The sequence below is a fragment of the Mauremys reevesii genome, linkage group 3 (assembly GCF_016161935.1).
Source record: "Mauremys reevesii isolate NIE-2019 linkage group 3, ASM1616193v1, whole genome shotgun sequence".
Taxonomy (NCBI): Eukaryota; Metazoa; Chordata; order Testudines; family Geoemydidae; genus Mauremys; species Mauremys reevesii.
In genome coordinates, this window is record NC_052625.1 from 151,185,467 (window position 1) to 151,473,824 (window position 288,358).

The 288,358-nt window shown below is 41.7% G+C and overlaps 1 protein-coding gene and 1 long non-coding RNA gene across 2 annotated transcripts; one reads left to right on the forward strand and one right to left on the reverse strand.

Moving 5' to 3' along the window:
• Positions 1–6,182: 6,182 nt before the first annotated feature.
• On the forward strand, positions 6,183–141,798 carry COL12A1 (collagen type XII alpha 1 chain). The gene is given in 70 exon segments (XM_039529916.1): positions 6,183–6,427; positions 9,255–9,362; positions 21,001–21,117; positions 23,664–23,807; positions 24,393–24,452; positions 25,976–26,239; positions 26,407–26,571; positions 27,023–27,196; positions 28,091–28,381; positions 28,611–29,213; positions 30,556–30,828; positions 33,728–34,000; positions 35,772–36,044; positions 38,118–38,390; positions 40,784–41,056; positions 44,346–44,618; positions 55,513–55,782; positions 57,308–57,574; positions 61,210–61,399; positions 62,505–62,626; positions 65,585–65,734; positions 65,818–65,937; positions 66,803–66,967; positions 67,138–67,284; positions 68,003–68,142; positions 69,509–69,638; positions 70,812–70,957; positions 71,241–71,370; positions 72,237–72,376; positions 74,820–74,949; positions 75,792–75,931; positions 76,153–76,285; positions 78,030–78,056; positions 78,387–78,529; positions 82,105–82,234; positions 82,541–82,680; positions 85,015–85,144; positions 85,766–85,908; positions 87,465–87,594; positions 89,138–89,280; positions 91,861–91,990; positions 92,228–92,347; positions 93,237–93,386; positions 94,341–94,457; positions 94,990–95,136; positions 95,627–95,701; positions 96,396–96,535; positions 100,417–100,540; positions 100,731–100,874; positions 104,104–104,268; positions 105,191–105,229; positions 105,339–105,477; positions 108,165–108,307; positions 108,719–108,828; positions 115,361–115,510; positions 116,729–116,806; positions 117,551–117,637; positions 120,852–120,905; positions 121,529–121,624; positions 123,150–123,203; positions 124,277–124,330; positions 125,343–125,396; positions 126,410–126,481; positions 133,782–133,817; positions 133,929–133,995; positions 135,647–135,835; positions 137,005–137,073; positions 138,178–138,348; positions 140,753–140,871; positions 140,873–141,798. Coding segments are annotated over 69 exon segments (10,191 nt in total). The 5' UTR covers positions 6,183–6,427; positions 9,255–9,289; the 3' UTR covers positions 140,936–141,798.
• Positions 141,799–224,247: 82,449 nt separating this feature from the next.
• Positions 224,248–228,718, reverse strand: LOC120402307. The gene is made up of 3 exons (XR_005597132.1): positions 228,290–228,718; positions 226,252–226,350; positions 224,248–224,504 (listed from the first exon to the last, which is right to left on the reverse strand). It is a non-coding gene; the product is annotated as an uncharacterized LOC120402307 (long non-coding RNA).
• Between the last annotated feature and the right edge of the window lie 59,640 nt (positions 228,719–288,358).

Genomic DNA, 288,358 nt, shown 5'->3' on the forward strand with positions numbered 1-288,358 from the left:
AGTGGTTACGGAGCATGAGGCCGATGGCAACTGGGATAGATTACAGCATGGATTTACGAAAGGTAGATCGTGCCAAACCAACCTGATCTCCTTCTTTGAGAAAGTAACAGATTTTTTAGACAAGGGAAATGCGGTGGATCTAATATATCTGGATTTCAGTAAGGCGTTTGATACGGTACCGCATGAAGAATTACTGGTTAAATTGGAAAAGATGGGGATCGAAATGAAAATCCAGAGGTGGATAAGGAGCTGGTTAAAGGGGAGACTGCAGAGGGTAGTATTGAAGGAGGAACTGTCCGGTTGGAGGGGGGTTACCAGTGGAGTTCCTCAAGGCTCGGTTTTGGGTCCGATTTTATTCAATCTATTTATTGCTGACCTGGGAACCAAGAGTAGGAGTGGGCTGATAAAGTTTGCGGATGACACCAAGTTGGGGGGTATTGCCAATTCGGAAGAGGATCGGGATATTCTCCAGGGAGATTTAGATGACCTTGTAAACTGGAGTATTTGTAACAGGATGAAATTCAATAGTGAGAAGTGTAAGGTTATGCATTTAGGGATGACTAACAAGAACTTTAGTTATAAGCTGGGGACGCACCAGTTGGAAGTAACGGAGGAGGAGAAGGACCTAGGAGTCCTGGTTGATCGTAGGATGACTATGAGTAGGCAATGTGATGTGGCCGTTAAAAAAGCTAATGCGTCTTGGGTTGCATTAGGCGTGGTATTTCTAGTAGGGATAAGGAGGTGCTAGTCCCGTTATATAAGGCGTTGGTGAGACCTCATTTGGAGTATTGTGTGCAGTTTTGGTCTCCCATGTTTAAGAAGGATGAATTCAAACTAGAACAGGTACAAAGAAGGGCCACTAGAATGATCCGAGGAATGGAAGGCCTTTCGTATGAAAGGAGACTTGAGGAGCTCGGTTTGTTTTCCTTAACCAAAAGAAGGATAAGAGGAGATATGATTACACTTTTTAAATATATCAGAGGGATAAATACCAGGGAAGGAGAGGAATTATTTCAGCTCAGTGCTAATGTGGACACGAGGACAAACGGATATAAATTGTCAGTCAGGAAATTCAGGCTTGAAATTAGACGAAGGTTTCTAACCATCAGGGGAGTGCAATACTGGAACAGCCTACCGAGGGAAACAGTGGGGGCGAAGGACCTCCATGACTTTAAGATTAAGCTAGATAAGTTTATGGAGGAGATGGTATGATAGGATAACGGGCTTAGTCAATAGGTCAATTAAGTGCCACACTGGTAAATAGTACAATGGGTCAATGGTATGTTATAACCTTTTTCCAGAGGGCTTGGCTGGAGAGTCTTGCCCGCATGCTCGGGGTTCAGCTGACCGCCATATTTGGGGTCGGGAAGGAATTTTCCTCCAGGGAAGATTGGCCTTGGCCCTGGAGGTTTTTCGCCTTCCTCCAAAGCATGGGGCAGGGGTCGCTTGCTAAGGAGTGGGTGGATCGGCTTATGTGGCCTGCATCTTGCAGGAGGTCAGACTAGATGATCATAATGGTCCCTTCTGATCTTGAATTCTATGATTCTATGATTCTATGAATTTTTGTTTCTAGATACAATCATTGATATTTCATTTTATCCAGCTTATTTTAATTATTCATGTATTGATTATCACAGATTTTTTGGCATCCTAACATCCAGAAGCACATTTCTGAACATTATGAAAGTCAGGGAAACATCTGAGATACACTCATTTATTTTTGTTTGGAAAAATATTGCAATGTAGTTAATGATGCCCCTCTTTCTGGAACAATCTTCCTGGGGGCATACTGAATTTAGGGAGATGTCTTTGTTACGTCAACCCAGTAAAATAATTCAAAATCCAAAACACACCACCATCAAATATTATTTCTTTAAAAAATTTGATTTTTTATAACAGAGATGGGTTTTTAAAAAAATGAACATCCTTCATACTGAAATGCTGAAAGGAAACTAAAATTGAAAATCTGGATTGGGGGTTAGCAGGTCAAGAGTATTTGATAATCCATCGGTGAGGGGGAGGTATAAGTTCTGGAAAGTGCATTTTAGCAATACCAGACAGTTGAATTTGTGGTATGTTCCTAAGAGTGGTTGACTCACTTCCAAAGTGTCTGGAAATATCAGTGCACGTCTTCTAAGATTTCTTTCTTTCTGAAAACTATTTATTAAGGTTAAATTGCAATAAAGTGTTAATGTACTACATTGTACATTAATTGTTCAGGATCAGGTTAATATTCAAAGACGTTGGCTAAAGATTCTGGCTTCCCAACTGGAGAGACCTCCTCTTCTGAGTATGCTAGAAAGGGGGACCAAATTTCTAAATGCCTATCCTCTTTTTGATGTTTTTTCTTTCTTTTTAAACAGTCTGGGTCTATTGAAGTCAATGGGACTACTGCAGGAGTAAGGACAGCAGCCCATCAAACTTAAGATATTTTTGGATAAGGTCATTCCGATCAAACCTGCCCTTTAAAGTCTTAATTGCAGCTGAGTGCAAATAAAATTACATTTTCAGGTTTTCGGGGGAAATTAAATGGAACAGAAGTGAGTTTAAACAAATACAATGGTTCAAATTGTGCAGAGTTGTACTTCAATTAAAGGGGGCTACATAGAATGTATATCAGAGCAGACTTTGACCCCATTATTATTTAGTCCCATTGACTCACATGACATTCACCTGCCATCACTCTGACTGCTTTGTGTGAAATTAATCTCTATACAGAAGGCCAGCAGGAGTCCTATGCACCACTTAAGTACCACCTAAATCCTCATAGTAGGGCTTAAATGGTACATAAATGGTACACAAGTCTTGTGCTGGGTTCTGTGTTGGAGTGAATTTTACCCTTTGCTTGTATGTCCCGTTCCTTTCACCACCTTTCTTCTTTTTAGATTCTAAGCTCTTTGGAACAGGGATCATTCCTTTGTGTATGTCTGCAGCATGGGCTGGTACTGGAGCCTGACGGTGAATGTAGTGGGTCTCTGGGCACTACTGCAATATAAATATATAAACTGAAAGACAGTAGTTTCTGTTTTCTTGCTCCTCTTTCATTATGGTGAATCATGTAGATTATTATCTGAGTTTAAAAAGAATTAAATAAATTCATGGAGGATAGTTCCATCAAATGGTTATTAGCCAAGATGGTCAGAGAGACAATCCCATGCTCTGGGTGTCCCTAAACGTCGGACTGCCAGATGCTAGCAAGGGACAATAGGGGATGGATCACTTGATAATTGCCCTGTTCTGTTCATTCCCTTTGAAGCATCTGGAATTCGCCACGGTTGGAAGACAGGCTACTGGGCTAGCAGGAAAATTGGTCTGACCTAGTATGGCCGTTCTTATTGTTGTCCTTCTTGACCATTGTGTTTACTTTTGTAAATAATTCACAACATTTATTGCCATTTTTAAGTAGAAGCGTTTCCTTCCTCTTCACATTAGCTGATGGATGGCACTTGTCTCCTAACAAGTCCTGGTTTAAATCCACCGCTAGATTGCGCTGTTGGACAATAAATGATAGGACTAATTTCCCCCCTCCTACTCTAATTCCTTTGTGGGAGCTGCCACAGAGAACGCTTATAGAGGGAGGGGAAAACCTTCAAACATAGAGCGAGCGAGAGAAATCCAGTCCCTAGTCCGAGTATCTTCCATGGATGCAGCAGCGCTGGAACCTGGCGCTCCTGTTCATAGCTCGGGGAGAAAAGGCAGAGTGCTGGGGATGGGGCATCCAGGCGTAATGTCTCTGCAACTGCAACACTGCTGCAGTGGCTACACCAAAGGGGTGGGGGGCAGCTTGTGTGGCTGCGTGTCTGTGGCTGGTTTGGATGTCACTTCAGGCTGCATTTTGAGAGGCAAACGCACAGCTTGTGTGTGCTTGGCCTTTGTGCGTGTGTTCCTAATTTACAAATACTTGCTAGGGATGGGGAAAGATTGGCGCACAGCCGTAACCATGAAGTCCCCACTTTAATGTAAAGGGGAGGGGGAAGCCTCCTGCAAGTGTAACCTTCTGTAATAAATGTTTACGATTTCCTGCACACATGGTGGTAAATGGCATCTAAAGGCTGAACACTGAAAAGCTTTGAAGTCATGCCGAGCACCAAATGTAGCCTGCAAAAACAAATCCCCTCGCACTGATGGGAGTGCACGGGCGCAGAAAACCCTTGTTCCGTGCGACTAACACACAGACAGCGGCTCTGCCCCGACGCGTTAGAGGGCAGGGCTGTAAAGAATCACCTTCTTTTACGTGTCCTGCAGTTCTACCTTTCAAAGCGGGCGGTGTCAGTGCCCGGAGGGGTTTCCTGGTGTTTGGCAGGCTGCCTTGGATGGGTGAGCGCAGGTATGAATCAGGCTGCTTCTGGGGTGGAGGAAGGCGAGAGCTGTGGGTCAGTGTCTGCAAATGCACACGGGGATGTGCAGGAGCGCGCCCGGCTGTCTGATTTCGGCAGGAGCGTGTCTATGGTTGACGCTGGGAATGTCTGCGTGTGGCTGGGTGTCTCCAGGCGGTGGGAGAGCCGGAGTCACTCTGTATTGCTACGTTTTCTCTGCACAGCGTTTGCCTTGTGAGCCCCGTGTACAGACGAGGGAGGTGTACAGACATGAGCTCTGTCATGGCTAGAGAGAGAGAGAGAGAGAGAGAGAGAGAGAGTGTGTGTGTGTGTGTGTGTTTCGGGGCGTTTGTGTGGCCTGTGTGTGTATTTCTGTGTAAGGACCTGTCTCTGATTTAGACCGTATATACCGGTTCCTGAAGCTGAAATTGTATGTTGGTCTTACCCTGCCACTGGCTGAGCAAACTAAATACATCCGGATATTTTAATTACAATCACCCAGCTCCCTGATCCGAGCTCTGTTTAGGTTTCTACACACAGGAAACACTTTCGCAAGGTACCCGATAACGGAACCGTTTATTTCAGGGAGATGCAATGATCAACATATTATTGCTGTTGCAAAGCTTACAGTCGCTGGGCCCTAGTGGTATCATCAGTGGGCAGACACAGGTAGCGATGGGCTGACCGAGTTCCGAATCTCTGTGCCATGGTGTCTGCGCCCACCCCCCAGCTATTCCCCTACAACTTTCCCCTCGCCTGGGGCTAGTGGCAGACATTTAGGCTGGATAATAAGTGAAGGGGTCGAAAGCGGAGGTGGCAGGGCTGGGTATGCGGGCCGGTGGCGGGGGGAAATAGGGAGGTTGGATTGGGAAGACGTATCCTTTCATTTAGGTTCAGTTCGTTCTCTCTTATTCTTTCCTCCCCCCAACAATGGACCCTCCATGTCCCCTTTCCATCTAGTTAGATTCTGTCAGCTCGAGCCTCTCTTGTGTGTTGTGCTTACAACAATCCATCTCTGCAGCAGGAGTGACTAATCTAGCACACATGCTGGTAGCCAGGGCGCTTCTTCAAAGTGTTCCACCTCCTCTTTCTTGGCACACGGCACGTTTGACTTTCCTTTGATCGGGTTGATCATCTAGCGCCCTCTCGCTGCGCGCCCGGCTCGCCTCTGCCAAGCCCTAGCGGGCATGTGCTTTTATTGTGTTTAAGGTGCAGATTGCGACAACCATCGCTAGCGCCACGCTTTCTATTCAACTGAGGGGTGGTGGTTGTTGTTTTCGTCTCTGCAAATGGTTTCAATCACTGGCAGTATCGTAAAACCACCAATTCAGGAAAAGGACCCACCTGAAACAGACAGTTAGTTACTGGAGACCTCCTAACCTATTTCAATCTGCGCCCTGGGCCGGGCAGCGATCCCCCTCCGGCTGCCCAGAATCGGTGTCCCGCCACCTAACGCAGGTCGATTAAGGTTTTTTTCCTCCTTTCCCCTCTTCCCATTGTTCCCCAGTTTGAAAAATCGTCCTCGCCTCTGCCAGGGAAACCTGATCCGGCTGCAGCTTGGCTCCCAAGCGGAGGAGACAGCGATCCGTCTGGCCTTGGCACGCCGGCCCCTGCCCCCTTCCCCCGCCAGGGCACTGCTGCTGCGGCGCTCGCCCTCCTCATGCCTTAGGAATGTTGCGAAGTATGCGCAAGTTTCCAGCAGTAGATCCCCTTTCTTGCTGGAGGAGAGAGGCGCGCATATATCATCCGGTGGCAGCTGTCCACCTTCCCTGCCGTTTCGTAACCGCTTACGAGAGTAAATTGCGAGTTGGGAACAGCCCTCTCTTAAGGAGCAGATTGGGGAGAGGCTCTTCCCACTCGGAGAAGGCAAGTCTTCCCAAGCGCACCCCTCACGTTGGGAGCTACAGCAACCCAGGCGTCTTGGTCATTGCCGCTGCTTCTGCTCCTCCTCCTCTGCTCCTGCTACTTGCTGTTCCCTCCACAAGGTGCCCAGGAGCTCATCCCTTTCCTCCTCCCTTCCTCCTCTCTCCAGGTCCTACCGCTGGGGCTGCAGGCGCTGCCGTAGGAGCTCCCCCACCACCGACCCCGCTACCAGGCGGCTACCACTAAAGGTCTGTGTGCGCGCAGAGGAGAGGGAATCCCCTTCCCTCCTCTCTTCGGAGTCCTGTTGCCTTTCTGTGCCGTTCACACACGCGCGCTTCTGATTGATGCACAGACAGCTAATGGCACAGGACTGAAGAGGGACTAGAACGGGGTGTCGCGTGTGTATGTGTGTGTTTTACAACCTAGGAGTCCGGCTTAGAAGTGAAATTGAAGTGGGGGGGGGGCGAGGAGGCGATCGATGAACTGGGGAGCCTTCTCGCCTGTGGTTACCGGAGCTGAGAAATGCCTCTGTAAGGGGAAACACCTATCATTGTTAGCGGATTGTAGCCGATTCTGCTGGAGAGCTGCTGTTTCCTTTAGCCCTCGGGAAGCGTGGCAAAATGTTCGTAGTTTTCCCCACTGAATGGGTGATGCTCGCTGTTTTGGGGAGCTGTACAGAAAAGTGAAGATTTTGTAGCAAATCGCATTAAATGGTACATTTGGAGATGCCGCTCCGCGACTGACTGTACATATATTAGATAGATAGATGATAGATGATGCCCATTTAAAAACAGGTTGGATAGCATCACTTGGTTGTTGCGTCTAATATGAAATTAGTTTATAATTTCAATGTGGGTTGCTCACGTGAAATCAGCTGTTTAACGCACTAAAAGACTATTCTGAATAGCTTTGATGACTAATTAAAGATATGTTAGCGCTGCCTTCATTTGGCGGAATCTTTCTCTCTCTCTCGCCCCTGGTGTGTGCAGCCCCTTGTAAGTAGCTTCTCCGTGTTTCCAGTCTTGAACTGTCTGACAGTTAATTGTGTGGGGAAGTGACAAAAGTTGCTGATTGCATAGGCTTGGAATGACTTTTTGCTGGTCTTCGGGGTGGAGTTGGTATAACGTCGAGATCAAACTGATCCTGGTGCAAGGTCTGTGGCAGCTTTTGAAGTTATTGTCTGAGATCAAAGCTAAGAATTCGGTCCTGGTCCAAAGATAATCTGTTTTTATTTCAGTACAGTAAGCGAAAGGAGCATTCCTCCCCCACCTAAAGGCGGCTCAAGACATTTACGTTTGAAAGCAGAAAGTTGAATGAAGTGTTGCTAGGCAATCAAATAAATGTTTTGGCAAAAAAATTAAAAGTTTTATTTTTGGGAAAATCTACCAGGAATGCCAGTCTGGCAACAGCAGCAAAGCACATGTCTGGCCGAACTGGTTCAGTTTTTCTCCTGCTCAAAAGATGGCACTCTAAGCCCAGACAAAACTTCGCGGACAAAAGTCCTTTTAACGTTTTGTTTAAAAGGCTTTTAAGACCGTTACCAAATGCTCTTTAGCGGATGTGCTGCAAGAATTGTCCGTCCCCACGCAGAACAGTGGAATGCGTTTGAAGTTATCAATATACTTTAATCATCCGTATGTCAGTGCTGGGGACTCGAATTTTAGGCACAAGCCTATCTCCAAATATGGGCGATAGACTCTGAAACAGGCTTTTGTTCTCGACTTTCTCCCAGGTCCAAGTAATTTTTTGTGGTGTCAGGCAATTAAGCGAAGCAATTTAATATACGGCAGCATGGTATGCTTTTAAGTTCAGTGCCAGTAGCTGAGCAGGGTAGTGTTGGATCTTGTCAGCGTTTTACACCAATGAAATATGTCTTGTCTTTGGTCCGCCAGACAGCACAGAACTACTTTTCCTCTGAGCTCTTTCTGTGGGCTATTAGCCTAATGATGTATGCGTTTTCCTTCTTTCTTTCGTTTTTCTCCTCCTGGCACCTTCTTGATTAAATATATTGCTTAATTGCTTGTGGATTTCTCGCTCAGACGACCTTATTGTGGTCTCTGTAGCATTTATTCATAAACACACACAACTCCCCATTTATATAAAGCTCAGAAATGTCCGTGTGGTATGTATCCCCTCCCACCCCAGGAGAATAAGGGCCTAACATTTCAGCCAAACTCCTATTCGCTCCTATGGGGGTTTTGTCTTCGTAATGACTGTTGGTTCTGACCCAAAACGTGTAGCCCTGAGCAAACACGGTTATAAATGTACAGCTGCTTGTAATTGGGAATGACTAAAAATCTTTCTAATTCCTAAATATGGTTCTAGACAATCTGCAGCGATGGCATGGTTCGTTCTCTTGTCTTCTTTTATCAAGCGGTGTAAAGCGATTTCCCCTCAGATTGTGTAAACGAATTATCAGATGTTAAAACATCAGGGTTTAGGCGGTCGTGTCGGGTTTCAGTTGTGTGTTACATACACTTCTGTATAATCTATTGCAGACCTTAAAGAAAGGAAGACTTGCATATTTGTAGGCAGAAAAAAAAAGTTTTATTACAATTTCCAAACTACCTCAAGACCATTAAAATACTGTTAACTAAGTACTTCAGCAGTTATGAAAAAGGAGCCGAGTAAAATACCCAGCCGAAAGAGATATTTAGTGGATTCAAGGCAAAAATGACCTCTGAATTAGCAATGCTCACACTAGAGGATGAAGTCATGAATCTCAGTCTAAGTTTTGCATATCTAGGAGCAGGAATCTTTTCGCCACTTCCTGATCAAATTAACTCGAATTCAATGCCACGATTGAATTTTTGTCTGATTAACATGATCAGAAGGGCCCAGTAACAAAAGGCACATTATTGGGAGGCTAGACTCTCCAGCTAGTAAGGCAGATCTGTCAAGTTTGGGTGGCTTCCAAGTCTAGAGGCTGTAACCTGGTCCCCTGGGTGGGGGCTGGGGATAAGGGGGTGAGGGAACACAGTGGTTTCTGCGGCTCTTCTTTTCATGTTTTCTGAATACACCCACCACATCCTCTAACCCGTACTTATTATTTCTCTCTCTTTTTAATCATCACAGATCCATTCATGTTGTTGTGATCCCAAAGGGCAGACATGAAGATCAGGCTGTCTTCAGCAATTGCTGCTCTATGCGCAGCTCTCCTCCTGTCTTCGACAGAGGCTGAAGGTAAATCATTCCCTCCCAGGGCTCCTTGCAGTGATGGTGCAGAATTAAAAAAAGCAACCCCCCCCAACTTTCTTGCTCTCCGTTCTCAGTGCAGTTACTCCACTTACTCTTCTCTCTCTCCTTCAGAGAAACGCCTCTTCTTCCTTGTCCCTCTGGTCCAGCTCCTTCTGTGTGTTGTTAATTTCACTTAGCAGATCGTCTCTCTCTCTCTCGCTCTCTCTCTGGTGTGCTGTCCACACTGAGGGCCCTGCAGCCCTGGGAAAGCCAGGGCTAGGCTGGGAGTGCGGCGCGGTGCTCTCCCTGCCCCCCAGGCTGAGTGCACAGGGCTCAGGGAGAAGGCTCCTGTGCAAACACGAAAGCTCAGATTAAAGCTGAGGAGCCCCGGAGCGCTGGCACACGCCCTCCTGCCTGGTACTCACTCTGCTTTGTGTGTGAAGTCAGAACTGTCTCAGAAGCCCTTGCCAATAAACACCTCCAACAGCGCGTGGCTCTCCGCCTCTCTGTGTTGCGATCGGGAGCGGCTCTTCCCCACCAGGGAGTCACGGGGAGCGGGGAAGGGCATTCGCTGCCCGCTGCTTCTGGCAGCTCCCAGGGGAGGCTCAGTCTCCTTCGCTCCGAACAGGGAGCGCTCCCCCGGCCGGGCTCGGCTCCCAGCCAGCAGCCGGGCTGCTGAGCTCCCCCGACCGCCTGGGAGACTCCCTCGGCAGCTCCTTCCCCCCCTAGCCCGGAGCTGGCTGGCAGCGGCCTCTGGCCCGGGTCCGTGCAAGGCTGCGGCCCCCCGGAAGGCATTGCACAGGCGCTGGGGCGTGCTAGCCCGGGACAGTGCCCGAGGCCCCTAGGGATACAGCCCCCGCCGCGCCCCGGGAATCCCCAAGCCTGCCGCGCGGGCTGCCCTACCCCGCCCCGGTGTGAGCTCGGAGCGCTGGGCTTGGAGCTCCTGCTCCCTTCGCAGGACGCAAGAGGGGCCGCCGGGGCCCTACTCTCCCTGCTGCAGGGGGTCCAGGGCCTTCAGCCAAGCTCCTGCTCGGCTCTCGCGGGGATCTGGCGCCGTCTTTCCCACCAGCGGGCTTGGGACCTGGGCCAGATCTCGCAGGAGAAGCCGGTCCCAAGCGGCCCAAGGCTGCTCCTGCCTCCAGCTGAAGGAATGAAGAAAAGGGAGGGAAGCCCCCACCCCAGCCTGGGCAGCGCTACCCAATCAGTGCCGCTTAAAACCACCCTGCTCCCAGGGGGCATTTGCCTCTCGATGGGCAAGTAGGAGGGGGACGGTGAGCTGGATGTGGTTTGTTAACTGTCCATGGGAAAGCTGCCGCTAGCTGACTCCCCTGATCCGCGATGCCTAGGTGGACCTCTGAGGCCAGAAATCCTGTCTGGGTAATAGGATGAACCAAAACTATCCTCCAAACTTTTTTAAAAGGTTCAGATCCCAGGTGTGGAGCTCAGGGTTGTTCCCTGGTTCTGTAAGGGGCTGAACCACAGCCCAAATCTGAACACACCTTGCAGAGTTTGTATCCAGATCTGAACTCCATGGGTCCAGCCTATGGCTAATAATAATAATTAATAACAATAATTAATCATTAATAATTAATGAAAAAACAATCTCAGTGAAACCCTAATGTAATTTGCCCTCCAGAAGCAGCAGTGCTGTTGGTAGGGCCCTACCAAATTCATGTCCATTTTTGGTCAATGTCACCATCAGAGGATTAAAAAAATCCTAAATTTCATGGTTTCAGCTATTTAAATCTGAAAATTCATGGTGTTTTAACGGTAGGGGGCTTGACCTAAATCTGAAGGCAGCAGTGCAGAAGTAAGGGAGGCATTTTATGGTATTGCCACCCTTACTCCTGTGCTGCTGCTGGAGGGAGGCTGCCTTCAGAGCTGGGCACCTGGCCAGCAGCTGCTGCTCTCTGGCGTCCTACCTCTGAAGGCAGTACAGAAGTAAGCGTGGCAATACTGCAATCCCACTACAATAACATTGCAACACCCTCCCCCCCCACTCCCATGATCCTCTTTTGGGTCAGGACCCCCAATTTGAGAAACACTGGTCTCCCGTGTGAAATCTGTGTAGTACAGTGGTTCTCAGGCTATTGTACTGGTGACCCCTCTCACATAGCAAGCCTCTGAGCATGACCCCCCTTATAAATTAAAAACACTTGTTTATATATTTAACACCATTATAAATGCTGGAGGCAAAGCGGGGTTTCGGGTGGAGGCTGACAGCTTGCAACCCCTCATGTAAGAACATTTTGACCCCCTGAGGGGTCCCGACCCCTGGTGTAGTATAAAGTAAAAGTACACAAAAGACCAGCTTTCACAGGGGAGATCAGATTTCATGATCCGTTTTTCACGGCTGTGAATTTGGTAGGGCCCTAGCCTGTGATCAGACAGGCACAAAGCAGATCGGCTTGCTGAAAAGTATGACAATATTATCAACATCTGGTTCCGCTGAAAACGAATGCGATCGTTGCCTCTGGCTTCTAGCCACACTCTTGTTGGCTGAAGAACCAATGGACGTCATTTAAAATCATTTCAGAGTTTGCATTTGGCGTGCAGGAGCGCTGTGCGAGAGAAAGCAGAAAGAGTATAGAGCTGGTATGGAGGGGGGATGAATATATGTATTTAAAACTTAACAAAAGGGCAAGATCCTACCACCTTCACTCATGTTGAATCGTTCCCTGCTGCTTAGATAGCTTTGGTGATTTCAGTGATGTCACTTCTGGAGTAAGATACTATCTATTATGAGTCAGTGTGTCTAAGTTGGACCTTGACCAACTAAGTATTGGGATAACTATCGTGATTGACTGAGTATTGCTGCTGAAAGTTACCAAATGATATTTTTGTGGAGTACAGAAGTATTTAGTTATAGTGAAACTAGATCAGGAGTCGGCAACCTTTCAGAAGTGCTGTGCTGAGTCTTCATTTATTCACTCTAATTTAAGGTTTTGCATGCCAGTAATGCATTTTAACATTTTTAGAAGGTCTCTTTCTCTAAGTCTATAATATATAACTAAACTATTGTTGAATGTAAAGTAAATAAGATTTTTTAAATGTTTAAGAAGCTTCATTTAAAATTAAATTAAAATGCAGAGACCCCCAGACCAGTGGCCAGGACCCAGGCACTGTGAGTGCCACTGAAAATCAGCTCAGTTGCCAGAGATTGCCTACCCCTGAACTAGATGCATGTTCAGTCCTTTCATCAAAGTTGATATAGTTCTCATTTCAAAAGCCCTGTGAAACAATATTAAGCAAAAAAGGACTTGGGCCTGATCCTGTATAGTGCTGAGTGCTGACTGAATGGCTCAACACAGTTCATGAGGCACTCAGCATTTTGCAAACCCAACCTTTACTCTGTATTCAGAGATTTTTGTTAAATAAAATGTATCTAAATATCAGGGGCACATCTGATGGTTTTTTGCATATGCTTGTTCCATTAGCAGTGCCAATTCCTGAAATATTTATGCTCATGTCCTTGCTCATACCAGACAGGTTCTGTTTTCTTTTCTTGGCTGCAGTAACTAGCTGGAAACATTCCTAATAGGAAGCAAGTTTGCTTCTGTGAGTTGTCTCTAGGGAAGGGCAAACTTTGTCATAGCCTAGGAGTTCTTGAAATGCTAAAACATACATTAAAATAAACAGGACAAATTTTTGTCACTGTGAGAAAAATTATATAAGGACGTCTGCAAAGTCAGAAGAATAAAAAAATGTTGAGAATTGTGGGAGTGGGAAGTGGAGTGGGAGCCGTAAATAGGAATGCAAAAACTTAAGATTACATCAGGATATATTCTAGTGAGAAAAGGGGTTTCGGTGGTTTTTTTTTTTGGAGCATTTATAGTTGGCCTTATCCAGTGTTTTTCATCTGTACAGTCTCAGTTGCCCTCCTACATTATTTTAATTTTGTGCCTCAATTTTGCATCATCTTTTGAAGGACATATTGGATCTTGTTTGTCTTGGTTTTACTTTCATTTCTTCATTTAATCTGTCTGCTGAACTATAGCTATCATATGCACATTTCTTCATTTGGTTTGACTCCTCCAACATTCACATCATATTGCCTCTCAGTCCTATTCTGAGTAGGACAGTTCCCAGTTTTTGGCTTCTACCCTGAGCAGGTGCCATAGAAATTTTTGCTTCAGTTCCTGTCCATATCCATTAGGCTAGTGCAGTTGTGCATTTGATACTTCTTTAGCTGACAGAAGGTTCCTTTCTCTTCCTGTTCATTACTGTTCCTCCTATGGCTTCCATAGGTAGCAAAGTTTCCTCCCGTGCTGAAATTTCAAGCTTTGTATCTCTCAGGCGTATGTGGCACCTGCTGAAGCAGAGGAAGAATGGCAAGTTGGCACTGAAGAGCAGGGCCAGATCCAGCTTTTTTGCCACCCCAAGCGGCGCAGTGGGAAAAAAAAAAAAAGATAAAGCCATGATCAGCGGCACTTCAACGGCAGCTCTACTGTGCCCCTTCATTCTTTGGCAGCAATTCAGCGGTGGGTCCTTTGCTCCGAGGGCCTGAGGGACCCACCGCCGAATTGCCACCGAAGACCCGGATGTACCGCCCCTTTCCATTGGCTGCCCCAAGCACCTGCTTCCTTTGCTGGTGCCTGGAGGTGGCCCAGCTGAAGGGGAAAAGGTTGAGCGTCTCTGTTACTCTGCCCCCCTGCCTCTGTTTTTGAGCCTTCCTTCCTCTCCACTGAATAGCTCCACTGTTTGTCTGCTGCTGCTTATAGTATCCCAAACCCTGCACAGTGAAATGGACCTATTCTTATCCATTTCATGGATACCTTTCGGGGTTCTGAATAACAGGAATACTCTGCTACAGTTTGGAAAGCGGTGAGCATTAGCAAAGGCACTGGAATGCGCTGCAGACTTAGGAAGACGGCACTGTTGTGGTTTATATTCAGTTCACTCTGGAAATTTATCTTCATACCAGAAGTGGTAGAAACATAGTATTTTTAAAAATAAACTTCTTAGAAGTTGATGACACCTCAGTGTGAAAGCTATTCATTCATCCTTAGCAAGTGAGCAATTGGATTTTTCAAGATCTGCATTTTATGGATCTCTATTCTCTATAATAAAATTCTATTTATCATCCATTTAGCTACCTTTTTTCTGACATATTGTATTTTCTACTCTCTGCTTTGATTTCTGGTTTATTATGCTAGACCTCATTCACTACCTAATGTTTTTTCCCTACTTCTCTAGTTCAGCATTTGTGATATTCTATAGTACTTGTCATCAATGTCTTATGACAACATCCTCCTTTTTTTTACCTCCTCACATTATTTTTCTTCATCTGGGACCATGAAGAATAGGAGGAAGTCAGTATCTTTTAGAGAAAAATATAAATGTTTTACTTTTTTAGCCATGGATGGGCAAAATACTTTAAGGTATGAATAGCCTTGTAGTTACAGTCTCAGTATACTGCCTTGTTTCATGTCATAGCTTATGTATTATGTTATATTTCTCATACAGGGGAGATGTTCAAAAGGGAGTTACAGAGTAGCAGCCGTGTTAGTCTGTATCCGTAAAAAGAAGTCACCCAACTGTCATTGACTTTCAAGATCACCTTTGTGAATCACCTTTAAAATCCTTCCCACAGTATCTTAACGAATAATGCCTTATATTATTGGCAATATTAAACATTTGAAGATTGTGACATTTCAGCATTTCAGAAGGTGGTAGATTAGATTTAAATTCCAGAAAAGCCTGTTTTTTCCTGGGAAGGTGGGAGAGCATAATTGTGCTAAGTCATACACTACCTCTGGATAGTTGCGGGGCCTAAGAGAAAAAGGAATGTCTGTAGGAAAACATCTCTCCAGGAAATACAATATGGAGAGTGAAAAATAATATGCAGCCACTGCTGTTAAGAGACTAAGGAAGTTTTATATGTAATGGAGTATACATTTAATAAAGGGAGAGGAATGAATGGTGATAAGCAAGGGCATATGGAGCCTTTCAGCTCTATGTCATCTATTCAAATTCTGATCAGGTTGGTAGTGACTTACCTTTTGATGGCTTGTTACCTTTTGATGGCTGTTGCTTGTCTTCTGACAAGTGAATTGGTGATCTCACACAAATTTCTAGTGACCATCTCACAAAACCACTGAGTACTCAAGGTGATAGTACAATTTAAATTTTTAAAGTGACTGTAACTCCTTATTTTTCTCATTGATTGTAGCAAAGTTTGTATCTATATATCTATAGCTACATAATTCATATTCTGCCAAGTCTACACACACACACACACACACGTGTATATATACAGACTTGGCAGAATTTGATGTTTTTAAAAATAATTTCAATGGATAATATTTATGTTTATTTTTAATACTTTTTCTGATTATTATCATTTAAATTTGAAAGTTTTGGGAGGTTGGGCAATTGAAGGGGTCAGGCAATAATTATTTAATGACAGTAGATGCTGAGATTGATAAAGTTAAAGCTTTATAACCATTGAAACACAAATTGTCAACATCACATGTAAAAATATACAAAGTAAATATCCTTAAATCCAACTCTAATAAGTCCTCAAACAGTATTTTTCTTACTTTGCCTATCTGTAAATTTAGATGATCGATGAAAATATTTTTCATCATTTTGTGTGTATGGTGAAATTGACATTTATCAACATTTATTGATAAAAGTCTAATCCTTTGAAGCCTATGTATATATGTACATACATATATATATATATATATATATACACACACAAACACAGAGAACTCTGTGTATATTCAAAAATATTTTTTATTATATATATTTTAAAATGTGAAATATTAACAAAGTATACTTCACATAAGTTACATTTTTACTCAAAATGTAAGAAATATGTATAATTTATAAAAATATGAACACAGATGGCAACCTTGTGGTGTTGTGAGCAATACTGCATAACTGACGAGGTGAGAAGTTATGCTTTACTAAACAGTAGCTTTATTTTATTAAAATAAGAGGCTTATTTTTTCCTTCAGTGAGATCAGTAAATTTGACCTTAATGGGAACAGAGCTGGGTTCAGTGTCTGGTTAGTTGCATAAAAACAAATCCATGCCATATATAAAAGAAAAGAAAAGAATAACTGATGAATAAACATGAATATTGGGTCCTGTCCATCCTTCACAGAACTCACTTCAGTAGGAGCAAGATTAGACGTATTGTTTGACTGCTGCTGCAATGCTACCCAGTAGGAGAAATTATATACCATGCTATTTTATGTGCCCCACAAAAATGGTCGTGGTTACTTTAATTTCTCAGTGATGAGGTAGGAATTTTTAGTTAACGGATAGTTAGATGCTGCAGGAAGCAGCTTCTAGAGTATGATAATTTTACTATAGGTCAAGTTATGGATCTAAATTATTTGACAGTGTTCTTTTAAGTAATTTTTTCCTCTCTCATTAGATATTCATTGGGAACCTCTAGCAGCTACCTTGTACAATCTGTGAAATGCCATTGGCTTTTATTTTATATTGGGTTTGTACTATCTGCTAAGCAATACAAACCAATATAATGTATACATAACATGGGGAAAAAACACTATATTTTTAGTCTTAGAAAATATTCTGATATATACAATATAAATAGTGGTATGAATTAGATATATCATGACTGGACATGCATTTTTTTGGATATATAACATAGGTTATATAATAAAGAAATTTATCTTACGATAGTTCTAGAACTGACTGAAACATATATGAACACATGAAATATTGGCTTCTAAAAATGGCTTATTGTAAGTTGTTTGTTTAATTCATTGGTGCCTCCTCATTGCCCCCAAGCCCTGGTGGAATTAGTGAATTGTGTGCAGGCCCCCTCAGAGGTCAAGAGAGGCCCAGGCCACTTCCAGCTTTTGAGGCCCCCTAGCCATAATAAAAATAAAAAATGATGACTCATGAAAACAAAATAAGGCACCAAAAAAAGAGTGAGACATAATTTGAATCTTTTTTATTTAACAAATGCTTTTCTAGCTGTTTTCTGTGCAAATGCACTAATTATTGAGGAAAAATCTAGCTGTCGTGCAATGTCACAGTTGATATTAAGCATGGTGAGCCCATTCAAACGCTCTTGTCCCATAGTTGAACGGTAATAGTTCTTTACCTGCTTCAGCGTGTTGAAGGTCCGTTCATTTGAAGCCACTGATGCAGGCAAACTGACAAAAATACGCAATATTTATGAACATTTTAAACTCTTTAATATGACAAAATCTATATCAGTTAACAAAAAAATTGTCTTTTACCAAATTACGTCTCTTATTTGCTTAGATTTGCAGCTCTACGCTGAGAGAGTGTGTCACATTTTGGTCCGATAGGGATGCGCATAAAACCAAGTTGTAAACTTATCAAATGCCAAAAAATTAACAAGTGTCTAAATTTGAGGCCCCCTTTGAGCTTGAGGGGCCTCAAATTTAGACACTTGTTAATTTTTCCGATTTTGCCGATCAAATGATTGGCCCTGATTGTGTGGTGGATTGAGACCAGTTTGTGGCCATTTAGCTGCAAGTTCCGTGATTTATAGACATTTATATTGTTTTAAATGAGTTCTATATCATTAGTACTACACAAACAATGCAATTTTTCTCTCATTAAGCAACTATACAATCTTATCAAGAATTACTAGTTTTTGGGTTACTAGGCAAATATATCTTATTATTCTCCTTTCCCATATTTGCTGGAATATTATGGCATCACCATATATTAAGGTCCTGATCCTGTACCTCTGAAATCAATGGAAGCATTGCCATTGATAGCACAGGATCAGGCAGTAAATGCCTAGTCTCTGTCTTGCAGAGACTTACACACAGGTAACTTTATTTGCATGAGAAATCTTGATGAGGGCTACTCACATGTTATATGCATACATAGGTCTTTGTAGGATCAGGGCTTTAGGGGCCCAGTTCCTTGGGCCTAGCATAGGCAAAACTCCCATTGCGTTCAGTGGACATTTTGTCTATTAAAGTACTGCAGGATTGAGCCCATATAACAAGTATATGATTTTGTCATGGTGAGCCAGGCAATATGAATAATAACGTGAAATAGCAGTTGTCTCATTTATTTTTGATTAACAGAATGAGATTTTTGCCACAGAAATCTTTTACGATGCTTCATTTGACTCCTTGTTCTCAGTCATATGACCACAGTTAGGCCCCGAGCCTGCAATAAGTTCCACAGGGGTTAACCCTTGGTCTGTGCAGAACCCCACTGGAGTCTGTGGGGTTTTGGTTGAGTCTTGGATCCAGTTGCAGGCTCGGAGTCTAAAGAGCTTTTCTTTCACTCAAATGGTGTTAATTCAATTGAAATGTTAATGGCTGGGGGCCAAATCGTGCGTATCCAAGGGAAAATTCCTGTGACTTTAGTGGGAGCAGCGTTTGGATTTGTTTAGCTTTCATATGTGGATGGCATTTACAGTAGTTAAATATTGATTGTACTCTACCTTTTAATTTCCAAGTACCACTTATGAGTTTTCATAAAATCCTTTAAAATGTTAAAGACTTTTCCCCACAGTCAGTTTTTCAGTTTATCAGGAATCCGGTCATTTGGATATCAACAAGTTGGGCTGCTGCTGTCCTTCAGCAGTTACAGCCTAAGGTCTCTGCTGCATCAGGTCAATTTACTTTCAAGGTTGGTGGTGCTATTTTTTCCATGTACTGATTTTTTTTTTCTTTTGAAGCATGCTCAGGTCAGTTGTCTCTGCCTTTGCATTAAATTTGTCCTGAGCCATTGCTACTGAATCAATATTTTATAATGATATTCTTAATATGCAAATGTATTTTACTATTAACATCTGTTGCATGATTTTGATACTAAATAACTACTTTGCTGTCTCTAGCAGTGTGATTACAGGAAACAGAATGATGAATAAACTGCATGCAGATTAATAGTCTAATCTCACTGCCTGTGTATGGATAATAGGAAAAATAACATTTATTCCAGTACTAGTATATCTATTATATCAATATTACAAAGCCATATTATCCTATGGTTGGAAGTGACAGTAAATATCTATAAAAAGACTGTCTACTTCATTATTATCATTTATTATTATTGTATAAAGGCCTACCAGCAGTTTAAATTCTGTGATTTATGTCTCAAAGATGCTCTTTTCATTGAAACGTGTTTAAATAACAGAACAAAAAATCCTTAATCTATGATGGAGATCTTCCAGGAAACAGACAAAGTCTGACTAATAAAGAATGCTTGCAAAACAGAGTAAAGTATTTATGGAAAGTATGGCTGAATCTTATCTTACTTTGTAGACCTGTTTAAATAGTGATCTATACTATACCTACCATGCACTGACAGTGAGTCAGTAAAATACTGCATGACTGAGCATGAAAATTTAAAAAAGAGAATATCATTATAAAATATTTTATGAAACGTCTTTGTGTAATGAACCCTGTACATGGAGGCTTTTGTCCATTGTGGGAAGCTACAAAAATAATAATTGACATTTCATGTCCATATGCATGATGCTGCAAGATAGCGTATGTAAACTATTTCTTTCTATACTGTTCAATTACTTTTGTCACCAGCTCCTACAAGTTTTTATTTGCAGTCCTTTGTTCCGATCACTGGTGCCCTCTTCACTGTTTTCTATAAGTTCTGTAAATAAATGTCTACAAATATACCTTGATGTTGTCTTTTCATAATTAACCAATGTGTTTGAAAGAACCATACTGGCATTTTATGTTAAAATGCTACTTCTAGTATGGGTACACCTGCTGCAAAGGGAACATGATAACGATGGTTTACACCTTGGAAATTGTACAGCAAACTGGTGTAAACAGGGAGAATCGTAGTTTTGTGAACTTTTGTATCAGTTCAGATATTACAGCAAATTTCTTATAACCATTGTTATTTGTTAACCCCTTCATTCCTGAATTCTTTGCAACCATATGCAAAATATGCCCGATTAGTGGCTCCGAGGAACAAAGGGGTTAAGCTCCCAGTACTTTGGAATAATGTAATACATGGATATAGTATTCTTGATATACATTTTACATGTATACTTACATATCGAACATAATATAAATTGTTTGACTAAACATTAAAATGCTCAAACTTTTCCTGTATTATTAAAAATCTATTTTTCTTTATCTCTGCCAAGTTTTTAGATTTAGTGAAATATAATTGGTAAGAAATATGAATATGCAGAGACCATCTAAAAAAGATGATTAATTCTTTGATGTCCTATGGAAAAGAGTACTGTATTGATGTTCTAAACAATCTCATGGTGTTGTAAGCAGGTTGTGATTTGGCATGCTTGTACGATCTGCACCCAGCATGTACAAAAAATCCTTTAATTGTTATGTGACATGTTTGCATATGTGGTTATTATCTGTGAACTCATTGTACATGTATCCAAATGTGTTTTCTATTGTGCTTGATTTTGCTGGCCATTCTTGAATGACTTGGCAACTCAAGAAACAAATGTTCTGTGCTGTCCTTTGTAATGCGTATGCTCTCTGATGTTTTGTCATATTTCGTCATCTTTTATTTTACTCTTTTTTCCAACAACATATCTTTATATTTGTTGGAAACAAATTTATGCAAAGACAATCTTAGTAAGCTTTGCTGAACATTATTATTTTATTTATTAAGATGATGGTAGCTTGTTCTATTTAGTAAACATTTCCCTGATGTAAATCTTTTGCAGTTAATCCACCGTCAGACTTGAATTTTACAATTATAGATGAACATACTGTTCGAATGTCATGGACAAGACCACCTGATGCAATAGAGGGGTACAAAATAACAGTGGTCCCTACAACTGGTAAGGTTTTGTTTTATAAAGTCACATGATCTCACACCACTACATTTGTTTTTGCGAAATCTATTAAAAATGATTTTTGTGTAAGTGTTGAAATGAGGTGTGAGGATAGATGTTAATGCCCTAATTTTTACAGGTAAGATTGTGCCTTGTCCTTACACAGCTCCATAGAGGCGTAGGAGGGAGCAATGATTTCTCTCTCTTGTGTGGCATGTGTTAGGGCTACCTGAATTGTAGCTTCAGCGCTTTGGAATACGCAAGGATTGTGCTCTAGATGCTTCTCCCTTGGAGCATCTAGGTGTGGAGGGGCAGGAAGTAGGTGAAGTCAGGACTCTACTTCCTCCTCCTAAGTGCTGGCTGGCCACATTGGTGGAGTATGCTACACCTCATAAAGAGGAGGTGTAAATTTCTGCCCCTGAGGGAAAATAGGGAGTTCCTGGGAGAGAGGGCCTGCACTACCCCTGGCTGCGTGATGCAGGCAGATAGCAAAATCTAGCCTCTGTGTGGCTGCGTGATGCAGGCAGACAGCAAAATCTAGCCTCTGTGTTCTGCCACCTGTTCAAGTCCTTCACTCATGGTTAATCTCTTCAGCAGTTTAGTTTCATAACAGCCCCTCTCCCAAAACACTTGGAGGCCCAATATTGCAAACTGGGATTTTCAAAGGGTCTAAGAGACTTAGGGACCCAAATCTCATTGAAAGTCATTTGAAAATCCTGGCTGCGAAACCTTATTCATTCCAGTGAGCTCTTACTCTTGTGAGTAGTCTCACTAAAGTCAGTGATACTTCTTACATCCATAAGGGTCTACAGGATTGGGCATTGGAATCCTGCCGTTGGTATAGAAAGTTTACCCACTCTTTCATTTCCCTAAGACAGTGGTCCTCAGCCTTTCTGTTGCTATAGCATATTCATGTTCACAGAAGAGTGTGGCGGGCGCAGGATGACCAGCCGCCGAAATGCCGCCGAGAAGCAGTGTCATTGAGAAGCATCGCTGCCAAAATGCTGCCGAGAAGCGGCGTCATCGAGAAGCATCGCTGCTGAAATGCTGCCGAGAAGCGGCGATGCTTTTTGGTTTTGCCACTTCTCAGCGGCATTTCAGCGGCTGGTAGTCCGGCGGCTGTGCTCCTCGGTGGCGGGTTGTCTGGCGGAAGCGCTCCCATGTCAGTAGGCGGGCGCACATAAATGCCCCGGTGGGCGCCATGGTGTCCATGGGCACTGCCTTGGGGACCATTGTCCTAAGAAATACATAATCTTGCATAGTTCTGAACACTTTCAGCTCCTGTTAACTTAAATGGGAATTGAGAGCGCTATGCACTGCTCAGGAGACACTATGCAGGATTAGGTCCAAATGTTCTAGGGTTGATAGTGAATATTCATTGATGTTGATTACATTTGCAGAACTTTTTCTTAAACATGTAGCCCATTGTCAGAAATAGTTGCTGAATGACATACATTGACGGTAGATAGGTGGTGGAAGTTCTGCTACTATTAGGATGATCTGATGTCTCATTTTTAAAGCGACAGTACCGTTTTTTGGGACTTTTTCTTATATAGGCGCCTGTCCCGTTTTTTCACAGTTGCTATCTGGTCACCCTAGCTACTATTGCTTTTAGCTGTATAGAGGGAAAGGTAATGTCCGCTGTTGATAATCTTTTTAATGGTGTCTGATTCCTGGAAATCCTGTTTCAGCTGTTATCCCAGTGTAAATCAGGAGTAATTCCTAATGACCTTAGTGTAAAACTGATATGAATTCAAAATCAGATCCAGACATACTGTTTTTAACCAAAACTGACTCTATAAACGGTGGGTCTCTGAGTTTCCTCTGCCTTTCCCTTTAACAAGTGCAGAGTGAATGTGAAATGCTACTAAGTCCAAATGACAATATTTCTCATGCTAATTCTCCATACATGTTGGTGGCTACTCGCGGTGCAGGGCAGTTGAGAATCAGGCCCAGGGTTTGCATATCCACAGTAGTATTAGAAATACCAATTTGGAAACATGTCTCTTCTGCCTGATTTTACATATTGGAAAACTGAAAACAGTCCTCTATTAAAAATAGAATAACTTAAATAACATAAAAGTACCTTATACCAACCATGTGCTTTTTCTAGGGAAAATAGTGTGCATCTCTCTGAATTTAAAATATTAGGGCCACATCTCTCATTTATACCAGTGTAAATAATTGGTAACTCAACTACAATCACTGGAGTTATACCCATGTAAAATGAGGTTAGAATATGAGGTTAGAATATGATATGAGGTTAGAATCAGATCCACTATATAAACTGATTTTCTGAATGACAGCTAATATTATTGTACACATGATTGGTGTTAAAACTGATGAGTAAATAAAGTGCTTTATTGGAAGCAGTTTTATATGTCCTTTGAAACTAGGTGTTTCAGGAAGTCAAACAGCTGTTTTAAAATTTTATTTACAGCCTGTGGACAGATAGCTCTTTCTACTGTGTTTTCAGATTATGAAAAACTCATAATTATTATTACTGGGTTTAGACCCTTTGTGTTAAATGTGCTTTGTATGTTGTATTGCAGATGGACCTACTAAAGAATTTACCCTTGCACCTAGTGTTACTGATACTATATTGTCAGATCTTACACCTGATACAGAATATGTTGTGACAATAACTTCATATGATGACAGAGAAGAGAGTCTACCTGTTTTTGGCCAACTTACAAGTAAGTACACATAAAAAAGTTAGACATAGCTGAATAAAGCAACTTAAATGGCTATTTAATATTTGGGTTATAGGAGCAAATTCTGGCTTGGTGCCAAGTGACCAACAAAACATCGTTGCATGCCTATAGCCTGGCCATCTGTGGCCCATGAGCAGCCTTTTCCCCATTGTGCTTTGCTTCTGGCTTTGCCACAGATTTCTCATATAATCACAAGCATGTTACTTAACCACAGTTTGCCCATCTGGCAAACTGGGGATAATATTATTTAGCTGATTTACATGGTGTTGCAAAGGTTAATTATTAGCTCTCATAAAACACTTCAGGATGGAAGGTACAGCGTGAGCACAAGGAATTTGTAATTATTTATGTATTGGACTAAGTCTAATGCTGTCAAATCAGTGTCCAGGAATTGTACTTGTAAATTGCACATATGCATTCCTATTCTGAGAGAGGCACACTACAAATCTGGTTGACATAGCTCCTTCTCACCTTGCTTTTCTTGACTTTTACAAAATGTAACTTACAGCCAAGTGACAATTTCTTGTTTCCCTTCCACTAATCCTGTTTATGTTGTGGTTTGTTTAGTTCAGACAGGTGTTGCAGTGGGTCCAGAGGACAAGAAGCCTGACCAGAGTCACATAAAAAGTACGTTTTTTGTCTTCCAGCTTATGTGACATTTTAGTGGTAACTAAGGGTTTGATCCAAAGCCCATTTAAGTCAGTGCAAAGTCTCCCAAGGGGCTTTGGATCAGATGATAAAGTCAAATCCTGTGCCTATGTTGTTTAGCAGTAAGTATGTATTAACATGTAATCTGGCTGTGTGTGCTGGGCTGACCAAACTTGAGGAGGGTCTGAAAATCTGCCGCCTCTCTATGGGAAAGAGGTGAAAATCTGAGCTGAGAGCCAGAGATTTCACGCAAATAAACTCATGTCCTCTGAGCAGCCCTAAGCACATCTCAGCCCTTTAATAAATGTCTCCCTGCTGAGGACACACAGGGTTGCAGAAAAAACCTGTACTGCTGCCATGTTGGGATAAGGGTGGGGGAGGGAGAGAAGAGCAGTATCAGAATTAATTCTTCCCCAGCATCAAATCCTTCTACAACATTGCATATTGGGGGGTGTGCACTGCTGCAGGAGCTGTACGTCTCCCTTTGTAACTACTGATCACTGTGTGACAAGGTGCTCTTTGACCCCAGCCTGAGCAGGACAGTTCCATTTTGGAGCTCCCAGTTGGAAGGCCCCTGTTGAGGGTGTGCAGCTCCATTCGGGTTCTCCAACCAAAACTTTCCATCAGGAGCTCAGGCTGCACATGCTCAGTGCCTCTCCAATGTCATCCCTTAGTTCCTAGGTAGAGAGAGACTGACACCACTCCGAGGCAGGGGAAGAGCTGGTGTTACATTGCCACTTCTAAGGCTGGCTTCCTCCTTTAGCACACAAATAATTTTGGGGGGCTTTGAAGTCTGATTGGGGTGCACAGCTTTGGTAGGTCCTGTGCTGCAAATGGACCAAAGCCCAGGATTTGGCCCTCAGGGACAAATTCTTCCTACAGATACGCAGATCTCCTTTGGATATCAATGGAAAGTTTGTACATATGCAAAGGCACATTTGGCCACAAGCAATTTGGTGTTGATTTAAATTAGACCCATTAATAATAGGTCTAATTTATAAAAGTTATAAAAAGTTTAACAGGGTGGCGTGTTTTTTGCATAGATGATCAATGTGTCATACAAAAAAGGAGTCTGTCACTTCCAAAATCACATTTTAACACATTTTACTAATACTAAATTTTATTAGTGGTTTAGTAAAGTTATTTTCCACCAAAATCATTGAATGTTTTGTTCAGTATTTACTGTTTCTGCCCCAGTGCTTATCAATGTTATTGTAATGAATTTCTTTCAACTGTTCTCTGTTTCTGGAATATCCTCCAAGTAGATATGTCACTAAAGCTAGGTGAACAGTGTCCAACCCAAGTAAGATATTTCAAATAAGGATTCTAATCTGTTTAATTTCTGTTTGGCTTGGCTTCTACTTGTTAGAGTTCTATTGTTCATTTTTAACTGCTAGCTTTTGACTATGGTATGGAGTAGTGAAAGTGTTTGGCGATATTGACATGTAAGTGATCTTTCATTGTTCTGTTAAGAGATTTGTGTTGTTTTTAATATGTTTCAGAGTGTTCCGTCAGTGCACTGACAGATTTAGTTTTTCTTGTGGATGGCTCGTGGAGTGTTGGGAGAAGTAACTTCAGATATATTTTGGACTTCTTGGCCACTCTTATATCAGCTTTTGACATTGGGGAAGAAAAGACACGAATTGGAGTTGTTCAGTACAGTACTGATACAAGAACTGAGTTCAACTTAAATCAATATTTCAGAAGGAATGATCTTCTTAATGCAATTAAAGGAATACCTTACAAAGGTGGCAATACAATGACAGGTACAGATTTTAACTCTTGGATAACATATGAAAGCTAAAAGCAATAGCTGAGGGGAAAACTTCCCCCAAAATCTGTTTGTAGAGCATTTTATTTTACAGCTGAAATACTATTTAAATCTTAGTTCACTCAGACCTAAGAAAAACACAGACCATTTTGTTGTTTTTAGGTGAAGCTATTGATTATCTGATTAGGAATGCATTCACTGAATCTGCTGGAGCAAGAAAAGGCATTCCTAAAGTAGCAATTATCATTACGGATGGAAAATCTCAAGATGAAGTTGAAATTCCTGCAAGAGAGCTTCGCAACGTAGGAGTTGAAGTCTTCTCCTTGGGTATATCAGTTATTCATTAATTATTGTTACTGTTTAATATTGTGGGTAAATTTAATGCTCATTAAAGTGAGGCATTAACATTCTAATAGCACTAGCTTGATTCATGCATTTTACAGGCTAGGGATGTTCAATGCATGGTGCCTGAGACTGACCCTTTTGTCTCTCCTGAGCAGAGAGTCCCAGCTGTGCCAAACTGTGTGGTAGTTTTGTAACATGTCCAGATGGAGACTAGGATATGACCAACAAACTCAGTTTGACATATGACCTCATTAAGTAAAAGTCTACCGCATTAACCCACAGCTTTAATTAAGTTTTAGTAGCCTGGTTGTTAGTAATTACAGAGCTTAACCTGCATCAGCTTTATTTCAAGATGCTTTAAAACTTTAAAAATACACTTACAAAGATCTAAATGTTATACACATAATATGGTCTCATCTGTCATAACTTTTAGGAATCAAAGCAGCAGATGCAAAAGAACTGAAACTAATGGCATCTCAGCCATCCTTGAAGCATGTTTTTAATGTGGCAAATTTTGATGGAATAGTGGACATACAGAATGAAATAATCACACAAGTGTGCTCAGGTGTTGATGAACAGCTGGGTGAACTGGTTAGTGGAGAAGAAGGTGAGACATTTTACAGAAGTTTATTGTTAACTGGAATGTACTGATATTTGTTTTTAATGTGATGATCCATGCTTATTTTGATAGTTCCATCCATTTTATAATCTGCCATTAGAATATGGAAGACATGTTTCCAGCTGTATAGATTTAAACAGCAGAGGATTAGAACACATGTGGGTGACTGGATTTGAAATATCCCACTGAAGTCCATAACTACAAATTGTTATGTTGCCTCTAGAGTTATCAAATCCTGAGAACATAACACTTTAGACCACATGGTGGAAAATGTGTTGAAGGGGAGAATTCACTTGAAAAGACCCACATGTGGAGGGCATGAATCATGCCCCATTGTCTCACTGGTCATGCAGGGCAAGGCAGGTTGGGTTAAGGGGCAGAAGATATGGTTTGGCAAGGATCCATGGGTAAAGACTGAAGACTGTTGAAACCAAATAGTGCTCAAGCTATCGCCTTGCACTTCTATGCCTCTTAAAGGTTCCAAAATCTTCCCCTTCTAGACAATGACAGAGCAGACTGCTCTATTTCTGTGCTTTCCTGTGGGTGCCTTTATTAATTCAAACCTTCTGATATGTTTCCAGGAAATAGATAGGGAAAGTTTTATTGCTGGTTTGAATGACAAGGTTTCCATTGTAACTTTTACTCCTTTTTGAGGCAATATGGAGCATAGCTTTTGTCTTCTGCCTCATTTGGAGTCCACCACTACTCTGCTGAGTTTATTTACATCTACATTATTTTTATTTTTTTTTAAATAACTAGAGAAAATTGGAGCACATACAACTGTATCTGTCATAAAAGTCGGTCATAAAAACAAATCAATTTTGAAAAAAAATCTGCTTTTCATTGTATTTGATGTTTTTGGATTTGTTTTTAATTTTTCAGCTGTGGAGCCTCCTTCAAACCTAGTGGCCGCCCACATCTCATCAAAATCTATTAGAGTCACTTGGGATCCATCTGCTAGCCAAATAACAGGCTATAGAGTGCAATTCTTTCCAATGATAGCAGGCGCCAAACAACATGTGCTGAGTGTTGGTCCTCAAACAACTGCTTTAAATGTAAGAGATCTTTCTCCAGAAACAGAGTACCAGATTAATGTATATGCAATGAGAGGAATGGCAGCCAGTGATCCAATTACAATAATGGAAAAAACACAGCCAGTCAAAGTTCAAGTGGGTAAGTTATCGATATGGTTCTAATATTGTAGCTCTTTTTCATACCTCTAAATGTCTCTCTTAATAAAAGACTTTCACTTACTGGAAGACATAGTTTTAGTTAATGGAATTAGTTTAACCAAAGACCATCATCGTTTAGTGTTTATAAGTGATGAGTCAGCTGATTAGAAAAGCTGCAGTAGAAGTGCCATGACTTTTGGCTTTTATATTGGTAATTTTTCTCTTTACAGAATGCTCCCGTGGTGTGGATGTAAAAGCTGATATTGTGCTTTTAGTGGATGGCTCCTACAGCATTGGTATCGCCAATTTTGTTAAAGTAAGAGCCTTTTTGGAAGTGTTAGTTAAAAGCTTTGAGATTTCACCTCAAAAAGTACAAATAAGTCTTGTCCAGTACAGCAGGGATCCCTATACGGAGTTTTATTTGAACAGATACAACAAAATTGAAGATATAATTCAGGCTATTAACACCTTCCCCTACAGAGGTGGATCTACAAACACAGGCAAAGCGATGACCTATGTGAGGGAGAAAGTATTTGTTATCAACAGAGGATCAAGACCAAATGTACCAAGGGTCATGATTCTTATTACTGATGGAAAATCGTCAGATGCCTTTAAAGAGCCAGCCATAAAATTGAGGGAATCAGATGTAGAGATATTTGCAGTTGGTGTTAAGGATGCAGTACGCACAGAATTGGAAGCAATTGCTTCACTCCCTGCTGAAACCCATGTGTACACAGTGGAAGATTTTGATGCTTTCCAAAGAATATCATTTGAACTTACACAGTCTGTCTGCCTACGAATTGAGCAGGAACTGGCTGCTATAAGGAAGAAAAGTAAGTAATTATCAATACTTAGAGAATTTTTAAAAAAAATCAATGAAAATAGTCTGAGCCAAATTTGATTCTCAGATACATTTATTTAACCCCCTTGTTGTCAATGAAAATGTCCAGGTATGAATGAGGGCACAATCTGTTCATCTGTTTTTAGCTAAAGTGATACAATCAAAACATAAAATAACTCCAAATAATTAGCTAAGTGGACTTGATTCTTCACTTCATTACACCATTGGCTTCCATGGAACAATGCCGATTTAAAGTAATTTAAGATTCGACTGGTTATTTTAAACTTATTAAAAACACTGGGAAAAAATAATTATTTTATGAATGGTAAAGAAGAAAATTAACTGGGAAATATGTCCCCCCTGCAAGTGTTTAAGATGATATTAAAGCTGGAGGGCCAGATTTACACTGATGTAAATCTAGAATGACTTCAGATGACCTTCAGTGACTGCTTTTACAACGGAGTCATAGAGGTTAAAATATGTCCTCATGAGTAAAAAATTACTTTCCATTGTCACTGTAAATTCTTCTGCGGTTATATTTAAAAGAGTTTAGAAAGTCACCAACTTCACAAATTTCTGGTTAAGTGTGAGAAATCCTTCATGACATTAACCTGGCTCACAACATTCAAAAACGTGAAGGAATTTTTCATCTGCTGCTACATCCTGTACAATCCTTTAAAATTTTTGTATTTAAAAGGAACATTGAAGTTGGATAAGCCCAAAATTTGAAAACCCCAGCCTCTTTAAAAATAAGCCTTTGTTTCAGAAAACCTTTGAGAAACTTTTATGTTGGAGGGCTCAAACACTTAACATCCCCACTCGTAGGCTAGCTAAGCCAACCAAAACTATCTGAGGACTTCAGGATTATGTTTGTGCTTCAGGTCATTTCCATTACTCCCCCCTTCTGGATCCATTCTTGTAAGAGTGTTGAAATTCTGTTAATTTCATTTGTGTACTAGTGCTCCAGTAAATTGAGGATGCACTGTTGTCCCTGAGGGAACACGAGAAAGAAAGAACCCAGCTTGATTCTCAGATTCCACCTTAAGTTTTCAGGGCTGGCAGTAACAAATGACAACTTTTTAATTGAACCTAGGACACTTCAGGTGGAAAACATTGAGTTGGTACTTCTACTCATTGTCATATTGTTTAAGACAACTCAGAGATCATCATAGAATTTTATGCATTCATGAGTGAGAATGACAAACAAGCATAGATGCATATCAAGAAAATATTTATTGAATCAAAGAAATCAGCTGACAACAGGAAATGTTTTTGAGTGATTTTAAAGGGGTTTTTAAGTGTTTTATTGTAATGTGTGGCTTTTTTTTTAACAGGTTATTTACCTGCCCGTAATTTGGCATTTTCTGAGGTAACATCTGACAGTTTCAAAGTGAATTGGTCTCCAGCTGGATCTGAGGTTTTGTCCTATCTTATTAAATATAAAGTAGCTGCTGGTGGAGAAGAATTCCTTGTTTCAGTGCCAGCTTCAAGCACTAGCTCAGTTCTCACTCATTTACTCCCTGAAACTCTTTATTCAGTCAGTGTGATTGCAGAGTATGAAGATGGTGATGGTCCTTCCTTGGATGGGGAAGAAACGACTTTAGAAGGTACCTTTCCTATTATGCTCAGCCAGAAACATGTTATGTATTCAAATAACAGTCTGCTTTCTTGAGAGAACTTGTGTATGTGGAATACCAATCTAATGCTGAGAGATGGCACTGGTATGTGGGATGAGAATGGGAATTACTGTTTTCCAGTGCCTTGACTAAGGGTACGTTTACACTACCCGCCGGATTGGCAGGTAGTGATCAATCTGTTGGGGATCGATTTATCGCATCTAGTGTAGATGCAATAAATCGATCCCCAATTGCTCTGCCATCAACTCCTGTACTCTACCGCGGCGAGATGTGGAAGCGGAGTTGACAAGGGAGCGGCAGCAGTCAACCCTGTGCCGTGAGGACGCGAGGTAAGTCGACCTAAGATACATCGACTTCAGCTACGCTATTCTCATAGTTGAAGTTGCATATCTTAAGTCAATCCCCCCCAGTGTAGACCAGGCCTTTAGGTCTAAAATTCCAATACAGGACAACTATTAGATTTAAGGTTGTGTTTTATTTCCCTGAAGTTTGCTGGATACTGTGTTTTCTTGGAGGCTCAGAGGCCGCTTTTCCAGTAGAGTATGGTGGTATCAATAAATTAAATAACAAATAAAGTATAATGTGAACACACACTAGTTAAGGCTCCGATCCAGCAAATTCATTAGGACTATTCACATGCTTAAAGTTAAGCATATACTTAAGTGGTTTGCTGCATCTAAGCCTTTTAACTTATGTTTATAGAAAAAAAGGTTATATGGATAGAATAAAGAACTCTATTCCCCAGATGAGAACTCCTTAATAGCAGGACTTAATGGGCCTGACACTATAGATATTAGACTACCATGGGAGTTTTCTGTGAGTACCGTCTGCAAGATCACGCCTATTTTAAGGGGTAACATTACAGTTAATTTATTTTTTTTACCCCTATAGTTAGTTATTTAATTCAATCTAATCTAGCTAGGCTATTAGGCTGTACTCATTACTTTCCATATTCCTAGTTCACCCTATAATCTTCGACCTTTGTATTCCAAAAGATTCTGGTGAACAAAGGAAATAGCATGAAAAGCTATTCTGTTGATGTATTTTCCTTAGTATTGATTAAAATATGTGTTTATTTATAAAATGGCTTGGATTGAGGGAACAGTCCAATTTGGACGATTTTGGCCCAGATCCTCAAATGTATTTAGACACCTAACCTACTTTGAGATGAATGGGAGTTGAGGATCTGGACTTTCATCCTGTATGTGTTGGTATACACAATCTCACTGTAACTGTGCAGATCATAATGTTTTATCCACATGCAACTCTCCCTTAGGAAATCATCTGCTTCAAATGGCTGCTTGGCTGATACTATCCACAGTTCATAAATCATAGAAATGTAGGGCTGAAATGTGAAGAACTGGGCGAACAGCAGCTTTAACAAAAATTTCAGACATGTCAGAAATACACTCCATATTGTAACTGATAGTGCATTTTAAAATGTTCGTCATCTTGATCTGATAGAATCCTGCCATTTTTGAGAAGCCACTAATGCCATGTAAATGCCAATAATTCTGCATGCTGAGTTGCCAGCAGCTTGGGTTGAACAGCTGGTTTCTTGATAGCTGATTTGGGCTTTAGGCAGCTACAGAGTTTAAATCCTATTCTGTATTTATTGTCAATTGAAAAAATAAGTTTTTTTTAAGGAAGTGTTTTTTGTTCAACTTCCAAACAGATCTTTAATGTAATAACCAAGAACAATATTTCTGGTATACTGATGTTCAAATGATCTTTGTTGAGGAAGTTTACCTTGATGTGGTTAGTGAACACTAAAGAGCAAATGTTGTCCTCAAACGCATGTGAATAAACTCCCGTTGACTGCTGGGCAACAGATGATATAATTTGGCCCAAGGTATGTGGCAAAGGATTAAATTCTGCCCTGTTCCATCTATCCAATCCAGCTGAATGTCTCAACTGAAGCCATAATTTTTGTCAAGGAGCAGGCTAGGCTAAAAAGCAGGCCTTAGTTTTTATTATCTTCCAGGATAACAAGTGATTTTCTCTCTTGAGGGGAACAGCCTAATTCATAAATATTTTAAATAGTCAATAAATGAAAAATTCATATCAATGCTGAGAATTTAGCTTATAGAGCTCCAATATTTTCAATATTTTTCTTGATTACTACATTAGATGGCTTTTCAAAATCTGGTGTGCGCGTATGTATAGTCAAGTGCATCTGACACTCATCCATGACTGGGGATGGCACAGAAGTAAATATTCACAATCAGTGAAATGTGTGCAAACTCCCCCGCAAAAAACCTTTATTAAGCAACCTGTTGTTTTAAGAAACTGCCCGAGAGTATACACAAATGTACTGAGTATAGCTCTACCGTACCTTTATTAGAAGGCTTAAACAGCTACTTTGGAAGATCCTTGAGTGGTTACATAAATCAGCAAGCATTGGTGCAGTTTAAGTTGTAGCTCTGGATCTAAATTTTCAAAAGCAACTCATAATTTTGGTGGCCTGACTTGATAAGACCTTAAGAACGGCCATACTGCATCAGATCAATGGTCCATCTATGCCAGTATCCTGTCTTTCGACTGTGGACAGTGCCAGATGCTTCGGAGGGAATGAACAGAACAAGGCAATTTACTGAGTGATTCATCCCCTGTTTTCTGCTCCCCTTCTGGCAGTCAGAGGCAGATATGCATTAAAGGGGTCTGATTTTCAGAAAGTGCTGTGTACCAGTTCTCTGAAACACCAAGACCTTATAAGGTGTCTCAGATTGGTCATCCAAAATTAGAAGCATAGAAAAATAACTAGTCACTTTTTGAAAATGTAGGCTCTGGTCTTGGTAAGTGGGATGAAGTAATTCTGTTGGTTCTCTGAAGACAAATGTTTGCAAATTATATTTGTGTTTGTTTGCAGTTAAAGGGGCTCCTCGAAACTTAATGATAACAGATGAAACTACTGATAGCTTTAAGGTTGGCTGGACGCCAGCTCCAGGAAATGTTCTGAGGTATAGGATTGCATACAGGCCAGTGACTGGAAGAGAGAGAAAACAAGTAACTGTCCCAGCAAATGAAAGATCAACTACGCTGCTGAACTTGACTCCTGATACAAGATATGAAGTTTATGTTATTCCTGAGTATCAGTCTGGGCCTGGAAATTCATTGAATGGATATGCAAAAACTGAAGAAGGTACGTAATAAATAACAGGCTTGTAGTGTGGCTTGAGAAGAAGGTTGTGCACATTGATATATTCTTTATTTTCTGTATGTGTAACTTGGATGTTCCTTTCTCTTTTTTCTTGTTACAGCAAGATGAATGGGGTGTTTTAGAATCACGCAAGTTTAATTGAGAAACAATTTAATGTAACAACATCCCAAATTCTAATCAAGAACCTTTGGATTTTGCCTTTTGTATACATTCTTGAATCTGTAACTCCTAAACGTGTTGATGTGCCTTGGGCAAAATGCCCACATATACGTCAGGCAAAGAAAATAAGACTTCTGAATTGTCTGTTACAAAAACATTTCAATTTGAAAGGTTTAAACTCAAACGAAGTATGTATAAGCCTAAAAATTGTTCATGTAATATCATTGTAGGTGACTCTTTATCTACTGTTAGCAAGTTGCTTATTTAGGGTCTAATCCAGCATCCATTAAAATCAGTGACAGTCTTTACATTGAATTCAATAACTGTTAGATTGGGCTCTTAATGTTTACGCAACATTAAAACGTTACAAAAATAAAGATCAAATTTTGATTGCTAAATGGAAACTGGGGGCAGGAGTAGGGGGGAAGGGGACACCTTGACATTAGCCTCCTTTCCCCGCCTTGCACAGCAAGCAGGAGGCTCCGGTGAGCAGCTCCAAGGCAGAGGGCAGGAGCAGCACATAGCAGTACGGGGAGGGACAGCTGAACTGCCAGCAATTGGTAGCCTGCTGGGCGGCTGCCGCACAGGGAAATTAGGGGAGTGGGGAGCTTATAGGGGGCTGCCATTCCACCCTGGTTCCAAGCCCCCAACAGCTAGCTCCATTGGGCTGTTCTTCCTGCAAGCAGTGGACAAAGCAGGCAGCTGTCAAATGATTCTATAAGGGAGAATAGCGCAACTTTGAATGAGCATGTTCTCTAATTGATCGGCAACCTAACAATGAAACAACATTAACTGGGACAACTTTAAGTGAGGAGTTACTGTATTGTGGAAGTCAGTATTTTTGAGTGGTACTTAAAGTGTCTCATAGAGTTATTGGACTTTTCCATTGGGAACCATATGTGCTCCTGTGCCTGTGCACAAATGGTTACCACAAAAATAATTTTGCACTGTTACCTCACATTTTCATTGTTTTTATAAATTTTGTGCATCAACCTGAAAATTATTTTAATGTCGTTTCTGTGCCATATAATATGCATACCAATAAAAGATGTGCATAGTGACTTACAGAAGCAAATAGTTCTTCCTTGTCTCTCTGTTTTTTTCTTTCTATTTTTGTTTGTTTTTGTTTTGTTTTTTGTTACTGATAGTCTTAGATCTGATTCCGCAGGGGCCTATTTACATGCATAAAATTAAGCACATGCCTAAGTGATTTGCTGAATCAGTTCCAGAGTGCTCAGCAAATTCCAGTATTGGGTCTTGAGTATTTGTAGTAGAAAGTGAGAATTGAGAGTTCACAGGCTATACCCTAATGGACATCTGTGTCCATGGGAAATGGGCAAAAAATGTTATCATGGTATGAAAAGTTGGACTATATCATGGATGTTTATTATATCATGGTAATTTCAAAAACACTTAAAAATATCAAAAACACTAATTTGCCTCAGGGAATAACTTCTTGTGAAGTTATATTTAAAAAATTCCCTTCAGGTCTTAGATCAACCCTGTATGCTATCTCTCTTATAATGATCTGAAAATAAAGAAAGAAATTAGGCTTGTTTTATGATATGCTTTCAATATCTTTTAACATGTATAGTCTTAGGGACTCCAAGAAATTTGAGAGTTTCTGATGCTTCAACATCCACAATGAAGTTATCTTGGAGTGCAGCACCTGGAAAAGTACAGCGGTACCTTGTAACATATACTCCAGTGGCAGGCGGTGAAACCAAGGAGGTAACCATAAGGGGTGATACTACAACTACAGTGCTGAGAGATTTAGAACACGGCACCAGATATGCACTATCCGTGACTGCCTTGTATGCATCTGGAGCAGGGGACGCTCTCTCTGGGCAAGGAGAAACACCTGAAGGTAATTATTTTTAGATAGTATATAATCATTCATTTATTTGGTTACATTTTAGGTGCTTTAAATTGCACCATGTTCCTGAAGTTTCTACAGAAGTAAAACTCTGAATAAAAAATATGCCTAAGAACCTCCCTTCTTCCCTTCGTGACCATCTTTGTAAATCAAGCACAGTTGTCATCCCTCTACTCACAGCATAAGGACTATCTAAGACTAGCATCCACCAGAGGACAGGTAGGGGTGGGGAATGTTCACTGGACAGGGGGATCCCACTATGCCTCCTGAAAAAGTGTGTTGCATTGGTAATATATCCTCTGTGCTCCTGGAAGCTTTGGATTAAGTCAGCCTCAGTGACTATTACAGCTGGGGCTGTGCGCCTCCAAACCAACCTCAGTATAAGTCTCTGCCTTACAGGATGCAGCTGGCTGTGAACTCGGGAACAATTTGGCGACAGATCATTTTTATTATCTTGGTGTTAAAAAGTCTTGTCTGATTGAAAACATAGGCAGAGCTTTAACCTGTATTGAAACTCTGGTTGGAAATGACGTTTACTCTAAATGTAAGACATTCAGAGTCACATAAAATGAGCAACATATAGCCTATGCATAGAGAGAATGGAACACAGCTGTTTGTGACCAATAAGAGCTAGAGCCTGGAAACGAATGCTAACAGAACACTGGCAGGAATAAGCAGGAGCCATAGGTTTCCTTATATGGATGGTAGGATGATGTCTCTCTGCCTTGCTGTGGAGAACTTCCCAGGTGTAGATGTTACTACTTGCTGTCTGAACATTCTCAATGTCATCCAATATTTGTCAATGTGTGGGACAACTTTGCCACTAGGCTATGAAAGGAACCGTGGCTATGTTCTGTGCTGGTCAGAGGTTTTTCTTGATGCCCCTAGGAGGTAAAATAACAGCAAATGAATGTAGTTCACAACCAAAAAATAAACTAAAAGGGAATTGTTAATCTCACTCTTGAATGTGTTAAGGCAGTGGTCCCCAACCTTTTCCGGGTGGCGGCCCCGGATGACGAGCCACCGAGGACCGTGGCCAGCGGACAGGCATCTGCTGAGAAATGGCAACGTCAAGAAGCATTGCTGCCGAAAAGCCGCCGAAAATCAGCAGCATTTTGGCACTGCCGCCTCTTCATGATGCCGCTTTTCAGCAGCATTTCGGCGGATGCTTCTCTGCCGGCCAGTATGCGGGCGCACATAGATGCCCCAGCAGGTGCCATGGCGCCTGCGGGCACAGCGTTGGGGACCCCTGTGTTAAGGGCTTGCTTCTCATTTACACGTGGTCCCTTTTACACTGTGAGAACAGTATGAAGGGCTCTTAAGGCAGATGAAAATAGGGCCCTGAAACAAGGTGAGATATGCTGTGAGATAAGGTTCCAAATACTGAGAGGAGTATGGAATACACAGCAGAAACCAAAATATAAACTACATAGTCACCAGAAGATCAAAGTTTAATTTCAGAAGTAAAAGGGGGCGAAGAAGTTTAGATTACCATTGTGTTTGTATATCACCTAACAACAAAGGGCCTCAATTCTGAGTCAGGCCTTTGTGCGCTACTGCAATGTAAATGAATAAGGATAAGAGGAATATGAAAAAGAAACTGGTTGTGGTTTAGAATTTAAGCATTTCAAATTGATAAATGGGCCTTATCTCAGGGGTGGTTTTATATAAAAGCACCCAGCCCAGATTTTAAGATCACTTTTTTGCCAGCACAGGAACAAAAGGGAAGGAGTAAATGTGACCAATGTAATAAATGAATGGTTTTTTTTGTGTGCTCCATTCATATTGGAGCCCATTGAGAAGCTTAAGTGATTTTCAGTTCAAGAGTGCTCAGCAAATTCCAGAATTAACCCCTGAGTTGGTGTAGTAGAAAGTGAGAATTTAGAGTCCACAGGCTACATCGTAACAGACCTGTGCACCCAAGGGAGATGGGGAAGGGAGCACGTTATCATGATGATACAAAAAGCTTTACTATATCATGAATGTTCAAAAGTGATTTATCAAAATTAAGTATTTTATCATAGTAATTTCAAAACCACTTCCAATGTCTTTTCACATGTATAGCCCGAGGAAGTCCAAGAAATTTGAGAGTTTCTGATGCTACAACATCCACAATGAAGTTATCTTGGACTGCAGCACCAGGCAAAGTAGAGCAGTACCGTATAACGTATACTCCAGTGGCTGGAGGTGATACCAAGGAGGTAACTACAAGGGGTGATACTACCACTACAGTGCTGAGAGATTTAGAACAAGGCACCAGATATGCACTGTCTGTGACTGCCTTGTATGCATCTGGACCAGGGGATGCTCTTCCTGGGCAAGGAGAAACACTTGAAGGTAATTATTTATAGATATTATATAATCATTCATTTATTTGGTTATGTTTTAGGTGCTTTAAATTGCACCACGTTCCTGAAGTTTCTACAGAAGTGAAAATATGCGTCATGTCTATGTGCACTACTGCAATGCAAATTAATAAGGATAAGAAGAATATGAAAAAGAAACTGGTTGTGGTTTAGAATTTAAGAATTTCAAATTGATAAACAGGCCTTATCTCAGGGGTGGTTTTATATAAAAGCACCTAGCCCAGATTTTAAGATCACTGTTTTGCCAGCACAGGAACAAAAGGAAAAGAGTAAATGTGTCTAATGTAATAAAGATCTATATGTATTGGCATCGGGCACATGCTCACTGAATGGTACTGTATTTTATTTAAAATAGTAAATTGGAAATTTGAGGATATTTAGAAAAAAACCTCTCCAGGTAAAGAAGATAAGAATAAGAGCACAACAATTTTGGATATAAATGAAAGTATCTTTTGGAGCTAAGACTAGAAGTGCACTTAAAATTAGGTCATGTTACCCATGAATTTAAGATGAACATGGTAGGATTTAGCTGAAATATCACAGAAGTCACATCAGCTTCTGAAATGAAGTGAAAATGTAACTAGTGGCATACTTGGACGGCTTGTCTATCTGCTTGGTGCAAAAATTGGCACAGACATTAACTCCTGGATAAATCAATGCCTTCCCGTGCCTCCGGCGCCCCACCATCAAAATAAATAAAGTCTTTGCTATCTGGCTTTAATGTTTGGAAAAGTGTTTCAGATTTGTTTTTTTCCCTGATCATTACAAAGAAATAAAGTGGTTAGTCCAAGGAGGGAAGGTTGGGAAATAATCAGAAAAATAAATAAGGCAATTGAGAAAAGGTAAAGCTAACGAAACAAGGGCAGATAAAACAATCTATAACTGTATCTCCTGCTCTTGTTTAGTCATGGTGGATGGAAACAAAAGGAAAAATCCAAACTTTCCCGTGATTCCATGGAATTCTAATGAATAGGCAATAGGGCCCTTTGGGGACATCTACACTGGAATAAAAGACGCACTGTTGGCCTGGGTCAATTCAGTTGGGCTCGCAGGTCTCAAGCTGCGGGGCTAAAATTGTCACCCCCTCATAGGATACCGGAATTTGAGCTCCAGCCCGAGCCCAAATGTTTACAAAGGGGCTTTACAGCCCTGCATCCGGAGCCACACTAGCCCAAGTCAGGTGATCTGGGCCAACCGTGGGTGTTTGGTTGCTGTGTAAACATAGTGACTTAAGGCAACATCTTCTTTTTCTTGCGGTCTCTCCAAAGTATATTGTTGCATTCACTAATCCCACTTCCCTGTTCTTTCAAATCCGTCCTTTTCCTCCCAATTGCAACACATAAATGTTCTACAGTGTGTTGAGCTTTGTGGGACAGGCTTGTCCTTTCTAGGAGTCTCCCTGAGGAAAAAATACCTCCAAAACATTCAATTGCTGTGGTACTTGTAGTCCTTGTTTACCATTTGGATCTTTTCCTGTTTTCCCTTCCCTTCCCTTTCATCTGTCCCAGGACTTGGTCTGCACTGGCCTCATCTTTTCTTCACAAAAAAATTGAGGTGCAAAGTTTTCCATAGAACTCCAGCTAATCTCAGTGATATAAAATGTTTGCATAGCTTCCTGATCCAGCCCAAGGATAAACACATTCCAGAGGCCCAGTGTTTTATAAACTGTTCAAAGACAGTCGAGAAGGAAGAATTTAGCACATGGGAAATTAGAAATGGAGGGCAATATTCCATACTATGGAAATTATTCCTGTGTAGGGGACATGGGTTTCTTCCTTACTGTTTTGTTGGGGATGGGGTGGGGCGGTGTCTTCCCCCACCCCATGGAACAAGCAGAGTTTTTTTGTTGCCCTTTCATATTGCAGTCCATTGACATGCTTAAATAATTTGCTGGATCAGTTCAAGAGTGCTCAGCAAATTCCAGGATTGAGTCCTGAGTCTTTGTAGTGGGAAGTCAGAACTTAGAGTCCACAGACTGCATCCTAACAGACATGTGTGACCATGGGAGATGGGACAGGGAGCATGTTATCATGATGGTACCAAAAGCTTTACTATATCATGAATGTTAAAAAATGATTTATCAAAATTAAGTATTATATCATGGTAGTTTCAAAAATACTTTTAAAATATTCCAAAGCACTAATTAACCTTAGGGAATAACTTCTTGAGAAGTTTTATATAAAAAATTCCTTTCAGGTCTTAGATCAGCGCTCTGGGATGGATCCTGGAGTTTGCTGAGCAGTCTGGGACTGATGCAGCAAATCACTTAAGCATGTATACTATCTCTCTTATAATGATCTGAAAAGAAAGAAAGAAATGAGGCTTGTTTCATGATATACTTTCAACATCTTGTCACATGTATAGCCCGAGGAAGTCCAAGAAATTTGAGAGTTTCTGATGCTACAACATCCACAATGAAGTTATCTTGGAGTGCAGCACCTGGCAAAGTACAGCGGTACCGTATAACGTATACTCCAGTGGCCGGAGGTGAAGCCAAGGAGGTAACCACAAGGGGTGATACTACCACTACAGTGCTGAGAGATTTAGAACAAGGCACCAGATATGCACTGTCCGTGACTGCCTTGTATGCATCTGGAGCAGGGGACGCTCTTCCTGGGCAAGGAGAAACACTTGAAGGTAATTATTTTTAGATTTTATATAATCATTCATTTATTTGGTTACATTTTAGGTTCTTTTATTGCACCATGTTCCTGAAGTTTCTACAGAGTGAAAATATGAGTCATGCCTATGTGCAATACTGCAATGCAAATGAATAAGGATAAGAAGAATATTAAAAAAATCTGGTTGTGGTTTAGAATTTAAGAATTTCAAATTGATAAATGGGCCTTTTCTCGGGTGGTTTTATATAAAAGCACCCAGCCCAGATTTTAACACCACTGTTTTGCCAGTGCAGGAATAAAAGGAAAAGAGTCATAGAATATCAAGGTTGGAAGGGACCTCAGGAGGTCATCTAGTCCAACCTGCCCCCCCTGCTCAAAGCAGGACCAATCCCCAGACAGATTTTTACCTCAGTTCCCTAAATGGCCCCCTCAAGGATTGAACCCACAACCCTGGGTTTAGCAGGCCAATGCACAAACCACTGAGCTACGCCCCCCCCAAAAAAACAAGCACAGGTGTAGCAGAGGATGGTTCTGATCCATGAACCTCTGGGTTACGGGCCTAGCACACTTCTGCTGTGCCACTCTGCTCGTAAATATGTCTAATGTAATAAATCTCATTACTCAGCTCTAGATCCTTTGAAAGATGACAGTGGCAGAGTAAAATGTGTAATACTGAAGACATCTTGTAATAAATGTGAATATCAGTTAATGAAATGCCCCTTTACTTATCTCAGTTTCTCAAATAAGAAAAAGAGGCATGAAAAGGAACAATAGTATATTGTGACATGAAAGCTATGAGAGTCAAATTAATGTTCAGCCTCCTGGAAGAGTCAGCCAGATAGGAAAAGCCTTTCACAGTGCAATCAAGAAATGTGTGTACCATAGCTTTGTACTGAAATACATTAAACTAGTCTGGCAGACTAAATTTTAGTTAGAGAAACTGACAGCAAGGCAGTTATTATTATGAGATTCAAGGTAAAAATAGCTTATAAATGTAGGTGTCCTTTGCATAACAGTGGAGACCCCAGGTGGTAACATGGAAATATTGATAATAAAGCGTGGTAGTACGAAACTTCAGGGAACACCCATGTTGCATTTCTATATGTGGCATATATACAGTTATCTAGAATAACAAAATGAACTTTTCACACAATTAAGTCTCAAATTAGGCCAGGACACTTTGGCCAGAACCTTTTGATCTGTCAACAAAATTGCATAATTCATGGTATGAAAGGATTCCAAAGATCTATAAGGATCGACATTGGGCACGTACTCACTGAATGGTACTGTATTTTATTTAAAATAGAAAACTGGAAATGTGTGGATATTTAGACAAAACCTTTCCAGGTAAAGAAGATAAGAATAAGAGCAGAACAGTTTTGGAGACAAATGAAAATATCTTTTGGAGCTAAGACTAAAAGTGCCCTTAAAATTAGGTCATGTTACCCATGATTTTAAGATGACCATGGTAGGATTTAGCTGAAATATTACATAAGTCACATCAGTTTCTGAAATGAGGTGAAAATGTAACTAGTGGCATACTTGGATGACTTGACTATCTACTTGGTGCAAAAATTGGCACAGACATTAACTCCTGGAGAAATCAATGCCTATCCAAGGTGCCCCCCGCCCACCATCAAAATAAATGAAGACTTTGCTATCTGGGTTTAATGTTTGGAATAATGTTTCAAATGTGTTTTTTTCCCCTGATCAGTACCAAGAGATAGAATGGTTAGTCCATGGAGGGAAGATTGGGAAATAATAAGAAAACTAAATAAGGCAATCGAGACAAGGCAAAACTAGCCAAACAAGAGTAGATAAAACAATCTGAAAATGTATATCCTGCTGTTGTTTAGTTATGGTGGAAGGAAACAAAAGGAAAATCCAAACTCTCCAGTGACTCCATGGAATTCTAATGAATAGGCACTAGAGCCCTTTGGGGACATCTACACTGGAATAAAAGACCCACGGCTGGCCTGGGTCAACTGAGTTTGGCTCGCAGGTCTCGAGCTATGGGGCTAAATATGGCTGCCCCCTCAAGGGATCCCAAAATTTGAGCTTTAGCCTGAGCTCAAACATTTAAAAAGTTGTTTTACAGCCCTGCAGCCTGAGCCTCGCTAGTTCAAGTCAGCTGATCTGGGCCAGCCGGAGGTGTTTGATTTCTGTGTAGTCGTAGGGACTTAAGGCAACACCTTTTTCTTGAGGTCTCTCCAAACTATATTGTTGCATTTACTAATCCCGCTTCCCTGTTCTTTCAAATCCATCCTTTTCCTCCCCATTGCAACACATAAATGTTCTACCGTGTGTTGAGCCTTGTGGGACAGGCTTGTCCTTTCTAGGAGTCTCCCTGAGGAAACCCCCCCACAAAACATTCGGTTGCTGTTGAAGTCCTTGTTCACCATTTGGGATCTTTTCCTGTTTTCCCTTCCCTTCACTTTTATCTTTCCCAGGACTTGGTCTGCACTTGTCCCATCTTTTCTTCACTAAAAAAATTGAGGTGCAAAGTTTTCCATAGAACTCCAGCTAATCTCAGCGATATAAAATGTTTGCATAGCTTCTTGATCCAGCCCAAGGATAAACACATTCCAGAGGCCCAGTGTTTTATAAACTGTTCAAAGACGGTCAAGAAGGAAGAATTTAGCAGATGAGAAATTAGAAATGGAGGGCAATGTTCCATACTATGGAAATTATTCCTGTGTAGGGGAAATGGGTTTCTTCCTTACTGTTTTGTTGGGGATGGGGTGGGGAGGTGTCTTCCCCATGGAATAAGCAGGGTTTTTTTTGTGCCCCATTCATACTGCAGCCCATTGATATGCTTAAGTGATTTGCTGGATCAGATTGAAAGTGCTCAGCAAATTCCAGGATTGAGCCTGAGTCCTTGCACTGTGGTAGGAAGTCAAAACTTAGAGTCCTCAGGCTACATCCTAATGGATATGTTGTGCTCATGGGAGATGGGGCAGGGAGCATGTTATCATGATGGTACCAAAAGCTTTACTATATCATGGATGTTCAATAGGGTTTTATCAAAATTAAGTATTATATCATGGTAGTTTCAAAAACACTTTAAAAATATCCCAAAGCTCTAATTTACTTTAGGGTAAATTCTTGTGAAGTTGTATTTAAAAAATTCCTTTCAGGTCTTAGATCAATGCCCTGGGCTGAATCCTGGAATTTCCTGAGCAGTCTGGAAGTGATCCAAGAAATCACTTAAGAACGTACGCTACTCTCTCTTATAATGATCTGAAAAGAAAGAAAGAAATGAGGCTTTTTTATGATATGCTTTCAATGTCTTTTCACATGTATAGCCCGAGGAAGTCCAAGAAATCTGAGAGTTTCTGATGCTACAACATCCACAATGAAGTTATCTTGGAGTGCAGCACCTGGCAAAGTACAGCGGTACCGTATAACGTATACTCCAGTGGCTGGAGGTGATACCAAGGAGGTAACCACAAGGGGTGATACTACCACTACAGTGCTGAGAGATTTAGAACAAGGCACCAGATATGCACTGTCCGTGACTGCCTTGTATGCATCTGGACCAGGGGATGCTCTTCCTGGGCAAGGAGAAACACTTGAAGGTAATTATTTATAGATATTATATAATCATTCGTTTATTTGGTTATGTTTTTGATGCTTTAAATTGCACTATGTTCCTGAAGTTTCTAAAGAAGTGAAAATATGAGTCATGCCTATGTGTACTAATGCAATGTAAATTAATAAGGATAAGAAGAATATGAAAAAGAAACTGGTTGTGGTTTAGAATTTAAGAATTTCAAATTGATAAATGGGCTTTATCTCAGGGGTGGTTTTATATAAAAACACCAAGTCCAGATTTTAAGATCACTGTTTTGCCAGTGCAGGAACAAAAGGAAAAGAGTAAATGTGTCTAATGTAATAAATCTCATTACTCAGCTCTAGCTCCTTTGAAAGATGACAGTGGCAGACTAAAACGTGTAATAGTGAACTCATCTTGTAATAAATGTGAATATCAGTAAATGCAGTGCCCATTTATTTATCTCAGTTTCTCAAATAAGAGAAAGCTGCATGAAAAGGAACAATAGTATATTGTGACATGAAAGCTATGAGATTCAAACTGGCACAGACCTTAACTCCTGGAGAAATCAGTGCCTCCCCAAGGCGCCCCCCCACCCGCCATCAAAATAAATGAAGTCTTTGCTCTCTTGGTTTAATGTTTGGAATAGTGTTTCAAATACCGGTATGTTTTTTTCTCTGATCATACCAAGAAATAAAATGCTTCATCCGTGGAGGGAAGGTTGAGAAATGATAAGAAAAATAAATAAGGCAATTGAGAAAAGGTAAAACTAATGAAACAAGAATGGATAAAACAATCTATAACTGTATCTCCTTCTATTGTTTAGTCATGGTGGAAGGAAACAAAAGGAAAAATCCAATGGAATTCTAATGAATAGGCAATAGGGCCCTTTGGGGACATCTACACTGGAATAAAAGACCCACTGTTGGCCTGGGTCAATTCAGTTGGGCTCACAGGTCTCAAGCTGAGGGGCTAACAATTGTCACCCCCTCAAGGGATCCCAGAATTTGAGCTCCAGCCCGAGCCCAAATGTTTACAAAGGGGTTTTTCAGCCCTGCAAGCTGAGCCTCACTAGCTCGGGTCAGCTGATCTGGGCCAGCCACAGGTGTTTGCTGTGTAGACATAGTGACTTAAGGCAACTTCTTTTTCTTGCGGTCTCTCCAAAGTATATTGTTGCATTTACTAATCCCACTTCCCTATTCTTTCAAATCCGTCCTTTTCCTCCCCGTTGCAACACATAAATGTTCTACAGTGTGTTGAGCTTTGTGGGACAGGCTTGTCCTTTCTAGGAGTCTCCCTGAGATAAAAAACCCTCCAAAACTTTCAGTTGCTGTGCTAGTTGTAGTCCTTGTTTACCATTTGGATCTCTTCCTGTTTTCCCTTCCCTTCCCTTTCATCTTTCCCAGGACTTGGTCTGCACTGGCCTCATCTTTTCTCCTTCTAAAAGAATTCAGGTGCAAAGTTTTTCAAAGAACTCCAGCTAATTTCAGCGATATAAAATGTTTGCATAGCTTCTTGATCCAGCCCAAGGATAAACACATTCCAGAGGCCCAGTGTTTTATAAACTGTTCCAAGACAGTAGAGAAGGAAGAAGTAAGCACAAGGGAAATTAGAAATGGAGTGCCATATTCCATACTATGAAAGTTATTCCTGTGTAGGGGACATGGGTTTCTTCCTTACTGTTTTGTTGGGGATGGGGTGGGGAGGTGGGTTTCCCTACCCCATGGAATAAGCAGGTTTTTTTCATGCCCCATTCATACAGATCTGAGAAGGTTGACAGTAGTCCTGGGCCTGTTTTTAGAGCACAGGTCTTCAGCCTCTTTTAGCTGTTGGCTGAGTGCACCTGTTGGTGAGGAGTAACCGTCAGGGGGAAGTTTGTGGAGATAAAAATGCTTAAACTGCATCAGCCCGTGACTGGATAGCTGCAGGCTCCAGAGGTGAGAATGCTGCCGAAGTTGCTCCATACTCATCCTCTCTCTAAAATATATGGGCCTGACACCACAAAGCTCTGGTTGGAGGGCACTGGTAGGTTTCAAGGGGGTGAGCCATCCCTCTTTCCCCAGCCAGGATCTGACTGCTTTGGCTTCCCTTCAACTCACAGAGGTGGCTGGTAGAAGTTTTCCCTTACCAGTAGCTAAATAGAATTGTGTTGAATTTTAAATGCGACAGAAATGAAACTGCAAAAAGGAAAAGAAAATTAAACCAACCACAGAATTCAGCTAGTGAAACAGGATATGTGGCAGTGAAGGCACCTAAGCAGGGCCATCTTGTTTTTCATGCAACACTAACAGTATTCTTCATTATTTGTGGTGATTATAACAGGGAGAGGCTCCTTCTCGCCAATCTTCCTCTGCATACGCAGACCATGTGGAGACTCTTTGCTTGTCAACACCACCTGTGGCTTATTTACAGTGTTTCCCCACCATCTTTACAGCATTGTGCAGCACCTGATCTACAAAAGCAAATCATCCTCAGCCCCTTAGACCCAGAGTAGGAGAGGTTGGAGATCTTGCCCTCAGAGATTTCTCGTGGGACTGACTCTGAGAGCCTGCCTCTTTCTGGTTCTCTCTCCACCCTGGCACGTCCTTCCAGTGACTTTTCTACATTCTGGGCTACTGTGTTAATTAGTCTTGTAGCTCTCTCCAGCGTATTCCCAATCTCTCAGTTAGGCAGAGCTATCTTTGCCAGATTTACTCCCAGGCAACTAATAGCAGTTGCAGTGACAGGAGAGCTACGTCTGCTGCTGTTCCCTAGCTCTCTGTCCCAGTGACAAAACACAAATCACAAGTTGGCATACAAACGGGACTTAAGAAAACCCGCAGAAAGATTCCCCAAGCAGCACACTGAGTTGTCCATTTTATTTGGTTACATCAACTCAGCCAAAACCACATGTCATACCCCAGAAATAGGATACAATGGTGAACACAGTGAGGGTGGTGAGTGGAAGTCCAGTCGATAGCTAACAATCAACTGTTTCTGAGAGCTACTGTTTTTCTAATCTGTTTTCCCCTGGGAAAGGGGGTGGTAAGAGCAGGCCTGGCAAGAGTTTCCTTTTCTGCCCAGAGGCATCATATTGTCAGATAACAAAAACATACCTTACACAGGCTGTTTAATAGCTTAACTTGAACAGATAATAGTTTGCAGTTTTTAAAGAAAAACAAATTTCTCTCTAGGTCAGGCAGTCTATACAGGTCTTTATGTCTTCATGCTTTGGAAGATGAAAATCTATTTTATGAGCCCCCTGTTGCTGGAAGCTAGGATTTTTGAGAACTGCCTTAAGGATATCACAGCTACTGCTGGTGAGGGTGAATGCATCAGACGTTTACAAGCAGAGGCGGTCATTACCATTTTAAATATGAACTTGAGCACAACGTCACCAAAAAACGCATTTATAGCTGTTTATCAGAACAAGATACAGTGGGCCCCATTCTGATCTTGCTTGCACCACAAGCAATTCCAGAGCAACTCCACTTATGTTAGAGAAGTTACTGGGCCAGAATCTCTGCAGGTGTAAATTGACATAACTCGATTGAAGTAAATGAGCTGTGCCAGGCTTTATGCCAGGAGAGGGTTCAGCCCATCATGCTTTAAACCTCAGGGAAGCTGAGATCAGAATCTGACCCAATACTTATAATGTAGATTAGTATAATGTAAACATCAAGAACTGCATATTTTACTATACTCAGGAGATATTCTTTATTGGGGATTAAATAATGGTCTTTCCCCCCTTAGTATGAAAGTCTTTCCATTTAAATGTTGTACGGCCCAGTTCTGCCATTTCTTTTAATGCTGTGAGAATTGGGATGTGAGGATTCATCATAGTTGATTCACTTTCTAGTTTCAGGGACTCTTCTGCTGTATCCATTTCTCAGAGCTTGGGGTTTTTTTTTTTTTGCTAGGAAATGAATTGTGGTTTCTTAGTAGGTATATGTTATTGGTTTTTTGCTGTTTCTATAGCAACATAAGAATGTTTTAGAAATGAATGACCTCCTACAGAGTGAATGGGGCTAACTCAAGTGACATTTCCTGACAATGAGGTTTTTAGCATATCATAGGAACTTTCCGTAATGTTTGAATTACGTAGTTCTTCTCCATACAGACTGAAACAAGGACTCAGTGTCTTTCAAAGAGATTTAGTGCTGTCTCATGCATTTTTTTCAATAATACATTCCAAGATTTTTCACCCTGACATTTGCAAGTGACTTTTGATAACCATCGAGCAATCATTTGAATTTTCTTGTCAGGGGAAGTACACCACTTGCAGGAAAAAACAAATCCACTCAGAGGAAGTGATTAACTACATAAGAAAAATTGAACTGATTTTCTAAATATTATGTATCAAATAGTTAACTAATTAGTTGCTGGGTAACTAATTAATTGCTGGAATAGATAAATAAGGTAGATTTTCAGGGGCTGATTCTGATCTCATATCAGTTTTATGCTGGTGTAACTCTGGTGGAGCAGATCCAGGGCTCCTTGATTCAGCCTCCTGTGCAAAAGAGCCAGCAACCTGGCCTAAAAGGGCAAGTGAGGACTCCCCTTATGTAGAGGAATCCTCCACTAGCAGAGAGCTGGCACAGGAAGTTCTGTTCTACCCCCTTCTGACTTCCTCAGCATAGTGGGTTATGTCACATGACAAGAGGCGTGGCCAGAGTGCTCTGCACGCCAGCATATTCAGCTGCATAATGGCCCCTAGGGAGACATTACCAGCCAACATAAGTAATTTTCCTATCTTATGCCAGAAGCCAATTTGACCAGGGCCTGGATGAGGAGTAGTGTTAAGGTAGTTGCCTGTGTCCCATCCAACACACACACACACACACACACACACACACACACACACACACACACACACACACACACACACACACGTTCTACTCTGAGATGAACTTGGCTGGATGTGAGGATCTGGCCTTCTGACTTCAGTGGAGATACTCGTGATTTACACTGTTATAAACAAGAAAGAAATCAGGTCGTAAAAGTTCAGAGTGTGCACGGCATGATGGGGTTTGTTTCCTTAGTTGATTAAATTCTGACCGCTTAGGATATTGGCTCAGATCTAACTTACATTTAATCTAAGTGAAATATGGATCAGTGTGAGATTTACGGTTACATATTAATCGTGAAAACTAGCTTGGGTACATGTATAGAAATGTATACGTTTTGGGCCTGATAGAGGTGTGTATATCTTTTACCGAAATCAGAGGGAATTGTGGGCATGTAACTGAGGACAGAATACGGGCCTATATTTTTTATGACTGTTAAGGTTTTTACCCTTAGGCTATGTCCACACTATGAACTATGGACGAGATTCCTTTGCTGGAGTACATACACTTGGGGTAGTTCTGATCAAGCTCGAGTAGGAGCAGCGGAGGCCCAGCCCAGCTGGACTGAGTACAGACCCATCGGTTTTAACTGGGCTTGTACTCAGCATGGCTCAGCCGTGCCTCTGTTACAGCTGCCCATGCTACTGCAGCTTCGCTGGTGTTTATACGCCCACCCCTAGCTAGTAGTGTAGGTGTAGCCTTAACTGATTAAGTCATGTGTTCAGGAGCAAAAATGATTGCTGGAGAGCTCAGGAGACAGGAGCCAAGCAAGTGTAGGAAACTTACTTAAATTGGATATTGTGTCTCTGGCTCAGCATGGTGGAAAACCTTGATATGGAAAGTGAAGACTTGAAGAGATTCAGGGCTGGAAGGAAGAGAACCTGTTTTATATCTAAGGGTCTGTCTATACTAAATGAGGAAAAGTATCAGAGGGGTAGCCATGTTAGTCTGGATCTGTAAAAAGTGACAAAGAGTCCCGTGGCACCTTATAGACTAACAGATGTATTGGAGTGAGGAAACTATTGTAGAGACATTGAGAACCTGAGCCAAAGCCCACTGAAGTCAAAGAGAGTCTTCAGTACTACAGTGGGCTTTGGATCCGGCTCTGATGGCAGGAAGTGGTTGCTTGCCTTGCTTGCCTTTGCAATGGTTTGACATGTCCACACAGCAGCACTGGTTTGATGCTTATAGACACAGCAAGGCTTCAACTGTGCTTGTGCTAGTGAATTCTGGGGCTCTTGAACACCGCAGTGCTTAGCACAGAATCCTTCTTGTTGGAGCATTTAGCCAGGGCCAGCTCTAGGTTTTTTGCCGCCTCAAGCAAAATATTTGCCACCCCAATCTCCAAGACTGCAACTTCTCAAACAAACAAACAAACAAAAACACGGGTGGTCGGAATGCCCCCCATGGAATTGTGCCACCCCAAGTACGTGCTTGCTTTGCTGGTGCCTAGAGCTGGTCCTGCATTTAGCAATTAAGATTCTTGAACATTTAAACAGAAGATCAGAATAATTGCTCAGATACGTTAGTGATAGGCAACAGTGCAAACAGATAAATAGTAGGTAAGCAGAGTTACTGTGTGATTTGCATAATTATACTTCTCAGACAAACTAAACATGGTTAATAGGTATAATTGTATGCCTACTAGCCATTACATTATACTGGTAATGTTACCGAACTTAAGTATATTTCTAAACTCCCAATGTAGCAGCTTAGTTAATGCTTAGTGGAATCTTAATAATTTAGGACTTTGCACCACATTCTAAACACAGCTGCTTCTCTCCCCCACCTCCAGACCCATAGATACTCATGTGGTAGCTTCTTGTGAAAATATCTGCCTACAAACTTATCCCTCACACATGAGGTGCAAATCAAATTAGTGTGTTATTTTAGATAAATGTTCTCAGTTGCAGTATAACATATTAAAAGTCTAATTTCCCTTAGTTGGTAAGATGTCTTGTCAGCAGTTTCCAGCTATTTGAAGTCAAATTTTTCCATTTAGGCCCGGCGGCTTGGTAGGAAGCCCAAAGTTTATTTTTATTCAACAAAAAATGGTACTTTAGTTCCATATGATTTCTTTTTTCTTTCCAGAGCTAACATTTGTCGGTAGCTGGGCTTGATTACACTCCATTGAAAATACATTATTTTCTTCTGCTATTTAGTGGCACATATAATAATTTAATAATTGGTTTAAATATGCAATGATTGTTGCAGTGCCTCCAACACATCATTAGCCATACTATCCCGGTGTTATTTGCTGAGAATTGGCTGTGGTAGCAGATAGTTTAATACTGAAATCACGTTGTGGCAGAGACTTGATTTGAAGTAGTCAATATAAAGTGACTTGTATATTTATATTACATTAAAATATGGAAAGAGAAGTTTTTATTGTGAAACATCTGTGCATTCTATCATGTTGGGTTTTCCATAATATTTCCATTTGGATTATATTCAGATTTTTATATTGAATGAAAAAGCCAAGGGTTGGGAGCAGAAACTTAAGAGTAGACAGAAAATTGGTGTAATTTACTTTTGAAGACAAATCTTTTTTCAGTCTTCCAGGAAAGTTACTCTTTGGGATCCAAATTCTGCCCTGACTTAATGGACTGAAATCAGTGAATTTGCATGGAGTGTATATCAGGATGAATCTGGCTCTTGTAGTATAACAGGGTAAAGTTACACTGAAAGATGCAGTAGTGTAGTTATTTTTTCTTATGACAATAAATAATTCAACTGTAACAAAAAGCTGGATCTTAAAATGTTGTTTTTGAAATCAAGAGTGCCTCTGTGTGCGTGTCATATTTAGAGTGGCAGGCGAGAAGGATTGAAGGAATTTGTGTTTAAGTTTGGATGGAAAAACCAGTTGTCTCCAGAGAAAGGTGATGAGATATCCAAAGGATCCTTGTCTGGATCACATACTAGCAATGGGTTGGGTTTAGAAAAATAAGATTTACAAATGTATTCTGTTTATTAAAGATACAGCCACTAAGAACATTTTAATAAAATCCCAGCAACTGTGTCCTATCATCAATAAACCAAAATGGAATTATTCTTTCACTGATTCAGAATTAATGGGAGACTGTGTTTATTTAATCTGTTGATTATTGCTACAACAATATCATTCAAACCTTCAGCCTTTATACAAGTAGTCCTACCAACTCCAATGGGATTAAGCTCCCTCCATGCATCTGAAGAAGTGGTTTTTTTACCCATGAAAGTTTTACCCAATCTGTTAGTCTTTAAGGTGCCACCAGACTCCTCGTTATTTTTGTGGATACAGACTAACACGGCCAGGGGCGGCTCTAGACATTTTGCCGCCCCAAGCAGGGTGGCATGCTGCGGGAGGCGCTCTGCCGGTCGCCGGTCCCGCGACTCCGGTGGACCTCCCGCAGGCATGCCTGCGGGAGGTCCACCGGAGCCGCCTGCCGCCCTCCCGGCAACCAGCAGAGCGCCCCCCGCGGCATGCCGCCCCAAGCACGTGCTTGGCATGCTGGGGTCTGGAGCCGCCCCTGAACACGGCTACCCCTCTGATATCCAATGGAATTGCATGTGTCGGATCAGGGTTTAAATAAAGACAGATGCCTAGGAAGATTAAACCATGGTATATAAGTTGGGACCAATCTCAAAATCCTTCCAGGCACAGTTCTGCATTGAAATCAGCTCACAATTATAAACTTCTCGTCTGATAGTATTTGCAAAGATGAGCCTGCTCTGTGGAGGTTGGATTAGGGTTGAAACTTCCCCCGCATTCAAAGAGGTCTGATTCTGGTACTATGGCTCTGGTCAATCTCAGATATATTAGTGGGTACTTGTCATTGTGGGTAAAGCTTACCTGTGGTGCAGAGGGCTGGCTCAGGCCCTCCTCACTGCTTAAGCCTAGAACAGAGATTGGTTTGAGGGAACCTCTTGCTAAGCAGCCATTCAGGGGAGCCACTGCAGCCCTGCTCACTGCAGAAAGGCCTTAGGGAGATCAGTAAGGAATTCCACATAGAGTACACGTCGAAGTAGGCGCTGCATCTGTGTGTGTGTGGATTTTTGTTTATAACTACAACTTTGCCATTGCATAAAGAAAAAAAAACTAGGGCTCTATTCCAGTAGCACATTTTAGCTCACATTAATAAGTGTACCCAGATGTCACATTGAATGCAGCAAACTCCATAGACCTAATCCTCCAGGCTGTTTCATTAATTTTAAACCAGTGAGCTCTATTAAAGTCAACAGAGTTATACGGGCGTGAAACTGGTGTATTAAAGTGAGCATCAGACCTCTAGCTTACACCTTCTTGATTATACAGACTAAGGAACTGTTTAGTGCACTCCAAGAAATGTGAGGACAACCAGCTATGAAGAACAATACAACAGGAGTCTGGCAAAACTTAGTACAGACAAGATAGCGCCTCCAGCCTACAATTACTACACTTTATGTTGTAAATACACGACAGCTTAGTTGTAAATAGATACAATGGGGGCAGTTGACAGGTATATTCTCACACCATTCAGGAAGACGGGTGCTGGTAGCAATGATAGCAGCCAAATGTATAATTCTCAGGCACTGGAAAGAGAGGAAGGGCTGAAAACAATGACAGACATTTCCTAAATGGGGACATGTTATGAAAAACCTGTGTGCAGTTCTTAACCTATTGCTTTATTAAAGATGTTATACAACAAAGAACAAGTAGAATGACAGAGGGACTTGATTATCCTACCTGATGCTTTGGGTGAGCCGGGGTCCAAGTCACATAGGTGTAAATTCCGTTGACTGCAGTTGGACCCATAATGTTTCCTGAAAAACAAGCAAACAAAAACTCTTAAGTGTCTGAATTAATCAATCAGTGGAAAGCGATTTATTTCTGGTCAATCCAATAAACCCTATATGCATAAATGCCCTTGCATCAGTGGCGGAATAGACTTCTAAGAAGGGATCTCATTGGGGTATATAGACATAAAAGGAAGTGAGAGGATAGCTGTTTTGGGGCAGTGTCAAATATAAGGATAAGGGGATATGAACATGTAAAGAAAGGGTGAAGGACTCAAGAAATTTAGAAGGATTTTTTTTCACAAAGATTTAACATCAGGAAAATATTACCCAAGGTTTCATTATTTGCCTATAAATGAATTACTTGAGCTTTTGGGATGAAGATGGATTGTGAGGCATAATTGCTAGTTTGGAAGATAAAGCTAACCTAGATTAACTGCAAAACATTGAAGCACATGCTTAATTTTAATGCTTAATTTTAAGCATGTAAGTAATTCCATCCCTGTTCAGCAAAGTATTCAAGATCGAGTGTCTTGCTGAGTAGTGTTGAGATTGCTCATGTATTTAAAAGTGGTAGCCGTGTTAGTCTGTATCAGCAAAAAGAACGAGGAGTACTTGTGGCACCTTAGAGACTAACAAATTTACACTTCAACCTCCCTGGTCACGCTATTACAGACCTAAAAGTCACAATTATTCAACTAAAAAACTTCAAAAACAGACTCCAACGAGAAACTGCAGAACTGGAATTAATTTGCAAAATGGACACCATTAAATTAGGCTTGAATAAAGACTGGGAGTGGATGGGTCATTACACAAACTAAACTGTTTCTCCATGCTAATTTTCCCCCTACTGTTACTCACACCTTCTTGTCAACTGTTTGAAATGGGCCATCCTGATTATCACTACAAATGATTTTTGTCTCCTGCTAATAGCCCACTTTATTCAATTAGTCTCATTAGCGTTGGTATGGCAGCACCCATTTTTTTCATGTTCTCTGTGTATATATATCTTCCTACTGTATTTTCCACTGCATGCATCTGATGAAGTGGGCTTTAGCCCATGAAAGCTTATGCTCAAATAAATTTGTTAGTCTCTAAGGTGCCACAAGTACTCCTCTTCTTCATGTATTTAAAGTTAACCATGGTCTTAAGTGTTTTGCTGAACAAGGGCCTTAATCTTCCTCATAAAAGAATGACTGTATTTCATTTGAGCTGGTGTTCTTGTGAATATTTTAATTTTATTCTGTGAGCATTTTATTTTTCTGTTCCTATTCCGCTGTAATATTCACTAACTGTGTCTTAGTCATAGTCCCTCTCTTATGACTTCCTTTCTTGCAGACCGTGGCTCACCTCGTGATTTGGTTATTAGAGACATAACTGACACTACAATGGGACTATCTTGGACAGCAGCTCCAGGAGCAGTTCGTCGTTATAGAATAGTATGGAAATCACTTTATGATGGTCAGACTGGGGAGAGCACAGTTCCTGGAAATGTAATAAATACTGTGCTGGAGAATTTACAGCCAGAGACTAAATATAAAATTTCAGTCATTGCTTCCTATAGCAGTGGAGATGGAGCTCCTCTAGAAGGAGAGGCGACTACTGAAGGTAAGTGCAGTACAGCATAGCCACCCCAAAGAACAGCCTGAATTCTGACCTGGGATATTGTGACACTTATTATCCCATGCACAAACTCTTGATACTCCTATTAATGCAATTTGCTTTGACAGAGACTAGACCTTATTTTTTATTAACCCCCTTCCTTAAAAAAACCCAACCAAACCCTTGCCCATCTCAACTCAGTGAGGTACCATCCCTCGACTTTTTTTTCTGAGCTAGATTATTTATAATCATAAGTCATTTATATCTCATGGAACCAGATTCAGCTACTTTTATTCACGTTAAATTGTACCCTACTCTGCAAGGAGTCCCACTGAAATTAATGGGGTTACTTAGAGAGTAAGCTACAGTTCAATGTGAGTGAGAGTGGCAGAATCTGGGGATAGTTTCTGGGGCTTTGTGGGTTGGAGGGTATATTGTTGGGGGAGAAATGGGAGGAACAAGTGACCAGGGTAGAGAGGAAAGTCAGAGTTCATTCCATTGGGGTTAGTAAGTTTCCTGCCCTGTGATTTCCTCCTCCCAGGCTCAGGTGAGTGGGTTTGAAGTTGGCTACATCTCTTACTCACAGTTCTAGATTTTTCTTATGTGACCAACACCACATAGAAATAATCTTCCTAATGTTACAGCTGTTTGAAAGTGAACAGACTAGAATGGAAAGACTAGATGACCTTAGCAGTCCCTTCTAAGCCTATGAGTCTATGACCAGTTCCAAATGCTGAGAGAGGTTATTTCAGCATTCTGTGGCATGGCTCTCAGTGAAGTGAAAACTGACAGCCAGCTCCAGACATGCCTTCCATTTCACTTCAGGTTTTTTATTTGATGGTGTTTGCTGCAAGGCAGGAACATGACTTAAAAAGCCTGGGTGTTATTGCCTGGAGAGTGAAACTGAAGTTCTTTATACGACATCCACACTCTTCAGAACTGTTACTGCCTTAAGATTAGAGGTGGGAGACTTACAAAAGATTGGGCTGGTCTGTTTGTTTTGAGATAACCACCCAATAGTTTGGATCCTTGTCAGTACCTTATCAGAACAATCTGAACCTCTTTGGTCTGAAAAACTGGGCTTCACAGGGAGATTTGCCTGTATAAAAAAATCCCCCTTCCCCCCCCAAAAAACAAACAAGTCATGTCTGCAGGATTTGGCCCTTTCGCACTAGCATTTGGAAGTGCTGAACTCATTATTTAAACAATAGGTTACCAAAAATGAGGTTTTACTATGTAGAAGTCCCTATTATGCTGAATTGCTGTATTACATGAATTGCTCATTTGTTTGCTCTGTGATGGAAAGCATAGTTATCTAAGCATAGCTGTTGTGTTAATTTACTCCAGCGGGATCAGAAAGTTTTCATGGTGGGCTCTTAGAACCACAAATGAACTCCTGTTTAATGATATGCTGTAATATGGAAGGACAAATCACAGTTGATATTCATAGTGCTGAATGAATGTGTAGACATATCTGTGCATGTTTTTATGTGACAAAATAAATATTTATCCATATTTTTACACTGAAAAGTGTCACCAAATGCCAAGAGGGTGAGAGTAGACGAAGAGACGGAGAATTCAATGAGAGTTACATGGCAGCCTGCACCTGGGAAAGTTGTGAGCTATCGTGTAGTTTACCGACCTGTCAGTGGAGGAAGACAGGTGGTTGCAAAAGTACCAGCTACTTCCACAGCTACAGTGTTAAAACGACTTCAGTCTCTAACCAAATACAACATCTCTGTTATTCCAATGTATAAATCTGGGGAAGGAAAACACAGACAAGGAGAAGGAACAACAGGTGTGTATTATATATAATTAAATTTGAATAAATAGTAAAAAGCTTATGATTAAAGGTATTCATTGTAGGGAGTAGAAAAGCAATTGTACAGTAAGTAGACCAAGTGTTAGCTAATCCGTTATCTGCCAAATCTCCAAGAACAGGAATGAACAAAAAATTGCTACAGGATGGGCATGGAGTTGGGACTGTTGAAAATGTTACCTGTGCCATGGCCTGATCATTGCCTCCTGCTATTTGAGATTGGGGTATACCACTTTTGTTAGAGCAGCAAACCTGTTCTGGTGGCTGGTCCTTAGAAGTCAATGGAAAATAAGTGTTTCTGGGCAGTTCTGTGAGAGAATATTGTTCCTTCAACAGACCACTTCTCAGTGGTTTGTTAGGACTTTGTAAATTGTCTTTGGTTCTCAGGTATTCTTGAAGTGGCCTTTGGGGAACTTATTCCTTGGCGTTGTCCTCATTGGTCTTCTTCATATGGCTGATGTAAATATAGAGCAACAACTATACATTGACATTTAAATGGTTACGCCAAATAATTGCATCTGAAGTAGCAGAGTGAATTGCGGTGATGTCTCCTTAGTATTCGCGAATCGGGCATTGAGTTGTTATATGTTCCATGGTCTGTTCTAGGTGACCATGGTCGCACTCTGGAGAATCTTTAATTTTCCATTTGTGCAGCAAGTATCTGCATCTGCCATGGTTTGTGCGAATGTGGTGCATGATTGCCCATGAGCTTTGTGGGAGATTGAAGCCAGGAATCTTCTGCATCAGGTCTTTCACGAGGGATCTGGGGCAAAATCAGTACTTGGTCCTGCTAGTGAAGGCAGGGGGCTGGACTCGATGACCTTTCAGGGTCCCTTCCAGTTCTAGGAGATAGGCTATCTCCATATATAATATAAAAATAAAAAAGTGCTTCCTTTTGCAATGCAATTGTCTGGTGCTTTGCAGAGAAAATCAAATGGATTTGGATTTAATTGTGTTCTTCCATGGATGTAGGGCAATATCTGAAAGAGACAAATGTTACAACTTCTCTGCTTCAGTTGCTGCCAGTGTGGCTCACTGGGGCACTAGAGTCATTGTGAGCACATTGTGCCACAACCTGCACTTTGGACCCATCTCATGCTTAGCTGGTGGTGCTCAAGGAGGAAGAAATGTGTCCATTATTGGTGGAGATTGTGAACATTTTGGTTAGGAAAGGCAGCTTGCTGGCTTTTGTTAAGAAAGTGCTTGTAAGGCTGTTACTTGACACTGACAGTCTGGTCAGCTATTGTCAAATGACTAGCTTGTAAGCCTTGATTACAGTTATTGGGAAAGTTGTGGTGAGATAATTCTCAGATACCCAGCTGCCTAAGATCTCCAGGGCCTGTGTTAATTGTGGTACAGACAAGGCTATGACACAGAGACTGCACAGGCATTGTAGCATTGTAGTAGATGATCTCCTCCTGGTGACTGAATATCTATCTGACCTACCTGTGAACTCAAGTAGGAGAAAACAGGTCTTCCCTTTCAGTTTTTAGATGGCTCTGCATAATAGCTCTTCTTCAAGGACTGCCTCGTGGGATTCTGGACAGCTCTGTCTTGTCCCTCTTCTTCCACATGTGTATGAGGCTATTGGGAGAGTTAGGGAGGAAGCATGTGCTATAGTGCTTTCAAGATACTGATGACACTCAGCTTCATATCTGTTTTATTCTGTAACCAGACCAGCTGCCACCCAGATACCTCCACATGGCCTAGGATCATGCTACAGACAGCCTGCCTCAGGTTCCCCTCTTGGATTGTTCACTTTAAGCTTTTTATTTGTCAGAAAATACCCCTGCTTGGGGACTGGAGTTATTAATATAAAATAAGTGGTAAATAAAACTAAAAATCCCAATACAAAGTCCATTCATAAGTCCACACAACCCAAAGTTTCTCCTGCTCCTTCTCCCAGGCCTTTCTGCCAGGGACCATTGTATTCCCTCCCTTGTTTGGCCAGGGTCTCTCCCTGCCTAGAAAGTTTTCCTCACTCTCTGCAGACCCTGCCACAGAATCCTGAGCTTTCCCCCTCTTTATATTGGAATCACCTGATTCCTTTCAGGTGGGGCTCATTCTGTAATCAAGGTTGACTTAGCCCCAGGCTCTTCAGCTCAAGGACAAGCCACCCTGTTACATATCTGATTAAGGAAGTTCTGTTGAGCACCTTACCCAGTGCTTGGTAATGACTGAGACATGAACAGCTAGATAGCTGAGGCTCCAGCTGGACAAGGCTGGTGTCATTTGGCTAGGATGAGGAAGTAACTGGAAGATGTGACAAAGTTATTCATGATCCCTTAAGTGAGGGGGTATGCCCACCATTCATTAGCTCCCTGCCTTACATGGTGATATCCCCAGCAAGCCAAATGGCCTAAAAGACGGGTGCTCGTGCCTGTGCTTTGCTTTCTGTTCAAGAACTATGACCATATATTGTCAGCAGTTATAAGTTATCACACAGTTCCTTCTAAGCAAGCACATTTATTCTTAAGGTAAAAGCATTTCAGAGAAAATGTATTAAAACAATACAAGAACCTCCACACATTCTAAAAAGCTTACCAGAGGTCATCCCTGATTCCAGATTAGAACGCTGATAGGTATCAGTCCTTCAAAACTCACAACTGGGTGTTTCCTGTGGTCACAAGTTCATCCTCTTAGATCTTGAACCAGAATGAAAGCTGGGCAGAGCGGCCATTTCTTTATACAGCTTGGGCCTTGATCTTGGCCTTTGGGAACAAGTAATCAGCAGAAAATGACATTCTCCTCAGGGTGTAGCTTCAAACAGCTGGATTATTGTAAAACTGGAATTGGGGAATTCTCATGAACAAATTGGAGAAAGTCCAGAGAAAAGCAACAAAAATGATTAAAGAGCTAGAAAACATGACCTAGGACCTTTACCCCATCTCCCCCTTGAGAGATTGCATAGAATCCTGGCCCACAATAATATGTAAACTTAATACAATAAGATCTTTTAAGGACTATGCAAGAAATTGCCATGTCTACCAACCACTTGTTTGCTAAGCAATGTCTCTCACCAGGAGCACATGACACCAGTGCGCTCTGATCTGAACTGGCTGCCTATTAGTTTCAAAATAGAGAGTAAAGTTTGACATGTCAATCTCTAAATGGCTTGAGACCTGCCACACTGCCTTCTGAGTACAAAAGGAGGGAACTGCTGGCAGGGCATTTTTTATGAAGGGCCTCAACTTTGGAATTTATTTCCCTCCTTGGTGTGAAATAGCCTGAATCTTTTGACCTTCAGGACATGCTGCAAGGCCTGTCTCTTTACCCCTAAGGAGGAAGAGGCTGAGAAGGTCTGGTGGTATTTGTGGATGAGGGCGGTTGGGCTTGTTTTAATGTCTGGTTGGTAATTTTCTTATTTTCTGGTTCTGGGTTGAGAGCAAGCATCTGGTCTCGCCTCTCATGGCTTGGTACTAGTGATTATGTCAAGCAAATCCAGTGCGAGCCTGGAATAGGTGCTTTTAAAATATTGTTTTAAATTGAAAAATACACAAACAATTAATAACCGATGGCAGTTGTACATGGGTTTTTTGCAGTAGTATTTACTAATATTTTTCATATATATAAATGATCTAAATTATGGCTTTTTTCCCCTTTGATCCTGGCAGCCTCTCCGTATAAACCACCCAGAAACCTGAAAACTTCTGATTCCACTATGTCAAGTTTCAGAGTAACTTGGGAGCCAGCCCCTGGGGAAGTGAGAGGTTACAAAATAACTTTCCATCCGACAGGAGAAGATAGACTTGGAGAACTAATTGTTGGGCCATATGACAATACAGTTGTATTGGAGGAGCTTAGGTATGGCTAATAATTCTTTTTAATTTTGTGTTAATAGTTTAATTATTAGAAATAAAATGGCTCATTTTATGAATAGCTTTACCATCCCTTCTTTACAGCAATGTGTTTATGAAAAAAGTATGTGTTTTTTCACAAAGATACCCCTTTTTCCTTAGTTTTAATGCTATTGTAGGTAAAGGCTGCACTAGGGCCATGATGATACAGAGGCTGGTAGGATAGAGTCAAGCATAAGTAAGAAAAACCTTTAAGGGCCAGGAGCTTCCAGGGAATTGTTATTCAACCCCAGAAAGGCATCTGCAAGCATGGATTCCAATGTTCTGTCTGTGATCTCACTGGGGCATGTGAGAGAGCAAGATGGCGTGCTTGATACTAGGAGCAGAGGAGAAGATTGAATTGTCCAAACTTTTTTCTAAAGAATTTTAAAGCTAAAACTGTAGCAGTCTAGTTCAGTTCTGGATAGAACTCTATGTTCATTATGGGGAAGACCCAGAGATTTAAAGATGCAATTCTGAGCATGTCATACTCCTCCATGAGCACTGGGAATTGCCTGGGAGCATCAGGAATTGTATGTGTGTCAGTTGGGCATGCTCAGAGTGGCACCATTAAAAATCTGACCTCAGATGAACAAACTATGGAACCAGATACTCAGATCTGGAACCAGATACTCAGCTGGTATAAAGCGGGAGTGCTCCATTGGCTTCAATGGAATTACACCGCATTATATCAGTTGAGGCACAGGACTCAGGGCTTTACATTTCTGGACCTTCTCCTCTATAGAAAAAAACCGAGTAGCTATCTTTAATGTAACAAAGGGCCAAATAATCAATTCCTTAGTTCTTCACTCAGATACTTCCTTAAGGAAAACTCTCACTGAAGTTAGGAGGTATGTAAGCAAACACAGACATATGGATTTAGAATATGTACTATACCATATAACATAATATAGTAATAGTCAGTATAGAAACTATGATCATGCTTCACATGTGAGATATCTAAAAAGCAATCAAATCCACGTTAAAAGGTCTAGTTTATTTATTGGTGAAACCTCAGCATTTAGCTGATCAAATTGATTTGACATATCCATGTATTTTTTTTACTATTGTAGGGCAGGCACTACCTATAAGGTAAATGTTTTTGGAATGTTTGAAGGAGGGGAGAGTGCACCACTGGTTGGCCAAGAAATGACCACCCTTTCAGATGTTACTGTGATGCCATTCTTAGCCGGAGGTAAACCTGATCACATTGAGGCAAATGGAATATCTGTCTTATGTTTTCCAATGTTTCAGATAGGTTTAGCATTTCCCTGTCACTTTTATCATAAGATGCTGCAATACATTTAACTAACAAACATTTATTTACAGGGTTTGATGAATAGTAAAACCTGCATCCTCAAGTATGCCTAAATTCATGAGTACAGTTCTCTTCCACTTTTATTAAAGGGTCACTACTGTTAAGCAGTGCTGATTAGTCGAGACCAAGTTCACTGTATTTAGAAGCTATACATGCCTAATTTCATGCATACAGGGCCAAATGCTTGATCAGAGAATGCTGCCCTCATAAGTGAGTTATGCACACAGGGTGAAATACACCTCTGCACAGAGAGCCAGAACAGGGCCTATCCACCACTTAGCATCCTGAAAATAGGTCATAAGTGGGCATAGGCCTTTTGTTTGCTGATTGCACAGGGATGAATTTCACCCCTGGGGTATTGTGCACAGGACTGAGGAACAATAATGGTCAAGGCAGCTACTCTCCCTGTGTGTGGTGTTGGGCCTGTGTATCTGGATTGCCTCATATTGCCCACGATTGCCCCCATACCCCTGCAGTCATGGGTGCTGCTGCACCCCCTGGCTTGAAGTGGTTTCCATCATATACAGGGTTTATGGTTTGGTTCAATGGCTCCCAGCACCCCCACTATACAAATTGTTCCAGTGCCCCTGCCTGGAGTTGAGCTCCAGTTGGTGTAAGGACTGAAAAACATGTTTGCGAGGGACCTCTGCTTCCCTTTACCCTACTGTGCTTGTGCGAACCATGGCATTTCTTCTCCATTTCAGGCCTGGCATGCCCCGCAGAGAGGGACAGAGGGTTTGGCCCTGAGTATCTACTGTAGAAGTCTATCCTAACCCCTGTCAAAGGTCTCTCAGAAATTAATTTGATAAAAACCTACTTTTGGCTGCCAAACATGATATTCAGGAAAACATAATTTCTTTTTTTCCTAGCTTTTTAAAAGATACTCTTTTTTATTCAATGCCCTCTTTGAGCACCATGTTATGGAAAAATAATACTCGTTTATATAACATTTATCAACAGCAGTTAGAAAATGCTGATGATGTGCTTCAGTAAGTAGGTTTTAAACTATTTTTGGATTGCCAAAAATTGAAGTACACAGCTCCCTTTTTTGCAACAGGTAGGCAGAAAACCTGTTTGCAATTACAAATGTTATTTAACAGTGGTTGCTGGATTTGAAGAGGTGTTTACCTATGTGGAACTAGAAAAATGGTATGCCTGAAATATAGTGCCTAAGAGAATTTACTGACCTTGTCCAGAAACTCTAGCTAATACTAGAGGGTAAAATTGAGAAAGGTGGCATAGCAGCATGCTACCAGTGAAATGGGAGAGAAACTAGTAATTCTGGCAGAAAAATAATTGCACCAGGCATATTTATTATATTTATGTTACTGCAGCTACCATTCCTTCCTACAATGTAATATACAGTAAGCTAAGCTGTTTTAGTAATGCATGGACTAAAATCATGGTTACTGTGAAAAATGATATTTATAGCTGGGAAAGTAAATTCTGTATGCAGTGGTATCCTATATATTTATTAAAATAACAAAAATTAATAAAGATATAGTGCCTTTGCTAGAACTTTCAGGTGTGGGATTATGGGAGTTGGAAGAAAAGTAAAAGCCAAAGTAATTTAATTGGTTAAAGGTACATGAAGCTTCGTTGGTGAACATATGCATGCACAGTTTTGATCTAACAAGATTTTACTTAAACTCTACTCCACAAACTATTTGTATTGTCCTGATTAAAGACTAGATCTATATTTTCTATGCAGAAGAGGATCATGATTTTAAACCCTCAGGTACATCGAGTAGTTAGGAGTCTACAGTATTGGATCAATTATGTGGAACATAGATGAAATCACAATGTCTTTCAACTGTGATGAGTTTGGCCGATTTTTCTCAATGGGATTTCTTCCATATAAAGACCAGAAGCTATGATGGCAAGAAGCCAGAAAATTTGCAGCTGGTAACTCAATCTCCTGGAAAAGAGAGAGAACAAGTGTTCTTTTTTTCAAATGACTGATAATAAGATCATTTAAATACTTGTATCTTTCTGCTTTGTATAAACGTTCTGTGATTTCTAATATGATGAAACTGAAATTTTTCATATTTTTATTCCATAGTTTGTAAACTGAGGGTATCTGAGATAACTTTCTTCCTTTTCAAAACATTGCAGCTTTGTATAAATGTTTGTTTTTGTCATTTCTGTATCTCCTGACTTGTGTATTTGTTTGCATATCTTCTTCTAAATTATGTTCTCTCTTTCTTGTTTTACATGTGCAAACTTCTGCACCATCTATATTAATTTATTTTATTTCTCTACAAGTTGAGTGATGTTGCTTACCTGAATATGTTAATGATATATACTAATTATTCCAGTGTATAACTGAAAACAGGACATTAGTTTAGCCCCTGATTCTAGACTAAAATAATGTAAATCTGGATCAATTGAAAATGCTCACATATTTTAATTTTTGTGTTTAGTTCGTTCAAAATATAGGGCAATCCCACTGCCAGATTAGTTATTAGCTTAAACTTCTGTTCCCTCAGGAATCTGAAATAAATGTATTTTCCATTAATAAAGATCAAGCTAGGTAAAGCCTATCATAGTAGGGAAAAGCATGTTCATTAATTCTGACACGTCAGAAGAGGTCCCTCTGGGAGGGATGTGTGTATGAGGAAATTAATAAATCTTGTACTAGTGAAATAATTCATGAATAGTGGATCAGTAGCTGTTGTTGACAGGCCACAGAGCATCAGTGGATAATGCTAGAGGTACTTCAGACAGTAAGTCAATTCAGTGTATATCATGTAGTGTAGAAGAGGGCAGAAGAAAATAAATTACCTGCATGGATTAATATGGATAAAGTATTTTTTTTTCTGGTTGGTGTGGCAGGCTTGGAGTGTATTACCAGAGCAGAAGCTGATATTGTGCTGCTGGTGGATGGCTCATGGAGTATCGGGAGACCAAATTTTAAAACAGTCAGGAACTTCATTGCTCGTATTGTTGAAGTCTTTGATATTGGTCCTGATAAAGTGCAGATTGGTAAGTCTTGCAGATACAAAAGGGGCCTGGGCACATAACTGTTCCATAACAGTGTAGTAACTGAGTGATAATGGCTTTTTCAGCGCTTGCTCAGTATAGTGGAGATCCCAGAACAGAATGGCACCTAAATACTTACGGTTCCAAACAGAGTTTACTAGATGCTGTGGCCAACTTACCATACAAAGGAGGCAATACTCTAACAGGTACGTTACATTCCCTTAGTTTTCCTTGAGCTATATTTAAAAATATTCCGTTAACTGCCATAAATTATCTGGTCAGTATTATCAATTAGCTCAGCACTGTGCATCATAAAAAAATTCCCTGCCCAAAGGTGCTTCCAGTCTAGTTTCGACATGACTAAAACTGTTCAGACATATTATAATACGGAAGGTGATGGTATAAGCTTGAGGTGTTAGGGAAATCTTGCTGAGGTTATCATTCAAAGGAAAGGGTTCTCAATAGAGTGTGTTTTAAGGAGGGATTTGATGGAGGAGAATTTGGGTGGATAAGGAATGTGATGGATGAAATAATTTGGCCTATGAAAAGAGGGGAAGGCAATTCAATGCACAAGGGGCAGCATGAAAACAAGTGTGGAGATAAAAAAGGGGTGGGGTGGTGGGGATTTTGGCAGGAGGGAAGGCTATCACTTGCTGTAAAATTCTCTGCACCTTGAAGTCTTTAAACCATGATTTGAGAACTTCAATGGCTTAGACACAGGTTTGATACAGGAGGGGGTGGGTGAGATTCTGTGGCCTGCGTTGTGCAGGAGGTCAGACTAGATGATCATAATGGTCCCTTCTGAACTTGAAGTTTATGATTCTATCATAAAAGGGAGAGGAGGAAGAATGGGGAACAGAGATGTTGGCAAGGGCAGAGGTGGTGCAGGACCTGGTAGGGGAGGATGAGAAGCTTGAATTTGATGTGGAAGATGATGGGCAGCCCTTGAAAGGATGTAAACAGGGGAGTGATGTGGTCAGTGATGGCTATGGTGAAATATATTTGTTTGCCAGTAAGGTATATTTGTAATAGTATACAGTGCTCACAAGTTGCCTCTTTATGTCACATTAGGAATGGCTTTGAGTTTCATCCTAAAAGACAATTTCAAACCAGAAGTCGGATTGAGGCCTAAAGCTCACAAAATCGGTGTCCTCATCACTGATGGCAAATCACAAGACGATATAGTGGCTCCTTCAAAGAGACTCAGGGATGAGGGAGTGGAACTTTATGCGATTGGTAAGTACTGTATGAAGAGAAATTGAATGTAGAGATGCTTTTTAAAACATAATAGATCAGTAGTAATGCACTTGAATCCATGGAATGCGATCGAAATGATGTGTTTCAGTGCGGGGGGCTTAGCTGTATTACACTTGATTTAAGTCTTGTTTATGTGTCGTGTATTTAAGGTATTAAAAATGCGGATGAAAATGAGTTGAAGCAGATTGCAACAGATCCAGATGATACCCATGTTTACAACGTTGCTGATTTCTCCTTCCTCGCTAATATTGTTGATGACTTAACGATTAATCTATGTAATAGTGTAAAAGGCCCAGGTACGTCTTCCTTTTCAATCAAATTCATCCTCTCCCAGTTTATGTGCTTTAATACCTTGGCCTGAAAATTCATTTCCATTGCTGACTCGGAACTGTCAAATCAATCTGCTGTTTCAGCTACTGACCTAAAGAAGCTGTGTAGGCCACCTGAGATAACAACTGTGTTTTGCCTCCACCAGCATTATGTGGCTGTCTAAGCCTGCCTTCTTCCCAGGGTCAGGCATGTGGAAAAGATGTTGTTTGATGTGTGTCCCCTTACATGGGGGGTCAGAGGGAAAGGTTCTTCGCTGGCTGACTGACAGTTACGCAACCCGGGAAGAGTTTTAATAGGACTTCACTGTTGAAATGTGAAATCTGGCTGGCTTACAGCTCAGAAGCAAAGCTTAGCATGGAAAAAGAGCCCCTCAAGATGAGGGTTCTCCCTATCAAATGTTAGTGTTCGGGGTGGGGTAGGAAGGAGAAGGAATTTGCATAGGTCTGTTAGGAAGGCTACTGCCCCCAGAGCCACGTAATGACGTGGTGCTGGGCTATCATTGTCATTGCTGTTGTAAGGGCTCCCCCGGTGATGTGAGGCTTCATTTCAGAAATACCACCAAAGAGCAGCAGTAAATATTTTTTTCAAAGCAGTTGAACTTGTGTATTATTCTGAGTTTCATTCCTATCGTTGGCAAGCTTCCTTATTAATGAGCATCTTCCTTTATTTGTTTCAATGCTGTAGGTGGTTTGTCATCTCCCTCCAACCTGGTGACTTCTGAGGTGACACCTCGTTCTTTCAGAGTGACGTGGACTGCACCTGTTGAGAGCGTGGATAGATACAGGGTTGAATACTACCCTGTTTCTGGAGGCCCACCTCAGCAGGTTAGTACCTGGAGTCTCTGTTCCAATCTTATCTGTATGAACCACAGACTCTTTCATATTGAAGTTTCTCTCATCTAGATTCTGCCAAGACAGCATGGTACCAATTTAAGGTTTGTGTTAATCTGAAAGAATACTGATTATGTGTGGAGTGGTGTGGGGTGAGAAAGGACTTCTGTCTCAAAGAGCCTGGAGGCATCTTACAAAAGGGATATATTCCTGGCCACAAATAGCAAGTTACATTCTTTTTGCTTTGTGTTTCAAAAACCTGACAGAAATGAGGTTCATACTACAGATGATCTTGGATATTTTAAAATTATGAAACTTGGAGTTTAATATACCTTAGAAAATACTTGTCTATGTTTCCTAGTAATGCCCATTGGTTCAAACATCCATAGTCATATGTTCCTTTAATCAAGTCCGTTCATGAAAACTCTCTGACCATATCAGCAACTAGAAATAGTGGTCCTTTAGTACACCTTATTCTGGGTCATGGTTGAAAGCAAGAGGGATAGTGGGCTCTACAGGTTGTGAGACAGTATTTAGGTTAGGGTCAAAGTTAGGGTCAAGACTGTTAAATCCATACTCAGATATGACTCAGCCTAAACTAGCCCTTTCTTCAGGATTTGTCCTTTGGTTAGGGCAGGTGGTAGCCATTCTGGCACATGTTGACTTTATACCTTGCTTATCCAGTGGCATTTTATTCTGAAGACTTTCTGCTTGTTTTTGGTTGATCCTTGTTGCTAATATCACTGCATACAGTACATGTGCTATACAGTCTCAATTTTCCATGGTGCCATACTGTCTATATTCTATTTCCAAAACAGGGAGGAAGAATTTGAATTACATTTCCAAGCATGTTCCCCATTCAACCAAATGATGTGTAGCACAGAGGTTCTCAAACTGGGGGTTGGGACCCCTCAGAGGGTTGTGAGGTTATTACATTGGGGGTCACACAAGCTGTCAGCCTCCACCCCAAACCCCGCTTTGACTCCAGCATTTATAATGGTGTTAAATATGTTAAAAGCGTTTTTAATGTACTCAGAGGCTCGCTGTCTAAAAGGGGTCACCAGTACAAAAGTTTGAGAACCACTGGGTAGCATAAATGCCACCTGTGATAACAGGGAGTCCTTTTAATCTATTGTACACTGTTACACGTGTGTATCCCTATTGAAAACATATGTCTGCCTAAATCCCTACAACTTGCTTTTTCAGACATAATGGAGGCAGAATACTGAAAAACTAAACATGCAGAAGACTAAGGGATGAATTTATTTATAGTGTAACTTCACTGATGCAAGAGTAATATGCAGCAAAACTGAAGATGACTTTGGTAAATGAAATTAACATTGCTTTTATTTTTGTGTAGTTTTATGTAAATCGAGCGGAAACTACTACAGTTCTGAAGAACCTGAAACCTGAAACAGAATATATTGTTCAAGTGTTCTCTGTGGTAGAAGATGAAAGCAGTGAACCTCTAAGTGGCACAGAAACAACTTGTAAGTTAGAATTCCAGTATGATCAATGTGTTTAACAACTGGTGTGACACCAATGATAGTCCCTCAGTAGAACACTTATTATTGCAATACTTCTTGACAACATAAAATGGTAGTTTGGTCCTTTGAGTTGCCCATATAAACATGCCTGGAAAGTTGTGGCCATAAGAGACAGCGGCAGGGTGGAAATTGTCTGCCCTGACTCTGGCTTCCTTCCAAACTCATAAAGACACTGCTCTACTAGTCCTCTTGGGCCAGAGCCCTGGCGAAACATTCCAAGAAACAACTTATAACCTCAAGGACTATGTTTCAGAAGTTGTCAAATACACGCCTTCATTCAACCTGTGCAACCTCCATATTACACAGATCATTCTTGCTCCAGGCAGCCGAAATGTTGTCTCAAACTGACTCTGATTTTTCAGCATTAATGTGTGCCTGGTTCAGAGCAATTACATCAGTTTCGTGCTTACGGGCATAGATTGGCTCATGTTTCCATTATCAGCTGTTCAAATGATTGATAATATGTATGTTGTTACTGAGTGCAAGATAGAGTGGCATCCTGAGCCTGTCAAAATGTTGATCATTTAGCAATTCCCTTCTGTCATATGTGATTGCTCTACATACATTAGGCAGGTCATAAATTCCAAATTAATTTATTCACATTAGTGCTTTAAAATTTGAGGTGATTTTTTTTTTACTGTTCGTGTAGTTTTTTACAGAGTAAGAAAAATGTATAACAGAGTAAAGAAAATAGATACAAAAATGTTCCCTTTATATGTACAAATCCAGAAGCCAGCTATGTTTGGAGTTGATAATCAACATTTAATATTAATTAAGGTAGAACCTTAGAATATTCAAGAATCTTAATATACACTTCAAAATGCAGCTTTGTCCTTTAGGAAGGGAATGTTAAAGTTTTGAAAATTAGTGTTATGACAGAAAATCACTGGACACATTAAAAAAGATATGACTGTTACTAATTCTTTAAGTTAATCACCACTTACAACAACAAAATCTATGGATTCCCTATTTCATTAACCCTATACCTCCTTATTCCCAAGTGACCTATTCTCTATAGTACTGCTGGATGCTGTGTAATGCTAAAAGGTGGTGGAGTAGGCGGAAAAGTAATAAATAACGTGATTGAATAAAATGAATAATTTCATATTTTCACAGTGCCAATCCCTACAATCAGAAACCTGAATGCTTATGACATTGGATCGACTTCCATGAGAGTGAGATGGGAACCTCTCAGGGGAGCTACTGGTTATCGGTTATTGTATGAACCTCTCAATGCCACAATACCAGCTGTAGAAAAAGAGGTGTGGAAAGTTACCTTTAGTTCTCTGTAACTTGTCTCTCCCCTCTGGATCCCCACAAAAAGCTCTTGGATTTTCAAGGGTATCTCATAATAGTAAGAAAAAGTCTGGCAGGTATTTATGAAGTGCAGCACATTTACTGGAGTATTATATACAATGACATCAGTCAGGAAGTTGTAAATGTAGTGTAAATCTTGGAAACAAAGTTCTCTTTTAATTAAATCATTGCTTTTTTCTTTCTGCTCACTTTTATTTTTCAACACCTGCATCTTTCTTTCACGTGCAGATGCGCGTTGGGTCAACGGTGAATGATGTTCAGCTGGTAGACCTCATCCCCAATACTGCCTACACTTTAACTATTCATGCAGAGTTTGGCGATCTCAGCAGTGATCCACTCATCACTCAGGAAGTGACATGTAAGGGCTTCTTGAATTCTTGCTTTGCTTTTTGTTGTATCGGTAATATCTAACTTACATTATATTTTAGCAGCGATGGGTGGGTGGAGGAGCGGGCCATTTATTTTGTCACTTTTTGTCAATTGTTTTATCTAAGTATGGATTTTTCATCATTGCAAGGGTTTTGAAGGGTCATAAAGCTACTTCAACTGAGAATGAACTAATTTAAAAAAACACCAATATGGCTTCCCCTCCAAGCTCATGGGAGCTTGATAAAGGAAGGGCAATTTGGCTAACAACTTGCAAACAGCAGATTACAGTGGATTTATTTTATTGTGAGCCCACTTATACCTGTTTCAAAAAGATTTAGTATTTTAACAATTAAAGTGGAAGAAGGCTAAAGGTAGAGGAAAAGTTGGACTATCTCTCATTACCTGTAGCTACTAAAAGCCAAATTCTGCTTGCTTTACGCACATCACTGAGTTCAGTGGAACTGTTCACCTAAATATAACAACTAGGATTTGGGTGCCAAAAGGCTTATTTAAAAACAATAAATACATTTGAAATGGTGTTTATTTAAAATGGCATCACCTGTACTTTCTAATTAAACCAACCTCCTTTAAATGGCATTGAAATTATGTTTATAAGAGGCTCTGGGCCTTTTCCAGCCAATATTGAGTAATTTTGAAATCACCAACATGAGCAGAGTACAGGTCTTCAGCTATTCTGGGGACTGGATAATTTGTTGAAATGACTCATCTGGTGGCCAAAACAGGGATTCCCTTTGATAAGTTTTTGGCTTTTTTTCTTTAACAAAAAAAGATGTGAAAAGAGTTTCTTTTCCAGTTTGAGAATAGTAGTTGTATATTATGGTTCCTATTTTACAGTACCTTTAGCTGGAGCCAAAAGCTTGAGGGTTAGAGACATTACTCACAGCAGCATGAATGTCATTTGGGATCCTGCCCCAGGAAAAGTCCGCAAATACCTACTGAGATACAAAACAACTTTGGGAGATGAACCAAAAGAGGTAGGTGGAAAGCATTTTAGCAAGTAACTGAAGATTGTTTTACTGTAAGAAGCTGAAATATAATATTAGAAACAGGTAGTAAAAACAGAGAACATCAGCTCTTGGCAGCTGCAATATCATTAAAAGGGTACTGACATCTTGGAAGCTTTACAAGCTTGGATTGGAATTCTCCCCCTGATCCCCTTGGTTCTACAAAGGAACTGGAAAAGCCCCTTAGCTGGCCAAAGGAAAATTCCTGTGCAGCAAGCACTGGACATTCTGTGTGGCCCTGCTGCCCATAGACAGCCAAAGATGGGCTGAGGTAACTTAGTCAATCCTTCAGGCTTTCTAAGAGTGGCTACACCACCCTTGGAACACCTCAAAGTCAGGAGGGCATGAAGGTGGCTTCAAGCCATTTTAGTCCCCTGTGGCCCTGGACTGCAGCTGCATGTGTTGCTCTTCCAGGAGGCACAGCACACAATTGCACCCCTAGAGCCATTTGCACTGAGTGATATAACAGGGTGTCCATATTTGTACTGAGGGAACATAACTTAGTGTAATGACTTAGCTGTTACTGGAAACCTGACAATAAAGTACATTGTCAAAAGGGCCGAGGCTCTTTTTGCAGGTGCAATTTGCATCTGCATTATTGTACATGGATAATCATAGAATTGTAGGACTGGAAGGAACCTTGAGAGGTCTTCTAGTCCAATCCCCTGCACTCATGGAAGGACTAAGTATTATCTAGACCATCCCTGATAGATGTTTGTCTAGCTGCTTTTAAAAACCTCCAATGACGGAGATTGCACAACCTCCCTATGCAATTTATTCCAGTGTTTAACTACCCTGACAGTTTGAAAGCTTTTCTTAATGACCAACCTAAACCTCTCTTGCTGCAATTTAATCCCATTGCTTCTTGTTCTATTCTCAGAGGTTGAAGAGAACAATTTTCCTCCCTCCACCTGATAACAATCGTTTATGTACTTGAAAATGGTTATCATGGCCCTTCTCAGTCTTCTCTTCTCCAGACTAAAAAACCCAATTTTTCTCAATCTTCCATCATAGCTCATGTTTTCTAGATTTTTAATCATTTTTGTTGTTCTTCTCTGTACTTCCTCCAATTTGTCCACATCCTTCCTGAAATGTGGTGCCCAGAACTGGACACAATACTCCAGTTGAGGCCTAATCAGAGCAGAGTAGAGTGGAAGAATTACTTCTTGTGTCTTGCTTACATCACTCCTGTTAGTATATCCCAGAATGATGTACGCTTTTTTGCCAGTGTTATACTGTTGACTCATATTTAGCTTGTGATCCACTGTGACCCCTCAGGTCCCTTTCTGCAGTACTCCTTCCTAGGGACATTTTGTATGTTTGCAACTGATTGTTCCCTCCTAAGTGGAGTACTTTGCATTTGTCCTTATTGAATTTCATCCTATTTACTTCAGACCATTTCTCCAGTTTGTCCAGATCATTTTGAATTTTAATCATATCCTCCAAAGCACTTGCAACCCCTCCCTGCTTGGTATTATCCACAAACTTTATAACTGTACTCTCTCTATGCTATTATCTAAATAATTGATGAAGATATTGACCGGACCCAGAAACGGACCCAGAACTGATCCCTGCAGGATCCCCCTTGGTATGCCCTTCCAGCTTGACTGTGAACCACTGAGAACTACTTTCCAACCAATTATTCACCCACCTCATAGTAGGTACATATAGGTTGTATTTCCCTAGGTTTTTTATGGGGTGATGCAAGACAGTATCAAAAGCCTTACTAAAGTCAAGATATACCACATCTACTGCTTCCCCCCATTCACAAGCTTGTTACCCTGTCAAAGAAAGCTTTTAGGTTGGTTTGAAACGATTTGTTCTTGACAAATCCATGCTCACTGTTACTTATCACCTTCTTATCTTCTAGGTGTTTGCAAATTGATTACTTAATTGTTTGCTCCGTTATCTTTCTGGGTGCTGAAGTTAAGCTGACTGGTCTGTAATTCCCGGGGCTGTCCTTATTCCACTTTTTATAGATTGTCACTATATTTGCCCTTTTCCAGTCCTCTGGAATCTCTCTTGTCTTCCATGACTTTTTTAAGATAATTGCTAATGGCTTAAATATTGCCTCTGTCTGCTCCTTGAGTACTCTACAATATATTTCATCAGGCCCTGGTTTCTTGAAGTTAACTCTAGGTGCCAGTTACAGTACTTGCTGCTTAAACGACTTATTTTTCACCTACAGTCTGGTAGTCAGAGGTATGAGTACCCAGATTTGCACCCACAGTTCAAGTGCAGGTGCAACAATGTAGGTACAAATTGCACCCCCAAAAGGAATGCAAAATTATCCCAGAATATCTTCGTCTTTTTTGTTGTAGCAATGACTACAGTATATTAATGTGCATGTATAGGGACAGAAACTTAACTGTGTGTCAATTTACAATTCTTCTGCCTTTATTTTTGTTCCTAGGTGGAAGTTGATAAATCAAAAACGAGCACAGTTCTTTCTAGTCTTCTCTCACAAACTCTGTATGATCTACAACTCGTTGCAGTATATGACGAAGGAGAATCTATGCCAGTAGCTGCTAAAGCTACCACTTGTAAGTTGTGGGAATATTTAATTTAACTCTGCTATTAAATATGTTTTCTTAGATTCTGTTTAAGCAAAATGTGCTGCATATTATTATAGAATTTAGGCAGCAATATCATTTAATCCATTTCCTAACCTTCAGTTTGAGAATTCTAAATTCTTCTTATTAGGTAGGATGCTTAGAGGGCAGAATTCTGCCCTCTGGGACCTATACAACTTCTGAAGCTATCTAGTGGATAAGGCATAGCATTAGGAATCAGGACATATGAGTTCTGTTCCCAGTTTTGCATTAATAAACTGTGTGGCGTTGCATAAGCCACTCTTTCTCTCAGTTTCCTCATCTGTAAAATGGGACAGCCCTCTGCCCTTATACAGGGAAAAGAAGGCTGATACTGAAAAGTTTTTTAACCTAGCAGATTTTTTGTCAGTGACAGAAAAAACAGGGAAAGTGTTCAGCCACAAGATATTGGGTTCAGTGCAGGAATTCTTGGGTGAAGTTCTAAGGATTATTTATGCAGGAGCTCAGACTAGATGGTCATAATTATACCTTCTGGGAAATCTATGTTCCAGAACTTCAGCTGCTATGAATTGGTGTAGTTCTACTGAAGTCAATGGAGCTGTGCGAGTTTATAATAGCTGAGGACCTGGCCCTATGAAATACAAATTGCTCTGTATAACTGCTGAGTAACACTACAATTTATATTAAAGTCATTGGAAATGTGTCTGGGAGCATACTCTGTTGCATAGAAAGTTGTTTATTAATGGAGCTTTGTGGTTGTGATTATTCTTAGTTTATAGGCTGTATCTTTTGTTTGTTTGTTTGTTTAAGTATTTTTCCTTTCTTCATAATAGTGCCTGTACCAGCACCAGTCAATCTCAGACTCACAGACGTAACAAAGCAAAGTTTCAGAGGCACTTGGGACCATGGAGCTCCAGATGTGGCTCTCTATAGAATCACCTGGGGACCCTATGGTGGAACAGAAAAGCAGGAGGTAGGAATGAATAGTCAACATGTAGTTTTCTTTAGGATGCTATCACAGCAGTACTTTTAATCTGAAATTAAATTCGTGAATGGCCTCAGTCTTGGAAACCCTTCAGTGGGAATTGCATGTGGAGAGGCTTTCAGGATCTGATCTAATATTTGCAGCCAACTAATATCTCACAAGGTAAAGAAAAATGTACAGTTATCTCCTTTCTTTCCTCCCACCACCAGACCATCCTAAATGGTGATGAAAATTCTCTGGTTTTTGAAAATCTGAACCCAGACACCCTATATGATGTCTCAGTTACTGCCATCTATCCTGATGAATCTGAAAGTGATGACTTGATTGGCAGTGAGCGGACATGTAAGTAATCAATTCCCTAAAAGGGATAATGTGTGTTATTAATTATTATTATTATTAGGGCTGTCAAGTGATTAAAATTTATTGTGATTAATCTCATGTTTAATCCTACTGTTAAACAATAATAGAATGCATTTATTTAAATCTTTTTGGATGTTTTCTAGATGTTCAAATATATTGATTTCAATTACAACACAGAATACAAAGTGTACAGTGCTCTTTATACTTAATACTTATTTTTATTACAAGTAGTTGCATTGTAAAAAAAAAAAGAAATAGTACTTTTGAATTCACCTAATACAAGTAGTGTAGTGCAATCTCTTGAACATTAAACTTACAAATGTAGAATTATATACAAAAAACTGCATTCAAAAATAAAAATGTAAAATTTTAGAGCCTACAAGTCCACTCAGTCCTACTTCCTGTTCAGCCAATTGCTCAGACAAACAAGTTTGTTTACATTTGCAGGAGAAAATGCTGCCCACTTCTTGTTTAAACTGAGAACAGGCATTTGCATGGCACTGGCGTTGCAAGATATTTATGTGCCAGATGCTCTAAAGATTCAGATGTCCCTTCATGCTTCAACCACCATTCCAGGAGACACACGTTGTTGCTGCTGACAGATTCTGCTCAATAACAATCCAAAGCAGTGCAGACAGATGCATGTTCATTTTCATTATTTGAGTCAGATGCCACCAGCGGAAGGTTGATTTTCTTTTTTGGTGGTTCAGGTTCTGTAGTTTTCACATTGGAGTGTTGCTCTTTTAAGATTTCTGAAAGCATGCTCCACATCTCATCCCACTCAGATTTTGGAAGGCAATTCAGATTCTTAAACCTGGGGTCGAGTGCTGTAGCTATCTTTACAAATCTCACATTGGTACCTTCTTTGCGTTTTGTCAGATCTACAGTGGAAGTGTTCTTAAAATGAACAATATGTGCTGGGTCATCATTCAAGACTGTTATAACATGAAATGTATGGCAGAATATAGGTAAAACAGAGCAGGGAACATACAATTCTCCCCAAGGAGTTCAGTCACAAATTAATTCATTAATGTTTTATTTTTTAAATGAGTGTCATCAGCATGGAAGCATGTCCTCTGGAATGGTGGCCGAAGCATGAAGGGGCATATGAATGCTTAGCATATCTGGCACATAAATACCTTGCAATGCTGGCTACAAAAGTGTCTCACTTTCTGGTGACATTGTAAATAAGAAGAGGGTAGCATTATTTCCCATAAATGTTTGCCTTAGCGATTGGCTGAACAAGAAGTAGGACTTAGTGGACTTGTAGGCTCTGAAATTTTACACTGTTTTGTTTTTGAGTGCAGTTATGTAACAAAAAAACTACATTTGTAAGTTGCACTTGCACGACAAAGAGATTGCACTATAGTACTTGTATGAGGTGAATTTAAAAATATTATTGCTTTTGTTTATCATTTTTACAGTGCAAATATTTATAATAAAAATAATATACACTTTGATTTCAATTACCACACAGAATACAATATATATGAAAATGTAGATAAACATCCAAAATATTTAATAAATTTCAATGTGTATTCTATTGTTTAACAGTGCAATTAAAACTGCAATTAATCGTGATTAACTTTTAAAATCGCGATTAATTTTTTTTAGTTAATCGTATGAGTAAACTGCAATTAATCAACAACCCTTATTATTATTATTATTAGCTATTAAATTAGAATAAAAGGCAGTACTTCTAAAAAATTCTTGTGCTTTTTCCTAGTACCTGCAATACGTCCAACAACACAAGGTAAGAACCTGAATTATCAGGTTTCATGTTATTTAAAGAAGTCATAATTCCCATTTAAAACTGAATAGTATATTTATGATGATCTCAACTTGTTAATAAATGTATTTTTTTATTTGGAATGATACTAAACATATGGTTAACTCACACTTCATTATTTTACTAACATTCCAGTTAAATTCTCTTCTTGATTGTATTTTGAAAACTCTGGGCCAAATTCTGCACATGCCTGGCTCAGTGAAGCCAGTGGCATCCTGGCTCACATCCGAGTACAGAATTTGGCCCATTGTTTGAACTGTGTGCTTACCCTGTGCTTCAATAACTTCAAATCAGCACCAAAGAGCGGCCCACGAAACCTTCAGGTGTACAATGCGACTTCCAATAGCCTGACTGTAAAGTGGGATCCAGCCAGTGGCCGAGTGCAGAGATACAGGATCACTTACCAGCGTACAACTGGGGATGGTGCTGAACAATCGGTAACTAATTTTTAAAGACTATAATTATTAGACCATTAAAAACAAATTTGACCATGTAGTTCTTAAGATTAGTGTGTCAGAACAATTTAGTTTCAGATCAGAGCAGTGCGGATATTAATAGGGGCATTTTTAGATGAAGCTTTATGTTCAGAATAAATATGTGTATTTGTGTATTAAATATAACATTTCCAAACTAATATGTTCTTTATGGGGAAAAAAAGTGCCCATGTGGAAAGTCAATTTGCTTGAGATTTTCTTGCATCCCATTAGCTGTACAGATCAGATAATAAAGTAAAACTAGCTATATTTCTACCTTAAATATGTACAAATCAAATAAAAATATCAAAATGTAAGTCCTGGAGAACTGTGATTCACAAATGTCTTCCAGTCCAGGGCTTGTCTGAGATTTTCACTGTGTGGTTCACATGCTAATAGAGGGACTGTGTCATGGTGACTAATTGAAGATAGTGTGGGCCACCGTCTATTCCAGTAGTGAAGAAGTAACATCTCTATGGTAACTACAGCAATTGCTTAGGTGAGAAAGTAGTAATAGGAAAGCAGTGAAGGTAGTTTAGCTTCTTTTAATGTGATTTGGCTTCTGTAAACAAGGAGGACAGCCAGCACCATGTGATCAGCTTCCCATGGACCACCAGCTAGTGCTCTGTACACCACTGGTCGTCCATACAGCTCAGTTGGGCAACCACTGATCCAGCCCCTCTCCTAGTCACCCAGTTTACCTGAAATGTATGCTACTAATAACAAAACCAAATCCTATTGATTAATAGCATGGCCAGTTGATTGTCTGCACTTGTGGTTCATTATGAAAAATGTTCAGAATAACCAAATTTAGCCAGTTCTATTGCTAAAAATCAGTAACAGTAAAGGAAAGAGTTACTAGGTTACCAATTCTTCTAGCAAGCTGTTTCTTGCATTGTGTCTTTTCACAGTATGCAGAAAGCGCTCCCCAAATACTCCCCCCAAACTAGCTATATTTATAGTAGACCTGTTTACAAGTGAAAAACATTCTCAGTGTCACTCAAGACTAAAATTCACCAATCAGCTTTTTACCTTGTTTTTCTGATACCATGGCATACCCCTTATCTCTTGTTTTTGAACAAGCATTCAAAACCGGTTGGGCCATGAAGGCATTCCCTACCTTGTACCAGGGTAGAACACTCATGTATCTTGATTTTTGGCAGGGTTTATGGCAAACACCACATTTAGCTTTGCAAGGTAGCTCTTCACATAAGTGGGCAAGAGTGAACCTAATGAAACTTAGGGTAAGGTTGTGTTAGCATTCATATATGTTATAATTTATATAATATTAATGTGGTGTGTAATACGTATTGATATGGTGTGCAATATGTATAACATACATGTTGGCTAACAGCTCTATTCTGTAATATGAGACTGTTGTGGTGATTACCATTGGATTCAAAGCCCTTAGAAGAAAGCCACTAACATTTGGCTCAATATAATAATCTGAGAGCCTACATGTTCACAAGCATATCAAGGCAATATTTACTTTAGATTTGGCTGGATGTTTTCACATCCAAGTTTACTTTTATATGAACAGCATATATTTGAGTTAAAATGTGAAATATGTGTTTCTTTAAAAACCCAAACCAATGTCAATAAGCAGCAACATATGTTAGAAAGGCCTAGAAATATCTGTGAGGAATTAACAAAAAAAGGGGGGGGGTGTTTTCAACAGTCAGTGCAGCTATAGTGAAAAGTCAGTAAATAACAGAAAACAGTGATAAGGTCAATTAAACAGGGAACAATTTGCCAAGGGGGCTGTGATCTGTAACTGGTGGTTTTCAAGTGAGAGGGCAAGAAGAGGCATTCTGTAGAAATCTATGAATACTCTGTCCTCCAGCAAAGCAGGGGATGGACTAGATCAATTATTCTCCCTCATTTGGAGAGCAAAGCTGTATGGGACTGGGAGAAGAGATCACCCCTGAGGAGGCCTCCTCCTAGCGAGTGTTCCTCAGAACAAAAATGTTGAGAACCATCGGACTAGTGATGACCCAGGTGGCCCTTTCCAAACCTCACATTTATATTATATAATACATTATGTATATAATTTTTGGATTCACGGTGTATTGATCAAGAAAATCAGTATTTGCTAATGATTGACAGCCATATGACAGTAATTTCTTGACTACTTTTCTGGTGTAGGTATTTGATTAAATTGCTGGTACTATTGGATTATATCAGTACCTCATCTAAAACTTTCAAAGCCAAATTTTCAAACAGAGGCTGTAGGTTGCTCTGAGAGATTGGTCGGGTGCCAAATAGCCCCATGACCAGGGAAGAGAAAGGTGGTTTCAAGCCACACCCCAGGATCTGGGCCAATACCAATGACTTAGGGCCACGTTTGTAAAGGTATTTAGGCACCTAAAGATGGAAATCGGTACATAGTGGTATTTTCAAAAGCTCCTGGGTGCCTTACTTCCAACAGGAGTTAGGAAGGCACCTAGGAACTTGCGAAAATCCTACTAAGTGCCTAAACACCTTTAAAACTCTGGCCCTTAGTAACTATATACAAGTAATAAGGATTTAAACCCGTTATTTAGATTGCTTGTTTCATTAGCATATGCTAAAGGTTGTTCCGCTAAAGATTGTAGATTACTCTGAAATTTAGAATATGTCAGTGGATGGGCGGGCACTAGGTTAAAAACATCTGGACTCCAGTAAAATGTCCAGATGTCTAAATGCTTACTCATTTTGGGAGTTCTCCATTTTCAACAGATTCTAATTTCTGTGGCATAAACATGTGAATTCAGTAGACTGCTAAAAATGTACAAATTGTATAAGAAGATTGTTAGGCTACTTTGAGCATTGTATAAAAACACTGATTTCACATAATGAAAGAAAATTGAGCCTGCTAGCACGGTGCCATTCTCAAGTCACCGTAAATCTTTACCTATGTGGTCTGAGAAGGACTGTAGTCACATGGTTAACTGTCTAAGTATAATTGAAGTAGAAAGGTTATTGTATTTTTTGGATTAAAGCAAAAATGTTTAGGACATTTCTAGAATCAACATGCAATGAAATGTGTGAAAGTGAGGCTAGAATTCCATAATTTTAATATTATACAATTATTTATGTTTTAGAGCTCTACAGAGTGTTATTTTCTTGAAATACATTTCTTGAAATACACCTGAGCAATAGGCATGATATGCCTGCTCCAAAGCTCATTGAAGTTAATGGAAAGGCTGATTTCGATGGGCTATGGATCAGGAGCTGTCTGGGAAGAAATATCTCTACAGTGGCACTAAAAAGATTGAAAGTCGATATTTAATTGTTATATACAAGATTGGAAATCTTTTCACAAATGCTGGCTTTGTATTACTGTAGTCTTTTAAAACCAGCCTTAATGAATTTTACCACACTGAACTGAATATAATTACTGTTTAATTTATTAGTGAGCTTTCTGATCATGACAGGAGCAATGCCCCATGTAGTCTATGCAGGATTCTATTGTGTGTATCAAACACTTACATTCTTTACTACAGCAGTGAGCCTTGGTAAATACGTGATTTTAATGGTTCATTTTTGTCTTACTCCAGACCATGGTAGGGGGGAGGCAGAACAGTGTAGTGCTACAGAAGCTGCAGCCCGACACACCATACACTATTACTGTATCGTCTATGTATGCGGATGGGGAAGGAGGACGGATGACAGGCAGGGGCAAGACCAGTAAGTAAAAGAACTGTTTGTGGTGGCAAATGGCAATGGTTAGCAAATGGCTGTGAAACCATTTATACCTTGTGCTGGAGATCAGTAGATCGATTAGTTTTGCTTTGGCGGGTGTGGGTGTGTGTGTCTTATAGTGTGGACCTTCTGGAGTGTAATCCACCACCCTACCCTACAACTTAAAAACATCTGAAATCTTCTCCCCTCCCTTCATAGCACGTGTGCTTCATTCCCTGTGTTCATTGTAGTGAATTTGCCTGAGAGGGAGTGTGATTTCAGCAGTCTGACAGGGCTTTCGATGTATTTCAGAGCCGCTCAACACCGTAAAGAACCTCCGGGTGTATGATCCAACCACCAGCACACTGAGTGTACGATGGGATCATGCTGAAGGAAGTCCTCGCCAGTATAAAGTATATTATGTGCCAACAACAGGTGGTGCAGAGGAAATGGTAATCATTCTTGTGGGACTTATTAGTTGTCTCAGATAAGTTGCCATATAAACCCCTGAAAAAAATTGACAATGATGAGTGCCTCACCCCAATATAAGGACATATATAGACCCTGTGCAAATTCTGTTCTCTGCTACACTGGTATAAATTCAGAGTAGCTCCAGGGAAGTCAGTGACTTATGCCTTAAGACACATGACTTAATACCACTTTTTTAATGTAATATGTTAAGAAGCAAATCTTCGGTGATTAGATGTTAGCACATGGGAGCAACTGTATTTGTATTCCACAGCAACTACTGCACTCCTCCTTCTGAAGGCAAAATATATGGGCACGAAAGTTGTCATAAGGGGAAGGGCCAGTGGATAAGGACTTAGGAGACCTCATTTCTGTTCCCATCTTTGCCACTAATTGTGTGACGTTATTCAAATAACTTCGGGTAACAGTTTCAAAAACAGCTCAGTGATTTAGGTGCCTACATCACACCTTCTAAAAGGACTTGGGAACTTAGGAGCCTAAATCACTTTTGAAAATCTTACCAATCATCTCTTTGTACCTCAGTTTTCTCACCAGTAAAATAATGATAGTGCCACTTATCTGTCTTTCAGAGAGCACTGATCTATTGCTGAGAAGCACTGTATAAATGCTAAGTGGTATTACTATATTAAACTGAGATGTCTGTTACTACCTGCCTTTACAAGTATGTAATGTTATTTATGTGTGTGAAATTATTAGTACTGAACTCTAAAAATAACTGAGTTGAGATATAATGCTATGAGCCAAATCCTTGTCTTAAACCAATCCTTGCGCATTTTAGAGTTGATATCAGTGGCATCTGGCCCTAAGTCCACCACCAGTCCAGGTCAGTTTCAAGGGAATGTGTAGCACAGCAAATAACAATCACTGTTTGGAAGGGAATATAAAGCTTAAGTACAGAGACAGAATTTTATCAGGCCCAGTTCCAACCTGTGGAACAAACTCCTTCAGGAACTAAGGACTATCACAAATCTCACCTCCTTCCACTCCTAAGTACAAGGCACACTTCTTTGACCTGCTTCCTCTAACATAAACACACACAGCAGCGGGTGCACACTTAACAATAATGAACAATCAACAACACAAAACCCCTACCACAACAAAACACTCCACTGCACTCATATTTCCCTGCCTGCAGAGAGAATGAGCGAGAGAACAAGATAGACATGACAGATGTTAGCTACGTTACTCAATGAACTGGTGGAAGGAGCTCGGATAGTACAATGATGAGGAAAGTATAAAAACCTATGTAGAATAGAATAAATAGAATGAAAATAATTATGAAGGAGTAATAAAAATTAAATTAAAAGTTAAATTAAATAATAACTTTCCCTTTAACTATTTTACTTTTAAACTGTCAAAGCACTATTAGTCCTTTGCATTGGTTTTGTCTAAGATACTCTCCTCTACCCAGAAAACTGCTATTTTGCTTCATAGTTCCACTATCCATAAAAATAGCTTTTAATAAGGAGAAAAAAATTTCTTCAGCTGATGTCTTGTATTTCCAGCCATCAGTCATAATTCGTGTGTAAATTGGATGGGATATGGATATTTATCTTTACATTAACCAGCCAAATGTTTCTTTCTTTGGCTGAGTTTCAGTTTCAAGTTTCACCCATGTTCCAGTTTTGGAAAAGATATTGTCACTTCTCACCTAACAGATGACCCTAGGAAGCGCACAGTTGTCCTTGACATCAGAAGCAGGCTTCTAAACCAACATGCGGTTGCAGCCTGTTATGTTAAGTTGCACGGATGTAGCTGTAGCTATCACTTTAAGTAAAAAGAAAATGTGCTTTTGAATATAATTTGTAGTAATTACTAGGCCAAATATCTTGAGCTGGTATAAATCAGAGTAGCCCCACTGACTTCATTTGTAGACTCCTTTTTGGGATCATTAAGAAAATGTAAAATAGTTTAAACCAGGGGTCGGCAACCTTTCAGAAGTGGTGTGCCGAGTCTTCAGTTATTCACTCTAAGTTAAGGTTTTGCGTGCCAGTAATACATTTTAACGTTTTTAGAAGGTCTCTTTCTATGAGTCTATAATATATAACTAAACTAAGGTTTTTAAAATGTTTAAGAAGCTTCATTTAAAATTAAAATGCAGAGCTCCCCGGACTGGTGGCCAGGACCTGGGCAGTGTGAGTGCCACTGAAAATCAGCTCGCGTGACGCCTTTGGCACGCGTGCCATAGGTTGCTTACCCCTGGTTTAAACTGACATCTGCAGTGACAGTTGTACTTGAAATGCTCAGTTGTTTCATCCTTTATTTAAATACCACAGCACTTTTTTTTAAACCAACAGACAACAGTACCAGGGAACACAAATTATATCATCCTGAGATCTCTCCAGCCTGACACACCTTACAAAATAACTGTGGTTCCAACTTACCCAGAAGGGGATGGTGGACGTGTATCCGACACTGGAAGAACTTGTAAGTGAAGTGGTCTTATTCATAACATCTTTGGATTTATATATAAATAATTCAAAATTATAGATAGTATAGTCCTAATTTTCTTTACATTTTCTCTGCAAATTTCCTAATCCTGAGTTAGTTGTGGGGCAGGTACACAAGAATTATGTTCTCATGTATCACTGAATATGATATGAGTGTATCATGATTCACTTTCACAATGTACTCAGTCTTCATTGCTCTCTGTAAGGAAGGCTTTCAGTCTGCTTTTGCTAACAGGAAGCGGGTTCCAATGATTAGGATGTTAGCCTGTGACTTGGGACACATGAGTTCAATTCCCTGCTTTAGCACTGACTTTCTGTATGCCCTGGGGTAATTCACTAGTCTACCTGTACCTCAGCTTTCTGTCTATACAAATTGAGACAATAGCGCTTGCCTACCTGATATGGGTGTTTGTGAGGATAAATGCGTTAAAGACTGTGAGATGCTCAGATACTGTGGCAGTGAAGGACATATAAGTACCTTAGATAGATGAACTGTTATCTTAGCACCTTTTTTGTGCTACTGTGTGAGTCTGGACAGAACAGAGTTATTCTTGTGTACTCATCTCTTTAACACTTATTTAAATTATCCTTGGCTTAGTGGTGAGAGGAGCAGCAAGAAACATACAAGTTTACAACCCTACACCAAACACCTTGAATGTCCGATGGGAACCTGCACCGGGTCCAGTACAACAGTATAGAGTTGTCTACGCTCCACTGGTTGGCCCAAGGCCATCAGAGTCTGTAAGTTATTCAGCCTCCTGAGTATTCCTCAAAGAAGTGCTGAGGACGTTACCTCCAATGAACTCTGGCTCATAGTAACAAAACAGTTGTAACCAGGGGCACGAGCAGAATTCTCCTAAGCAGAAGGCCCAGAGCACTCCCTTCCATGTGCTGCACCATACTCTTTCCCCCACACTCTTCCCCTGCAACCAACCCCACACAGTATCCCCACCTCTGCTGCTCCTGCCCCCAGCCCTGAGCTCTCATTCGCTGTTGCTGCACCCAGATCCATGCTCCCCACCTGGAACCCTATTTTACACACACTCCCCTCCAGGTGTACCCTATCTAGCCCCATGCTCTTCCCCCATGGAACCAGCTCCAAGCTTTCCCCCTGCCTCCAGCCCCATGGTCTCCTCTCCCCTCACTCAGCCCTGAGCTATTACCCAGAGGGGTGGTCAGGCTGAAGAGCATCATCCCCACCAGAGGCCAGGCAGATCTGGGACCACTAGAACCCATCTTCTGCTGCATCTCTACTTCTCCAAGAAACACCAAAAGCCTGGATTCAATCCTCCCACCTCCTGGAGATTCCTGGTGCCCTCTACTTCACTTTCCCCTAGGGCTGGGGGTGCCCAGTGTCCCTGTTCCCCCCTCATTACACCATTGATTGTAACCATCTGCATGCAGCATCTCTGCTGAAAACCCCATTTCCATATGAATTTAATGTACTGTATGTAATTGCACCATTCAGTGGAGTAAAAGAATAAAAGCCCCACCCATTTTAAATTTGCTATTGAGAATCCTTTATTATATTGCCAACAAAAGGGAATTAAATTGGAATATTGATTTTTAAACATAAGAAATACAAAGCAAAGACTACTGATGTGTATGTGGGAATGGCTTCAGGTCTCTCTTGGGATGTAAAGTTAGGACTTTATATATGCTTTGATTTGGATAAGAAGTTTTAAGGGTACCTGGGCCCTTGTATGTACAGACAATCACCCACACTCTACAAATATGTGCACTATGAGCAGTCCAACGTCTGTGTGAATCTGTTAGAATTTGTAATGTATTGTTTGCATCTGTCAAGTGTGGGTGTTTATAACTGCGCACACATGTGAGACCTAATAGAGGCCCTTTTGAAAATGTATCCTTAGCATATGTCAGTAAACCACAATGGAGCAATATTTTGCTCTGGATTTCTGCATATGTCTATCTTTACCAGTCACAGCTTTTTCATGAACATTCATGTTCAAATAACGTACAATAATTATGGTTTTAAACTATCAGCATTTTAGAAAAAAATTCATTTTGCACAATGAAAACTCCTGTATTCTACTGCCACATAATTGCATCTCCTGCTGTTGAGTTTTGTGTTAGGCAAGCAGTACTGACTGGTTCCTATAAACTTGCCTTATTGTAGTTGGAAAATACATAACAGGATCAAGCTCCTAAATTTCCTCCTTTCAATATAAATGACTGATAATTAATTTGGATAATAATAATTTTACAAGGCATTATCCGTATTAGGATGTTGTATGGACCTGTCAGATAAAACTTCACTCTCTTTTCCCTCCTAGATTGTGGTTCCAGCGAACACTCGTGATGTTGTGCTGGAGCGCCTGACCCCTGACACTCCTTACTCTGTGAATGTTGTGGCTCTGTATGCCGATGGAGAGGGAAATCAAAGCTCTGCGCAGGGGAGAACAAGTAAGAGGCAAAATTATGTTTATTTACTGCTATCTTTGTGTCTCTATTTGCTGCTTATATGAGCAGGGCCGGCTCTACTGTTTTCGCCTCCCCAAGCAGCACGCCGAATTGCCGCCATGGACAGCGGGGCAGTCCATGTGCCATTAGGGCGGCTCACACGTTTCCGCGTCAGCAGCAATTCGGTGGCAGCTTCTGTCTTCAGCCGGAAGACAGAAGCTGCGCCACCACGGACAGCTGAACAAAGAAGCTGCCGCCGAATTGCCGCTGCTGCGGAAACGCGCGAACCATCCTAACGGCACACGGACTGCCCCCGCCATCCACAGCGGCAATTCAGTGCGCTGCTTGGAGGCAAAAACACACAGACTGCCGCCCCTTGCAGATTGCCGCTCCAAGCACCTGCTTGGAATGCTGGTGCCTGGAGCCGGCCCTGTATATGAGTGAGGGATTGCCTACAAACAAATGTCATGTACATTTCCCCGTGTAGTTCTGCCAGTTCACCTGAGTAATGGCTTTTTCGATTTTAGTCCTCCCTGGAACAACAGCTGCCAATTAGGTCAGATAATCTGCTGGTTGTAATGCAGATAAATTCTTACTAGGGACCAGACTAGGCTGACACTTGTGATGTAAGCTTAAATTGAACCAAGGTCTTTAGCAATAAAAAAGTCCTTTGGCCTGTAATATTCAATTACAGTTACAATCCTAACTGTCTCTCTCTCCAAAACAAAGAGCACATTAAAATGGTCAGTTTGCTGCCAAAACAGAGGCATAAATTTGAGCTTGAATTCTGGGTTTTGTCTGCCATAATAATCACATGAGTACAACGCAGGGCCAGATTTAGGGGCAGGTGACCCAGGCTTGGGGTGTTGTTTTTGTTGTTAGCGACAAAAGGGAACATGTTTGAAGTAACATTTTTCAGATATTCCATACGTAGATTCATTTTTCACTAACCTCCTAGAATTTTCCAGACCTTTGTAGAATCTCATGGAATCTTCCAGACTTTCTGAGAACTACATTTTCCTCAAACCTCCTAGAATGTTGTTAGCCATGCCCTTGCAGGTATATTATGGTTGGGATGTCACCAGTCAAACAGTAAGATATAAATACAGATTTACAGATCCTAGTGTGCAAATTTATTGTCTTATATGACAGGGATAAATCATGCATGCAAACTGTGCATCAAAATCGTGAAATGGGCTACAAATGCAATAAAAAATAAGGTATTCAAAATGTTAACAAATGGAGGGAGGGGGGCTGCTGAAAACGCTCATTGCCTGTGGCCCCATTTGGTCTAGGGCCAGCCATGGTACAACCCATTGTAGGGAGCCCACAAAAATCTGCCCCCCCATTACCTGAAACAGCAAAACCTATTTGTTATTACCTAATGTACATGTACATGCAGGGGTCAGTGGAAGTCCTTGATGTGCACTCCAGGGCAACATCTGACCCGCTGACAATGACAGTTCTATATCCCAGGGTATCATAATGTGAAAGGACTTGTGTCTTCACTGCAGTTCATTGGTCCTTATACATATTCCCCTTTTAGTACCTCGTAGTGGGCCAAGGAACTTGAAGGTGTTTGATCCAACAACAAACAGCCTGTCTGTACAATGGGACCATGCTGACGGGCCAGTTCAGCAATACAGAATCATTTATTCACCCACCGTTGGAGACCCCATAGATGAATATGTAAGTACCTATATATATAATTCATATATATATAATATATATACACACATAATCATTCATTAATAAGCATTTAAATATCCTCTGTTGATATTAGAGAAAAACAAAAATGTCTGATATTTGGATATTGTACATTTTGGTTGCTTAAGGGATGAATTGTTTGGGCATTATTATATAGGGCAATGTTAAGTGGGCACTTAAGCAGCTAAGTCTTAGTCTCTTGAGTGAAACAGTCAGTTCCACAGAGTAGTTGCATACATAAAATACAGAAAGACACCAAGGCCTTGAAAGCAATGCATATTATAGTGTTAAAGTTGAGATCAAGGAGAAGATTCTGAGCTGAACTTGTCACAGTATGCTTAGTTCAAGCCATTGTGCTCAGGTAAATAGCCACGTGTTGCTTCACATAATATGTATTACCATGCTAAGACTCCCGGTAAACACAGCACCATACAGTATATGCGGCAATCAGTAGGTAGAATGAGCTGCGTTAAGAAAGCTGGATTAACTTGAATTCAAATTTTATAGTACTTTTGTGGTTTTGTCTGAATTGTAACAGTTTGTGCCTTAACTTTCTGCTGTTTCACATCAAGTTCCATGGCACAAAGATTTGGCCTATGGAGCACTATATAACTGCCTGCTATTATTTATTTATTATTGCTGAATAGGGCTGGTTGAAAATTAGCCATTCAGAATTAGTTTTTGATGGGAAATTGTATTTTCAACTAAACAGTTTTTTTCTCAAAACATGTCTGCTTTCTGCAAAAAAAAATTCACTTTCCTTAAAAAAACTACACACTGAAAACCAAAATCATGCTGGTTTTCAGCCCCAAACAGAAAACATTTTGTCCAAAACCTCAAAATTTTGATGAGAAAATACCACAGCAGTGTCTCATGGGACTTGTTGTTCCTGTGCCTTATGCTCTCATTCTCCTCTTTGGGACCAGCCGCCATTTGGACTACATCTCCCATGATGTGTTGAGGCCATGGCACTCCCATGATGCACCACAGTGTCTCTATAAAAGGAGAGACTGTGATGCATGGCTGCAGCAGGAAGCAAGTGGGGGTACCAGATTACATAACTTAGGCAAAATTTTGCACATCAAAATAATTATTGTTGACATTCATAAAACACTGATATGGCAATGTGAAATATTGTGTACAGTTTTGGTTGACAAGAAGGATTTCCAGCTTCTAGGTAGAGAGTGGAGGAGGGTAATGGGATTGAGTAATAGTGTGGCTGGTTCTGTCTGAAAAGGAAAGGTTAAATGTGCTTAGTATGGAGAAAAAAAGGAGACTGAGAGGGAATCTTAGTATGGCTTTTCAGTTTTTAAAGGGGATGTAGAAGGATCCAGGACATTGTTTGGTCCAACTACTGTACAAAGAATGTGGAAAATATGTGGTCATGAAGAGAAGCTGCAGACTGTTAAGGTTTAAGCCAGATACTGGAAAGAGTGCTTACTTCTCATGAAGAGTTTTTGGACAATGAAACGGCTGTGGGAGCAGATGGCAGAAATTAGGTTTTTTAAAGGAAAAAATCCAGCTGTTTTATAGGAAAGGTTGATTAGTCAGATAAATGTATTAAAATAATAACTAGTATTTGTTACTTTCAAAATTTGAATGTTAATGTGAAGGAATATTTGTGGAGGTTTCACCTTTTCTATGCCTTGGATGGCTCTGACTTTATATTCTGGAGGCTGACATATATCTTGAAATTCATATCTGGTTTAACTGCAATGGCTCAGTGGAGATACACCATGAATTAATATAGCTAATTTGTGATAGGTAGAAAACTGTCATGTCTTTATCTCATTCCCCTCTGCACACCCTTTATCATAGCCCCACCCACTGTCATTCCATAGCTTCTCCTCCCCCAACCAGCCTCATCTTATCTATGGATTTGGGAGAGTTTCCAGGCCCAGTTCACACTTACTTTTCCCTTCTGTGTATGTCCTTCCCATCTCTCTTTACTCGCTGTTCTGGCCTTGTGCCCTGGAGAATGTGACCATGGTGTTTGTGGGTACTCTGCCTTTTCTCTACTCTACACTCTCACAACGGAAACACACCAACACCCTCCTCCCTTCAATAGCTTTGTCTTCTCTTGTTTATTCTCTCTCCAAAACCCCACAACAATAACGTGTCCTCTCTCCGTGTGAGTGTATGTGAGGAGGAAACAACCCTTTTGTGTGTGTGTAGATGTTTAATTCTTGAACGAGGTCTGGAGAAGCCACAGGGAGCTGTGGAATATCACTCTGGTGTGTGGATAGCTACAATATTATAAAGGGAAGGAGACGAGGAGTCCAGTTTTTTGACAAAAGTTACAAAGTTATACTTAAAAATAATTTAAACAGGCCATGCTGTTAATTTTAGGCAGGCTGAAATTGTTCTGAAATGGTAAAGCAGTGGAGTCTTCATTTCAATAAAATGGATTTCTCTATAGCTGGATTAAAAAACCACAGCTGGGTATCTGCAGTGAAATAAATCCACAAATTCCACAAAGATTGCTCATTTACAGTTCATTACAATTATAGGTCAGGTAAAATATTACAACATATTCATCTGTATTTCTCTCGTGATTTCTAGACAACAGTACCCGGAAGAAGAAATAATGTGATATTACAGCCACTACATTCAGACACGCCATATAAAATTACTGTTGTGGCTGTGTATGATGATGGAGACGGTGGGCAGCTGACAGGAAATGGACGAACTGGTAACTTAACTTTAGCATTAAGTACTGTATTCTCATTTCTCCTCCTTATTAATTAATAGTTCTGCTCCAGTAGTGCCAGAGGCCCCCATCTCTGTTGGGGCCCTGGTGTTCTAGGCACAATGCAAACATATCCAAAGACATAATTTCTTCATCAGGGAGTTTACAGTTTACCTGTTATACAGCTTTAAAAGGCAGTTGCTACTAATAACAATTCTAATGGTTATTCTTTCTTTTCAGTTGGGTTGCTTCCTCCTCAAAACATACATATTTCTGATGAGTGGTATACACGATTCAGAGTTTCCTGGGATCCCGCACCATCTCCTGTTCTTGGGTACAAACTTGCATATAAACCTGTAGGTAAGAAAACCTGTCTCCTTTGAACAGAACACTTTGAAAACAATGAGAAATGAGTTAAGAGATCTGGGTGGAAATATCCTGTGTATCCTCATGAAAACTGAGCCCTTTGCTTTAAAGGTGTTTTCTTTATTTATTTTAATTTGTGGGTTTATTAACTTTAAAGGAGTAAGAAGTTTTCCTGTTAATTTCAGTGTTTCAAAAGCAAGACCATTAGAACACCAGATAAATTGTCACATACATTACAGCACATTTGATTTAATTACATATTTGATATTTAATACAACATGTATCTCCTGTCCCAGGCCTGTTCTCTTCTCACACCAGTTTTTGTATCTTTCATGGAGATGCTCCTGATTTACAGAATAATAATAGAATCAGGCCCCGAGTTTGAATGAATGACAGTCCTTCAATGCTTTTATTTGACATGAGAATGAATCCACATTTGCATGCTTCTCTGGAAATTAAATTAAATACAAATACTGCACTAGTAAAGCTACATTTATTTTATTAGCAATGCAAATGTTTACTAAAGTAATAAGTTTAATAAATAACAAGTATGTTTTTTAAAAACAAGGACCAAGTTTTGGGGCAGGTCTACATATAAAATGCTGCATCAGTGCAGCTGCGCCAGTGTAGCACTTCATTGAAGACACTACTATGCCGATAGGAGAGCTTCTCCCATTGGCATAGTTAATCCACCTGTGTGAGAGGTGGTAGCTATATTGATTGGAGAAGCCCAGCTTCTAAACCTAGTGCTGTGTACACTGGGGGCTAGGTTGATATAACTGTGCCACTCAGGGGTGTGGATTATATAAAAGACTACTGATAGTGCCATAGCAGAATGCTCATAGAATTGTGTGTCTTTTTCTGTGATTCCCTTTAACTCAAGGTTCTGCTGAGCCGCCAATGGAGGTGTTTGTTGGGGAAGTGACTTCATACACATTGCACAACCTGTCTCCTAGTACTATCTATGATGTGAACGTTTATGCCCAATACGATTCTGGACTCAGCGCACCCCTGATTGATCAAGGCACTACATGTAAGTCCAAACCACTTTTATTGTAGTCACATAGGATATAATTGTTGAAGTGATCTCATGTTGACTGAAATATCCATATTTAGGGCCTTGATCCTTATGGTCTGCATACTCCACAATTATGGATGCTCAGACCTGTGAGAATCAGGCCCATAAATAAAATGAAGCTTAGAAACCCACATTATTTAAACATTGCTTTTACCATTGGCTTGCAATAGGCAACCCTCTAGTTCCATTTCTTAAAATTTGTTTGGCTGTAGCTGGGTTTGAGCCTGCAAGGTGCTCAACACCTGCTGCATCTATTGGCTAGAATGTGCTGAGTAGATCGCAGGGTGCAGTCAGCACCATGCAGATTAAGGCCCCTCACTGCTTCTGAGTGCATCTCATGGTAATAGTGACTGACTACACATTCCATCAAAGCTGAACCCGCTCAGCAGAGGATTGGGTTTGTTGCTGAACTCAGTTAATGAGCCATTTGAGATTTCAGCTAAAAAGGATGAGTTGTAAAATCCTGATTTTGTTAAATGGTCTTATTAAAAGCTCTTGGCACTGCCAGTATATAAAATAAAATAAAATAAAATAAAATACAAAGGGGCCTGAATCAGATGCACTTTCCTCATGCTAAATATCTTTATAAGTGGTTCTATTGATTTTAGTGGGACAGCCCATAGAATCAGATAGTACTTAGCATAATAAAGGGTAGCAGAATTTGGGCTTTTGTAAATAACAGAGGTCAGATCTTTGGGACTAAAGAGAAAGAACAGAGATGAATTGACTAGAACTATTTTTTTCTTCTGTGGACATTTTAAAAATAAAACCACATGCGGGCAAAATTTACTGCCATAGTGATATATGGGCCAGCACTACTGATGCCATTGTTCTTTCTGATCTGGTTAATTTGATATCTAATGTATTATGTTTCCCAGATAATAAATTGAACACTTTCCCTTTTTGCAGTGTACTTGAATGTCACTGATCTAACAAGTTACAAGGTGGGATGGGATACCTTCTGTATCCGATGGTCACCTCACCGGTCAGCATCTTCCTACAGATTAAAGCTAAACCCAGCTGATGGTAAATTCCTTTGATTCCTTGTGTGTTCTGAGGGCAGATGTACGTGTCGGTTTTATGCCATGACTAACTAAGGATTGTAATGTGACAGGCTGAGGGCCCTGAGTTTGCGATAATTACAACTCCAGTGCCTCCCCCAGGAGCCAAGCTGTGTTGGTAAAACTCCCCAGGCCTGCACGCAGCCTGCCTTTCTAAGAGGATGCAGATTGGAAATTAATGCTGCTTCTATCCAGGTTAACTCCCACTAGGATTTCCCAATGGAAATCTGCTGCTCACCAGGGGTTATGAGCGCATACTATGGAGAGCAGCTGCTCTCTGCCTCTTCCCCTTCACAGCTCTCCAGTGTGCAGAGTGCCCACCACACAGTGTTGCTGCACAGAGGCTTTCCTGGGCTGGGAAGAGCAAGCAGCAGAGGTGCCACTCATCCCATTTCAGCACCCTCCCTACATGCACTCGCTCTTGTTTTTTTCTGCACACCTATGGAAAGGGAAGTACTGGACCCTACATTTTCCTTCCTTTGGGTTTGTTTTCACAGGATCCCGAGGACAAGAAATTACAGTACGTGGGACAGAAACCAGCCACTGTTTCACTGGCCTTTCACCAGACACCGAATACAATGCTACTGTCTTTGTTCAGACCCCGAACCTTGAGGGACCGCCCATCTCTCTGAAAGAGCGCACATGTAAGTCAGGGGCAATATGAACAATAAGTGTGTGAACAGAATGGGATGGAAATAGTCCAGACTACAGATCTTACAATTGTCTTGTTTGTACAAGACATACAGTACCACAACTGAGGGGTCTATTTTGCTGTGTCTCCAAGTGTAAGTCAGTGGGAAACATCCTGAACTGGGGAACAGACAATAGCAACTATTTGGGGGAAATTCAAATGGAGTATTACCTTGCTCAGGTTAATCCCATTGGGCAGTAACCACGGAGTGAGAGATTTTTCAGTTTGTGTAAGAGTGGCAGAATCTGACCCTTTGTCATAATTAAGGACTTGCTTTTGTTACAGCAGATTTTTCTTTGCTGATTAGGAATTACTTGCCTTGGTCACTAATAAAAGCATTGATAGTTCTTTCTTCGCTCAGACACAGGATAATTCACATGGGTGGAGTCTTTTCTTGAGTAAAATGTTACGTTAAATAAAAGTTTTTAATTGTTTTACTTCAGTCATCAAACCTACCGAAGCACCAACTCAACCGCCTCCTCCTCCTCCACCTCCCACAATCCCACCAGCTCGGGATGGTAAGTGTGCATTGTAGATTCGTGGTATATTTTGTCTTATTTGCTGTACGTCCACACTCTCAAAGGTTAGATTGAATTATATTTTTCCTAAATTGAAGTAACTTCAAAAATATATGGGCCTAATGATCCTCTGACCCACTTTGTCCCTTTGCGGCAGCTCAGACACCATTACCTGCCTTGTGTAGACAGGGGAATGATGCCTGGGCCTTATTCCCTTGATACTTGCTATTTGCCAGGGTGTTGCATTGGGCTCAGATAGCCAGTGGGTCATGGTAGCATTGTGCATAGATTTTGGGGAATGGTCATGACTCTCAGTATGCACTGTGGATTTGTGAGCTTTGCCTTTAGCATATGAACCTATTTTTGGTGTCCATTGCCAAGAAAACTAGTGTTAAGTTGCAGTCTTCAGGGTTTTGTTTCATATGAACTTTTTGCACATATATGCCAAGATTTGACCTGGGATGTCCTTGAATGCATAGTGTGAAAATCTGCAACACCCAGGAAATGCAAGAGATACATGCAAGAGAAACACTACTTTAATATTTAAAAGTAGTCTGCAGGTTGAGAATATGACTGAAGTTTGCTGAATGTTTGCTCATCTTTCTTGCTTTAAAATTATCAAAACAGTGCTGTTTAGACCACAGTCCTAAATGAGGTGGGTTTTTAAGAGTTCATTGAGCTGTTTGTCTTTCAGTATGTAAAGGTGCCAAAGCAGACATTGTGTTCCTGACTGATGCTTCCTGGAGTATTGGTGATGATAATTTCAACAAAGTAGTGAAATTTGTTTTTAATACTGTTGGAGCCTTTGACTTAATCAACCCTGCTGGAATTCAGGTGAGTAATTTCCATTACATGCTTTTTGCAGAAATTAAACAAACAAACCAACAAACCTGAATTCTTAAAATCTCCTCTACCTTTTTCTACTGTATAGGATTTCTGCCAATTATTCTGGTACTATGTTGTGTGTATATATATGTGCACTGTGCTGTACAAACATAAAGGAAAACACAGTCCCGTTTAAAAGAGTAGATACCCTGAAAGACAAAAGACAGATGGCAAGCAGATGAAAGGAAATCAGCATACAGGCAGAGTGGTCAGGGTGCTTTGTGGCCAATGTAATGTTAGTTGCTTGTTTTTGCTTCTTTGTGCATATAAAATATCCTCAGCTGCCCCTCTCCATAGTTGTTATGAATGGGCTAATTTTTGTGTCACAGCAGAAGTGGGTGTTGAGAAGGAGTGTGGTGATGAATGAGGGTAATGTCTTGGTGTGTCAGTTCAGAAAGGATGGTGCATGTACAGTGGGCAGAAGAAAGCATGGAGACAGTTGCAGGAGAGTTGGAGAAGAGGATTCACTGGATAAATTGGATGCATCTTAAAAGAGAAAGCTATAAGGAATAGTGGGGAGGCTGAAACGTCTTGTCTTCCTCCTGGGTTTCTCCGTGTGTCTCTGCCAGACTCCTGAGCAGCCTTTAATTATGTCTTATGTTAATTTCCCCATGGTCAAGACCCTGCATCATGACTGTTTTCCTTCTAGATAAGGGGAACTGGATAGGAGCTCTGTCCTGCTCTCATAAGCATTGCTCTTTGATTAGCCAGAGGTGAATGGCATGAGTAAGAATGTCTCTGGAGCTTTGCCATCACCGCTTGGTGCAAGACCATCTTCCCATGTAGGAAGGAAGAGAGTGATTTTCCTTTGAAGGATGTTTTATTTCTGTTTTCCTGAAATGCAGCACCCAGTTATCTTGCTCATGAACGGTTCTCTCCTCCCCCATGCATGCCTTTAGGTAATTGGTTCCCCCTATTTCATTCTGCAGATGTACTTCTCGAGAGAAAAATCTCCTCCAGTATCTCTATCCTGCCTAGCTCTAACCTCACACTGCTTGGTTTTCAAACATTTTTTCTTCTTTGGCCCAATAGGAGAGTTGCTGCAAATTAGCTATTGGATGAGAATAGCTGTGAACTTCCTGGGCTTATTAGGGAAAGACTTAAAGCTCCTTTCCTCTTTTGTCCTGGGCTAGTTACACACATTCTTAGTTCTTCATTTTAGACATTTATGAGGATTAAAAAAGATAAACTTATTTCAGTAAGTGTGAATACTTAGACATCTGCTCAGGACCAGCTTAGTAAGGCATGCTAATAATAGAAATAGGACAGTCTAGAAGAAAGGAGAGTAGCAAAATATGGACCCTGGACTTCAGAAAAGCAGACTTTGACTTCCTTAGGGAACTGATGGGCAGGATCTCCTGGGAAGCTAATATGAGGGGGCAAGGAGTCTAGTAGAGCTGGCTGTATTTTAAAGAAGCCTTATTGAGGGAGCAGGAACAAACCATCCTGATGTGCAGAAAGAATAGCAAATATGGCAGGCGACCAGCTCAGCTTAACAGTGAAATCTTCGGGGAGCCTAAACTCAAAAAGGAAGCTTACAAAAAGTGGAAATTTGGACAGATGACTAGGGAGGAGTATAAAAAGATTGGTAGAGCATACTGAGGTGTAATCAGGAAGGCCAAAGCACAACTGGAGTTGCAGCTAGCAAGGGATGTGAAGAGTAACAAGAAGGGTTTCTATGGGTATGTTAGCAACAAGAAGAAGGTCAGGGAAACTCTGGGATACTTACTGATTAGGGAGGCAACCTAATGACAGATGATGTGGAAAAACCTGAAGAACTCAATGCTTTTTTTTGCCTCAGTCTTCACAGACAAGGTCAGCTCCCAGACTGCTGCACTGGGCAACACAGTATGGGGAGGAGGTGAGCAGGTTAAGGACTATTTAGAAAAGCTGGACGTGCACAAGTCCATGGGTCCAGATCTAATGCATCGAAGAGTACTGAGGGAGTTGGCTGATGTGATTGCAGAGCCATTGGTCATTATATTTGAAAATTCGTGGCAATCAGGGGAGATCCCAGACAATTGGAAAAAGGCAAATATATTGCTCATATTTAAACAATGGGAAGAAAGAGAATGTGGGTAACTACAGACCGGTCAGCCTCACTTCAGTCCCCGGCAAAATCATGGAACAGGTACTCAAGGAATCCATTTTGAAGCACTTGGAGAGGAGGAAGGTGATCAGGAACAGTCAACATGGATTCACTAAGGGCAAGTCATGCCTGACCAACCTGATTGCCTTTTATAATGAGATAACTGGCTCTGTGGATTTGGGAAAAGTGGTGGGTGTGATATACCTTGACTTTAGCAAAGCTTTTGATACAGTCTCCCACAGTATTCTTGCCAGCATGTTAAAAAAGTATGGATTGGATGAATGCACTATAAGATAGATAGAAGCTGGCTAGATTGTTGGACTCAACAGGTAGAGAGCAACGGCTCGATGTCTAGTTGGCAGTCGGTATCAAGCGGAGTGCCCCATGGGTCAGTTCTGGGGCCGGTTTTGTTCAACATCTTTATTAATGATCTGGATGATGGGATTCATTGCACCCTCATCAAGTTCGCAGATGACACTAAGCTGAGAGGAGAGGTAGATACACTGGAGGGTGGGATCCAGAGTGACCTAGACAAATTGGAGAATTGGTCCTGCACATAGAAAGGAAGAATCCCATGTACTGCTACAGGCTGGGGACTGACTGGCTAAGCAGCAGTTCTGCAGAAAAGGACCTGAGGATTACAGTGGATGGGAAGCTGGATATGAGTCAGCAGTGTGCTCTCGCTGCCAAGATAGCCAACGGCATATTGGACTGTATTAGTAGGAGCATTGCCAGCAGATCGAGGGAAGTGATTATTCCCCTCTATTCCACTCTGGTGAGGTCACACCTGGAGTATTGTGTCCAGTTTTGGTCCCCCCACTACAGAAGAGATGTGGACAAATTGGAGAGAGTACAGCGGAGGGCAACAAAAATTATTAGGAGGCTGGGGCACATGACTTACAAGGAGAGGCTGAGGGAACTGGGCTTATTTAGTCTGGAGAAGAGAAGAGTGAGGGAGGATTTGATAGCAGTCTTCAACTACCTTCCAAAGAGGATGGAGCTAGGCTGTTCTCAGTGGTGGCAGATGACAGAATATCTCAAGTTGCAGTGTGGGAGGTCTGGGTTGGATATTGGGAAACACTATTTCACTAGGAAGGCGGTGAAGCACTGGAATGGGTTACCTAGGGAGGTGGTGGAATCTCCATCCTTAGTGGCTTTTAAGGCCCGGCTTGACAAAGTCTTGGTTGGGATGATTTAGTTGGTGTTGGTCCTGCTTTGAGCAGGGGGTTGGACTAGATGACCTCCTTAGATCTCTTCCAACCCTAATCTTCTATGAGTACAAGGAAATGCAAAATGAAATATACATTATATACATAGGCAGAACATTCACTCTAGGTTTACATGGATATATACAAATATACAAGATGAGTTAATGTTCCAGTTCAGGAAGTGTATTATACTGTTTGTATCAAATGACTGAAATTCTGGCACATTCCCTATTAATTGCTATGTCATGAGCTTCTTGCATTTTTTTGTAACCTTTAACAGTTTTTATAAGTGCTGTATCCCCAAGCTGAACTAGAGAATCAGCACTAAATATGGTGCCACCATAGTTCTAACAAGTATTTTCTAGTTAACGCATTAACTAATAACTTTACCATTGTTATATCTATATTTACATATAACTTCAGTCATGGGTTTCCTGTTTCAATGGTGACTGACAACATAATTCACTTTAGTGGAGAGATCACTTGAAGCCACACTGGTCAAAGGCTGAACACTGTGCTGCATTTCATTTCAGGTTTCCTTTGTGCAGTACAGCGATGATGCAAAGTCTGAGTTTAAACTGAATACATATGATGATAAGGCCCAGGCTCTAGGAGCACTTCAGAATATTCGATACAAAGGAGGAAATACAAGAACAGGTGCGTCTGGTGAATAACAATGTATTCCTTCCCAATAATCCGTTTTTTGAAAACCTATTTGTTATCTTAATCCTCTGTAGTTTAAGGTCAGGCCTTTATGTTCTACTCTTATTAGTTGTATTTGTTCTTCAAAGCAAATATTTTCAGTGGCAAATGTGGCATGAGTCCTCATTCTTTGTGCAATTTGCAGGCAAAGCCCTTACATTTATCAAAGAAAAAGTCTTGACTTGGGAGAGTGGGATGAGGAGAGGTGTGCCCAAGGTACTTGTTGTTGTCACAGACGGTCGGTCGCAGGATGAAGTTAAGAAAGCTGCAGCAATCATACAGCACTCTGGTAAGCAACCTGTAGAATGAAGTTGAGTCTGACATTCATTTTACTAAAGAGTTTAAGTCATGCAATTTAACATATGGGTATATAACAGTATCAGGTATTGTTGGTCCTTTATTCATCCTAAATAGGTAGTGGTTCCTGAGAGAGACATTCGAATTACAAGTATGACTTGCATCTGATGAAGTGGGTATTCACCCACGCTAGCTCATGCTGCAAAACGTCTGTTAGTCTATAAGGTGCCCAGGGCTGGCTCTAGACCCAAGCGCGCGCTTGGGGCGGCATTTTGCCGGAAGGGTGGCAGGCGGCTCTGGCGGACCTTCCGCAGTCATGCCTGCGGGAGGTCCACCGGAGCCGCGGGAGCAGCGGACCATCCACAGGCACATCTGCAAGAGGTCCCCCGGAGCCGCGGGACTGGCGTGCTTGGGGCGGCCAAATTCCTAGAGCCGCCCCTGAAGGTGCCACAGGATTCTTTGCTGCTTTTACAGATCCAGACTAACACGGCTACCCCTCTGATACTATTCGAATTACAGTGTATGATTTGAAATGTCTCAAACTATTTTAAGAATATTAAGATTGACTGGACCTAATTCTGGCCTCTTCTCTCTCTGTGGACAGAGCAGCCTTAAACAGTTTGCTGGGAATTCCCCTTACATAGTTACAGAACTTGTCCTATATCACTCCTGGCCCCTATTCGGGAGGCGGGGGCATTATTAAGTGCACTTCAGTCCAATGATCCTGATCTGCTGGAAAGGCCCTTAAAGCATTTTTAATGTGGGCACAAGTTACAGCAGCCCTTTATTTACTTTACCTTGAGCAGGGGTCTGACCAGGCCCCTGGCTCTCCCACCCCGGTTTTGAGGAGGAGGTGGCCAGCTATGGTCCCTCCTTAGATGGACCAAGTGTAATTTACTGTAACTGAGGCTCTAGTTCTCCAATTATGCATTTTTAGTGCATATTTTGATATACAGTATAAGCAGCCTGGTGATTAATTTCCTATAGAAGCATTTGTTGTGCTTCCTTACCTTAGCTCTGTTTCTTTGTCTCTGTTGATTAAGCCTCAGATTGCTTCGTTACCTTGGAATTCTGTATTTGTCCTCCTTGGGTTTCATATTAGCTATTAAAATTGTTAAATTGGCCAAATTCAGCCCTAGTATAAGCAAGCATGCTAAAATCATAGTTACAGGGCTGATTGTAGCCCTCAACTTGTGTTTATATCGTACCTGTTTTGATTGCTAATACTTACTGAAAACAAGAACAACAACAAACAACCAAAGGCTTAAGAAAGCTTAAAGTGCATAATAAAGGCATAATAAAGGCAGTTATATCATATTTGTTGAGCAATACATGTGACTGCTGCCATCAGTGTTTGGGCTGAAGCCAGCATTTGAAATGGTACTTCTTGGGAGAATCACTTTTGCATTCTGAACTGTTTGGTGGAAAGTCCCTTTCCTTCTGCCTCATCTTTTCCCCAGTCTTCAGGTGTATCAGGGAGGTGACAAAGAAAGTGGTAGATGGGATTTATTGATAGGATGAAGCAGTGAGAGAAGGAGGAGAAGGAAATGGGGGAGAGATATAGGCAGAGACAAAATTATGCAAAGTCCAGAAGCTGGAGAAGATAAGCTAACATTGATGTGCAAAGCAAGAAGATGCCATTGGAAGGATTTGAAGAGGAGAATGACATGGTCTAAGACTGAGATGATGAAGATGATGTTAGCCAGGGTGATTTGGATGGACCATGGGAATAAGATGGAAATCAAGAAGCACAGAAATTAGGATACTTCAACAATCAAGGCAGGACGTAACCAAAGTATGGATAAGGATTTTAGACATAGGGACAGAAAGGAAGAGTCAGATTTTTGAGATGTTGTAGAACAGATAGGATTCAGTGGCAGCCTGTATGTTTTGTGAAAGAGTAAGGAGGCTGTCATAGCAAGGTTGTGAGCTTGGATGATGGGGAAGATGATGATATTGTCCAATGGCATTGGAAGAAGGGGAGCGAGTTTTGGAAAAGACATGAGGAGCTCATCATAAGCCTTGTTGAGTTTAATTAGGTGATATGATCTCCAGAGTATATATCAGAAATATAGTCAGATGCAAGACTGATGGAACAGGAGAGGTCAGGGATAGAGAAGATTTGTGAACTGTTGGCATGGAGATGACAGTTGAAGCTTGGTGAGTGGATGAGTAGCCCAGGGATAAGCTATAAGAAAAACAAGAGAGGACCAAATAGCAGAGTCTTGCGGGTTGCCAAAAGTGTGGAAGAGGAGAGGAAGAAGAGAACTAGAAGGAGCAACCTGACAGGCAAGAGAGGAATCCTGGATGAGAGAGTGATCAACAGTGTCTGAAGTGGAAGAGTATTTTTTTAATCATCCTTTTTATTGAAGAGCAGAGCCTAACTATTTTTGATTAGTTTGTCTTGGGAGTAACCCAGAGCTGTTATGCTCTTCATTTCTCCTCAAATGCCTTCCCGTAATGTTTTCAAGGATCCCTCTCATAAGATGAACCTGTACATTAGAAAATAGTTTCATTTTCAGCTTCCAGGGGTTTATATAATAGTTGTTTAATACCAGAAAATTCAGGGTTTCTATTCAGTGTCTTCATTGGCATGAGTTTCTTCACCCTCTTCTTGCAAAAGGAAATGTTCAGAATAGTATACTTTCCTCTTCTTGATTCAGGGAGATTGGCTGGGCACTTCTGATCTAAATTGTGTACTTAGGTTTAGTATGTCTCTTCCTTGGGTGTTCAGTCATCTAACTCATAGATTCATCCATTTCAGCCATTTATTTAGCAGCAAGAAGACCTCATAAAAAGACTCCTTCTGCCTATTTCAAACAGCTTTGTGCAGCTGAATGATTCCATAACAGAACTTCCCTTCCCTGCAGTACATGAGCCCTTTGCGCCTTATTTTTGCCGTCACTTTAAATTATTGCTTGTTCTGTTTCATCAAGGTAATGGAGAAAGAGTTTCTCCATTTGACATCCCTTGGTCAAAAGTATATTGAATACTCTTCTCCATTGGGTTTGACTTTATTCTGTATTTTATCCAGGAAGTGCAAAGGGACTGGATATATACCAAAAGTATATTCTACTTGCATTATTTGGTTCTTGTATTTTTTTAACAGAGAATACAGTAGCTCTACATGATTGGGATTTGATATTGAGTTATTGAGCCAATGATAATGTATAAGCATGTATATTCATTGCATTTTCATATAACAAACATTATTTTTGCAGGTTTCAGCGTCTTTGTTGTTGGTGTAGCTGATGTGGATTACCATGAGCTGTCAAAGATTGCCAGCAAACCCAGTGAACGTCATGTATTTATCGTTGATGATTTTGATGCCTTTGAAAAGATTGAGGAGAACCTCCTCACTTTTATTTGTGAGACAGCTACCTCAAGTAAGTAAGAGACAATGTTTCTCTCACAAGCTAGTAAATTTGACTATGTACTGCTACAACTCTCATGTCAAGGCTTTCCCATTTACACCTTTTTAAAGAAATGTTAATATACATTTCCAGTGAGCAAGTGCATGTTTCTTATTTAAGTGGTTATTATATTTTTATCTTATCTCCCACCCTGAGATGATACTCTATTAAAAAGTGAATAAACAGTAAGTGACAATTATTTTTCTTTGAAGAGCTAGTAGAATGGTAGCTAAAATGGACTTCTAGATGTGACAGATTTCCTCTTTACCACTGTTTTTTGGCTGCATTGGGGATGTAGCTAACCAGTGTCTAATATTACTTTTATAAAGATCTAAAATAAAATCTATCTGTTTTCAAATCTGGAGTCCTTCTATGGCAAAAAGAAAAAAAAAGGGAAAATATTTGTACATTTGTATCATCTGCAACTATGTGTTCCCATATTGCCTCCTCCACATACTACTAAGAAGCCATATAAATCTGCAGTTTTTCCTTGTGAATCTGAGGAATAATATGCAGTCTGACTCATGCATAAAAGATCCATGGAAAGATTGTGTCATTGTGCCCATTTCTTTTTATGAATTGGGCTCTTAAAATAAAATATACTTGAAGCTCATCTGTTTGCTATTCCTTATATTCCAGCATGGTAGAAATAGTACATTAAAAAGCCTCATAAATAAGGATTTGAACATTTCACCAACATAATTGGAAATCTACAGTTTGATCTTGAGCAGAATAAAGCTTAGGATCACAAACAGATGATAATTATTGTAGTGGCAGATGTTGGCTGGTAATTAACAATAGTTCAAACTTACGGGAATAAAATCTTTTGAAAATATTTGTATGTTCATGATTCCATTTGAATTTTTTAAAATAACACAGTTTTCATCTGTTTCAGCTTGCCCTCTCATTTACTTGGAGGGATACACTTCACCTGGTAAGAATCATATGCAAACATCCTAGCATAGGATAATCCTGAAGGTTTTTTTTTTTCATTTATCATGATTTCTCCAAATTGTGTTTCTCTCCCTTCCCCCCCAAAAAAGGTTTCAAGATGTTGGAATCATACAACTTAACAGAGAAGCATTTTGCCTCTGTACAAGGAATATCACTGGAATCAGGATCCTTCCCTAGCCATGTGGCATACAGACTCCATAGAAATGCTTTCCTCAGTCAGCCTGCATCGTAAGTTATCTGTGTAACCTGTTTTCCTGGAACACTTTATATAGGGGGGAAAGTGGGGAAGGATAATAGAATTTATAGGTAATGGTATTAATACCTGCTGGAGGATGAGTTTTATTTTGTTTTTGTTTTTACTGAAGCCCAAGAAATACACTCCAAAGAATGTGCGACGATTGCTCTGATTAAACGTTATTCAGTTCCTTCATTAGAGGTCCTTATGTTGGTAATTCCAGCTTCATGGTGATGATTATTATTATTTGTATTACTGTAGTGCCTAGGAGTCCCAGTCATGGACCAGGACCCCATTCTGCTAGGCACTGTATGAACATAGAACAAAGAGACAGTCCCTGTTCTTTTGGTACAAAGAAGGGCTCAGTGTCCATGACTTTAAGACTAAGCTAGATAAGTTTATGGTTCTGATCTATGATTCTATGATTCTTTTCTCAAGAGGATGCCTCATATAACCAGGCCTACTTTAGTTAATTAATTTAATTCACATTACAGGCCCTACACAATAAAAAAATGCCCTCTGTGGCTACTTGTACAAAGAAACCACTTAGCCAGAGAGACTGTTTTTGATTCTGAAGTTTAAGTGCCATTTGTTTAGCAGTTGTAACAGGCAACACATTTCTGCCTGTGGTCACAATGCCCCAGGTATGTGACACCACCCAGCCCAGTCACCATATTGGACAAATGGAGAATTTTTCAGGGAGCTATGGCCTGAAGCAAGTCTTCCCTAGCTGACCACTCTGTTCTAGAGCTAGCTAGGGAGATACTGAGGGGGTCATGTGGGACCCTCACAAAAAACAGAGTTAGCTAGAATAAGAGGAATCATAGAATCATAGAAGATTAGGGTTGGAAGGGACCTCAGAAGATCATCTAGTCCAACTCCCTGCTCAAAGCAGGACCAATCCCCAGAAGTCCAGTCATGGAGGAGAAACCCCTTTCCTCTCCCAACCATGAAGGGAGGATCCAGAAGATTCTTCTCTTCCCACTCAGGTAAAATTTAGAATTTAGCATTGCTCTGCCAGAGGGCACATCTAGAGCCAGTCCACCCTTCCCCCTCCCCATTTTTTATATCATGTAACTCTAGTTGTCCAGTTATGGGAACTTTTGACAGCTGTTCAACCCTATCAGAATGGATAGAAGGGGGCAGACCAAACATAGAAGAATTGCCAAATATAAGGAATAAATTTAAACAGGCTCTTTCCCCTTCCCCTTGCCAGCTTGATCAACTCTCAATGTGCCACGGTGGAGTATTTGGGGACTTTTTTTTTTGTCTTCTTTGGTCAGCCAGTCTTTCTCTTTGATAGCTTGTCCTGGGAAAGAGAAAAGCTCTATGGTTTTCTGGATATTACAGGACTCATAAAGTGCAGATAGTTTGCATTCAGTAGAATCTTATAGCTTGCTTTACCATTTTATTAAGTCAAAGTCTGCACCTAAGTGGGACCTGAGTAAGATGTCTTCTGTGTATTCAGATTAGGAAAAATATTGAAGAGTTCACTGGCTGACTGTAGGTAGGTAGAGAGAGTGCAAGCAAAAATAGCCTTTGTGGGATCTTCCTGATACATATATATTATATAAAGCCAGAAAATTAAATTCAATTTAAACTGTAGTGTTCAGGAAAACAATGTTCCCTAGGAATCCTAATGGCACAGTTGCAGTAATATCTGAGTTATCTCTTGATTTTGAATTATACATAGGTTTGTCATATTCACTTGCTTATCTTGTCCCTTATGTCAGCCACCTTTTATTGAAGCAGCGATATGGTTACTGTAGTAGCGTGATACTAAATGTAAGGGGTTGTCAGTTTTATCCAAAATATATAAAAGCTTCACTACCAGTTTTTGAGGTTTCTCTGTTTTAGCTCACGGTGCCATATGGCCTTCTCAGCCAATAGCAGAATTTCAGCAGTAATAGTGTCAGCCATATTATTGGCTAAATTGAAACAAAATTTGCTCCTACTCCTCACAGTTTCCCTCACATCCACCCTGCTGCTTTCTTTTCACTCCAGACATTGCTCAGCCAGGCCTCCGGGTTCCCTTTAACATACTTTCATTTACTTGTGGTTTTCTGTCATTTGGTATCTAACAGGGTCCACGACACAAGCCTAAAAATCCACAGATGACAACTAAGGAAGCATGTCCCAAATGCTGCACTACATCTGTGGAATAAATTTAATGTCTCCTTCTGCCATTGCACCCTCTGCATGTGAGCCAGCTACAGCTGAGTTCTTTGTGCTCCCAGTGCCTGACTACTCAAAATGGGATGTGTGGGGCAAGAACTAGATTATGGCCCATCTTCTTCCTGTATGGATCACCAGCTGAGTTTATATGGGAGCAGCCCACTCCACATCCTGTAAATGTAACAGAGGTCAGGCACCAAAACCCTGGCTGAGTCAACCAGAATGCCGTTAAAATGCCTATTCTTGCTGGTCTTGCATCAATTTCTCCCCACCTCCACTCTAATGCAGGCTGGGAGTTAAGGTCTCAACATAGCCCGTAATGTGATTTCTATTTGCTTAATTCTTTGCTATTTGATTAAAGAGTTAACAGGCTGAGCTTTGCTAAACGATGTAATTTTCCCATTTTGATTATGTCCTGTCTTTTAAAAAAAAAAGTGAAAATGATGAAGATCTTTCCTTTTTCTATTCATGTTTGATGCGAAATATCCTCATGTTCTCTGAACAGGGAGCTTCATCCAGATGGATTGCCACATGCTTACACAATCATACTGCTGTTCCGCATTCTTTCGGAAACCCCCAATGAGCCATTTGCAATTTGGCAGATTACAGACAGGGATTTCAAACCACAAGTCGGAGTAATTCTTGATCGTAAGGACGATTTTACTTATTGCATAGAGAATTTGTAGATAGAAATTTACAGTTGTTTTGTATTCTTTCCAAAATTGTTTCAAAACCAAAATATTCCTACCGGGTAAAAAGGTATATTATTTTGTGTTCTAAATGTTTTTTTAATATTGTATTTCAATTAATTATTCAAAAATCTGTATAAGCACTATGTTTCTTTATCATTATTAAATCTAAGACCAGTGGAATGCACACTTTCACTAATCTGGGTCTTTAAAACTGTCCCAGTAATCGCTGTGTATACAATTAAAAATATACTTGGTAGAACTGTACAGTGTATATGTATGTATTGTTAGTGTGGTGGCGTTCTCTTCTTTGAATAACATCAGCACTGTGACCCAAATGACATTTATTTATTGTATCTTCTTGTTGCAGCTTCCACCAAATTATTGTCATTCTTTAACAAGGATACAAGAGGGGAAGTTCAGACAGTAACTTTTGATGATAATGAAGTAAAGAAAATCTTTTATGGAAGCTTCCACAAGGTAAAGGATTAAAATGATCTGCATATTATCTTGCAAATGCTTCTCTATTAAACAAACAAGCAAACAAAAACAGCTGTAATATTTATACTTTGTACAGACACAGGGCTGGCTCCAGTTTTTCTGCCGCCCCAAGTGGCAGCACTTCGGCGGCAGCTCAATCGTGCCGCTCCATTCTTCGGCGGCAGTTCGACAGTGGGTCCTTCACCTCCTCTCTTCCTCTTCAGCGGCACTCACGCAGCAGCTCAAAGAGGAAGAGAGGGACTGAGGGACCCGCCGCCGAATTCCCGCCAAAGACCTGGATGTGCCACCCCAATAGCGGACGGAGTGCAGCCCCTTTGTATTGGCCGCCCCAAGCACCTGCTTCCTTAGCTGGTGCCCGGAGCTGGCCCTGTACAGACACATACATTTACATAGTGGTTTACAAATCACAGTGAAACAAGATGCCTGAAGTAATACTTTTCAAGCTCCTATTGATGTCAGTGAAAATGACATGGGGTCCAGTGTTAGAAAGGATTTGCCAAAGGTGTGGAGGGAGGGCCCTATGTGGACAAGAGGTGGGAGACTCTTCCAAGTGTATGAGACAGCAAGAAAATTATGAAGCAGAAAATAGGGAAAAGAATCCATAGAGAGAAACAATTGGGAGGAGCCTAGGGAAAGAGAGAAAAGAGGAAGAAATAGGAGCAGAGATATGTGTGCGTGTGAGAATATGCAGTCAATTTGTGAGGCATCAGTAGTTTAAAAGATAAATAGCTATTTGAATTGGAGTCATGTGCTTAACAAGCACGATACATGTAATGCCCACTAATTATACTAAGTGCAATGGCTTCTGAAATATTGAGTCTAAAATATTTAATATTAATTTTAGCAGAGGTGTACAGTACTTAACTAATTGCGTAAATTACTGTATCTGGAGAAAGCACATATTGGTTGATAAAGTATGCTTGCAAGTATGTTCTCTTGAGCTGGAACTCTTACTCACTTCTCTGAAAGCTAGCACCAGAATGTCTTCTGTCTGTATCATCACCTTCAGCTTCCAGCATGAGCATAGCATTTTTGATAAAATGTTTGCCAGTTACAGCTGTACCTTGAGCCAGGCAGGATCAAAACTTACTTGATTTCTCAAGATTAATAACCGTGTTGGGAGAATGTCAGCTCTCAGACAGCCATAGGGTCATATAGATGAACGAGATAAGTGTATCTGTTGGTTGAGCAGAGCACAGAGAGTCAGGAGACCTGGATTCTGTTCTTCTGTTGGCAGCTGGCTTAGTCTGGGACCTTGATCAATTCCTTTAACTTCTCACTATCTCAGAGTACCCATCTGTAACACAGGGACAACACCAACTTCTGTAAGTCTCTCTGAAATCACAAATAAAAATTACTACATAAATGCTAAGGTTTTATTTTTTTATGTAGTATCTGTGCAGGATGCATACACACCAAATGCCTCTCCTGCTCATTTGCTAGGAATGGGGTCGGCACATGAATCTGCAATGGCTGAATAGAAAAAGTATATAAGGGAACATTGGATTAAAAGAGATAATTGATGTAAATGAAATTTTTAGACTGAAACCCAGCATGTCTAAAGCATAAATAACTAGTGAGATGTTTGACTATTACCCTAGTGTCACACAGTTGTAGTAATTTTATGCACAGATTATGCTTATCCAGTTTTGTCTACTTAACTCTGAAAATTTGATCCGAACAGGCTTGTCTGCCTGTAACCAAAGAGCAGATGAAAGAGTCTGGCCCAGACCATATGAATACATAGGCCTAAAAATCTCTTTTTTAAGCAATTAGATGTAAGCTATGAAAGTGAGTTAGAATAACATTTTTAATCAGCTGAAATATATGTTCTCTTTGCTTTTCTTTATCTCTCTTTTCCTTAGCTTTCTTCTGGCTACTGCATATGGTTGCAACAGATCCCTTTATTAATACTAAATTCAGGTTGCTATTATTGCCTGCTGAGCCAGATCATATTGTGATCCTATCCTACTCCCTGGGTCCTCAGTGAAAGCGGGCTAGGGTTTTTTAACATCTTTGTAGTAACTGGGTTTTTTTTGTGCCAGCATTTTAGTATGTTGAGCCATGATCTTCACACCTAATTAAAACACAAGTGAATAAAAGTCACTCACTGCTAGCTTTTTATAATGTAACAAGCACAGGATACTGCCAAAAACATCATCTTGGGTACATTTATTTTCTGTTGTAATGAACTTTTCTTTCTCCACTTTAAGAAATGTTTATCCCAGGGACTTTGGGAAAGATGTCAGTAAGTGGGTTGGATCACAGCTGCATAGCCCCTAAATCTAGGGTGGTCTCTGTTTTATGCTTGGCCTCTGGCCCTTTGTCTTTCTTTCTATAACAGTTCAGTAAGATACTTGAATTTTAAGTAGTTTTGTCCATATACAGAAATGGAGTAATACTATCAATAAAATGTAGAATAAATATTTTTCTTGGCATGAAAGTTATATTCATATTTATAACAAAAAAGCAGTTACAAAATGCAGAATAGCACTTAACATGTCTTATTCCAGATGTCAGTCTCAGGGTTCAAAGTGCTTTCCTAGAGGACTATAAAATACCTGAGTCATTTTTCTAAAGCTCTGAGCGCTATGCTGCCAACTTTCTTTTGAGGTGTCCATCATTACGTATATTGGCAGCTGGTGTCATGTTGTTCTTAGCATCCTACTATGAATACAGAAGAGGTGACAAAGTTCTCTGATACAGCTCGTAATAAAGATCAGCTTATAAGTCAGAGCTAATGGGACCAGAAAGATAGGGAATTAGTTGTGTGCATTAATTACATTCAGTAGGGCAAAATAAGAATGTAGCATTTGACGTTATTTCTGTCATTAAATAAATGCAGATACCTACCTGATCACCACTAACTGAGGAGCAGCAGCCATTTGCAAAGTGTTTAAGAAAATCCAGATCCATAAACTGACTACTAGATTATTCCTTATTCTTTAGGGGCAATTGAAATATGTATCCATTCTTTGATGTAGCGGAATGATGCCTTGTACCTATTCCCAGAACTGAATCAGTAGATCAGAGTCTGAGATTATTTACACCAGTGTTGATCTGGAGTAATTTTGACTTCATTGGAGGTATTCTGGATTTCACACCAGTGTAATTGAAATCAGAATGTGGCCATTGGACTCTCTCCAGCCTGACTGCTGTATGTGAATCAGACTCTTGATGATGGCATGAAGGGACTCCCTTGCTCATGCACTAGGTATCACTTAAAGCCCAACATGCATATGCAGGGATGAATTCTTTGTCAGATGTGTTGATTATCAGTACAGTATAATTCCAGCTGTCTGAATGCCCTGTATGTGGAAATCCTAGTTAGCCAAATCGACCGTGTGTCCACCACATAGTCCTACGCTAGTTGAAATAACATCCGTTTATCTGAACACCCAATTATCTGAAAGTTTGGGCTGTCCCCTAGGCCATTGTGATAAACATGAGTATTTTGTAGTAACGAATATCTGTAGTTTCAGCTAGTTGAAAGTCTTGGGTTTGGGGGTGGGAGCAGTTTCGAACACATTGGAAAATGTACTTTAGAATTTTTTTGCCATCCAGTGTGAAAAAGATGACACATCTTTAAAACATGACCAAATGTATTCCAGAATATCAAACATTTTTGTGGTTTTCATTTGATGACTTACAGATTCATTCAGTGAAAAGCAGTTAACCTACAGCTAGCGGTACAGGGGAAATTCACTTTGGCATATTTGTAGGCTTTGTGTAGCATGGCTATGATGAAGGCTGTTGAATCTGGCAAGTCCCTTAGGAAAAATATTGGCTCCTGGATAGAGCCATTAAAATTACATCTAAACCTCTTGGAGAGACAGATATCTTTTGTTGTTCTTTCTTTTTACTATGCTAGATTGTCTTTTAGATTACAGTCTTCCAGAAGTTGACTGCAGAGAACTTCGTAATACACTTTATTTCTTATGATGTGTAGCTTTTTAATGGAACAATAGTTTACATAGTCTGTTGATTAGTTGTAGCTAACAAAGATCATCAATTTTCTTTTAGTATGGTCCATGCAGACACACGCTACTGCAAAGAATATATTTTTTGTAACTCTTCAGTGCCAGATATGGCAACTGAACTTAGTCAGAAATGATGTTTTACATTAGTTGGTTAGAAATTGGAAGGAACGTTTCTCTTAAAGTGGGGGATGTGAATTCAAACCAAAAAAGAATTCAAACCAATGAACTGACATATCTTATATTTACGATCAACTTTAGGTAAATGTGCAAACATTTTAATTACAGATGTGGTTGATCTGTGAAATTCAAGCCTGGGTTCAGATTCAGATTTAAACTAGTGATGACCTGCAGAGGATTCGCAAGTGTCTGTGGGAGACCTTATTAAATTTTCACTCTAAAACTGAAAGGAACCCTAGGGTGTTTTTCCTACTTTTGATGGAGTTTAAGTAGCACAGCACTGATATGAACATTTCCAAAGTATGTTGGCATTCATATACATTGTTCTGGTTTAGACCCATCTCTTATAATTCATGTTTGTAACTAGGTAGTACAGTGTAACTCTTAACTGCTATGCAGATAGGCTTTGGGTGTAGGTGAAAAATATGTGCACACTTTAAGTATATTTTAGTTCAAGTAAAACATATCTATAGCATGGTTAAATTTAATATAACATTGTTTGGTAAAAGCTGCTATGACACATTAATCGTGTTTCATATACTAAATGAGAATGAATTTAGGATCTTGTCATAATGCCTGAAATTTCTTGTTATGGGAGGTTTCATCACCATCCAGGTCTTTATGCCCAGTTATCTGGACATAACACATTTTTGGCATGCTGGATTACACTCTTATTCTTTTTTTGCAAAAGTTCTTCATTTGATTAACACACAAAATTGGGAAAATTAACAAAAAGCTCATAGTACATGTAGTATTAGATCATGAAACTAACTGAATTATGGCAGTTTGTAAAGTCTTAATTCTAATTATATACAGTAATATGTAATGTTTGGAGGGTTTTAGATAAGCTAAACTAATGTCCTGGAGACAACTCTACATGGAAAATAGTTAGCATGAAAAAAATCTAATTTTCAGGAGATTGGTCAGTCACTTGTTGACTGAAGACATTCAAAAGAGTTTCTGTTTTTTTCAACTTTATGCCAGACTTTTTAAAGTAATCACCAAATACTGATCTGTTATTTGTACAGGATGTGATGTGATAAACTGAAAATTTGAGCATAAATAGATATACTTCAAGAATTGTCTGCTCCTGTTCTTAGCTCTCCTAAATGGTGATATTTAACAGGCAGAGTATTTAGGACCTGTGAAACTGTTCTGGTGCCCTAGGTCAGGACTAAAATTATTGACCTCTGGCCAGAATTGGCCAAATTCTGTAAATAGGCAAAAATTCATATATAAATAAGGCAACAGTGGACACATTATCCTCGTGATCAGAGAGCCTTCTGGTTGGTTACAGAAAAATTCAAGAGCAAGTCAAGTTGAAATAAAAAAGAAACGTGTTTCTGACAGCTCATCTGTGTCCCTTTTCTTTCTATCACTTGTTTCCTGGATGTTGTGTCCCCTTTACTGTTGTGCCAGGGCTTGACCCAACTGGTCCATAGGTAAATATAGTCCCGGAGTGGAACCAAGCTGTAAAGTACTGAATATTTTGGAGGCGGGACATCCTTTTATTTTATCCAGGCATAATCTGGTACTTAACCATGTACAGTCACAACAGGACAAATCAGTATGTTTACAGTGTGTTTTACATATCTTTCTCCCTCCCCCTTTAATTACCCCTGATTTCCTTAACAGACTTCATTCTCCTTTCTCAGTAGCCTTGTTTCCTTTGCTCATGTCTTTCATTTCTTTTGGCCAGTCTTCTTTCCACTACTTTTCATTTATCCTTTTCTCTTCTTTCCAGTTTTCTATTCTCTGGTGGATCTGGTATGTTTGCTTTGTTTTTTGTCCCCACCCCACTTTCTTCTCCCTTCTGGGTCTTCATGTATCATGTAACGACACTCCTGCCTGACTCATCTGTGTGACTTGAACCCCGGATCTCTGGATCTAAAACAATCTACTGTCTCAACTATCAGATCAGGTCTATTAGTTACACATCAGTAGCAGACTCATAAACCTCTTGTGTGGTCCCAGCTCTTACAGCAAGAGAAGTTACATTTACTTCTTTCAGTTCTGTTCTTTGTTAGCTTGTTTCTTTCTGTTTTAGAGTATTTTTTATTCAAGCTTTTAAAACTCATGTAAATTGCTCATGGTAGTTCTATGGTTTAAATGATACTATTCTTTTACTCCTTGATTTTACTTGTGTATTCATTTTGCCAAATGTTCAACTTGTTTTAAAGCAGCCATAAGGTGCTATAGTTTCCTGAAATTAGCACTTTCCCCCTTAGAAACTAGGTTCCTGGAAAGGGAACAAAAATAATATAAAAAGACATAAAAAGGTAAACACTATTAAAGGTCAAGTATATTCACATGTTTTTAGTTACATTGCTATTTTTTATACCCTTTTTTGTTAGGTTCATATTGTTGTAACCTCAACAAGTGTTAAGATTTACATTGATTGCAGTGAAGTAATGGAGAAACCAATTAAGGAGTCTGGAAACATCACAACTGATGGCTTTGAAATACTTGGCAAACTATTGAAAGGTGATCGGAAATCAGCAACAGTAAGCAATACATTTGTATTTATTTCTTAACTCAAAACATCTTCATGAATTCTAGATAAATTTTGATTTTCTGAATAAAAGGACTTGAATGGACCAGTAAAAGACCAATTGTAGCACCAGATCTTGTACAAATTTTGTAAATTTTTTGTACTGCAAGAACTAAGCTACATGATTCAGAAATTTGATAATTGAGGGCTCTGTTATAGCAGACAAAGGTCTGACAAGATCCAGTGGATGGAAGGTGAAACTAGATAAATTCAGACTAGAAATAAAATGCAAATTTTTAACAGTGAGGGTACTTAACCATTGGAACAACTTATCCCTGGCACTTTTAAAATCAGGATTGGTTGGTTTTTTCCCTAAAATATATGCTCTAGTTCAAAGATGAATTAATTCTGGGAAGTCCTATGGCTGCTGTTATACAGGAAGTCAGACTAGATAATCACAGAAGTCCCTTCTGGCTTTATAATCTATGCTGAACAACTGCTGCTGCTATGAAAGTTATGTCAATTGTCCTGGTACAACGGGGGCTCGCTATATATGTCGTGGATGATCAATACTACTATTTGGGTTTCATAGGGGCCTTAATTCATCAGTCTAATCTTCATCTGCAGACCCTAATGGGTTTCTGGTGGGCACCTGAGTCTGCCTGTGGGGATGAGATTGCAGGATGAGGGCTCATAGGTGAAAGAGAAGAAACTGCTGTCATCCTGCAGCTCTATCTAATGGCCATCTTCTTCCCTTAGTCTTCCTTCCAAACTATTCCCCACTGATGTCAGTTTCACACATGGATCTGGGTTAATGTACAACCCAGGGATTGCAGTCCGTAAAGTTACTCCAGATGTTCTCAGGCCAGATTCCATGTTGACACGTACAGGCATTTAGCAGATGTAGAAATTGCATTCTTCATTAAGTGTTGTGAAATATTTGTGTATTCAGTTACCTTTTGCGCCAGAACAGGAGCAGGAGGTCAACAGAAGCATCGGTCCTTGGGGTAGTTCCTGGTATTAATGAAATGTTTTAGTGTTTTCAGCATTTTTTTTTCTTTTATTCTTATCAAAAATAGCAGAGTAAAATTGAAGTATATTAACTATGTACAAAATGGAGCATCCTGTAGATGTTTCATTCTTAAATTTATTCATATTAGGCTCTGCTTCTCTCTTGAAACATTTATAATTAATGCATCAAGGAATAAAAGAAATTTCCTTTCTTTTACAGTTTGAAATCCAGAGTTTTGACATAGTATGTAATGCAGTTTGGACTAGCCGTGATAGATGCTGTGATCTTCCTTCAATGGTAAGTGTAAGTGGACCAGATCCTGTTCAGGAAATAGTATTCATAAAAGACTTGTCAACTTTAATATTAGCCAGCTATTATGCCTCATACCTATGAGCCTATGTCAATCACAATTGTCAAAGCTGGCAATGCACAGCTCTGTATTTCAATGTCTTCTGTAGGAAAGAATAAGTTCAGAATGTGCTGAAATGATTCAGCTCAAGAATGATGGGACAAGTATCAGACAGAGTCAGAAATATATTCTAAATTGCAATAATATTTAACTTCCTTGCTATTATGTACGTCATGTCCACATTCATTTGTATTAAAATAGTTGTAGGATTGAACTTGAAAAAAAATCCCATTTATTTTTGTCTGTTAGCTGATTGTCCAATACAATATTTTCTGTCTTGGGGAGGGAATAGAAGAGAATTTGGAATTAGAGCATATGGAACACAATAAAGATTGTGCACCAATGTGTGTTCCTGTCCCTCCGCTGTTGTAAATATTAGAACACAAGCATAGAACACAAGCATTGCTTTAAGAAGATCCTAGAGGAAATAAACTAATAACAAATCTGAAAAACACAGTAGGAAATCTTGGAAATTACTATTTTTCTGTTGAACTCTGTTATACTTCAAAATAGAGTTTCTTCTTCTTAGGTTCTGGAGATTGTTTTTGTTATTGCTGTGGGGGGAAAAAAACACCACCATCTAATAGCTTCCTTTTAAAGAGAGTGTGTGATGATTGTGCTTGAATTTTCAGAGGGATGAAGCAAAATGCCCAGCTCTTCCAAATGCTTGTACATGTACACAAGACAGCGTGGGACCCCCGGGACCTCCTGGACCTGCTGTAAGCAGCTATTAGTACAGAGAAATTGTCTGGTTTTCTAAACTTAGGGGACGTGTTTCTTAAAATAAGGAAAGACAGTAATGTCAGAAATCAAAGAAGCATTTCCATAATGCTCTGTTAATGCACCTCAATCTGGACCTCACAGAACCCTTGCATTTGATCTCCTGGTGTTCCTTTACTACATGGAAATGTCAGCTGTGCTCATGAGTGCCATACCGTGGGGTGGTTTTTGTCAGATGTACAAACATCAACGAGGAAGAAATTCGGGATCACCAGATCCATGTCACCATTTAAATTAGCCCGTTCCCCTTTTTTCTGAGTTTAAAACACAAGTGAGATTCTACAACTGTTATCTGTTCTGAGTAGTATGCTACTTCTCAAGTAGCCCCACTGAAGTCAATATGTTTACCTGTGGAGTAAGACACTACTCAACGAGGAGTAGTAAGGGAGACAGAACCTGATCCAACAAAAGGCAAATCTTCCTCCACTTTGCACTTACAAGTATCTATAGAGAATATATGGTGGCTCAGTTAGATAGAGAGAATTTACCTTTGTAAGTCAGAGGGGAATGTCATAACACAGGAGCAATATAGTTGTCTTCAAGGCCTGGGCGGTCATTTATTAGGTCATCTCTTAGCCATGTATTATGCGCAATAGGAGGTGAAGTAGATTCTTAGGCCCAGATTTGTAAAGGAATTTAGGCTTGGCTGTGTTGAGTGTTGCAGTGCCTAACAGCTTTAGAAGCATGAGTCTCATTTTCAAAAGGGATTCAGGCATTTAAGAGTCAAAATCATATTGACAATCAATGGCATTTTGGCTCCTAAGTGCCTGAATCCCTTTTGAAAATGAGGGCTTAGGCTCCTAATGCACTGCAATGCTGAGCACAGCAATACTTAAAAACCTTTAAACATCTGGGCATTAGTGCCATTTACTTTTACTCTGCATTGGCCTTTTCCTCACTGGCGGTGATGTAGAGGGGCTTTGTACCTGCTCTGCAGTGAGGATCCTTGGAGCCTCCCTTCAGGATGGGACAATGCAAATGAGCAGCTGATGCAAGTGAGTTCACCACACTTCTTTCCCAAACAGCCTTCTTCAGATCCCTGAGTCATTCTCTCTGCAATAGGCCTGCAGAGGTTAATGCAACCCTGTGGCCACACTTAGTCCCTCAGAACTTCTGAAGGAAGAGGGGAAATGCTGCCCCCCTTAAATCAATGGGTGTTTTGCCACTGATTTAAATGGAGTCAGGATTTTATCCAAAGAGCACTGGTTTAAATGGAGTCAGCATTTTATCCATTTTTTACTTTGTTGAGGAAAGAAGTTGGTTACCTCTTTGTGGATGGGGAGATTAACGATAGGGCTGTGTGTGAAGGATTATCTTCAGCCCCATGGCCCTTCTCTCATTTTGAAGTTATCAGCCTAGAATGCTGTATTAGGAATTTGCAGCCCTTCTAAGATCGTCCCAGCTGCTCATCAGTCGCTAGAGAGAACCCATCCAATTGACTTCAAGGAGTTCAGTGCTCCCAGACTCCATCCCAGGGCTCAGGAGGGATGGGGGTGGGTGGCCTATCATAAGCATTACATGGCAGCGTTTAAGGAGGGGACTTGTAACCTTTGTGTCTGCAGAGCTGGGTTGGGCAGTACAGCTCCAATCAGTTATGTCATTACTCTCAAGGAAGAATATAAGCAAAGGTTCACTATAACTAGAAGTACAGTTTGCACTGTGCAGTGCATTAAACAATACAGTTCCCCCTTCCCCATAAAATGAAGTTCTGCTATGTCTGCAATCACTCTGAGAAACGTCCACTATGCAGTACTGTTGATTTCTTAACTAGTAAAAGCATGAGGTTGGATTATCACATTTACAAGTCAATGTGGGATTTGATCCAGGACTGTGGTAAATTCACATTCTGTCTTTATTGAGCTCTAAATTCGATTGATGGAATTGCACCTGCTTTGTGTGAGTCAGAGACTGAGATAGGAGCTCCCTTCTTTATTCTTTTATTTACATTTTCTCCAAATAACTATGGTGGTGGTGTTATTTGAATTTCATTAAGAAACATGGATACCTGTCATAAGAACAGCCGTATTGGGTCAGACCAAAGATCCATCTAGCCAGTATCTTGTCTTCTGATAGTGGCCAATGCCAGCTGCCCGAGAGGGAATGAACAGAACAGGTAAACATCAAGTGATCCATCCCCTGTCGCCCTATCCCAGTTTCTGGCAAACATAGGCTAGGGACACCATCTCTGCCCATCCTGGCTAATAGCCATTGATGGACCTATCCTCCATGAACTTATCTAGTTCTTTTTTTAATCCTGTCTCTCTGGCCCTAGAGAAATGTTGGCCCTTTCAAACAATCTTTCAGTGCTCTTTGAGATTAGTTTTGAAAGTAAACCGTACTCTCTCAAAAGGACCAAAGGTTGAAATAAGCTTCTTTTAAGATGCACTGTGCTCCACTGAGCAGAGCTGGCAGGAGCTGATTCCATAGTCAGAGTTCACCCTGGTATCCTGAGTGGGATCCAAACCTCATGGCTGCCATGGAGTGATTGCTCCTCCTGAGTCCGTGATTGCCCACTCAGTCTTTGGGGATGACACCAGAGAGGCCCTGTGCATGCTCAGAACATTCCCATCTCTGTGCATTGAGTTGCAGAGAGCCTTGAAGGGGCTGTATGGTCAAAACAGTAATCCCAGGTAACAAACAGCTTCAAATGGAGCTGTCAGTTGGGACAGGAGAATGGGCCATTCCACCTCTTTGAGGTCAATGAGGAACGGCAACACAGAAACCCTCTCCTACTCCCAGCCTTCTTTGTCTCATGTTAGTTCTCCTCACTCCTTCAGAAGCTGGTCCTCAGGGGTACTGCAATTCCCAGTCTGTAGTATTTCTATGATCCCCACATGGAGACAGATGGGGCTCATAGTCCACAAAGTGCTGCTTGGAGAGCATAAATTCCCTATTTCCTGAGCATCAACATGGGTCCTCTAGATCAGTGAGGCTATTGCTGATTTGGGTCCTGATGCAGCTCTTACTCCTGCATTAGTGCTTCTTTGAACACCAAGCATGCCAAGATCTGTTCATATAAGAACTTTGTTCTTGCTTGAAACCTTGGCTCAGCTGGTCAGTTTTATCGTGGGGATGGATAATTTGCACCTGTACAAGTTATCTTCTCCTTCCCTCACTGTGTATATTTATTTTCTTTTCAAATGTCTATTTTAGGGTGGTCCAGGCACTAAGGGGCCTAGAGGTGAAAGGGGTTTGACTGGACCTGCCGTAAGTATCTCTCTGGAATGCATTTCTAAGTTTATATGCACATCACATGAAATTTGGATGTTAAAGTCTACAGTAAACTAATATATCCAAGTACCCAAGTTTAAGGGTTTTCTGAGTAGGGATAAGTCTGGATGTTATTTATATAGAAGAACGTTGGGAAGCAGGATGTGTATCTGGTCTGTGTGTCCTAGGATCCTGTTGTCCTCTGCTTTTTGCATAGGGGAGCCAGATCATGTGTATCAATGGTAGGAGCCATGGAAAGTTGGGAATGCCAACTCTGCCTCATGATTCCCCTTCTCTAGGGGGTCAGAGGAGGCAGGAAGTCACTCTCTGGGGCACTCTCCTCTCCAGAAGTAGTGGATATCTATATCTCTATGCATTTGGCAGCATGAGTATAGTTTCTTGGCTTGATCCTGCAGTCCTTACTAGGGTAGCAGCATCAACCTTCCTGTGGATAATGATGGAAGTACGGCTTGAATAAGGACTTGCAAGTTCAAATGTTGTTCAAGTATCAACTAACCCCATGCTGCTGGCCTGTCCCACGTGCATGTCCATACAAATCCTCTAGCTGCAACTCTAGAAAGAAACCATGGTTTAATATCTTCTTAATTTTGTGTTTTAAGGGACCACCTGGTCTTCCTGGTGAGGCAGGTCCACCGGGTCCTCAGGGTCCACCAGGTCCACAAGGGATGAATGGACTTTCAATTCCAGGAGAACCAGTGAGTAACCATTCTGTATCTGTGAATGAAACTGTGTGGAGACAGAGAACTGATACATCATGGGAGTGGTCTCCGAAAGTCTCTGACCATCATGTTTTGTCATTTCTTCTTGCCCTGTAGCTCAAAAGTTGGTTGCCTTTAAAATGTCACATTATTTTACCCTGAGTGTTACATGTACTACAGTCTTGGGGATTATATATGAAGTGGTGTGTGGTGTATTGCACTGGTTTGTTTTACTGCTTTTCTATACACTGTCCAGACCTTCAGACTCTAAGACTCAAATTTTCAAAGTTGGATGTTGGGAAGTTAAGCACCTGAAGTCACAGCTAAGCTTTTTCACAGATTTATGCACATCTGCAGTGATTTATATATCTAGCTTCTTTCTTTAGGTAACTAAATCAGCAGTTAGAAGTGTAAAGCAGGTAATGGGTGCCTAAATTTAGGCATCCAAGTTTTAAAGCTTGGTCTTATGTTCTTTTAGTGCTTTGTTGGTGCTGTTCCTTTCTTGTATACAGATATCCATGCCAACTTCTGATTTCATTTACATTAATGAACATCTAAAGTAACTCCATTAACATCAGTGGACTTTCCCTAGATTCACACTGGTCAGAGAGCAGAATATAGCCCTAAGTGACCACACAGCATCCTGACACTACTACTGCCTTGGTCACTTCATCATGTAGCCAGAGAAGATCTTATTCTGTCTTAACTTGCTGTTTCCTATCAGAGTATATTAGGGATATCTGGAATGTTGTACCAATCTATATGGCTAAGTGTTATTCCTCATTAGGAATATTAACAAAGTTGGCTTCTAACTGGAAAACACACTTTACATTCAATAGACAATTCATCTTCTCATTCTTATAGATTTATAAATGGCCTAATTCAAAACAGAAAACCAAAAAGACATGATGGTAGAAATTAGATCCACATTCCCTTTAGGAAAGGACCAAATGGAAGGTCAATATATGGTTTTCGTGTATGCTTGAAGGAAAAACTTCATCAGGATGGCCCATGGATGCCAAAGAGCATGGAAGGCTAAATGCATTCCTTGTGTTTGTGGAATGTGATAAATATTTTTGTTTTGTCCCAGGCAATTTGAAAGACTTTGAAGTATGAAAACACCAAAGAAACATATTGCTTGGAACTTGTCATTGATGAAATTGTTTCCAGAACAAAACATTGTAATGTCACTCTGAGGTCTTGTCTTCACTTCCGGAGTAAGTCAACCTAAGCTACACTACTCCAGCTAGCTGGAGTCCATGTACATAGGTTGACTTACCCCTGTGTCTTCACTGTGCTGTGTCGATGGGAGATGCTCTCCGGTTGACATCCCTTACTCTTCTCAGAGAGGTGGAGTACAGGATCAACCAGAGAACACTCTGCTGTCAATTTAGCGGGTCTTCACTAGACCCGCTAAATCAACCTCTGCTGTATCGACTGAAGCAGCATCAGTCTCCCCATAGTGAAGACCAGCCCCGAGTCATGAAATTGTATTCCTAATACCAATTTGTGATGATTATAGGGTCGCCAAGGAATGAAAGGTGATGCTGGAGAACCAGGGCTACCAGGCCGATCAGTAAGTTAATTTTTTATGTCATTTGCCTCTACAGTGATGCATGGACACTTTTCATACAACTCTCAGTGTTGTGAATAGAACTTTTTTGCTCCCTGTTTATTGCATAGGATATGTGCTGGGTAACATTAGCAATCTGAATTATAGGAAATATGAAACCATTTAAAATGTGAATAAGAGAAAATAAATAAATAGAGAAATCAATGTTAAATTCAGCTTGTTTGCAGTTGTACATATATGTAAGGGCAATGATTCCATGTTGAATGTGGGATTAAGTTTAGAAGAGGAGAACAACTAAGAATGCATAGAATAATCAAACATCAAGAACACGTCTATTGTCTTTTTCAGGGATTTGTTTTCAGGGGGAGTTTTGGGACTATGACTTGTTTTGACAGCTGTGGACCATATGTATACTGTTGATATATGAGCCTCAGTCTGCCCATGCGTTTACATAATTAGGAACCCTTTGTGTAAATTGAGGATAGTATACAGCCTATACTATTTGTATTATCTGAAACACTCACTCAGGCAGTAGAAAATGCCTGGAATGGACCAGAAGACATCTCTAATTCCTGTAATTCTGGGCCTGACCCTGCAAGGTGCTGAGGCCCTGGGAGGTCCTCAGTTCCCATGAAGCCTTCTGTAACTACCTTCAAGTGTTTCTTCTTGACACAGAAGCTACAATACTAAGAAAGAATATAAAATGTGGCAACAGCTAATTATAAAATAGAACAGGCGGAGACTAGTGGGAATGGGAAAACGGGATAATAAAGAGAGACTGCACAACAACCGAATTGATAGAGGATTGTCTTATAACCAGAGTTTAGTACCAAGTGTTTAATAACTAGTCAACATTAGTAAGCCACGGCTGGAGAGGCTTTTGAAAAAGATCTATATTCTGGTAATAGGATTGAAAATGTAAAGCACATTTTTTAAGGGAAGTAAGGAAAAACGTGATAAATAATAAAGTGCATTGCATTGTTAAAATACAGCTGGTCTTGTTGCCATAGGAGTATTTAGTACAGCTCAAGTACGTGTTCTGTCTTGTGTGAATGTCTCATTATTTTTTCCCATAGGGAACCCCAGGATTGTCTGGCCCACCTGGCCCAGTGGGACCACCAGGTGACAGGGTAAGGTCTCTTCAGTCTACAGTGTTATGGCACAAGCCATGCTCTATTCTGTAGCACATGAAACTCCAGCACTGCTTTCTGTTTTTCAGCTTCTTCCTTTTTTAGAAACAAGTCCTCTGCCCAGAGTCCAGCAAGACTCAGGAAAGATGCTTGGTGGGGACCGGGAAGATTGTGGGGAGGAAATCTTCACCCATGGGCCATAAAACAGCCACAGAACTTGTGCAGAGGCTACTCAAATTCACTGACTGGATTGGGCTCTATGACTCCTATGCAGAGAGAATGAGAGATCCAGTGAGCAGGGCTCCTCTGACCCTGCTAATATCCTGGTCCCCTCCCACATTCTGTCTGCTGTTGTTAGGGAGCCCCATGGAATGGCATGTCCACAACATGGGGGATGTGCATGTACAGAATCTACTGTTAAGGCAGGATTTGTCCCTTTATGCTTGACCTCTGATCACTGGGAGTTAACAGCCAGTTAGAGAACTGCTGTGTTAGGCTGTTTAGATGGGACTTCTCAAGACCATTCAGAAGCTGCTTCCTTTATCATTTTAGAAGCTTATTCTCTGCATTGCTTAATCCTCTCCATGAGCAGGGCTTTGCTTTATCAAAGTGGGGCAATAAGGAGGAATCTTTGACCTAATGGGCCCCTTTCTTCTTTCTGATTGAGCTCATCAGTCACTTTGGGCTGAGCCTCCAATACCAGCTCTGGGAAGGAGGCAGCAGATTTCTAATCATTATATGGCTGTGTTTGAGAGACAGGCACTCCACCCTCAGTGAGTCAGCAGCCTGAGGCTCTCTTAATTTGAGTAAAACTGTGCCAATGAGCTATTTAACTGGCAATAGCAATGGTGCATATTTAAATAACGGACACATTAAATTATACATACATTTTAGCATTAATTATGAGTAGCACCATTATACATAGCTTTAAGGGCCACTAGTTTTAAATGAAGATTGCTGCAGCCTTAGGCCTGTCCTTATTAATCTGTAAATATTTTCATTTTTGGAATAGGGTTTCACAGGAAAAGATGGTGCCACAGGACCCAGAGGCCCACCTGGATCAGCGGTAAATATAATACCTCAGCATAGAATGAACCAAGAGATATAACCCAAAAAGGAGAGAATTCCACTATGCTGGTTTTGAACTCCATCAAATGAATCCTTTATCATATTTGAAAAAACATATCAAATGAACATTATGATGTTGAAAACTATTGGAAAGGGAAGAAGGGGAGAAGTTGTTTAAAACTTGCAAACTCTTAATTTAAAAATGATACACAACTACTAGGGCTTGATTCTGTTTTCATAGTGGTGTTACTCAATTGACTTTCATGAACTTTACTTATTCCTTAATTACTGTTGGGTTAGAAAACAATATACAGAAACTGGATCAGGTAATTATAGACCCAATAATTATGAAAAATTATCACTTTAGGACAAGTAGAAGAATATTTGAGTAGTTATGACCAATTAAAAATGTTGAACTTTATAGCACATATTGGTGGCTGTATTGGACAATGTGCTGGTCTTTCATTTGTTCAAATCTACCAAAAAATCACTGAAGTTAATGTTGTAGACTCATGGTCATGACTTCTGCACAAATCACAGAACTACAATAGGACCAAATCATGTGATCTTGATTCAGGAAACCCTGAATAAAAACGAAGCCTGCGGCACCTGGGTGCTTTTGAAAATCCCACTAGGTGCCTATCTCCATCTTTAAGCACCTAAATGCCATTGCAATTCTGGCTCTATGTTAGGGATAAGAATAATTTTCTCTTAAACGTGCTATTCACTTACGTATATTGGGTGCATCTACACTGCAAACAAAAACCCACGGCAATGCGTCTCAGAGCCTGGGTCAACTAAAAATAGCAGTGTACATATTCCCGCTTGGGCTCAGAAACCCACCCTATGAGCCCGAGTCAGTTGACCCAAGCTCACGTACTGGCTGCCATCGTTTTTTGTTTGTTTGTTTTGTACAGCGTAGCTGTGTCCATTGTGGCAGATTTCAGAACCAGTTACGCTCAGCCACTAACGTTGTTTCTTAGCATTCCTTTGTATGTCGTTCTGTTTTAGGGCACTCCAGGAGTTCCAGGAGTAGCAGGTCCAAGTGGAAAACCAGGGAAACCAGGAGATCGTGGGCCACAAGTGAGAGAATGATTTATATTTACAGTATCAGTTGTAACATACTCTGGCTGCAGATAAATATGCGACTTACTCTGGCTTTAAAATATTTGTCTCATGTATGTTCATGAAAGTGGTAAATACATCGAAGCTGAGCTAAGGCCACAAACCTAATTTTAAACAATTTTATTTTATAGTACATCTTTCTGTTCATTTTAATAGTTGGGGCTGGAAACTGTGGTTACTGGTGTCTACTGAAAAAAAAGCACAGTCTATATGTGCCAAGACATATATTTCTACACTGTGTAAACATCAAGAGCTAGGTCAGCAGAATTACTGGAAATTGGGTTTTTTTTTATAGTAAAGAGTGGTATAATGCTGAAAGTGGAAAATCTTTGATAATGTTATATGATTGCTGGTGGTTTGCAAGTGTTTGTGATTTAACAACACGATTTAAACATTATTTAAGTACTGCGGGCTCTACTGAGGCTTTGACAGCCACGGCCCCACATTGGAAGGGAGGGAGCAGAAGTAGCGTGGTCCCAGGAAACATTTGAGCTGAATCAGCCAGAACAGGAGCTGTGATGTCTCTGAAAGCGTGCAGGATTCATTCCCTTGTGCCAGCCAGTTTGGAAAGGGGCAGAGTTCTCCATCCTCACGGAGTGTATGGTCTGGCGGAATGCGCACAGGCACGAAAAGTTAGGTGTTCGTGTATTCTGATGCTGGCTCAGTCTCTGTGAGGCATTGGGAAGTCACTTCAGCTTTCTTCTTCTGTAAAATGCAATTAATGCTACCTAACCTACCAGCTTGCTGGGGAGTTGTGAGGATTCGTTTGTCTGTCCAATGCTTTGAACAAATAAAGGACTATTGTTATTTTTAGTTCTGCTATCGGTGCTAGCCACCCCTCCTCCTAACAGGCCAGGAGCACAAAAGCCAACATTGTGTCTGTCCTTGTACAGGCACTCAAAAGAAGAGAGAGGCTATCTATGCCCTGACCCGTGCAGGAATAACCTTAATCTAGCCAAATCTGTATAAATTCAGAAAGTACAAGTACTGTTTAAGTACTTCTAAACACTAATCCCGGAGTTCATGCCATTTGAAAGTATAATTTGCTTCAAATTTCCCACTTTCCTGTGAAGTGACACTGCACGACATCGCATCTAGTGTTTCAAATGTTTTCAGAACAGATCCCAGCAGGAGTTCTGGCTTGTGCTTTGTGCAGATGTTTTGTGAGACTCATGGTAGACAGGATTTCGACATTTAAGTTTGTGTTTTGCATTAGAAGTGCCAAAGGTGCAGCCCAAGGGCCAAGTACAGCCTGCAAAGTCCTGAAATGTAGTCCAGGCCTGCCTGGTATTTGTAACTGCAGGTCCAGGAGAGAACTGGTCACCTGCCCGCAGCTGTTGGTGAACTCGAGGAGCAAATAACTTCTCTTCACATAGGACTAGATCTTGTCATTTTTGCTCCTGTTGAGTGGTATGTGGTGTAAGGTAACACTCAGTGTAAGTAAGAGTGGCGGGAACTGGCCCTTACCAGAGAAGATGCAAATATACTCAAATATTATGACCCTATGCGAAAAGTATACAAAGTTAAATGCAAATTATATGCAGCCCTCAAGCTCCTGGCAAATTACCAGTGAGTGTTGACATCAGGGTTATACATTTGGCCACCTCAGTTTTAGCCAATAAATGTATTGCAGCTCTTACAAACGTTGCAAATTCAAGTAGATCGCAGACGTTCCTTAACGCATTAGCATGGCTGTAAAAGGTTTTGTACTTCAATGCACATTAGTACCAAGTCAAGCTGTTCTCTGAAGCATTATTTGAATTTTCATAGATTTGCAAAGTTTCACCTTGATAATTTGCTAACAAGTACTCCCAAAAGAAAAGAAAGTGGGATTTTAGATCAGTAATAGACAAAAGGGAAGAGAAGAAAAGAATCAGAGCACTATGGCATCTGTTAACTGTTAAGAATAAAGAAGTCATTTATGTTTTCTATATAGAGCTGCAATGGAGAGATCCTTCCAGGGACCTAGCATGCTGTGGCTAGCCCTGGGACCCTCTTTAAAGGGGGTTGCACAGTATGTGTAATGGAACTCTGTTCAGGAGTAAATGCAGCCTCAGATTTTATTCACTTCGGTGCATGGTCCCGTTGAGACAGCACACGAGTAGGGGAAGATCTTCCGGGGAGAGCAATCAAGCCTGTTGTCTTTTAAAGTATATTTCTTGGCTTATCCTTTCTCAGCTGCGGAGTCTTGCCACAATTCCAGCCTTCACCCCACTGCTCAAAAAAGTCCCAGATAAAGCAAAAGCTAACATTGCCTCTCAGTCACCCCAAGCATCCTCATCACAGGAGGTCAACAAACTAGAATGGTGGCAGCAGCCGTTTTCTCTCAACATTCTGGCAAGCAGTTGGCTGAAGTGCACATTTTTTTCCATTAAAAGAAAATAAAGTGAAATCTAAACAGAATGTCGCTAAGTTGGATGAGGACACAAATGGACAAGCTTCACTCAGTAATTGAAAAGGCAATTGTGTTGTTGAACGGGTAGTAGTCTCAAACATCCCAATGGAAAATTAGTTTATTGTTTAGGCAGGTCTGTCTTTAGTATTCAACTGTATTAATTACAACCCTTTGCATCATTTACAAATCAAAATCAGAGTATTTCCTTTGCGAGGTTGCTGATGTGAGACTCAGGATCATTCAGCTTCAGTGAAGTTTTGAAAGTTGACTAATGCACTTTCTCATTAATGAGAAAGGAGAGAAAGGATCCATTTGCATTGGCGAGATTAATGCTTTTGATGTTTCTCAGCTATCGAAATTTTGCTGGCAATAAATATCTTTGAGGAATATCTTGCCTTTTGTATTGGAGCAACGCTCTCCAACAAAGTCAATGGACAGGTTGTTGCTTAGAAACCAGTGATGCAATATGCCCTTTTAAAAAAGCTTTTCAACCAGCTAACATGGCTTTTGGCTGATGTGAGCCTTGAGACGTTTCTTTTTGTTTGAGCGGCACTGCACTGCAAAAATATTTCTGCATATAGCATGCAGCATGGGAGCATTTGAAGTTTGCTTCCATTGGTTGCCCTCTTTTCTGTTTTCATGTTTTGTAGACACTCCAGCAAATGAGCTCTATGGAACAATTAATTTTAAGCAAACATTAGAGAATATGGTCAGAAAGTGGCTAGGATAATTGACGAAAATGAATTTTTAATTCATATGTGCATCCATTTAATCAGGGAACTGAGACACACTATGTGACAATATTTCCAATCAAAGCAGCTTAAGAATGTTACAGACGAAGAAATATTTACACAAATATATTCAGCAAATAGGTACCGGTATAAATAAATTCATTTCCAGAAAATAGCAACATGCTGACAATTCGCAAACAGAAAGAGAAACTAAATTCATTGAATAAAATTATTTGTGATGAATTCTGGGTGGGATCCAGGTTGGGTGTTGCAATGGTGAGTGCCACGGAGCCTAACTTGTAGGCACCTATGAAATCACAGAGACAACACTGTGATCCACAAAGCCGAGTTAGGTGCCTAGGCTCCCTATACAATGAATGGGGAGAGATAGGCTCCTTAGATTGCGATCCTCAAAAGCCGGCATGCTTGGTGCAGAGCCTCCTAAACTAGCCAATGAGAGATGCCAACCAGAGGGGTGTGGGCTAAGCCCTGTTCCGCTCAGAGATAGGCACCGAAATCTGGGCTGCAGGGAGGTGCCTATCTCTTCTTGCAGTCCACGAATGGGACTCTGGAATGAGGTGGCTTAGGCGCCTTAGCGGCGTCTTGTGGGAATGAGTTACGCCCCTGCTTTGCTGCACACAAAACAGCCACTGGAGGAGGAGGGAGATGCCAATCTTATAACTTTTAACCCAGTGTTTAACATACTGACCTGGGAGACGCTGGTTTAATTCCCCCTCTCTCCCAAGTAGGAGAGGGGAGTTGAAGAGGGATCTCCCACCTCTCAGTAGAGTGCTCCAGCCACTGAACTGTGGAGCACTCTGATGTGGGGCTCCCTCAGTCTCTCCCACTGAAGCTGTTCCACTATGGATGAATAACAAAAAAGTGACTGGAGCAGGGGGACTGGACCATACACACATGGGTACCTTAGGGCCTAGGCACTGGGCTACAGAGTCATTCCCACTCTCTGAGCCTAAGTTGCTTTGTGGGTTGCACCCTATTTACCTAGCTATTCATATTATATATACTGGAGTAGAAAAAGCCATAATATTTCCCTATGTGATTCATGAGAGAAATGTGAGAGTTGTTTTTGTATCTAGCAGGCCTTTAACATTGTCTGCACAACCGAGAGTCAAACTATTCTTGCTTCAAAGCTGTTCTGTCAATGTTTGCTTTGAATTTTGAGTATTGATGTGATAGTGTTTTCTTAGGTACACTTTAATCTCTGAACCCATGATCATATGCATTGTGTGCTTATTATTAAGCAATTATTCGTTTGCAAATTATAGGCATGACATGCTCCAACGGCTATGAATCATGTCCACACATGCCATTTCAAAGTAGCCATTCCAACTCCTTAATTTGAGGCCTTATGATCTCAAAAGAAGTTTATGAAATACTGCTATTGCATTCAAATTATATCCAGCTCTATTGTGACCTCAGTGGAATGATTTGTGGTAGTGTATTATTGAAGTTATTTGTGGGTACAACAAGAATGTTATGAAAAAAAATCAGCTACTGCCTACATTCAGCATTTGCTTTTATAATAGTGATAAATGGGCTGCTTAAAAATATTAAATTGTCAAAGGCACCAGGGCTAAGGATGTAACTAACGATGATGGTAGCTAGGTGAAGCAGCAGACTATTGAATGAGTCACCTTTGGGAATTTGCAGGTCTATATTCAGAACTACTTTGCAGTTTGGGCATCTTTTGGCAAAATTTGCAGTCTGCTCATGAGACAGTAGGAGTGAGAATTTCAAAAGCACTCAGCGCTGGCCCTAATTCTGTTCCCACTGAAGTCACCAATGAAATGTCTATTTGACTTCCGTGGGAGCAAAGTGCTCTTGAAAATTTCTAAAATCTGGTGGGGGTTGTTACAGTTAGGATTAAAGTGCATTGCTAGAGCTGTACACAAAAGCATCTCTTGCACTAAACATGGGTCAAGCAAGCTTTTTCTTTTTGATCTCTGGGGATACATTTAAAAAAGGCTTTAAATGGCACCAGATTTTTAGATTTCTCAGAGAGCAAACGAATAGTTAAAATGATCATGTGTCTGATTTTTGGCCTATTTGAAATGGGCATCTGTATTTAGCTTGTGGCCATAATTATGTCAGATGGACCAAAACCAGCTATAAACATCTTTGTGAGGTCATTGTTATCTAGTGTGAAAATCTGCAAAATCCAACATACTAAGCATCATAATTACATTTTCCCAGGAAACTGTCATGCTCTTTCTTGGCCCTTCTATTTGCTAAGAGTGGAATGCAAACAAAAGGCTAAAGTCTCAAAACATTACATGGGAGACGCACACACAAAATTTAATTTTCAGAATGAATTATGTGTATATATTTTCTGAATTGTGTTCTTTAAAAATGGCCTCCGAGTGTATTTTATGCAATTGTGACAATTCAAACATTTGTTTTTACAAGTGGATAATCAGTCATTCTTGTTGGCTTCTTGTAAAAACAACACCAACACCAAAAAAAAACAAACTCACCATGGAATGCAAATGCAAATGGGAAAATGCTGCCAGCGAAAGAAATACAGCTCTTGACAAATGAAAATAATTATGGTGACAGCTCAATTCACACTACAACAGGTATTTGTAGTATATTGTAAGATTAGAAGCATTCAGCAACTAGTAAGGGAGATGTCATTGGAAACAGAATAGGTACTCAAAGCCATCTCTCCCAATCTTCTATACCTCCTGCCCATAGTCCTGCATCCCTCAATGCAGGATTACACTCTGTTTCTCACTGCTGGGTTTGGAGGAGATAGCTACCCTTCCTGGATGTGCAGTCTTTGGTCTCAGTTTAGTTTGTTAATGAATGAGGCAGGACATTGTTTCAGACTGAAATTACTATTTACAATTAAAGAGTAACATAATATATGCAACAAGACTGAACCAGATCATATGGCCCTGTTTTCAGAGGTGCCCTGCTAGGAACATAGCCTTTAACCTTACAGTGTGCCCTCTGTGTCATAATCCCTCAGTCTCTCTGGGTTTAGTTTGACTTTCTCCTTCGGACTTCTTCTTTCAGAATCTGTCAGAGTCTGTTCAGTCACATACCCAAATGGTTGCTTTGCTCTTTCTCTTCTGGAACCTGCCACAAAGTTCAAAGAGAATCCAGTTGCAGGATTGTGCTGATAGGGTAAACACTCTTTCAAGAATAACACTTCCAGGACCTAAATGTTGGGTGAAATATCTTAATCCTGCAGCTGTTCCCCAGACAGAACTCCTACTGGAGTAAACAGGGCTTTTCTGTGAAAGGACTGCTGTATCAGGTCCCATACAGGATAAAGACCCAGAATGAGGCACATGATAAAAACAATAGTGAAGTTAACTCTGAATCATGTGACATTTTTTTCTAACATTTTCTACAACCTCAGTTTCACAATGTTGATTTTCTACTGTAAATTATTTATAATAAAAGTGTAGTAGTAGCAGGTTTGTTTAGGACAGAGACAAATTGAAGAGTAAAGTAAAAATTTGCTTATAGTCAGTAACATTTGAAGAAAATAATGTTACTCTTTTATGTTTAAGAAAGCATCTAGGGAAAGTATGGAAAAAACAGGCCTTCAATTTTGGGGAAAGTACTGCAGTCACTTATCAGAATCAGAATAGATCAATATTTCTGATTTAAGGAGAGATAATCAGCATGGCTATCAACAGCAAATACAGTGAAAAATGTGATAGAATTTGTGAGGAAATAATATACTGTTTCAACAGACAGGGACACAGTTTACCTGGAGTACAAGAAAGCTTTCAACAGAGTACCTTTTTTAAAAGAAAAAAGTGGCCTCTATTTTTTTGGGCACCGTTTTGCATCTGCTAATAACTGGATACAAATATTTCCATTGAAACGTCTGACCTATCTGATTTGCTGATGAAAAATTGCAGGCTCTGCATGATTGCAGGTGCATGTAAGGACACAACTGGATGCGTTTATCGAATCCATCTAAACCACCTGTCAGTGTAGTATATATGCACCAGACTGCACTTACAAAGCATGTTTTCTTTTTCTCTATTCATCCTTCCATTTTCTTTCATCCCTCTATGTTTCCATGTTCCTATACAATAAACTGCAGTATATGTAGATGCATTAAATAATAATGGAAATTAACTTGTTTTAGGGTCCACCTGGAATTAAAGGAGAAAAAGGTGACAGAGTAAGTACTACCTTAAAATTAGTTTATTTATCACTTACTTTAATGTAATAAATACTGGCTTTTTAAAAGCACAGACAATGTACTAATATAATACTTGTTTTAATTATTAAGGGAGATATTGCTTCTCAGAACATGATGCGAGCTGTTGCAAGACAAGTCTGTGAACAATTGATAAATGGTAAACAATGTTGTGCTTTTCCTAGTTCTGTTTTCCATATGGCTAACTTAATAGCTCATTTGTGAAAAGTCAAAATGATTTAAATTTGAGATGAAAGGATCCTGGCTGCAAAGCATAACAGGAGCCAGTGTGTTGTCATTGCTATCTTCTGTACCACCAATCTGATGGAAGGAAAATGCACCACAAAATTAGTTCCTGAATCTGAAGGGCTAACTTGTTAATGAACTAATCGGTCACCTCTGGAGACCCATATTCAGATCGTGCACATGCCACAAAGGGAATGATTTTGCACAGTCAGCTATGTCCCTGTTTTAGCACTGTCCATGTCGTAAAGCCACCACACATTTTGGCATAAACCAGGTCTCACCTCTGAGAGATGGAAGGCACAAGGCTGGAATGGAAGGAGCATTACAGGTATTAGGATTGAAGTATATTGTCACATGCTATCTGGGCAAGCGATGCACACAGGACAAATTGTGTTATGCAAGGGAAGAAATAATTTCACTGGCTAAGTCCCAAAATTCAGGCCCCCCAAAACAATATTTTAATGGTTTTTGTTTTTACTTCATCCCCAAAGCTGATGGAGCACCCTGTAGCCCTAATGTGCCCCTACCTCCAGGCAGGAGTGACCACTGGATGATTCATTCAGTGGAGGATCCTCTAAGCTCCCTATGCAACCCCAGAGTGCAGCTCTGTGCTCCACAGGAAGTGTAACCCCCCTGTACAGCTTCCTCAAATCATCTCTACCTCTTCCACAGCACAGCTGCACAGCGTTTGCTGTCGGGAAGTCCCCCAAGGAAGACAGGGCAATATTTGCTTATACCTTGTTATTTATGCAATATGGCATGTTCTGCTTATACCCTGATACTGCTGTTTTTGAGGTAACCCCAGATAGATAGGGAATTGTGACATACTTATTTTGTTCAGCCAAAAAATATCAAGTTGTGCCCAAGCAGTGTCACTTGTAATGGAACTACTAGGATGTCTTCTTCTGTTTTAGGTTCCCTATACTGAGCCTTCCTCTGCATGGTCACCATACTTCTAGTCAAGAATAAATAGCTGGGTCTCCCCTTCAGAACTCCTTGCTGCTTACTTGGACAGAGCTGTCTCTCTTGAGTAACACAAACATTCTCTGGGAGTTAAATTTGCCCCTGTGACCAGGGCTAGCAGAGGTGTATGCACCCTCAGAGCTTAAGTGGGTCTTAAGTGATACATCGCCCTTGTGCAAGCCCTCAGCATGGGGCTGAATTTCATCTTCTGTTCCCTGCCACCGTAATATCTGTTCTTTGAATGCAGAGTACCCAGAAATGTCTATTTTTGATGGCTAGAACTGCATTTCAGATCATCTTTTGGAATTAGCCTTTGCTGTCTTGCAGACTAGGAGAGTGTTCTTTGGCAGGGCTCATCCAACAAGGCTGTTGTAATCCAAAACTCAGTTTTGGTGGCTGTGAATTTTTATCTACTCGTGTCTGCTGCCAGAATCTCCCCTCTCCCCCTCCCCTTCCCCATGTATTTTACATGATCATATCTTGCATTCATCTTAATCTGTGCATATGTTCCAATTCTCCACTATTTGGACAGTGGGTGGCGGGTGTGTGTATGTGTGATTTTAATGAAAAATGATTAAAAAACCCTTTCTTTCTCTTTAAAGGCCAAATGAACCGGTTCAATCACATGCTGAATCAAATCCCGAATGATTACTATGCAAACCGCAATCAACCAGGACCTCCAGGACCACCAGGGCCTCCAGGAAGCGCTGGGGCAAGAGGAGAACCTGGACCTGGAGGAAGACCAGGGTTCCCAGGAACACCTGGCGACCAAGGACCACCTGGTGAAAGAGGTGAGCAGTGCTCAAAGAGCACATTTATGACCATATTTCAAAAACTGTCAGCAGAGGAATGCAATGCAGCTGCATCAGCCAGAAAGGCCATGAAGCATATAGCTTTCCATAGGCAATTGAATTGCTCTGAAGGTATTGGTACAGCTGGTACAGTGGAATATTCAGTGTCTGAAGACAAGATCTAAAATTACAAAGATTTGCATCTACAGTGCTTCTCTCTCCGTGTGGTATTTATGGAACACCAGTCACTGCCGAGTCTCAATGCTATCTCAAGAAAATATATCAACTTTGTCAAGATATCTTAGTACAAAGAACATTCTTGTCTCAAAGCTATTTCTGCTATAAGCTGCATCTTGACAGGCTACTTTTCTGAACTGGCATCTGGATGAGGGGAAAATAAGATTAGTTAACAAGAATGTGGGGTGAACCATAGCTTAGTGACACTGCAGTTGTGTGTCTCAGCTGAAGCAGAGTAGTAGGTATATGGGAAATATATGATTAGATGTGCCAGTACACTTCAGCTGCTTTGAGCTGCTCTGGTGATGCAAAGTTGGTGTAAACTCAGTTTAAATGGCTTGTTAAGCCTGGGTTATGGCTGGTTTACAATAGCATAAGGGAGCCAGGCTGTAACCAGTGAATCTGGCCCTCAGTTGTTCTGGCTGTTACACTTCAGAATGTGGACATAGTGTTGTGTTTTCTAACATAGATTTTACTGTAAATATTTACCGCTTAAAAGAAAATAATGAACTTCTGAATCCAGCTATATGATAACATTGACTTACACTATTTCATTAGGTTTTGAAGGATGTGTAAAGTGTATTTGTAACAGAAATGTACAAAGCTTGTATCCCTTTACTCTTGTTGGTAGATGTGTGGAATGAACTTCTACCATATCATGGGTACCTCAAAGATGTTACTATGTTTTAAGACAGTCTCTTCACACCAGGTTACCGCTGTACACTACATTTAAAAATCTTGTCTTTCAAACTGAGATGTTTGTTTCCTTAAAATATTTTCCTCATCCAAATTAAGACTTCCTAGAGCAGAGATATAAAGCAATAAACTATTTGAAGTATATGTTATAATCAATGAGAGAGCATGAAAAAATATAGTTTTCTGACATGGTTTCTTTTTGTGTGTGTGGTTTTTATTTCCTTTTGGATCTTTAGGACTGCCAGGAGAGAAAGGTGAAAGAGGGATTGGATCACAAGGACCACGAGGTTTGCCTGGACCACCTGGTAAATTTTCTGTTTTTAATTTACATCAGCTTACAGAACAGTAGAAGTAAAAGAGAACAAAATTTCCTAGAAAGTCAGATTACTTAATTGCTCCTTATAGCAAATAAGCATGTTACTCAATGCACTGTACAATTTTGACATTTATTGGAAATAAAGTGAAATCCTGAAAACTTTAACTAGAAATAGTTTTTAGACATGGCTAGTAGAAAGTTGGCTTTATCATATAATTTATTCTTCTGGCACATTTGCACATGAAAATATTTTTGATGAAAATACTGATTGACCCTTTATTGACTCAGTAATCAGGGGTTGATTCCTACTGAAATGGACATTTTCTCACTTTTTTCTATTTGATAGAAACAAAATATCACCTGATACTTTTGGAATGTCTAGTGCCATTGTTGGATCATGTTTGTAGTTACCCTGATGTCCTTTAGCAGCAAAGCATAGCGTTACTAGTACAGAATATGATCCTTTCTCTGTTACTTTTGTTCTTTGTGTCATTTGATTTCATTCACTGATCATTTACTGATGTCTTGGCAGAAATAGTTAGGCTTTCTCATTGTTTCTGCCTTTAATTTACTAGTTTAAACATGATTTTTTCATTACAAGAGCCATAAGAAGCTTGCAACAAATTCTAGCCCCAGTTGAAACTCTACATTTCTGTTAACCATAATACAGCCTGTTCCAAAGAAAACATTACCTCATCTACTCTAGGGTTGCAGAGTAGCAGAATTAATGCACTCCTGTGTTTTAATTGAAATCCAATGTGCTTGTCTAATGTAGTAGTTTCCCTTGAGATCTTCATATCTCACACAGAGTGGAAATAAACCAGAGAATTCATTGATGTCTTTAGCGTGGCTCAAACCTTGCCAAATCAGTTTCTGTGAATAAAGACCTTAAATTAGCCACACATAGGAAAGCAACTAGTGATGAGTCACATTTTGGTTCTCTTTGGTTGTTTCATTGACCACATGTAGAAGCCAAATATCAACGTTTTCTTACCAAAGGCTCATTCATAGTCTAGACGGCAGTAGTGCCAGTGGTTTATGACAGGTTGACTCCTCCTTAAAAAAATTATCTTCCTTTTAATTCTAAAATTAGGTCCACCAGGAGAGTCTCGAACTGGCCCACCAGGTTCTACAGGTTCACGAGGGCCACCTGGGCCACCGGGTCGTCCTGGAAATGGGGGTATTCGAGGTCCCCCAGGCCCACCTGGGTATTGTGATTCATCCCAGTGTTCTAGCATCGCTTACAATGGTCAAGGATTCCCAGGTAGGTTATTGACAACTTAAACTGTAGTCATTTTAAACAGCCTTCCCAGATGCAGAGCTGCTTTATGCAAGACAGGCCCGCTAGTGTGGACATAGTGAATCATTTCAGGAGCAAATGGTACTGAAACTGCTTAGTTGTAACATATCTTGGAACAGTTCAGTCCTTCTAACACAGACAGGTCTTAGAGCAGCTGTTCGGATTGTTATGCAAAATTGTCTCACATTGATTTGAAATGTATTTAGCTTTAGGAAGGAGGTGATTAAAGTATACAGATAACTGGTTTTTAATACATAGAAGGATAGTAGATGATTATTTTGCTGTTAGGATTTAAATGACCATTTTCTTCTTCTTCTTCTCCTCTCCCTCCCTCCAATCTTCAGAACAAGGTTGAATACTCCATGTTTCTCTTGAAAAGTAAAAAGAACGCTCTGGTTGGCAATTTTTATGTGTCTGTTTTTTGATCAACATCAGGATTATTTATACAAAATTAATACCTGATATTAAAATTTTCCACACTCTGTTACAGTGCAAACAATTGAAAAACTCCACTATCCTACAATTTCCACTGAGTTAAACCCCATGAGTCTCTGATTAGCCCTGAGTCATGTCAGCCTCCTGCTGCGAGAAGCAGTTTAAAACAATGGGCTGTCACAGGGAGTCAAATAATGGATGACAATGGCCATCAATTTCTGACTAATGAAAAGACACTAATATATTCTATACCTAGGGTCCTGCAGGCCATTTTCACGAAGAAATTCCAGGCCTGCAGTATTGTTAACAAATTCATATGTGTGCACTGTAGCATTTTACAATTAGTGTATGTGATACTGATGTTGGATATGGTTTGCCACTAGCATACTGTGCATGTATACATGAAAATATAATATATATATATATGTGTATACAGACGCAGTGCTGTTGGGTGTAAAAAGCCAAGTACTTGCACAGATCTAACCCAAGATTCCTGTTTAAATGAAAAAGAGCTAAACTTGTACCCATTGTGCAGCAGTACTATCCTTCCTAGTGAACAGCTATGTATACATATATAAATATATGTGTATGACTTAACCATTGTGTATTTTAGTTGGATGACAATATATTTTTGCACAGCAGTCTGACTTTTTAAAAACTAACATCGTCTTTGACCTGTTTCAGGTTCCGGCTAACACATTTTCTAAGTCTCCAGTGCTGCTTACAGTTTGAATACATGAAAACCCTGTTTCTGAGATGTTTGCGCACGTGCTTAGTAGGAAATGAGTCTGTATGGATATTTCACCACGGATGTGGTTAAAATCGAACCGTGTTGGCCTTATATAATACTAACAACATTCGTGAATGACATAAGGACAGTGATGTCAACTCATTATCAAGCCTGTTGCATTTTAGTAATAAAGTAGAAAAACAACTATTTTTAACACCCCCCCCATACACAAATCATCAGAAGCCTCAGTACTGAAGGAGGCTTATAAAATTACTAACCAGCAGAAGTAACACCATTGTGGGATACAGATTTAATCTGATAAACAAAAAATGACTTATGTAAATAGTAAACTAATTATGGCTTGTAAATGATTTGTAAGGGATCGTGTCCACTAAAATCAATTAACATCTTTACATTAAGCTTCTGCATTAAAACCTGCTGCTGCTTGCTATGTGCCAGAATAACATCTTTGACTTTGTATGAAATCTACCTGTCTGTTGTTTGTGATCAACATGTCTGATTCAGGGCATGTGCCTTTTTGTATATGTAATCTTGTTGGGTTTTGTAATTGCAGTTCTAAATACTAAAGTTTTATAATTATTTTTCTTCTGTTTTGCTGTAGTCTTTGGTGTTCCTCCAGCACCAGCTGTAACTCAGTCTGTTACGAGGAACAGCATCAGAAAATGACATGTACTGCATATTGCCACTGGTGATAGTTATGTGTACATTTATTTCCCACCCTCAGGGAACATTACTAGAAGCCAGTCAAACATTTTCTTTTTACGTAATCCATCTGCTCTATTAATTAATTAATTTTTAAATCAAATCCAAGTATTTTTTAGGTTGATTGAAGTAGATGTAAAAGGCTATTTTTATTTTTTAACAATTTATTGGGCCCTTGCATAACACCTTAAGTCTGTTTCTACAATGTTTCTTATGTTATAAAGATCTGGATCCTAGAAGGCCTTTCAAAACCAAATCTCATTTTTTTTTATTATTTTACTGCCTCTCCTGCTCTCACCCCCCAAAAAAATGCCATGAACAAAACTGAAAAAAAAAATCAGTGAATTATTCATTTAGACATTTATTATATGAAATTAAGATTGAACTAACATTATGTAGCCAAACTAACTTTCATTATATTTGTGGATTCAAAGACCTGCGATAACTATAATGTTCAATCAGACAACTATTTTCAACCAGAGTCATACGTACCTGAAAGTGGACCCTATCAACCTGAAAGTGAGCCCTACATAGTACCAATGGAGTCAGAAAGGAGAGAGGATGAATATGAGGACTATGAAGTTGAAATGCATTCACCAGGATTACCCTGAACAAATGTGCTGGAAAAGATCGTTACCAAGAAAAGCAAAAACAAAACCATAAAAGATCTGTCTTGTTTTGTGTTTTTGGTTGTTTGTTTTTGTTTGTGCTATGCTCGCATATGCAGATACATACAGAGTGGGTGTATCCTATATTCTCCAATGCTACCTTCTCAAATCAGAAATGCACTCGCATCTTGTAGGCGTATCATGCTTATGTGCGAATAGCAATGTATGTAACTATAGATTTCGTTCTTGCTCTTGAAATGCTTGTAAAATACTTTTGCTTAAAGTGGCTGCTTAGAACTTAATGTGTGCATTCAGTTATCACAATGCTGCATTTTCTTTAAATAAAACAAACCAAAACAACACAAAACACCAAAAACCAGAGCTGCTGCAAATTTTCAAAGGCCTATCTGCTTTAGCTCTACAGTTTTCCTCCTTTTATTGCCTGTTTGCAGTTAAGTCACATCACAAGTCTGCATTGTCTAGTAAAAAGCAAACCAACTCCTTCTACATCATTGCCAATTTTTTCTATACTTAGTTATACCTTGCAGGGCATATATTGCTCTTATACATCTCCTTTAACAACCACAAACCTTAAGTAATATAGCTGAAATCATTGTATCAACTGGATATAGTTTTATAATGCTTTAACTCTCCTTGTAGACTCATTAACATTTATGCCAAATTGCAGTCAATCCTGCAGAGATGGAATTGCATGTTTGTGTTGTATATTTAGTATGGATTTTTTTTTTCAGAATATAATGTTTCTTAGTTATCAAAAGCAGTTGGAAATTGTTTGCAAGACTATGGATATAGAATTGCTGCTTTTATATTTTAACTGCAAATTGTGAATTTCACTGCCTTATATTATTTATTTCTGAAACAAAGGAGGCATTTTTCAATAAAACTACTGAAAATTTACTTTGTATGATCATTTCTTGAATGGGGCTGTAACGATACAGACTTGTAAGTTACAAGAATGAGATGTAACAAACACACCGAGACCATTACATTTTCTTTATTAACTCCTCCTGATGTTATAGTGACCACAAATTAATTTGGAATGTTACTAGCGTTAAAACAGGTCCCTGAGACTGTGACATTGGTTGATTAGGGGAGGGGGGGTGGAGTTTCTGGATTTAGTTGGCTCCCACCCTGTAGGGTTTTGATGTAACTGGCAACATCGTGCAGCCTGTAGCACAGGTGGTGAAAAAAACCTGAGGCTCCGCGCTCCAATTGCTGCACCATCCCCGGTACCTCATTGGTCCTCATGAGATTAGTGGATGGGTGAGCAGCTAGCGAGGCCACTGGAGACTGAAGCAGAGGAATAATGGGGGTGAGAAAATTGCCGGATGCCTCAAAAGTACTCACTAGGTGGCAGGCAGAGCGTGGCTGGTGGCGGCGCCTGTTCCACCCTTAGCCACACACACATTGTGCTCTAGCTACATATTTTAGGTATTTATATCCCCCACAAGTGTAGCATCTGGTTCAATGCCAATGGAAGTGAATGGAAAGATGCCCAAGGTGACACAGGAAGTCTGTGGCAGAGCAGGGAAGTGAACCCAGGTCTCCAGACTCGCACCCTTTTACCACTGGACAATCCCTGTGCTCTAGTGGGAACAATATAGTGAAATTATGTTTGTAAGGACTTAGCTTTTAAAAAGTAAGATTTTTTCCCATTGAATTTTTAGTGCCCTAAAATGCAAAATATACAACACAGCTATGTAAACTGCCAGCTTGGTTATATGGTAAATGGAATCCAATCAAGTGAAGTAGCAGAGATGGACTAGAATTAGGGCAGTAAGGTCCATAATCTATTGGGAGTTTAGCAAGAGATAATGAGCTGAGATGTTCAAAGGAAAGTCAAAGACATCGAGTTCTTATGTTTGGTGTAACCCTCTAGTTGCAAAAGGTAAAGCATAGAAAATGTGGTTCTGCATTATAGTTTTCTATAATGCATTACCTACGACTTGTAGAAAATGATTGATAGGAATTTAGAAAATTGACTGAACTGTGTGTCTGTCTTGTATAAAATAATATTATTGTATAAAATCTTGCAGATTCAGGGATTAAATGTATCCCTGGGGAAAGCTTAAAAAGATGCCCAAATCTTCCATGAAGGTATTCCCATTTATCCACCAAATGAAAAGGCCCATGGCCAAAATATCTTATCTAAAGCACAGAATTAAAATTAGTTCTTTATGAAATATATCCAACTCCTGCCAGCTGCAGTGCACAGTAATGCCCATTCAGTAATGTCCTTTATTAAGATTGATCTTAATCTAGATGCAATTATTTGATAAACTGGAGACACAGAAGATTTAAGCATTAAATAAGAACTATGTTTATGTATAGTTAGTACACTTTTATGATTTAATTCTATTCTCAGATCTGCAAATTATTCCTTAAATGCATGGAAGTCCCAGTAAAAAATATGAGGGAAACAGTCAAAATGAGTGAGGCTCAATTCTATGAATCTGAAAGAAGGATTTTGCTGGTAGCCATTGTTTTTCAGACAAGATCAGCACAGGGCTTCTTCCATCTCCACAACAAAGGCTGAGAAAGAGCTTCTCTTTCTGAAACTCACTTTTTAAGAAAAAAGACACTTACCAGCACCTCTGAAATTTGAGAGCAATGATATGAAATGTTTGGGCTGCATTTAAATGAGCGCTCACTAATATGGCACAGCGAGAAGACAGAAATTAAATAATATTTAAGAAATGTAGCCTCAGGGGAATGACCCTCAGGATGGACTGGATAGCACTGTGGTTTTAAGCTTTAACTTCTGGGGAAATATTTGTGAAACGAAGCCATTCAGTTATAGAAACTAGAAAGACCGCATATAAAGCAAATATAAACAATCCTTAATTCCTGAGAAACTCGTGCCCATAATGTGCCAATTGCACAGTTTATTTAGTTTAGCAATTTTAAACAATGGGATGGATTAAAGACACACTTCTAAGATCATCTACAGCTCTCTCTCTATATTTTGCCGGTGGCTGTGCATGTGTGTACAGGTAGGCAGCCATGGGCTTCCACTGATCTGAGATTAGAATGGAATGTTTAAGGTGTGACCTTAGTGAAGAAAATAATTCCTCCCCCCTCCACCCACAAACACAGAGCAGATTCTTTGTTGCATTCCTGATACCAAGGATAGGAGAAACTGCAAGAGCCCGGTAAGGCTGTCTACTTACAATGGCTAAAATTGTACACATTGTGACTGTGGTGTGTCACTACTGGTATGCAAACCAAATAAATAAAGGCAAAAGGGGCTCACTGGCAAGGATGCAAAGCTATAGCACTTCAACTGAAAGCCTGTTTTTCCCCTATTTTTCAGTTGCGTATTTGCAGTAATAATGATTTCTGAAGGGAAGCTGAAGTGACTGTGAAGCTGACACTTAAAGGAGAGGAACATAAAGGCATACTGATTGATTTTTGTCATGTGCATGGCAGATACCACCATCTGCACCACACAGAGCTGCCATTGGAGCCCAGGCAGGCCCTTCTGGTGAAAATAAATACATAAATAAGTTACAGCTGGACATGGGTCAGCGGGGAGCCCAGGAACATTAATTCCAGACAGCAAAGTCCACTGCAAAAAAAAAAAAATGTTCAAGGAACTACACATTCCCCAAAACTCTCCTCTGCTCTAGTGAAGAAAAATAAGACATTGAGATCCTGACTGTGACGTGGCTGAAAACCAAAATCAAAGCTAAAATGGCCAGAGTTCTACACCTCCTGGGAGAGAGTAGAAGCCCCAGGTGTTTCTTTGGATATAAATTGGATGACCCAATTTTTAATGGCATTTTGGTTTGGACTTCCTACTAGACTATCTGAACCTGCAGCATACTGATGATCAGTGGAGAACACACATATTTCAAGTATCCAACCCCGAGGTGAAAAACTGGACTTTTGCAGCCATCAGGCAAATACAAAGTCTAAAGTGCCAAATTGTTTGTTCATTATAGGTAAAAGAAAAGGAGCTTTTCCCTTTGTGAAACTAATTTAAAGATGGACAGTCATCTCTTTATGCGATATACAAATCAGCGTGAAACATGAAAGAAAATTCTGTTTTGGAGATTTCTTCTTTTGGAAACCTGTTAGCCAACATTCACTTAAGAGCAGTAAATGCAGAAACATGGAGTCAATGGTGAATACAACACGAGCATCTGAAAATAAGAGAAGCATCTTATTTGACTTATCCTTGCACTTATTTTCCTGCATTGTTTGAATTATAGGTTTTTGCTCCACTGCTTTTGTTTTGTCGTGTGTTGGATAAGAGTAGCACTACAACTGAGTTCATTGTTCCAAATTACACCCAAGCAGATGGTTAAAAAACTTGGGGAGAAAGCCCATTGAAGTCAAATTTGGAACATTCATCTGGGGACATACAAGACCCCTCAGCAGATATTAGTTGCACTGTAATGAGGAAAGGCATTATTGCCTGTATGAGTTGTGACCCACATTCTGCGCTCAGTCACACTCTTATTTTATGTTGTTACGCTGAATTCACACCTGTGTGTAACTGAGAGCAGACTTCGGACCTATCTAGTTCTTTGGGCATATGTACAGAGAGAAATGGTCGGCCATCTTCCTCATCCTGGCAATCTGCAGTGGATTTGCTTTAAAGTTGTTTTTACAAGCATATTTTAGCTCACACTTTTGCTTATAATATGTGACTGTGAAATACTATTTTTTCACCCCCAACTAGCCAGTCATGGACACCTCCAAGCTCTAGCTCATGACCATTATGGTTCTTTCTTTATGTGTGAACTATATTTAAGCCTAAGCTAATAATTGTGGATGTGAACAGCCAAGATTTTCAGCAGTCACTACTGATTTTGGTAGCTAGATCTCCGCATGTTCAGTTGAGACACCCAGGACCAGCTCTAGGCACCAGCAAACCAAGCACGTTTGTGGGGTGGCACAATTCCAGGGGCGGCATTCTGGGAGGTTTTTTTTTTTTCTTCATCAGCTGCACTCTCTGAGGTTTTTTGTTTTTTTTTTCTTTTTTTTGCTTGGGGCGGCAAAAAAACCTAGAGCCAGCCCCAGAGACATCTGAGTGACTTCTGATTTTTTTAGGGCCTGCTGAGCACCCAGCCCCTGACTATCCAGCCCCTTTAAGGTGTCTCAAAAGCAGGGCTTCCAAATATTGAGGCACCCACCAAATCATTGGTCCCTTTTGAAAATCATGGCCATAAGCTATATCTTAAATGCTTCTTTAGTAAATATATATTTTCAAAATGTTAAACAATTCATAAGTGAAGATGGAAAAAAAAATAAAAAGACCAATAAGAAATAGAATCTCCTTTTCTGTCATTTTCCTAGCATGTTAGCCTTCAAGATACTTAAGCAGAAAATAAAATACAGAGGGCGAGGGATTATGAATGCCTACAGCTATGATGAAAGTAGAAAAGCTTCAGCTGTTCAGGAAATACCCATGAAAGGGAAAAGGAAAGGATCTGTATCTTTTTTTCCATTATAAGGGGCATCTGGCCAGTGCCTTCTACCAGAGACACCAGCCAGATTGAGTCTTCATTGACGTGGCACAACAATAAAGACATTTCTAAGTTTACTATTGATTATAATAAAAGTTTTCCTGTCTTGGATAAACAGACGTGTATAACTGATAAATACCTACAGTAAGAATGGTTTTACAGTTGTTAAAGCAAAACAGATGTGAGATGTTTATCAATTATAATGGTCTACTGTTTATGCCTCATAGCAACTGCCACTGGAATGTTGCAACACATTGTTTAATATTTGCAGCTTTCTGGCTCCTTTTATGTAGATAACAGCAAATGATTCAAAATTTCTGTACACTGTACAGTACCTGATTTTTGTTATCAGATCCGCTCACAAATCTCTTTTTCGGCCCAGCTTTTCCTCCCCTCTCTTCCCCTTTTGCTCATGTTTGTCTTTGCATTTGGCCCCTTGTTATATTTAGCCCTTTTTCTTTCTCTCTTTTCCACTGGCCCCTTACTGCTGTTTTCAATTCTGGTCACTTTCCCCCTCTTGCTGCTTTGAGTGCTTACTTTTTCTTTTTATATTTTAGACATAACTGTACTAATACAAGTTTAAGAAACATTCAACTGTACGGCAGATCAATATAAGGTTTTTCTTGATTCATATAGTCCAAGGCCAGAAAGGTCCACTGTGATAATCTAGTCTAACTTCTTGCATAACACAGACCATAAAGCTTCCCCTAAAAATTCCTTTTGAACTAGCACAGATCTTTTTTAAAAACATCCAGTTTTGATATAAAAACTGCCGGTGATGCAGAATCCACCACGAGCTTTGGAAAATTGTTCCAGTGGTTAATTACTCTCATTGTTCAAAAATTATGCCTTATTTCTAATCTAAATGTGTCTTGCTTCAACTTCTAGCCATTGAATCTTGTGATACCTTGCTGTGCTAGATTGAAGAGCCCATTATCAAATATTTGTTTACAAATGTAGGTACTTACAGACTATGATCAATTCACCCCTTAACTTTCTCTTTGTTAAAATGGAAAAACCCCCATTGAATTCAAGGAAGCCAGGATTTTCCCCATTATGGCTAAATAGATACATAGAACATAGCCATGGCTTGAACAAGAAAGGAAAACAATTCCCCGAAACTTTAAAGTAACACATTAGTGTATATATACAGAAGGGAGGGGAGATTTTTTCTAGTCTAAGAACAAATTCCTCTCACTGATTGCAGTGAACTGGGATTTGTCCTTAAGGACCCAAATGGGATTTTGACCTATGTAAAAACAGCACTATCAGACCTTAGCATTCATGTTCCAGTTCTAAGATCTCTAATGATATGACAAATGCCAGTATAGTGACAAATATAGTGAATTTGCTGTGCACAATACCAATAGTTTTACTTGGCAGTCCCTTAGAATGCCACAAACACTCTGTATTGCTACTAGCAATGCCCTGGTACATGGCACGGCTGAAAGAAAATTCTGCTGGACTTCAAAAACCCAGCCAACACATTCTCAGCAGCTGTGTCCTGAGGTTATATTTCTTAAAATGAAACAATCTGCCTAACTTATCTGTGTTGTCAATAGCAGCTAAAGACAAACCAACACCAAACATTTCAAATAACTGTCCCAAGTTTTCAAGAAACTTTGAAAGGCCATTCCCGCCCCGTCTACAGCATTTCTTTCCCAAAGAAGGCCTGTTATAACTGCTCTTAGACGTTTCATGAATTCAACTAGAAATATAGTTGTTTTGTATACACCAATGATTAATAGTTTATGATGTTAGGCAGTACATAAGGTCAAATGTTCCCAATATTTGGCTAAACAAATGACATTTCAGTAAGGTTAGAGCTCAAGAGCATGCACACCCATACGCACGCACCCACCCACACCCACAGTGAAGGGGCAATAACTAGTACAGCTGACTGCAATTTTTGGAGGAGCCACAAAGTTGATGCCACGCCCTCCCAAATCTGGGAGATGAACAGTGGTTAAGAGGAGGCAGGGAAAAGCAGCTTTTGGCCAGGTTTCTATGGGTATTGACAATGGCTGGGATTTACCTGTTTGGGGGCTATGAATAAGGGTTTCTAGTGAAAGTGCATCCTCAACAGCATCACTACTGTGCCATTACAATAAGGAATTTAATGAAGAAAGGTCACCCAGAGAACTCATCATGGGAGCTGTGCCCAGCTTTTGGGTGCACAGTCTTTGATTAATTCCTTTAAATGTAGGATAATTCAAAACCCCTTGCTCCAGCCTACAAGGAAATGTTTTTTGAATGCATCCTTGCTAGGATAAATAAGCTCACAGAGATGAAAAATTCCCACAGGATGATCTGCCAAAACCTAGGTCAGGAATACATGGTTCATTTTATTGAAATATTCATTTTCTCCGTCCTCATTTAATGAATTCTCATTCATCCATCACCATGCTTAATGGTGTTGGCATCCAGGCCCTGCTACAGCAGCCCAGACACAGCAATAAAGAAGACAGAATGGCAGGGTGCACGGTGGCCACCTGATTGTTGCATTCTGGCCACCTGCTGGAGTGGTCTTGGTTGGTTGAGCTGCCTCCCTCCTTGAGAGGAAAATTAAGCCCTCAAGAGCAGAAGAAAAACAATAAACTATCTGGCAGCAGGATGTCCCAGGGACAAGGCAGCAGGAGGGAAAGATGTAACTAACGATCTGCCTGTAATACCTTAAAGTTCATGGATTCAAACCCCATCCAGTCAAGAACAATAGTAAATCCTTTCTCCTTCTCTAAAAGAAGGCTGTTATTTAAATGATTATGCAAGTCAGGAGATGTTTTGGGATATAGTTAATAGCTATAATTAATTGTTGGGAAGGCTGGAACCTTCTCCTTGGGCTGTGGCTTGGCAGTTGAGTTGCTGTTGCATCTTTAAGGCTCTGATACAGTCCTCTTTTTGGGGGGAGGTGTGCAACCCATGTAATCACAGGTCCACTGACTTTGCCCAAGCCTCCCTACAAACTCTTCTAGCATGCTGGAAAGATGGGAGCTCCCATAGGGGAAAAAGTTCAGGGACTGTGGCCTAGCAGAATGGTAGGTTCCCTCCATCCTGTTTCTTTCATCTCTCATGGCAACAGAATCACACCATTTATGCTATACTCAGCATCTTTCACACCCGTGGATTAGGGACGGGACTTGCTCCATTAAGTTTATAAGAGCCCAACCCCAAACCTTTCAAAATATATTTTCATATCGTGGAGGAAAAAAACGCTAAACAACATGAAGAGATGTGAATGATGGATAGATTCTTCGTAAGCTGGAATAAATAATTTGCACACTGAGTGATGATCAGAAGCAGAAGGAGCTCAGCCTGCCTCATGTTCCTTGCCAGTGGGAAAGGTTATAAGCTTTGTACTGGCCACACAAACCATAATTGGGAATGGGAGGAAGTGCTAAAGAAATTGGACCCAAAGATAAAAATGTAACCTGTTGCTAACAGATTTTTAAAAGAGTTGAACAAACCCATTTGCTATTAGAGGTTTTCCCAACATCACAATGGGGCAGCTGAATCTTCAGGATATACCTTGTAGAAGATGGGTACAATCTTTTAACAAAGGTGAGGGAGGGACTTCTGATTAATACAATGTGATCAGTAGAGATGTTATTAGGTAGCAACTTAAATGTTGCCTCAGAACTTAAATGTTGGCACAATTTGTACTCTGTATATTAATTAAAGTTATTTGCAGATAGGGTGACCTGATGTCCCAATTTAATAGGGACAATCCTGATATTTGGGACTCTGTGTTATATAGGTGCCTATTAACCCCCACCCCATGTCCCGATTTTTCACAGTTGCTGTCTGGTCACCCTATTGGCAGATATGGTACTTGCTTTCTTGAAGCCAGTGCTCAAACTTTGCGTGCATTTTCTTTAATGGAGTATTTGACGCCTATAACCAAAGGGCTCAGCTACTATGGGTCTGTAAGAATTACAAACAAGTGCTAAGGGCTAAATGGAGCTTTGATTATGAAGTGGTGCATAGCTATCCCACCCCTGGAATTAATTGCTCCCACTTGCTCCATGGGGAAGGAATCTGGGCCACTCCCTTACCAGGTGCAGGTCATTCCCTTCCCATTCTTCTGGCCAGATATAATGGCTAGCCAAGGCTCTGCTCACTTGACCCTGCTCCTCACTAAACTGCATAGGTAGGGGAGAGAGAGAACTGGACTCTCAGCGCCTGTCATCCCACCTCACCTGAGCAAAAGGCAAAGATGCACAGAGTGTGTGAGTTGGTAGCTTCGAGTTAGGCACTACCTGGTTCTAAAAGCGGGAGAAATTTCCACTTGTTAAATAATCCATTTAGTGCTTTTAGAGGTGGTTTTTGTTGTTGTTGTTGTTGTTTGGTATTTTATTTTTTAATTCCTTAAATGACCATCAGTAGGACTAGCCATTTGCCAACTTGAATAACAGATGTGTACGAAATGCGGCACTAATCTTCAAATGGAATATACAGACTTATCTCTCATTAAATTAATGGCCCATTATGAAAAATCTAATATAATCTAATCATATTGTAATATGAAAATGAGAATTAAATGTCACATTGGTAGGAGGTTTACACAAGGATAACAACGAAGGTCTCAGTTGCATGTGGGAGAGGGGAATATTATACAGATCCTAGAAAATTAGGGCACTAAATTTACAACAATTGGGCTATATAAACTCAACCAGTTTCATTATTTTAAAAGATGTACAAAGGGATTGGCTGTATAGATTTTCAATATAGTTTCCAAAGTAATTTGCACTGGAGTTATAACAGATTTCCCACAACAGGAATAAAGACAAGAGGGATTGTACCTGACCATTTTCTACAACAAAACACAAAAGAACACTGGCCCACCGTTTGAAAGAAAGGTTGCTATGACAAGTTATTCCTGGAAGATATGCAGATAAAGTTGCACACAAATAACTGCATGTACAAAATTTGCAATACTGTGTATAATCAGATGATTGAATTTGGTTTACATTGAGCTAATTTAAGGATATGATTAAAGACAATTGTATGCTGCCTTTATCACCAGTGCACCAGAATGAGAAGCGATGACTGGGAGAATTATAAGTTTCAGATATATCTTTATAATCAAGATACTTCAGACAATTATCTTCGGAATTTAGGCTCAAGAGGAAATATCTCAATACAGTAGTTCTGCATTAATTAGTAGCACCTTTAGAGACTGATCACTAGCATGGTATTTTGGTGTTGGTAAAACTGTGATTTGAGTGCAGACCTTTCAACCAAGCCCTGGTTGAGACAGAGATTTTCTGGTTAGTACAGACTTCCTGAAATAAAGGTTTTCTTTGAAAATTTTGAAAATCCAGCATGAGAGAGCTGCTTTAGTTTTGTGACTCTGATCAGTGGGTGTGCAATGGAGTGTCTTGAGTTTAGTCTAATTACATTGCTCAGTCTTCCACCTTCTCACTTTCAATTCTTAGTTAGAATAAACATGTTTGTTCTTCCTTCTCCACCTTTACATTCGGAGTCACTATGTTTTTTTTACTCAAAGTAGTGGTAAGAGCAGGCAGAGAGCATTGAATGACATGGCTAAACATCACAGGAAGGGTTTGTCCATGAGTATCATGAATGCTGTAAAGTATCAGAGGGGTAGCTGTGTTAGTCTGGATCTGTAAAAAGCAACAAAGAGTACTGTGGCACCTTAGGCCTGGTCTACACTAGGACTTTAATTCGAATTTAGCAGCGTTAATTCGAATTAACCGTGCACCCGTCCACACCAGGAAGCCATTTAATTCGACATAGAGGGCTCTTTAGTTCGAATTCTGTACTCCTCCCCGACGAGGAGAAGGCGCTAAATTCGACATGGCTATGTCGAATTAGGCTAGGTGTGGATGCAAATCGAACTTAGTAGCTCCGGGAGCTATCCCACAGTGCACCACTCTGTTGACACTCTGGACAGCAGTCCAAGCTTGGATGTTCTGACCAGCCACACAGGAAAAGCCCCGGGAAAATTTGAATTCCTTTTCCTGTCCGGACAGTTTGAATCTCATTTCGTGGTTGGACATCGGGGCGAGCTCAGCAGCACCGGCAGCAATGCAGAGCTCTCCAGCAGAGGAGTTCATGTAATCTCTGAATAGAAAGAGGGACCCAGCATAGATTGACCGGGAAGTCTTGGATCTGATCGGTGTGTGGGGCGAGGAGTCTGTGCAGGCAGGAGGACAGAGCCCCCCTGCAGTGTATCTGCAACCGCCCTCCCCCGCCACAAAGTCCCATACCCCCCTCACCCAAAATAACCAGAAGGAGGGGCACCAGGGGCCATGAAAACTGTCACTGCACCCCAGCAGAGTGCTCAAGTACCCAAAAGCTCTCATACCCTAAATTTTTAGAAGTCCTTTCCTTCCCGCCTCACCCAAGCCCCCGTCCCAGTTTCATCCCCTAACTATCTAGTTGATAATAAAAAATACTTTTCTGTTAATTACTGTTTCCGTCATGTTCTTTTAGAGGAGACTGTGTTTGAAGGGGGGGAAGGGGGTTGGTAATTGGACAGGACAATCACCTTTACCAGGATACAGACACGGGGGCAGGATCAGCAGCAGGTCACACACACAGTGCAGTCAGTAGGCACCCTGGTCGGTATGGGAGGTAGTTTGCAGGTTCTGTGTGGGTGGGGGGGTACGTGACTTTGTAGCGGGGGAGGGGGGTTACAGATCTCATGCAATGGTCCCTGTCCTGGACCACAGAGCCACGCAGCAGAGGAATCTGTATCCGTCCTCCCCCGCCAAAAGGCCACATAGCCCCCACACACAGAGTCCCAAAAAGGAGGGATGGCAGGCTCCGTTGAAACAACCAGTCTGGCACTGCAGACCGCTCTGGGAGCAGGAACCTGTCATTCCTTGAGTTTAGAGGCGGTCTTTACATCACCGCACACCCTACCCAGCACAGTCAGCATCCCAGTTTCAACCCTTTAACGCAAAGTCATCAATAAAGAAACCTTTGTAAAGTTACAGTGGAACATGTATTTTATTTTTAAACGTGTGTTGGAAGTGGGGGAAGCGGGGTGGACGGGGTATGTAACTGCAGATGCTAGTCAACAGTAACTTGGTAAAGAAACAGGGGCAGGTTCAGTTTCTATGTAAAGAAACTGAACAGTCACAGGTCTCGCTGCTCGCTGGTACTTGAAGAGTTCCTTGTCGCTGTGCAAGGCGCCTGCATAGGGCTTCACGAGCCAGGGCATTAGCGGGTAGGCTGGGTCCCCGACGATCACTATAGGCATCTGCACATCCCCAAGAGTTATTTTGTGGTCCGGGAAGAAACTACCTTCCTGCAGGCGTCTAAACAGACCAGAGTTCTTGAAAATATGCGCGTCATGAACTTTGCCTGGCCACCCGACGTTGATGTTGGTAAAACGTCCCCCATGGTCCACCAGTGCTCGCAGCACCATTGAAAAGTAGCCCTATTTCTCAGCAGCTGACTGTGGAAGAGGTGGACGATAAGGTGCGAGGAGTTGACAACGGCCATAACTGCAGCGGGATCCGTGCTCGCAGTGCTGTGGCGCCCGCGCTGTCACTGAGCAGAAAAGTGCACGAACAGATTGCCCGCAGGTGCTTTCGGGGAGGGCGGGAGGGCGTGATTGACGGTTCAATGATGACAGTTACCCAAAACCACCCTCGACACATTTTTTCCCCCAGCATGCATTGGGGGGAAATCCCAGAATTCCAATGGGCAGCGGGGAGTGCGGGAACTGTGCGATAGCTTCCCACAGTGCACCGCTTCCAAAGTCGATGCTGGCCCCGTTACTGTGGACTCACACAGTCAAATTAGTGTATTTAGTGTGGATACACAAATTCGACTTCATAAGGTCGATTCCACAAATTCGACTTAAGTTGATTCGAAATAGTCTTGTAGTGTAGACATACCCTTATAGACTAACAGATGTATTGGAGCATAAGCTTTCATGGGTGAATACCCACTTCATCAGATGCATGTAATGGAAATTTCCAGAGGCAGGTAAAAATATGCAGGCAAGAATCAGTAGTGCATTTTTAATAGACATTAAAGTGTGGCTGGCTTATAAATACAGATATCTAAAGTTGTTTATGGTATCTTCAAGCAGAATATACAAAAAATTGCTCCTTTTTTGATAATGTCACAGGTCACAGCAATTGCACCTGTGTTCACCCGCTATGGTCCAACAAGGGCAACCATCTCAGACTTCCGACTGCCAGCCATCAGCTCTCGGGTGGGGACCAGCATGTCTCTCTCCCTCCTGACCAGGGTTTTTCCAGGCTGCACAGTTGCCTGCTTTTACTGTGTCATTCCCACCAGAGACAGGCTGCCTAAATAGGTCAGCATCTGTACTTTATTTTCTCATTATAGATAATAAACAGCATAATCGTTCATAGTTATAAAGTACTACAAGTTTATTTTTAAGGTGAAAGATTACAGAGGAAACATATTAAAAACAATAAAAGAACCTATACACATGCTAATAAGCTTACCAGAGCACATCTCCCACCCTCCAACTCTCATAGAGGCTCCTGCTCAGAGTCAGTTCTTCAAACCGCACAAAGGGGGGGTTCTATGGTTACAAGTTCATAGCAGCTTCAGCTCAGAACAAGCAACCCCATGAATCCTTTAGTCTTTCCTTTATACAGCTTGGCCTTCAGATTCTAGGAGCAGGTAACTGGTAGACAACGGTCCCCTTGTCATGGCAAAGCTTCATGACTTCATGGGCTTCATGGGCTTTTGCATAATTACAAGTGGGGAATGTGCATTCACCTCTCTCTAGAGATTCCCCAGGCAAACCATGTAGTGCTGCGCAGCCAAAAGTCCATTCTTGTCGGGTTCACTGTTCTATAAAAGTACCCAACACTTCCTAGTGCTCACAATAACATCTAACTGTTGCATTTAGTACAATGTACTCTAAAGATACCAACTTAATGCAAGGCTTTTCAAGGATATTGCAGAAAATTGCCATATCTGTCACAAACATGTCCAAGATCCCCTTGCAAAATGTGGTCATTTGGGGCTCAGTGCTAAACCCATTGAAGTCCATCAGGCTCATAATCAGCAGGGCTCAGGAAAGACAGGATCCATCTTCCTTTTATCAGTTATCAGCTACAGCCAGAGACAGGATACTGGACTTCATCCACCTATTATCTGATTCACTGTGGGAAATGTAATGTTCTATAAACATTTGCCAATGAGAACACAGAAAATTATTCAAATGGTAACTCCCAACAACAAGAGTCTTGTAGAAATATGGTCTGATAGCAGCAATAGAAAAGTTTGTTTTGGTGATTCTTAGATAATTCACTACATATGTAAGGAGAAAACTCCAATAAGTTACTATGCCAAAGTCCTGAAGGATCAAAAAACTAACTTACAACCCCCAGTTGGTTTATATATCATCGCATTCTTGTTCAGGTTTCCATGCTGGGTAAACAGTGAATGAATTGAGGTATGAATGATGTGGTATAAATGTGTTTTTGTTACACTTATGTGTATCATCATATTTTGTCTGATGTGGGATGTCTTTATTTACTTCATCTGCTTGGCTTTTGTAGTTGTAAGGATCACTCTAGCTGCAATAGTTATGAAAGTTCTCATTATAGCACCAACAATATATTACGTTTTGTCCCTGTTCAAAATATTCCCAGCTTTTATCAGTTACAGCTGATTTGAGTTTGTATATTTTTTCCAGGAGCATCACCGGCACAAAAAGGCTGCAAACGATACACATTTCTAAAGCATCTTGAACCAATTCAGCTTTGGCAGTCTAAATTTACAACCATAATTTCTCATCTTGTTAGTATGTTGACCTGTGGCATGTTGCCTGACATTATCCACAATGCTTTGGACTGTGGTCATCCTGCAACATTATTGAGACTAAGGTTATGTCTACAGTGCTCCGTGGTTTGGACTATAGGGGTGTGAATATCTATATGCTCTAAAGTGCAGTCCTGTAACGCCCATGTGTGGAAGCTGCAGGCATGAAGTAAAAGTTTCCTAGTTCACATTAAAGTAGCCCTATTTAAAAGGACTAAATTAAAATGAACTAGGAACCTTTTAGTTCACACCTGTAGTGTCCACACTGGGAAGTTACAGGCATCGCAGCACTTTGGCACACGCTGCTATTCACACCCCAGTAGTCCAAAACTGCAGGGTAGCGTAGACAAGCCTTGAGTATCACACTATAGATAAACACAAGTTACAGCTCCTATAAAAATTCCAGGAGAGTAAAAAAAAAGCCAGTGGATTTTGACTTGATCAAACTTCTTGAAAACTGATCGGGGTTGAATGTTATACAGCTGAATGTTATACATCTTAAAACTGACTGGTGTTGAATATGATATGGGCCAGATTTTCAAGAGTCCCAAGTACTCACCAACTGGGCCCAGATTTTTCAAAAACCTTACTTCCCATTCAGGCAACTAAACAAAATGTCAGATTTTCAAAAAAACACAGCCCCCAACAGTTCCATCATGTATCTCTGTCTTGTTCCATGTAAGCATCCCATTCAGTGTCACTTCTCTTTGAACCTTGCTCAAAAAATGCTAACAAATATCATTTGCAATTCATATGGCCAAATCAATTTTCATGAGAACACTGAAAGACTCTTCTCTGTGAGGACTGCTCTTTCTAAAGACCTACCTTCCAGCCCCCCGACATTTCAGTTCTAGAACTGTTAAAAAAATTGCAAATATTTATTTTAGAATGGGAAGAAGTGTTTTTTGGTTTTTTTTTTACTCTCCTCTTCTTCATACTTGTTCAAAAGTGAAACCCCTCCCTCCAATATAGGAATGCCATAGTTATGGGGCTGATTACACCTCTGCCCATTCCTGGTCTCTCTGAGTAGGGCCTCCATCAGGGGCCAGGCCTCCTGCCTTTACAACTGTCTTGGGATGGAATCACATGATGCCAACTGCTCATTACCATGCAGGCACAACTGGATTCAGGCGCCTACTTGAACCCTCTTGGAATCCTGTGACCAGGCCCAGAATGACTAGCAGTCATCTTAAGACAAATATGTCTATCAGGAAAATTAAACAATGTATTATAGAATGATTTCAAAACAACAAACAATCTATACCCATTCTTTAATCTAATCTCCTTCAGTACAAGCTAAATGAGTTGGGCTTCCCTTTTGAGTTCCAGGAAAAGAATGGAACAAATTTGTATTCTTTTAGGAAGCCAAAGAGCTTTTGGGACCCAGTCTGGTCTCCATTTGACTCTCGCTTAGTCTTTTCTTCTGTATCAAAGGATCTCTCCTTTCTCCAAGCCCCGCCTTCCCTCTGTGAGTTTGAGCCTAATAACAATATATCTCAATGGCTTGTGTTACAGGAGGGCTCAGACTATTTTCCTTTCACCTCAGACTATTTTCCCCCATCAGCCAGACATTGAAGAGAATACCCCAGTGATAGGTGCTCCATCATTGCAATCACAGGTCTTTTGATGAGTCTCTCCTGTGGGGCAGTGTGCTGAACCTGTCTGCTCCTCCTGACATTCCAACACACCATCTGAGAACTACTATACATAAATCATAATTTCATGTACAGATCAGTATTCACCAACAAGCAGCCCCTCATTTGTCACAAAAGACCAGGCCTGGAAAATTTCATCCTGAAAGGTCAAATTTGGAAATTAGGCAATCTTAACTAAAGATGCTAGTAATACTCTAGTAACCCTGGAAATGGTAGAATTGTCAACAACAATGCAGAAAAAGCAGAAATGTTCAATAAATATTTCGATTCTGTATTTGGGAAAACCAGATGTTATATTACATGATGGTGAAGAAAACTTTCTGTTCCAATAGTAACTCAAGAGAATATTAAACAGCAACTACTAATGTTAGTCATTTTTTAAATCAGCAGGTCTGCATATCATGCATCCAAGAGTTTTAGAAGTGCTGGCCAAGAAGATCATTGTACTATTAATATTGACTTTTTACCAACTCTTGGAACACTGGGGAAGTTCCAGAAGACTGGAAGAAATCTAATGTTGTGCCAATATTTTAACAGGGTAAATGGGATGACCCAGATAACTATAGGCCTATCATTCTGACATAAAGCCCAGGCTAAATAATATAATGCCTGATGCGGGACTTGATTAATAAAGACTTAAAGGACAGTAATACAAGGATGGTAATCATTAATGGCAATCAACATAGATTTATGGAAAACCGATTATCAAATTAACTTGATATCTTTTTTGCTGAGATTGCAATTTTGGGTGATATATTATATTGAGTCTTCAGTAAGGCATTTGGCTTGGTACCCCAAGATATTTTGATTAAAAAACTAGAACACAACAAAATCAACATGGCACTTATTAACTCAACGGTTCCCAAACTTTTTACTAAGGCAATCCACCTTAGTCTTTTTTAGTGACTCATCATTACATATGTATACTCACTGCCCCAGTACCGCAACCCTAATCCCAGCTCTGTGCAGAGCGGAGGCCCTCAGGGGGATAGAGAGGTTGTTCAAGAGCCAAGTCCACTGTTCTATGCAGCTGCCTACCTTGTCTATGGATAGAGTGGACCCTGGACTGGGCCTACAATTGTGACCTGGCACACAGGGTTGCAGCACCACTTAGGTTTGGCCTGGCCACCCCTCTGTCATGATGTCTGGGAAACAATTTAGAAAGGATGTTAATAAAGTGGAGAGAATTCAGAGAGAGCCACAAAAATGATTAGTGGACTCCAGTTCAAACAAGAATTAATTCAGGGACATCCTATGATCTGTATTACCCGGGAAACAGATTAGATCAGTGATACTCAGACCTCAGTGGTTCAGGAGCCAAATTAATGATCAATATTACCCAAAAGAGCCACAGTAGTGTGAATTCTTTGTTTCATATACTATTTATACATATATATATATATATTATTCTCACAGCAAAATGACTGACCAAGTATTCTATAATGGTTAATACCATAGTAAAAGCATCCTGACTGGTTAATAACTCAGACTGGTTAATAATTAAATCACACTGTGTTTTAAAATCATGTGTTGCAGCAGGAGACACATTGAAGAGCCTCGTGTGGCTCCTGAGTATCACTGGACTAGATAATCACAATGCTTGCTTCTGGCCTGAGAATCTATGAATCTATAAAATTAGATATAGGATATAGATATATAATGAATGCTATTGATTTTAAAGTAGTCAGGAACTAAAAGATGTTACAAGGAAAAAAAATAGGGTGGGATTTTCAAAAGTGCGCAAGAGTTACTGGACTAACTCCCATAGGCACCTTGGAACACCCCCCCCAATAATTATAATAAAATATAGGGTAGGCACACTTGAAAGTTCAATAACTGCTATAAGTTTGTCTCAAGGAGGAAGTTGTAAAAAATCTGTCATTGAACTGAAATATTTAAAATCTTGTACAGGTTGTGAAAACTAATTATTTTAATTAAAGACTGGAATAATGAAACAAATTTTGTAATTTCTATATGTCACCCTGACATCCTATTCTTTTTTATGGACTGTAGTGAGCAAAGCAAGGGCTAGTAAAAAGTTAGTTTCTGCTCTGGTTTCTCTCACTCTCATACTGCATTTGAATCTTAATAGATTTTTCCAGCCAATAATGACTTAATGGAAACCAAGAAATGGGACAAATCCTAGTGGAGGTGGCAGACAGCTTACTATAGAGTCATTATTTTTCACTCACTCATCACTCATATAATTTAGTGGAATTATGTACATAAACATATTACCGGCATCTACTGAACTTATATATGTATGTTTTCACTGTTTGCGTAGGCATTCATTCAGGAGACATTAAGCAAGTCATACCCTTATGGAAAGCATCTGAGCAAACACAATAGAAACTGATACTATTCTAGCCTCTGGCCCAATTTGTCATGCTTTTAAACACTTGTGGAGATAAGGCATGGAGATGTTATTAGCAATATATGATCTTTTCCAGATTTTGATGTCTTTCCAATCTAGTCAGCCCCCGCAGCTCTCACTGCAAATTCATTTCAAAGAGAGGGGAAGTGACCTCTATTAATGCACTGTTCTGACATGAGTCATCTGATTTTAATGTTGTTACTTGCTTTATCTTCTTATCAGATCGCTTAAAAGAAAGGTTGGTCTTTAGAGGTGAATCTTCAGAAAAGATAACCAAGACAATGCTTTTAGAGACACAAATGAATTGGTACTAAATATAGCCTACTATTCCTGAGTAAGGGTAGAGGCCTATACACCTGATGTACCTAGAAAGACTGATGTTAAACAACTCTGCTCCAGTCAGCAGGTATCAGAGGGGTTCTATGGATTAAGGGTCACTCCTCATTCTGCATCTATAGTCAGGGGTGGCTCTAGGCATTTTGCTGCCCCAAGCACGGCAGCCTGCCTGCCACCCTCGCAGCGACTGGCAGAGCGCCCCCAGTGGCTTGCCAACCTAAGCACGTGCTTGGCATGCTGGTGCCTGGAGCCGCCCCTGTCTATAGGATCTCAGTGCCTATATTCCTGTTTAGAACTGAAATACACATGCTGACTCAGAGGTCAAGTTCAGCCATGGTGTAAGCTGCTGCAGTTCCAAACTGGTTTCAGGGCTGAATCTGGCCCAGAGTATGTATCCAGCTGAGTTGATTGAAGGAGAATTATGAGATTAGGAGAAAGACCTTGAGTTAGTTACTTTTCTGGAAATGCCTCTGCAGCTGAGTTATTAAGGGAAGATTCTTCCTTAGTGGGGTACATGCTGGGGGGAGCAGAAAGAAACCCTTCCCCTCCACCTTGTATATTTGCATAAGGACACCCTGGGGAGATTTAGTGAAGGAAGGGATTTCCCTGTAAAGTACTTGTCATAACTATAAAGGGAAGAGTAACAACCCTACTGTATACAATACTATAAAATCCCTCCTGGCCAGAGGCACCAAAATCCTTTTACCTGTAAAGGGTTAAGAAGCTCAGGTAACCTGGCTGACACCTGACCCAAAGGAGCAATAAGAGGACAAGATACTTCCAAATCTTGGGTGGGGGGAAGGCTTTTGTTTGTGCTCTTTGTTTTTGATGGTGTTTGCTCTTGGGACTAAAAGTGACTGGACATCAATCCATGTTCTCCAAATCTTTCTGAACAAGTCTCTCATATTTCAAACTTGTAAGTAACAGCCAGGCAAGGCGTATTCGTTTATCTTTGTTTTCTCAACTTGTGAATTTTACCTTTGCCGGAGGGAAGTTGTCACAGAGTGTGGGGGAGACTAGGCCCAGCACCCGCGGCTTCCTGCGATTCACCATGACTCTCAGCCAGCCAGTAAAACAGACGTTTATTTAGACGATAGGAACACAGTCCAAAACAGGTCTTGTCAGTACAGACAACAGGACCCCCTTTAGTTAGGCCCATCTGGGGCCCCCCGGGAGGCCACAGCCCCGTTGGGAAGCCCAAACCTCATCAGGGCACCCCTCTCCATTTCCCAGCCAGCTCCAAACTCAAACTCCCTCCGGCCTCCCACTCAGCCTCCCAGCCTTTGTCCTTTTTCCAGTTTCCTGGGCAGAGAGGTGTTACCTGGCCTCCAATCCCCACCTGGGTTCTCAGGTTACATGCTCAGGTATGCTCCCTTCCCCAATGCAGGCAGTCCCAAACTCCCCTGCAACCTTCCCAGGTTAATACTCCCCACTCAGAATTCACATAACACATCAAGAACATTCCCACTTCATCACAGAAATTTATCCGTTTTGTTGTAACTTTGAAACTAAGGCTAGTGGGGATTCCTCTGGGCTCTTTGAATCTGATTACCCTGTAAAGCTATTTTCCATCCTGATTTTCCAGAGATGATTTTTACATTTTCTTTTTAATAAAAACTTTCCTTTAAGAACCTGACTGATTTTTCCATTGTCCAAAGACCCAGGGGTTTGATCACTTTGTAACCAATTGGTTAGGATATTATTCTCAAGCCTCCCCAGGAAAGGGGAGTGTAAGGGCTTGGGGGGGATATTTTTGGGGAAGAGGAACTCCAAGTGGTCCTTTCTCTGTTTCTTGTTAAATCACTTGGTGGTGGCAGCATACCAGGTTTTAACCTAAACTAGTAGAAATAAGCTTAGGGAGCTTTCATGCGAGTCCCCACATCTGTACCCTGGAGTTCAGAGTGGGGAAGGAACCCTGAGAGTACTATATATTGGCAATAATCTTGTTTTTTCCCTACTGTTCAATAGACCATAACTTTGGGTTTATCTATTGGGATCAGAGGAATGTCTGCCATTTGATCAATTTATTTGGATCTAGGTAGTCAGGTGCTGAGTGATCTCAGTCCTTTCTATCTTCATCTGTCCTTCCTTGTCATTATGGTCGAGTAAAATCAATGGAGTACAGTTCTACTCTATTACCTGGAGAGGAGCAATGTTGGTAGATAACCTTGGCGGGACAGACAGCAAAGCAATACAGAATGTAAACATTCTCAGCCAGATGAGAATCTTATGATACCTGAACAGAGATGTTTATAATAAGGAAATTCTGACAATCTTAGCTGTAGTGATATGGGAGAAATCAGTGACAACTATGGTAATTAGCTCTGCTTCCTCACAGCATATCATCTTGCAATGGCAGATCTTTGTTCAGCCACAATATACATTTAGATTGACATTATCTCTGAAATGTTCCAACCAGAGAAATGGATTTCAGGGCTGTCAGTAAGACCCTGATTTCTTGCCAGTATCATGAATAGTACAATAAAGCTTCAAAGAGGCAAGGGAAAAACATCTTTATCTAACTGATCCATCTCAGTTTTGTCACCTCTAGTCCAACTGGCAACAAACACATATACTTGAAGGAAGATGCGATGTTTAAAACAAACAGAATCTACTAACTTGCAGGCAGTTTGTAATAATTCTGTGTCCCTCTCCAACACATCGGTCTTCAGGCCAGGCGCTGAAATGTATTCCATGCAAGTTGGTTAGGAAGTGCTGTCTGCAGATTTATAATGGATAAGGATATTTTAATTCCCACTTTACATTTTTCATTCAAACGTATTCAAGAAGCCAAGTCTAAAGTTAATGATCATTGTGTTTTTAAAGCAGAATGTATTCCATAGGAGGGAAAGCTTTCCTAGACTGTGATGTCACTGCCAGAGATAAGTTTGGTTTTGCTGCTGAATGTGACTTGGATTTGGTGTTCCCATTCCTTAATGTTCCCCAGTGCCAGATATTGTACATGCCTTTTAGGTTTTGTCTATGTAGAGTCTAGAATGCCAGAGGCATACTATCATAAGGAAATACAAATGTGATCTTTAATATCAATAGGAATTTTTCTTTTGATCTTTTATTTATTTTCTTAATCTCTCTGATGCAATGCCATAATCCTTGTTGGCTCAGACATGGTATTAGCGGTTCTAAAATCAGTGCTGCAGCTGCAGCTGGAAAAGCAAGGTTATTCCTGCATTTCCATATGTTTGTGGGCATTTTTTACCTGCATCACAAGAAGTTTGGGCAGCAATTCAGAATGAGTTTGGGTCTACACCGCATGGTTAACACTGATAATTTTACAATCTGATTTGATGAGCTATAAGTAAAATACTCCACGTTTGTGACTTATATGCTGTAATGTCCTTCCCCTGTAGCTGAACTTGTGAATAAAATGAAAATAATAGAGCAGGAGTCGGGTGCCATTCCTGCCCAGATCCTGCCACATGGCCAAACCCAGCATCATCATCACAGGAGAAGGAACCCAGTAAATGTCCCATTGCATTACTCTGTGACAAAGAGGGATTTAAAGGACTAATCTACCCGTGTTCAGGTCTGGTCACTGTACCTCAAAACAAATTAAGCAGAAAAAGGAAGGTGGTCGTAAAAATGATTAGAGGCAGAGAAAGGTGTCTAGAGACTGAAAGGCTTGAGTAAAGCGAAGAGTTGTCTCAAGACAAATATGATGGAACATGACAGAGGTATTCAAAATAACAAATGGTTCACAGAAGCTAAGTCTGGGGTCTTATTTCCTCTTTCTTGTAGTACAAGAGCAAAAGACATTCAGTGAAATTGAGAGGCAGCAAATTTAAAAGAAAGATAAATTTAAAAACACACAGTTAACCTGTGGAATTCACTGTGATAAGATATCACTGAGGCCAAGGATTTAGGATTGGACATTTATACGGATAATGGTAAGAATTGCAGATACATTAGACAGGATGAACATTATTTTAGAAGGGATATAAACCTTTAGACTTCAAATCATAATTCAGACATTTTGGGAATGGGTAGGTTATTCCAAAATTATTCATTACAGCCCTTTTTGCACCTTCCTCTGAAGCATTCACTACTAGCTACTGCCCGATAGGATATTAGACTAGATAAACCTCTGTTCTGACTGGGTACAGCAATTGCATCTTCTTAGCTACTTCAAGGGTGATGTGACCCCCTCTTAGTAGTTCATAGGAAGTATCTCATTACCAACATTGGCTCTAAAATGAGACAACCTTGGTAATGTGAAAAGTTCACTGATTCTCACTGGGCCTCCACCCCATTACTACAGATCAGTGATACACTCTTGTATTACATTACAGTGGTTTATGAAAAAATTACATTAGACCTTTCACTGACTTTACCAGTGAAAACAATCAATGACTCATGAATCCAGGACAGATTATCATATTTATGTACGTTTCTATCCTGAGTACTATTATTATTTTACAAAAATAAATGAGAAGGGGTAAAACATATACTTTCTGGGAGAAAGTCTACACAAAATTCTCCCATTCACCTTACTTTTAGAGTAGTCCTTTATTTAAGGTTGTGATAACTCCAGAATCTGCTAAATGTACTTATGTTTCTACAAACTGATTTCTTTCAATGCTAATCTTGTTTTCAAAACTTCTCTTTTTGTAAATACTATCTTATCTTTAATAAGAACCATTTTATTTATTAGTTTATCATTCTGGGCACAGTTACTACACTTACAGATGCTGTCCATGTTGTTTCTGACGTTTGCTATGAAGAATGAAAACTTTGTACTAAAATATTTTTGGTTATTATTTTGGACAGTTAGTCGGAAAAGGTGCATATCAGTGATATACAAATGCAGTGCACACAGCAAAAGGTAGTATATAGATCCTAGTCAAATATCTGTGGCTCCGGATCCAAGGTCCATTGAAGTCAATGGTAGTTTTGCTATTGACTTCAGTGGGTTTTGGACATGTTCAATGTGCATGGCTTCCAAAAACACAAACTGTTTGTAAATGGCCCAAGCCATTCATGGTTACTAGAAAATGGATAAAAGGGACAAAGTTATAGTGGAACTTTTTTTCAACACCGAGTCTCACAGAGAGAGAAAGAAGCCTTGTTTTTATATTCTTATTATGGGTGTCCTGTACTATTGTTCTTGGCATAACTCTTGTTAACTCTAATTTGTCTCAGGATTATGCGGATTCTTGAATAATTAAATCTTGGACTATTTTCATTTTATTTTATCCAATAGTTTTCCCAAGCCCATTATCAACAGCCTTGAACCTTGCACACAAGTGTTTCGTGCCAAGTTTTTGCCAATCATAACTTAGTTTGCTCCACTTTGTGTTATTACTCAGTCTTTTAAAATAGGAATACTAAAACTCCAAATGTAAAGCACTCATTAGCTCGTATACTCTTTATTCAATGTAAATACTAAACATAAAACCAAATGAAATTTAACTTTAAGGTTGAGAGACATACCCAGTTATTATTCTATTTGCTTTTAATTGGTATAAAAATGTATATTGTACCCTGGGTACACTGGCAGAAATTAAAACATTCCAACTAAGCATGCCAAAAGCTGACAGAACAGCACACAAAAGTCAATCTATTTTAGGTAATTCCATGATCTCCAACTCAGACTCTTTAATATATTTTTCCTCCATCCCCATTGTATAGAAGAGAAACTGAGACATAAAATTATTTGTTCAAGGTCACACAAGAAGTCCCTGGCAAAGCACTGACTTAAATCCAGGTCTCTTGACTCTCAAACAGCCTAACCACTGAGCCATCCTTCCTTTCAAGGAGAAGCCACTGCAAAGTAAGGTGCAGTGGTTTAATGTGCTCTTGTTTGCTGCACGCGACACTACCTGTGAGTGGTCATTGTAGGTTGCCCCAAGTAGAATCATCTGCAAGTTCAGCCTAGAGTTATCAGAGATATAGAGAGTCTGCATCAGAAAGGTTAGGAACTCTTGGTTAGGTTAGCTGAAGGTGCTAAAAGTCATGTCAAGCAATGCCTCACAATGTTCTCTAGAGGCCACATATGCACATTGAATGCAAGGCATGGAAAGATGGAAACTTATAGGCCTCTGCTTATGAGAGCCCTTGAGAAGGTTAAGCAATTACTTCAGACAGCCCTCTCCAAAAAGGAGCTGTTGTAAACTGACCCTATCCATCATTGCCAGCTCCAGCAAAATGGAAACAATTCCAAAGTGCACTGCAGATTCCCAAGTGCCAAGAGAGCTTTATGCTTAGTTGTTACCAGTACGTCTTTGGCTGCTGAAGGAACTGCAACACTTTGTACGTCCAGGGTTGGGAACTTTACAGAGAGTAGAACCTGTTTAACAAGTGACTGTTCGTGGTAAAAATCTCCAACATTTGTTTAGTCTTTGTTCTAAAAAGAGACCTGAATTCTGCTTTTTTCCCCAGTGGTTAAAATTTTGCGACAATAGACAAATTGCTTAGGGAGGGTACTAATTTAGTAGCTAATTGAGCTGAAAGGAAAAGGCTCAAGAAATACCATAGACTACATCACCATTTGATCCAGAGCCAGGAAAGTGAAATTCCATGTAGAAACAAACAGAATAAAATGCTTGGCCTCAATATTTATGTGTTATATATACTCCATGTATAGTGAGCACGCAACCAGCAGGAAAACCAAACCAAATAATTAAAAAAAAAACAAAAAACACTTTTTCCTCAGGCTTGAAAAAATGTCCCGAAAAATTAGCAGCTCAAGCACAAAATCTACCCATCCACCCTTTCTCCAGTGATTATGTTAATGACAGACTAATGATAATTTACTTGCCCATAAAAAAATGACTCACACCAGCTCAGTGGAAGTTTGCAAGGCTGGTTTACATATGTGAGCACTGTAATGATTTTGTTACAGACCTTTTATGGAGGAACTGGTGTGTGTGATTTACAAAGAACAATGCAGAACTCATTTCACTGTGTATCAGCTTCCAGTATTGTAGGCATGGAATAAATCAGGGATTAAAAACACAACCTTTCACCCACAGTACAGAACTAACCACACAGAGCTAAAATGGGTGTTTAAGGAACAGCCCAGAGTAAGGGGTGCTCTGGGAGTGCATGCCCTTGGTTGAGCATCAGAAGTGCTCCCTGGTGTGCAAAGGAAGGATGCATGGATGATACATCCCTTTAATGGTTTACAGGCCAATGCAGGAGGAAAGAGGGCACTTGGTCTGACTCCTCCTTGCCCTTTTCCACTCCCACTTTTGGGGCACCGTACACTCTTGGATGAAATAGGCCCCAACATGGGGCTACCAGATAATGTGCTGCTGAAGGTGCCAATGGAATCATTAAGGATTCCCAGGAAGCAGTGTTAACCCTGGTGTCCTGGCCAAAATTCCTACTTAAGCAATAACATTCTGCTTATCCAAATTCCATGTGCCACTTCAGTTGCACTTAGCATTCTTCACTTCCTATCCTAAACTATTATTGCTGTATATTAAACAGCTCTTGTGTTCCACCTCAGATAGTGGTTGCAAACTCCTTGATGGATGAAGTGACCATTATACATACTTTGCTGACCTTAGATGGTACCATGAGACTCAGTTGACTAACGCATGTGAAATGCCTTGAGGGTCTCAGTTGAAAAGTGCTATAACACTGTACAATTTTATTATTCAGACATAAAATTATCACAGGATTTGCTGTGGCTAGTATGGTGTGGTATAAGATTTTATTGGCATGAGTTATAATTGGCTGCTTTACTCATCTGTGGTTAGAGACATCGCCTATAAGAAGCAATGTTGTCTACCTGATTTCACTGAACTAAAATTCACCTCAGCAGAAATGCACATCTACCAAAACTGTCAAGCTACCATCTGCTCAACAACTGGTCATTTCAATGTTGCATGTTATGGGATTAATTGATTTTAACCAGAAGGGACCAATAGTCTTACTTCCTGCACATTTATGTTCTATAATGGAGTGACACATTCCCCCAGACTTGTCCTTTGGAAGCTCAGTCTCAAAATAAAAAAGGGAAACCACTAAACAAAGGAAAGCATACGATCCAAGGTTAGGAAGCTGAGGCCAGACAAATTCAGTCTATTTTTTTAAAGTGAAGGTAATTAACCATTGGAATAATTTACCTAGAGACATGGAGGATTCTCCATCACTTGAAGTCTTTAAATCAAGACTGGATATCTTTCTGAAAGATATATCCTAGCTTAGCCAGACGATATGGAATCGATGCAGCAATCATTTGATGAATTTCTATGGCCTGTGTTATACAGGAAGTCACAGTAGATTATCATTATGGTCCCTTAAAATCTATGAAAGAGAGGGTTAATGGACACAGTAACGTTTCTGGGTATTATGCTCAGTGGTTCAGTAGATTCTTCTGGTTCATCAACAAACCCTTAGTAAGGGGGAAGCTTATTATATTTGGTACCAGTGCTTTGTCTGTGTCTATTGCCACTTGAATAGATCTGTAACTGACTCATATCCTCTGTGGATCAGGCACAGAGGGGGATGCATAACACATGTTGACTGGTGGGTTACATGATTATCTAAAACATTCTACATTGTGGGGATGCCCTGAATTTATGGGCTGATGGATTTGATGTTCATCTCTAACTTCTAGGATCTGGTTTAGGATTGATAGTGCATTTCTAGTCTATATTAGACTGTATCAGACCCTTGTTTGGGTGTGCTAAGGAGGAGGGGGAGAACTTCTGCTAAAGGGCTGGGCACAATGAGCATCCTTAAGTTCAGAAAGTCAAAGGACTCTGCAAAGCTATCACTGTTAGTGGTGCTAACCTCTGCAAAGTGGGTAAGGAAAAGCCATGGCCCCGGCACTGCTCAGGAGAGCTGGCTATCCTCCGGAAAAGATTTCATGTTGCATCTTGTATAAGGGAGGTGTATGCGGGGGTGCAGCTCTGCCCTGTCCCTCATACTTAGCTTAGTGGGCTGACAGAGCTTTCTATTTCTATCCCCAATGACAGATTGTGACTGGTTGTTTCATAGGGGCTTCAGTCATCATTCCTGTTATTTGAAACTTGCAAACATCATATGAATATGGGAGGAAGCCTGGAAAGTTTTTGTGTGGTTAAAACAATGTCATTACATGTGTTCGGCTCATATGTCTCATTCCGAGTCTGGTTTACCATGAAAAAATATTGCGGTGGGGTGGGAAAAAGAAGGAGCCAGAAATCTACCCACTTCTCCAGAACAGCTTCTCTGTTAACAGTCTTGTTTGGAAATTTGCTTGAAAAGTGGAAAGGCAACCTTTCATTTGTGGGGCTGTTGGTTTGGATCTCGCTCTCTCTCTGTCTCACAGTCTCTTCCACCCAGACAGCCAGGTGATGTGAGGCATCTGAGAAACCCTCATGTTCCCCAACTCCTACACACAGAATAAAGAGTGAAGAAAAATGGGGTCCTCTCGGGATTATTCTTAGTTGACGTTAATGAAAGACATTATGGGCTATGAACAGTGGGAAGAGAAGAAGAATGGCGGTGGTTACAGCATTAGGATGTGACTCAGGAGATTCAGGGTCAATTTCCAGTGCTGCCACATGGCTCCCCATGTGACCTCGGGCAGCTGACATACTCGCTCTGTGCCATGTTTCCCCATTTGAGATGTGAAGATAGCACTTCCCTTCACCCAACCTTTGCCAGGCTTGTCTGTTTAGATTGTAAGATATTCATGGCAGGGATTGTCTCTTACTGTGTGTATGCACATTGCTTAGTTAAATTGGTTAAAGCCTACAGGTATTACTGTAATACCAATATTAGTATTATTAATAATAAAGATATGGCCAAATGTGAATGGATACAGAAAAGGGGCAGCAAAGGGTTATAGCAATACAGACAGGAAACCAGAGTACTCTAAAAACACTGCTAAAATGTAAATGACTCAGCCAAATACAATTTCCCCAAGCAACTGTATAACACCATCAGACAGCACAGTAAAAAGAACATTTATTTAAAGCTAACATAACAACACAATGAAAAATTTGTTCTATCTGCTAAGTACAATAAGATCAAATAGGAGGAAAGAAGTTAAAGATCAATAAGAGGCTTTTTTGTGTTTTGAAATATTACTTTGCAGGCTACCTTCTGCTGGAACATGAAAGGGGAAAGATACTGAGAGGAAAGCTGGTGGGTGATGGAAAGGCTGAGGAGTGGGGCAGTGAGAATGAAGACTAAGAAAATAATATAGAGAATGAAACAAGCTGGGTGAGGTAATATCTTTTATTGGACCAACTTACGTTTATTGGGACCAACACAGCTACAACAACACACTGAGGCCTTGTCTTCACTACTGGGGTAAGTCGACCTAAGTTACGCTACACCAGCTACGTGAATAAAAGAGCTGAGGTCAACATCACTTAGGTTGATTTGCCGTGGTGTCTTCATGGTGCTGCATTGATGGGGGACGTGCTCCGGTTGACTTACGTCACTCTTCTTGGGCAGCTGGAGTACCGGAGTTGACCAGAGAGCGCTCTGCTATCAATTTAGCGGGTCTTCACTAGACCCGCTAAATCGACACCTGCTGCATTGATTGCAGCAGCATCAATCTCCCGGTAGTGAAGACAAGCCATAAGAACATTTGTAAATTTCTGTAAATATCACTCATATTGTCAAAAACTGATTTCCCACAAACAGAAGCTCTGCAAAGCTGCTATAAAGAATTAAGCTACTATAGTCCTTTGTTCAGGCTAAACCTTTCCATGAATTCTTGGCTTGAGTACATAAATGCCACTGTGTTTCTTTTATGAACTGAACTGCTAAAAGACATTCTTTTTGACACTCTAAGGCATTGGCTTATATCACAAGGGAAATGAAACCTCCTACAGAGAGGAGAACTTTTTTTATATGGATAACTTTTGACACTCTTTAAAAATGTTTATATTTTTCTCCTCTTTTCCCTGCCCAGTAAATTATCATTGTCATTTTATTTAATTAAAAAGAACTGATGCCCTCCTGGGCTTCTATCCAATTTCCTATATGTCCTGGGCAGCTACCAGTCTCCAGGGAGAGCTTTTCTACAGAATAATACAGGCCTTAATAGGAATCCCTCTCACCCAGATGAAGTTTCTAGCTTCTGTTTTTGGAGTAAAATCGTGGCAACTTTAGTAAAGAAAGTTTTCTAATAACACTTTCAGTTTCTTGCTGCCATACTTTCCACAATTTCATACTAATTCTTCATTTGTGCTGACAATACCTTGTGGATGTCTGTATTCAGTGACTCTTCTCCAGATGCGACTGAAGATGCAGCTCTCCAAAGAGGGCAATCAAATCCAGGAGCTTTGCAGATGTTCACACAGAAGCCCAGGGAAGGGAGGCCTGTGTGTTGTAATGGGTATGTAGTCTTATTTCTACTTGACATTGGAAATGGGCATTCCTGGCTCTGTGTTAGCTTTTAGATGGAGAGGTGACATCTGGACAAGCTGAACCTGGAGCAATGGCCAACACACAGGTATTAGGCAGGTTGAGCCATGTGTGAAGCAATGTAATGTGGGATACTAGCTGGAGCACTGCCAGAAGTGGAGTAGTCAGGAATGGGTCCACACAAACCTGAAAGCAAACAAACTCACTGCAAAGTGGAGTTATAGCTGTTCCAAGAAGAGTTATTTCCTGCAATCTAGGACACCAAATAAATTGCTTTAATAGTAGTCTGTGGATAAAAGGCATTCTAAGATGAACAAACTACAGTCACTCCAATGTAACAACCCCATGTAGGCAAGGCCTGAATGTATCTTCAAAGCTCAGTTTTGTGCTGGATGAGCATTCCACAAATTTTACTGAAAACTTGTAAAGTATTTTTGATTGGCTGTCGATTGCTGCTGTTCTTTGATTGCACTATGTTCATTGGACCCATCTTCATACTAGCTATAACTCACCTGGTGAATTCTTAGGTGTAGAATGTGATCACTGCTGCTCTCGGGGACAGATATGATGAACATAGACATATCTTTGAGACTGTTGTATCAACTTTATCATTGTTATCTGTATCACTGAGATTGTATGCTGGCTCAATGGGGAGGGTTACCAAGCTCCATTCAGGAACTAAAATCAGTGGGGGCTGTGACAGACTGTCAATGTCCTGTAATATCCGGATAGGGTGACCAGCCAGCAAGTTTGATAAATCAGGTCATGGGGTGGGGAGTAATAGGTGCCTATATAAGATAAAGCCCCAAATATCAGGACTGTCCCTATAAAATCAGGACATCTGGTCATCCTATATCCTGAATAAATGTTATGGCATTAAGACAGGAGCGCTGGTAGCCTTTTTGGTGCCCTAGGAGGCGGAAGGTCCCACCCCTGAAATGGCGCCCCCAACAGAGGCGGCAGAAGGTCCCGCCCCCGAAATACCACCGACGACTGAGGCGGCTGAACATGTGGCCGCTGCGGTCGCCACCTCCCAAATGTTAGAGCCCTAGGAGACTGCCTAGGTCACCTAATGGGTTGCGCCTGCCCTGTATTAAGATGAAGTTTAACTTAATTCAGTAAAGTTTATCAAAATAGGGTTGTTAGTACTTTTGGGGTACATCGTATATAAAAATGCGCTTCTGTATGTATTATTATGGCATTGTATGTACTTTCCCTAGTAGGGAGGGGGAGAGGCTAATATACTTCCTCTCTTATCAACTCTTTGAGGCCACCCACTGGAGAGAGATGCATATATGAATTCAAAGCAGATTCTCCACCAACTGACAAAGAAAGTGTTTTTTGATAAATTTCTTCGTTTTAAACTGGCTCAGAGCCTTCCTCCTGATCCAGCAAATGGAGAAGATCCCTGGTCCATGTATGGCCCCAGTTGGAAGGACTGGGTTGACTGGGATCTCATAAGACTGGGTACTTGCTCTGAGCTGAAGCTGTGATGAACTGGTAATCACCTTGGGTGGGGATGTTGAAAGACTGTTCCGGCCAAAATCCATGTGAGGGTTGGGGTTAGCTCTGGTAAACTTATTAGCACATTTTTAGGTTCTTCTATTGTTTTTTTAATAAGTTTTCTCTATAATGCTTTTCACCTTAAGAATAAAGTAGGCTTGCATGGGAAGTGCTCTGTGGTACCTTATAACTGTAGCAATTGTACCTGTGTTAACCATCTCTGAAGAGAAAGCAAGCAGGTGTCCTTTGAACTGCTCTGTGCTGGGAAATACACAGTGAAGGCAGGGAACTGTACAACCTGGAAATATTTCAGTCAGATGTGAGACAAACATGGGTCTCCACCAATTAAGGCAATTTCTAGGGAGATGGACGTCTGATAGTGAGTGCCCTTGCTGGGCCACTGAGAGGAAATTCAGGTGCAGTTTCACTGAACTGTGATGGGGATAATTACTGCAGACTCCGAGACAGATAAACAATTCCAGAGAAGTATCACTCACTGGGGTGAAATGCATATACAGGTTCATATCAGGTTCAAGAGACTCAGGAGACAAAGAAAGAAAGGGCCAGCTAGAACTGACTAGGTAGACCCCAGATTTTGATCAAAAAATCTGACACAAATCTTTAACAAAGAAGACAAACCCCGCTGAAAGGGTTCAAAGGACTTGAACTTGCCAGGGTCTCCATAGGAAAGACGAGGGCCCACTGGAAGATTAAGTCTGTGTTCAAACCTCTTATTGTTTTATGGTTTTTTTTCTCGGTCACGCATTAGCCATAAAATCAATGCCCTGTTCTCTGTGCAGAGCTGTCTGCTCTTTGAGAGAAACTGCAGGTGCTGAGCCAGGTCAGATCTGCTGGGGTAATCACAGTGAGATGCTGCTGCCTGCAGCCTGAAACCCTGGTGTTGAGAGAGAGAGGGACAGATGTCTCTGCCCATAGAGAGGTGATGGCTTGAGGCCTGATATCTAAGGGGGCATCCCTTAAGCAGACCAAAGAGGGGGTCGGGGTACAGTTACCCTGAAACTGGGCAGTCTCCTTCCTGCCCTTCAGAACTGAATAGAAGCAAAGGTTACCTTACCCTGATTTTAGTAGGAAGGAGTAGTCATTGAGGGACTAGTCAGCTTTACAAGGATGAGTGGTCCAGGTCTGTCACTGGTCACAGATATGTGAAAAAAAGAGAAGGAGAAGAGAAAACCAAAGAGGGTAGGAGAGTAAGACGACAGGATGCGAAATGCAAAGGATGGACACACAGAGCATAGAAGTAGTGGAAGGAAGAGAGAAAGAAGGGATGAGAAGGGAAATAGGAGGTTAGGAGATAAAAGAAAGGATTCCTGTGATCAGTGGTGACAGTTTTAGAAGTAGAATCAGTTAGGGACTGCAAGGGTCATCTAATTTAACCCCCTGCCAACATTCAGGATTTATTGTGTCTAAATCATCCAAGACAGATGGCTATCATCCAGCCTCCTTTTGAAAAGCTCTAGTGAAGGAGCTTTCACAATCTCCCTAGGCAGTCTGTTCCATTGTCATACTGTTCCTACAGTTTGGAATTTTTTCCTGAGATTTAATCTAAACCTGCTTTACTGTAGTTTGAACTCATTTCCTCTTGTTCTGCCCTCTGTGGCAAGAGAAAACAACTTTTTTCCATCTTTTTTTATGGTAAGTATTTGAAGAACGCTTCTGTATCCCCCCTTAATCTCCTCTTCCAAACTAAACATACCCAGTTCTTTCAGCCTTTGCTCATATGGCTTGCATTCCATCACTTTGATCATCTTTCTCGTTCACCTCTGGATCCTTTCCAGTTTCTCTACATCCTTTCTATAAATTGATGACCAAAATTGGACACAGTACACCAGCTGAGGTGTAACCAGCACCGAGTAGAGTGGTACTATCAGCTCCTGTGACTTGCATGTTATGCCTCTGTTAATGCAACCTAAAATTGCATTTTCTTTGTTTTGCAACCACATCACATTGCTGACTCATGTTGAGGTTGAGATCCACCACAACTCTCCGATCCTTCTCAGCACTGCTGCTGCCAAGCCAGTTATTCCCCATTCTGTATTTGTTCATTTGTTTTTTCTTCCCTAAGTGTAGCACCTTACATTTGTCTTTGTTGAATTTCATTTCATTGTCTATAAACTAGTTCTCCAATTTATCAAGGTTCCTTTGAATTTTCACTCTATCCTCTAAAGTGTTAGCAACCCTCCTACCTTTGTGTCAACTGCAAATATGATCAGTATGCTCTCTATACCTACTTCCAGGTAATTAATAAAGATATTAAGCAACAGCAGACACAAAACAGATCTCTGTGGAACCCCACTTGAAACCTCCCTCCAATCTGACATCATTTCATTAATAGTTATTTTTTGTTTGCAGTTGTATAACCAATTATGTATCTGTTTAATTGTGGTTCCGACGAGCCCACATTTCTTCAGCTTACTTTTCAGAATGTCATGTGGGTCTGTGTCAAAAGCCTTGCTGAAATCAAGGTATATTATGTCCACTATATTCCCCTTATCCACTAAAGCAGTGGCCCTGTCAAAGAAGTAAATCAATATGGTTTGGAATGATTTGTTCTTGATAAATCCATACTGGCTGTTGGTGATTATCCCTTCATCCATCAGGTATTCACAAATTGAATATCTTATACATTGTTCTAGTAGATTCTCAGGTATCAAAGTCGGGCTGATTAGTCTATAGTTTCCCAGCTCCTCCTTTTTCCTTTTTTGAAAGATAGGCACTGTGTTAGCCCTTCTCCAGTCTTCCAGGACCTCTCCTGTCATCCATGAGTTTGCAAATATTATTGTCAGTGGCTCTGAGATTTCTTTGGCTTATTCCTTCAGTACCCTTGGGTGAATAGCATCAAGTCCTGCTGATTTGAATTAATTCAAATTGGTCAGAAGATCTCTGATGTGTTCTTTACTTATACTGATCTCCATCCCTTCCCCTTTACTGACTACGGAAACTTTGCTAATCATCTGGTCACATGTTATTTTTTGTAAGAAGACTGAAGCAAAGTAGCCATTGAGTAACTTTTCCTTTCTATCATCTTCCGTTACCAGCTCACCTACATGGAGCAGCTGACCCACAAAGTCCTTGATCTTTCTTTTTGTCTGACATATTTGAAGAACCCCTTCTCAATAAGAAGTACAGTCCTTGACAGCTGTATATAAGAACATAAGACCCGCCATACTGGGTCAGACCAAAGGTTCATATAGCCTAGTATCCTGTCTTCTGACAGTGGCCAATGCCAGGTGCCCCAGAGGGAATGAACAGAGTAGGTAATCATCAAGTGATCCATCCCCTTTCACCCATTCCCAGCTTCTGGCAAACAGAGGCTAGTGTCACCATCCCTGCCCATCCTGGCTAATAGCCATTGATGGACCTATACTTCATGAACTTATCTAGTTCTTTTTTAAACCATGTTGTGGTCTTGGCCTTCAGAACATCCTCTGGCAAAGAGTTCCACAGGTTGACTGTGTGTTACATGAAAAAATACTTCCTTTTGTTTGTTTTGAACCTGCTGCCTATTAATTTCATTTGGTGATCCCTAGTTCATGTGTTATGAGAAGGAGTAAATAAAACTTCCTCATTTACTTTCTCCACACCAGTGATGATTTTATAGACCTCTACCATATTCCCCTGAGCGGGGTGGTCACCCCACTCCAGCCTTGGGAGGTTAAAAGCAGCCCTGGAGAGGGCTGTGGCTGGGGAAAGGCTGACTGGGGAAGCAGCCTCAGCTGGGGCCATAGCTGTCCCTATAAAGGGGCTGCTAGGCTGGAGCTAAGACAGTCTCTCTCTAGCTGTTGAGAGGGATGGGCCTGGCTGCTGGGAGCTGAGCCGGGTACCTAAAGTGGGGCAGGGCTGGGGAAAGGCCAGAGGAGCTGGGGAGATCTGGCCTGGAAAACCTCCAGACTGCAGCCCTTGTTAAAGGCTGAGAAGGTACTGGGGTTGCAACAGGGCAGCCCAAGAGTAGGCAGAGGCAGCAGATCATAGAATCATAGAATATCAGGGTTGGAAGGGACCTCAGGAGGTCATCTAGTCCAACCCCCTGCTCAAAGCAGGACCAAACCCAACTAAATCATCCCAGCCAGGGCTTTGTCAAGCCTGACCTTAAAAACCTCTAAGGAGATTCCACCACCTCCCTAGGTAACCCATTCCAGGGCTTCACCACCCTCCTAATATCCAACCTAAACCTCCCCCACTGCAACTTGAGACCATTACTCCTTGTTCTGTCATCTGCTACCGCTGAGAACAGTCTAGATCCATCCTCTTTGGAACCCCCCTTCAGGTAGTTGAAAGCAGCTATCAACCCCCCCCCTCATTCTTCACTTCTGCAGACTAAACAATCCCAGTTCCCTCAGCCTCTCCTCATAAGTCATGTGCTCCAGCCCCCTTATAATTTTTGTTGCCCTCCGCTGGACTCTCTCCAATTTTTCCACATCCTTCTTGTAGTGTGGGGCCCAAAACTGGACACAGTACTCCAGATGAGGCCTCACCAATGTCAAATAGAGGGGAATGATCACGTCCCTCGATCTGCTGGCAATGCCACTACTTATACAACCCAAAATGCTGTTAGCCTTCTTGGCAACAAGGGCACACTGTTGACTCATATACAGCTTCTTGTCCACTGTAACACCTACGTCCTTTTCTGCAGAACTGCCTCCTAGCCATTCGGTCCCTAATCTGTAGCAGTGCATGAGATTCTTCTGTTCTAAGTGCACGACTCAGCACCTGTCCTTGTTGAACCTCATCAGATTTCTTTTGGCCCAATTCTCTAATTTGTCTAGGTCCCTCTGTATCCTATCCCTACCCTCCAGCATATCTACCACCCCTCCCAGTTTAGTGTCATCTGCAAACTTGCTGAGAGTGCAGTCCACGCCATCCTCCAGATCATTAATGAAGATATTGAATAAAACTGGCCCCAGGACCGACCATTGGGGCACTCTGCTTGAAACCGGCTGCCAACTAGACATGGAGCCTGCAGCAGGCTGGTTACCTGCTCCTGCCCTGAGGGGTTTAAAAAGTGGCCTGGGAGGGCTTGAAAGCTGCAGCTCTAAAAGCTGGGCTGATTGGAGAAGCAGCCACAGCTGGGCCACACCCTAATCAGGCCACAGCTGGCCTGTATAAAAAGGCCAAGGAAGCCAGGAGCAAACAGTCTCCCTCTGCCTATAGAGGGAGAAGGGCCTGGCTGCTTAGAAGTGAGACAAGGTACCTAGAGTGGAGCAGGGCTGGGGAAAGGCAGAGGGGCTAGGGAGCTCCAGCCTGGAAAACCCCAGGCTGCAGCCTTGATAAAGGCCAGGACAGGTACTGGGGCTATAGAGGGGTAGCTAAGGGTAGGCAAAGGCAGTAGGTCCAAACCCCTCTTTGCCAGTGATGAATGGCATGTACACTGCAGTCTGCCCCAGGGAGCGGGGGCTAGATGGTGACTGGCAGTAGCCATATTCTGAGGCAAAGTGGGGGTAGTGGGTTGGGGGTTCCCCAGGGAGGGGAGACCCAGATTGGTGGGGTACTGCCAGGGGCAAGCAGGACACCGGCTTGGAGAGGGCATTCCTGAGTGGAAAGAGCTAATTACCTGGATGACCACGAGGAGGTGCTGCAGCGGTGAGTTGTCACACCATTACATTTCCCTTAGTCGTCTCTTTTCCAAGTTGAAAAGTCCCAGTCTTATTAATTTTTCCTCATATGGAAGCAGCTCCATACTCTAATCATTTTTGTTGCCCTTTTCTGTACCTTTTTCAATTCTAATATATCTTTTTTGAGATGGGGCGACCACATCTGCACGCAGTATTCAAGATGTCAGTGTACCATGAATTTATTTAGAGGCAATATGATATTTTCTGTCTTATTATCGATCTTTCTTAATGATTCCCAACATTTTGTTCACTTTTTTGACTGCTGCTGCACATTGAGTTTATATTTTCAGAGAACCATCCATAATGACTCCAAGATCTCTTTCTTGAGTGGTAACAGATAATTCAGACCCCATCATTTTATATGGAACTCATTCTTTGCCTTGGCTGTCCTGATTTTGTCCCTATATGCTCGCACTATTCCTTGGTAACATGTTCCTCCTTCCATTTCCTCTATGTAGCCCTCTTGGTTTTTAGATATCTAAAAAGCTCCTTGTGCAGCCACATTGGCTTCCTGTGGCTCTTCTTATCTTTAATCTGCGTCCGAATAGCTTGATGTTGAACCTCAAGTATTACATCTTTTAGGAGCTGCCAGCCCTCTTCAACTCCTTTTCTTCCTAATTGGTCTTTCCATGGCACCTTGCCTAAGATTTCTCTGAGCTAGTTGAAATCTACCTTTCTGAAGTCCAGTATCCTTGTTTTGCTGTTCTCATGTCCTCCTTTCTATAGGATCTTGAATTCAATCACTTCTCGTTCCTCCCGAGTTCCTGACTACCTTCACATCCTCAACTAAATCAACCCTGTTAATCAACACCAGACCCAAAATGGATGATCCCCCAGTTGTTTCCTCTACACATGCTAAGAATTTGCAGGACATGTTATGTTTTGCTGTAATAGTCTTCCAACAGATATCAGGGATGTTAAAATCCTCCAATAAATACTAGCTCATGTGTGTTAGCTAATCTTGTTACCTGCTTGTAGAATGAGACAGCATTACCAAAGTATCAAGAGGTCCCATAATGATTTGGGGCCCATTGCATTAGATTCTACATAAAAAGACAGTAGAAGAGACAATCCTTGAGCCAATGATCCACAATCTGAGTTACCTTAAGAGTATCAGAGGGGTAGCTGTGTTAGTCTGTATCCACAAGAACAACCAGGAGTCCAGTGGCACCTTAAACACTAACCGATTTATTTGGGCATAAGCTTTCATGGGTTAAAAAAAATCCACTTCTTTAGATGCATCATATAAGGGGCTGAAAACTCTGTCCCAATCCAGCACTCTGGATCCAGCAAAGCATTTAAGAAGGGGTAGTTCCATTTAAAAACCAGTGGGGCAATCCACATGTGTAATATTAACCACATACATAAATATTTTTCTTGATCAGGGTCAGAATGCAGAATTAAGGCTTAAAATGGAGACTTGTGCACTCTCAGCAATCTGAACATCCCACTCCATCTACTAGCTTGAAGCCATTTTTGGAAAACACCATGTTTAGTAATGACTTTCTCTTTCCGTCTGGATATTCAGAACAATGCTGACTAACATAGATACCAGTTGACCTCTGAACATTTTCCAAAATCTTCTTTCTTATGTAAGAGCTTAGTAAAACTTAGAAACCCGCCCTCCACCCCATTTGTCTCCATAGACATTGTTTCACATAGATTCCCTGAACCAGTGCTCCCACTTACAGAATTGATGTAAAAAGCATCACTGGAAAAACTCTCACTTATTAGCTGGCTGAACATAAATCCATTAAAAGCCAAACAATAACTAACAACGTATTTGAAGGATGACGTCTTTTGGTGCTTGTCAGTGAGTGCAACTGTAGCAGCTGGCAGATTGTTGTATTTACAAAGAAAAAGAACAGAAGTGGAAGATTAATATTTTAAGGTCATCACCCTCTAATCCAGGGCTGGAGCAGAAGAATAGTTTCCTTTTTTTAAGCCAATTAATGAAGGGATATAACTAGGAATAATTGGAAGTAAATTAGGGCATTGAAATGATTATTTATTACTTGTTTTTAGTACCACCTAAAGACCCAGCTAAGATCAGGGTCCCATTGTGCTAGGTGCCTCTTACTATGTGTTTGTACGGCAATCTCACATCCCAACCATTTTATGCTCTAACAAGATCACTGACAAAGGTAGAAAGAAATGAAATATTATTTTCCCCGTTACACATATCTGAACCTTAAGCACAGAAGGATTAAGTGTCTTGCCCGGGGTCATAAAATGAGCCTGTGGAAGTGCTAGAAATTGAACTCGGATCTCTTGAATCTGAGTCAAACTCCTAAATCACATGATCAATCTTCTTCTAATCTGGAATGTGCCATTTAAATAATTTCTCTCTTAAAACATGGCAGCCAAAATATCTTCCCTATATCCCTTCCACTGTATTGCCACAAATAAGTGCTGGTAATTAGGGGCAAGGAAATGTGCTCTTAATGTTTCAATCAACAATTAAATTCATAACTAAACATGTAACTCAGATCTGAGTCTATCCTTTCAAGCATTAAGGTATAGTACAGGCTTGCATGCTTCAGATGTTGTTATGTAGTCGACATCCAACCAATTTTAATCATCTGAGAAATGAAAGAACTGCTTTAATGTGCAGAGCCTCGACTGTCCTAGGAAATGGGAATTTCCCATTACAGACATTTGGAAAAAGAAAATAGCCAGACGGAGGGCCTGATCCAGCTCTCACATAAACCAACTGGAGGCATTCCATTGACTCAAGGGGGACGTGGATTGGGTCCATTTAGGGATTGATGCAAAACCCATTGATGTTCTGGGAGTTTACATTTAAAAAAATGCAGTAAATGTAAAGTCAACGTTGCTGGTAATAATCTTAGCTTGAAACGCTTTGCAATTTGATAGGGTCTTTAATTACATAGTGACATCCTACTGGTTAAATATTTATTTTACAGGGTTAACTTTTTTATATGTTGGATTCAAAATTAATTTTGAAAAAATGGATAGAAGCAACAAAGCACTACAGGCAGTCTGGTAGCTGTTTTAAGTGAAAATCTTGTTGCTAAAACAAGTGGTTCCAAATGACTGTTGTGAATTTATTTTCTATGATAAACATTTTGACGTTTCTGCCTCGCACTTTGGGTGTTAAGTTTCAGACATAAGTTTGGTACCAGATAAGAAGATATGGTTATGGCGAATTTTTAATAGTTTATTTTAAAAAATGACCAATAAGTCAGTGAGACTTTCCAAAGGTTAATTCTCTCCACCATGACCTTTTCAACAAATTGTGAATGGTCCCCTGAGACATTTGAAAATGAATGGGAATATCACAATTTAAATTAAAAAGCACTTAACTGCAATCAACAAGTCTTTGTGAAATTATTAATAACAGTAATTGATTAGTTTAAAAAGTCACTGTTGCTGGGGGTTAAAAGGATTTAAAGTGCACAACGTATAATTAAACAAATCATACATTGATTTGATTGGAGCAACAAACTGTATTTAAGTAGAGCCTATTACCAAGGGGAGCGGAGTTATAAAACACAGCCTGCTGGAACAGATTCAAGGACTCTTTACCAAGTATCATTTATTATTATTGATGATAAACACTATTTGTATATAGCACCATAGCTCTGAATGGTTCTTTACAAACCAAATGAATACATTGTCCCTGCCTGGAGTAGTTTACAATATAAATATGTAGGGGGGCCAGTCCTATTGTTTGGAGGAAGGAAAATAACCAGGATGCCCCTTTTACAAACAGGGAACTGGACCATGGACAGACAAAGTGGCTTGTACAAGGTTGGAAAGAAAGTCTGTAGAGAGCAGGAAACTGATCCCATGTGTCCTGAGTCCAGGTTAGCACCCTAACCATTACACCGACCTTCATGTCCCACTATGTGATCTTTCTCTCAGTGGAACTTAACTGGGACTTGAGATTTTTGGGAAAGAAAAAAGCTTTAGGGTGCTAACACCTTATAATCTGTTTGGCAAAGCAGCAGAAAGCTTCCTAAATTATACTTTAGCCTACTTGGAAGTCCATTGGATTTCCACTAGGAATCTGCTTTTAAGTTGTAAAGTTTATTTGTAAATCATAGAACCATGACCAAATAAGCTTAGATCATCTCTGACAGTTGTTTGTCCTTCCTGTTCTTAAAGTTATGGGGATTCCACAACCTCCCTTGGTAACATATTAAAGTACTTAACTATCCTTATAATTAGAAAGTTTTTCCTAATATTAAATCTAAATCTTCCTTGCAGCTGGTTAAGCTGATTACTACTTGTCCTTCTTTTGGTGGACATGGTGATTATCATCCTCTTTTAAAACAGCCCTTAACATATTTGAAGACTGTTATCAGTCCCCCTTCGGTCTTTTTTTCTGAAGACTAAACATGTCCAGTTTTTAACCTTTCCTCATAGATGAGGTTTTCTAAACCTTTTATCATTTTTGTTGCTCTCCTCTGGATTTTCTCCAATTTGTCCACACCTTTCCTTCAGTGGGGTGCACAGAATGGGATACAATAGTCCAGCTGAGGCCTCACAAGTGCAGAGTACAGTGGGACAACTACTTCCCTGGCCTTACATGCAACATTCTTGTTACTACACCCTAGAATGATATTAAATGATTATGTAAAAAACAGATTGCAGGATCAGAACGGGGAGACAGGAGGCTCATGGGAATCAGGCTGAGGGGGACCAGTCTCTAATGCCCCATTTTATCCCCTCAGCCTGCTCCCCCTTGGATCTCATTTTCTTAGTGAGGACTCTCAGGTTACTTTCCAGTTTCAATCAATGTCAGTTTTAGAAAGCTGGATAAACTATGGACACAGAAGTTCATCCACCTCATGAAACACTGTACAAATTGTTGATACACATGAATATTGGATGAAACGATGACCCAGTCTTAAGCGGTAGAAATCTGGACATTTACTTTAGTAGCATAAGAATTTCACTCCTTGTTTTTCTCACTTGAGGGCCTAAACTCATATGCTCTGACAAAAGTGGGGCCTGAAGGTGAGAAGTTTGAGAACTACTTATCAAAGGCACAAGACAAGGTTACTTGGTTCAAGGAGAAGAGACAAAAGACTGTAAAGGACAAGAACAGAGAGAAAAGAAAAGGCAAAAAAGCAAGAAATCCAAGCAATGGCCTGTGAACTTGGTATGACTTTAGAAAAAGCTAGCGAGAAAGCTTTAGGGTCTGTTGGATAAAGAGGCTTAGGCCTGTAAGCTTAGAAATGGCTCCTTTTGTTCTTGATTTCGCCTGCATTCAGAGATGCAGGACTTGTACATTCCTTGTAAATAAACAAGACTGCATCAAAGAAAATACCAGATCCATCAATTTCTCCTTCCAACTGGAACTGGGCCCTGAATTTTGACTAGCCACTCATGTCAAAAAGGGGCAACAGTCGCATTTCCTGTTTGGTTTCTTCCCTGCAAGATAGAATGGGTGTGTGTTCAATGGACTTTGCTTATCAAAGATTTCCAACTTGAAGGGTTCTGTGATATGCTACAATTTAATGTGAATTTTCAAAGAATTTAAAAGATCAGCAAACCTTAGGGTCACTTAGTTAAATCTAAAAAGGAAGAAGGAGACCTTTTCTTTAATTTAGTCTTGATAAAATAATCTTATGTGACCAGTCATATGGCTGTTTTAGTTGTTTGTTTAATATTGTGTATTTAAAAAAACATCTCTTTATTCAACATAACACATTACATTTTGGTCTGTTTCAAGCCCACATCACAAAATCTGGCACTTTGCAGACCCTAGAAGACAGCAAAGTCTCTTTTGTAGACATGAAAAGAGCAGATAAAACATATATTTGGGGGTTGTATAAACATTGAAAAAATCAGTCAAATTAATATGAATCAATGCTGAGTAATATTTCAATTTCCACCACAGGCTGTAATTAAATGGAATATGACAGACAACATTTATACAGAAAGGGCTAAAAAGAGAGATTACTATGCTAAGAGGTTTAAATAGTAGCATTGCAGTTAATTAATTATGAAACAAAAATAAATGTAGTGAATTCCTGAGATTAACAATCAAGCAGCAGGGAGGAAAAAGAAATAATGAGTACATTGGTGAATTCAAGGAAGTAATGCTGAGAATAAAATGGCATATGCTGATCAGTACTGTATGTGGACTACAAATTCAGCTAAAGTATTTTAACTGAGCACTGAAATTGAAAATATAATTATAAAACTCCAAACATGCATACAGATTAGGTTTGATCCAAAACCCACTGGTCAGGATGGTGACTAAAGTTAGCAATGAGAAATATACAATAAACTAATGGATATGTATTGCATATTTAAGATGATGGGTAATGGGTGCTTATTAGAAGAAGGTGCTAAAATAGAAATATTGATGTAGGTAAAAATATATCTACAAATCTAAAAAGATTATGAAAAGTAGAGGAGACATTCCAGGAAAGCAAAAGATTTCATTGAAAAAGGGAGTAAGTCTTTCAAAGGAGTTTAGAAAAGTCAGTGAAACATCCCCATTCACACATCCCAGGGGAAAGCAAGTGAAAAGCACCATTCAGTTAGAAGTAATATAGGGAACGATTGAAGGAATAAGGTCTGGACAATGAAAAAAGGTTAGACCCTCTGGAGAGAAAAAAGGATTTTGTCAGGAGGCACCACAGCATAACAAAATGAATACATCAATGCAGATTTTTATTCTGTTCATGTAATTGCGTTATTTAAACATTTTTATGGCCTAAAGCATCTAGGTACCTCACAATAAAACCAAAATGAGCAAAAGGAAAACCTGAATCATCTGTAGGGATGTTTCAGTGTTCTCTGTACTCTAAACTGAGTTATAAAACTAGAAGTCTTGTGTTTAGGAAGATAGCATTGAAAATGCAAATAATGCTTTGCGGTTTTGTTTTATCTGAAGTTAGAAAGTTTAAAAACAATGGATCAAATTCCTTTGAGCAAAGCCAAAGTAAAAGGGATTTTGCCTCCGGGGCAAACAAGATGTCTGCTTGATCCTACATTTCTATCCATGAAGAGACTGAGTCCATCCCATTCAACAATCAAAGGGATACTGAAAGCAAAAAGGATATAAGGTTTTCAACCAAAATCTTTATATAACAGCTCAGACAATAAGGGTATGTCTACACTACCAGATTAGTTCGATATAAGTTAATTCGAATTTGTAGAATCAACCTTACAAAGTCGAATTTGTGTGTCCACACTAAGGACACTAATTCGACTTTGTGAGTCCACACTAACGGGGCAAGCATTGAAATTGGAAGCGGTGCACTGTGGGAAGCTATCCCACAGTTCCCGCACTCCCCGCTGCCTATTGGAATTCTGGGATTTCCCCCAATGCATGCTGGGGGGGGGGAAACTGTGTCGAGGGTGGTCTTGGGTAACTGTCAGCATTCAACCGTCACTCCCGCCGGCGGGAAATCAGTTCGCGCACTTTTCCTGTTAGTGACAGCGCGGACGCCACAGCACTCCACTCCACTGCGATCATGGAGCCCGCTGCGATCATCGCTGCACTTATGGCCGTTGTCAACTCCTCGCACCTTATCGTCCACCTCTTCAACAGTCAGATGCTGAGAATTCGGGCGAGGAGGCTCTGGCAGCGCGGTGAGGACATGAAGTCTGAGAGTGGCACAGACCTCTCAGAAAGCACGGTACGCCATGCCGTGGAGATCACGGTGGCAATGGGTCATGTTCATGCTATGGGACGGCGATTCTGGGCCCGGGAAACAAGCACGGACTGGTGGGACCGCATAGTGCTGCAGGTCTGGGATGAATCATAGTGGCTGTGAAACTTCAGGATGCGTAAGGGCACTTTCCTTGAACTCTGACTTGCTGTCCCCTGCCCTGAAGTGCAAGGACACCCGCATGCGAGCAGCCCTGACTGTGCAGAAGCGAGTGGCCATAGCCCTCTGGAAACTTGCCACGCCAGACAGCTACCGGTCAGTAGCGAACCACTTTGGCGTGGGCAAATCTACCGTGGGGCTTGCTGTGATGCAAGTAGCCCACGCAATCATTGAGCTCCTGCTCTCGAAGGTAGTGTCCCTGGGAAACGTTCAGGTCATCATAGATGGCTTCGCCGCGATGGGATTCCCAAACTGCGGTGGGGCTATAGATGGGACTCACATCCCTATCCTGGGACCAGCCCACCAGGCCAGCCAGTATATTAACCGAAAGGGCTACTTTTCAATGGTGCTGCAAGCACTGGTGGACCATAGGAGACGCTTTGCCAACATCAACGTCGGGTGGCTGGGCAAGGTTCATGACACGCGTGTTTTCAGGAACTCTGGTCTGTTTAGATGCCTGCAGGAAGGTAGTTTCTTCCCGGACCACAAAATAACTGTTGGGGATGTGGAGATGCCTATAGTGATCCTCGGGGACCCAACCTACCCGCTAATGCCCTGGCTCATGAAGCCCTATACAGGCGCCTTGAACAGCGACAAGGAACTCTTCAATTACCGGCTGAGCAAGTGCAGAATGGTGGTGGAGTGTGCTTTCGGATGTCTCAAGGGGAGATGGCGAAGCTTACTGACTCGCTCGGATCTCAGCGAAACCAATATCCCCATTGTTATTGCTGCTTGCTGTGTGCTCCACAATCTCTGTGAGAGCAAGGGGGGGACCTTTATGGCAGGATGGGAGGTTGAGGCAAATCGCCTGGCTGCTGATTACATTCAGCCAGACACCCGTGCAATTAGAAGATCCCAGCGGGAAGCGCTGTGCATCCGGGAGGCTTTGAAAGCTAGGTTCCTCAGGTTGCAGGGTAACCTGTGACTGTTCAGGTTCTTTACAGAGAAGCTGAACCTGCCCCTCTTTCAGTTACTGTTGACTTTCTTTTGCGGTTACATAGCCCGTTCACCACGTTTCCCCCCTTCCAACACACGTTTAAAAATAAAGTTAATGGAATATTTTTAATTAACAACGTTTTCTTTACTAATGAATTCACGTTAAAGGGTTGAAACAGGGATGCAGACTGTGGTGGGTAGGGTGTGCAGTGATGTTAACACCGCTTCTACACTCAAGGAATGACAGGCTTCTGCTCCTAGAGCGGTCTGCACTGCCGGACTGGTTGTTTCCACGAAGCCTGCCATCCCTCCGTTTTGGGACTCTGTGTGCGGGGGCTATGTGGCCTTGTGGCGGGGGAGGACTGGGGGGAGGACGTTTACAGGTGGGTGTGAAGGAAGGGGTGAGGGGTGCAGGCTCTGGGCTGGGGGTGTGGGCGTAGGAAGGGGTGAGAGGTGTGTGGGAAGGGGGAGGAGGTGTAGGGGGATGAGGGCTCTGGCTGGGGCTGAGGGTTTGGGGCATTGGAGAGGCTCAGGGCTATGGTGGAAGGGCAGGGTAAGGGCAGCCTGCCTTGCCATTTGTGTATGGCAGGCGCTAGGACCCTGGGGCACCAGACAGCATTTCTGCGGGGAGCCGCTCTACTGTCAGGCAGCTACGCGGCGGGGCGGGGGGAGACCCGTATGGGCCAGGGCCCAATCCAGGCAGGGCCGGGGGAGGGACCCAGCTCCAAATATAGCTGGAGCAGGGCACCTGCCGCCTATGCACAGAACATGAAAAACACCTCCCAGACTGACCAGGGTGCCTAGTGACCGCACTGTGTGTGTGACCTGCTGTAGATGCTGCCCCCGTGTCTGTACCCAGGTAATGGTGGCTGTCCTATGCAATTACCAAAACCCTCCCCCCCCGTTCACATAAAGTCTTCTGTAAAGAAACATGACGGAAACAGTAATGAACAACAAACTATTTTTAATAATCAACTACACAGTGAGGGGATGAAACTGGGATTTGGGCTTGGGTGATCCAGGAAGGGAAGGACTTCTCAAAATTTAGCGAATGAGAGCTTTTTGGTACTTGAGCATTCTGCTGGGGTGGAGTGACAGTTTTCACGGCCCCTGGCGCACCTCCTTCTTGTTATTTTGGGTGAGGGGGGGTATTGGACTTTGTGGCGGGGGAGGGCGGTTGCAGATACAGTGCAGGGGGGCTCTGTCCTCCTGCCTGCGGTCCTGCAGAACATCCACAAGGCGCCTGAGTCGCCTGCTGGTCCTCCAGACGCCATCTGTCCTCCCGTTCGCTGTGTGAGCGCTGCTGCTGAGAGAGGTTCTCCCTCCACTGGCTCTGCTAGGCCGCCTCGGCTCGGGAGCAGCCCATAAGTTCAGCGAACATCTCGTCCTGTGTCTTTTTCTTGCGCCGCCTAATCTGTGCCAGCCTCTGTGAGGGGCATGCTGGAGCAGGTCGGGATACAGTTGCAGCTGTGTGATGGGAAAAAGGGATTGACTTCCTCTTAAAGATACATTTTTGCAAAGAAGAAACATAGTCTAGTCAGTCTCTGTGAACAAGACCATGCACAGCACTCACTCAGGGAAAGTTCGAATTTTTGGAATTCGCTTTCATTGCCTGGGGGATTGCACTGCAGATCAAACAAGTGGGGCAGGACAGCAGAATCCGTGGAGCAGCCAGGCATGGTAAGCCAAAAACTTTTGGCTGCTTAAAAGTGAATGTATACCACTGTCCTCTTGCTACAGGCAATCCTGAAAGCATAAACTCTGCCCCTGTTGCACCCCCTCGCGTCTGTTCCCTGGGAAAGATCCCTGTATGCTGCCACTCTGCAGCCTCCACCACGTGGCTGTAAAGTGACACTCATTGTTATGCAAAGGAACAGTGAAGCACTCCCAATACTAATAGTACACAAATTACTGTAATTAAATGCAGGAGTCTCCGAGCGAGATCACCCTGAGGAGGGTCACTGAGGCAGATAGAGAGCGCATGCTGCATGAAAGTCAGCACAAACCAGGGGCCTATGCTGCCATGCTCGTGGAGACAATGCTCCCAGAGTACCTAATAGCCTGGCACGGAAAAGTGTGCTACCACGGAGCACCCAATAAGGCAGCTCTCCCCAGGAACCTCATGCAGAGGCTTTTCGATTACCTGCAGGAGAGCTTCTCGGAAATCTCCCAAGAGGATTTCTGTTCTAGCCCCATATATATTGGCCTTCTTTTCAACTAGTAACTATTCCTGCTCCATTAAAAATAAATGTTAACATGTTTAAAGCACTTACAGACTGATCCTTCCCCTGATTCAGGGTCCGGGGTAACGGCTGGGGAGGGTTGGTAGGGGATCTCAGTGAGGGTGATGAAGAGATCCTGGCTGTCTGGAAAATCAGCGTTGTAAGCGCTGTCGACTGCCCCCCCCCCCCGTCCTCATCTCCTTCCTCATCTTCCCCGTCTGCAAACATCGCCGAGGAACTGGCCGTTGACACTATCCCATCGTCAGAGTCCACGCACACTGGTGGGGCAGTGGTGGCAGACCCACCGAGAATGGCATGCAGTGCCTCGTAGAACCGGCATGTCTGGGGCTGGGCTCCGGAGCGTCCGTTTGCCGTTCTGAGTTTTTGGTAGCCTTGTCTCAGCTCCTTGACTTTCACGCGGCACCGCATTGCATCCCGGCTGTATCCTCTGAGTGCCATGGCTTTGGAGACCTTCTCGTAGGTCTTTGCATTCCGTTTGTTGGAGCGCAGCTCCGAAAGCACAGACTCATCGCCCCACACAGCAATGAGATCCAAGACTTCCTGGTCAGTCCATGCTGGGGCCCTCTTTCTAGTCTGAGATTCCCTGGACTCCTCTGCTGGAGAGTTCTGCATCGTTGCCAGTGCTGCTGAGCTCGCCACGACGTCCACACAGGAAATGAGATTCAAACTGGCCAGACAGGAAAAGGAATTCAAATTTCCCCGGGGCTTTTCCTGTGTGGCTGGTCAGAGCATCCAAGCTCGGACTGCTGTCCAGAGCGTCAACAGAGTGGTGCACTGTGGGATAGCTCCCGGAGCTACTAAGGTCGATTTGCATCCACACCTAGCCTAATTCGACATAGCCATGTCGAATTTAGCGCTACTCCCCTCGTCGGGGAGGAGTACAGAATTCGAACTAAAGAGCCCTCTAGGTCGAACTAATTAGCTTCCTGGTGTGGACGGGTGCACGGTTAAGTCAAATTAATGCTGTTAAATTCGAATTAAAGTCCTAGTGTGGACCAGGCCTAAGATGGAGAACAGCTAGAGCTGGAGTGTTGCTGCTAAAAGCAGCTTAAGTCTGGTTTACATCTTGCTTTCCAATGTTAAAAGTGCAATTTCTCATCCCTGCTAACAGATTGAAAATTACCTCTAATTCATGAATGGACAAGATAGAGAAAGGACAGAAATTGTCCCCACACTTACAGCCAGCTGCAGGCCCTATTCAGATCTCTATTCCTCCCGAGCTGCTGTGGCTGGTGAGATAGAAATTCTAGAAGCTTCTAGATTGTGTTAAAGACAACAGACATGATGGAATCAATTTTAAATGAAAAATCCAGGAACTGAGCAATAGGGAGGAATTTCTAGAATTTAAAATGACTGCAATCCTTGAGAATGAAGTAGCTAAAATCTTGTAAAATTAACACCATGGTGGCCAAGAGCTCAGCGGTTAAAATGTCAATCTTAAAACAAGGTTCCTAAGTTTACAGTAAGCTAGAAATGTGGCAGAATCAAGCCAGGGACAAAAAATCTTAGCATTGTGAGCTTTCAGAACAAAAACACGCTATGGAGTAGATCTCAGTAAAGATCTAGTATTCCCATAACACTGCTATAGAATCATTTATGAAGGACAGTAACCATGAGCTAAAGCAAGCAGTATAATATAACAATATAAGTATAACTGCCACACATTCAGAACAGAGGGCCGTTTCTTATGAAAACACTGAAAAAAGATCAGATAGAGATGGATGGCTGCAAGATTCGGCTATTCCCTGACTTGATCTCTGCTGCTCAGCTGTGGAAAAAAGTGCTGAACAGTGTCAAAAAGGATTTGATTTCTTAGGGCACCTCAGCTTCACTCCTGTTTCTGTCAAACTTTGACTTAAATAAACAGAAATAAATTACCTGTTTTAGTTATTGTATGGCTGAATCAGCCTTCTATCTAAAATAAAGGAAGCAAAGAATCTCTTGAAGAAACTTAATATTGTTCTTCATTAATAGGAAGATAATAGTGTGTTAAGTGTGTTAAGTGGACTGTACTATTGCATGGTTATACGAGAACTAGGGGTCACCAAATGAAATTAATAGGCAGCAGGTTTAAAACAAATAAAAGAAAGTTCTTCTTCATGCAGCGCACAGTCAACTTGTGGAACTCCTTACCTGAGGAGGTTGTGAAGGCTAGGACTATAACAATGTTTAAAAGGGGACTGGATAAATTCATGGTGGCTAAGTCCATAAATGGCTATTAGCCAGGATGGGTAAGAATGGTGTCCCCATCCTCTGTTCGTCAGAGGATGGAGATGGATGGCAGGAGGAAGATCACTTGATCATTGCCTGTTAGGTTCACTCCCTCTGGGGCACTTGGCATTGGCCACTGTCGGTAGACAGATACTGGGCTGGATGGACCTTTGGTCTGACCCGGTACGGCCGTTCTTATGTTCTTATGGTTATAATGCAATATTGGAGGCTGCTAGTAGATGGCACCATATTTTATTTCTGTAAAATGAAGAATTGTCATCTAGGAGAGAAGTGGAGAAGGTCCAAGAATGGAAGTTGCTACTTTCAGATTGTAAGGTCTTTGGGGCAGGGACTGTCGTGTGCTATTTGTGTGTGCACGGCATGGCACAATGGGCCCTGATTGGCTGAGGCATCTAGGAACCACAACAATATGAATGTTAAATTATAACAACAACCAAATCAATACTGACAACCAGGTAGCTACTGTACATGTAAAATTTGCATTTGCCCCTAACAAAATCTGGAAACAGAATGCCGTCAGATTTCATTTGCTCTATTAGTTCTCCCAGATATTATATATACAATGTTAATAATGGGTTATTTTAATTAGTAATTATCATCCATGTTGCTCTTAGAATTGATGAATATATGGGTTGGATTGGCACCAGCCACTTACTAATGTTACATCAATCTAAAAGTCAGAAAGGTTACTTGAATGATAAAAGCTGGATTAAGAAGGATTGTGACTTTAACAAAGAAAGTAGGATTAGTAGTTGGCAAGAGGTGCAAGTGGTTTATATTATTCACATAAATTTAAACCAGTGCTGAGCCAAAGAAAAACTCTTCAGGAATCCTGGCAGGCACATATGAACACTATTAACAACAACATGTTAAAGGGGTACATTTTCAAAGTGCTGGGTGAGATTTGAATGTGAAGAGTCAAAACTCCTGCAGTGCTGTGAAAATTCGGCTCTTTGTGACCATTCGAGCATATGATTGGAGAACTATTCATTCTAGTAAAATGCTTATATTTTCCAGTACTTACTGAATAGGGATTTATAAGGTTTTGCATATCAAAGACTTTAAATAAATTGAACACAGAGGCTGTGATACAAGCTTGAACAAAAGCATCACAATATGTGGATAGGTAGATGGATGAATGGGTGAATATAAATAATTTAGGCTAGCCTGAAACCCAATTTTTCCTTTAAAAAAAACCAACACAATGTTCTTTGCTACCTTAACTCTGAGATATTCTACTGTATAGAACTTCTCTATATAGTGTTTGTTGAGAAATTCTAATAATTAACTATTAACTTTTGTCCCATTTAGGAGCCATGATGAATGTGTCATAATTCTTGACCAATAAGATTAATCATATTCATCATGTCAAAAGTTTTGCAAGTAAGAAATAATAACCCTTAAAGTGTGCAACAATACCAATTTTATTACTAAATAAAATGAGGTAAAAAATTTAGATGTGCACAGAAAGTGAAGTATTAAGGATTAGGAGACATGCTAAATATTTTCAATCTGTGCTGATAAACAACAGAAGAATACTTAGATGTTGGTTTTGTTTTTAACATCTTATATTATTCACTTTATTTAAAATCCTCAGTGACAGTACAAAAGTAATTGAACTGAGTGAACTGTCTTATGATTCTGTGCTCATCTCCAGACTTTGCTCTCAGATCCATGAAACTACAGACCTGTTAGTTTGACCTCAACTGTATGCAAAATCTTGGAATGAATTTTGAAAGAGAAAGTAGTTAAGGACATAGAGGTGAATGGTACTTGGGATAAAATACAACATAAAAGGTTTTATAAAAGGTAGATGGTGCCAGACCAACCTGATCTCTTTCTTTTAGAAGATAATTGATTTTTTAGACAAAGGAAATGCAGTAGATCTATTCTACCTGGATTTCAGTAATGCATTTGATACAGTTCCACATATGAAATTATTAGTTAAATTGGAGAAGATGGGGGATTAATATGAGAACTGAAAGGTGGATAAGGAACTGGTTAAAGGGGAGACTACAATAGGTCATTGTGAAAGGTCGGTTACTAGTGGAGTTTCTCAGCAATCAGTCTTGGGACCTATCTTATTTTACATTTTCATTCATGACCGTGGCACAAAAAGTGAGAGTGTGTTAACAAAATTTGTGGATGACAGAAAGTTGGGAGGTATTGCCAATACGGAGGAGGACTGGAATATCATACAAGAAGATATGGACGACCTTGAAAACTGGAGAAATGCAAATGGGATTTAATAGTGCAAAGTGCAAACTTATGCACTTAGGGACTAACCAAAGTAATTTTTGCTATAAGATGGAGATTTATCAGATGGAAGAGACAGAGAAGGAGGAAAATCTGGGTATATTGGTTGATCACAGGATGACTGTGAACCACCTATGTGATGTGAAAAGGGCTAATGAAATTCTAGGATGTGTCTGGCTAGATATTGCCAGCAAAGATAGTGGAGTGTTATTGCCATTACACAAGATACAGATATTGCCTCATCTGGGATATTGTGTGCAAATTTGGTCTCCCAAGTTTAAGAAAGATGAATTCCAACTGGAACACGCACAGAGAAGAGTTACTAGGATGGCCAGTGGAAGAGAACCTCCTTTACAAAAGGAGAGTCATGGAGGTTGGCTTGTTTTGCCTAACTAAATGAAGGATGAGGGCAAATATGATTGCTCTCTATAAATACATCAGAAGGATAAATACCAGGGAGAGAGAAATGTTATTTCAGTTAAGCACCAATACTGACACAAGAACAAATGGCCATCAACAAGTTTATTGAAAAGTTTTCTAATGATCAGAGGAGTTAAGTTCTGGAACAGCCTTCCAACGGGAGCAGTGGGGGGCAAAAAACCTAACTGGCTTCAAGACTAAGCTTGATAAATTTATGGAGGGGATGGTATGATGAGATGCCCACAATGGCATGTGGCCCATCTGCAACTGCTAGTAGCAAATATCCTCACAAGCTGGAGATGAGACACTAGCTGGGGAGGGCTCTGAGTGACTACAGAGAATTCTTACCTGTGGGGTCTGGCTGGTGAGACTTGCTGACATGCTCAGCGTCCAACTGATCTCCATATTTGGGGTTGGGAAGGAATTTCCACCCAGGTCAGATTGACAGAGACCCGGAGGTTGCGGGGGTGGTCATTTTCCTCTGCAGCATGATGCATGGGTCACTTGCAGGTTTTAGCTAGAGTAAATGTTTGGATTCTCTGTAACTTGAAGTCTTTAAATTATGATTTGAGGATTTCAGTAACTCAGCCAGAGGTTAGATAGTCTATTATTGGGGTGAGGTTCTGTGGCCTGCGATGTGCAGCAGGTCAGACTAGATGATCACGATAGGCTTAAAGGCCAGGAGGGACTATGAGTCTGAGAGACTTTAGCACACCTAGATACTTGAGAGCAGGATGGAAGGCATGACAGCTTGGTCATTCATTGTTTAGAAGTCTAGCAGCATCCTCCATAAGTCCATTTTATGACACCCTAAGAATGGCCAGCCCTGTGTCATTGTGCCTAATGAAGCTTCATCAGCTGAATCGTCCATCTCTGACCCACTCTGCCTCTTGGACAGTCTCTCCTTTTCTTAATAGAATCATCATCTTTGCACCTTATGTCTCCTGGACTTGCTTCTCATTCAGTTCATTTATTATCTAATTGACCATTTATTCCATTTCTGGACTTTATATCCTCTTTTTCATTTTCTCCTCATTCTTCCACTAGTCTTGTTGAGTCACCAGTTGAATAGCCTATATTGTTGAATGATGAGAGAATCTCAAAAGTTTACTTTCCTATCTGAAGTTTCTGAACCTTTGAAAGTCCATGAGAACAGAAAGTTCATGAGAACAGAGTCCCTTGCAAGATTTCTAGTACTTTCCTCTTCTAGTTTGGCCAAACATACAATATGAACAGCCTCTCTCACAGTATTTTGGCATTCTTACTTCTAAGTTGTTGCCAGAAAGCAGAAGTGCAGAGGCATACAAACATGAAGCACAATGAAAATAAATTAACCAAGCTTCCTAAAGCTAAAAATAATTTGACTTACAAAAAGTTCAAGTTTGGGGCAAAGGTTCAGGGGCAGGTGCCAGAGAATTTCTCATTGTATCTGGTCCAGTTCACCTATTCCAAATGTTTTTGAGAACTGCAATTTGGACCCTATTTTGTCACTTATTTGGGTACACTTACTCTTTCAGATATTGATATGATTGAGGATGAGCTAGTTCTGTGGTTGCAAGACACAAAGGAGCAAAACACCTGAATGTGGAAAAAGAGACACCCAAATATATGAGCAGCACTATCACCATGTTTGGTAAAGTTATGGAATGGAAATTCTACCTTCAGCCACATAATTGTATGTGATATCAGATGTGGAGGGCTATGGAGAGTTCAATCCAGTATAAATTATGCTACTGTTCTGGTAGAGAAATATCTGTTCATAATTACTTATTAGGTATCTTTCTAGCTTAAATAATAAATAAAACACCTAGCTCTTATTTAACAGTCTTTCATGAGTAGATCACAGAGCACTTTAAAAGGAAGTCAGTATAATTTCCTCCCATTGTACAGATGGGAAAACAGAGGCACAGAGAAGAAAATTGACTTGCCCAAGCTTCCCCAGTAGGTCAGGGCTGGGTCCAAGAATAGAATGGCCGGCTTTTCTGTAAGGACTAATCATATGATCATTAGTCCCAACTATACATAAAGCATAGCTACCATAGTCAAGACCTAATCCTGGAGCACATGGAACTCCCATTGACTTCAATGGAATTTCCACGCTGGGTACCACTATAGGATCAGACCTTTATCAGAGAATCATAGGACTGGATGGGACCTTGAGAAGGTAATCTAGTACAGTTCCCTGTACTCATGGCAGGACTAAGTATCATCTAGACCATCCCTGACAGGTGCTCTTAAAAATCTCCAATGATGGAGATTCCACAACCTCTCTAGGCAATTTATTCCAGTGCTTAACCACCCTGACAGTCAGGACATTTTTCCTAATGTCCAACCTAAACCTCCCTTGCTGCGATTTAAGCCCATTGCTTCTTGTCCTATCCTCAGAGGTTAAGAAGAACAATTTTTCTCCCTCCTCCTTGTAACAACCTTTTATGAACTTGAAAACTGTTATCATGCCCCCTCTCAGTCTTCTCTTTTCCAGACTTTCTATTGTTTTATTTAGAGTTTATACAAGTTTCCAGGGAAAGGGAGGTGTAAGAATCTTGTCTACTTGAAAATTGGAGCAAGTTTGAAATTAAATGTATTCTTATTACTTGTTTCAATAGTGCAAGCAATGTGTTACATGCTGTACAAAGATAAAGACAGTCCCTGCCCTGTGCTGTGGTGGTGTCTAGAGACCCCCACGGAAGTGGGGATCCCATTGTGTTATAGACGTAGTATTTACACATAGTAAGAGCCAGGTTTTGCCCTAAGGTTACAATCTAAATAGAGAAGACAGAATTATTATCCATAGTTTATAGACAGAGAACAAAGAGATTGAGGGTATGTCTACACTGCAATTAAACACCCACAGCTGACCCATGTCAGCCACTGTGGCTCAGGTTGTGGAGCTATAAAATTTCAGTGTAGACATTCGGGCTTGGACTGGAGCCTGGATTCTGGGACCCCCGTGAAGAGGGAGGGTCCCAGAGCCCGGGCTCAAATCCGAGCCCAAAAGTCTAAATTGCAATTTTATAGCCCTGCAGAGCCCTGAGAGCCTGAGACTGCAGACCTGGGAAAAGCCATGTGTGTTTTATTGCAGGTAGACATACCCTCCGAGACGTGCTAGACTCACAAACAGAGTCTGTAGCATGGCCAGGAATTGAGCTAAAATCTCCAGAGATGCAGCCCAGTGCCTTCATCAGAAGACTATCATTCCTGGCTTTTAACAAGAAAGCTTACTGTTAAACATTGGGGTTTATATTATATTACATTATTAAAAGCTGGAGGCTTGGAGCAAAGTAAACCAAGGGGTTGTAAATAAAAGCATAGAGAGGGTTACAGTTGTGTGAAAAAATTTACACTGTAGGTACATCCAATTTGAAATTGCCTTTCAGCCATCTTCCGAAGCAGAAGTTTTTGATGTTTTATGAGAAAATAAAAGGCAAGTTTTACATGAAGAAAACTATCATTTGGATGGTGAAGTCTTTCTACAAAAATGATGAACTTGTGTCCAGGCAAATCAACAGATATTTTGGGGTGTATCTGGGACCAAATATCACCATTTTTGCTACTAAAATGTGTTTGCTGATGGAAATGGTCAGATTTTTTTTACCTGAACCAAAATTCACAAAAATCTGGTCTCAGGTGGAAAATTAAAACAGAAAGGAAATTGATAGCGTAACACAGGTCTACTGGGGCTGCTAGCCTTTAGGGCACTGAGGGAGAATCCTATATTGACTTTGGATTTCTGAATAAAATTGCTTCCAGGAGATCAGTTATGGGACATGAATGTGAGTTTCTAGGGGAATTGAAAAAAGAATTGAAAAGAGAATAATATTTAAAAAATTGTAAAATATGGCGACAAACCCCTTATTTAAAGTGAAATGCAATATGGTACATCTATTTGATAAGATACCACAGCAGAAATGAATATGAATAATAGAGCATAGACCTAGCTTTAAAAAGATGAAGCCATAAAAGCTTAATATCTCTGAAAGCAAATGAAGTCCAAATATTTTACATTACATTTGGAAACCAGCTCATTTTAATGTAGTTTAAAACTTTTATTGTAAAACTTATTTTTGTGGCCATCATTATGGATAATGTAACCATAGGTGGGAAAGATATATTTTAAACCCCTCTGATATTTTAAACCAAACAAAAACCAGCATAATTATAAAGTTATAACAAATAAAACTAGACAATGTCTGTAAAGCACTTTGAACATGAAGACACTACATAAACGCTGTATATTATGAATGGTTCTAAATGGAAATGTAATGTATCTGGCATTTAGAAGAGCCACAGTGCCCAAAGCAAACAAAATATGAAGATAGTTAAATCTTACACTAACTAAAATTACTGGAATTCAACGGAACTAGGAATGGGGTCTCCTGGCTATGCTTGCACTAGTCTTAAAGACATGATGCAAAGAAAACAATGCCTGATGTCATTTTATGGGAGTCTGGGGTTTTTATTTCAATTTCAACTTTAGGACTTTAATGAACATGCGAGTTTATGTCTATGCAGTTTAGGTGAATATGCAACTACATGCAAGTATCAGATGTGGTGGTCCCAAGCAAATACCCTGTTTTGCTACTGAGGGTATGTGTGTAAATTATGCACCAAATAAACAATTTTGTTAAATTTACATAAAAACAACATAGCCTTTTATGTACTTTTCTAATAACCTTTTTGCACAGGGTGGCAGAAAAGAGAATTGTTATATTTCTATTGATCCTACACTGGATACCCTCAGTGTTCCTCAAAGGAAAGCTGATGCAGCCTCAGCTTGGTTTGAAGGTCATCTGCTTTCTCAAAAGGGACCTATCTTATGTGCAAACAAGAGGATGGTTTACTCCTATTTACCAGAGACTGAAATGTTTTGTCAAAGGTCAGCAGACACTGAGAAGTACTTCCAAGGCTGGAACTTTTAAAGAAAGCTCCCACAGAAGAGTGAAACATGCCAAAATGCCCTCTTTTATAGAAAGAAAAGACATGATTCAGTAGATGTCTAAATCACCCCAGCTTACACAGCAATGCTACTCTGTCCCCAAACTGTGGGACATGCTCCCCCTGGGGGGGTGCTGAGGAACATGTGGGAGGCCCCACCCCCAGCTGCGGCCCTAGCCTTGGCTCCCTTACCCTTCTCCATGCCCCTCCCCCCGGGGGGGCACGGACAGGGAAAAAGGGTAGGGTTGACAACTTTCTGACTGCAGAAAACTGAACACCCTTGCCCCACCCCTGTCCCTGCCCCTGCCCTGAAGCCCCACCTCTTCCCTGAGGTCCTGCCCCCACTCACTCCATAACCACTCGCTCCATCACTCGTTCTCCCCCACACTCGCTCATTTGTTCATTTTCACCTGGGGCAGGGGCTTAGGGTGCAGAGGGGGTGAGGGCTCCAGCTGGGGGGTGCGGGCTCTGGGGTGGGGCCAGAAATGAGGGGTTCAGGGTGTGGGAGGGGGCTTTGGGCTGGAGCAAGGGGTTGGGGGAGGGTGAGGATGAGGGCTCTGGCTGGGGGGAGCCTGGGGGGGCCAGGGATGAGGAGTTTGGGGTGCACGAGAAGGATCAGGGCTGGGGTAGGGGGCTGTGGTGTGGGAGGAGGTGCAAGCTCCAGCTGGGGGGTGTGGGCTCTGGGGTGGGGCCGGCAAAGAGGGGTTTGGAGTGTAGGAAGGGGCTCAGGGCTGGGTCAGAGGTGTTTGGATGAGGGAGGGGGTGAGGGATCTGGGAGAAAGTTTGGGTGTGGGAGGGCGCTCAGGGCTGGGGCAGGGATTTGGGGTGCAGGAGGGGATTCAGAGTGTGGGCTCCAGGTGGTGCTTACCTCAGATGGCTCCTGGAAGTGACTGGCATGTCCCTGCAACTCCTAGGAACAGGGGCGGCCAGGTGGCTCTGCATGCTGGCCTTTGCCCGCAGCTGTAGCCGTGGTTCCCAGCCAATGAGATCTGAGGAGCTGGCACTTGGGGCCACAGGGACATGCTGGCTGCTTCCAGGAGCCATGTGGAGCCAGGAAAGGCAGGGTGCCTGCCTTAGCTCTGCTGTGCTGCCAGGCAGACTTTTAATGGTGTGGTCAGCAGTGCTGATCGAAGCTGCCAGGGTCCCTTTTTTACCGGGCGTTCCAGTCAAGAGCTGGATGCCTGCCAACCCTAGTAAAGGGGAGCATGACATGAAAAGTTGGGGGACCATGGTCTAGGTGTTTTTAGTGGTTACTGAAGATTAAGAATATTGTGGTATTTTTAAAGATAAATGGCTGTTCTATGGTGGTATTTTTTAAAGTATTTTGGTATTATTTAGGTCTGTGCTATGATAATGCATAAGGATATTGTAAGCAAGATATGGAGAATGTCTCTCTGTTTTGGTCTCTACTAAAAAATATGGGAGGCAAAGTACAATGCTGGTTGACAAATACTGGGGGAAAATTAGTGTTGAACGTAAATTTGTATGGCTTATGTGGCTTCATAGGAACCCGCAGTTCTGTGGCCTTCACACCACACAGACTATTAGCCAGAGTAACACTCCCTTCCCTACCTGACCCGCACCCCCAATCTCCTTAGACTTTAGTGCCAGCTGGCCACAGCAGTTATTATACATGCATAACTGCCGTCTCTTATGCCTCATTTGGTATGTATATGCTTTGCCTTCCCCTCTTGCTTTCCTTGTTTATCTAGAGGGGTCTCTGGAGACATTGGAACATCAAAGAGAGGTTGCCCAAGACTGTGCTACAGGTAGCAAGAGATCAGATCAGATTTCCTACATGTCACATTCCACATGACTATAAGGTCCGTTCATCAAATCACAGACTTCATATTCAGTTGTTAATCAGAATTAAGCAACTGAGTTGTCCATTCTCTGGCCCCAGATGTCCTGGTACGATGTAAATTACATTATTACTTGAGGCTGTCATTTTACTGACCACGTTGGTGTTCGTCACATGGGCAGCTCACTTCCCAGGAATGAGTAACTGATCTCCTTGAGACAAGTCAGCAGACCTCTTTGAGAAAGAAGGATATTTTTCTTGTTCTTTTTCAGTGTCTTTGTTTCCTGGAAAAGGCCCTGCCAAACACACATATTCTTTTACTTATATTACTGGTCCTCTATGCAGCATTGAATATAATTGACCATGGAATCATAGAATATCAGGGTTGGAAGGGATCTCAGGAGGTGATCTAGTCCAATCCCCTCTCAAAGCAGGACCAACACCCACTAAATCATCCCAGCCAGGGCTTTGTCAAGCCGGGCCTTAAAAACCTCTAAGGAAGGAGATTCCACCACCTCCCTAGGTAACCCATTCCAGTGCTTCACCACCCTTCTAGTGAAATAGTGTTTCCTAATATCCGACCTAATCCTCCCCCACTGCAACTTGAGACCATTGCTCCTTGTTCTGTCATCTGTCACCACTGAGAACAGCCCAGCTCCATCCTCTTTGGAACCCCCCTTCAGATAGTTGAAGGCTGCTATCAAATCCCACCCCCCGCACTCTTCTCTTCTGCAGACTAAACAACCACAGTTCCCTCAACCTCTCCTTGTAAGTCATGTGCCCCAGCCCCCTGACCATTTTTGTTGCCCTCTACTGGACTCTCTCCAATTTGTCCACATCCTTTCTGTAGTGGGGGGCCCAAAACTGGACACAATACTCCAGATGTGGCCTCACAAGTGCTGAATAGAGGGGAATAATCACTTCCCTCTATCTGCTGGCAATGCTTCTACTAATGCAGCCCAATATGCCATTAGCCTTCTTGGCAACAAGGGCACACTGCTGACTCATATCGGCTTCTTGTCCACTGTAATCCCTAGGTCCTTTTCTGCAGAACTGCCTCTTAGCCAGTCAGTCCCCAGCCAGTAGCAGTGCATGGGATTCTTCCAACCTTAGTGCAGGTCTCTGAACTTGTCCTTGTTGAACCTCATCAGATTTCTTTTGGCCCAATCCTCCAATTTGTCTAGGTCACTCTGGACCCTATCACTACCCTCCAGCATATCTACTTCTCCCCCTAGCTTAGTGTCATCTGCAAATTTGCTGAATCCCCCTGTTCTACTTCAGAGATATAGCATGGGTGAGCCAGATCCTTTTGGGATGGTGTCTGCGATTCCTCCCAGCCACCACTCAGTGTGGTGAGAGGGGAACCTGTTCTTCCACCTATAGTGGTTTTGTTGTGATAATTGGGCCTATACATTTATTCTAATGGTAAGCTCAACTGTGAAAAGTACATGTATGTTCATAACATGCCACAACAACCTAAAACAACAGATATTGATGGGAAAATGTGGGAAAGCTAGACAGAGAGACTGAATTAGTCCAAACATAAAGGCCTACTGAACTAACACACAGACTCCTTTTGCATGTGTTTTGTCTTGTTTTGTCTAATAGGAAATGTGGTCGGACTTTCCCTGTGAGACTGTCAAACAAAGGTTTTTTTTCCATTTAAAACTCTCTCCAGTGAAAGGCAACAAGGGATGTTGTTAAAATGAAAACCGTACTTAATATTTTACTTTTCAAATGCTAATATCTTTAACTCTTTGGGCCCATGTAATTCATCTAAATAAATACAACAGGTCTCATCAGTGGAGCTTCAAAAACCAGTGTGAAGCCTGCTGGGCTGCAGCCTGTTGAGTGAACAGCATGGGCTAAAATGTCAGCAATACAGAGCTAACTGTCAGCTCTAGGTCATCTTCTCATCATATACAAGCAGCACCGTCTCAGCTCTCCAGAGATTTGGAGTGAATAAAATGCCACTGCTTGAATCTGATTCTTGGAAAGAGTAAGGTCATGCTGGTGGGTGAAAGAAGCATTTTGAAGACCTCACCATTCTTGTAACATCAGTAATATTTACTCTCCATTGAGGGTACCCTCTGACCATTAAGACTTTGCTGTTTACCTGGACTCCTCACTGTTTTCAATACTTAAATAGCCACAGCTGCAAGAAAAATCCATGACTGGAAAGAAGATTGAATCCTCCTGTTGTTGGATTTGGGCTTAGCCATAGTGATTGGCAGGGTGATTACTGTCATTCTCTGTGCCGAGGTCTGAAACCACTGACCCTAAAGCAGCTATAACTGGTTTAGAATTCAGCAGTCCATCAGCTCTGAGATTGTGGAGAGTCACAGCCTCACCCCTGTGCTGCACTTTCTTCACTGCCTCCCCACTGAATGTTGCCTTGTGGGCTGTGCAGAAATGAGTGTGCTTGATTGGAAAAGGGTTTGTTTTCCATGGCAAAGGCTGAGGGGGACCAGGCGAGGCTGGAGAACACAGGCATTCTGTCATGGTTAACGATAGTTGGAAGATTTGAGATATATGATGGCTCAGCTGTGTAGCTTCCCTTTTTCTTGTTAGCGGAGAGGGAAACAGCACCATAGACTCTTTCACACGATTCTATTCCACTCTATTCTATCTACGTTTTTATAATACTATCAGCACTGAGGTATCTGGGAACCTTCATGACATGCATTAAGCAATGTGACTAACATCTATCATAAGTAGTTTGCTCTTTATCTCATACTCTCCACAGTGGGAAAATTGTGTGTGTGTGCGCAGTGGAGTGTTTGTATTAGTACAATTGGGTTTGGTTTTGATTCGGTTGTTTTCTTTTTACGTGCATGATACTGTGTGTTTATGTGAGCGAAGGGAAGGTTGAAGTGCACTTTTCACTTAGCGCAGGAGGTGGTGAGGTCTGTGATGGTCCTGTGGAAGTTTATTCCGAATTCGTGGACTGACCCCACAAGAAAGCTCTAGCTCCTGCACAGATGAGCTTTTCCCTTATGGTAGAGAGTTCCATTGTTTCTGAGGCATGGAGTTGTCAACCATGGACTTCAACCCCGAGCTTAGATATGCTGGGCGGCTGGGCCAAGACCACTGAGCACCTTGAACTGGTCTACCTCTGATCCCTGATGGAAAAGTTTAGACCTTTGTTTGCGATATTCAGCTATGGAATCACTTCAGAGAAGCAAAGAGATTTCATTTAAATTACCCAGAAGAGAGAAGAATGTGTTTGTTTATGCTGGACTTCATTAGCTTTTTTAGAATGAAAGAGTGGATGAATAGTTTTGAGGGAAAGCTAAACACAGACAAACCAAGGAACCAGGCAAATTTCTACTTTGCATCCCCATCTCCATGATAGGAGACCACAATCAGGTCCTCTGTTTTTTCTTCATCCTGTGGTCCCTGGCTAAACAATGAGAAGCTTCAGTGAAAATGAGAGAGTACAGATTTCTGGAGACACTGACTATCTTATGAATGGTGAGGGGGAAAAAGTAAGGAAACACCAAGTCTATTAGTTCCAGTCATGGGTCTCCAGAAGGAGACTTCAGTAGCAATTATAATAGTCAGAATCGAGACTTCAGAACCAGACCTCTCAATGGAAACACTTTCCTAGAATGCCTTAGAGTTGATTTACATCTCTCTCCATTATACAAAGGTTATGATCAAGCGACCTCCCTAGAGATTTTTTGTTGGGAGTCTTCTGCTAAAATGCTTGGGATCTTCATTTGCTCAAAGAAAAGCCACAATCCATTTTTCAGACAACAGAACACTTGCCTTTAGTTTTTACTCCTACAGAGTTCTGGAATTTATTTTACAGAGCCTTGGAATTAAAAATGGGATGATATGTGACTCCTGCTTTATTTCAGTTTTCCATTAAGCTTGTGATTATTTTATTCCATATGAGAAAATACATGAAAAAGACATTATGTTGAATTTCCTTTTATAATGAGATGTTGCAGACCCTTGTAAAAGGAAATGATCAATCCATGCTCTAGAATAGTGAATTTAAGGGTATCATTGAACTCATCAAGATAAGCAACATTGTACAACATATCTCACCAATATCATTTATTTAGGATCTGACCTGGATTACTGCAAATGTCCAGAACATCCATACATTTGTTTTGCCCATGTTTCATAATGCAAACACATCAGGAGGCAGAAATAAGGTTGCATGGATTACCTGAATTCTGGCATTTCCTAACTCTTGGATGCTTTACTTTGTGACCACAATAATGTTCTTTTAATGCAGTTTTTAGTATAGCATATTATGATTTTTTTTGTACTGCACATTTTAAATTTATAAAATTGCCTAGAAATGCTTAGTATAAACTGAAATACAAAAAGAAATAAATCAAATGACTCCAGAACTCTCAAAACTAGAATAATTCATAAGCACTAAATTTTCATAAAATGAAATAATCAAATACATTCTCAATAGCAACAGCTATTTATTCAACCTGCAGTGAAATTTATGCTTGTGGAAGGATGAAAGTTTCTGAAATATAATTAGACATTTTAATTTCTGTTCACCACTCACTCATGTTTCCCATTGCCATTAACAACCAGAATACAGTGGAGACAAGAAAAGTAATCTCTTTAGTTTATACGCCCAACTGCAAGATATAATGATTGAGTTTATATCTAACAACTCCATGTAATAGCTGGGTTTCCTCATACAATTTTTCATGTCACTATGGATTTCTTGCATGCCATTTTTTGGAACGTTCTTGGCCCTTGTGGATTTTGTAGAGGGAGATTCGGCGCATGCTATCATGAACTAATTCATATTCTAACGAAGTTTCAAGCACATGATGACTTAAGTCTAGTCTTTTTTGCCCCCTGTAGTGGTGGACTGTCCCTTGCATACTTGCATGCTGATTGTTCTCAAATGTGACACAACATATGCTGGCATTCCACTATGTTTTACAATGATAAAGTAATGCATTCTACTCTCATTATGGGTTAATTTGTGGCCAGGACTAACATGTGCAGAAAAACAGGAGGAAGTAAGGACTCCTCTGCCCCCTAGCACAGCTGCATTACACCAGCCTGGATTGCAGCTCCAGCCAGGCACAAGAATAGCAGGGACTTTATGCCTGATACTTCTTACTCTGAGCAAGTGGGAGGGAGAGTTAGAGCCATGGCTCCATCCCCACAAGCACCGGTCAGCGGAGCTGGCCGGCCATAAGTACGGGAAACCATGCTGAAGAGGGCAGTAGCACATGGCTCCGTCTATGGAGCAAGAAGAATGTATTGGAGGAATTGCAACTCCACTCCTCAGAGAAGCAAGGGCCCAGATCCTCAAAGCATTGAAGACTGGCAAAGCATAAAACTTGTGTATCAATTAACAGTTTTCTGATACCCAGAAGAACATTCACTTAGGGTGTTTTTTTACATTTAGAAATAACTTTTATACTATAAGTTACAGTGATTTCGTGTATTTTTTTCATATTACAAATCACCTTATCTTGACTTTGCTTATTTTCACACCTTACAGTATTATCCATTACTGAGATGTGTAATACTATATAAGGCCCCAATTGTGCAAACATATGCATCGCACAAGCTTAACTTTATGCTTGTGATTAAGTCCTGAGTCAATGGGACTAGTCATGTGTGTAAAATTAAATGAACATACAAATGTTTGCAGGACTGAGGCCTAAATTGCATATTCCCATCATCACTCTGTCACAGCTCATCCCACTGAAAACCATCAGATGTTTTCCAAAGAATTCTAGTGCAGAAAAGATTCCAGTCACAAAGATCAAGGTGGTAAAACACAGGGAGCTGAGTCATATAACTGCTCCCTGGTAAGAGTCCATCAAGTGGAGGGCAGAAGAGAAGCAGGCCCTATGGACAGAAGGCTTCTGAACAGAAAAGCATGCTGTCTCTTTTTCTCTCTTCAGTGTAATTATCTGGATGGACAATTTGAAATGGTTGTCTGAACAGCCAAGGTGTACAGGAGCCAACCCAGAAATGTTTCCTGATTTGATTGCTGTGAAAAATCTAATAAAGCCAACTTGTGTAGAGACTGAAACTTGACCTCTGTCTCTCAGTTAAGGAACTGTGACAAACAGAGCAAGGATGTAATATTTCTAACCCAAGAGCTGAGCAGACTCCTTGTAAGTGGCGCCCAGTGGGCAAAACCTCCATCCCCTTCCTGGGATAAAAAGGCAAGTAAACAGAGAACCAACACAGTTATGAAAGTTCTCTTTTGTTTTATTTTGCAAGTTACAAAGTCTCTGTGTGCCAATGTTTGGCTGCTTTTAGGGCTTCAATGTGTGGTTGCTTTTAGGGTAAATAGAGAGTTGGCACTAGGCTCTTGAAAGTGTTTTCCATTAATCTGGAGAATGTTTTGAGGCAAGAAATTAAAAACAACTGTATCACAACAGAACTTTTCTAACACCTTTCTCATTCCTGAAAACCTGGCTATGCCCTGCTCCACCAAGTACTGAAGCTCTCTATTTCACAGCTCCTTTCTTACTCAGCCTGCTTTGACTTTCTGCTCCTACTATGTGCCTGTGATAATGCTGTCTGTCTGAACACATTTTGATCTTAACTCCCACGTTTTTCATTAATATTTCACTGGTTCTTGCCATCTGTAACCCAGAGCCCCATCAAGACAGAGACCAACTCAACTTTGAACCCTGCCATGGAAAACTAAACTAGAGGGTACACTTGAGAGCAGGAGGCAAACAGATCCAGGAAGGCTTTTAGTCTTGTTCTGCAACTAAACTGGATTAATTTGGAAAACCCAGATTTCTCACCCAAGAAACATTAAAAAACTTGGTTATAGATAGATGTGGCAATGAAAAATTACTACAATTTCAGAAGGCTTATTTTATTCTACTGTTTGAAAATCTAAATAAAGAAACTTATTAATGTAAAATGAGAAAGAAGCCAGTTTTGTTGAGTAGGAACTATTTAATGAGCATTAACTAAGTCTGAAAATTATCTTCCTTTCTATGCACCTAATAGAAATACCTACAAGAATACTAGTTTGTTGGCTGATGTAAAAGTTACCAAGCACAGAACTATTGAAAGAACTTACAAAGTTTGCATACCATACTGATACAACAATTGGTGTTGAAATAGACAGAAAAGGGGAAAGTGGAATTGTCCCTTCATGCTTATAAAGAGATTAATCTGCAAATAACCATCTTCCTGGAATAAACTCCTTCCTCTATTAATGCACAGGGATGACACACACAGCAATGGGCTAGTGATGGATTAGCTGGCTGCATTAAGAAAAAAAGAACCAGTCCTAAATATAAAATGAAGACTTCCCTTGGACAGAGACCAAATCTAAATAAAGTAGATAGTATATGAAAGGTTTGTATCAGCTAGGAGCCAAATGGAGGGGAAACAAAGAGGTAAGCTTCTGAGACTCTACATCAGTAGTAGCAGGAAAATAAGGGATGAACTACCTCTGTAGATTTTTATAAAATCAACCCAATCCTTCCTAATGCATTGCTTGCTAAGTTTTATATCTCCAGAATCTAGGCCAAACAGGTGCCTGTTGGCAATTAGCCTTGATGAGCCAACAGAAATCTACTGAGAGCAATGCTAACAAACCTAATTGCTAGCAGCTGTGAGTCCTTGGGCTCCCTTGTGGTGTTCAGCCTCCTGATTACAGGTCCCTACAGGGATTCTGGCATCACACCTGATAGTAAAATGGATGAAAATATGACAGTTCAATTTTGTTGAATTCTTGGCAGACTAGGGATGCACTTTTGCATAATGCAAGAAATTCGTGAGTAGCTGTTTATTAATTCATTTGTATTAGTTTGCAACATAATAAGCCTAGGCCAGGGGACATTATCCACTTGGTTAAGGTCCCAAGTTTATTAAGCAAAATGTTTTGCAGAAGCTAATATGATTAGAGATGGTTTAGAGGTAGCTGGATCAATCACAGGGGAGTGAAAGTAACAAATTAGTAATGTTATGTCTTCTTATCTGCACTCCTATTTCCATAGCCAAATTATCTGATCACTTTTATCCTGGTATTGATCTAGCTTGTGCTGCTGTTACCTTCTCAGCATTCTTTTCAGATTTTTCTCAGCTCATTTCAATGTCATTGTTCCATAGGGGATATAGGATGAAGAAGGAAACTGCAGACGATTATTAAGGACCAGAGTAACATCAAGATGAAAACACTAGCAGTTTCTCCAGTTATTTGATGGGCTCTCACAGAACGTATACAAAATAATCTAATAAAGCTTGTGAATGCAGAGCAATGTGTGTCAGAGGTAAAATCTTGTGGACCGCTGGCACAAATAAAAACAAATTCTAAACAGGGGCTCCCATCCCAGAAATTACTTGGCACTCCAAATCAGGAAATTGAGAAATATGAATTGCTTAACTTAGGAATAAATACAATATTTCATGTTAGTGCATTTTACTCATTAATATGAACAATGCAGGATCAGTAAGAAATTTATTTTTGTGAATTTATTGTCATTCTTAGTATGCTTGAATTCCATTCTAATAAAACAAAAAGTTAAAAGCTAAAGCTCTTCTTATCAAATATTGCTCTTTGTGGGATATTAACTGTTCTACATGGAATAATAAAGTATTTAATAGAACACATATAAATGTTCCTTATTGCTATTGCTTTCTCAACATTCCAGATGTGGTACCTTTAGCTGAATGACATGATAACTTAGGTCTTGACCCTGTAAGATGCTCTGCCTGGGCAAATACCAGCTCCACTGAGACCTATTGCATTGTAGAAGTTTTGCTGTAAAGGTAAAAGTTAATTATGAAAAAACCCTTCATATTGTAGCGGAAACAGTGCGCGATAGCGTGGCTCGACCTGGCCAATGCCTTCGGGTCCATCCCCCACCACCACATCTTCAGCACGCTATGGGAGTTCGGGATGCCGGAGACCTTCCTTTGCCTGATCCGAGAACTCTACGAGGGCTGCAGCACCACCATCCGCTCGGTGGAAGGGGAGACCGCCGAGATCCCCATCCGCAGCGGCGTGAAGCAGGGCTGCCCCCTCAGCCCCATCATTTTCAACCTCGCCATGGAGCCGCTCCTGCGGGCGATCTCCGACGGCACCGACGGCTTCGACCTACACGAAGAGAGGGTGAGCATCCTGGCCTACGCGGACGACCTGGTCCTGACTGCGGACGACCCCGAGAGGCTACAGAGCATGCTCGACACCATCGGGAGAGCCGCGGACTGGACGGGACTCCGTTTCAATGCCAAGAAGTGCGCGTCCCTCCACATCGACGGGAGCAAGAGGGACTCGGTGCTGATGACGGAGTTCCTTATCCAGGGCAAGTCCGTTGTCCCCATGGCAGAGGGGCAGGCATACCAGCATCTTGGCACGCCGACGGGCTTCCGCGTCCGGCAGACCCCCGAGGACACCATCCGGGAGATCCTGCAGGACGCCGCCAAGATCGACGCATCCCTGCTGGCGCCGTGGCAGAAAATCAATGCCCTCAACACCTTCCTGATCCCCCGCATCGCCTTCGTCCTGAGAGGATCCGCCGTAGCAAAGGTGCCCCTCAACAAGGCGGACAACAACATCCGGCAGCTGGTGAAGAAGTGGCTGTCCCTACCCCGGAACGCCAGCAACGAGCTCGTATACATCGCTCACTGCCACGGGGGCACCAACGTCCCCCGCATGGGAGACCTCTGCGACATCGCGGTAATCACGCATGCCTTCCGCCTCCTGACGTGCCCGGACGCCACAGTTAAGAACATCGCGACGACCGCCCTGCGCGCCGCCACCGCGAGGCGAATCGGCAGACCCCCCTCCGACCAAGACGTGGCCACCTTCCTGAGCGGCTCCCTGGATGGAGAATTCGGCCCGTTCAGGGGCGACGCCGCCGCCAGGACCCGCGCCCGCAACGCCACCCGCCGACTGGGAAAGCGACTGGGCTGCCGCTGGGTATGGAGCGAAGATCGGCGGGAGCTAGGAGTCCTGATACCGCAGATCGGGACGGAGGACAACACCATCGTCAGCCCTGGAGCCAGAGGCATGCTGGAGAGGTCGCTGAAGGCCGCCACCCGCGCGCTCTACGTGGACACCCTGAAGAAAAAGCCGGACCAGGGCAAGGCTTTTGAGGTCACCAGCAAGTCGGACTCCAGCAACCACTTCCTCCCCTCAGGCAGCTTCATCCGTTTCGCCGACTGGCGGTTCATACACCGCGCCCGGCTGAACTGTGTCCCCCTCAACGGAGCCATCTGCCACGGGAACCCGGACAAACGCTGCCGGAGGTGCGGGTACGCCATGGAGACCTTGCCCCATGTCCTGTGCAGCTGCAGACCCCACGGCAGAGCCTGGCAGCTGCGCCACAATGCCGTCCAGGACCGCCTGGTGAAGGCCATCGCCCCGCACCTGGGAGAAACGCCGTCAATCGCGCCATCCCCGGCACCGACAGCCCGCTGCGCCCGGACATCGTCGTCACGGATGAGGACCGGAAAAAGATCATCCTCGTCGACGTGACGATCCCGTTTGAGAATAGGACCACGGCCTTCCGCCAAGCCCGAGCCCGCAAACTCGAAAAGTACACTCCCCTGGCTGACACCCTGCGAGCAAAGGGCTACGAGGTCTACACCGACGCTCTGATCGTTGGGGCCTTGGGCGCCTGGGACCCCCTTAATGAGCGCGTGCTGCGGACCTGTGGTGGGCCGCTGCCACGCGGCTCATGAGATGCCTAATGGTCTCGGACGCTATTCGGTGGTCCAGAGACATTTACACAGAGCACGTCACCGGCCACCGTCAATACCAAGAGTGAGCCGGCGTGACTCCACGCACCCGCAAGGGGGAAGAGACCTGTAAACTTCCCCTGTTGGACTTTATCCCCTGAGCCCAGAACCAACCAAACTGAACTCTGCCCTGTGAGGGGCACCCTATCACCATTACCCAGTCCGCTCATTTACTCACGCCCACGACTATCCATAACCTGTTTGTATGAGTGATGTGCCCTCACTGCTTGCTGGCTGTACCTTGAACTCTCCCACCGTATACCCTGCATTGGGGACATGACAGACTGTGTATATGTATATGCTGCCTAACACCAAAACGCTAACATCCCCCCACAACCTGTATGTTACCCCCAATGACACAATAACTGACGCTTCAAACACTTTGTATCGTTTATTTTAAATATTCTCTAATAAAATTTAAATCTGTGACTTCTTAACTACAAACCCAATTCAGTAGCCAATATTTTATCAGTAGAAGCATGCTAACTCCACCCTATTTTGGTCATTGTGACATTTTATGCCAATTGAAGTTATGTCTTATGTGTGTTTTTGTCCTCTTTAACATTAGAAAGGGTAAGATCCTCATCCCCACTACAGGCCCTTTATGTTGGGTACAATCCCTGATCTGTACTCCTCTGATGCAGGAATTTAGGAAGGCAGCTGCAGATTATCCTTCCAGAGACCCATTCAAAAGCCTTGGCATAGAGACATGTTGTGGGGATGGGGCTGCATCATGTAGTACTATGAAGATTTTGGATAACCCACAGCTCTGAGGCCAGAGGAGTTCTGTGCTCTCACCAATTATTAGGGGGGTGTGCTCCTGCTTGCCTCTTCTTGTGCACACCCCTGCACACCTAGATACATTAGATAAGTCCTGTTTTCTTGACCTGTAAACAGGGTTCTCCCCTCCCTGCTGTTCATCTCTTCCTGTTAATTTCTTCTCCTGAAGTCCCTGTAATATCTTCATTGGCCTTTGACTGAGTATGGAAATTGCCTTCCATTGTAAGACACACAATACAGAATTGTCAACCAGGGACATAAATGTCTCCCCACCTCCTGTTTGGTGGAACCTGACCTAAGTCATGCTACCTCTGGGTGACCTGCCTTTAACTTGAAGGCTTTAGAACATAATTTCCAGTATATACACATATCTCCTTACATATTATCCACACAAGCATTTTGCAAAGATTATGGTAACCAATGTGACACAGGCTTTCAGAAGAAACTGTACATTACACAGCAGACCCCATTTAGTGGAGTCGCGAGGGCCAACATTAGACTTACTGGGACCGAGGGCTGAAGCTGAAGCCTGAGCTCCACCCCCACCTGGGGCGGCGGGGCTTGTGGCCCCCTTTTCCCCATACCCAAGGCAGTGTGGCCAAGTCTCTGCCCCTCTCCCAGGGTCATGTAGTAACTCTGCAGTCAGAAGGGGGTCACGGTGTGATGAAGTTTGAGAACCCTGCTCTAGGCTGAACTAGAAAGTAAATACTAAACCCAGAGAATCCTTCTAACCCTTTTGCACCCCTGTGCCCTCTGGTATCAGAGGTTCTTAGGTCACACCATGGTGGTCTTAATTACAGGGGCACCAGAGCAGCTCAGATAAAAGGTGGCTTAAAGCCACTTTGGTTCCCCTTCACCCTTCCTAGAGGCACAGCTCAGAATATCCCCCAAGAACTTCAGGATAAAGGCTTTTGACATTTTTCTGGTTTTGGCTTTTTAATTCCTTGTACATTTTTCCTCATTACAAATTTCTCAGTTTCATTTAATATGCCATAAGAAAAAAAAATTAAAATGTTCTCTAATATTTTATGATTTTTTCAAGTTTATAGTAGGTATTTTTACTGACTCTTACCAGCATGAATAGGCTAAAATAGGGAAAGAACAAGTTAAAATTACTTAGACAAGTTCAATGTCTTCAAGTCACAGGATCTGATGAAATACATCCTAGAATACTCAACTTGCTGACTGATGAGGTATCTGAGCCATTAGTGATTATTGTTGAAAAGTCATGGAAGACAGGAGAGATTCCAGAAGACTGGAAAAGGGCAAATATAGTGCCCATCTATAAAAAGGGAAATAAGGACAACCCTGGGAATTACAGACCAGTCAGCTTACCTTCAGTACCTGGAAAGATAATGGAGCAAATAATTAAGCAATCAATTTGGCAAACACCTAGAAGATAATAAAATGATAAGTAACAGTCAGCACGGATTTGTCAAGAACAAATTATGTCAAACCAATTGCATAGCTTTCTTTGACAGGGTAACAAGCCTGTCTTGCATGACCTTCTCATAAACAAACCAGGCAAATACAGCCAACATGGAACTACCATAAGGTGGGTGCAATACTGGTTTGAAAACCATTCTGAAAGAGTAGTTATCAGTGGTTCATAGTAATGATTCATAGATTCATAGACTCTAGGACTGGAAGGGACCTCGCGAGGTCATCGAGTCCAGTCCCCTGCTCTCATGGCAGGACCAAATACTGTCTAAACCATCCCTGATAGACATTTATCTAACCTACTCTTAAATATCTCCAGAGATGGAGATTCCACAACCTCCCTAGGCAATTTAACCACCCTGACAGTTAGGAACTTTTTCCTAATGTTCAACCTAAACCTCCCTTGCTGCAGTTTAAGCCCATTGCTTCTTGTTCTATCCTTAGAGGCTAAGGTGAACAAGTTTTCTCCCCCTCCTTATGACACCCTTTTAGATACCTGAAAACTGCTATCATGTTCCCTCTCAGTCTTCTCTTTTCCAACCTAAACAAACCCAATTCTTTCAGCCTTCCTTCATAGGTCATGTTCTCTAGACCTTTAATCATTCTTGTTGCTCTTCTCTGGACCCTCTCCAATTTCTTCACATCTTTCTTGAAATGTGGTGCCCAGAACTGGACACAATACTCCAGCTGAAGCCTGACCAGTGCAGAGTAGAGCAGAAGAATAACTTCTCGTGTCTTGCTCACAACACACCTGTTAATGCATCCCAGAATCATGTTTGCTTTTTTTGCAACAGCATCACACTGTTGACTCATATTTAGCTTGTGGTCCTTTATAACCCCTAGATCCCTTTCTGCCGTACTCCTTCCTAGACAGTCTCTTCCCATTCCGTATGTGTGAAACTGATTGTTCCTTCCTAAGTGGAGCACTTTGCATTTGTCTTTATTAAACTTCATCCTGATGGAAGGGCATAATGAGTGGGGTCCCACAGGAATCAGTTCTGGGTGCAGTTCTGGTCAATATCTTCAACGATGATTTAGATAATGATATAGAGAGTACACTTATAAAGTTTGCAGTAAATACTAAGTTGGGAGAGATTGCAAGTGCTATGGAGGATAGCTATGGAGGATAGGATTAAAATTCAAAATCATCTTGACAAACTGGAGAAATGGTCTGATGTAACTAGAATGAAATGCAATAAGGACAAATGGAAAGTACTCCACTTATGAAGGAACACTCAGTTGCACACATACAAAATGAGAAATTACTGCCTAGGAAGGAGTACTGTGGAAAGAGAACTGGGGCTCATAGTGGATCACAAGCTAAATATGAGTGAACAGTGTAACACTGTTGCAAAAAAAGCAAACAGTAATATTGTATGTATTAGCAGGAGAGTTGTAAGCAAGATACAAGAAGTAATTTTGCCATTCTACTCCATGCTGATTAGCCTTCAACAGGAGTATTGTGTCCAGTTCTGGGCACCATATTTCAGGAAATATGTGGACAAATTGGAGAAAGTCCAGAGAAGAGCAACAAAAATGATTACAGATTTAGAAAACATGATCTATGAGGGAAAATTGAAAAAAAAAGAGTTTGTTTAGTCTGGAGAAGAGAAGACTGAGAGGGGACATGATAATATTTTTGAAGTACGTAAAAGGTTGTTACAAGGAGGGGAGAAAAATTATTCTCCTTAAACTCTGAGGATAGGACAAGAAGCAATAGGCTTAAATTGCAGTAAGGGTGGTTTAGGTTGGACATTAGGAAAAACTTCCTGTCAGTGTGGTTAAGCACTGCAATAAATTGCCCAGGGAGGTTGTGGAATCTCCATCATTGCAGGTTAGAAAAACACCTGTTACGGATGGTCTAGATCAGTGGTTTTCAAAGCCGGTCCACTGCTTGTTCAGGGAAAGCCCCTGGCAGGCCGGGCCGGTTTGTTTACCTGCCGTGTCCACAGGTTTGTCCGATCGTGGCTCCCACTGGCCGCGGTTCACCGCTCCAGGCCAACGGGGTCTGCGGGAAGCTGCGAGGGCCAAGGGATGTTCTGGACACACTTCCTGCAGCCCCCATTGGCCTGGAGCGGCGAACCACAGCCAGTGGGAGCTGCGATTGGCTGAACCTGCAGATGCGGCAGGTAAACAAACTGGCCCGGCCCACCAGGGGCTTTCCCTGAACGAGTGGCGGACTGGCTTTGAGATCCACTGGTCTAGATCATCCCTAACACGTGTTTTTCTAACCTGCAATGATGGAGATTCCACATCCTCCCTGGGCAATTTAACATAATTGTATGTTGCTTTGCAGTGCTCTTTTTGTTTTCAATTAATAGAATAAAGACAACAACTGGAGGAGAGGGTCAAATGAAAAAACACATCATCAGGGAGGGGGACGGGTCCCGGGATGGCTAAAGATTTGTGTATGTCCAGGGATCATATCCAACCTTCTCCTTTGGAATACAATGCAGCGGGCACTGTATTTCAGCAGAGCCAAACTGCAGAGGGATGGGTGTTGAGTGCAGTGAGTAGTGGGAGTCCACAGTGCTGGACTGTGACGGGGGAGGAGTGGAATGCTGCAGGTAGAGACTGGAGCCAGGAGGTTGATAAGATTGTGTTGGCAGTGTCTGGAAGGTGCATGGGAAAGAGTTTTGCGACAGCGGCTGCAGGAGATGGTGAGCGCTGAACTGCTCAGTTTGAAAAGCTAGTATTGCCTGGAGTGTCTGCTTGGCACTCCATAACGTTAAGAGCCGCTCTGTGGCTTCATTCTGGCATGCCACATTCTCCTTTTGGTCCCTCTTCTTGCTGTCCCACTACTTCTTCAATTCCTGTTTCTCGGTGGTGGAGTGCATCATAACCTCACGCAGAAAGTCTCCTTAGGTCTTCTTGGCTGCTTTCTAATTCTGCGCAGCCATTCTGCCATCAAAAACAAAGAGGGAGGCTGGGCTCCCAAGATCATCTCTGTGAAGTTTAAATGCAACGTTTTACAGAGCAGTATTGTTTGCAACACCGACAACACTGATTCAGTGCTTTAAAACACAGCCAGTACTCACACATCTATCACTAAGTGGCTGACCCCAGGCAAGCACACACGAGCCCAAGACCCACTTCCGCAGGGGCAGTGTAAATCACTCTTCTGAGACCCTGCTGTACACTGGGCATGTGGCTCCTGGGGAGAACCAGCACCGTAGGGAGGGGGGCGCTGATAATCATTCCTGTCTCCATACTTTCCACAGGATGTGATCATTCTGGAAGATATCTTGCTGCTGAAGGTGAGCAGGGAATCAAGGGAGGGTCTTCTCCAAGACTGCGGCTTCCGCCCTGGCCCCTGTGCAGCTCGCCTGTGTGCAGCATTGTTCTGTGCTCCTCCCGTGATGGCCCAGTAGTGTGGGAAAGTTACCATTAATGGGACAAGAAACAAAGCAGCTCTGCCAAAGAACCTGTGGCAGTGGATTGCCCCAGTATCTCCATGAGAGTTTCCTGGAGATCTCTGAGAGAGATTCCCTTGAAGTGAGGGAGTCAATCAACAGCCTGTTCCATGGTTCAGACTAGGCATGCAGTGGAAGACAAGCCTGTTTTCTGCAACCCTCCTGCCCCCAACAACTCGCTTCAGAGATTCCCCAAATCAGATCCACTTACCAGGGGCCTCCTCTCCTGTTTGTGCTTCACCAAGATCCAACTGCTGTTACTGGCTAGACTCCTCCGGGGTAGAAAAGAGCTCCTGGCTGCATGCATCTCTGGCCTCCAAGTCATCCTCTGCGTCCCCCTTCACATCCTTGTCCAAGATTTCCTCCTCATGGCTTAGTACACTCTCAACTGGCATGCAAGCCAACGAAGTATCCACAGGGGCCAATTGCAGCGTGGTAATTGCCATGGTGTCTACACTGGCACTGCGGCGCTGTACTCCCAACACAGAAACTGTTCGCCTCCCGTCAGCGTGGTTTTTTTAAAGCACTACAACTGTGCAGTTTCTGCACACTAAGGTCTGGTCTACACTACGGGGGGGTGGGGAGGTCGAACTAAGGTACGCGACTTCAGCTACGCAAATAGCATAGCTGAAGTCGAACTACCTTAGTTCGACTGACTTACCCGTCCAGACGTGGCAGGGTCGAACTCCGTGGCTCCAAGGTCGACTCCGCCACCGCCGTTCGCGGTGGTGGAATTCCGGAGTCGACCGGAGCGTGTGGGGAGTTCGAACTATCGCGTCTTGATTAGATGCGATAGTTTGAACTCCGAGAAGTTGAACTCACCGCGTCGACCCGCGCGGTAAGTATGGACCTACCCTAAGTGGCTTGGCAGTGTGTACACCTTGGGAGTTACAGCGCAGAGAGCTGCTTTACTGTGCAGAAACTTGCCAGTGTAGACGGGGCCTACGTCATGGCCTGTGATAAAGATGATGGGAGGTACTTCTAACTACACTATACTACAACTCAGGGGAGGCCTGGGTAGGTATATACTCAAGTGACTAGCCCAGCCTGGTACCTGTGCTACCCCCAGCTATACTGCTATTGTTCATATGCTAGCTCGAGTACAGCTAGCACAAGCAGTCTATGCAAGATGGGAATCACATCTCCCAGCTCAAATGTAGATGTACCCATACTGGCTGAGTGGCAGCAGGCTCAGAGCAAAATGCAGAGAAGTCAAGTTTTTTATCTGTCCACAGAACAGCCATGATCTGACCAGCAATACTGTGCCTCATCCAGACATTCTCGCCTGAGTCTAGCCCTCTTGATATGAATGAGAAACTTTCAGCAAGTTTTGGCTCAGGACCTCTATCTCTGGCTTTCCTGCTGTGGAAAGGTACCAGTTATGATTGCCATGTCATAGCATGAACACCTAACCACTGAGAATGTGAGACCACCAATGAATTTCAATGAATATGGCAGATCACAGCAGAGTTATCATGTGACATCAATCATTCGTCACTATCAGCTAGAACTAAAGATTAAATAAAATCTTCATTTCCAGTATTGTTGCTGAGCCAGTGTCCTACCTTATAAACCATTTCACTTACCAGTTTATCTGAGCAAACAGCTTGCTCATGATTTACAATTTAAGTAAAGACATGCATTCCCCTTCCCCATAATCTCGTGTAATATCCGTTATGCTTACATAGTTTTTTGCCAATCACAGTGGAAAATATGACATGCTGCTAAAAGTCCTTCTGATAATGTTTTCTCATGGGCTAACATCTTTAAAATATCATAACATACTAAAACATATTTTAAAATATCTTCCTTTGTTTCAGAAATTAGTTCCATCTTGTGTTACATAAAATAGGACATTTACAAGTATCTCAAACTCACACAAAAAATGTCTTATCTTGCATTTTTCACATAGGCAGAACTCCTATTGACTCTAATGGGAATTTAATCCATAGAGGTTTGCAGTATCAATCCCAGTAATATTTCAAAATACTTAGTCCTGCCATGAGTGCAGGGACTGGACTAGATGACCTTTCAAGGTCCCTTCCAGTCCTATGAGTCTATGAGTGTATCAATTGAAAACAGGTAGCCAATTTAATATTGATAATTTAAATGTTCACATTTGGATGCCTTTTTGGAGGACATGCTTAAGTCAGACATAAGTCATTGGGCTCAATACAGGAGTAACTATATTAAATGGTATGGCCTGTGTTATAGAGGATGTCAGATTAGATGATCTAATGGTCCCTTCTGGCCTTATAATGTATGAGGTTTTACTTTCTATTAATTGAAAACAAAAAGAGCACTGCAAAGCAACATACAATTATGTTAAACCCCCTTATTGCATCATGTGCACCAATCACCTCCCAGCATTACAAGCACTGCAATCCCAAGCATAGCAACAAATATTTCAGCTTCAACTTCAAAGCTGGCTTTCAGCTTCAAATTGCTGCCTCAAGGCATCCCTGATCCTTATGGCCTGCACTGTGCCCCTCTAATAGTCCTGGTCTCTGACTGTTCAAATTCATCCTCCAGGCGTTGAGCCTCTGCAGTCCAGCCCTGAGTGAAGCTTTCACCCTTCCCTTCACAAATATTATGTAGCGTACCGCATGCAGTTATAAGCATAGGAATATGGTCATTGGCCAGGTCCAGCTTCCCATAGAGGCATCGCCAGAGGGCTTTTAAATGGCCAAAAGCACACTCAACAGTCATTCTGCACCTGCTCAGCCTGTTGTTGAACCGCTCATTGCTGCTATCAAGTTACCCCGTCTGTGGCTTCATAAACCACGGCATTAAGGGGTAGGTGGGGTCTCCCAGGATCACAATGGGCATTTCAACTTCCCCTATGGTGATCTTCTGGTCCGGGAAGAAAGTCCCTGCTTGCAGCTTCCTGAACAGGCCAGTGTTCTGAAAGATGCATGTGTCATGCACCTTTCTGGACCAGCCTGCGTTAATGTCTGTGAAACACCCACGGTGATCCACAAGCACCTGGAGGACCATTGAGAAATATCCCTTGTGATTAATGTACTCGTGGCTAGGCAGTCTGGTGCCAGAATTGGAATGTGCATGCCATCTATCACCCCTCTGCAGTTAGGGAAGCCCATTTGTGCAAAGCCATCCACAATATCATGCACATTGCCCAGAGTCACAGTCTTTGGGAGCAGGATGCGATTAATGGCCCTGCACACTTCCATCAACACGAGACCAACAGTCGACTTTCCCATTCCAAACTGGTTAGTGACCAATCGGTAGCAGTCTGGAGTAGTGCAATCATCACAGTGCAATCACTACATGCTTCTCCAATTACAGGGCAGCTCTCATTCTCGTGTCCTTTTGCTGCAGGGCTGGGGAGAGCTCATCACACAGTCCCATGATGTGGCTTTCCTCATCCGAAAGTTCTGCAGCCACTGCTCGTCATCCCAGACGTGCATGACGATGTGATCCCACCACTCTGTGCTTGTTTCCTGAGCCCAAGAGTGGCGTTCCAACGTGGTCAGCACCTCCATGAATGCCACAAGCAATCTTGTGTCATAGCTACTACGCATGGTGAGATCAATGTTGCACGCCTCTAGCCTTTGTAGTTTAAGGAGTAACTCAACTGCCACTCGTGATGTGTTGGTCAGAGCGAGCAGCATACTGGTCAGCGGTTCAGGATCTATTCCTGCAGTCCAAAGAGGCAGGGCATGCAGTACAATAAGCATTGAAAGATGGTGTGAAATGCAGATGGAAGCACAGGGATTTCTGGGATGCGAAGCAATGCATCAGGGGTCATTGGGACAGGACCCAGGATGCCGCACGACCCCCTCTGCCTTCCCACAAGTCTTAGCAGCAGAAGAGGAAGAGATGCTCTGTGGGATAGCTGCCCAGAGTGCACTGCTCTGAATACTGCTGCAAGTGCCACAAGTGTGAACACGCTATTGCGCAGGCAGATGTCAGTGTGAACACACACAGCGGTTTCCCTTCAGCGCGCTCTGAGCGGTGCTGTAACTACCGGCGCTGTAACTTTGCCAGTGTAGATGTGCCCTTAGGGACACTGTGATGATAAACCAACACAGGTTAATTTATTGTGGGAGCTACAAAGAATTTCAAGGACCAATGGCCCAAATCAAGAGTAACTTTAAATTTATTATAGAGAAATGCAGTCTCTTCTCTACCACAAGGGACACTACAGACTCTACCCATTGAAAAACTGCCCCCCCCCAGCCTTATTTTATTTTATTCAATTTTACAAATCAAATAAACAAATAAATCCTAACCTCTTTTACTGCTAGTATTTTCATTTTGCAGTTTTGGACTATGTCTTTCAATATATTTTCTACGGGCTTGCTTTATTTCACAGTCCTGCCTTGGAGATAATATGGTGCTGACCCATCCTGCGGGGAGGGAGGGGAGATGGGACGAGACACTGAATGAAGGCAATCTGCCTCGGAGAAGCGTGAGAGTGCACAAACTGCTGCACATTTTGACTACTGTAAAAACTCTGTGGAGATTCCCACAAACATTCTTTTAATAAAATGTTAACACAGCGTCTGAGAGTATTTAAATTTCAAAATTTCCCAGGGGCCAGTCTCTGGCAACTCTTCTGCCAGTTCCTTATAGCTCATTTTATGTGGGTTAGCATTTTCTGGCTACAATTCTGTCATCTGAGCTCCCTGGATTCCTTTTCAAATATTAAAGGACTACCACTTCACAGCCTGCACATTATCCCATGAGGGAGGAAAGCAGTATTAACCCTCTTCCATAAGCAGGGATGCCAAGGCACACAGAAATTCAGTGACTTGCTCAAGGTTTGACAGGAAGTCTGTGAAGGAACCAGGAGTAAAAACACAGATCTCCTTATTCTTAGTCCTGTCTTTTAGCCATATAAGGGTATGTCTACACTGCAGTCATGGGTGTGATTAGCAGCTCATGTAGACATACGCATGCTAGCTGTACTCTAGCTAGTTTGCTAAAAATGGAAGTGAGAATGCAGCAGCATGGGCTTAAGCACTGGCTGCACTCTGAGTACATTCCTGTGGGGAGGGTGTCTGGTAGCTTGTGTAGCCTGTGCTGAAGGGTCCCCACTGCTGTTTTTAACAAGCTAGCTAGAGTACAGCTAGCATGGGTACGTCTCCATGAACTGCAAATCATACCCAGGGCTTCAGTGAAGATGTACCCTCAGCAAGAGTTCTTCCTGCACTATAACCCCTATACTGCTGCTAAGTTGGGGACACTTTGGATTAGTTATGATTGAAAAATTGGGTACCATCATATGTCCTGTCCTTATAGGCAAGTTGTTCCTCTGCATTGCATCCATGTTTGCTGCCAGGAGTTTGCAAATGACACATAAGAGCACATGCTTATGGGCGGGAACAGAGGGAATTGTGGGTTTTTGACCCCAACCCTCCACAATTGCTTTAGAGTTGCAGAGGCATCCTGCAAAATCCAGCGACAATTTCTCTGGAAGTGGTGTGCTTGGAAGTGGTATGAAGGGCACTGGGATGTCTATTCACAGTGCAACGAGCTTTTGTGGCTATATTTGATGCAGTGTGACTATAGTACGCTGGTACATGTGACAGAGTGTGAAAGCACTGTCACTGGCATTCTGTCCACAGAACTTTTACCAGCACAACTTTCTGGTGTAGATGGAGCCTGTGACACTGTTGCCCATATTCTGCTGCTAGAACTGGGGACACTTAGGGTTAGTTGTTATTAACAAGTTGGCTCTGTAAATTAAGTGACAGATTTATTTAGCCTCCTGAAATTTCGCTAAATTTTAGGAGATGATATTAGTTTTGGGAGAACGCTACTACAGACTAATCACCTACTGTAAAAGACACTCAAGTGTGAGTTATGTAGAGGACTGGAAGGGATAGATAGATGGCAGGGATGTCCTGGAATGACAGTGACATGTATACATACGTTCCCTGGGTTACACAAATCCGACTTACAGAAAACCAGACTTATGGAAAAAGTTCCATAAGTTCTGTAAGCCTTTTTTTTTTTGCATTATTGTCAGAGATACGTTCCCGACTTACACAAAATGCGACTTACGCAAGGCATTCTGGAACAGAACGTTTGCGTAAGTCGGGGAGCTTCTGTATAGCAGCACAAAACCCCAGTGAATGTCTATCTGTCAGTCCAAAAGTTAGCAGGATTAAAGAAAGCACACAGCTTCTGTCCACACTGCGCAGTTCAAACAAACATTTCATCACAATCTCCAGTGAGAAAAAGAGCACTTTTTTGCAGAGTTGCACAGAAATAGGCACCCACCACAATACCAGAATTTTCTATTTTATGTGCCATTTATTTTCAATCAATGCAGGCATGCCTATGCCTGAAAGGCGAGCTTGGCCTGTAGTCTTCACCTGTGGGGAGTCCCAATCTCTGGTTTCTTGGCTTCTTCCCCTTTCTTGGCTGAATAAAGAGCACTGGGACGTCTTTGAAAAAGTAACTTCATTCACTGCAGATTTCTCATTTCCAGAGATCCCCAACTGGGCCTGCTCTGTGCTCCAATGCCATCCACACATGACACATCAAAGCCTGTTGAATTAATCATCTAGCATCACTTAGAGGGAACGGAGTTTTGAAAATGAGGCTATTTAAAATCTGCAAGGCCCTAAGCATCTGGTGACTCAGATGAGGTGCATTCCCATACAAAACTTGCCGAATTCATAGCAAGCACAATTAATCTTATTTCCCAAAGTTTGTATCCTCTTCTATCTACCTGTGTCTCACTTGCCTTTTATTTTATTATTTTTTTTTTGTATTGCACTCTGCTTTGCTAAAAGAGACCTAGCTTTAGAAGTGCTCCACTATGTTTGGCATATGTGCCTGGTAGCTGTTATAGTTTCCTTTTTAAATGAGTTTAGAAGCAAGGGGGAGAGAAAAAAAAGAAAAACAGCAAAACAAACAGAAACATGTAAACAAATGTCTTATTGAGGGTTGGCTGCTAGCTGAGACAGACTTTCCCGCTGGAGCCCAGCAGTATTTCCAACATGCTCTTGAGTACTATCCTTGGCATTCAAATTTAGCAAGAATTTACAAACCAGCAACTCTATGCATTACTGATACCCCACAAATTGCAACCCTGAATCACTGTCAAAAGCATCCAGCATAAATAAATCAAAGAGCAATGGCTAAGGCTGACATGGATGTAGACAATGAAAGGGCTTTTTCCCACCCTGAATAAAAATAACAATAGACAAAATATTTCCTGAAATGTTTATACAGTGTATCCCAGAAGACCCACACAATGAAAACAAAACATATCCTTGTGATTGGATGGATTTGATGCGCAAATGGTTAATAAAGAATGATTTATACAATTTTGAGGTCTTGAATTCATGTTGCATGAATAGTTATATACATAGCTCTTATGACTGTAAAACCTTATACACTGAGCTGAAATTTTACACTATTTGTTTAGCACTAATCATATGGTTAATGCTATACAAAACACAGAACTACAGTAAAAAAGCCCTTGCTCTGAGGATACTTAGAAGATGGGGCATACTGGGAAATCCAAAGGAGGGTATTATTTTATTATTTGTTATTAATAAAGTCAGTCACATCAAGTTGCTTCATATTACTGCTCAGCTGACTCATGAGGATCAGGGGCAGCTCTAGGCATTTTGCCGCCCCAAGCATGGCAGGCAGGCTGCCGCCCTTGCGGCGCCGGCAGAGCGACCCCTGTGGCTTGCCGCCCCAAGCACACATATCCCCCTGATGAGGATAGCCCCATTGATATTACTGGGACTTCTCTGATGATAAAGGCAAGCAGCATTTGGCTATGATATAGAGACAGGCATGGAGTTTAACCATGTGCGATTTTACATAATCTGTCATAACAGCTCTCATTATAATGTTGCAAACTTACGGTGTGAACAGTGCCTTATAAGGTTTATGGTGTGTGACTCCTTGTAGAGAATATTCCCCCTTCCACATCACACTCACTGTACACCACTCACAGGAAACCACAGAGACTGTTCCTTCCATGCACCCCCAGGATACAAATTGCTGTAAACTGGGCAGGGAGCTCAGCCCCTTTCAATGACCTGCTAAGCTCGATGTTAATGCATGCCAGATCATCCAACTGGTTGGTGTTACATGAGGCCTCCCCCGGCCCTCTGGGGAGCTAGGAAAGGATTGTATCTCGTGAATCCCCACTCAGCTGATGTGGTTCCATAGTTCCCTTGACTCTGGGCTTTGGCTAGATGCCACAATCTAGCCCTAAATCTGACATTTTCTCCCAGACCTGAATTTCAGGTAGTGATACATCTTCACATACCATATGTTGCATGGCTTCTTGATCTTCCCAGAATCCTTAGTTTGGTATTGAAAAAGTCTTGTCTCTCCTCAGTGACTATTTTCCTCCTTCATTGTTGATCTGAAAAGAGCAGGCAGTAAAGTCAAATGTGAGTGGTCAAAACCACTAACATGAAAATCTTTTTCATGCAGTCCCTGAGTTTGTTCCTGTGCTTTGACTTTTATGGTCATGGAATGGATTCCTGTGATGGGGAATCTGAGAGCTGAGAATTAAGAATCTGCAGGTCAGGTTGCATAATGTGACCTGGCCACTTCGAGCTCTATGTCCTTTGGAGTGTTATGTCACGTGATGTGTCCAGAAGAATTCTGCCCACCTTTCCCAGTTCTGTGTGTGTAAATGGCAGAGCTGCTGCAACCACAGTTAAATGTCTGTCAGCTAAAGAATAGCACTTTTAACAGCGCAGCAGCTGCTAGTTCATATAGGTTAGTTATACTGCAGCAACCACTATGACTGTTTCCTTGTGCTGCCCCTGTCAGTCTGTCTGGTTCCACCTGTTGTTCCTGGGTTTATATTTTGACTGTAAGCTTTTTAGGGCAGGGACTGTCTTTTTGTTCTGTGTTTATACAGTGCCCAGCACAATGGGGTCGTGGTCCATGACCGAGCAATGCTGCAATAATCATAATCATCATAATTAATGATACAACTAATAATTGCTCTGCCAGCAGTGGGTGGGATCTCACATGCTAAGGAGGAGCTTGAAACCACAACCTGGCTCCGAGGCAAGAGTGTAACCAAATGATCCATGATGAAGATATACATTTTCTTGCGTAATTGGTGCTGCGAGAACACCCTTGGCAATCCACACCATATTCAAACACCTATGATGTAAGAATTTATAGGAATGAGCCTGGTGACGAGATTGGTTTTGCCACATTTATTTCATGCCACATTGGTGTATTTTTTCTTTTAGTTTATTTACTTTGGCTTCATCACACTCAGATGATCATCTGTCTTTTTGTACTGATGAAATATATGGATCTTCCAGCATTTACCACATGCGCTTGTCCTAACATATGATCCCAGAGTTATTGGATACAGGCCGCAGCTCTCTAGCTGGGTGGTCAGGTTTGTTCATTTAACCGACTGAGCATTGCAAAATCAGGCTCTCTACCAAAAGTGAGTCCAGGACCCAATTTGTCCAATTTAAGATATATGGAAGTAAATCTGATAGACTGTACATACTGTTAAGCATTTCAGTTTCACAGCCACAGAAAATCCCAGTCAGTAAATGGCAACCTTTCAAAGAATGAATAAGAAACCACAGCAGGATTGAAACTGCAAATAAGCAAATTGTTTTACAGATTTAATCAGCCTCATGTGTTTATTATCAACAACTTCTAAAGGGATTTGTTACTGATGAAGAAGAGCAGCCAGCAGGAAATAGGGGCATACTGCAGTAATTTGAGAATTCTAATCAAGATGAGGAATGGGTATAAATTCTGTTCCTTTGATATCTGACCTCCTCATTTTATTAGGTAACAACTATTTATGTGCTCTGTTTCTTCGAGGTAACAGATTCGGTTGGATGCATTTTTGTTTTCTACTATCAGCTAAAAGAGAAAGTAATTATAACCTAAATTTGTAAAAGTTATTTTCAAATGAATGAATAACTTAATAAACAAATTAGTTGCACTCCAGCGGTGGGGAAAAATACCCTGTCAGGTGGTGATGATGTAGTGTCCCTCACAGTGTAAAAGGGAAGGCGCTAAGAGAAATACAGGACTATGCTGAAAATAATACTTCACATAAAAGAAATGTTCACAATTTGGCACATCAAAGGGGAATTAAAATAACATGAAATCTATTATTCTGACACAGTCTATAGTGTTCCAAGTCACACACAAACACTGTTAGAAACTGGATATACATCCTTTCTTCCCTGCATTGTATGAATAGATATAGTAACGTGGCAAAATAAATAAATAAATAAATAAATAAATAAATAAAAGCTCTAGCTGAACACAACTTAATTGTCCCTCAGTAATTTCCAAGAACTGACCACCAACTCCAGAGATCTCCAAAATGCAACAGTAGCTATTGTGTTCTTTCTTCCTTCCTCAGCAAAGAACAAAACTGCAGCGTAAGTTGTTCAGAACTGTCAGGACCTGTAATGTGGGCAGTCTGACCTAACGCTCACAGCCAGAAGTAGAGTCAGGGTCAGCAGTCACACCGAGGGTCACAGCCAGAGTTAGAAGTCACCTCAAGGGTTAAACCAGAGTTGGAGCCAGAGGTCACATCGGGGTCAGAGCTGAAGTCAGAGTTAGAAGCCATGCCAAGGGTCAAACTGGACTCAGAGTCACACCAAGGGCCAAGCCATAGTCGATAACTGGAGTTAGGGCAAGGAGCTGGAATAAGGCACAAGTCAAGGCAACAGAAAAATGAGTGGGAACCAGAACTTGATCTCAGAGTTCTAGTCAGCAATAGATCTACTAACTAGTTGCTCAGACAAGGGGTGGGGCAGGAACAGGAAGCTTTATGCAAAGAGGTGCTAATCAAGAGTCTGCTGCTAGTCAGCTGATCATGCTGAGTCAGCAGGTGTAGCCCCTCTTTGAGGGGTATTAGTTGCAGTTCCTCCAGCTGGCTTTGCAGTGTGGTGATGCAGAGAAGTAAGGCTCTTGCTTTGCAGCCCAGTTTGGCCAGGTATTGACACCCATAGTGCTTGACAAGAAAGCTGCTGTTTTTCTTTTCTTCTTGATGTTTTTTGCATTAATTGTTACTCAATCCTGTAGAGAAATCAAAGCCTCCTGTTAACACGAAAGGGAAAAAAAATGTGAACTATCTTTTATGCCCCTTTTAATAACCTGGTGAGTTACTGAGCCACATAAAACTTCTACTTTTATATTGGAATATGTTATAAATTAACTAATACCCTATACTAATTTATTTTATTTTATAGTATTGAATAGTGCCCATTGGCATAGGATCTAAGCGCTGACACTTAAGCTAAATCTTTAAACTAATTCATTACAATGTAGAAAAGCAGAATAAGAAAAAATATCCATTATAAGCAAAATTTTGAGTCTACCGTGTTATTTTGCATAGTGATTGTCATGCAAAATCTTAAAGCAATTTACGAAGATCTAAATGGGAAATTTAAGTAAAAGCCCAAGTAGAATAGGACTAAGGTTTAAAACTATTAACAATTTCTATGCTCTTTATACTTAAAGAAAGGAGCAAAACAGGAACAAAAGCCAATACAATATTTTAATACAAGTTCAGATAAAACTTGATGTAGAAGTAACCCCGGGTACATGGGATCAGTCAAACACATAAGTAGAGCAAAACTGTGAAATTTCTGTACAACTAATAACTATTATATTCAGTATATTGTCAGATATCCATGCATGTCCTGCAGAATTGATGTGGTCTATGTTGTAACTACCAGTAGAATTCTGCAGTAGGTAAAAATAAAATAAAAGGCAAAGCAAAATACTAGTCACTTTTGGGTTATTGTAGCTCAGGGGTAGGCAACGTATGGCACGCGTGCCGAAGGCGGCACTCGAGCTGATTTTCAGTGGCACTCACACTGCCTGTGTCCTGGCCACCAGTCCGGGGGGCTCTGCATTTTAATTTAATTTTAAATGAAGCTTCTTAAATATTTGAAAGCTTATTTACTTTACATACTACAATAGTTTAGTTATATATTATAGACATAGAAAGAGACCTTCTAAAAACGTTAAAATGTATTACTGGCACGCGAAACTTTAAATTAGAGTGAATAAATGAAGACTCGGCACACTACTTCTGAAAGGTTGTCGACCCCTGTGTAGCTGAATCTCACAGAGACCAAGACTTGAACAAAGGTATCCAGACTCTGACAAGTTAACAAAGAATGGTAATATTCCTCAGGTGACAGTAGAATTTCTGATTATAAAGTATTAACTGGTATCGGGGAGAAGTATGAAACAGAAATAACTCCAAGATTTCTAATGAAAGTGTCTATTGTTGCAGTCAGCAAACAGATCCATCAGAGAAACTGTAAGAATACTTCAGGCTTATAGAGACATATTTTAAAAAATGGGCTGAACCTAGCCTCTAATTATGTACCTGTACTAAATTGCAGGGGGAGAAATTGTGCATACAAGTAATTATGGAAACAAGTGATAGCATTTAGACATCTCTCTGGTTTATGGGTGCATTCTGATACGGTGTTTATCATTTGTGCCCACAATTAATTGTGGGTGAAATATTTTTTGTTAAAATATTGACCTTCAAAAACCAAGTATCTGAATAATATTGCCAGAAAGAAACACACATAAATCAAAACTAAGTGGGCTAGAAATAGGACTTGGGTTCTTACAACCTAAGTAGGCAATAGCAGATGAGCCATTGTCCATGAAACCACTTGGAAAGATAAAATGGCTTTAATGCTGTTTCTCTAACACCAGGCCAGAATTCAAGTTGTTGCAATACTATAATTGAAGCTAAACTTTCAAAAGACTATTATAGTAGTAGCGTCAAGGAAATGAAGTCAAGAAATCCTTTATCGGCAGAGCGAGGCAAAGGAGTAGTTTGTTTGTAATGCCGGAATTATCTGCTGCTTTTGAAACTTTAAACCATACGACTAGTGAGAATCTTAAATTCTGGCCTGAGATCACAGGGAGAGCTCTAAAGTGGTTAATTTTTTACTTGGACTTTTCTGAGTATCTTTATTTGGGTAATCAGACTGGGAATCTCATGAGATCAGTTTCCTGAAAACTTTCTAATTAGGCAGGCCATTCAGATGGTTTTAAGATGGACAGTCCTGTTTTGTCCTTGCCCAGTGCTGATATAAAATAAAACGTGGTTTTATTTGATATCATCATGGACACACAGAAGATACCATTTTAGCGTGGGTGGGATCACTCAGGTAGGGGTGGACCCATTGTGATGGAGTAGGGACTGTCTGCACGGGGGATGGGAGAGCCGGCTGGAGAGGGTTGAGTCGGTTTCGGTTTTGGGCTGGGGGGTGCAGTGCAGGGAATCCCAAGCTGGGAACTAAGTTCCCTGCACCCCCAGAAGGACCAGATTGAGGGGTCCTGGCTGTATCTCCAAGCTCTGCTGTAGCCTGCGTTCCTGTTGTCCAATAAACCTTCTGTTTTACTGGCTGGCTGATAGTCACTGTGAGTCCCAGGAAGAGGGGTGCAGGACCGGACTCCCCCACACTCCGTGACACCCATATCATTCAGAACTCCTGTATTCTGGGCGTGCATATGTAGCCATCCTATTTCTAACCTTCCTGATTCTGGCTGGGTTAGAAATTAAGGCTTGATACAAAGCCCACTGAAGTCACCGGAATGTATTATTTTCCAGTGACTCATACTCATAGACAGTAAGGCCAGAAGGGACCATCGTGATCATCTAGTCTGACCTCCTGCACATCACAAACCACAAAACCTTCCCCACTCCTGAAATAGAACCCTAACCTCTGGCTGAGTTACTGAAGTCCTCAATCATGGTTTAAAGATTTCAAGTTAAAGAGAATTCACCATTTACACTGATTTAAATCAGCAAATGACCGTGCCCCATGGTGTAGAGGGAAAGAGCCAGACATCCTTCCCAGGGAGCCAAACCACCAGCAGAGCCCTTGACCAGCTGTGGCAGGCAATGACCCTCTGGAGCCAGCTTGGGGGAAAAGCAAACCCTTGCCCCAAGAGACTAAGAGACCCAACAAGGGAGCAGCAAGCAGGGCACTCGACAAGGAGACCAGGAACCAGGCTCCAGCACCACAGAACAGTTTGACCAGATGCCAGTAGGAAGTAGCCCGGGGAATAGAGACATTGGTCCTGTTGTGTTGCCAGAAGGTAAGACTGTGACCTCACGTTCTCACCTCACCCGGTTATGGGATCATCCATTGCTTCTAGGGCCCTGGGCTTGGACTCTGTGGAGCAGGATGGACCCAGGTCCCACTACCCCTGGCCCCGCACCAGGGGCTGGATGAGTGCTAACCCTTACGCTAGAAGGCTGATCCACTGATTGTTGATTTGCTCAACCCTCAGCCAGAAGACCTGAGCTACAGACTATTGATTTGCTCAGCCCTTACCCAGAAGGACTGAGCCACTCACTCTACCAGCTCAGCCCTCATTCAGGAGGCCTGCGCTACTGCTTGCTCAGTTGAGAGACTAACCAGCCCCTTCTGCAGCATCAGGGAGACCCTGACGCTCATCTACCTGGAGTGTGCCAGGTTGCAGCACCTTTTCCGGCTCCTTCAGAACCTTCTCCTAAGGTTCTGGCTGCACTTTTCCCCACACTTCCTGATTTACATACACCCTATCCGGGACTCTATGAAGTCACAAGACCTCTTCATCAACCTCCTCCTGGTGCTGACCAAGATGGCCGTTTATAAAAGTAGGAGGAGGATGCTGGACAGGTTGGTCCTCTGCATGACTGCGGGACCTATTTCTATTCCTCCATTTGATCATGCATCCGGGCAGAGGTCCTCTGGGCCACATCCGCTGGCTTCCTAGAGATCTTTGAGTAGCAGTAGGCGGTGTCTGGGGTTCTCTGCTCAGTGTCTCCCTCTGATTCCCTGCTTATGGCCCTCACACCTGTCCCTGGTTTTTTTATTAGTTGTCCCCCAGAATCATTTGAGTTCTGGGTTTAATTGCTTAGGCTGGGGGAAGGACCTTTAGACATGGGTGGGCTTGTGCCCACCCACTCCCAGATCTCAATAGCGGAGAGATTAATCAACTGTGAGCACTGATTCCCTGCCACCACTGAAGGAGGCTCCCTGGGCCCTGAAATGCAGGAATGTTACAGGCATGCCTGGGGAACCCCAAAAGCGTTAGAGGAGACTAAAATGCAAAGCAAAATATACACTATACACAGAAAATAATGAGGGCAAAAGAAATACAGAACTCATCCACTGCTGACAAAAGTAACCCTGGTGAAAAGCAAACAGACATGGAGACAGAGAATGGAACACTAGAGAGCCCAGGGAAATCCTTTTGTGGAACGTGGAGGCAAAATCCAGAGACTCAATGAAATGCCAGTCAAGAGCTATGAGATAGGAGAAGGTAAGCACAGCAGAACTGAGGACTCAGTAAACTCACTAATATTTAGTAAGCAATATATGGGGGCATAAGGAGCAGAAATAGAATCCTGGGGCCCTATCCTCCCTCCATAAATAAGTATTATTATCACTGTTTCACAGATGAGGAACTAAGGCAGGGAGGGTATGAGATTTGCTTCTGACAGGCTCAGAACATGGGAGATCCTGCCTGACAGTCCTGTACTCAAACAATTCTCCTCACCTGTGTAAGTATAACACAGTAGAGAAGTGTGATACTTTTGCCTTCACTTTTACAGGACCTGTAATCCAGGTACCAGGTAAAAAGGAAGATATCAGCACAGCCCAGAAGTAGGTTTTTTCATCTTAAATAAAAGCACTGAATAAGTCAGAGGTTATGCAACAGTGACAGTTTTTCAGTACATATGTCTATACTTTGTGATCTGCCTCCTTGACTCTTTTTAGATGGCCTCTAGAATCATAGAATATCAGGGTTGGAAGGGACCTCAGGAGGTCTTCTAGTCCAACCCCTGGCTCAAAGCAGGACCAATTCCCAACTAAATCATCCCAGCCAGGGCTTTCTCAAGCCTGACCTTAAAAACCTCTAAGGAAGGAGATTCCACCACCTCCCTAGGTAACCCATTCCAGTGCTTCACCACCCTCTTAGTGAAAAAGGTTTTCCTAATATCCAACCTAAACCTCCCCCACTGCAACTTGAGTCCATTACTCCTTGTTCTGTCATCTGCTACCACTGAGAACAGTCTAGATCCATCCTCTTTGGAACCTCCTTTCAGGTAGTTGAAAGCAGCTATCAAATCTCCCCTCATTCTTCTCTTCTGCAGACTAAACAATCCCAGTTCCCTCAGCCTCTCCTCATAAGTCATGTGCTCCAGCCCCTCATCATTTTTGTTGCCCTCTGCTGGACTTTTTCCAATTTTTCCACATCCTTCTTGTAGTGTAGGGCCCAAACTGTCCACAGTACTCCAGAGGAGGCCTCACCAATGTCAAATAGAGGGAAATGAACACATCCCTCGATCTGCTGGCAATGCCCCTACTTATACAGCCCCAACTGCCATTAGCCTTCTTGGCAACAAGGGCACACTGTTGACTCATATCCAGCTTCTTATCTACTGTAACCCCCCAGGTCCTTTTCTGCAGAACTGCTGCCTAGCCATTCAGTCCCTAATCTGTAGCAGCACATGGGATTCTTCCATCCTAAGTGCAGGACTCTGCACCTGTCCTTGTTGAACCTCATCAGGTTTCTTTTGGCCCAATCCTCTAATTTGTCTAGGTCCCTCTGTATCCTATCCCTACCCTCCAGTGTATCTACCACTCCTCCTAGTTTAGTGTTATCTGCAAACTTGCTGAGAGTGCAGTCCACGCCATCCTCCAGATCATTAATGAAGATATTGAACAAAACTGGCCCTAGGACTGACCCTTGGGGCACTCCTCTTGAAACCAGCTGCCAACTAGACATGGAGCCATTGATCACTACCCGTTGAGCTCGACGATCTAGCCAGCCTTCTATCCACCTTATAGTCCATTCATCCAGCCCATACTTCTTTAACTTGCCAGCAAGAATACTGTGGGAGACTGTATGTACTGCTAAAGTCAAGGAATAACACATCCACTGCTTTCCCCTCATCCACAGACCCAGTTATTTCCTCATAGAAGGCAATTAGGTTAGTCAGGCATGACTTGCCCTTGGTGAATCCATGCTGACTGTTCCTGATCACTTTCCTCTCCTCTAAGTGCTTCAAAATTGATTCCTTGAGGACCTGTTCTATGGTTTTTCCCGGGACTGAGGTGAGGCTGGCTGGCCTGTAGTTCCCCGGATCCTCCTTCTTCCCTTTTTTAAAGATGGACACTACATTAGGCTTTTTCCAGTCATCCGGGACCTCCCCCGATCGCCATGAGTTTTCAAAGATAATGACCAATGGCTCTGCAATCACATCCATCAACTCCTTTAGCACCCTCAGATGCAACACACCCGGCCCCATGGACTTGTGCTCATCCAGCTTTTCTAAATAGTCCTGAACCACTTCTTTCTCCACAGAGGGCTGGTCGCCTCCTCCCTACGCTGTGCTGCCCAGTGCAGTAGTCTGGGAGCTGACCTTGTTCACGAAGACAGAGGCAAATAAAGCACTGAGTACATTAGCTTTTTCCACATTCTCTGTCACTAGGTTGCCTCCCTCAGTCAGTAAGGGGCCCACACTTTCCTTGACTTTCTTCTTGTTGCTAACATACCTGAAGAAACCCTTCTTGTTACTCTTAACATCTCTTGCTAACTGCAACTCCAAGTGTGATTTGGCCTTCCTGATTTCACTCCTGCATGACTGAGCAATATTTTTATACTCCTCCCTGGTCCTTTGTCCAATCTTCCACTTCTTGTAAGCTTCTTTTTTGCATTTAAGATCAGCAAGGATTTCACTGTTAAGCCAAGCTGATCACCTGCCATATTTGCTATTCTTTCTACACATCAGAATGGTTTGTTCCTGCAATCTCAATAAGGATTCTTTAAAATACATCCAGCTCTCCTGGACTCCTTTGCCCCTCATGTTATTCTCCCAGGGGATCCTGCCCATAAGTTCCCTGAGGGAGTCAAAGTCTGCTTTTCTGAAGTCCAGGGTCCATATTCTGCTGCTCTCCTTTCTTCCTTGTGTCAGGATCCTGAACTTGACCATCTCATGGTCACTGCCTCCCAAGTTCCCATCCACTTTTGCTTCCCCTACTAATTCTTCCTGGTTTGTGAACAGCAGGTCAAGAAGAGCTCTGCCCCTAGTTGGTTCCTCCAGCACTTGCACCAGGAAATTGTCCCCTACACGTTCCAAAAACTTCCTGGATTGTCTGTGCACCGCTGTATTGCTCTCCCAGCAGATATCAGGGTGATTAAAGATGAAAGCCTCAGTGCACTCTCCCCAGGCGAACTCCCAGGCAAACTCCCTCTGTTAGCCTCTGCTGTTCACTGCTCAGCTGGTTCGCTGCTGACTGCCTTTTTATAACAGTCAGGCCCACTCAAGGCCCACCTGGAACAAAGCACTCCCAATTCACACTTTTCAAACAAACAATCAAGCACACGGTCAAACTGACAAACTGGCAAACTGTCCCTGCAACAGACACTCAGATACTCACCAACACAGCCCCCCTAATGCAGCACTTAGCGTATCTCCTCTCAGACAGATCCCAGGCAAACTCCCTCTGTTAGCCTCCGCTGTTCGCTGCCATCAATGTTTGCCTGCTGTAGTTTGCTCTTAAACTGAGTGCCAGCATCCATTACTTTTCATTCACTTATGTTTTGACAGGACGTATGCACAAGCCAGTATAACCTGTCTCTTTATCTGACTAATTATTTCCATTTCAGTTCTCTGTGAATCTGTGGTGGGTACTATACTATACAAACCCCTCGGCTTCCTTTCCCAAAGTATTCTCCATCAGCTCATAAATATGCATGAACAATCTGGTGTAAATAGGCATGTTATATCAATGGAGAAACGTGATAAAGAAAAAACAATCTGATGAAGAGACGGTGCTTACAATGATTAGCATCCTGCCCATCTAAACACATCTTTGGTGCGCGTGCTCATGCCTGTGTGCATCTGTCATCGTGAGTGTGGCATTATGCCTCATATTCTTCACAGTAATATTATTATGATATGATTATGACATAATTATAATGTACTTTATGCAAGATAGGTCATGTGAGATATCATTAGAAAGGTTATAATTTATTGAATTATCCTATTTGTATGCATGTATCATTTTTATATCTGAAGTTAGGAATATTGACTATGTATCTGTATTACAAATTGTGTTTACACATAAGGAACGCCAACTAGACAAAAAGCTATCAGTCTAGATGGCTGGCTGGGAAGAAACCATTCAAGTCAATGGACCATTAGGAAGAAAAATAGGCCTTAGAAGGAGGTAGTGTTCCACCAGGGAGACTTCCTGGGGAGTCTTCCCATGGATGCTACAAACAGCCTCTGAGTCATAGCTGCTATGTCCCTACAGGGGCATGTGACCAAGTCACTTGGTACTGGACTCCAACATAGAATACCAGTGTTTTTCCCCTGAAAGGCGTGGGAATTAAAATTGGAGACAAAGGGTTCCCACCATATGCAAAAACTATTTAAGGCAGGGGAGTGACATCATTTTAGTTCTTCTTCACTGTCTCCCCGCCCAAAGGAAAACTTGGAAACACCTGAGAAACAAGGACTGAACTGTGGGGAGAAGGGCTGAACCCTGGCTAGAGGGATTTCTAGCCTGTGAAAGGAATACCTGGAGTTTTAAGCTGCAAGCAAGTGCAGCTTGCCTTCAAGAATATCTACAATCTGCCTAAAACAACATTTAGTGTGAGAATTTGCTACACATATCCAGTTTCTTTAGTATATTAATCTTAGTTTGTGTGGTTTTACTTTATTTACTCAGTAATCTGCTTTGATCCGTTTGCTTAAGTTGCTTTAATCATTTAAAATATATCTTTTGTAGTTAATAAACTTTTTTTATGCGTTGTCTAAAAGCAGTGTGTGGAAGTCATAACTGGGGGCAGAAAACTGTGTATATTCTTCTCCACACTGAGGGAGGGGGCGAATCTCATGAGTTTACATCGTACAAATCTCTGTGCAGAGCAAGACGGTATAATTTAGGGTTTACATTCCAGAGTGGGCCGCGTGTCTTAGGAACTGGGAGATGCCTTAGCTGAAGCCTTCCCATGCAGAGCTGATCTCAGGAGTCGCTGCAGCTAGGTGTGTCCGTACCTGCGTACTGGTGAAAATGTGAGACTGGGAGCGTGTCTGCAGCTTGTCACAGCATTACCAGGACCGCTCAGAGGATTAAGGGGGCCTGGGGTCCTCGGCGGTGGGGGCCCCCCGCTTTGGCGATAATTCGGCGCCGGGGGGTCCTTCCGCTCCGGGACCCGCCGCCGAAGTGCATCGAAGACCAGCTCCGGCCCCCTGCCGCCGAATTACTGCCAAAGACCCGGCACTTCAGCGGTGGGTCCTGGGGCGGAAGGACCCCCCACCACGGGTCTTCGGGGCACTTCAGGGGTGGGTTCCAGAACAGAAGGACCCCCCGCCTCTGAATTGCTGCCAAAGACCCAGAGCGGAAGAAGCTCTGGGGGCCCAGGTCCCACGAGAGTTTTCTGGGGCCCCCGGAGCGAGTGAAGGACCCCGCTCCAAGGGCCCCGAAAAACTCTCATGGGGGCCCCTGCGGGGCCTAGGGCAAATTGCCCCACTTGCCCCCCCCCCTCTGGGCGACCCTGAGCATTACAGGGGAGTAGGAACCCAGGTTGGTGGGTCAGGCAGGGACAGTGGTACCCCAGTTCCAGGTGGCACCCCAAGGGGAACCCGTCATAGTGACTTCAAAAAATGGACTACATTTCCATAATAACATATGAGAACAATTATTTGCTAACAAGCAATGATGATTGTGGGTAAGTGGGGTATTATCTGAAGCCAGGGGAATCTTAACAGTCCTTACAGTTATAAATTCCTAAAGGGCATAGGATTTTCTATTGCTACTACAGCTCAGAAGAGGATGAACTTCTAAACATGTTTAAAATGCTTCTCCAAGGTCGTTTCACTGTCCAAGGATGAGTATTCTGCAATTGGTGGGTATCCATTACACCTCCTTATGGCTTTCCACGGGAAGTTCCCAAGCAGATGGCTAAATAGAACTGACTAGAAAGCATTCTGCAAGATGACCACATTTCTGCTGAATAGCTAGAAAGCAAAGGAAGCCCATTATGTGGTTTCTGCAAGTCTTGTAATGTGTGGAAAAGATAGGTAACATTTCTGCTGAATAAATGGCAATGTAATTATCTATATTTTCTCTACTAAACTGCATGGCTCAAAGCTTTTCATATGCACTGGAAGGAAGATATTTGTTGCATGAAATACACTAAATATTTACAAAGTGTCTGGTTACTTTTATATAATTTGCAAAAGAGTCATTTAAAAGCAATATATACTGTTCTTGGTTAAAAAAAAGCATACCAAAACTCTCATGCTATACATTTATAAATCAAGTTATTTGCAAATATTGCCTCTAGCTCTTTGAACCCCCTATGTACTGTAATTTATTTTCCTACTGTGTTAAGTGTGCTATTTACAAATGATCAATACAAATTTTTTTTCTGAGAGAATCACACAGAACCATTCTATAGACACCTTTGGGTTTATACAACATATGGCTTCCATATATGGTACATTCCATAGAATTGCTTCTAGCCATGAAAAGGAATAGACGTGATGTAGTCATTTTTTTTGGAGTTCAGCTTGCATTACAGACATCTCACTCTTATTACACTTTGCCTTCCAATGATCACTCCCTGCTTCCCTTTTTACTTTCTCCTTTCTCAGACAAACCTTTTAATGTTGAAATTCATTCTCACTGGGTCATTCCATTGGTGTTCAGCTTTTCATCAAGCCCGGAAAAATGCTGTATTGTTCCCCTTCAGTTCACCTCCTATTTTGGATAGAGCTGGTAATGTAAACATTAAAATACTATTGAAAGTCTGTCATCACAAGGAGCTTGAATGTGAAGGAATCTTGGAATTACTTTAAGTTAAAGTTGCAGAAACTATCTGAAGCCTGCATCCTAAACAAGGGGGAAAAATGTGTAGGGAAGGGTTGCAGACCAAGTTGGATGAACAAGCATCTCAAACAGATGATTTAAAAAAAGAAGAAAGCCTACAGGGAATGGAAGATGGAAGGAATTTTCCCCTGGGTCAGGTTGGCAGAGACCCTGGGTTTTTTTCACCTTTATGGTCTGGCTCCAACTGAGATGCAGGACCCTGCTCTTATATTTCCTTCCCTCCACCCCTGCACTTCCTGCAAGTGGGGTGGGGATGGGTTAGCTGAGCCCAACAGGGTGAGTTAATCTCCTTGTCACTGGAATGAGGCCACTCCACCTTATTAGAATGCCACTCCTGGGAAATGGAATGCACTGCAAATGAGGATGGGATAAAGTCTGTCTCAAACTCAAAAAGAAACCAATGGCTAATACTAGTATGTCCAGGCAGATTGCTCGGCCACAATATATTCTTATTTTATGTGAGGAGCAATATCTGTCAGTAACCTTCAAACGCCTGCTTTTCTCAGGATGGAGGAGTGTAGCAGCTCAGGTACACTATGGAAGTAATGTACTTCCTTTGCTTATGGTCAGGTGACTCTTAAATCTTCTCTTCAGGATCTTCTTCTGGTCACCCTAGAGATAAATAATAATACATTCAAAAGAGATTGCCTTTTCTGTCCTCTCTCCGGCGTAACTGCTGTCAAGACAGTGTCACCACCAATGCCTTTGTAGTGGTAGAATTACAATCATCATTATTACATACATAACTACTGCACACCAGCCACACAACCATTACAACCACCAGCTGAAGCACTGAACACTGGAATATGCAACTGGTAGCATCGCTCCTGCAGTTGATAACCTTAGCTGGTATAGCGTAGATGAATTGGGCCTGATTCCTCTCACATAGACTGGGATCAATCAGGAGTAAATCAGTTGAAGTCAATGGAGTTACACTATGTACAATCAATGCAAGTCAGAGTAGAGTCAGTACTTTGTCTGTGCTGCTTTTAGTTGAGAAAATGCAGATGAACTCTCATTGCTTAAATTAGATTGAGGGAGAGAGTGGCCTGGGTTCTGTGCCTGTGAAGGGGCAGAAGGGAAAGGAAGACCCACCCATACACACTTAGTGTGTCTCTGTGTGGCCTCCCCTAGACCTTAGGTCCAGGTACATATGGGTAAATGTCTGCTTGCCCCTCCTCTCCAAACAGGGCAATGCTAATGGACAGAGTCTTGGCCCTTCCCGTCACTTCCAACTCATAGGCCATTGTTGCTGGAAGGACATGTGAGATAATAATCCACTGCTGGCATGGGTCAGTAAGGGAGCAGCAGAGAAGGAATTGTGACTCAGTGAGGCATGCATGATTCCTCCCCTTCGTCAGGGCTCAAAGGAGAATCTGATTATTGTTATCAGCTAGAATGCAGTACATAATCAGAATCACATCTGACAATTTACACATGCCTGAAGCTGTTGCATATGTGTATTATTTATACAAACTGTTCTGATAATTCTATTCCACAAGGTGGGGTTGAGCCTTTATGGGCAGGGCTGGCTCCAGGCCCCAGCACGCCAAGCGCGTGCTTGGGCGGTACGCCGTGGGGGGCGCTCTGCTGGTCGCCAGGAGGGCGGCAGGTGGCTCCAGTGGACCTCCTGCAGGCATGCCTGCAGAGGGTCCGCTGGTCCCGTGGCTCCGGTGGACCTCCCGCAGGCATGCCTGCGGATGCTCCACCGGAGCTGCGGGACCAGCGGACCCTCCACAGGCATGTCTGCAGGAGGTCCACTGGAGCCGCGGGACCGGCGACTGCCAGAGCACCCCCCGCGGCGTGCCGCCGTGCTTGGGGCAGCGAAATTGCTAGAGCTGCCCCTGTTTATGGGGCACCTTATAGCTGGCTGTTCCTTTGTGAAGGCCTATTCCTTTGCTGGTGCAGAATGTACTGGGTACCTGTATGCAAACATTGTATTAATTACTGGAATGGGTTACCTAGGGAGGTGGTGGAATCTCCTTCCTTAGAAGTTTTTAAGATCAGGCTTGACAAAGCCCTGGCTGGGATGATTTAGTTGGGGATTGGTCCTGCTTTAAGCAGGGGGTTGGACAAGATGACTTCCTGAGGTCCCTTCCAACCCTGATATTCTATGATTCTATTCATTACTGATATAGCCTGACACTGAATACCTTGATATCAATGTAATATCTATTTAAAGTACCAACAAATCCATTCAGTAGTGAAGAGGTTAAAAATATCTTAGTGTATCTAGTTTAAATTCCTTTATTTTGTTTAACTATTCCTAGAGGCTTCTAAGTTCTGATTAAGGGCAGTAGAATATGAAACTACAGGTAATCTAGGAGCTTTTAAGGTAAGTTTTCAAGGACAGGATTTAAATGGCTTGTAAAACATATACACACATGTTGAGCTGAGGGTGGATTTCTACTGGCTTGCCATCTAAAAGCACTGCAGGTAGGTTTGGATTTGCCAACTTTAACTGTAATATCATAAACTCACTTTAATTGCTTCATTATAGAACCAAACAAGAAGTTACAGGAGAAATGAATGCAGAATCTCTACACTGTTTAAATATGAATAATTAATGGTGGCAAAGGGCACAGAAGAAAATGTGAACCTGCGGGTGTGTATTTAGTTGTTATGGAAAACCAGTGCTGATGTTTCACAGCTTCTTGTTATTTTCACAATATTTGTGTAGTGTCTCACTCTTTGAGCATCTGCAAATGGTTTTCTTCAAAGGTCTGTTGATTTCCCCCCCAGAACACCTTATTCTCTTTAAAAAAAAACAAACCAAGCAAACATAAGAACTGGATCCTGACACACTGGAAGAGGACGTGGAATGTTGAACTGTGCCATGACCCTGCTTTCTCAAATAACAATCAGAGAGGCCAGAAATTATTAGGCAGTTGCAAAGTCTCATAAACAATGTGCCCCCAAATGATTTGCTCTTTGCCTAGAGAAAATACAGAACACAGATGTACCCACCAGTTTTGTGGTAGAGGTTTAATAAGTGAGAAATTGTTCCGTGGAGCTAGCAGAAGATTTGGGGACCAGATTCTGGCCTCTGCCGTAGAGCAGGAAATCTTGCAATAAATGGGCACCTGAGGATTTCTGTGGATCATTCAACTTGCTCCATGCGATTACCCTGGCATAGGGGTCATGTTGTAAAGGTCTTGGCTACAATACTCTGTACTTCAGTGTTCCCTGGTTGGTCCCTTAGGGGTCATTACAAGTTGCTATAAGTTAAAGCAGCATTGCAGCTGTCATAACTCAGGCCTGCCCCTCAATATCTCCCCACTTCCCCCCATGCTCTGAGTAGAGCCTAGCTGAGCCTGAAGACCAGGCCCTAGGACAATTTCAAGTCTGGGATTCTATACAGTTGCTGATAAAACACTGAATACAGTGAATACTCTTAATATGGAAACCTTGGTGGATTGCTTGTTTTCATTTTTTGTTTTCTTTTGTTTTTTGATGTAACTAGTTGTCCATTTAAGAGACAGACCCATTTTAAAAGTTTGAAAAGACTTAAACCCACAGGACTGTGCTAAACGTGGCCCATCTCCTGCAACTGTCTGTGAATAGGTATATTCCTGCATGAATATGGGGTCTTGTTGACTCCACTGGCCTTTGTGCAGGCTCACAGTCAACCCACATGTACTCAGTTGCAGGACCAGTGCCTAAAAAGACAAGAGTAACTTTCACTCTGCTTTTCTCTTTGTTTCCTCTTCTTTTGATGTTTGTTTGACAATTTCTCTGAGACTAGAGCTCAGAATTCCATATTTAGTAGCTACCCTGGGCTTCTGGAACTTACCCTCATTGGAGAAACAGGCTCTGTGTGACTGTGACGGGGCAGCTGCCCCCTCACTGGTATGTAAGGGAAGGCTGTGTGGGAGGCAGCCAATAAGGAAAAGGTTTGTAGTGCCAGCCAATTAGGGGAAGGTTTATTGGAGGAGCCAGTCAGAGTCAGGCTGGCCCATATAAGAAGGGGCTGCTGAGCAAAGCAAATGCAGTCATTCCCTAGAGTTTGAGGGAAGAGGACCATGGACAGAGCAGTGCTGGGCAGGGTCAGAAGAGTACGGGGAAGCTCCAGGCTGACAGTTGCCCGACTGAGGCCCTAATACAAGGGCAGAGGAGAGGAGAGGTGCTGGGGCTGCAGGGAAGTGGCCTGGGGAAGGAGATGGTGGAGCTGAAGGAGGGGCAGCACATGGCTGCCAGCTGTAGGGTCCCTGGGTTAGGACCCGGATTAGTGGGTGGGCCTGGGTCCTCCCCCTGCTTAACCTCCACTTGCCACTGAGGGGGAGTGGATTGCAGTTTGCCACTGAGATGAGTGGCTAGAACCTGGACTGCAGTTTGCCATTGAGGCAAGTAGTTGGACTGAGGACTGTTGCTCCCCTAGAAGGGGGGAAACAACCGAGTGGGGCACAGCCAGGGAGCTGCATCCAGAAGAGGATGACATGGTCAGGGGAGTGATGTGGGTCCTGGAGGTAGAGACAGAAGTGATGATGGGTGAGACACCACTGGAGGAGGGTGCCCTGGCAACCCCAAGCTAATTCCCAGAATGGCCAGCCAGAGGTGCCATGATGGTGAGTCAAACACCCTGTTATAGTGGCCTATATACCCAGACTTTCTTTGAAGTGTGGCTTGAGTGGGTGGAGTGGGACTTGCCTTTGAGTCACTGCACTTTATTGCTGACTTTTGATTAGCCTATATATTTTCTGTGTATTTTTAAATTTGGATTATTTGTGGCTAGAACACTGAATGGCATGTTTTAGTATATCTAATTAAGTGAATTTGAATGAGCAATGAAGTCAAAGGGGAGGAGAACAGGGAAATATGCTGAGCTTCTTGCACAGCACTTTTGCTTGGGAAGCCAAGTCACTAAAACCCTTTCAAAAGATAAAAGAACCTCAATCCTGTGTCTTAGAACCCTGGAGGAGTCACATCCAAAGTGACATTTTTGAAGGTGGGAGATGGGGGTTGGGAGGGAGTAATAGACAGAGATTTTACCTTTGAAAAATGCACTCCCATAGCAGTTGGTAAAGCACACATGGTGAAAAGCTGCTCCAAAACATAGAACTCTAAACTGCACCTTATCATCCTATTAGTTTTCAATGGGAGTATTAACTGGTGGGTGTTTGAGTGAGGGCAGATGTTCCAGACAAGGAAGGGAAAAAGATTTATCCACATGAAATAACAGTGCCCTCATTTTTGTCTCTTGGCAGCCCAGCAGAGGTCCTGATCCAACTCCCACTGAACTCAATGGAAAGAATCCCATTGGTTTTAATGGGATCCGGATCAAGCCTCTGTATCAGACAATCTGTAACCAGGATGGAAGCATAGGATCACATTGGTGTAACCTACAATCTTTTTGAGTGGCTTGGTTGAAATATGTATCCCTCCAGTCACATGCACATGGCACACGAGACAAATTCACTGGTTTTCTAAATATTTCATGAAACCTCTGGAATGTTTTGGGAGTGGGCCAGGGCCTGGAAGAAAAAAACATTGGAGCTTCTGGGGGAAAAATAGCAGTAATTGTGTAAAAGCATTAATTTAGAGTGACTGAGGAAAGCTGCTGAGCAGGCAGAATGGTTGTATGAAGTTCCAGATTTAGAAATTTTGTTGGAAATCAAGCGATTCAATAAAATATAGAGATTTTGGGCTAAGACTTACTTTTGCCTCTTGGTTTTGCTAAGAACTCTTCCCTGATGATTAATATCGCACATTATCAGACCTGTACACAGTGCCATCTAGTGGGTCTCAGAGCCCCACTGGTTTCCTTTTCTTTGAACTACTAAAATAGCATTGTAGTCAGCTTTATCATTTACTCCAAAAACTAGCATATTTATTTCAACATTACCATTCCAACTAACTCAAAAATGGTTAACTTACTACCACATGCAATATTTAAACAAGACTAAATCTCGTAAGAGCCATACAAGACTGAAATACATCATCTGCTATCATAAGCAGCAAGTTATACGGGCCCATGGTGCCTCTGCTCCATCAATGTTTGGGCTTATATTTTTGGAGCCGTCCCGTCCATAGGATATACCGGGGCAACTGCCCTGGGCCCCGTGCTTTGGGGGGCTCTGTGCTTCAGGGGGACGCAGGGTCCAGGGCAGCCTGGGAGGTAGTGAGTGGCCTGACACTAGTAGCAGCAGGCGACCTGGTCCAAGCCGTCCCGATTCCACCCTGTCTCTTCCCACCCCTGCTTTGCCTCTCCCCGCGCCCACTCCACCCCTTCCCTCAAGCGCCTGTCCTGCCTCTTTCTGGCTTCTATCTCTTCCCCCGAGTGACTCCGGGAGCCAGCGGAGTGGGGCGGGCTGGGTCACTCGCTGGTGCCAGGCCCCCCACTAAGCCCCCAGGCCACCCTGGATCCTGTGTCCCCCTGAAGCATGGGGCCCACCAAAGTGCAGGTCCCAGGGCAGTTGCCCTGGTCTGTCCTATGGACGGGATGGCTCTGCTTGGACCTATTCTGGGCACCACCAAAATTATACAAACCTGATGCCCATGTCTGCTATGTAAGCTGCATTGAGAACAGAAAAATGCTCACTTGAAGAGCAGGAGATGAACATTATGAAGGGTATGTGCAAAGCTTTTCTCCAAGAGAAGGAGTAGCAAAGGGCCAGACAACAGAACAAAAATTGCTTAAAGATAATGGGCCATTTCCTATGATACGATCTGTTACCTGCACAAAATTCTGTTACTCACACACTCTAGGGGCACCCGCCGTTACTCTGTTCCTAGGGCTCAGGCATAACCTTATGCTCTAGGGCACCCACCCTTTACCCTTCTGCGAGCTCAAGGCATAATCCTGTTAATTTAGGCACCTCCACCCTTACCCAATTCCCAGAGCTCCGGGTGTATCTTCTGCAGGTTTGCAGGACCTCTTATCAGTGAAAGGGCCTTACACAGGAATATCCTTATCCCCTCTTTATTAACAATTACCAAGCACAATACAATGCTATGCTCAGAAATCCAGATCATGCAGGTGGACTTTCCCTGTTGGTCAGGCAAGGTCAGTCTCATCTGGATTCACAGCCTCCTACATATAGGATTATTAAGACTCAGGGGAGAATTGAGCCCAATATGTGTAATTAAATCATACTCTCTGGGCTAGACTGTGAACTTCCTCAGAAAGCGAGCATCTAGTCTGATATTTTTTCTCCACATAAGGCTTGCCTCATTGTGTGAGAGCCTGTACATACATGTCACATACTTGGAAGTATGTTGCTTGATATGTCAGAACATGCTTGCTTTTAACTATTGGTGAAACTACTACCATTTGCACAACACAATACCATTAAGAGTCAAAATGGTGTAGGAAACATGAAAAGATCACATTAGAGAAGGAAAAGATACTGTAACTTTGTAATCATAGCCTCACCTTTATCTCCTAATGTGCAGTTTGAATCTAGCAAGATCAACTGTGAAAAATAAAGTTGCTTTCCCTCTCAGGCCAAGGGTCAGCCTTTGCGTATTTCACAGGATTTCACAAATACTTGAATATTTTTATTGCTGTCTTTCAAATCATTTATAGGTTCAGTGAAGAACTAAATAATTTTGCAGTTTTAGGTTCCAAGCCTGTTCCTTTTGATGTCACTGGAACAACTCCCATTGACGTTAACAGGAGATGTTCAGTTCCCCTCATACAAGTACCGTACTGCAATCTCTTTATCATGAAAGTACAACTTACAAATGTAGATTTTCTTAGTTACAATTTGTACTTTCAAGCTATAAAGATTGCACTACGATACTTGTATGAGGGGAATTGAAAAATACTATTTCCTTTCTCTACATTTTTACAGTGAAAATATTTGTAATAAAAATAATATAAAGTGAGCACTGTACACTTTGTATTCTGTGGTGTAATTGAAATCAATATATTTGAAAATGTAGAAAACATCCAAAAATATTTAAATAAATACTATTCTATTAAACAGCATGATTAATCATGAATAATTTTTAATCACTTGACAGCCCTAATAATTCTATATAATCATACAAACAGAATACAATTATCTTCATAAGAAACAGAAACCCTGCTACACCCTCACATGGAATAGCATCTCATTATCATAGTATCAACTTCTTATAAACCCTGTAAGAAGACCAAAATACTCCAAGTAAGACTTTCATGCCAAGTGGGTATGGCCAAGACGATGACCGTATGACCTTCAGCAGGGGTTTCAGCTGAGCATCTCAGCTATGGAAAGAACAAATCCAAGGGTCACACAGGGATGGTAAAAAGACATGGGAAAGAATATGAGTCTGTTAGTGAGCCAGTAACTGAAGAATACAATATAGTAAAACTATAAACACATATTAACCATTTAGGCCCTGATCCAGGAAAGAACCTGCATTTGCTAAACTCTAAGCATGTGAATAACAATGCAGTTGTAGTCAATGGAATAAAGTTAAGCAGGTTAACTGCTTTGCTGGATCAGAGCCTTAGAAGACACAAGTTACAGGAGAAAAACATGGTCCTTAAGCATGGTATAATTTCACTAATGAGCTGTCAGAGGCATCTTTGGTTCAACCAGGCATGGAATCAATGTTTATTCTAGGAAGTGATAACTGACTCATGTTAGAAATGTCTGTGTGAGTCATTCAGAACTGTCATTGCTTCTGTTGCCTGGAAGTCCAAAAACAGTGGAGCACCCATTGGAGAGGGAAAAACTTAAATATGTCTTAGTAAATCTTCACATCTGTGTGTGTCTTGTAAATCCTTATGCCTTTTCCCCACAGTACACATTACATATGTGTTCCATAGCTTTCTGGGCCAAACATTTTCTTTTGCTCTAGAGCTATACGATTACCATTTTTTTTCTTGTGCATTGCTTCTTGTTTTCTCTTTACTTTCTATATAATTTTCCTCCTCTTTGCCCTTGGCTACAGATGATTCTTTTCTGAAAGAACATCTTGTACCTAACCCATAAAGTGTTTAGTTTCATTTATACTGCTGCCGATAGGGATGAGACTGGCAGAATCAGTGTTTGGGATTTCTGGCTTCCCTTACTCTTTCTAGAGGATTGCTAGGGGAATACTTTTGGAGTGGTGAGCAGGATATCACCTCCAATTAATATGAATGGGAGCTGTGCTTCCAACTCCCTGTTCACAGGGTTGGAAATATATTTATTAGATTATATCTTCTCAACAGCAGAAAAATGTTGTCTTGGTTCTTTTGCTATTTCTTTCTCTTTTGTGGTCACTTTTGAAATACTATCTATTAAACTGTTGATGCAAAGCCTCTGTCTCATCCCTTTAAAAAGAAACAATTAAATAAATGTGTCAAATTAATGTCCCAGATCTGTCATCAGTGGAACTCCCAATGAGATTGTCCCCAGGTATCAGCAGCACTCCCTAGATGGGGCTGCTCCTTCTTGGAGATGTAAACAGGTTTGGAATTGGATTTTTTTTATTGGAAAATGACAGTAAACAGCAATTTCACTGCACACACACAAACCGATGGAAAAATATTTCTGATAATAATCAAAATGTGCAGAGAGGTAAATTATGAAAAATGCTGCTAAAGAACTTCTTAGAGTTTGATTTAAGCTATTTACCTTGTATATTTTGACATGTGATGGTAAGAAGATATATATACATACAGAACATGAAAAGGTGGAAGTAGCCATATAAACTCTAAGAGGCTAATTAATTAAGATGAGCTATTATCAGCAGGATGAAAAAACATTTGTAGTGAAAATTAAGATGGCCCATTTCAGACAGTTGACAAGAGGTGTGAGGATACTTTACATGGGGAAATAGATTCAATCTGTGTAATGACTCAGCCATTCCCAGTCTCTATTCAAGCCTAAATTAATTTAGGATACAGACTAACATGGCTGCTACTCTGAAACCTCCTAGTGAAATAATTTTTCCTAATATCCAACCTAAACCTTCCTCACTGCAACTTGAGACCATTGCTCCTTGTTCTGTCATCTGCCACCACTGAGAACAGCGGATCTCCATCCTCTTTGGAACCCCCCCTTCAGGTAGTTGAAGGCTGCTATCAAATCCCCCCCTATTCTTCTCTTCTGCGGTCCAAACAAGCCCAGTTCCCTCGGCTTCTCCTCATAAGTCATGTGCCCCAGCCCCCTAATCATTTTTGTTGCCCTCCGCTGGATTCTTTCCAATTTTTCCACACCCTTCTTGTAGTGTGGGGCCCAAAACTGGACACAGTACTCCAGATGAGGCCTCACCAATGCCAAATAGAGAGAAATAATCATGTCCCTCGATCTGCTGGCAATGCTCCTACTTACACAGCCCAAAATGCTGTTAGCCTTCTTGGCAACAAGGGCACACTGACTCATATCCAGCTTCTCATCCACTGTAATCCCTAGGTCCTTTTCTACAGAACTGCTTCCTAGCCATTCGGTCCCTAGTCTGTAACAGTGCATGGGATTCTTCTGTCCTAACTGCAGGACTCTGCACTTGTCCTTGTTGAACATCATCAGATTTCTTTTGACCCAATCCTCCAATTTGTCTAAGTCACTCTGGACTCTATCCCTACCCTCAAACGTATCTACCTCTCCCCGCCAAGCTTACTGTCATCTGAAAATTTGCTGAGGGTGCAGTCCAGCCCATCATCCAGATTAATTAATAAAGATGTTGAACAAAACCGGCCCCAGGACCAGCCACTACTCATTGAGCCCGACGATCTAGCCAGAGCCAGTTTTCTATCCACCTTATAGTCCATTCATCTAATCCATACTTCTTTAACTTGCTGGCAAGAATACTGTGGGAGACCGTATCAAAAGCTTTGCTAAAGTCAAGATATATCACGTCCACTGTTTTTTCCCCATATTCACAGAGCCAGTTATCTGATCATAAAAGGCAATCAGGTTAGTCAGGTATGACGTGCCCTTGCTGAATCCATGTTGACTATTCCTGATCACCTTCCTCTCCTCCAAGTGCTTCAAAATGGTTTCCTTGAGGACCTGCTCCATGATTTTTCCAGGGACTAAAGTGAGGCTGACCAGTGTGTACTTCCCCAGATTCTCTTTCTTCCCTTTTTTTAAAGATGGGCACTATATTTGCCTTTTTCCAATCATCTGGGACCTCCCCCAGTCATCACAAGTTTTCAAAGATGATATTGACCTCTTTTGTAAAGCACTTTGAAATCTACTCTTGAAAAGCCCTGTAACGGGGCTATGTATTAAGTGATAGACATCTTATCTTATAGATATTGAGAAGTAAAATAAAATACAAATGTTTCATTGCTGAAGTAACAAGGCATGCCTATGGAGGTGATTCCTGATAAACTCTTCAGGCTCTGATGCTAATTTTATGGGCAGAGTTGCAACTTCAAACTTTTCCTGGTATGCCAGCCAGACCAACAGTTTATAAAGCTATATTTCCAAAATATGAAGCCTTAAATTTATCTCTGTATATATTTTCCAAAGCGTGAAGTCTGAATTGATACAAAATGTACTCACATTAGTTCTTCCATCAACTGATTTACACAAGTAGGATTTAGAGTAAGCTGGAGTGATTTTTCTTCCAGAAGAAATAAGTGGTTTTTTTAGCAGACAGTTGGGATAAAATACGGCCATCTTCTGTAATGCCAATTTAATGATAAATAATATATCATAGAATCATATGATAGAAATTAGAAACCAAAAAGATCTATTAGATCATTTAATTCACTGGTTCTCAAACTTTAGCAACCTGAGGGCCCCCATTTTTACTTAAAAATTTTCAGGGACCCCCAAGTTCCCCCACTCCACCCCTGCCCCTCCTCCCAGTGCCAGCCATGCAGGAGGTGCATGGACACTTGAGGGACGGGGTGGAATCATGTCCTGATTCTTCATAACAATCTTTGGAAAATGTCCCATTCAGTTATGTTCTCAGTGAGGCCAAGCTCTTGTTCTTCCCATGAAAGCAGGGATCTCTTTCTTAGCAATATGTCACTGATTCCTCATGGTATTTTGGGATGGGGCAGGGAATTGATTTTAAAGGTATTACCTCTGAGAAATCTGAGCCTGTGCAAAGTCTGAACAGTAGCAGAAATTTAAATAAATAAATTCAGCAATAGCTTGGTAAAGTTTTCCTGTACCTGCATTGCTGCAAAAGCTCATTAGAAGCTATAATGGCCTTGTTGATGTTTTCATAGTCCAGGCCCAAAGCCAGACTGTTGTTCCTGATATCCATCTTTCAGCTGGTCTATAGAATGAAGTTGGTAAACACCAAACAGGGCTTTCTACCCAGCTGGAGCATTCAAAGTCCAGAGCTAAATCCATGCCTGGAGATGAACTGGTTCCTGTAAGAAGGGGGGCGGGGGAGCATCAACTCTTCACAAATCAAAAGCAGAAAGAGGTGGGGAAGAGGAGGCCCTGATTCAGCCAAGCACTGTGTGTATTTAACTTTAGACATACATTTAAGTGCTCTGCTGAGTCAGGGTCCAAACCAGAACTTTGGTAGTGGAGAAAACCCTTAGTTGTATCACATTAACTAGAGACTGGCCCAACCCAAAACACGGGCTCCAGAGACATTGATGCACCTCCGACCCTGCAGATTTTGAGATGTTCAGGCACTGGGAGGGAGGGGAAGGAATTGGCGGCCCCTGGACATGATTCCGCTCCCTCTCCTGAGCATGCCTTGTCCCTGCTCTTCCCGCATGCCACGGAACAGCTGTGGAGGGAGGGGGAGAAGTTGATCAGCGGGGCCTGCGGACCCCCCCAGTGAATCAGCAATGTCAGTGACGACTTTGATAATGGGTAGGAAGGTGAAGATTATTGTTTTATTGTTCATCACTATTCTTCTGTATTTATTTCTGATAGTAAATAAAAAAAAAGAAGGAATTATGACCATGTAATTGTGCACACTGCTAGTCTATGTGTATGTAACCACATGTTCCTGTCTCGTCCCCCATTCTTTCCATTTGTTGATCTGCCCCTCCAAAACAAAGATATTCAGTAACCACTATGTAATTCATCTGTATTCAATATCTTTATTCCCCTCTATTTTGTTCTTCCATCCTGATCTTACTTCAACTTAGATAAATTGCTTTATGACAAGGCCTATCTCTTCATATATGTTTCTACAATGTCCACCACATTTTGGGTGCTTACAGTAGTGCAAGTAATAAATAATTGAATGGCAGCAGTTTAGTAGTTCTTGTGCTCACAGAGTATGTTACCCACATAAAATTCTGTTACTCACACACTCTAAGGACACCCACCTTTATTTACCCAGTTCCTAGGGCTTAAGGCATAACCTTACACTCTGCAGGTTTGCAAGGTCTTTTAGAAGTGAAAGAGCCTTACACAGTAATATCCTACTTAATCTTAAAACGATTACCAAAACAGAATACACACGCTAAGCATACAATGCTCACCACCCCCAACAAGGCAGATGAACTTTTCTTGATGGCCAGTCAGGATCAGGTCATGTGGGGGACTTCAGCTTCTGCACAGCATGGTTGGCAGGCTGAGGTCTGGCAGCTCTGATCTTGGGGTTGTATCTTGGAGTTGATTCCAAAGAACTTCCTTTTGGACCCCAGTTTATATAGTGAAACTTGAGTCCTGCTTAGCTATACTTTAACCAGTCATTTTATTAAAATATTACTAAACAATTTTCTAACCAATCCTAAAATATTGTAAAACAATCCTTTAACCACTCATACCCCACCACCTTTCTTGATTTACACCTAGCAAAATACAGACAATCAAAGAACCAGACAGAGATGATACAGACAAACAATAGAGAAGTGGGAACCATAAGCACAAAACAATAAAGAAGTGAGGATTTCACAACCACAATTATTGATATGTGATTTCTTGCCAGACAGGATGCTATTAAACTAAGTTTTCTTTAACCATCTTAAGATCTGTTTCTTTATCTGGTGATGGTGGGTGCTATTAGGACAGGATCACCTCTTAACAGCCTGATATTACATTGTTTTAATGTAATTTAGATGGACTGTCAGGATGTGACTTTCTGCTTCTTAGCTCATGGCTGCTTCTCTCCTAATATGGCCAGAGACAAAGGCCTCAGACCTTACAATATGGCTACAGGAAAAGGCCTTATCCGTACAAGTACAAGGATCATTTTGTGCCCAGCCTGTATATGGGTGTTTGCACCCTTCTAACCCCAACCTTGCATATCTTTGCAGGTCCAAAAAATAAAAAAATCTTGCCCATTATCTGCATGATGACAAGTATATTGCAACAAATAGTATTTGATTTTGGGTTTTGGTCATTTCCTGCAGGTGTTAATATAGTTTTTGAGACAATGTTGTTTTTATCAAAATCCCATTCAGGAAACATTGGCTGGCATTATACCAGATATCACTGGTACCTGCCAAGACTTCTCTAGAAGGCCCTGGAGTCATGCAATTTACAGTGAAAACAAATGGGGATTCTGCTTAGGGATAAACTCTATTCCATTTGTCTGGCAGAATAGTCTGAATTCTCTTAGCCAATCCTAGATTGCCAAGCTTTATTTATAAAACTTGTGATTCTGGCTGACTCAGTTATAGCCTTGGGATATCAATGACAATTAGATCAGGATTTGACTTTTCTGTGTCTTCTCATCAGCAATGTCAGATGTAGTTAAAATTTCACAAGATGTTTCTGCACTCACAAGTAGTGCATTGTAGCTGCCTATAGAAATCCCAGGGCACTGTGTACTCTGCTTTTAAATATATAGCCTGCTTATCTGGGATTTTCACCTCTCTTAAATAAGAGTTAGATCATGCAGGCCCATTGTCTGAGTTTCCCGTTATCAGTATTCTGACCATCCAGATCTATATCCTGAGCTCCCAACAGTCCCCCAACCAACCTCTCAGCTCCATTTCCTGACTCCCCAGTTCCTTCTTCTCAACATTCAGGTCTTCTGCCTTCTGTTGGAAGCAGGAAGAGAAGGTCTGAGGTCTTACACTCACTCTTTTGCTGTTTCCATATTGCAGTTTTCAAACTTAGCAAGTTCTGGGGCTCTCCCAGCTCAGTCATCCCAGAATGCATTCACAGCACTCATGAGATCTGTAGAAAGTGGCTAGACAAGCAAAGATTGCTAGATCTCAGACTCGCCTTGCAATGTATTTCAGCAAAAGATAGGAGACCTGTTATGGTGAAAAACAGCAGGAGAAGGGTTGTGTACCTGAACCAATCAGAACAAAAAGGAAATCTGAGGTCAACTTTGTTCTGAGATTTGGGATTGCTCTTGTATTTTCCCCAATTGGTTTGCCCATCTGTAATACTGGCATCACTGACAGTGGCAGTACCAGATGCTCCAGAGGGAATGAACAGAACATGGCAATATCGAGTGGTCCATCCCCTGTGGTTCAGTCCCAGCTTCTGGCAGTTGGAGGTTATGGGGTTGTCCCTGAGCATCATGGCTAAAAGCCATTGATGGACCTATGAACGTACCTAATTTTTTTTAACACTAGTTATACTTTTAGTCTTCACAACATCCCCTGACTAAGAGTTCCCCAGTTCCTCACCTTAACACAACTTCACACATTTGTTGTATGAAGGAAGTATTTCCTTGTGTCCTTTTAAAACCTGCTGCCTATTAATTTCGTTGGGTGAACCCTTATTCCTGTGTTATGTGAAGCAGTAAATAATACTTCATTATTCATTTTCTCCATGCCATTCATGATTTTATAAATCTCTATCATATTCCCCTTTAGTAATCTTTTCTAAGGTGAACAGTCCAGGTCTTTTAAATCTCTCCTGATATGGAAACTGTTCCATACCCCTAATCATTTTTGTTGCCTTCTCTGTACCTTTTGCAATTCTAATGTATATTTTTTTGAAATGGTGCAACCAGATCTGCGTGCAGTAGTCAAGGTGTGGGCTTATATAAATTTATATGGTGACATTATGTAGCTCATGAATTTATATAGGGGAATTATATTTTCTGTTTTATCATCTATCCCTTTCCTAATGGTTCATAACAATAGTTAGCTTTTCTGACTGCTGCTGCTCACTGAGCTGTTTTCAGACAACTATTGATTCCCAGATCTCTTTATTAACTGGTAACAGCTAATTTAGATCCTATCATTTTATATGTATAGTTGAGATTATCTTTTTCCAAAGTGCATTACTTTGCATTTATCAACACTGAATTTCATTGGCTGTTTTGTTGCTCAGTCACACAGTTTTTTGTGAAATCCCTCTAACTTTTCAGTAAGCTTTGGATTTAACTATCTTGAGTAATTTTGTATCCTCTGCAAATGTTGCCACCTCACTGTTCACCCCCTTTTCACAACCATTTCTAAATATGTTGAACAGCACAGGTCCCAGGACAGAGCCTTGGTGGACACCACTATTTACCTCTCGCCATTGGGAAAACATACCGTTTATTCCTACCCTTTGTTTCCTATCTTTGAATCAGTTACTAATCCAGGAGAGGACCGTCTCTCTGACCTCATGACTGTTTGCTTTGCTTAAATGCCTTTGGTGTGCGACTTTTTCAATAGCTTTCTGAAAGGCCAAGCACACTATATCAGCTGGATCAGGGCCGCCCAGAGGATTCAGGGGGTCTGGGGGCCCTCCACCGAATTGCCGCTGAAGACCCGGCACTTCGGCGGCGGGTCCCGGGGCGGAAGGACCCCCTGCTGCCGAATTGCCGCCGAAGACCCAGAGCGGAAGAAGCTCCGGGGGCCCAGGCCCCATGAGAGTTTTCCAGGGCCCCCGAAGCGAGTGAAGGACCCTGCTCCAGGGGCCCTGAAAAATTGCCCCACTTCTCCCCCCCCAAGTGGCCCTGAGCTGGATCACCCTTGTCCATATGCCTTTTGATCCCTACAATGAATTCTAATTGGTGAGGCATGAAGCCGTGTTGACGCTTCCCCAACATATTGTGTTCATCTATGTCTGTTACTTCTATTCTTTACTATAGTTTCAACCAATTTGCCTGTTACTGAAGTTAAGCTCATTGGTCTATAATTGACAGGATCGCCTATGAAACCTTTTTTTAAAAATCAGCTTTACCTTAGCTATCCTCCAGTCTTCTGGTACAGAAGCTGATTTAAATGATAGGCAACAACAACAGTTAGTAGTCCTGCAATTTCACATTTGAGTTCCTTCAGAACCCTTGGGTGAACACCATCTGGTCCCGGTGACTTATTGCTGTTTAGTTTATCAATTTGTTCCAAAACCACCTCTACTGATTCCTCAGCCTGAGACAGTTCTTCAGATTTGTCACCTAAAAAATAATGGCTTGGGTGTGAGGATTTCCCCCAACATCCCCTGTCATGAAGAGAGTTGCAAAGAATTAATTTACCTTCTCCACAATTGCCTTGTGCTCCCTGAGTGCTCCTTTAGCATCTCCATTGTCCAGTGGCCTCACTGGCTGTTTAACAGGCTTCCTGCTTCCGATGTACTTACAACTAGTGTTTGTGTCGTAAGCTAGCTGCTCTTCAAATTCTTTCGTAGCCTGCCTTGTTATACTTTTACACTTGACTTTCCAGAGTTTATTCTCCTTTCTGCTTTCCTCACTAAGATTTGACTTCTAATTTTTAAAAGGATGCCCCCCCCTTTTTTTTGGCCTCTACCTCTTTAACTCTGCTCTTTAGCCAGAGTGGCGCTTTCTGGTCCTCTTACTGTTTTTTAAAATTTAATTAGTTTGAGCCTCTGTTATGGAGTTTTAAAATAGTTTTCATGCAGTTTGCAGGGACTCCACTCTTGTGATTGTTTCTTCTAATTCTCGTTTAGCTTCCTCATTTTTGTATAGTTCCCCTTTTTAAAGTAAATACCGTTGTGATGGGTTTCTTTGGCATTTCCCCCTAAAAGTATGTTAAATTTAATTACATCACAATTGTTATTACTGAACGGTTCAGCTGAATACAGCTGTTGCACCAGCTCTGTGCACCAGTTGGCCTATATCAAGAATTGCCTCTCTTCTTGTGGGTTCCAGGAAAAGCTGCTCCAAGAAGCAGTCATTTATGGTGTCTAGAAATTTTATCTTCCTGTGGTTACATATACCCAGTCAGTATAAAGATTGTTGAAATCCCCCATTATACCTGCATTTTTCTGCCTTTGTAGCCTCTCTAATCAAACTGAGCATTTCACAATCACCATCACCATCCTGATCAGGCAGTCAGTAGTATATTCCTATTGCTATACTCTTATTGTTCAAGCATGGAATTTTTATCCATAGAGATTGTATGGTGAGGTTTGAGTTTTTTAAAATTTTTACTTTATTTGACTCTATGCTTAGTACCACTCCCCCACCAGCACAACCTACTCTGTCATTTCTCTATATATTTTAACCTGGTATTACCGTGTCCTGTTGATTATCCTCATTCCACCAAGTTTCTGTAATGCCTATTATATCAATATCCTCATTTAATGCCAGGCAAATTAGTTTACCCATCTTAGTGTTTAGACCTTTAGCATTTGTATATAAGCAATAGTACACTTTGTCAATATTCAGTTGCTTGCCTTTATGTTATATTTAAATAGGACTCTCTTGCATTTGACTGTTCCGCTCCAGCCTCTATCCTCCCCCCACCTTTACCTTCTTTCCTATCCTGTTTTAGTATATGGAGTTCCCCCATTAATATATTCCGTCTTAAATAGGGGCGGCTCTAGCTTGAAGCGCTGGCGCCTGAAGCGGCCGCTGGTCCTAAAGGATGTCTCCACCCAAAATGTGTGCTCCTCTGCATCTAGTGTCTCCTCAACCCATAGTTTAAAAAATCATCAACAATCTTTTAATTTTACATGCCAGCAGTTTCTTTCAGTTTTGGTTTAGGTGAAGCCCATTCTTCCTGTATAGGCTCCTCCTTTCCCAAAAGGTTCCCCAGTTTCTAATGAACCTAAAGCCGTCCTCTTTATACCATCATCTCACTCATGCATTGAGACCCTGCAGTTCTGCTTGTCTTTCTGCTACCATGATCCAAAGAGTAGAAAATGTCAACAGTGCACCTTTAAGGAAGAAAGAGACTCAGGGCTTGGCTACACTTGCAGATGTGCAGCGCTGGGAGTTACAGCTGTGTTCGTACAGCTGTGTAGGGAAAGCGCTGGTGTGTGGCCACACTGACAGCTACCAGCGCTGCAGTGTGGCCACATTTGCAGCATTTGCAGTGCTGTTGGGAGTGGTGCATTATGGACAGCTATCCCACAGAGCACCTCATCCCATTTTGGCGCCGTGGGTTGTGGGAAGGGGACGGAAGGGTGTGGGTCATTCCGCTTCCTGTCCCAACGCCCCGTGATGCATCGCTTCACATCCCAGCAGTCACTGTTTTTCTGTCCACGTTTTGCGCCATTGTGACTCTCCCAATGGTTTCTGTGCAGCATGATTTCTGTGGGAAATGGAGCCCGAGCTGCTGAGGAATATGCTGCTGAGTCTCGCCAGCACATCAAGTTTGGCAGTTGAGCTATTCCTTCAGCTCCAAAATGACAGTGAGGAGTCCGATGATGATGATGATGATATCGCGTATGACACTAAATTGCTTGTGGCATTCACGGAAATGCTCAGCACCGTGGAACGCCACTTTTGGGCTCGGGAAACAAGCACTGAGTGGTGGGATCACATCGTCATGGAAGTCTGGGATGACGAGCAGTGGCTGCAGAACTTTCGGATGAGAAAAGCCACTTTCATGGGACTGTGTGCTGAGCTCGCCCCCACCCTGCGGCGCAAGGACACGATATTGAGAGCTGCCCTGATGGTGGAGAAGCGGGTGGCTATTGCAATCTGGAAGCTGGCAACTCCAGACAGCTACTGATCGGTCGGGAACCAGTTTGGAGTGGGAAAGTTGACCATTGGAATCGTTTTGATGCAAGTTTGCAGGGCCATTAATCGCATCCTGCTAAGAAGAACCGTGACTCTGGGGAACGTGCAGGACATTGTGGATGGCTTTGCACAAATGGGTTTCCCTAACTGTTGAGGGGCGATAGATGGGACGCTTATTCCTATTCTGGCACCACCCCACCTAGCATCCGAGTACGTTAATCGGAAGGGGTATTTCTCTATGGTTCTCCAGGCGCTTGTGGATCACCGTGGGCATTTCATTGACATTAACACAGGCTGTCCTGGAAAGGTGCATGATGCACGCATCTTTCGGAACAGTGGCCTGTTCAGGAAGATGCAGGCCGGGACTTTTTTCCCAGACAGGAAGATCACAGTAGGGGACGTTGAAATGCCCATTGTGATTCTTGGAGACCCCGCTTACCCATTACCGCCTTGGCTCATGAAACCCTATACAGGGAAGCTTGACAGGAGCAAGGACCGGTTCAACTACAGGCTGAGCCGGTGCCGAATGACTGTGGAGTGTGCTTTTGGGCGTTTAAAAGGGTGCTGTAGATCTCTGTATGGGAAGCTAGACTTGGGGGAAAGCAGCATCCCCGCGGTTATATCCGCATGCTGTACCCTCCATAATATTTGTGAAGGGAAGGGTGAAACATTCAGTCAGGCATGGACCACTGAGGTTCAAGTCCTGGAGGCTGAATTTGCACAGCCAGAGAGCAGGGCTACTAGAGAGGCCCAGCAGAGGGCTACAAGGATTAGGGATGCCTTGAGGGAGGAATTTGAGGCTGAAAGCCAACAGTAATGTATGTTGCCTTGCATGGGAGTGAAGTGCAGTGGTTAAAATGTTAGTAAGAATCTGTTTTTCCTAAAATGATTTGCAGTGCCTGTTTCTTTACTGGGCTACGGTATCTTTCACTTTCTGCAATAATAAAGACTGTTTTCAAAGCCAAGAATTCTTTTATTGAAAAGAAAATAACTTCCTTGACAGACACACAACATTTTGGGAACCTAAAAGGGCTGGGGGGGTGGGTTGATGAACTGTACAGTCACAGGTTTGAATATGTCCTGTATGGAGTGCTGTGCAATGATTGCTGCACTTCAGGGTGCCTATACTGCATGGTGATGGGGGTTGAGTGCAGAGGATAAGGGTTGTAGTTCTCAGGGCTGGTTGGTGAACATACAGGTGTTGGAGGCAGCTGGTGGAGGTAAGAACCTGGATGCTGGGGAAGGGGGTTTGGAGCTGCCATTGGGGCACAAGAGAAAGAGCTTTGGGCCGGGGGGGAAGGTGGCACGGTAGTGCTCTGCCTGCATGGCTACGAGTGACTGGATAGAGTCCACTTGGTGCGCCAGGATGCTTAGCAGCTGCTTTGTGCTTTTCCTCCTGGCCGCTGCGTTTCTCTGGCGGATCCTGCTTTCCCTTTCCCTCCAGTCCTGCAGGTTTTTACTCTCTCTGGCAGACTGATCCATAACTGCATTCAGCATGTCTTCTTTGCTTTTTCTCGGCTTCTTCCTGAGGTTTTGTAGCCTCTGAGCAGTCGAGGAGACGGGCAGTCCAGCAGTCAAGGACACTTTTAGAAAGGCAAAAATGGCAACAGTTAACAGGGGTAGCATTGTTCATAATCTCATCCGGACAGTAATTCCCACACAGTGAAGGAGTTTACAGTCTTCATTTTAGCATACTTTTCCCATACCAAACAGAGCGCATACAACCCAACAGGAGCCACGAAATGGTGAGTAAGGGGGACTGATTGCTTCAGTGCTTCAGGGCTGTGCAGGGGTTTCTGTGCATTGGGGACAGCAAACAGCTACAGGGGGCATCTGCACTGAACAGTCTCCCAACATTTTCCACAGGAGTTAATCCTGGAAGATATCTCGCTGCTGCAGGTCACCAGGGAAGAGTGGGAAGGTCTTCTACAGCAATACGGATTCCGCCCTGGCCCCTATGCAGCTTGCCTGTGTGCAGCAATAGTCCCCCCACCCCTTGCGGCACAGTGGCGCGGACGCGTTAGCCTGACTGGGACAAGGACCACAGTGGCTCTCCCTATAAACTTGCACAGGCGCATTGCCCACGCGCTGGCTGAAACTTCTGAAGAGATTACTGAGGCTGATTACCGCGACGTGATAGACCACATCAATGGGCTATTCCACATCTAGGCATGCATGCATGCATGCAGCCCTAACCCCTCCTGCTCTCCCGAAACATTTCCATCCTGAAAATAGAAGCCGCTTACCAGTAACCCGCTCCTCTGCTTGTCCATCACCAAGTACTGGCTGCTGCGACTGGCTACCTTCCTCCTGGCTTGAGAAGAGCTCCTGGCTGCATGCCTCCAGGGACTCCGGGGTGTCTCCCCCAAACCCAGTACCATCACTCTCGGTTTCCTCCTCCCCCTCTCCCTCCTCCTATTCCCCCCCTCTCCCCCCGCTCCATCGTGGTCCTTGGATTGGTGGTGGGGTCACCCCCAAGTATCGCGTCCAGCTCTTTGTAAAAACGGCAGGTTGTGGGGGCAGCGCTGGAGCGGCGGTTTGCCTCGCAGGCTTTGCAATAGGCACTCTGCAGCTCCTTCACTTTAACCCTGCACTGCAGCGCGTCCCGGTCATGGCCCCTTTCCAGCATGGCCTTTGATAACTGGCCAAAGGTATCATAATTCCTACGGCTGGAGTGCAGCTGGGACTGCACAGTTTCCTCCCCCCAAACACTGATGAGGTCCAGCAATTCGCCATTGCTCCATGCTGGGGCTCGTTTGGCGCGTGGAAGCATGGTCACCTGGAAAGATTCACTGATTGCACTCCACACCTGGCTAAGCAAACAGGAAGGGGATTTTTAAAATTCCCAGGGCATTTAAAGGGCGGGTCACCTGAGGCCAGGGCAGTAGAGTCCGAACTGATGAGCAGAGTGGCTGAACAGGCATTCTGGGATACCTCCGAATACCCTGGAGGCCAATTACAGCGCTTTTGGTGGCCACACTTGCGGAGCAGCGCTGCATCACCAGCGCTGCAATCCTTATACCCGAGGCAGAGCAGGAGTACAGCCAGCACTGCAGCCAGGGAGATGCAGCGCTGTACGTGCCTTGCAAGTGTGGACGGTGAGTAAGTTGCAGCGCTGTAAAGCCTCCACCAACGCTGCAACTCTCCAGTGTAGCCAAGCCCTCAGTATTCCTTATCCACCTAAAACTATCAGGATAATTTAGGGGGACAGAAATAAATTACCCAAAATATAATGTGGTTAGGACACTGGGATTCTTGTGATGTACTATGGGCTCTTTAGTTATGGTACAATGATAGGCTGTAATATAAAATATTCATAGAGTTACTACCAGGTGGTTAGACACTCAGTTTTGCATTTCATTTGCATATGGCACTTCTTAGAGCAGTCCTCCTTAAAATAACTGATAATCAGACAATTTGCTGATGAATGCACTGTAGCCAGAGTTTTTAAACATACCACATTAATAACGCCTATATTTTACATATTCAACAACTTGCACAGCACTGAATATGCCATACTGTAGAAGGTTTGGTTTGGCTGACTTCACTGTTTTGCTTGGTGCCTATGCTGACTGTGTGAATCGTTTGAGCGATTTGTATTATAATGAAGCCCTGCTATTTAGCAGAAGTCCAGCTTAATTAAAAGATTATCTTATGTTGTATTCAGAGCCCATGTTTAAGGGTTAAAGGAAGTAAGTTAATACCAAGGCTGGGATCATCCCTTGGAATGGAGAAGCCTATGGATGGGGGCTCATGGGGAGGATCCCCTTGTAGAGCTCCTCTACTATCATTTCATTGAGGGCATGGAGAGCATAGATTGCCATCCCACAGAAAAGGCCAATCCCATTGGACCTTGTGGGATCCATGGAAGGCCAGGGTCATTCCCATGAAGACCCTGCAAATCTGGACTTGCTCCTGCCCCTGGCAGGCACTCCCAGTCCTTGCAGCATTAATTTCAGTGGAGCTACACCCATTTACACCACCTGAGGCTCTGTCACTATCTCTTTACAAGACTAAATGGTATGACATGTAATTCAGGGGAATAGATAGGAGTCTCATATCTATACATAAGACTTGAAGTAATTGGTATATGTTAGACGAAAAATTTTGTGGCAGCATAAACTTTGTACAATTTATTAATTACATTTTCAAATAAACAGGGATACATGTAGTTATTGTACACAAACAAAAATTCAATAAACATTTAATTTTGAAACAAGATAAAAAGCAGTAAAATGCAGCAACATATAAGACAAACAATCCTCTTGAAAGAAGTTACGTGGCAACAGTTAATTTGTTTAAAGTAAATGACATTTTTCTTTGTCATTTCTATGGCTTTTAATATCTTGTCTAGAAGTATTTTAGCAAAAGTGATTCTGTATTTAATAACTCACTCCTTTCTATCATCTTTTCAAGGATATGAAAAACCTCAGATGAGATTGGAACTTTTCCTGGAATGAAATCTCAACTACTGGCTTCTTGATGTGTGAACCAACTCAGGCACAGCAGATTTTTTTTCTTTGCTCTTTATTTTAACTTTTTTTATTGCTTAAATTACATTTTTGTCTTTACAAGTCCTTCCACCACTAGGATTGTGAGTTCAGTTAACTTCTTCAAAAATCAGAGTTCCTGGCTCAACTGATGGAAAATGGAAGTGTTAAACTTGTTTCACTGTAGTGTTCATTAGAAATCAGCACAAATAGTATAACACATTTCAAAAATGAATATCACTGACTCTACAAATGGGGAAACATACAAAGTTTGTATGGAAAATGAACTGATACTGCTTTAGACTAAAGAGTCTTAATGTAGTATTGCAGATATTATTAGCATAGCAAGAAAGAAAGATGGTCTAGTGGTTATGGTGTTCACCTAGGGTAGGGAGCCTGAGTACATGACTTGCATGGGTTTGAAGTCCTTTGTGGGCCTCAGTTCCCCATGTGTAAAATGGGGATGATTGTATTACCCTACCTCACAGGGGTATTCTGAGGTTACATACATTCCAAGACAGCGAGGTACTCTGATGTTATGGCAAGGAGGGACAGATCTTTCAATTTTCCATTGTAGTCTAAAAAAATACAAACCCTTCCAAAATGAGATAGAGTATATGCAACAACTATATTACATTTTTCAATGGTGTATTTCTAGCAGAAAATCATTGTATCTTAAAACTCCATGGGTGAAATCCTGGCCCCAATGCAGTCTCTGGCAAACTTCTGCTGACTTCTATGGGACCTGTATTTCCATACAGTGTTAATCCTGCAGGATTCACATTTGATTTGAAGGCCATGAAAGGATTGTATTTTTGTTTAAAGCAGAAAATTACCATGAAGGTGGATCATTTTATAGGATATAACATATGTTGGGGGCAGGAGGAAAGGGTATGGTTTCCCACTTTAAGATGTAGAAAAAATATATTCTAAAAATGTGTTGTACTAAGGAGGCATGAGAGCTTTGGTCAATAGATGGAAAGGAGTGCTCTGCTAAATATGGTTTCAGAGTAGCAGCCACGTTAGTCTGTATCCACAAAAAGAACAGGAATACTTGTGGCACCTTAGAGACTAACAAATTTATTTGAGCATAAGCTTTCGTGGGCTACAGCCCACTACATCAGATGCATAGAATGGAACATATAGTAAGAAGATATATATACATACAGAGAACATAAAAAGGTGGAAATAGCCATACCAACTGTAAGAGGCTAATTAATTAAGATGAGCTATTATCAGCAGGAGAAAGGAGAAAAAAAACTTGTGTAGTGATAATAAAGATGGCCCATTTTAGACAGTCAATAAGAAGGTATGAGGATACTGAACATGGGGAAATAGATTCAATATGTGTAATGACCCAGCCACTCCCACTCTCTATTCAAGCCCAAGTTAATGGTATCTAGTTTGCATATTAATTCAAGCTCAGCAGTTTCTCATTGGAGTCTGTTTTTGAAGCTTTTCTGTTGCAAAATTGCCACCTTTAAGTCTGTTTTTGAGTGACCAGGAAGATTGAAGTGTTCTCCTACTGGTTTTTGAATGTTATGATTCCTGATGTCAGATTGTGTCCATTTATCCTTTTGCGTAGAGACTGTCCGGTTTGAGAGGCATGGCAGAGAGGCATTGCTGGCACATGATGGCATATATCACATTGGTAGATGTGCAGGTGAATGAGCCCCTGATGGCATGGCTAATGTGATTAGGTCCTACGATGGTGTCATTTGAATAAATATGTGGACAGAGTTGGCATCGGGCTTTGTTGCAAGGATGCCTGGATTCAGTGCCATGTATTTAGGGTTGGTACAGTCAAATTTCACACATCATGAAATTTTTTAACGGTTACTTGAATTCTATGGCTATTACCTAGGTTAGGGCCCAGTCCATGAGTGCTCATAATTGAATGTGAGAGACAAGGAGGTGAGGTTAATATCTTTTATTGGACCAAGCATTCACGCCACACAGAGTTCTTCTTCAGGTCACTGAATGTAGCACTTAGCAATGAGCAGTCCCATTAACATTAGGGTGCTTACGCCCATGCTTGACAACAATGGTAATCGCTCATGCTAATAAAAGCACTATGACTGGTAACAAAGAGTTGTCAGGATCAGGCCTTCAGGGATTTCATTTCAGTGTCACACCTCAACTATCTGTTTCAAATGTAGATCCCCACACTACAAAACAATTCAAGTTTAATATGTAAAAATAAAATTGGTGTTAAATAAAGGTTTGTTTCTACAGTGTATTCACAAGGCTTATTTAATACTCATATTTTGGAAACAACAGGTATTGAATACTTCTGGATCATGCAATTCTGCCTCATATTTCAAGAAATGATGTTTTCTGATAAAGTAATCCCTCAAATATATATAGCTGGAGTTTCCTTCCTGATCAGCATGTGCTTTCAGAGTGCTGTTTCTCAAGGTTACTGCTGGAGGGCATGTTTCCCAAAGGTAGAGAAGTGACAATTGGCACCTTGTGACTTTCACAGAACCCCACTTAGGTGTTCTGCCTGACATTTATTAATGTCCACTGGCACTGTGCTAAAAGAACTTGGAATTTTACTATTAGAAAACAATTTATAAAAAAGGGATAGTCACTTTAAATGTTATAAACAACTCAACTTTCTTGCTATCTATATAGCACTTACAGTGTCCAATGCTCAATGCTCCAGCAAGAGGTACTCAGTATTTATGTCATTTCCATACCACTGCCTTCAGCTCAGGCTGTACAATTGAGAGGTTAATATGGAATAAAACTTGTTTGAGGAGTTTATATATTTTAAAAAAGGGTAGCTACTTTTCTTCTTCCTTCACCAGATATAGAATTAATGTATTAATTATTTTCCAAATGCCCATCCCTGTGGTATCTGGGCAGTATTGTAAAGACTTTCCATTATGGGTTGCTACCATTGTTTAGAATTTTCCCACGAATATGCAGATATAATTGTAGCTGCAAAAATCTGCTAATAAACATGCCATTCCATTACCCATGTACCTTGTTTAGTAAAACATTAGGTAAGTTGAGCTTCATGGATTCAGAGCTGCTGACTATTATATTTTGACTCTTTAACTTGTTTATACTATTTGAAGAAGTGCACAAAGTTTGTGAAAGTTCACGATACAAAAACATCCTATAGAAAAACAACAGCTTGGACTCAGTCCTGTATTTCAAATGCAGGCAGGCAATTTGCTTTTGTATTGTAATTTGGAGAAGAAAAGGAAATTTTTAACAAACCCATCATTTAAGCTAAATGGAGGATCAGCACACATTTCTTCATATATAACTGATAAATTTCCTCTTGGCCAAACCAGACTGCATTGCTGAGAGGAAGCAAACAAGCAAGTGCATGTCTACTGCAAAAGGAGCCTGAATGCTGGTTGAACAGTGAGTTTAATTAATTTGTCTTCAAAGAATATTTTTCACACAGCTTGAAGATGAAAGATGAGTTGGATCTTGTGACTATCCACCCAAAAGTTTTTAAATGTTTCCTTTAAGTTACTGTGGGATGAAAACCACAAGGGAATTTAATCAGAGAAGCAAGAGATCAAAGTTTTGTGGCATACTGCTGGTTACAGAACCACCATGATCAGGTGTTTCTAAAGTCAGGTGAAGCAGGAAATACGTTATAAAGAATTAATGAATGTGTTTGTTGGTTTACATTTAACATGGCCAAACCCAAACTATCCCTCTTTCTTCCCAAGTCTTCCTATCTCCTCCACTTCTCCACCACCACTGAGAGTGCCATCAGACTCTCAGTCACTCCAGACCACAATTCTGGGGTCATCGTCAACAATAAGAGTGGAAATAAGGTGCAAATTTTTAACAGTGAGGTTAATTAGCCGTTGGAACAATTTACTATGAGTCACTGTGGATTCCTCATCATTTGGATTTTTAAGTCAGGATTGGATGTCTTTTTCTAAAAGATATGTTGTAGTGCAAACAAGAATTAATTCAGGGACATCCAATGGCCTGTTTAGATAGAAGGTATGAGCAGATGATTGCAGTGGCCCCTTCTGGCCTTAGAATCTATGACTATTTTTTTAATAGAATCTCCAATTTGGTGAAATTTACTGAAGAAAAATCTTTCACAAAATGTTTATAAAATTTGGTTTAACTTAAGTTACTTGTCAGGTGGTTCAAAAAATTCCATATTGCAGAATCCTACTGTGGTTTGTCATAAGAATGTTGCTTATTCTAAATTATTCCAGCAACTCCATGACCTGAAGGTCCCAATTAAGACAATCTCAATAAAACAGCATGCTTCACAAAATGGCTTCACTGGCTTTAACAGTGTATTCCCAATAGTGCCTCAATTTCTCTTCCAATGTAATTCTTACTCATTTACTGGACTTCTCCATTCTGTAGCACTTTACCTTTAGCACTTTACACCATGAGTTTAAAAAAAACCCACACTTCTATAGATTGAGAACTGTTATCAGAAGTTATGCTTTAAAATGACTATAAATAGATTAGAGAAGAAATATATTTTTTCTATTTTTACTTTGTTTACTTTGTGCATGTGATAGGACTTTACGTATAGGTTGATCATACAGGGTAAACAATAATTCTCCCGCTTTATTATTTGTGTGTCTTTCATACAGTCACAGGGGAGAGAAACTTACTTTAAAAACAGGAAAATGGGATGAATACAACCTCAGAATGTCTCTGGTGAAGTACCTACAATTTAACTCATTTTTTGAAAAATTGACAAGACTTCAAATGGACTGTCTCTTTAATTCTGATTCTCAAAGATTTTATATTTGTTCTTTCTTGTTTTGTTTTCATCTTTAATCTAATTTAAAAGAAATCAGGACTGAAATTCGTATGTAAATTTTCCTTAAGTGAAAAAACAGTATCTCTCACTTTGTAAGATCCTCCATTTTGAATCCTCTCACAGGCAGACATCTTACATTTAAAGGTGCCTTACATAAGAAAACAGAATCATAACTACACACAGCGCAGGGCTGAGTCCTGCAAACTTCATGCAGGCAAATAGTCCTTTCTTATGTAAAAACAACTTGGGTAATTGTTGCAGGATTGGACCCAGATCCTGTAATTTTCTTATGGAGCCAACGAACCAAATTTTTTGCTGTCATATCTTTTCTGAACACAACAGTAAGTCATACTTCAAGGTAAATTCAAAAGAAATTAATTTGGCAAGCAATATAAAACTACATATAAACCTGGCAAATTTTGCAGTATGCACCTAGCATTAATTACAATTAGTAATTGAGTTATAAACAAAGAACAGAAAACATAACCATCACTTCACATAAATGTCTGTATAGTTAGTATTTATATTTTCTTTACACAAAACTCTTCCACTTAATCACAGTAATTTAAGTTTCTTCCTGTTAACTTCCAACTATTTCACAACATTACCTGACTTGGCATAGAATCTTCTGCTGGAAACTAAATTGTATTTGTCTGAGGGGCAGAAATTCTTCAGTTAGTTTCAGCCACAGGTCCCGTGAGGTAGTTGATTTGTCATCCACACTTTCCACATAATACTTTATGAGCCAGCTCCAGTAAATAATAGAGGCAAGCTACATCTTCCCTTTTAATGTTAAGTTTACTGAGATGTTTCAGGACCTAATGGAATATGCTGATTAGATATTTGTGCCAAATCACACTGGATCTTGGGTCCCAGGAGTTGGGTCTTAGGCCTTGAGCATGCATTACTGAAATCAATACTATTGTCTTCACTGGGCACAGGATCAAACCCTTGGTTTATCTCAAGCAAAGCTGCTCAGTAATTTTCCACTGGAATGATTTTCCAAAGGAGAACACTGTTTCTACAAAATCTAAATTTTCTGTAGGAAAACTTCAATTTTTTGAAAATCTTTGATTTTTCGCTGTAAAAATTTACATGAAATATTTTGTTTTGGGTCAGTTCAACCTGTATCAATGTTATTGAACTGACCTGACATGTTTTTGTATCATATTAGCTTTAAAAACCCAGTAAACTACATTCCCCAAGGCACTGCTTTATGGGAGTTGTAGTTCAGGCCTTCATTCTCTTCGGAGAGCCATCCTCCCTATAACACTACATATCCCTAATGCAATGTGGGCCCAGCTGACCAGTCTGTCACACAGATCAGTCAACTGGGTCTGCATTGCATTGTGGGAGATGTATTTGAGAATTTCAACTCTTTCACTCTTGCTGTTTCTTGTTCCATTACATTAATTGAGATTAACATTTTTTAAATGCAAAATATTAAAATTACCACTGAAATTGTACATTAGATTTTAGTCACACATACTAAATTTTGGCAGTATTATATCAAATATAATATTATAAGAAAGCTGTCTTGAAAAAGAATCTACAAATCTTTCTATATAGGGATTTCTTTTAAGATAAACAATATGGATTTATTCTAATTCTCTTCAACCCTGCTTATCACCTCAATTAAGGTTCAATTTAGCTAATTTTCAATTAAGGTTCAATTAAGCTAATTTTCCTTTGATTTTCTGTCATAGCAAGACCTATCCATATTTTTCAAATCATGGAGTTGCCATGCTGTTTAGCACATCCTGTTCTTTGTTGTCTATAGTTTACTACAATTCCTTTACTGCTTCCAAAAAGGTCGTGAAATACTCTGATCTATTGACAACTGAAATCTCTGACTTTTTTTTAGCTATTTTCTTGATGATCCTTCCATTGCATAAAATGTAGTAATGGTATATTAATAATACTGCTAGAGTGCTTTGTCCATGCTCTCCATGCCTCTGAAGAAGTGTGTTTTTTACCCACGAAATCTTATGCCCAAATAAATCTGTTAGTCTTTAAGGTGCCACCGGACTCCTTGTTGTTTTTGTGGATACAGACTAACACAGCTACCCTTCTGATACTTATTATCTTTAAATGGACTGTGGGTTCGCTTAAATGCTCTCTCAGGGTTGAAGGAATTGCTGACAAATTGTAATCAGTGGGGTTTTTTTTCTTCTGGCAAAGCTTCTTCTCACAAAGTTGTATCCCTTTTGCCGTCTGTGTGCAGGGCTGCCCAGAGGATTCAGGGGGCCTGGGGCAAAGCGGGGGAGTGGACATAAAAAAGGTGCCACCCACTACAGTGCTCGTACTCACCGGGCGGCACTCCGAGTCTTCGGCAGTGGTGGGTCTTTCACTTGCTCCGCGTCTTTGGCAGCACTGAAGGACCTGCCGCCGAAGACCCAGACTGCCGCCGGGTGAGTAAAAATTAAAAAAGCACCTCTAGCCAGGGAAGGGATTATCAGCCAGGGCTTGTGGGGCCCCTGTAGGGCCAGGGGCAAATTGCCCCACTTCCCCCCCCCCCGCCCCGTCTGTGCACCTATAAGCAAAATACAATGGTTTCTTCTGATTCAGATGCCAGTGACAATCTTGCCTTCCCAGTAGAAATCTTGGACTCCTTTTCCCTCTGAGATGATGACAATGGTGGACATCAAATTAGGGTTCACATGGGTCTGCCATGTGGGCCTTCTGAAACCACTATGCTACAAAAGCTATTTTTTCTTATTTGAGTACATAAGGTTATCTAAAAGAAAGCTTATAGTGGCATACAAGTACACAACACAATAATGTCCTTTGTGATGTACTGCTAATTTTGCATATTCTGAAATCTACCAGTTTTAGTGCTCACTTAGGTATGAGCCTGGTAACTGTGGCCAATTGGAGCTGCAGGGGTGATGCTTGTGGGCGTGGGCAGCACACAGAGCCCCTTGCTTCCTCCCAAGGGCCACAGGGACGGGATGGCCACTTCTGGGAGCAGCGTGGGGCCAGGGCAGGCAAGGAGCCTGCTTTAGCCTTGCTGTGCTGCTGACTAGGAGCTGCCTGGTATGTGCCTCCAGGAACCTGCACCCTGCACTCCCTCTTGCACCCTAATCCCCTGCCCCTGCCCAGAGCCCACCTCCAGCACCCAGACTCCCTCCCCGAGCCCACACCCTGCACCACTTCCTGCATCCCACCTCCGTGAAAGTGAGTGAGGGTGATGGAGAGTCAGGAACAGAGGGGAGATGGAACGAGCAGGGCAGGGCCTCTGGGAAGGGGGCAGGGCAAGCATGTTTGGGTTTCTGTGATAAAACAGTTAGCAACCCTAGATTTGCATCTGCACTGATACTAGGAATAGCAACTTGTGAGTGGACATACTGGGAGTGTAACAGAAGGCACAAACATGGATGAGATTTTGAATGAAATCCTAAAGTCAAAGAAGTTTTCTCCATAGGGCCAAGATTTCATCCTGGAATGTATAAATGTAAGGATTCTGAAAAAAATTCCCATTCAGGCAAGTAGGTAATGCTCTGTGTCAGACTTCATTGCCTACCATTAGAGAATCATAGAATATTAGGGTGGGAAGAGACCTCAGGAGGTCATCTAGTCCAAACCCCTGCTCAAAGCAAGACCAACCCCAAGTAAATCATCCCAGCCAAGGCTTTGTCAAGCTGGGCCTTAAAAACCTCTAAGGATGGAGATTCCACCACCTCCCTAGGTAACCCATTCAGGTGCTTCACAACCCTCCTAGTGAAATTTTTTTTCCTAATATCCAACCTAAACCTCCCCCACTGCAACTTGAGACCATTAGACCTTGTTCTATCATCTGGTACTCCAGATGAGGCCTCACCAGTGCCGAATACAGGGGAATAATCATGTCCCTCGATCTGCTGGCAATGCCCCTACTTATACAGCCCAAAATGCCGTTAGCCTGCTTGGCAACAAGGGAACACTGTTGACTCATATCCAGCTTCACTGTAACCCCTAGGTCCTTTTCTGCAGAACTGCTTCCTAGCCATTCGGTCCCTAGTCTGTAACAGTGACTCTGCACTTGTCCTTGTTGAACCTCATCAGGTTTCTTTTGGCTCAATCATCTAATTTGTCTAGATCCCTCTGTATCCTATCCCTACCCTCCAGCGTATCTACCACTCCTCCCGGTTTAGTGTCATCTGCAAACTTGCTGAGAGTGCAGTCCATGCCATCCTTCAGATCATTAATGAAGATATTGAACAAAATCGGCCCCAGAACCGACCCTTGGGGCACTCTGCTTAATACCAGCTGCAAACTAGACATGGAGCCATTGATCACTACCTGTTGAGCCCGATGATCTAGCTAGTGTTCTATCCAGGGGCGGCTCTAGGCACCAGCAAAACAAGCTGGTGCCTAGGGCGGCCAAATCTAGGGGGCATCCCCTGCGGCCGGGGGGGGCGGCAGGCTGGGCCGGCAGACCTGCCGCAGTCATGCCTGCGGGAGGTCCATCGGAGCATGACTGTGGAGGGGGCGCTTGTCCCGCGGCTCGGCTGGACCTCCCGCAGGCATGGCTGCGGCAGCTCAAGCGGAGCCGCCGGACCCGCGAACCGTCCGCAGCCGCGGGGGGTACAGCCGAGCCACGCGGGACCAGCGGTCCCTCTGCAGTCATCAGTCATGCCCGCGGGAGGTCCCCTGCTCCCGCGGCTCCGGGGCGCCTCCCGCGCATGACTGCTTGGGGCGGCCAAAAACGTAGAGCCGCCCCTGGTTCTATCCGCCTTATATTCCATTCATCCAGCCCATACTTCTGTAACTTGCCAGCATACTTCTTTAACTTGATCATTACATCTTCAGTCCTTCATAGATGTCCATAGGATGTAATATGGATTCAGGCAAAAATGCATTCATAGTCTAGCCGTGATTCCTGTTGAATAACTTGGCTGCATAGAGAAGACATTTCCCTTCCTGTAAAAGAATGTCTGTGTAATTATTGCTGCGCTGTGCATCACTATCTATACTGATGTATAGAGAACTTTGCAAACAAGAATTTGGCACATTGAGTCTTTTGTGACATTTAGGATTCCGTTGACAGTAATATTCTCATTAGTTCGAGGACCTTTTCTTCTAGTAAGTGGTTTTGTAAGCACTAGGAATTTTTTTTTCTAAAATAAAACATTTAGCCATTTAGTTTCAGTATTAGATAGCTGAACAGCATGGAAGCTTTTCTTGCTCTTCCATACCAGTCTGAAAATCTTTGTTCTGAAAAGAAGGCAGAAGTAATTTGCAACAAGTCTTGTTCCTGATATCAAAGATGTTTTACTTAACTCTTTGTCACAGAAATTCTAGATATAAATTGAGTAGCTAACATGTTCTTTAGGTTATGTACATAATTTGAATTATTTAAGATCTCCAGTGCTAATTTTAACAGAAAGGAAAATAATAATCAAGATAACTTACTATCTAGCAGTGGGAAATTGTTTAAAAATTCCATATCTCCAAATGTGAGATTTTTATAAAATTTGTATGTCTTTCTGACTTCTACCTGAGAAGGTGTTATTCAGATATGTTGCCTAATGAAGACCTGATGCTTAGACATCAAATGGTATTCTGTCATCAGAAAAAATCACGTGTCTAGCAGCATTAAGACTACAGAAGGAAGACAGAAAATGTGTGGCAGACAAAGGGAACAGGGAATCAAACAACTGTGCCCTTCAACTAGAAGGATGTATTATTTTATATATGTTGGCAAAGTTCACTGAGGTAATGAGGATCAGAAAGGAAAAGACAGCACGATTGAATGACAGCTGAGATAGTTAACCAGAAAATTCCTTGTAGTTAAGACTAAATAAATAATACAGGAAGAATGTTAGGAAACTGGTCTAAGTCACACCAGGCCAGGCCCTGTCTGCCTCCAAAATACAGGGAAAACAAAAGCTACTTTTGTGCCACCCTTCTGTTTCTGCATTGAGTGCAGAACAGGCAGGGCTAAGAATTGAAGCCAAGGGGTTCCAATATTTAAGAGCTTTCCTTAAAGTGGCATACATTAAGAAAGACTCCCCTACCTCTTTTGCTTCCCAATAACATCTGCTTCAGTTTCCACCTCCCTGCTGGCCAGTTAATGGCATGATTTCAGATATATTGGCCTACATACTCATGCCTGCAGGATGACAATTGGATAAATCCTTATAAATAAGTTGTATAATATCCATCATTTGGCTTCCTTTTTCCTAAACATTTCTAAAGGCAGAACCCCAGTGACGGTGACATCAACTGAGTTACATTATCCCTTAGTAAACCACAATTCCCTTGGATTATCCAGTTACTAGTAAATGCTGAAGTAATACTGTTGAAAGTCTTAAATAATTGTATCTATTTATTTTTTTGATATCTTGGACTTATCTTTGGAAAGGCTATCTTACTGTTGAGAAAAGCACTAATTCATGACTGTAAAAACTACATTGGAACATTAGAAAGCTTTTCTCCTAGAAAGGTTAAACATAAGCTATTTTGTTCCAATATTATATGTTTAACTTAGAAAACAGGCAATTAGGTCACTTTGTAAAATGGGTCTGCTCTTTAAATATTTCCATTTGTTAAAAATGTTGGTATGATTTTCATTTGGAATCACTTCCCATTGCTCATTTAGTTGTCATTGATGCTTTTCTTTTTGCTTTAGTCACAAACTTGGCTGGTTTCAGATACAACATTGTAAAATGGCAGGAAAAGGGGAAGGTATTTTGTTCTAATTGACCAGTGAACTCATGCTGTTGAAGAAAGTGATGATAATACTATAAACAAGTTACATATGTAGTATATAAACTGAACAATTCACAGTGATATATTGTGTTGAAAAGCAAAGAATGTTCATGCCATATTGACAAGTTAGAAATTAGTTCGAACTCTATTTGCACCTGGTTAAATTGTACTGTGAGTTGTTTTCTGTAATCTGCTTGTCTGCACTTTGAGTTTGACTTTGTGTGGTCTGTCACTTTCTTTGTTGAGAGCCCACCTCTTTTCCTGTGATAACCAGGTGGCTGAGATGACCTTAGAAACTTGAACTGACAGTTCCTTGCTTTAAAACTTGAGCCAACAAAGCCCTTCAGGACATGCTTAACTTGAAACACACAAGTAATGGGACTGTTCACATGCTTAAAGTTTAGCACATCCTTAAGTGCTTTACTAAAGTGAGGCCTTAACCCAGAGGAGGCTGTTGGCAGGGCATTCTCAGTGAGGGGCTGCCCTGGATTCGGGAACTTTGACCCTTTTCCTCTCCAGTAGCATGATACACCCTAAATCTGCTCGAGGCTAGAGCATGCTACAAGGTCCATCAATTATATCAGGATTTTGAGAAGAGGGTGAGTGAAGAAGAGGATTTAAGATAATTTGTATTTAATCTTGAATAAGGAATTTGATGTTTATTTAATAAGGTTAGTAAATGTTTTTAGTGTGCATGTGCCTGGAGCAGTACATTGGACATTTAAAACAATACTTAAATATACATGTGACATGATGGTTTATGATTTACTGTAGAATGGCTGCTACTCTTATGGCTACACAATAGCATTCTCTACTCAGTTGCCTCTTGCAGCAGATTGCCTCTTCTGAAGTGAACTCCTTTTGTTACAGTGGACACTACTGGGCCAAATTCAGCCCTGATGTAAGAGGCTCTCCAAATTCTGAGTGTAACAGAGTTATGTCCTTTTACAACAGAACTGAATTTGGCCTTCTGTATTTTTCTGTGAAACACACATGAACCATGCGATCTTTATGGCCATCTCCCTTTCACGAAAAGGCTAATGGCATTTAAAACATTGACAAACTGTATGTAATCACATAAATAAAACCTGAGATAATGCAAAGACATGATGGGGCAGAGTCAAGGTTGTTCTTTCGCAGTTCCTGACCTTTAAATTCTCAACTGTGCTACCTTAATAGTGTAATGTCTTTGGCTGCAACCTAGGACTACCTTCTCAATTAGCAATATGGATCTCAAATAGGCCTGCTATATAAGAAGGAAGAATACTCCAGTAGTTAGGCCTCTGGCTAAGGACCTAGAAGACCCAGGCTCAATTCACTGCTCTGCTATGGACTTCCTATATGACCTTGAGCAAGTCCCTTAGTTTCCCAATCTGTAAAGTGTGGACAATAGAGCTTCCCTATCTCAGAGGAATGTCATGGAGCTAAATACATTAAAAAAGACTGAAGTGGTTTGAGAGCTTCTGATGAAAAATGCTATATAAGAAATTGTTTAAAAAATATTACAGTAAAAGATTTCAGATTTCCTATAATGAAAGGATGAGGGATGAACTTTAAAAGCAGATTGCCACAATGTCAATCTCTCTTTTCTCTGAGGACTGGCTGTTTGCCCCAACCCCCTGTGATGCTTCAGGGACCACTCAGACTGGGAAGGGGTTCTGCCACCACCTTGGAGGCCTTTGTGCTGTTCAGCTATGCTTCAGATCCCTGACACTAGTAGCCATCCCACAAGAATAAGATCTGACCCTGGCGCTCACCAGCCCAGTTACTTCTTGTAGGGTGACACCAACAGCCCTTCCAATTCCAAGTCTCCCCAGATATGTCCTCCTTGAGTTTTTAGTTATCAGAGACTCAGATGGTTCCGCTCTGGTTCATTATCCCTGAGTGCACAAACTCCTCCCCCCCTCCCCCAGTTATTAGCTCCCTTTGGCGCACACGGACACACTCCACAGTTTGCACCATAGGTGCTGACTCCATGGGTGATCTGGGGCTGGAGCAGCCACAGGGAAAAATGGTGGGTCCTAAGAACCCACCAGCAGCCCCCCTATGAGCACCTTCCCTCCCCCCAGCACCTCCTGCCTGCTGGCAAGCCCTGCCAATCAGCACCCCCCACTCCCTCCCTGCACCTTCCATCCACCACAATCAACTGTTTCGCAGCATGCAGCAGGATGGGAGGAAGGGAGGAGCAGCAAGGACATGGTACACATGGGAGAGGGGGCAGAATGGGGTGGGAAGAGGGTGTGACCTTGAGGAAAGGGGAGGAGTGGGGGCGGGGCCTGGGGCAGAGCCAGAGGTGGAGCACCCCCCAACACAATGGAAAGTCAGTGCTTGTGGTTTGTGCACCAGAGACCTGCTGAGGATGAAAATAAACAAAAAGTTTATTTAATAAAAACAGCCCAGACTCAAAGATGAAATAGTAAGGGAGTGCAAACACATACAAGTGACACAGAAAATAAACAAAGACGAAATCTCAGGCTTTGCTCTTCCATATTAGATAAAATCCCTTTTATAAAAAGATTTACCTTATTGCCTTAAAAGAGTTCCCCAGTGCAACCTCTAGTTGTAGGAGGGATCCAGCATTCATGGACAGCCTCCTGCCTTGAGACTGTCCCCCAAGTTCTGGATAAAAAAAACCTCATTTCCAAGCCTGCCTTTAAAAGCCTTTTTTTAACTTTTTTCCCCTCCCCTCTCAGTCCACAGTGACTCTTGGAGAATCAGAGTGGGGAAACTCTTTCCTGATTTGATGTGCAGGGTCTGGGGAGCCAGTTGTCTCAATGTCTTCCCATTAACTCTAATGGTCCACCATTGTCCTTTCCTGGGCTGGACAATGGATAGTTACTGGAAGCCAGTTTCCTGTAAACATCTGGCTGCCCTCCCCTGTTTGACTGCTCACTTCCCTGATGGGAGGTGGAGTTGAAGTTGCAGCACAGATTAGGAGCACAGTTTTCTCTATACGTTCATAACCACAGTCTCCTGTATACCTATCTTATAATAATTGAGTTTAGAACATTACAAGGGTTAATAAAAGAATAGTGTATTTTTATAGTACCAAAATATTTTATAAAAATCAGTTGATTTAACTGCTTATTTTGGGAGTTAAAACCGTCTGTTTTCCCTTTTGGGGGTCTGCACCCTGATTGTCACACCCTCTCCCAGCCCCTTCCTCAGTCTCTTCAATTCAACCTTATTCCTCCTGTCTTCCATGCTCCTGTCCTTCCTCCTCTCTCTCTTCTCTCCTCCTGAACCTGTTACTTTCCTCCCTTCTATGTCCACTTCGTTTCCTTTGTCTTTCTATTTAGCTATTTCCCCTTGTAGCAATGCTGACTGACCCTTGCGGCGCCTCCTGCTGGTCGTCCAGGGAATTAGCTCATCCAGCCATTGGAGTGCCCTCTGCAGGCCAGTGTCCCACGGCCTCGTGGCCCCCTGGACCTGATGTGCTGACCCCTCAGTCTTAGGGTCTCCCCTCCCCAGGGAACCCCCCCCCCCACCCACTAACCCCACCTCACTATACGGCTACTGCCAGTCATTGTCTAGCTCCCACGGCCTGGGGCAGACTACAGTATCAGCCTACTCATCACCAGCAAGGTTGGGTTTGGACCTGCTGCCTTGGCCTACCCCTGGGCTGCCCTCTGCAACCCCCAGTACCTATTTGCCTTCTGCTAGGCCGCAGCCTGGGGCTTTCCAGGCTGGAGCTCCCCAGCTCCTCTGCCTTTCCCCAGCCCTGCTTCACTCGGGTACCCTGTCTCTAGCTCCCTGCAGCCAGGCCCATCTCTCTCTACAGGAAAAGGGAGACTCTTGAGCCCCTGGCTTCCCTGCCTTTATAGCGCCAGCTGAGGCCTGATTAGGGTGTGGCCCAGCTGCAGCTGCTTCCCCAATCAGCCTAGTAGCTTTTCCCCTGCCACAGCCCTCTCCCAGAGCTGTCTTTAAACCCCTCTGGGCAGGAGCGGGTAACCACCCCGCTACACCCCTCCTAACAAAACCTCACATAGAGAATTAAAAATAAATTGTGTCACTAACATGATGTTTGCAAATGGGGGTGGCTCTAGGTATTTTGCCGCCCCAAGCATGGCAGGCAGGCTGCCTTCGGCGGCTTGCCTGCGGGAGGTCCCTGGTCCCGCGGATTCGGCAACAGCCTGCGGGAGGTCCGCCGAAGCCGCGGGACCAGCGGACCCTCCACAGGCATGCCGCCGAAGGCAACCTGCCTGCCGCCCTTGCAGCGACCGGCAGATCACCCCCCGTGGCTTGCTGCCCTAGGCACGCGCTTGGCGTGCTGGTGCCTGGAGCCGCCCCTGTTTGCAAACTATCACTCTGCTTGTCTGTTTGTACTTTCTATCTATTTCTCTTATCCTTTGTCTCTCTTGTCTCTTTAGGCTGCAAGCTCTTCAGAGGCGGGCCTGTCTGTCAGTCTGTATTTGTACAGTGCCTAGCACATTGGGGGTGCAGTTGTCAGTTGGCTCTAGACACTACCCTAATACCAGTAATGAAGAAAATATCCCGTCTTGATATGGCTACTGTTCAGTAGCATTTTTTTAAAATGGCATTTTCAGTCTCGTTCCTGGATCCTGAGACATTACTGAGGAGCAGAAGTGGGAAAAGGGGTAGACTTATGTCTGGAAAATGTAAACACATGTAACTAAGCCCCCAGCCTGAAAAACAGAAAAGTTACACAGACGTAACTGAGGTTAAGAATAGAAGCATTACATCATCTTTTGAACAGCGCAGTAGTGGGAAAAGGGAGGAAATGAGGCCTTGGGAGAGGAATAAATAAATTACAGCCAGATTTTATAGAAAAGTGGCTAGACTGGAAGGTCCTTAGGAAAATTCTGGATTGTGGTGTGTGTTAGATACAGGTGAGGAAAGAATGGAAAGAATCACTATAACAAAGGACAAAGAACCAGTCAGGCTGCATGATGACATGGAAATAGATGTTAAAAAAAAAAGAGCTTTATAGAATTATCAATTAGTTTTTAATACGAGAGATCTTCTGCTGGCAAGCTGCGTGCCAGATCTTCCTACTCTACAAGCCTCTCTAGGCTCAGCTGGAAAAACTTATACTGAAATGTAAACAATGTTTATTGTGTTTTACCCACGAATGAAATCAAATAGGCCAAGAGAAAGATTTCTTGGGGCAAATCAGCCCCTCATGTCTGAAGCTGTGGAGGCTCCTCTGGCACCAGAACCATTGCCCAGGGAAGGGGACAGGAGTACACAGCCCCTGCATATTTGGAGCTCAGTTATGCAGTGGTCCCCTGTGCACGGACAAACCATGAATGAGTTGAGCTAAGCAGTGTGAGTCATGAGGAAGGATTCAGAGGATCCCCAGCTATGCAAGATCTCCCAGCCTCCCCACAGTGAAGAGGGCACCTAACAAACCTGAGGGCTGTTGCAACATCCAGGCTGTGGAGGAGCTCAGCAGCTGCTCCAAGCCTTAGAGGAGAATTCCTCCCCACTTGTTGTGAAAAAGGCCGGGCACAGCCCCCTACACAGGCTGTGTGCCGCTGCTGCATAGCATTTAGGCCCCAGTGCGACAAGATGAGCAAATCTTTTTTTTTAAAACAGCAGATGCCCAGTTTAGTTTATGCATGATAACCAGTAAAAAAAAGCACCTAATCTATGGGAGGATGATTTGAAGAAAGAATCGAGCTGGGTGGTTTATCAACCTCTAAAACTTTGAATTAGAACTTTATATGAAGACTTTTTCTTCTCTTAAGGTTTTGAAGACAGGCATAGAATGGGGTGTGGGGAGAAGGAGGGGAAAGAAAGGAAAAAACGCCTCTGACAGGGTGTTTTTCAACTCAGAAGAATGGAGGAAAGCAGCATCATAACTCTGAAAGGAAAGACTGAAAAGCTGAAAGCAATTTAAAGTGCAATTTCAAACAATTTAAAACTTGGAAAAATAAACAAAGTGTACATTTTTAAAAGTAAGAATATTGGAAACAGTGATTAAGTCAGAAGCAAGTGTCAGAAGAAAATTGGAAAAACTCTAGCTTGGGGATAAAGATGAACTTCATCAGCTTCCTAGAATACATCTACAGGAACTGGGAATATCTTTGAATTAAGAAGCCATCAATTGGATCCAGCTGTTTGTTTAATTTTAGTGCTCTGTGTACCATACCTAATGAGATCAGATTTGTTATATTCTGGATACCCTAAATCTATTTTCAGGGTAACAGCATCAGTCCTATCTCTTGCCCAGACCCTAACTCTTGTGGGGTAATTTAAGACTATAACTTAATGCATATCCACAAAGGGGCAGAGTTAAGGTTGTGCAGGTAACCTTAACGTTGGCATTTCTTTACTTTTAATGTTTAATTTTGCAACCTTGGCAATCTTCTGAAGTATTTTTTTTAAAAATAATATATATTTAAGTTATATATATTAATAGTTATGTATTAATATGTATAACTTATTTATTATCTATATAACTATAAATATAAACTTTATTAACTATAAATATAAACTTTATTTAAAAGAGTTTTAAAAATCTCTTCTGTGGAATTAAATGCTAGACTACATTAGAATTCTGTCTTGCATACACTGGACTATCAATGGGGCATGGTATTACATTAGAAAATGACTGAATTTATGACATCAGATAATTTTTTTTACATAGAAAACACATATTATTTAGGCTTTCATACAGTCTTTGTCAGTTCAAAGAAAACATCTTTCTTAAATGCATGCTTCCTGTTAACAATTTCAGATGATTATTTCCTGATTTCAAAATGGTTACCTGTTCTCTATCCTTCAAACGTCAATCAGTTTTAAAAGAAATAGAGTTAGAGGGGATTAAGCTGTCAAAAATGTAAATCTAAATATTGTAGGTAAAGTCTGCTCTGGTTACTCATCAGACCATAGTTCAGTCTACAATGAAAATAAAGGTAAATTTGAAACACATATCAAGAAGTACTGTGCTGTATAAAGAGCCAAGCTTGGAATGGCCTAACCAGGCAAGGTCATTGAGGCTGAACTCAGAGGCTGTTTAAGAAAAAGTACCTATTCTAAGGGGAATTGGTGTATTATAGTAGTGCTACTATCATTGCTCACTGTTTCCATTATTAGCTCACAGCTTTCAATGGTTCAACTCAGTGATTGTATTAAAATATCATGCCCTGACTAAAACTCCGCATGTAAGATCCTATTAGGCATTTAAAAAAAAATAAAACTGGTTTGGCTTTTATCTGGATTTTAGCAAACACAACAAAAGGATTATTTGGTTAGTGATAGGCTAACCTAGTTTACCACTGAAGCTATCTGTGGTGCCATGATGAATGCCATGCATCACACCGGCTCACCCTCCTAGGGACAGTGTGGGCATCTGAGACTAAGGCACTGATCATTAAATACCATGAAGTGATAACATTCTTCAGCTGCTACTGACACAAATTCCTGTGGCTATAGTTAAATTAGTGGCATACATAATTTCCTCATTAGCATGCCCTTCCATACCTGTAACCCTCTCCACCGGGAGGGGCTTATTTATACATCACCACTAAGCATAACAGTGCTTCTCAGCAGGCCCTTCTTAGCAGAGGGGAAAATGCAAGGGGATGGAAGGGAGGGAGGTTGGAGCTTTGATGTTAAGTGGAGTGTTGCTTGAGGAAAAACTGCAGGATTGAGTTTAGAAGTTTCCTAAAACCCCAAATCCCTATTAGCAATGTTGTCCAGACATTACATTCTAATTCATTCTTTCCCATGTTGTATGTGAGTGCCTTAGTGTGGAATCTGCTCCCTTATTAACGCTCTCACATTGTCTTGCCAGTTGCCTGAGTATAATGTTTTTGCCACTATAAGATTAAGGGAAATCCATCTTGATCTCTCAGATGGAATCTATTTTGATTATTTCAAGATGAGCTGTTTGTAAATATGGGATTTCATGTTGGACTCTTTATTGTATGTGGTTTTGGAATGTTTTACCATGACAGAGTACTGGAAAGAGGCACAGGCTGATATGACGGGAGTTGTGTTAGAATTCAACACTAAGCTGTTTTTCATGTTGGTATTTTGCTGAGTACTTTGAAGGGATTTTAGAGTCTAAACAATGCTTGCTTAATGCTGGCATTAAGCTTTAACACATTGGAGGGGGCTCTGAATATGTGGCTCTGTAGATGTGCATGTTAGTTGACGGTTGGTGATTTGCCTGCTTTTAAAAGCATGTAATTTAGGTAAATAAATATATATATATTTAATGAGTTTCTTTGTTAGGTTGTTTTGGGGATTCTAAAAAGAGCTAATAAGGAACATTCAATTTATTGTTTCATGACAATATGTAAATTATACATAGTACATGATATTTAACTCACCTGATGCTTCTTGAAAAGCTATTTAGCAAATTAAATACATGGTTTTTACACAAAACTAAATATATAGCTAAGAAACTTGGACATTTTTTGTCTCTTGGATAATATTTTTAGTATGTGATTTTATAAAACCTTTAAATCTAAATGTGAGATATGGAGGAATATAGTCTGAGAGACCACTAAATTAATAGTATTACCTAGCTCTTACATAGCACTTTTCATCAGTAGAACTAAAAGCACTTTACAAAAAAGGAGACAAGAATCCATTATCCTCATGTCACAGATGGGGAAACTGAGGCACCAAAGTCACCAGCCAAGCCAGGAATGGAATGCATATCTTCTGAGGCCTTGTTCAGTGCTCTAGCCACATTAATGAGCTCTGATCCTGAGGAGCTTTGATTGAGTTCCATTTAATTTGTGACTATTCAGAACATGGTTTATTTAGTTCAAATAAAAATAGAATCAACTCCAGAAATAGAGTTTCTCTCAAGTTTTCCAGTACTAACATAATTCAGTTTTGTGTGTGATTTTATATGATGGGAGTACAAATCATCCAAGTCCTTGACTCATTCTCCATTAATTTCACTCTTTTTAACAACCTTGTATTTTGGATAACGTTGTTAAGCAAGAGTTATTAATCTGTCCATAGTCATGTCTTTTATTAAGTGTAACTTTTCCTATTGCTTCCATTGCATAAGAGTCCAGTACTATGGACTGTTAGGTTTCTGTAAACCAGGCTATTAACTGATCTGTTGCATACTGAAAACATCTGCCCAAAATTAAGGAAATACCAGACAATGAAGAGATGATATGATTTTATCATTATATTTTATAATTGTCTGTCCTTGAAGCTTAGCATTGGCTTATTTTATTTTTTAGCGTTTTAAAATAAGTTTAACACACTATGATGGAAACAAAATAAATCAAGCAGGCTTCCTTGTTTTCTCACATCCGACATATTCCTTTCTATGGACCAAATTAAAGTATTTACCCTACCCTGGTATGGAGAAGAATTTTTGCAGTCTTTTTGAACATGTATGCCTTTCTGAAATATACATCCAGGAAGCTGCTCCAGCTACACTCATAAGGCCCAATTCTTCTAGCAGTTACCAGTATAAGTCAGGAATTACTACACGGACGTAAATCAAGTTAAACTAATGTAAAGTTGAAGTAAATGAGAGCAGAACTAGGCAGGCCTATACCCTTATTGTGCTGGTCTTCTCTGCTAGTCTTCACCAGCTGAGTTTAACTCTCTCCATTGACTCTGTTGCCAGATGAAATAGCAGCTTTCCAAGTCTCTGAGTAATTAGACAATTGTAAAAAGAACAGGAGTACTTGTGGCACCTTAGAGACTAACAAATTTATTTGAGCATGCTCGGTAATTTGCTAAGTTTGGTTACACTGCATTTCATCAGTATGGTCTCTAGATCACTTTCAGTTGGATAATTAATAAGCAATAGATCTACTGATGAAAAATACTATATGAGGGCTATGACAAGGTGGCTGTGATACTCTGAGTATGTTTCCCAGACCTGAAGAAGAGCAATGTGTAAGCTCGAAAGTTTGTCTCTCTCCTGGAAAGAAGTCGGTCCAGAAAAGATATTCCCTCACCCACCTTATCTCTCTACTATAAGAGCTAGGCATTATTATTACCAGAACGTGTTAACAAAGGGCTTTATTGTATCTACCCTCTGCGTGTGGATTATGCCTCTTCTGTATGGAATGGGACTCAGTCACCAATGTGCTCTCATTCCTCCTTCTCTTGCACACTGGTTTAGGGATTGGAACAGCAATAGGTAATGGGTGGCTCAGTGACGCAGTGGGCAGATAAGGAAACTGAGGCACAGATCATTTGCCAGGGTTAGGGAGGAAATCTGTGGCACAGACTGAAATGGAGTCAAGATCTCCTGATTCACAGACCCGAGACTTAACAACACAATCATCCTTCTACCTCACGTACAAACAAGTTTACAAATGTTTTTATGTCATTATTTCTCTATTTCTAATTTCCATATTCCAGCAAGATAATCTTTTCCAACTTGCAATATAATGCAGGGATTAAAATGTACTGATAAAAATGGATTTTATAATGTAATGGTCATATTGTAATACTTAGCACTTACATAAAGCTTTACATTGTCAAAGCCCTGGAGTTGGGCCAATGACGTAGGCCAACAGGAGTTTTGTCTAGTGAAAGAGTACAGAATTGAGCTCAGTAATTTACTAACCCTCACGACATCTCTGTAAATTAACTCTGTCATATATCACTACATAATATTATCATAAGGTTGGATAGATCAAAAGGATTCAAAGGCAAATTTGAATAACCTAATATTTTTGCAAATATGTTGAATCACATTAGGTTTTGGGTGGGGTTGTAAAATAAATACGTTATATACAAAACGTTACATTCAAATAATATTACTTTGCTTCTAAAATCAAGCACTCAAAAGTTTGAAAATGACAGATTTAGGATTGCCTGTGCAACCTGAATTTGATCTCCTTGTGAATCTACATTATTATACAGTCTTTTAATTATATTATCACATATTTCCTCTATAGGACACCTGTCTCATTCAGTGCATAGGAAGGATGGTACTCACTGAATGAGGCTGCTGTTCAATATTATTTTATCATAATTCAATGTGCACCTCCACACCTTATTTCTTGCACACTATTTAAACCCTGCCCTAAATACAGGATTATTCGTTGCCTTGTGGCCTTTTCAACAGTGCTCATGCTAGTTGTGTCTGAGTGCCTCACTCATATTAATGAATTTATCTTCACAACTCCCCTACAAGAGAGTGTTATCAGCCCTATTTCACAGATGTGGAAACTGAGGCAGAGACAAAGGCCAGGATCCACAAGGCCCACTTTTAGGTGCAACTGTACACTACAAAACTACCGCTTGACTGCCACCTAACTCTGTAGGCAGTGCCAGTCCTAGCCCATTGGGAGCCCTAAGCAGGAATATCTCCCCCCCCCCCCCAGAAACAACATGTACTATAATTCATAGGGGGTCCTACACTACAATATTAAGTCAACCTAGGTTAGGTTGACTTACAGCCACCACAATAATTACCCTCCTTCTGTTGGTGTGTGCTTTCACCGACTGAAGAGGGGCAGTGTGGGGGGCTTCTCGCCTCTGGGAGCGGGGGAAGCTGGCCGGGGCTTCTCGCCTCTGGGAGTGGGGGAAGCTGGCCAGGACTTCTCGTCTCTGGTGCGGAGATCTGTGCCCAGAGTCCAGTTGGCTCCTGTGCTCCTAATGGTAAACTAAGAGGCCGGGGAGGCAGCCAGGCTTCTAGCCAAGAGTCTTGGTGCAGCTGGGCTTTCTGTAGGGAGCAAGAAGCAGGGACTCTGAGGGGGTAGGGGGGTAGCAGACCAAGCTGGGAGCCTGGGTGGCAACCCAGCTTGGAGTGGAGAACCAGCAACAGCCTGGCTGGGACAAGACATCCAACAGCTGATGTAAGTAACGCAGTACCTACATTGACACTGAGTCGCCTTAACTACAATGACATAAGCTCTACGCCTCTCCTGGAGGTGAGTTATTATTTCAGTGCAGTAGGGCACTTACATCAGTGGGAGCAAGACTGTAGTGTGCACACTGACATAGTTAGGTCAACATAAGCATAGACAGCGAGTTATATGGGCCCGTGGTACCCATGCTCCACCAATATTTGGGCTTATATATTCAGAGCCGTCCCATCCATAGGATGGACCAGGGCAACCGCCCCAGGCCCTGTGCTTTGGGGGGCCCTGCACTTCAGGGAGGTGCAGAGTCCAGGGGAGGCCTGGTGCTGTCAGCAGCGAGTGACCGGTCCCCAGCCCGCCCCACCCTGCTCTGCCCCGCCCCCACTCCACCCTTTCTCCAAAGCCCCTGCCCCGCCTCTTCCCATCCCTGTTCCACCCCCACCCCAAATCTTCCCACCCCTGCTCTGCCCCCATTCCACCCCTTCCGCCAAGCCCCTGCACTGACTCTTTCCGGCTTCCGCCCCCTACCTAAGCCAGTGGGGCAGGTTGAGGCCAGGTCACTCACTGCTGCTGGTACCAGGTCCCCCTACTAGCCCCCCAGGTCTCCCTGGACCCTGCGTCCCCCTGAAGCACGGCACCCCCTGAAGCGCGGGGCCCAGGGCAGATGCCCTGTCTGTCCTATGGACGGGATGGCTCTGCTTGGACCCATTCTGGGCACCACCAAAAATTATACAAACCTGGTGCCCATGAACATAAGCTACCTTATATTGACCTAACTGTGTAGGGTAGACCAGGGCTGAGTCTACTTATGCCTAGTGCCATATCTATCTGTAGGTGCTTAAATGCACTTGACACCTACATTTTTACAGTTAAAGTTTCCTAGGTGCCTATGTTTCCTAGGTGCCTCTGGGCAGGAACACTGCTGCTGCCTCTAGGTTCCTGGATGCCTATCTCTCACCTAAGTATCAATATGCAATCCACAAACCGGGGGGTGATAGTTCACCCGCCCATCTTGCTTGCAGGACCACATGTTCAAATACCACCTAGCAGCCAGCAGGAGGTAGGATTTGCTCCCTTATAACCTTGATTCCAG